This window comes from Chanodichthys erythropterus, chromosome 21 (assembly GCF_024489055.1).
Source record: "Chanodichthys erythropterus isolate Z2021 chromosome 21, ASM2448905v1, whole genome shotgun sequence".
NCBI classification, from domain to species: domain Eukaryota; kingdom Metazoa; phylum Chordata; class Actinopteri; order Cypriniformes; family Xenocyprididae; genus Chanodichthys; species Chanodichthys erythropterus.
The window spans coordinates 20,110,099-20,398,456 of record NC_090241.1 but is presented as its reverse complement, the minus strand read 5'-3'; the positions used below and the strand labels follow the sequence as shown (position 1 = coordinate 20,398,456).

Here is a 288,358-nt window from a genome sequence, read left to right as displayed (position 1 = left end):
CACACCAAGCTGACGGTCGGCCGCCGGGAAGTTTTTGTTTTGTCGGCCGACTAAGTTTTCTCAGGCTCCGTCCACACGAAGCCAGGGCTTACCCTATCCGATCTTTTTTTTTCCTCATCTCAAGAAATATCTGCGTCCACACGAAACCACTGAAATGACTCAAAACGATGTAGTATACATGCCAGACCAGTATGTGGCGCTGTAAGTCTGCCACAGAGATACACTTAAAACAGCGAATAAGACTTGGAGCATGCGCATAAACCTTGTGCGCTGTATACAAACTATAGTAAAGTTTAGAAATAACGCTTTATTTTGGCTCAGTAGCTTCTGCAGCATGAACACAAGCATCTAGAGTCTGCTATGTTGTTGATGTTGCTGTTTTGTGCTGTTAGTCTGACTAGGGTCGACACGTGGGGTGATGACATCATCATTTCACAAAATATACGGATAGGCTGTCCACACGAAAACGCAAAGACGTCGTTTTCAGATTTATCCACTCTGGGACCCAGTTTCAAAAAATAGTGGTTTCACCTTCCGAAAACACCGTATCCGTGGGACGAAATGCCTATCCGATACAAAATTTATGCGTATTCACAAAAATGCATCTCAGTGTGGACGGGGCCTCAGTGTGTTCCGCACAGTCAGCTGAAGTTGGTCCTCGTCGTCTTTTTTTCAGCTGAATCGGCGTTGGAGCTCGTCGGTCCGTCAGGTCATCTGATTATTCTGATTGGCTGTTCAGATACTGCCACCTGCTGGTACGGAAAGGCATTTCATCTTACGCAGGCGCAGAACGGACGTGCTACTTGGCCGTCGACTGCAGTGCCCAAGGAAGTCGACCGGAAGTTGAAGTCGGCCAGGTGCCGCCATCTTGTAGCAGAACTTCACTTGCGTTAGCATCCCCATTGACTCCCATTCATTTTGGCGTCACTTTGACAGTGAATAACTTTACATCTGAGGCGTTTAAAGACTCCATTTGTCCATTATTTATTTCCAAAGATACACGACAATGTATAAAGGGCTCCATTACCTTCTGTGTTAGATTATGGCCCCGTAGAAACAGCTAACGATTGTGTCATAACCACTCGACTCTCTGTCGCACAGTAGCGAAATTACCGTACAGACAGGAGGAGAAGCTCGCAGACAATCGGGGAGATTATCTTAATATGGCGTACTGGCGTTACATTTTAAAATACAATACAAACTAATTAATCAGAATACTTACTCCTGCTCACTCACGCCAAAGAACTCCCCGCTCAAGCTCGCCGCCTCTGCAAGATTAACGATGGCAGTTTGCACGCACAGCTACTAGAAGATTTACATCTGTCAGACAGGTTGCTGGCGTCATCAAGCTTAGTGTGAGTCTGCGCGTCAGAAAGGGAAGTGCTAAAAATTGCTAAAAATGGGCTTCACTTGTCTCAATTGAGTTCCAATGGGGTCGCTGTGTCCATTTCTTTTACAGTCTATGGTCGACTGTTGAGTGTCGGTTTGGTGTGTCAGGGCAACTTTAGACCCAGACGCTGCCAACGTTAGCCAACCCCGCAGTTTGCTTTCGTCTCCACTAGTTCGTCGGCTTGGTGTGTTCCGGGCTTTAAAGTGACAGCATCCTAATAATCCTGCTGATGTCTGCATTTTTTATGTTAACCAAACAATATAGTTTTTGAACTTTAAAAAGGATGAAGACTATGCAGTGTTATTTATTTGATTAGCCAATTCTGTACCTGAAAACTACTGTTATTTATTTCATTTGTATCTTTGTTGTATTATGTTTATTTGTGCTATTGCTTGTAATTTGATTATTTGTTATTTGATGATTTTAACCAGAAGTAGATTTGGTACAACCTTAAATAACACATATACAGATTTTTATCACACATATATATTTTTATTTTAGTTTGTTTTGTAAATGTTGGTAGGGCAAGAACAATTTTGAACTGGTCTGAATTGGCCAGCAGAGGACATCATTACTGTTTAGCTTTTCCGGATGAAAAGCATAATGAAAGATGCTGGAATATTCTTGGTGAGCTATGTTTCAGGTTATGATTCAGTCTTTGAGTGGGTTGAAGCTTTATATACTCATACAGTTCGTGTTAAGAAAACAAAGGAAAGGAAACCCATTTTAATCTCTTCATAGTGTCTTTGCGCATGTAACAGCATCTTTTCAAAATGCTCTATCACATGCTAGTTAACAGGCCCTAAATGAGCCAGATTACCTACAAGCATAGTCTCTGCCAGCTTCATTGTGTGTTCCTTTACAGCTCCTATGCTTTGCCTCAGTGCCTGAAGGAGAAGAGCAGGCGCAATCGTTTCTCTTTCATGTGTCAATGCAGATTTTTAGTGTGTAGGAGTGCCCTACATACAGGTTCCCTAGTGTTTCTGCTGGGTATCTCTGCTTCTACCTCTCTAGTCCCACAAGATCCGACCCCTACGATTGACCTAACCAACGCAGGGTCCATCAGAGGGTCATACGCCGGAAATGATTCTTCCTCTAAGCCTAGAAATAGAGCTTGTCCAAAATTGTCAGTTCACTGTGCATTTATTTAGCTTGAGAAGTCCCACATCTATTAATGAGACCTGGTTATTTGTGCCAGTTAGCTAGTGCTGGAGCACTTCTCCGTCACTACATACGCACAACCCACATTATAGTGACCTGTCTTGAAGTAATCCAGTCATAGATGCGTTCAATAATGAAGGGTATGCAAGAGAGAGGTGTACGAGCTCCATTTTATAACATGAAATTATATTAAGTGATAATGGGAATTGTACATACAAAGCCATCACTTAAATTAAATAAATATCTCATACCCCTTATCTTGAACAAAATCCATGTAAAGACATCGTACTTTACAGTATTCTCTACTAGTGCTAATACTCAAGAACAAAACCACTGTTTTCTGCGGTGCTGCTTTATAGCTGGTACGACTTTGAATTTTGCAACATCGACACTGTTATTGAACTGAATTGTATAAACATTGAACTGACTTCAGCTGAATAATGACACTTTTGTCTTTTTTTGTTTGATTAACAATATAATCATATTTTTCAAGTAGTAGTGTTTACCTTGTCTTTATATAAATAACATATAATGTTAACCACACACTAGCCTATGCTGTTAATGTGCCCAGTTTATGGGAAATATACTGCTCTGCTTTAGGTGTAGAGTGAGGGAGATGCGGGAAATTAGATCAGGGGAGGGGTACAAAAGTACATTTACTGCCTTGTTTATTCAGGTCTAGGGTCCCATCCAGAACCGCTAACTGCTGTGAGTAAAACTAAATATATACAAACACACACACACACACACACACACACACACACACACACACACACACACACACACACACACACACACACACACACACACACACACACACACACACACACACATACAGTATAATAACACCACACCAAACCATTAGAGGTCCTAAACTGAGACCCTCTCTAGAGAATTTAAATTATAAGAGTGGTGTGCAAAACTTTTCCACTGTCTTGTTCTCAGCTGTGCTCTTAAGGCCAGTCAACGCATATGACATTCTATGTATGTATAAATCCTGTGAGTGAACATTACAAAAATCTTAAGAATATGAATTTGTCATTGTTGTGCAGCTTGCTCAATTGCGGCATTCTGTAGTGCAATATTTTTGTATAATGACCTCTATACTGTAAATTTGACTGCTGTTCCAGGCAAGCAGTCATGGCTCTTTGGCACTTTCTTCTCATTAAAAAAAAATAAAAATCATATCAGTATTTCATGACCATTTGTTTATTCATTCACCAAGACGTCATACAAGTATAATGTACAGTCAGCCAGTCATTATCGCAAAAACATCTCCTTCAGAATGATGCAACACTCCTCTGCATCCGTCTGCATCGTGATCACCCTGTCTGGATTTATTTGTGATAATGACTGCCTCAATTTACATTATTCTTTACTTATTTTTTAGCAGCCAGTTTGATTAGATATTTTCCCCATAAATATATCACTGATAGCATGTGTTGGTTATGATAAGAACTGGTAGATGTAAAGTATTTAAAAATTGAACTAATTTTAGATGATTCTTTAATAAAGTAAAAATACATTGATTTAAAGTACGTGGCTCTTATTAGGTCATTCCTAATTCTCATATGTCCCCAAGCTCTTTCATCTTAGTTATACATCTTTTTTTACTATTGTATGGGGAGACATTTTGAGAACAAGGGAAGAGATTATTGGCACTAACAGATATAGAAGTAAAATATATTAAAATTTAATACTGCTATTACTGTGATCATAGGGGTTTTATATTAAGAGCTTTGTATGCCTGTATTTGATTGGAAAGTGAGAAAAGTCAGGGGTAAGATCGAGAAATGAAAGGGTTTGTTGAACGTGCAGTTATTGAGAGCCCTTTAAGCATCAGGCATTAAATCCTTATTTTTACTTATAGCTTATTGTCTTCCTAGACTTTTAATTTACTAACTTACTTACACCAAACATGACTGCAACTGAACTTTACAGCCAGTGATGGGCATGTATGCTTTTGTTTTATGAATGAAAGTATAATAGTAATTCATTTTGTGTTCCACAGAAAAAAAAAAAAAAAAAAAAATCCAATGAGTTTTCACATAAGGCTGGCAATCTGTTAAAATAATAGTTATCTGTAGAAAGTGTGATCTGATTTAATTGTCTGATCTTATCCATGTGAATATGTGATTTCCGCCACAGTGTTTTTTTTTAAATCTACAGTATAAAAATTATGCAACTTAATTATCGAAGACACAAGGGAGTTGCATTAAAAATACATTTGGCTCAAAAATCTGAGAGGGCACGCAAGTCTGAATTGGCATGACGTTTCTGTCTGCACTTTTCAGACAGACTTGCAACAAAGATTTCACTATCTGCAAGTCTAGAACGTGATGGTCACCATGTCTCCTCACAGCCTTTATAAGCCCTGCTGATTCAGACTAGCTTGTAGTGAGATCAGCACACACTTATGAAGTTATAGCCTCTCTTGAACCCAAAACTAAAGGGTAACTGTTAGACACGTCTGCACGTGTGGAAAGTCCCCACGTCTTCATAAGCTTTTTGTAACCCTGACTCTAGTTCCGTTGCCGATGAGCGACGATGATTACAGGAGTGACCTAAACCAAAACAACATTCCTGTTGCAGAGCGATGGCACAGATTAGCGACGTGCCCGTCTGCTCTTCTCCTTTGCCTACGTGCAGTTTGCCAAGCAATGCCCTGTATAAGACGGACAAGGGTCGTCTCACACTTTCACACACCCTCATCAGCTCACTTCCTGCCTTCTTGGTGACCAAAAGGAGTTAAGCTAGACAAGCTTTTAAAGCAGATTGCAGCATCTCATATCTGCAACAAATGCTGAATATCAAGCATAAAGTACAGAAAAAGAGACTTAAGCCTCTAAAAAACTGGAATTATTTTAAGCATCTTGAGACTGTAACTTTGATGGTTTTAAAAGTTGTTTAGGTTTCAGGTCAGCGAGTTACCCGCAAAAATCACTCCTTTGTTCATTAGCTCTAATGGTTCTGACTAAGATGAAAAGATATGAAGTTATAATGAACTATTTTTACATCTTTTACTGGAAAGTGTCCTTTGGTTATGCCAGTAAGTTTTTAAAGATATAATCTGGTGTCATTATTAAAATGGCACTCTCAGAAACTGATTGATACAGATGATTATGTTACGGCTGATATTAAAATTCGTTATTATTTTGCTTAAATAGTTAAAAGGTTTTGGGACAATAAGATTTTTTAAATAAGTCTCTTATGCTCACCAAGGATGTGTTTTTTTTAAACAGTAATATTGTGAAATATCATAACAATTTAAAAAAGAAAAAAAAATGTATTCCTGTGATGGCAAAGCTGAATTTTCAGCAGCCATTCCAGACTTCAGTGTCTCATGATCCTTCAGAAATCATTCTAATATGCTGATTTGGTGCTCAAGAAACATTTCTTATTATATCAATGTTGAAAACAAATATTTTTGTGGAAACATTTTGTTCAAGATTCTTTAATAAATGGAAAGTTCAAAAGAACAGCATTTATTTGAGATAGAAATCATTAATAACAATGTAAAGTTTTTACAGTCACTTTTGATTAATTTAAATATGTACTTGCTGAATAAAAGTATTATTTTTTTCCCAAAATAAAAATAAAATGAGAATTATTGTAAAATCAATCAATTGATGTGCTACAAGTGATTTTAAGCATCACATTATAATGTACCTTATAAAAATCTATGTAAAATGTTGTAAGTTTAAATCTTGCTGAAATGTAAAAAAAAAAAATGTATTTTTATTTTTATTTTTATTGAAACTATAATGTTAAAAATGTTGTATATTATATAATGTGTTCGGATGAGAAATGCTGTGTCAAACATTGCCCCCTATGTCTCCTGTGATCGCCACTGACTAGATCTAGGCCCCCAAAATAGGGATTTAGCAACGCCTATGGGTGGACTTTGTCTTGAGGGACAATCACACCCAGTGAGAAGGGCGGTTGTGGGTGGTTTTGAACTCAGCAGCACTTGACGACCCATTTTTGACTCTTGGAGCACTGTGGCAGAATTACACGTTTACATGTAGAGCACACCCTCAGAAGATCCACAGATAAGCAGCCATTTACTGCACAATTAAGGCCTAACAGGTGCACACCCAGCACATGGACTCGCCTGCTTCTAAATCAGTTTGTGGCTGCTAGTGTGCATGCATGTACGTGAAGACTAGTGATCCAGATGCCCAGAGCCTGTCTGCCATCTATTGGAGACTAAAAAAAACGCTTGAGGGGGAAAGTAGGTCAGCAAATGTAGAGGAGGAGAGAAATGCAGGAGAAAACCCAAGATGTAAGAGAGTGGGATGATGGAGAGGGAAGACTTGAGAATATCACAGCTTGAGAATATCTCTCTTTTTTTAAATTCTCTCCCATCCCATTATATTTGCCCAAAACCTTGTTATGACAGAATAGTGTCAGCATAACTTGAATCTCTCATGAAACATTGAGAGATGTTTTACAAAGTATGTGGCTTTCACTAATAACTAGGCCTTGTCTGGCAGCAAAAGGCACTTTCATTTGTACATAACTCAAGTACAGAAGTATTTTAGGTTGAATAAATACCAACAGCACCCAGAAATTCCCTTAATTAGTTTTCAGTGGACATATGGATGTGTAATCTCTGTTGTATTCTTAGCACTGTTTGAATTAAAAAGTAAGTCTCACTACGGCTATTTTTCTGATATAAGGAAAACAGTTTCTGTTCCATTAAATGGCAGATTCATCTTCCCTGTACCTTATGCTGCATTCATTTTCCTGGATAATTCACTCAGGAGGAAACAGAAGATAAAGAATATCAAGAGTGGGGTTATAGTGATATCTATTATAGTTATTTTATTTAATATAATATATTTTTAATTTGGTTTAATTAGTGAATGTGTCATGTTGGCAAGCTGACCGCTGTAAATTACATTGAATAGCACAAGGTGGCAGTGTTTCACTGTGTTGTTCAAAACTTGGTGTAATGGCTCTTTCACGTGACCAAGACCAGAACTGCATACTGCATACAATATATAATGTACACTGCCTTTTATATATAAGAATTTGAATTAATATTTTTTAATATTTTTATTCTGTCCATTCATAATTTCAGAAATAAATAAATATATATATATATATATATATATATATATATATATATATATATATATATATATATATATATATATATATATATATTTTTTTTTTTTTTTTTTTTTTCTTCAGCCCAGTCATATAAAAGAGAGTTGATGATATTTTAATATTTTTAAGTTTATTATATTAGTTGATATTTTTGCCAGACTGAAATGTAAGGTCAGGTTGGATTAGATCAGGTCAAGCGCATTGCATTGTGGGATACAGTATTACACACAGTGTGCTCAGTTATACTGTATACTACACATTTTTGCAGATGCAGTCTGTCATCCACATATTCCATGCATATGGAAAATTTGGAAACTGAGCATTTTGCACATTACTAACTTCCTTACACCAAACATGATTGCAACTGAACTTTACAGCCAGTGATAGGCATGTATGCTTTTGTTTTATGAATGAAAGTATAATAGTAATTCATAATAGAAATTCATTTTGTGTTCCACAGGAAAAAAAAGAGTTAAAATAGAGTGCTATTCATGGCCCAGAATTCTATTTTATTGATATTATACAAGGATTAACTTGCTAACTATTTTAACTATTTTAATTATATTATTTTATTTTATGAACTTTTTATGTTAAAAATATTTATAGGTTACTCACAAAATTGACTTTTTAGCAAATGAAACCTAGCCTGGATGCCAGCCGAACATATTCGAACTGAGTATGACCACGTCAGGCTAAATTAAACCCATAAACTGGCACTTTATTGTAACAAGTCATTAGAGAGGATTATTTTCTTCAGATCTTTATTAAATATACTTGAATTATGAATGAATTTTAAATGATTGAATAATTACAGGTTCAAATTAACAAAATGTTAAAAAGGAACATGAGCTTTCAAGTTGCTGTCCAGTTGGTTAACTCTATACACACACAGACACACACACATACACAGTGTCACTGACTCTGGCATGTCCAGAGAGCTGTATTACATAACTGAGATCTTTAACAGACACATCATGAATATGCCAAAACAGGCCCAGAAGCAAAATTATCATGGACAGCTTGTCCTGTTTTATTTACATTGGATGCAGTGACAAGTAGCCAACAGCAGGGGACAGATTCATTTATATTTGTTTTTGGATGCTTTTATCCAAAGCAACTTACAGTGCATCAACATTCATATTTTAAGAATGAAATCAATGACATTGTTGTTGTTAGTATCATGCTCTGTCAGTTGAGCTACAGGTAGTTTTTTTTAATTAGCTGTTGGTTTTTTATTAAAAATTTTTTTTTTTCTTTTTAATGTAAATGTTTTTGTATGATAAGATTTGTTCATGCAGATCGCTGTGTTGCATTTTATATCTGTGGTTGTACTGTATATGTGTGTATTCTGTTGGGTTCCTGCTGTCAATGTGTTTCTAGTGTTTGTCCTCTGCAGAGAAATAATTGGACTCTTCTGTCCTGCCTGTTCTTTCATGTTTCAGATTGCTGTCTCTCTGCTTCCACCTTCTTTGACACTCTCCATCTCACTCTCTTTCATCTCTTTATTTAGCACCAAGAGACGCTGCTGATTGTGTCTAATGGACATTGATAAAGATGACTAAAGAACCTCTTACTGGATAGTTATTAAAATTGCTTTGCTGAGGTATATCATCCTTTTGTATGTGTGTATGTGCACATATGTGTGTTACTCTGTGTCTCAATGTCATTGTGTTCCCTCTCATAATAACCTGTTAGTGATGTGCTATTTTTGTATAGCTTAGCAATAGCTGCTCCTGACTGTAAATTTGGGTAGGGCAGATTCTGGGTCTTAGCGCTAGTTGATGGTAAACATTTTTTAAGCTTTGTATTCTAAGCAGCACAACTCTTTATATTTGCTGAACACATGCAGAGAGACAGAGGTCTATCGTCCCTGCATGCGTCATTCAGCCTGAGGGTGGCACTCTAATTTTGATTGACAGGCATCTTAGTGTTGCCTTAATGTAGTTTTAATTGCCTCAGAATGTTGTTTTAGATGGTTATAAGTTGTGTAACAAACAAAAAACTAAAACAGCTATATAAAGGCTATTCAAATTAGCACATTTAAACTTTCATTAATTTGATATATATGAAGAACAGACATGCTAACTAGTTACTGACCTGATGAGGACTACAGAGGCTGTCAGCGACATTAAACGTCATCATGCCGTACAGGACATGCTGCATTCCAGATGAGGTTGGGACCTGGGAATATCCCAAATTAAATGTCCCACTTCAGACCTCAGTGAATTCCAGTCATCACACATTACATTCACATATTGACCACATGATGTCGCCATGACACAGTGAGAGAATATCATGTTTTTGTGCCAGTTATAGAATAAAAATAACATAAATCGCTTTGAAAACAGCTGATGAAAAAGCAAAAACAAAGGTATCATTACATAAACTTAATGTTTAACATTAAAGTTTGTTTTTACGTTTATGCTCATTGGAAGTGACGTCAAATGACGTGTCTCGCTGAGGTCGGGGCTGATCGATGTTCACACGCCGAATGTCCAACTTTGAGTGGCGTTCCAAACATTATTTCCTAGAAGGAGGTGGGGAAAATCCAAATTCCGATCTGTCTGGAACGCAGCGTCAGTCCACCTTTACAGCCTAGTTATACTTATAACTGCGCTCTTACGTTCTAATTCAAACTTTCAGGGAAAATGTTTTTAGATAAAGACTGAAAGAGTTGTTGGAAGTGTTGGTAATGTTGAAATTGTGCGACCATCGTCGTGTAGTTCGCTTATAGAATACTGTATGTTTAGCTTTTTGCTTCTGGCGACTGCATTTTGGCTTCAAAATTCATACAAGTTGTGTTCATCTGTGAAATTTTTCTTGATGGACAAAATGTGTATCATAAACTTTTGTTGATTTTTGACTCTTGTTATTTACTGCAATAATCCAAAAGCCTATGGGAAAATCCAGCGTGATGCTAACTGCCGATTGGCCTACAAAGTAACGTCATAGATCCATCACTCTCTACATGCCTGCCGAATCCATACGCTAAATTTTAATATATCCTGCTCACTTGTTTTGAAAGCATTAGAGGTAGGCTACAAATTTATAACATACAAGTACAATTGCCTGAGAGGTCAGGATTTTATTGATATCCAACAATTCAAATCATATAATTCCCAGAAACATAATGTTTAGTCCAAGAATTCACACGCAATGTATGATTCTCATTTTGAGTTCTCTGAAACCATTTGTATGATTTTGTATAGGTTACTCCTTCAATCCCATAATGCACTGCATTGAAAAGTTGACAAAAGTGTCTCGTCAAATGGAATCATGTTGGCCTATGTGACAAAACTGTTTGCAACACCTCCACAGTATCTCCAGTATCAGAGTCCGAATTCACATTATATAGGGAATAGTGGGTGAGGAGATTATTTCTGATACAGCTACACTTTGTTTATTGTTTTTGCCTGCTTCCCTGAGCTTTCTTCCTTCTTCTCTCTTTCATTTAAAGGTGCTGTAGAATGTCTTTTTAAAAGATGTAATATAAGTCTAAGGTGTCCTCTGAATGTGTCTGTGAAGTTTCAGCTCAAAGTACCCCATAGATGTTTTATTATTAATTTTTTTAACTGCCTATTTTGGGGCATCATTAAATATGAGCCGATTTAGGCTGCTTGAGCTTGCCTTTAACAGCATAAACAAAGTTCACACAGCTAATATAACCCTCAAAATTGTTCTTTACAAAGTGTTCGTCATGCAGCATGTCTAATCGCGTAAGTATGGTATTTATTTGGATGTTAACATTTGATTCTGAACGAGTTTGAGGCTTTGCTCCGTGGCTAAAGCTAACATTACACACTGTTGGAGAGATTTATAAAGAATGAAGAGGTGTTTATGAATTATACAGACTACAAGTGTTTAAAAAATGAAAATAACGACAGTTTTGTCTCCGTGAATACAGTAATAAACGATGGTAACTTTAACCACATTTAACAGTACATTAGCAACATGCTAACGAAACATTTAGAAAGACAATTTACAAATATCACTAAAATATCATGATATCATGGATCATGTGAGTTATTATCGCTCCATCTGCCATTTTTCGCTATTGTCCTTGCTTGCTTACCTAGTCTGATGATTCAGCTGTGCACATCCAGACATCCTGCCCTTGTCTAATGCTTGAACATGAGCTGGCATATGCAAATATTGGGGGCGTACATATTAATGATCCCGACTGTTACGTAACAGTCGGTGTTATGCTGAGATTCGCCTGTTCTTCAGAGGTCTTTTAAACAAATGAGATTTATATAAGGAGGAAACAACAATGTTAGAGACTCACTGTATGTCATTTCCATGTACTGAACTCTTGTTATTTAACTATGCCAAGATAAATTCAATTTTTAGTTCTAGGGCACCTTTAAGTTATTTGTTTGTGAAAGTAGGTGTGTGTTTACACACCTATCCAGTCCTTTTACTTTTCCCCACAAATATCCTTTGATAAATATTTTGTACCCCAGGCAGGTTTGGGAGGATCTAATTAGAATGATTTCTGAAGGATCATTTGACATTGAAGACTGGAGTAATGATGCTGAACATTCAGCTTTGCCATCACAGAAGTAAATTACATTTCAAAATATATTAATATAGAAAATAGTTATTTTAAATTGAAATTATATTTCACAATATTACTGTTTTAATGTATTTTGATCAAGTAAATGCAGCCTTGTTGAGCATAAAAGACTTAAATCTTACCGACTCCAAACTTTTAACCAGTAATGTGAAATATTTAATATATGCATATATCAAAATTTAAAACAACAATGTGATTTTTTTTTAAATATATTTAAATGTTATAATATTACACACAGCAATAACATCCCTTTAGTTCGGGTTTTTTCAGCTTATAAATAGTGTGTTTGTCTGTACAGCTCTTTCTCCCTGTGCTGTTAAGAGAGCAGCCAGTTTTCCTTGGCACTACTGACTACATGTCAAAGTGAGATACAGAAAAATTACAGTTTGTGCTTTTAGTTTACTGCATTAACATAGGGATTAGACCTTAAGGCTTTATTTAGCAACTTGTAAATACACAGACACAAACACATGTGCACCTGCACACTGGAATGATAAGATCTGGTCTACTGGGAGGTGTAGGGGGGTTATAGAGGTGGGGTAAAATGGATGGAGTGGGGGAGGGGTGAGATACACAGACAGCATCTGCTATAATAGGATGGTGTGAGTCTGGGTGTGTTTTGTTTTAGGGCAGATTGTGTTGATTGGGAATAATACTGACTGAGGATTTGACCACATTTTCAGGATTTAGAAGAAGCTAAATGTAATTTAAAAGCTGAAACTGAAAAAATGTCTCCCCGTCAATGCCTGGGTCACTATGGCCCTATACTCAACTTTTTTGTAAATGTTCAACATAAATAATTAGACATTTATGGCTTGCAGTGTGTTCAGACAGGCAGAAGACTACAGACAGAGGGCGCTAGAGACAGACAGCGATAAGGGAAAGAGATTTTCACATGGACCAGAGCATGACTGAGGTGAACAGAGGCTTGAGAATGAAACAGCGTCTCATGTCTTATCCAAGCCTGACTGAAAATAAAGAGTGTGTCAGGGTTGAGAATAGCGACAGATTCACACATATTTGTATTATTACAGTTCTTAAGGAGAGAAACTCAGTTTAAAACAACTTAATACTGATAAAACATACATATGCTCATATTAATTATTTTCATTAGCTTGCCGTGTTTGTTCTGTTATTTGTGGTTTCAGTGCTGCTGCAGTATTCTAGATGCAGATATTTCTTTGCTACTGAAATAGCAAAGGCATCTTATCAAAAGCAATTTATTTATTTTTTCTGCTGGCCTTGTTAAATTGCTCTCAACACATTTTTAAATGAATTTAAATTCATAAGTACATTTTAAAGAAAGTACTTTTATTCAGCAAGCATGCATTAAAGGATTAGTTCACTTTAAAATGAAAATTTCCCAAAGCTTTACTCACCCTCAAGCCATCCTAGGTGTACATTATATGACTTTCTTCTTTCTGATGAACACAATCAGAGAAATATTAATAATTATCTTGACACATCTGAGCTTTATAATGGCATTGAACAGGGTTCACGAGTATGAGCTGAAGAAAGTGATCCATCCACATCCCTCCATTATACATACTCCACACGGCTCCGGGGGGTTAATAAAGTCCTTCTAAAGCAAATCGATGCCTTTTTGTAAAAAAAAAAAATCCTTATTTAACAAGTTATGAAGTAAAATATCTAGCTTCCGCTAGACCGCCTTCTGTATTCAACATACGAAGAAATTGTAAAACTCTTGCAGTTCAAAACGCTTACGCTACATCCTATGCCTTCCCTATTCAACTTGCGGAAAAACTGACGCAACACCAGTTTACACTTTCTTCGTAACTTGAATATGGAAGGCGGACTGGGCGAAGCTAGATATTTTACTTCATAACTTGCTAAATATGTTTTTTTTTTTTTTAAACAAACGCATCGCTTCACTTTAGAAGGCCTTTATTAAACCCCCAGAGAAATGTGGAGCACATGTTTGAACACGGGTGAGTAAAGCTTGGGGTAATTTTGATTTGAAAGTGAATTAATCCTTTAAGTTGATCAATTAAATTGACATTAAAGCCATTTATAATGTTCTTTAATCTTTCTGTTCATCTCATTTTAGGGTAAAAATGTGTCCACAAAAATATTAAGCAGCACAACTGTTTTCAGCTGTGATAATAATAATAATAACTGTTTCTTAAGCACCAAATCAGCATATTAATATGATTTCTGAAGGATCATGTGACACTAAAGACTGAAATAACGGCTGCTTAAAATTCAACTTTGCCATCACAGGAATAAATTAATAAATTACATTTTAATATATATTAAAACAAAAACAAAATAAAAAATATATTTTTAATCATATTAATATTTCACATTATGACTTTTGCTGTATTTTTCTTCAAATAAACACAGCCTTGTTGAGCATAAGAGAGCATAATTCTTACTGGACTTGAATGGAAGTGTTCATAATTTTACATGTACATTTTATTGTATTTTTTAACCTGTATTGTTTAAATTAGTTACACTGAGTCAGATATGTTCCTTACAAAATCATCTGCCCTTTTTAGGTCAGTCCACCCAACCTTTTTATTTTTTATTTTTTGTCTTTTCATTAGTAATCCAAAGGGGGAGACCCACCTCCTCATATTAAATGAATCACCAGCTCTCTCTCCTCCCCTCCTCCCCTGTCACAAGTCAGTGAGTGCTGGCTCCTCCCTCCATGGGGCAGCTATACTGTTTCTGTAAGATGTAATGTCACATTGATTGATTTGTCACAGAGCGACACAGGCACGGGCCGCCAGCTGAGCCTCAGTGTGTAACCGTGAAGAAACAGTGTCTCAGTCTGTGTGTGTGTTCTCAACATGGACAGTTTCCTGTATTTAGCTGTGTGGCACACAACGCGCCATTAATCCAGTTTCTTTCTGTTCTGGCAGGAGCGGCATGCTGCACCATAACAAGGTAAGCTGTGTGCAAGTGTGTGTGTGCGTGCGTGTGTCTGCGTATGTGAATTCCCAGCGAGGACACTGACAGAAGCGATGAACCACTCGCCATGTGACATGCAGCAGTGCACACGGGATTGGCTGAGCTGAGTTATGACCTCAGCAAGCCTCCCTCCCAGCAGCTTCTCTCTCTCCCCATCCCTCCCTCCCTCCCTCCTTCTCTCTCTGTCTCTCTCCACTCTGCTTTTTTTCCTGCCCCCTTTTGAGCATCCTTTGGTGATCGTGTAGACCACAGCCGCAGTGACTAACAGCAGCATCCATGGCCTAAACGCGGAGCCCTAAAACATCCGACGGCCCGTCGTACGAGGGACACGGGGACTTTAAACCCAAGGGTTTTGGAGACTGGAAGTGTGCTCTGTTTTTTTACATCTCTCCATCTGGTAACCAGGGGCTTCTCTCCTCCCCTCCTCCCGTTTCAGGCTCCTTGGAGATAGAGGAATGCAAATCTGCAATCATGATGGAAGGTGAGGGCTTGGTCTATTTTTATCTTATTGCCTCCTGTTTGCCTCTCGTTGCGTGTACGGCCCGGCTTGTTATTGCTTTAAATGCCATAAGCTGTCCGGCTATTTTGAGTGGCTTGACATTCCGGTAACTCAATATAGAACTGAAGGTGCTGGATATCTCAAACATAGACACACACCAACACACACACATGTAAATTTATGTCATATGTACACACACACGCTTATTTAATCTAATGTACAATAGCAGGCATATTTGCTGTTTTTTTTTCTTTTCTTTGTGCTTTCGACTCACCCCCCTTTAGATGGCTTGTCTTTGTAAAGGATTATTTGGATTTTGCAGTTACGGCTTATGTGCCCAGCTGGCCGCCTCAGAATTCTCTTTGTATATGGAGTTCACACACACATACATACACATCATACTGTAACGCAGCACTCATTTTTAATCATGTGTCTGCTCAAGGCCATTTCTTTAAAGGGAGGTGTTCATATGTGCATTTCAGTGCGCGCATGTGAACGCCACTGTCAGCTGTGTTTTGGAGGTTTGTTTCACATGTGTGATGGAGGTTTTTATGTAACTGTTGGCCTGAAGAGAACATATCATTTATTTATAACACTGGATCAGATAAACTCAGTATCATGTCACCTGCTCCCAAACACCGTTGTCTGTCCTTTTGCATGAACGGTTGGTGGCGTTTCTGGTGTACAAAGAAGCTGGATCAAATCTAATTGTTGAAATGTGATGAATAATGATAGGTTAAGGGGATTTAATCTTAATTTGTTTGCACAATTTACCATGACTAGAGTAAAATGGCACATATGTGTGTCATCCACCCCTTGTATATGGATTACAAGCAAGCGTTATGCAATTTATTGAGGCATGCATGTGAAACATCGGAACAAACCATTTGCTGCTTCCTCATTCTTTTAATACACATTATATTAAAGCTAAATACTTTATTATGCAGATTTTACCTACATTCTGGGTCTTAAACATCTTGAATGTTCCTGCAAGGATGGTAAAATCAGTAATATTGTGAGGAAACTCTTAAACAATAAATAATATCTCATTGAAAACCTAAAACTGATGAATCATTTCTGTGAGTGTTAGATTTAGGGTTAGGAGATAGAATTGATGATTTGCTCAGTATGAAAAAGGTCCCCATCACAATAGAAAACCAAACGTGTGCTAGTGACAGATCTCAGGGCTTTCGGTGTTAGGTAACGCAGTAGCAAAGAGTGACAGTGACAATCACTGTTGCCTCAAATAGCTGTGACATAAAGGTGAATCTCTAAGTGTGGCTAGCACAGGCTTAGTGGGGTTAGGCATGCCTGGATTACCTGAAGGTGTAAAATAGGAAGCTAATTCCACCGGCTTCAACTCCCAAGCTTTTTTTTTTTTTTTAATCTCTAATCATGTCTGGTTGAAGTTGCCATATCCCCACTTGGATGAATTGGGAAAAAAAAAGTTATACCTAGTTATACCTATATAACCCCTATACCTAGTATAGGGATATATGCATGTAGGGCTGGGCTACTGAGATGCTCATCCCTGAGGATGAAAAGAATTGAAAGGCTTTTTCGGATGGTTGAGTCAAAGGTCAGGTATCAGGTGTTTGTTTATAATGCATTTAAAAATTGATTGTTTCTGTTGCCTCTTTCTTTCACTGTGCAACTTGTTACATTACAGGGATATTTTGAAACAATTATTGACCCTGTAAATGGTTCCTCGTGTAAGCGTCTAGGGTTTTCTTCTCATCCTGTTCCCATCCTTTAATTTCTACCCCAGACTTCCCAAACCTTCTCATCATTGAAAATGAATGTCAGCTATATGGATCCCCACAACAGATCATTTGAGTTTTACAAAAGCATGACAGAATTTGACCGTATTGATGTTTATTACCTCATGATTCCAAGAAGTTCATAATAATAAAATAAATACTTCTGCTTTATCATATTTTCAACATGCAGCTAGTGTTGCTTTTTTGCTAACCCAGTAGCATGCAGTGCAGTCTCCGTGTTCTCATGCACATTAAGCACACATATGCTGTATATAGTAAGCACATTTTCGACCGTTAAATGCTCTTGCTCATTATTTCAGTGGTTCCTTAATAATCACCATCCATTTTGATTTGAAACGACAATTAGCCGTGTTATTACCCATTATGTGACTTCTCTGTTCAGCTGACACCAATTGTTAGTGACCCTGGAAATGTCTGGGTGGGGTTAGACTGAGCTTTTAAATAGAAGGGCTGCCATATAGACTGCTTTAAATAGTGGCAGTGGTAGTGATAGTATTTCCTGTAGCAGAGGTTTGGCTCCACCCAACCCCATGTCAGGGAAACGGGAATGGATTTTCACTGAATTTCTCCATGATGATAAAATTAGCCTTGTAGAAAATAAATAGATTGTAAAGAGCTGCACATATAAATTATTATAATATGTTACATTGTACTAGTTTTAAAGGGGACATATCATGAAAATGACATGGTTTTTTTGTGTTTAAGTGCTATAATCGGGTCCCCGGTGCATCTACCAACCCAGAAAACGTGAAAAAGGACAACCCAGTAACTTTGTTTTGCCAAGTCTTTCTCTGCAAGCATGTGAAAAAAAAAACTTGTGACATGGGAAGGGGATATTATTATAATATTATCACCCCTTTAGAGTGTTGTTAGCTTGGATAGCCTGCAAGTTGACCCTGGCAAGCTCGATTGCTAAAAAAGGAGCGTCTCTGTCTGAGCGATATTTTGGAAAAAATATTAGACCATTCACAGCATTTGATAGCAATCATAAACGTTAGCCTGGTGTGTATGGCTCTGTTTGGCAAACGGGTACGCTATGTATAGTGTGCGTCCATATGGGTTTTGGACAAAAGATTAAGATGACGGCACATGCTAGTCGATGAGTTGAATCAACTCCACAGCAACTACATAAATTTATCCACTAACCGTTTAGAAACGTCCAGTTGCATTCTAAAAGTTGTAACTTCTTCCTGAGTCAATCCATCAGTGTCCGACTCCGGTTTGAACAATGTAAGGCTGAACACCATTACTGACAATAATCATTTTGGCTGCGTGAGATTCTCCAGCTTTGTTGATGTTAAAACTTCACCCTCTTTTGGAAAGCGGGCCGGGAGCAGCAGCTCATTTGCATTTAAAGGGACACACAAAAACAGCGTGTTTTTGCTCACACAATATCTTGATTTTGCATTTATGGTACAAAAATATGTTGCCGTTAAATGTTGCAAAATTGTAGCTATTCCAGTTGGTAAGACAGAATGAAGACGATGCAACATCATGAGTAAAACAGTTTCCTGTAGTCTATTAGAGTATTAACTGGGGAGTTTTGTCTGTGTGCCATGTGGGAGTCATAAAATAATAATTCCATTATGCACTCTTTCTCTACTTTTAATGAATATATTAAATTGATTAAAGTCTAGCTTAAGGGATGTGTTTGTTACTTTGTGTAGGAGGCTCACAGAATGCTTGACGTAACAACAGAAATGTACATAGGTCTTTCTTGATGTAACTTGTTATTATTTTGTTTCTGTAATATAAAGCAAACTCATCAGCCAAGCCAAAAAACATAAAGTATGATATGTACTGTAAAGCTTTACAACCATGATAGTGGATAATATTAACTTGGCCAATTTTAAGAAGTACAAAATAAAAGAGGACTGTGATGTGTCTGTGAAACTTGCAATTTAAGACTTTGAGTCACTTTCTGCCTGTTGATCTTTTAAGAGGCATGTCTAATTGAGTGGCAGAATCTGCTGGAAGTTCCAGAACAGCTAAAGTTGCTTACAGCATATTTAATGGGACAAATGAAACAAGGCTAGCAACTTCTATATCTACATTTTCTGCATATAATATAATATAATTCTACAGCCCATTCTGAGAGACTCAAAGAGAGATAGCACTAGTGACAACAATTACACATGACATCTTTGCGAGATGTAAGACAGCAGAAGAGGAAGTGAACACAGACAGCATGTGAAAGGGCTCGCACTGTACTGCGGCGAGACAGAGGCCGGCTCTGGTTGTTTTGGCTGTAACTGGAGTTGAGCTGGAGCAGTATTTCCCAGTAGGCTAAAGCAAACAGTGCCTAGTCATCTGCCTGAAGTGGAAAGAGATTTTTTTTCCCTCTGTCCCATAATGTCGGGAGCATCCCAATCTTATCAGACAGTACTTCAGTACTGCATATGAAGCATAGACAAGGGTCCACACATGGTGAAGTTTCAAGGAAGGAAGTTTCATACAGAAAGTGTCGTTCTTAACTGGTTTTGCTTCAGGACATGTGTGTATATATTTTATTCATATTTGTGTAATCAGATATCATTGTACTGGTTAGGCCCAACAATGTGGAAAAAATATTAATGTGACATAAGCGAAATAGAAAATAGACAACTTTGAGAACATTAAATGCACATGCACACTGTATGATTTTTTTTTTTTTTTTTTTTTTTTTTTTTTTGTGCCTGTGTCTGTCTGCACATCAAAAGAGCCACTAGGCTTTCAGTTCACTGTGATAACACTCTCCCCGCCCCCTACTACAGAAACACTCCATGCTTTGAAGAATGAGAGCCTTTGTACAATGGCAACAATAGATTGGTCAAGTAAGGAATGAAGCTCAATTGCATGAATGAGTATATGAGTTTATAAATTATTTTTTTTCATATACATCTGCATTTTTTTAAACTACAAGAAAGTGCAGTGTAGAAATACAGTTACAGATTGTCATATTTAATGGTGGATGGATATTGTGCATGATGCTGGCTGAGGTGTGCTAAACAAAACATCATTAAAACTACAATGACAATTTAAATGGTTTCAGCCATGGACTATAGATCATGTAGTATGGATAGTTGACAAAATAGGTTTTGATGTGCTCTCAGAAAGTATCAGTCAGTCCCTGACTGTACATTTACGTTAGCTTGGATGAGCATATAATGTAGTACTGTGTTGAATTATTTATTAGTGGTGGAAGTTATTATCTGTACACCTACAGTAAGCACGCAAAATAGGTCTCTTTGGACACTAAAATACACCTGTCTGAACATGAGTGGAATTGACTTGTACATATACATTAATTAAAAATGACTGACACCAGTTGGTTGAAAGTAGTTGAAAAAATTTGTTCTGAGAATGTCTCACATAATTTGTTTTCAGAGGTCACTTGGTTTTATATTTTGTCATCTATTGCAAAGACATTGTGCAGCTCAACTGACCAAGTTGTGTTATTGCATGCTGTATTTTCATACTCCCATCATACGTGTTTAAATATATTGGAAAACATATTAAACATAGTATTTGAAACTAGAAATCATACTATTTAACTTTCTAATGACTATATCAGTTAATTAACTGAAAATTGAGTGAAATTATTTATTGTTCTTTCCATCCTGTTAGCTTTTACAATGTTCTTTTGACTAACAAAAGCCAGCATTATTCTCAAGGAAGTGACATTTTTAGTAGGGAAAACAACCGCACACATGAGTATTAACGATTATTTTGATAAAATTCTGTGACGTTTTCTAATATTAGTTGATTGTTTCATAAAATATTCCATCCTTTTTATTAAAATTACGTGAGTCCGTATGCTAACTTCAAGTTCAAGTCTACACCCTCATGTAAACTAATCCCTCGCTGAGCAATGGCTAACTTTAGCTCTTTATTTCCATCTAGTTTGGTTCTATCCTGTTAAGCATCCTGTTAGTTTTCCTGCCATTACGTAAATAATTAAAAAAGTGTAGGTGCCTGAAATACTTAAATTACAACACAGCCTCAGGCCAGTTCATTTTTTCGTACACAAGCTCAAAATGTACTGTATAACTGGAATGACTCCCAAATACTTTTTTTCTGAATGTGAAGGAGTTTATATGAACATCAGTCTGTGACAGCAATTCACAGGATCTTGTCTCGCTATTGTGGCATATTGTTTATGCCGATTTTAACAGTTGGCACATTGTGTGCCTGTGTTTGTTAAGGTATGTGGGTGGGTGTTTGTTCTGTTCCAGAGGCCTCAGATTAGACCTGTTTGCCAAATATGACCCTGGATTAACACATCCCTGTTTCCTCATTTGCCCCCAATAGCAACATGGGGTAAACAAATGAGACAGAAATACATAGGGACTGACAGGCACATTAGTGGAAGGGGACAGGCTGACCATGGTGATTACAATTTTTATACCACAGCAAAAACTACTAGCCTAACTAAAAATAATAAATTTCAAACATTTTTAAAGACAAGTAAACAGTCAGCAATAAAATAAAAACAAATTATAAGTGATAGCACAAATAAACATAATAGAATTAAGATACAAATTAAATAAAGTGTTAACATTTTCAGTAGTATTGTAGTAGTATTCATTCAGAAATACTAGAAACTGAATAATGTAATCAAATGTAAAATTACACTAGTTTTCACTGTATAAAGCTTTAAGACCTGATGCACATGATGTGGATCTGACACACATCTGATTTTCTCCCAAAATCATATACTGTAATGCTAGCCAAGAAAAAAAGGATTTTGTTTTAATTGCGTTAATATTTTCTGTTTAACGTGTTCAAAATGTTTAATCGCAGAAAATAACACGTTTGACAGCCCTACTGTATATACCTATCATATTCAATTCCATTTACATGGTATCCTGAAGTACTTCAGATAATTCTATTTGATGGTTTGTTTGTGATGTTAGTATTTCGGCCATTTTGACTATTTAGATGTACAATACAGTTCAAAAGTTTGGGATCAGTAAGACTTAAAAAAAATAAATAAAAAAAGATGAGAATATTGAATTTATTTAATGAGAAATACATTAGTATTGTGAAATATTGAAAGAAAAAATTCCAGTCTTCAGTCTAACATGATCCTTCAGAAATCACTCTAATATGCTAATATTTCCTATTATTATCCATGCTGAAAATTGTGGTGCTACATTTTTTTTTTTTGTAGAAACCATAATTTTTTCCCCCTAGATTCAAACGAACAACATTTATTTTTTACTGGGTTTTTACTGTCACTTCTGATCATTTTAATGCATTCTTGCTGAGGTTTTGATTTCTTAAAAAAATATATTATTTCAATATTAATGTACTCTAGCGTTTACAAACATTTTCTTAATTATTTACTAATGTTACAATGAGATCAGTTTCATTCATCGAAGACTTCACAAATAATTTCCTGTTTACAATATTGGAGTGGATTATCTGTTTGCTTCCTTTTTCTTTTTCTGCTGGTTTGCACTTGAACGTTTTCTCTCACCGCCAGCCAATTTATTACATTTTTAAGTTACTGGCCATTCAGAACTACTAGCCAAAGCAAAAATATCTGAAATGCACCAGATTATGAAAGCTACAGCTTATATTTAACTATAATTATTATTAAACCTGATTCTGAATTATTGAATGGCTTTCAGTGGTACTACAATACAGTAAATCATTATTTGCAGATATCATAAAAATAAAATAGAATATTTTATATCTGAAATGCACCAGATTATGAAAGCTACAGCTTATATTTAACTATAATTATTATTAAACCTGATTCTGAATTATTGAATGGCTTTCAGTGGTACTACAATACAGTAAATCATTATTTGCAGATATCATAAAAATAAAATAGAAATAAAAACAAAAACAAAATTCTTTGTGAAAAAATTCTCTTATTAACCAGAATTTTTTGTTGTCATTTCCAAATATAGCTAATTTCAAAAAGATTGTTTAATGATAAACACAGCAAACAGGCTGCCAGTTCATAATAATCAGCTTGTGACATTACTTGAAACAACTGAATTAACAACTGAACTAATGCAGGAAGAGGAAGCCATTAAATAAATAAAGATAGACAGGAAGAGAGTAGTTTCAAAGGAGTTGTTATTCATTTTTATTTTACTTTATTATTATTTTTTATTGATTTTCTTCCATTACTTATTGAATTACCATTTGTCCAGGCTTATTTATGCAGGCCCTTTCCTGTTTCCCTTCCAAACAGTCAAACCGTGAATATGAACAGAAGTGTCATGCCCATTCAAACTGCAAACATTTTTTTTTTGTTTTCTCTCCCTCAATTTGGTTTGGTTTTACCTTAGGGAATGGTGCATGATGCCCTGTATGTAAATGTGAACTTCAGTTATATGATCCTGTCATTATGTGAAATGGTTTCTTGGTTTGAATGAAGGTGACTTGAATGTGTGTACTTCCGTATATGACCCTACAGAGCCCTGTTATGCAAACAGTAGTCTTGCCTTAGAGGGAAAAAGCAATTTATTGTCCTACCACTGTGCTCTTAGTAGGTTGATGATTGAAAGCATTAGTTCTATTGCAGGAAGGACAGATTAAGTACCTTCTGGATGGACCTTGGCTATGATATAACATGAAAGAGCATCTGTCATCAAGATGCATATATAACGCATTAGAAAGAAAGGACCGTCGATGCCTATCTGTTTGTGATAGAATTTATTCCACATGGATAGGAAATGTATTTCTGACCATGTTATTTATTCATATACATTTCAGATATCTAAATAGTCACATATGAATATACTGCATGGCTGTAAATTGATGTATGCAGGCGTGTGTGTTGGGGTCTGGCGTGTATTAGGGCCTGTCTGTGAGATGACTCATCTGAATGAGGTGTGCTTCCCACCGTGGGCTGGACCATCTCATGGATGGCATATATGGTGCTGATCCGCTCAGAGCTGAATGGCTGCATTAGCAGCTAAAGCATGAGCATGAACTGTTAAAACCAATAATAAAAGACATGATAGTGTGTTTTTTTTACTGAAAAGGGCTTTGATAATGTTACTTTACACATATAGGGTGCATAGTAAACTCTTAAATCATTATTCTGTTTCAACTAATGATTGTTGAAGAGAGATGCTCAACCTTCTGGCATTGTTGATCGTCAACCTCAGAAGGTTTAATGTATGTTAATATTAAGTATCTGCTTGTTAAGTCGTGATGTAAGGAATCCTGTTCGTGTTCAATACAAATACACATTGTAAGTTAGAATATTATGAGCCATTTATGAGCACTGTTTATACATGTCACACATTTAAAGGTACCATAAGCAATTTCTGAGAAACTGAAATCAACCCAAACAAACACACCCCTCCCTTCATCGCTCCACCCCCAAAATGCACTAACCCGGGCAATGCAAGAATGGATGTCTCTTTGTCATAGCTAAAGGGAAGCAAAATAATGCTTTGCTAAAAATAAAGCAAAGATGATGAATGCATGACAAGAAAGAACAAAAAATGAACACACAATACACAAGAGTATGTAAAAGAAAGAGTTTTAGTCGCTGCGAGTTGTTTAGCAGCACACCAGCTCCAGACAAACAATGACACTCAAAACGTTCCTGTTACTGTAGCTAATATTACAACAGCGGCATATCTTGATTCTGTGAAACCAACCTCTGCATCCATTTTAGGGTCTTCCCGCTTAGGGCTGTCCAGCACTGGAAAGCTTTTTTATTGTTAACGCGGGTCCTAAAGCTCTTGCATGATCATACACTGTAAAAAATAAATTCTGTTAAATTCACGGTAAAAAAAACAGCAGCTGTGGTTGCCAGAAATTTACCGTAAAAAAATATGGTAGCAACATTTTAGATTTTACAGATTTAACTTAAATTTACAGTAAAATACCATATTTCATTAACTAAATGATGTTAATTTACCAACCTTTTGAAGAACTAATATCTGTTTTGTACCTTTTATAATACACTGACAACCACCAAACACATTGATGATGAGAATCACATGATGAATCGAAGTTCATCACAAGCAGCTTTTCCACCAGCTGAGAAGGTCAATACTAATATATAAAAGGTGCACAATGTCATTCACACAAACACTAAACACCATCATGGTAACACACATGACATTACAAAAATGCAATAAACATTAATTTAACAACATTAGATGTGACATAAAAACCTAATGAACATAACTGAGTATATAACAGGAAAACTAAGAAGAAACACAGTTATTTCAACAAAAATACATCAAATGTCATGCAGAGAATTCTGGGAATGTCAATTTACGTTTTTTCCCAGTAAATTATACAATGACTTGTTCTTTTTCACTTCCAAAAACTGTACTGTACTGTAAAATTATATTAAAGCTGCAGTCCATAACTTTTTTTGGTTAAAAATGATCCAAAATCAATTTTTGAGCAAGTACATATCCAGCCAGTGTTCAAAACTATTTCATTATCTTAGCTTGATTCACAATGGTATGCTTGTAATAATGTTTTATAATAAGAGCGACATGGTGGATTTCTGTGGGAAATTCGAACATGCAGCATTTCGTCATTACGTCATGTCCGTAAACAGAAATGAAGGAGTCCAGGCTAATCGGTTTTATCACGTGAGGATGCTGCTGGTAGCAGATCATTTATAGCCTTTTCTCACAGCAGCTGAAATAATTAAACGTATCATTTTGATGGCGGATTGTAATCCAGAAAGGTCCAAATGACAATCATCAGTGACAACTGGAGATTCACCCGTAGAAAAAAGCAAAAGACTTTGGACTACAGAGTGGCTGCAGTAATTGAAATCTACAGGTAACGCTAATATACACTAAATACACATAGTCACACAATGCTAATGATTAATTTGAGAACAATATAAAAGTAATAATAATTTGCACGGTTTGGCATGATCCAAGCTAAGCGATCGTTAGATTTAATCATCATTGGCGCAATTTATTGTAGGCTTAATGCTTTTTTCCTCAGTTGGTCAGAACAAAAGTGGCAGACGTTACTTACTTGTTCAGATGATATTTTCCAGTGAAAATTCTTATATTGGTCATACTTTCAAGACGTAGAATCTGTGATTCTGAAGTACAGTATCCACACCGATGCGGTGACTGACAGCAAACATTAGATTCATCCGCGCTGACGAGCTGTGCCGAGGCACAACGCACGTACAGATAACTGTTCCGCATATGACTGCAATTGCAGGTTTCAAACAGAGAAGGCGACAAAGAGGAAAAATCGCGGACTGCAGCTTTAAATGTACAGTTAGATCGATTACAGTTATTCACCATATATAGCACGGAAACTTTCTGTTAACAAATTAATTGTTCACCATAGCATTTTTACAGTCTTTTACCGTTAAAATCACAATCATTTTTTACAGTGTATCCATTCTTTTTCCAGTGATATCCCTCTGACCTTTTCTCTTTTGTAATGTCTCTCAGCCATCGCTCATTTTCTAATTTTCTCTCTTTCTTCAAATCTCCCTCTTACTCACTCTCTCTCCTCCCCCATCATGAGTATATACAACCCTTACTGCTGTTTGGCTACAAGTGTGTTTTGCTGCTCGGTTCAATGCACTTTCAACAGCGTTTCTCACAGTGTTGCCAACTTAGTGACTTTTTTTAGTCCCTTTTTTTTTCTTTTTTTTTTTTTTTCAAAAAAGCATCTAGTGACAGATCTAGCAACTTTTTGGACAAACCTCAGTAACTTGTGAGCACGAGGTCTTGCTTTCCCCCTGCAGTCACACCTCTCTTTGCATCTACTCTGTTCAGTGAGTGGCTGAGAGGAACGGCAGCACATTCCGCTGACATGAGCGATCTACACTCTTTGAGCAGGCTTCTTTTCTTTGAAAATAGTTGGCAACACTGGTTTCTCAGAAATCGCTTACTGCACCTTTACTGTAAGTCGTGAATATTATGAGCCATACTGGTCAAGTTCAAGGCCAAGCCTCTACTTATTTAAATTGAAAATACTATCTTAACAGCTGTTATCAGCAGTGTTTATTCATATAACAAATTTAAGCTAAGCTTTAAAGGGATAGTTCACCCAAAAATGAAATTTCTATCATTACTCACCCTCATGTCGATCCAAGCCTGTAAAGCCTTCATTCATCTTTGGAACACAAATTAAGATATTTTTTGATGAAATCCAAGAGGTTTTTTTAATCCCCAATAGAAAGCAACATAATTACCGTCATTCAAGGTCCATAAAAGTACTAAAAACTTTGTTAAAATAGTCAACATGACTACAGTGGTTCAACCTTAAAGTTATGAAGCAACGAGAATACTTCTTGTGCGCAGAAACAAAACAAAAATAAATACTTCGTTTAAATATCTTAATTTGTGTTCCGAAGATGAACGATGGTCTTACAGGTTTGGAATGACATGAGGGTGAGTAATTAATGACAGAAATTTCATTTTTGGGTGAACTAACCCTTTAAGAAACTCACCGTGTACACTAAAGTGTTCGGGCTCATGACATCCTGGACACCAATATTTTAGCGATTCATAAAAGATGAATCACTGTCTGGCCATCTGAGATTTCGGTATGGAGGTAAAGGTTAGAATCATGATTTTTCAGTAGTATTACATCACAACATGAGTGTATATTAGCACCATTTGTTGTTTGCTTTGGTGTCTGATAGAGCATTTGGTCCTCGAAACAGTGATGCATGACTTCAGACTGAACAGGCAGACACAAAATGTATTGAAATGAATTATTTTTAAATTTAAAGAATAATAAAAATTATTTGATAATGTGAAACAATATTATTTCCCATCATACTGTAGATTAGAAATACGAGTGCACAAAATTATTCCTTTGCTAATTAATATTAGTTTTTAATTACATGTTTTTACTATAATGACTTGAAGACTTATTAAACAGATTATTGCAAATTATGCACTGTTGTATGATTTTAATTGTTGGATACAGTTGAGAAGGTCAAGAGACCAAGATCACTTTTTAAAGGGGATACAGATATGTTATGTGTTTAAAACTAGTTACTTCTCATTAAAGGTTAATTCTGTGTTAAATAATATTATAAACAGATTTTATTTTTTATCCTCAGTCGTTTGATATGGAGGCCATTCCATGTGTAACTGTGGCTTCAGTTGAGTTAAATACTGACAATGGTTGTGGACCCCATGCTGCTTTGTCCCTGTCCCAAAGATGAGTCATCCTGATTAGGTTTCATTACTTTGCTGCTCTAGACAATAGAGGCTCCATTGATTTTTATCATCAGCAGTGAGCATCAGGAAAGAGAATGGGGCAGGGGAACAAATCAGCAGAATCTGAGCAGAAGGCTTTGTGTAGCTGCCTTGAAATGTGTGTTGAGTTTGTGTGATCCTCTCAGGCTACATCTTTAATCCAGATACTTTTCAAAATGGTGTTTTTGTTTTCCAAAAGTTGCTCATCCACATATGAAAAAGCTTCAATCATCTTACTGCACATGAGTGAAATGTAATAAAAGCTCAGATGACACAGAGAGACCAGACATAAAGTTCTCACACTGTTCTTCTGGCACAATCGCTTTATTAGAAAAATATTTCACCACTTAGGTGAATGTTAGATTAATGTAGACATATCCTCAGAAGACTGTGCAGTATTAGGGGAAGCAAAGTAGAATGTTATGATATTGCTGAGTGCTGCTAAATTCATGTAACAATTCATAATGTTTTTCCCTTACAAAGTGCAAGATGTTTTATACGAGTGGTACAGTTTTGATCACCATACATTTTAAGCCAAGAGGGTTTAGTTATGTCACTGATAGTTGGTTGCTGCAGCATTTAATTTAGGGCTGAGCGATATATCGCATGCGATTGTCACGATTCATCTGCGATATGAACGCGATATTGCGTGGCTTGTCAGTGATCTACGGCTCAGTTTATTAAATGCCGCTCTATTTGAAAGCAGGTGATGGCGATTTAGCGGTAATCAGGGAACCGGCTTTACTGACAAAATGCGCGTGACAATTGCATGCGATATATCGCCCAGCCCTAATTTGATTGGCCAAAAATCATTATAGTGCAACATGTTTTTTTGCAAACAGTAGCAAACAGTAGCTGTTTTTGCTGTGTTTTTCTAAAACAAAAAAAAAGTACATTTTAAATGCACAGTACCTGTAAAAAGTCTGGAAACATTACATTTTTTAAAGAGGCCTCTTATTCTCACCAAGGCTGCATGCATTTAATCAAAAATACAGTAAAACAGTAACATTGTGAAATTAGTGCTGTCAATCGATTAAAAAAATAGCTAATTAATCACACATTTTTCTTTAATTAATCACAATTAATCACACCTAACATTAAAGTTTTTAATATATTTTCACATTGAATCTCCAAAATAATGTAGAAACAACATAAAAACAGTATATTTTAAATATTTGTTTTATGACATCTTTTTACTAAGCACTATGATTGAAGGCCAGTATCACTGATACCAGTATTGACACTGATGACTAGGGATGTCCAGATCCGATCACGTGATCGGAAATCGGGCCCGATCATGTGGTTTCAAACTCGATTGGAATCGGACATTACCTCCCGATCAGGACTCGGATATATATGTATTAGGGGTGCAACGGTTCACAGTAAAAAAATCGAACCATACGGTTTTCCACTTACGGGCCGCACTTGCACTATTGGTTAATATGGTTTGTTTAAAATAGCAACGTGGAAAACAGACAGAGTTCAGATAATGTATGTTTCAGTCGATGGATGCACAAAACGTTACAACAACGATAATCAGAAAGCGTGGACAAAACAGTCACTCTTTGTAAACTGTTAACTGCGAGTGCCGTCTGCTGTAATGTCCAGTCATTTACGCCGTCATCACCCGGGTGTTGATAGCGTGCGAGCGCAGGTGAGACCTGGGGCTTGTTTCCCGAAGCGAACTACGGTCGCAAGTTCCATCGTTACCAATAGAGTTCAATGGGACTTACGACCATGGTTCACCAACGATGCTTTCGGGAAACACACCCCTGAACAGCACACGCCTGTCTGTGTTTAAACTAACTCATTTAAGCCTTGCTGATTTAAACCTTAAAGAACAAGACGCGAAAGAGAACTCGCAAGCGCTGTGAGAAGATTTGTGTGCGCTCATGCGACGCGTGCACACGCTTATTCCAGTCAGCGCGCAAATACGGAGTTCTCTTTCAAGTCTTGCGCTTCGGCGGCCAAATTCATACAAAAATTATGTCAACATGCCCGTCCTAGCAAGTATCCTAGCAAACATAGTCAGTTATGTCTTAAGTGAACGTATATTAGTCGAGAAAGACAGTGCATGTGTAAGGCTACGTTCACACTGCAGGGCTTAATGCTCAATTCCGATTTTTTGAAAAAATTAGATTTTTTTGCAAGGCCGTTCACATTTTCAATTAAATGCGACCTTTTGTGATCTCCTGTGTGAACGTGAAATGACCCAGAAGTGACCCGCATGCGCAGAAGAGTATGCAACGGTCAACGACGTCACTCGTTTGCGGAAGTAGACGGCCACTTCGTTTGTTCCAGTCTTTAACCTCCTTGTTTTTGGCTTGGAGGCTTTTTATTTTTCGCTGACATTGGAGCCAGGATCGTCTGTAACCACGCTCGGCCATTCCGCTGGAAATGTTATCGTAAACCGCCCGGTTCCGATAAGAGCCCTCGAGTTTGGCCTGAATAGAGCTGTCACCCCAAATATTAATTAAATCTGTGACCTCGCTTCCCTTCCATTGACTGGTCTCAGCAGCATCGTCCGCCATGGTTGTTGTTTATCTTCTCGTTCCCGCCTACTTCAACGCACAATTATGACATTTGTAGCGTATCAATGACGTACGGGTCGGATACATGTGGCCTGGCCGTTCAGACGGAGGTCGCATTTCAAAAGATCGGATACGTATCGGATTCAGGACCACATACCCAAGTGGCCTGGGTCACATTTGAAAAGATCGGATCTGTGTCGTTCAGACTGTCATGAAAAGATCAGATACAGGTCGCATGGGGCAAAAAAAATCGGAATTGGGTCGTTTCAGCCTGCAGTGTGAACGTAGCCTAACAGTATATGTACTGGATCGTGCATGTCTTAAAGGGAAAACAACTATTCCTGTTGCCTGTATTTAATGTTAAATCAAACAACAAAAAACAAAGAAATCACTCACTGCTCTTGACTGAATAGTTTTTGTAACTTCAATAATGATTAATCTTTATTTATTTTATACAGTAAAGATAATATGCAGTGATATTTTATATTTGATTACTATTTGAAAACTGTTAGATACCTGAAAAACCTGAAAAGCACTGTTCCTGGATCTGTTTTTTCGCTCATCTTTATTCTTTTTTATGTAGGCTATTATAGAAGGATGGGATCGGGACTCGGTATCGGCAGCCTACTCAAAATCAAATGACTCGGACTCGAGGACAAAAAAACGTGATCGGGACATCCCTACTGATGACTCTATTAAATTGATTTTTTTCAAAATTAGTGAAAGCTATCATTTTTTAACATTTGATAGACTTTAAAAAAATATAACATCTTTGAATTTAAGTGAACTTAAAGCAATCTTCACATAAACCCATTGTAATATGACATTTAGCTATACCTTCAATACATAATGGATCAACACTAGAGCAGTTAGTAATTTTACTTTTTCTTTTGTTCTTTGATTAACATCAATGACAGACAACAGCAGATTTATTAGGCTGCTGTCACTTTAAGACCCAACGTACATGATGCGGATCTGACACACATCCTGTTTTCTCACAACTTCATTTAGCACTTTTTTTAACTCTGCTAATTTAAGACTCTGCTTACGATGATACTCGCCAATAACAGGAATTTCAACATAATTTTGTGTTTTTTGTCTATTCAAGTGTGAAAGAGAACTTAATGTGGTGCTGCATGGCACGCTGTGAAGTGGCTCTCTGCAAACAGAACAGATTTGAGTTTTTTTTTTTGCATCTTATCGTGCTTTAATGGTTTATAAGTTCCTCAATAAATAATGACATCATCATATTGCAACCTGGGCAAATGTAACAATGATTGCTACTGTAATCGCTGTGGTTGGTGTCTACCTGAGATGATGTCATTTGTCACCGTCACTTTTTCAATGACGTACCACTCGCATTGACGGGAATAATGATCTGTATGCTTGGGAGATGCAAATGCACTTATTCAATTTATATCATATTTATTTCCACATATGAATGAGACCTAAAACCAAACTGAGAATATCAGAATAAATGTGTTTTTTTCCTGCTTACACGTTCATGGGTCGTAATGTAAATGCGGCCAAAGAGCATCAGCTGCTGAGGCCTGAAGGCTAAATCATCCCTTTGAGAAACCGCACTGCTGCTCTCTCCTGTCTCTCTCCCTCATGTAAAATGTGTACAGGTGTGTGGATGTTTCATCGTCAGTAACTATCTCATGCAGAGAGATTAGATTTGTGCTTATATTTTAGCAACCAGAACTTCTGAACTTCTTTAGTATTATATCATTTATTTCTGAGTAGGAGTGGAGCAGATAAATATTTGTAAATACTGCAGATATGTATGATGATATGATCTTTTGGTCACACTTTAGTTTAGGGTTCAATTCTTACTATTAACTAACTATTAACTATGACTTTTGCCTCAGTAAACTCCTAATTACTGCTTTTTAATAGTTAGTAAGGTAAGTTTAGGTATTAGGTAGGATTAAGGGATGTAGAATATGGCCAATAAGGCATTAATATGTCCTTTAAGTAGCCAATATCCTAGTAATATGCATGCTATTATGCAACTAGTTGATAGTGAGAATTGGAGCCTAAACTAATGTGTTACCAATCTCTTTTCACAATTTGGTTATTAACACATTTAAAATATACTGCCTTTTACTGATCCTTCTTCCTTAATCTGGTGCAAGACCTTTATTTATGCCCCTTTTAACCCTCCGTATTTAAAATATTGATTACAAGCATAATGACAGATGTTCAATATAGTAACAGTAGATTTTCAATTTGCTGTTGTTGTTGTTGTAAAGATGTTTAGAGATGATAATTATCATTTTGCCTGTTCTATCTCTATGTGGGTGGTGGAGGAAAAGAGCAATCTGGGTCCACATGGACCAAACCCATCACATACATAGCTGCTGCTGAGCTCAAATCCAGATGAAGGGAACTCCCATGTGCAAAGTCAAGATTAAAGATAGAGGTTAATGTAAGAAACCCACAGAAACTCCTTTAAAAGCCACTTTCTTTGAGAAAGTCATGAGGGAGAAAAGTACTGAGACAGAAAACTGTAGGAGAAAGTTTTGTTTGTTTGTTTTTTCAAACCAGTTCCTGGGATGGGGAAAAAATTAACATCAGGCAAATTGGACTTGATATCATGTTATTCCTGCAGACCATGTCCTAACACAAGCAGATGACCCAGAATTTTCTATCTGATATTATAATTAAAGGTATTAGAAAGGTCAGTTATATATTAAAGTCTGTATGAAATGGAAAAATTCACCCTTTATTTTCTAAATGCATCTTATTGATCATATTTTGAATGATTCATGCACATTTTTTTAAATAATTTTTTTAATTTTATTTTATTGTTGTTTTTTTTAAAATCATAATTTCATAACTCAGTCTTCTAGTGAAATTACAGATTTCTCTCTGGTGATGTATGCCAGACTTCTCCAATTATTTAGTCTACTTAAACCCCGCACCTTTCTTACATTTGACTGCAAGCTCGCATTCAGATCTGTTTCCATTCAATCAACAAATGGTGGAAAGTCCCTATAACCTACATTTTATCTCTTTTTAGATAATCCGTTTCACTCAGATGTATGTCACCATACAAAAAAAGAAGATCTGTTGCTACTTCTGTTACATCGCGAGTTTAAGATCTCATTCTTTTCTCAGGTTTAATGGGTCATTTTTGTTTTATATTGAACATTATTTAAACAAACACTTATTTTACACAATCGTTTCTTGAAAATGACCATAATGGCCAGAATCATTTCCCAAAGTAACTATTCTACACTTGTTGTTGTATCAAAAACCCATAACTGGAATATACTAAATGGACCGTGGCTTACAAAGTGAAAAGATTTACTAAATTATACTGGGATTTTTGTACTTGTTGGTGTTGCATGGAGGCCGAAGCAGCTGATCTTTTAATGTTCAGTGTGTGTGAGCTTCCCTGTGCTGTGACTCTCTCTCCATCTGCTTCTGTCTCATGATGCTCCATCTGCTTCTCAACAAAGAATCTTCATTCACTGCCAGTACTGAATCAGTTCAATGTGAAGATTGTCTTTAATAAACAGGATTTCCATGTAGTAGAGCTGACGCAGGGAATGCTAAATTCTGGCTGAAGACGAAGCCTGTGGTCTAGAGAATCAAGTAATCCAAGTGTGGTTTTAGTAGATTAGTTTTAAGGAAGCTACATTGAAACTGTACCTTGCTGAGCTATAAGCTACTAATAATTTGAAGTAATTCCATTGCTAGTCATGCTACACTGTTACAAAAGCAGTTAGCTACACTGCAATATGGTAACAAAAAGGAGCTAGCTACACTGAAGTGAATAAATACAAGTAAAAGTGTAGCATTAAAAAAATCTTAATCAGTACTTGTTGGAAAATGTAGCTTTGTACTGGAAAGTCTACACTGTTTTTAAAAACGCTAAGCTACACTGCAAAATGCTAACAAAAGAAGCTAACTACAATGAATCAAAACACAACAAGCGAAAAAACACAATTAACAGTGTAGCATTAAAAAAAATTCTACATTGTTGCTTGTTGGAAAAAGTAGTTTTGTACTGAAATGTCTACACTGTTTTTAAAAATGCTGAGCTCCATTACAGAATGCTAACAAAAAGAAGCTAACAAAAATGAAGCAAAACACCCAAAAAATAAAAATACAATAGCATTGTATATTAAAAATAGCTTTTTTTTGTTGAAAACATAGCTTTATATTACAGTGTTACTACTTTTAGTTGCTCTCTAACAATGTAACCTACTAGTTTCTGTCAGATATCACCTGCTACAGTTTTATTGCCAATCTTACAATTGATTGGCATCAGCCTTCATTGTGCTCAGACACTTGGACAAAGCCACTTGGTTGGTTGTTTCGCTGGCAGGCAGCTCAAGGACTTGGCACATGTCACATATACGAGAGCTGTACTTCCCTCTTGTCTTACACAGAGTGCCCAGACCTCCACCAGAAGATGGTGTGATTTAATATAATTGCTCCAGAGCACTTCAACCTAATTTTTACCACTTGTAATTTAAGGACGTATATGTTAATTTGCAGTAATGTATGAAATTACATTTTAATTCAAATACTGGACCTTTAGACATAACATAGCTGGTACTGTATTTTGTATTTTAGCACAACCTTCTGCAAGTCTTTCTCTCTGATATGTTCTCTGGTCTCTCTTGTCATGCTTCATTTTATAAGCTCTTAGGAGTATTGTTGCTCACATGCACTAGGAATATTCTATGCTTTTGACTTTGTGGATCATGTAGGGGCCATTGCTACTTATTTTTGCACATATTTTTCCACTAACCATCGAACTACTGTACACATGATACCATGAAAGCTTCGTAGTAGAGAGGATTTTACACAAACATTATGCTGAATTAAACGTAACAGCTAATTTCTTTGTAAGATTATATTTAATGCCACAGGACTTCATTTAACATTGATGAAATTTTAAAAGATAGATTTTCAAGTGAGATGTCATGATCCTCTTCTGTCCCCAGAAAGTAGAAACAAATCTGTGCAGGTGCAGCGATGTTTACCGTTCATTTAGTAAACACTCAATTATTCTGCATGACTGTTGGTGTATTTCCATAACAATGGAAAAAAACGGCCTCCACCATCCTTTTAACCAAATGAGTTGGCCAGATTTAAGTGTTTGTTAGTCATAACATGTCGAAGCAACGTGACTGGGCACTGTGAAGGAAGACAGCAAAAACATTATCGTTACAGCATCTTAGTTAAGCGTCTTCATAAAGCAGCCAAAACAAAGTGGATTTTTAAAGAGGTCTTCAGACAGCGTGAGTTTTACATTCCACTGTTGCGTGCTTCCTTGGTGTTCTCCAGGGAAATCTCAGGCTGAGTTACCACGTACTTCTGCTTTGTTTTGTTTGTTGAGAGATTATTTTAAAATTGCATGTTTAATTCAGGAACTGTGTTTTAGTTTTGACATGATTGAACACATGGTTGCATGAGTGACACTGGCTGAAGGTAACATTCAGTTTGCTGAATCACTGGCATGTTTAGCAATGTTATTTTATTTCAGCCAGGGAAAAAGAAATGAAATCTTTAGCTGGTGAAATACCAATTAATACATCCAATTGATCACATTAGAGTTTGTCCCTCTATATAATCTCTTTCCCTCATAGTATTTCAATTTGCCAAAACTTCTACATTTTCAAAAGACTGCTGCAATTTTCCCATGCAGCCTTTAATATAATATGTGACCCTGGAGCACAAAACCAGTCATAAGTCACACGGGAATATTTGTAGCAATAGTCAACAATACATTGTATGGGTCAAAATGATCTATTTTTCTTTTATGGCAACAATCATTAGGATATTAAGTAAAGATCATGTTCCATAAAGATATTTTGTAAATTTCCTACCGTAAATATATAGAAACTTTATTTTTGGTTTTATTTTCTGGCTTAGTGGTCCAGGGCCTAATACAAACCCTATTCCAAAAAAGTTGAGACACTGTCCAAATTGTGAATAAAAAAGGAATGCAATAATTTTACAAATCTCATAAACTTATTTTATTCACAATAGAATATAGATAACATATCAAATGTTGAAAGTTAGACATTTTGAAATGTCATGCCAAATATTGGCTCATTTTGGATTTCATGAGAGCTACACATTCCAAAAAAGTTGGGACAGGTATCAATAAGAGGCCGGAAAAGTTAAATGTACATATAAGGAACAGCTGGAGGACCAATTTGCAACTTATTAGGTCAATTGGCAACATGATTGGGTATAAAAAGAGCCTCTCAGAATGGCAGTGTCTCTCAGAAGTCAAGATGGGCAGAGGATCACCAATTCCCCCAATGCTGCGGCGAAAAATAGTGGAGCAGTATCAGAAAGGAGTTTCTCAGAGAAAAATTGCAAAGAGTTTGAAGTTCTCATCATCTACAGTGCATAATATCATCCAAAGTTTCTGAGAATCTGGAATAACCTCTGTGCGTAAGGGTCAAGGCCGGAAAACCATACTGGATGCCCGTGATCTTCGGGCCCTTAGACGGCACTGCATCACATACAGGAATGCTACTGTAATGGAAATCACAACATGGGCTCAGGAATACTTCCATAAAACATTGTCGGTGAACACAATCCACCTTGCCATTCGCCGTTGCTGGCTAAAACTCTATAGGTCAAAAAAGAAGCCATATCTAAACATGATCCAGAAGCGCAGGCGTTTTCTCTGGGCCAAGGCTCATTTAAAATGAACTGAGGCAAAGTGGAAAACTGTTCTGTGGTCAGACGAATCAAAATTTGAAGTTCTTTTTGGAAAACTGGGATGCCACGTCATCCGGACTAAAGAGGACAAGGACAACCCAAGTTGTTATCAGCGCTCAGTTCAGAAGCCTGCATCTCTGATGGTATGGGGTTGCATGAATGCGTGTGGCATGGGCAGCTTACACATCTGGAAAGGCACCATCAATGCAGAAAGGTATATCCAAGTTCTAGAACAACATATGCTCCCATCCAGATGTCAGGAAATGGCCAGTCTGCAGTCCAGATCTTTCACCCATAGAAAACATTTGGCGCATCATAAAGAGGAAGATGTGACAAAGAAGACCTAAGACAGTTGAGCAACTAGAAGCCTGTATTAGACAAGAATGGGACAACATTCCTGTTCCTAAATTTGAGCAACTTGTCTCCTCAGTCCCCAGACGTTTGCAGACTGTTATAAAAAGAAGAGGGGATGCCACACAGTGGTAAACATGGCCTTGTACCAACTTTTTTGAGATGTTGATGCCATGAAATTTTAAATCAACTTATTTTTCCCTTAAAATGATACATTTTCTCAGTTTAAACATTTGATATGTCATCTATGTTGTATTCTGAATAAAGTATTGAAATTTGAAACTTCCACATCATTGCATTCTGTTTTTATTCACAATTTGTACAGTGTCCCAACTTTTTTGGAATCAGGTTTGTATAATATAATATAATATAATATAATATAATATAATATAATATAATATAATATAATATAATATAATATAATATAATATAATATAATATAATATAATATAATATAATATTGTAACGAGGTCAGTAGATGTGGGAAGAAGGAGGCGGGAACCGGCGAACATTCAACAAAACTTTAATCTCAAAATAAACAAACAACAAAACGGAAGTAATGCCGGCAGACCCTCACGGACGTCTGCCAGCCACACAAACATAATAAAACATAAAATAAAGTCCAGGCCTGGTCGTCTCTCATCCTTCACTGTAGTCGCTCCTCCTTTTATGCTCCCGGAGCTCCTCCGTGAGGGACTCAAGGCCGGTGCGCCTCCCAGGTGAAGCTCATTAACACTCGCGCCACCGGCCTCGCGCCGTTCCCTCACGGCTCGCGCCCGCCCTGGTCGCCACTAATATAATATAATATAATATAATATAATATAATATAATATAATATAATATAATATAATATAATATAATATAATATAATATAATATAATATAATATAATATAATATAATATAATAAATATAATATAATATAATATAATATAATATAATATAATATAATATAATATAATATAATAGCTTCCACAAAAATATTAAGAAGCACTGTTTTCACTATTGATAATAATAAGAAATGTTTCTCGATCACTAATTATGCATATTAAAATAATTTATGAAGGATTATGTGACACTGGAGACTGGAGTAATGATGCTGGAAATTCAGCTTTGCAATCAAAGGAATAAATTACATTTTAAAATATATTAAAACAAAACAGTTATTTTAAACTGTAATATAATTTACTGTATTTTTTGATCAAATAAAGTAAATGCAGATTTGTTGAGCATAAGAGACTTTCAAAAATTATAATACATACAGTATGATATCCAGGTATTAGTAAGTAGTACTAAGAGATACTATACACAAGGCCATTAACATAATCTCAATTGTGGCATTTGAGAAAATATGCCATGCCAAAGATTAACATAGCATATTATACTTGTTTTAATAAATGTTTTTGTTTTGAAAAGTAATAAAAGCTTTATCAATTGTTCATTTAACAGTTAATTTAGTTGCATTCATGAAGAACTGAATGCAGTCCCATCAATGATATATGCATGTTTATGTTGTGGAAAAATGATTAATGCATGCTATGACACTGAGTCTAGAGGCAGACTTGGCTACCTCGTTTAATCCATGTTCAATTGCTTAATGGGGAGAGCCTTTGGGTAATAGTTTTCTCTGTGCTGGCCAGGCATGTGTTGCTACAAGCTATTAGTAATATTAGCCAACAAAATATTTGCTTTTCTTCCAGTACAGACTTTATTCTTTCAGGAGTATTGCTGATGAAGTATAATCAAAAGGTGTTTTGGTTTAGAACAGAATCAATTCCAATAGCAAAGGGAAAACAAAAAACTGTGCTTTGATGGATATTCTAATGCATTCATCCGGAATGCAAAATCCCTGGCAATATTCAAAAGACAGCTAAAAACTCATCTCTTTCGTGAGCACTTAACCTCATCCTAAAAAAACAACAACAACAACAACAAAAAAACCCTATCCTTTCATTACCTATCCATTCACTTCCTCTAATCCCTCTCTATTGTAGCTTATGATACTCTGAACAATGTCTAAAACTTGTATTGTGGGCAATTCTTGTGTCTGTTTGCCTCGTCATGACGACTCGCTTGTTGTATTCCTCACTTGTAAGTCGCTTTAGATAAAAGCGTCTGCCAAATTAATAAATGTAAATGTAATACAGAATAAATGTACTGAACTGAAACATTATTGTGTTTTTTAGACCGACATTTTTAGTGGTGGAGAATAGTCAGTCATTTTATTATGTAACATACCTGCTGCTTAAAGTTACCAACTGAGTATAATTTCTCTCAAGAGGTTATTTCTATTTTATTTGTGTGTTCAGAATTTATTCAGGAACCTCAAGATTGGATCTGGCTATAAATGTAGCCATCTGTCTTCAGATTTGTTAATGAATTTTCTCAGATTAAGATCAACACTAACGCCATGATTCAGGGGATCATGTTGGGGCCATTGTAGCTGTGTGGATCATTACAGAAAGAGTTTTAAGATTATTGCTTGTGCTCTGTGATCTCTTCTCACAGTGTGATGGCTCAACTCTGTCCAGATGAACCGATTGTTAAGCATTAATCCCTGTCTAAGTAAATCTGCCATGTTACCTCTGGCAGTAATATATTAGAATTAAAAACCCGGCAGATTTATCTTAGTTTCTTTTGTTTTTTCCTCTTAATCCCCTGCTGAATACCAGTAGGAACTGGACTGGGCTCCCTTAATGTTCTTCCTCTGAAGTTGCAGATGTTTATGAGTTATGTTTATGATGGAAATGCCTTTGTTTGTGATAGGTGCTGCGATAATACAGCCATTTGGAGTCTGATGTAGACATTTTAATGAGACTTGATAGTTTTCTGCCCTTGACCCTTTGATGATAACAGTGGTTTCACTGTGCTGTAATAGGCAGTGTCATTCAAATTCATGTATTTCATGGTGTCATTTATTGTATTTCTTCTGTTGAATGTAAAAGGAGTTATTGATAACATTTTCAATCTGTTCATCACTTGAAGATATCATATGACTTCAGAAGACTTGTAATATAGCACACAAGTTACATGTATTACTTTTATGATGCTTTTGTGTCCTTTTTGAAGCTTGACAGCAGAGCCCTGCAAAGGGCTGTTATCTTAATCCTTCCCGTTCCCGCTGAATTTCTGACCATTACCACCCGCTCCCGCAACATGTTCCACTCCCACCCACACCCGCAATGTTTGTACATGTAAACATGTACTAGAGATTGTGAAAAATTTACACAATCGTTAGGGCCATAGGCGGAGGGTGAACCAACTCCAGGCTAAGGCTAATAGTTTCAGTGTCGCCTAGCAACAACCTACATATCCAATCCAAATTATTTGTTAATAAAAATGCTATGTTCACAAACCACTTCAATTTGAACAGAAAAGCAAGAATACTGTATGAGTGATTTGGCATGGCAGCCAATTCGAATAATAAATAACCATTGCCTTTACATAATGTCTACTCTTTGTTTGTTATAAGTTAACTTATAATGAGAGGATTTGCGAGAGTGCAGAACTCATCACTGGACAAATCTCCATTGTTCTGAGCAATGAGTGGATACGTCTGATTAGACACGTCTGATTGACCATTGTGTTCAAGAAAACTGATATGTTTGTGATTGGCTATATTGGTCAGTGCTGCAAAAATATGTTGTAAAGAGAAACCTTTGACTCTCTCAAGAGCACAAACACCAATTCTCTTTCTTTTTCTTTTTTACGCACTAAATCCTGGGACCCGCCCTATATTTTTGACTGTCCACTCCCATCCCAGCAAAGGTAAAACAGCCTGCTCCTGTGAGATTTTTGCCGGGTCCCAAAGGACCCGTACTTGACAATCCTAAACCCTGGAAAAGAGCAGCATTAACATTCTGCTAAACATCTTCATTTGTGTTCCACAAAAAACAACAACAACAACAAAAAAAAGCTCATTCTGGTTTGGTAGGGTGAATAGAATGATGGCAGAATTTTCATTTTGAAGGATTTTCCCTTCACCCATTCTGTGCCACAACTCAATCATGTGCTTTTAGTATTGTCTTTCTGGTTCTCCAAAATGCCTCTGTCTTCTAAAACAATCTTCTGTCTCATTGTTTACTTTGTTTTAGCGATGAGCACAGGCCGTTCTTCTCCTGACCCAGTTTCCCCTGTGGTGGACGTTTTTCCTCCGAGGGGGTTGGGACAAGCAGAGTGTCTTTTGAGTATGTGCAGTCATTTAGCTGCTTCTGTGTGGATGAGAGTGTATGAGTGTGTGTGTTGGTCTTTTGAGCACATGGCGTACAGTGAAGCCACCTGGACCCAGGGAAGAGAGTAGGCTATTTGGTCCACATTTGGTACTCGAAACTAGTGGACATTTTAGGTAAAATGGCAAAATAGACAATAAGGGCCCTTGAATTTGTGCACTCTTACACAATGTACAGGGCACAGTAAATTATGCACATTTTTCTGCAGTGCAGTTTCAAGTACACATATTGGTGCTTTAAATGAGTATCTCACCTTCTATCTGCGTTTTTTTTTTTTGTGTGTGTGTGTGTGTGTGTGGTAAATTGTTAATACTTTTATTAAAACTATTGCACAATGTTTTTGCCTTGCAGGATGTTCTTTTCTTTAGAGGCAAAGATGGCAGAGTTCACTTCATACTGTATATATTCATAAAGGATGGACTAACAAATAAACACTTGTGTTGCTAATCAATCATTTCCATTTAGTAATTTCCTCTGTTTTGTTTTTCCAGTACACTTTATGTGACGTCATATGTAGTCTGGACATGAGTTCTTTGTGATAAAGTATTTTCTTGTCTCTAGCATTTACAGTTGTTTCTGTGGAGTAAAAAACCTTGGTGAGCTCTTAAAAACATTTATTGGCCATAATAACAGAAAGAAGAACACTATTATCTTTCTGAAACATGAGTTGCACTCATGTCACAGATGAATACCAGCTCTTGTGGCACCTACAGTCTTGCCAACATTTTCTCTGACAATTAAGCTTTGTTGCTTTTAACCACTGCTGTTTTTTCTGTAGTCTCTAAAGCCCTAAATACCATGTATCTTTATTTTCACATCGTCTTCACTTTTCCTGTTTGCTTAAGTGGTGTCCCTGGATGGTTGTTGCTGTCATTTTCTCTGGCCTTCACTCCATGAGTTAGCTCCTGGTAATCACGTTACCACTTCCGTCATCATGCTTACATACGGAAGCTATTATTTTCAAAGCCATTAATTAGTGTTATTCTGTGTTTAGAAATCCCTGCTGTCAAAAAATGGACTCAAGCCATCTCATGGGGGTTAGCTTATATGGAATGTGTAACCAAGCTGGGGTTTGTGTGTTCACAGAGACCATAATCTGCTTTAGCAGCTAGCTCACATGTATTAGAAATTGTGCTGATATACTGTAGTTGCTTCTCTGTTTGCCAGTATGTGGATTTAGGTGAAATTGTGATATGCTAGGGTTCAGATTTAAAGCTTGAAAGAACTTGATCCTTGTGAACCAAAGATGACGCAGCAGTACTTTTTAAAAGCTACTCTTTTGACGTTGCACTAACAAAGAAGTAACAAAGAGTAAAACGATAACTATTTAGTGAAATGGTGTATATATATCAAAGCAGTGGCTCTCAACTGGTTTGACCATGGGACCCACATTTTCCCATGGTCATTATGCCACCACCCAATTTTATATCTCTTATATTTATACACAGATATACATATATACACAATATTGTCAAAAGTATTGGGACACCCCTCCAAATCATTGAATTCAGGTGTTCCAATCACTTCCATGGCCACAGGTGTATAAAATCAAGCACCTATGCATTCAGACTGCTTCTACAAACATTTGTGAAAGAATGGGTCGCTCTCAGGTGCTCAGTGAATTCAAGCATGGTACCGTGATAGGTTGCCACCTGTGCAATAAGTCCATTCGTGAAATTTCCTCACTACTAAATATTCCACGGTCAACTGCTAGTGGTATCATAACAAAGTGGAATGGCCGAGCTGCTGTATTCAAGCCTTGCATCAGCAAGTGCAATGCAAAGCGTCGGATGCAGTGGTGTAAAGCCGCCACTGGACTCTAGAGCAGTGGAGACGTGTTCTCTGGAGTGACGGATCACGCTTCTCTGTCTGGCAATCTGATGGACGAGTCTGGGTTTGGCGGGTGCCAGGAGAACAGTACTTGCCTGACTGCATTGTGCCAAGTGTAAAATTTGGTGGAGGGGGGATTATGGTGTGGGGTTGTTTTTCAGGGGTTGGGCTTGGCCCCTTAGTTCCAGCGAAAGGAACTCTTAATGCTTCAGCATACCAAGACATTTTGGACAATTTCATGCCCCCAACTTTGTGGGAACAGCTTGGGGATGGCCCCTTCCTGTTCCAACATGACTGCGCACCAGTGCACAAAGCAAGGTCCATAAATACATTGATGAGCGAGTTTGGTGTGGACGAACTTGACTGTCCTGACCTCAACCCGAGAGAACACCTTTGGGATGAATTAGAGCGGAGACTGTGAGCCAGGCCTTCTCACCAACATCACTGCCTGACCTCACAAATGCACTTCTAGAAGAATGGTCAAAAATTCCCATAAACACACTCCTAAACCTTGTGGAAAGCCTTCCCAGAAGAGTTATAGCTGCAAAGGGTGGGCCAACTCCATATTAAACCCTACAAATTAAGAATGGGATGTCATCAAAGTTCATGTGCACGTAAAGGCAGGTGTCCCAAAACTTTTGGAAATGTAGTGTATATTTTATACAAGTACTGTCCCACATTACTTATCATGCAGATAAATTGTAAGATTATAAGTAATACTAATGAATAAACAGTATAAGTTAAGGCTATTAAACAGCAGGCCCAAACTAGTTTTTGTTAATACAATAAAGTTAGTAAGTTGGAAAAATTTACAACAATAACACAAAGTGAAAATTAAGTGGTATTTTGGGTTACGGGAACAACGTTTATCTGACATGCTGTGCAATGAAATTGTTCCACTGGTTAGTCCAGTTATCCACTATCTTTTTTTGTAATAGTGGGCTCTGTTTCCATCAAATTTAGACCTTTTAATGGGCCTGGAAATGTTTATCTTGAATTTTGGCCAGAATGAACAGCCATGTTCCACCATGTTCATAGCAAAACAGTTATTTTCTTCCTAAAATAGTGTAAAACAACTTAACCACTAATTACATAAAATCTTAACTGCTTCAAACCTGTTTCAAGAGCTCTTTGAATATAAACATATTATTCATTTATCCACCCTGAAAGGCAGAACTGCTGGATTTCTTTTGTAGCATTATAAAGACCCACATACCACACTCTACCAGAAGACCCTGATTAGGTAATTGTCCACTTAGTGCAATTATATTGCTAAATATCTAAGCCTGATTCATTTCAAAACTGTTCTATAAGGGACAAATGATTTGAAACAGAGTTGACACATGCCAGAATGTTAAGGTATACAAAGACATAAAAACCAGTATAAAGAGAGTGCCCTTAACTGGTCACCTTGTTACTTTTTGAAGCCACTCTAATATATTATGTAAGCCGCAAAAATATTTTGCTGCCATTGTTTCATATTTTTGTTCTTCTGTTCTTGTTCTAATGTATCTATTTCTATCTGGCAGACCCATCGGCCATTTTAGTAAAAACAGATATATACATAATTTAATTATGTAATTGATTTGTGTTTTATATGTATATGTGTGTGTGTGTGTGTGTGTGTGTTTGTGTTTGTGTAATACTTATAACACATTATTGCAATACATTACTGTTATTTTTCTGTTTTGTTTTGTTTTTACAATTAGAAAAAACATGTAGATATCGTTTTTTAAAAAGATTTTATAAACAAGACACAAACATAATAAAAAGCTCATCTAACATTCAGATGTTCAAAAGACCTGTCCATTTTTAAGTCTCCTTTAATTCCCTTTACAGAGCAGATCTGTGAATGCAGCTGTCAGTTTGTTTTCACATCAATCTCCAACACTTAACCTCTGGAGATTTGTATGTTTAATATTTAGTATATTTTGTATATTTAATTGCGTGCTCAGAAAACACAACTCTGTCAAGCTTGTGAGTCATCACTTTACGGCTAGTTCAAGTGCATAAAGTAGAACGGCTAGTTTCCTGGTATTAAATTTAGTGTATTTTCTCTTCAGTGTTTGTCTCTTTGTAGCATACTTCACTAAACGTCCTCTGCGCTGTGAACTCTCTGTACATTTGCTACTTCTTAGCTATCATGACTGACTCATTTTAATCAGACAAAAGGAACAGTTACTTTGAAGAAATGTAGCAAGAACAGGAACATGTAAGGACACTGAAAACATAGACGTGGAAAAGGCAATGTCTGGGAATTTCTCCGATGGCTCTCAGAAATAGATTCTCCTCTCACCCTCAGCCAGACAGCAGTGTTTGAGCCTGTGGATATGTTAGGAAATATTTTGTAAAGATCAATAATGCCATCCGCCATGTTGGAGCTCCCTGTCACTGCAGAGGCTTAACTGGATCGAAGCCTGACTCAGAGTCCTGCAGGCCCAATAGCTGTGAGGCAGACATGCTTCTGCTGCACAATCATGTCCACATGACTTTATGGGTATTTATTTACTGGAACTTGGGTTTGAGGATGTTTTGGCTGTGTTAATTATATGGAGACTGTGATTCATTTTACTCCAGAGAATATTTATCAGTGTGGGGTTATTTTTGAAAGTCAGTTGCTGTATAGACATTTACATTGACGTCTTTGCTACAAAAACAGCTCTTTACCCACCATCAATGTTATGAAAAGACAAAACATCATCAAAATTGGAAAGACTAACATACAAAATGCAAACTTAATGCTGTTGCATACAGAAATTGTATTTCCATTAACACAAAATATTTATAATAATATAGTTGAACCATGCTTAAAGGATTAGTTCACTTTCAAATAAAAATTTCCTGATAATTTTCTCACCCAGACAGTGGAGTCCATTAAAGTCCACTATAAGGAGAATAATCCTGGAATGTTTTCATCAAAAACCTTAATTTCTTTTTGACTGAAGACATGGACATCTTGGATGACATGGGGGTGAGTAAAGTATCAGGAAAATTTTATTTGAAAGTGAACTAATCCTTTAATCATGATTTTTTTTTTTTTTTTTTTTTTTGGAATGAATAAGTGAACATAATTAAAACACACTGTCATAAATTAATCTAATTTTAATTTGGTTTAAATTGGGAATGTAACTTGTGCCCAAAATTAGAATATCACATAAAACATTTGCAAATAAACCAGAGTTTCCATCCCATGTTGTTCAAGAGAACAAAATTGTCCTTCCTGGGAAATTGGCGCTAAATATTTGTAATGAAAATGGAAGTTGCTGCAATCAGGGAAGCCACAGTTGCACTTTTTTTCCCCACATCAGATGAAAGACAATAAATGCTGTCATGTTATCTTGCGTTTGGATGCCTGATATTTGGGAATGCAATCATGTTAGACACTTCTGGGAGGTCATTATACCAAATCATTCTGATGACAGTTTTTGGCTCAGGCATTTCAGAATGATCAAACCAACGTTTGAGATGCTGTGCAATGAAATTGGTCTGATGGTTAGTCTAGTTATCCACTGTTGAGGCAAAGTCATGTGAGGTTTTTGTTGTGCATCTAGGGATTTACTCTGTAAATGTGTTTTTCATTGTAGTTCATGCTCATGTCTACTTATCGGATAAAAAAATGTATCCTCTTCAGTTGAGCGCATACGTTTTTTATGCACATTTTTAGAATTTATGTGCATCTTGCCATTTCCATCCAGCGGTTTTTATGCGATATCCCAAATTGGGCATAAAAGTAGGTGGATGGAAATGTGATATTTGAAAAAAATTGTGACTCTTAAAGGAGATGCCAAATGAGTTTTTTTTTTTTTTTTTTTGAGTTTGCTAAATGCTAATGCTTTCTTTCTTTGATATTTGTGATGCCGAAATCAATTTTGAATCAGCAGTCGGCAGTGTGATTCAATAATGGATTCTGTTCATTGTTTGATCTGAAATGTCATAGGTCTTTGGACATAAGCCGTTTGAACGTTTTCTTTTTTACAAACATCCACCCACCTACATTCACACACAGGCACACAGATACACACACCTACAGTAAATTCATCCAATGCCATGTGTCTGTTTCTGTGAGACTGTACTGTCTTTTTGTGACTTTTTGAGCCGTATCAAATCAGACCACTAACAGATCTCACTGCACCCCACAGGATTGAAAAAACGCACCAGGAAGGCCTTCGGGATACGGAAGAAAGAGAAGGACACTGACTCTACGTAAGATTCATTAATTTATATACTGTACCAGGATTAACCCTATAAAGCCTATTGTATTATATTTGATACACAAATTTCTAAGGCCTCTAAATTATCAACATGTTCAAAACTTTTCTTTAATACCTGTTGTACACAATTGTCTGATTGATAGTTTATACTTTTTTTCAAGTCTTTTTAATTTAACAATTTTTATAACGTAAACACAAGATTGACTAGTAATGACTTGTTAGTAAACATTTTTTAGACTGAATCAATGTAGTTTGACTTGATTATCCATACATCTTAATTTTTGGCCATATACATTTCATAGACTATTTTGCTCAGGCTGGGCTTCTGAATAAAATTGAGATGTTTTTTTTTTTTTTCTCTCCACAAGTATGAATTTCATATTATCCAATATCATATGAGTCATAAAAGCCTGATGTGTCAAATATGATAATCAACAAATACACATATGCAATTTTTTTTTTTAAGATTTTGTCTGAAGGTTCAATAAACTGTTCCATTAGAATTATTTTTCTGACTATTATTTCATATATCAGGCTTTACAGGGTTAATACACTTATAGCAATAGCTGTGCTTCCAAAGGCAGGCTGATGGAGTTCTCTCACAAACTCATCAAAAATGTGCTGCTTGCATGCTTTGAATCCCTGTCCCCTGGGTGTGAAAAGGCTGTAGATGAATAGATGATGTCTGTTTTGAGAGTGTCTGTTTGAGGCCCAACACAGGTGTTTCTGTGCCTCAGAGTGAAGCCTGGCTAATTGCTTCTGTGCTTGAGTTGAAATAAGAGAGGCTTGCATGTTAAGTGGGCATTAAAGACCTCTTTGTCTCTCTCTTTGTCTCTTTCTTTTGTGTTCTCTGTTTTTAGGGGGTCACCAGACAGAGATGGTGGAGTAAGTACCTCTTAACTTGCAGCATAATTTCAAGAGCCAAATGTACTATTATTTGTATTTTGGAATTTAATTAGGGCTGCCAAAGTTGATGCATTAACATATGCAATTAATTAAATGTTTATTCAACATGTGTGTTCAATTCATTTGGTTCTTTGTGAATTCTGAGAAATGAGTGATTTAAATATGAGCTAATTGAAGCTAATTAAAGCAGAAACTCAAGCACACATGTGCTGAAGAGCCTAGAACGCCACCCGTTTATCAGTAAATTTTATTTCAGTAAACCTTTTTAACTATATTTTTTTAATATATATTTTTAACTATAATTTAACTATAAAATAAGCCTTTATGAAATTTAACAAAAGTAAAATTATTTGCATTATTTGCATAGTAAAATTGTATTAACATTGAAAATCAACAAGGGAAATATTTATCTACAAGTGAAGCACAATGGTTCGTAAAAATGTTAATGCAACAACTGTTGGTATTTGAACAACATTTGATATTTGAATAGATTGATAGCCCTTAATCAGTGTTAATGTAAGCATTTTTTTCATGTGAAGCCTTATTTGAATTCAAGATAATTTGAAATGGTGGAAAATAATTCAAATGATGTTTTTATTTTGTTTATGATGGATGACCGTGACACAGGAACTCCAAGAGACTGAATCGGTACTGAATATAGAGACAGAATAGTCATTTAGCTAGAAGTGAATACACACTAAGCATCTGTAGATTCCCTCAGCGGCACACCTAAATAGGCCAAACCCATCAAATCTAAATATCACTGAATCTTAGTGATGTTACTAAATTAGTGTTCTGATTTGCTCAGCCACAGAAAAAGACCAATGGGGCTCCAAATGGCTTCTACGGGGAGATTGATTGGGAGAGATATGTGAGTTCATCTTTCATGATACTCAGTAAAGCAAACGACAGCTCAAACCTACTGCATTAATGGCTATTTAAACTATTAAATAATATTACTGCTTCTGTAATAAAATCTCACTTCAGTTCTTTTCTTTTGCAGAACTCGCCTGAGGTAGATGAAGAAGGATATAGCATCAGGCCAGAGGAGGAAGAGGGAGATATCCTTTAATTGAGCCTTAAATTATTGTGATTAAATTTGGAATAATTGAATTTTGCCAATAAACAATGAAAATTGGATTATTTAATTTTCTTTAAATAATTATTATAATTTCTTGTGAAGAAAAACAAAGCTGTGAGGTATAAATGTACATTTTTTAAATGTGTGTTTTTTAGGCTTTGTACTTGTAGTTTTTACAACCAATTTTTTTTCTGATTTTTCATTCTCAACAGATTCTATAAAATTCTTCCACTGTTGTAATCATGGCAATTTACAACTGATCCCTTAACAGCCCTCCACCAGCCCCCAAAGAGAAGACTCACTTTTTCTCCTCCAGTGAGTCTGAAGAAGAGGAAGACCACCGCAAAAAGTTTAAGATCAAAATCAAACCCCTGCCAGCAGACGCTAACATTGCAGCTCCCTCGGTAGATGAATTAAAAGCCTCCATAGGCAACTTAGCTCTGTCTCCCTCGCCTCTGGTGAGTCCAGCCAATGTTACCCATGTATCCCAAGCTTATGATGTCATTTCTTGTCACTTTTTCTTCCTTAAACTTAGCATAGCAGAAAAATGACTGTGAAAGTACCATGGTAGAATGATGCTTATATAGGGTACAATAGGGCTAAAGGTACACCTTAAGGAAAATGTGCTTTTCATATTCCCATAGTGTATGAATGTAGAAAAAAATATTTATCAATGCATTAACACATCAACACATTTTGTGGGAAAATAAATCATTAAAGTTGTTTGTTTTGCTTAAAAAGGGGGCCGAAGGGGGCCTTTTACCCCATGCTCCGGCCTGAGGCAAAAAGTGAATGTAATATGGCTTCACAGTAGTAACAATAAATATATTTTAGTATATATGATTAATATCATATTTTTAAATATCATATGGTTTTGCTATAAATATGGTGGTTATCTCTAAGGTGGACAACTTAGATGATGTTACACATCTGAATCTAACCATGTCATGCCATGTCAGTAGTTTTAGTCATTTTCATTTGCTACTTGAATCTATAACATTAAAAAAAAAAAACAATAAATATTAGATCGATTTGCCACAGATTAAACTTTGCTCTGCTGCCCATGATTGCGTTAAGAATCAGCTACATTTCCACAAGCATCTTGAAACTTGGATGTTTAAGAAAGTGCTGCGGCAAGTTTTGTGCCATCTAGTGGTTTAGAGGAGAATAAAAACAAACGCACCTTTTACCCCGGTGTGATTTTAGCCTTGTTGTACCCTGTTGATAAATGTAGTATTCCATGGTATGTCTATGAATCTATGCTTTTTTGTTGTTGTTATTATTATTGGCTATTATATTGATATAATGTGAGTAAGGTCAAGATCACGCCTGCTCCTTCTGGTTTATGATGACTGTAACTCTCAGGGCATGAAGAAGTTTGAGAGACAGTGTTTCTGTCATTAAAGACAGGAAACAGTTTGTTGCACTGATGCAAATTTTATATGTACTGTATAAGGAGGCTTATGAAATGGAAGAAGTGCTTTAGGTTCTTTATTACCCTCAATTTTATGGTCACATGATCACAAATTCCACAAGCCAACTTGCTTACAGTTGAAATGTCTTGTTTTTTTGTGTGTGCGTGGAGCTTTGTTTGTAGATATGTGGTTAATGTGAGTCTATCACACTGTGGAGGCTGATTCTGGAGAGAGCAGCGTGAGCAGTTCAGATGGAGCTGCCTGCCATTTTAATAGCACAAAAACGCCTACCTGCCATTTCACTAAAAACATTTTTGAGTTTCGGCAAACTATAAAACTGCATCCTGTTAGTTAAAGCTGTGTTAAGGAGTTTTAAATGAATTTTTTTAGGTGTACCTTGAACATGTGCAAGAAAGTCTTTGTTTGTGTGCCCTACATACAGCATTCAGGAGGTAAGCTCCTGTCTAATTATTCTCCACTGGCTCAAAACAGACTCATCTTGCAAAAAAGTATTAAAATTAGCAAGATACATAAAACATTTACATTACAAAAGATTATTTTTTCAAATAAATGCTGTTCTTTTGAACTTTCTAAGTTTCTATTCATCAATGAATCCAGAAAAAAATAATGATCATGGTTTCCACAAAAATATTAAGCAGATAATAAGCGTTGATGATAAAAATAAGAAATGTTTCACCAATCAGCATATTAGAATGATTTCTGAAGGATCATGTGACACTGAAGACTGGAGTAAATTCAACTTTGTTATCTCAGGAAATAAACGACTTCTATCTAAATAGTTATTTTAAATTGCAATAATATCACAATATTACTGTTTTAGTATATTTTTTTATCAAATAAATTCAGCCTTGGTGAGCGTAAGAGACTTCTTTTAGATAACATTTAAAAAATGTGATCAACCCCAAACTTTTGAACAGTAGTGTACATGGTAGTACAATGATACTTTTGGTACTTTTTTGTTAGTGTTGTTAGTGTATTCAGTTTACAATTTTAGTAAATATTTTATAGCCCTTATTAGAAGACCATACAGCTTACTAGTTTTTGCTGATAACATTTTCCAAAGCATCTATCAGATTTTATTAAATAATTGTATATCCATTTAACTCAAAAGTGAAAATATGTTGAGAACATCTGGTTCACATGGTATATGCTGTTAAAGAAGATTCCACAAAGACTATCTCTCCAAACTCAAGCATTGATTTTTAAAAACTTTTCTTGTCAGTAAAGTCATCTAAAGTCCGTCTGACAGAGGTCATTCAGATGAGATATGATGTAGATGTGTCTTATCTGACTCACCGAACGTGTTGTTATCTGGAGTCAGAGTGAGTCGGAGTTTCAGACGGAGTCTCTCAGACTGTCACTCTGTTCTCTCTCAATAATTCATCTTGGAAACTGGGCACAATGACTGTATAGTACGGCAGGCCTACTGACAGAGTGCAGAACGTGTCACATGAAGAACTTGCACTCTAAATTATTCACACACAGATACGTGTAACTCCGTCAATGAGCTTTCAAAACCTTTTTTGTGTCTTGTCAATCAGTCTTACTCAGAACTACAACTCAGGACCACCTACCGGGCCTTTTCTTGTTCTGCTTTGTTCCTGAAATTAATTGGCACTCAGATTGGTCTTTAGCTGTCACAAAGTAATTATCTTTTCTGGGGTTTTCATTAGCTCTTATTCCCAAAGTTAAGTTTGAATCTGCACGTCTATGAATTCCTCTCTCAGTATGCTCAATGAATGCTTTACCACATTCAAAATTTAAGCAGTTTTCTGAATGTTTTCAAACAGGTGACACCCCCTGTCTGCTGTTGGTTGAACAAATGCATATCTCTGCCCCATAATTCACACCATTGGTTGAGTCAGTGTTGTTGCATTTGCTGGGCTGAACAGAATGCTCAAGCAGACAGAGCTTTGAATTAAAGCACCACAAAGATACAAGGCTTGTTCGACTTTATGGGGCACCGCAAAGATCGCCTGCCACCTGACAAAAGCAATGCATTCTGGTTAGAAATTTGTCCGACTTTGCTGCAGCCGCCTTACGATCACATGTGCCATTGCAAGAGCAAAACGAGACCATGCGTCTAGGTCAGGCACTGCAGTTGCTCAAAATCGGCTGTGAAATTCTCAAACAAGCCTACAGTTTCCATCCAAAGTCACATGACTTTTATGATATGCATCTAGGAATGTACAAAAATTCAGATTTTTAAATGTTTTTGAAAGTCTCATATGCCCACCAAAGCTGCATTTATTTAAATCGAAATACAGTAAAATACAGTAATATTGTGAATTATTTCTACAATTTATAATTTTTAAACTCTTTTTTTTATTTTAAAATGTATTTTATTCCTATGATGGTTAAGCTAAACTTCCTGTGAAAGATAAACTTTTTAAGGACCCCAAACTTTTAAACAGTAGTGTATATTCAGTAAATGTCAACAAAAAATACTTTTAATGCACATTTTGAAAATTATATTTGTGCTATATACCAAAATTTGCATAAAATATGTGTAACTAAACCCTGCTAATGGTTCATTTCTTAGGAAAATCATCCAACAAATAACTTACTTTTACTTTCTTTATATTTTAACATTTAAAAATTACACACACTTTAAGCAGACTTATTAAGACCTCAGTGAATGAAATCCACTTTGTCCAGTATATTGGAACGCCTAGCATTCCTTACTCATGAATTAAACATCAGTCACATGCCCGTCCTCTGCCATGGCAACCTGTGCGTATGTGTGTAACCATGGTGATGGATTATCCATGAATGCTCAACAGAAAAGTGTGAGCAAAGGTTGAACAACAGAAACCATACAATAGTGATCATGCTCTCTCTCACTTCATCAGAGGAGAGTGATAATTCATACATCTTGTTGTATTCTCCACTATACTTCACCTGAGTAGTCAGGGCAGAGATATCACATCCAGCCAGCCATCCAGAAAGCAGGGAGAGATAAATGTAACGGTGGGGTTACAGTCGAGCAAAAACAGAGCACAAAGGCATGGGGGTTCTTAATATAGCCAACTCTCGGCCAGGTGCTGGGTTCCAGCTGGTATTCATGTTTTATTGATAAGCTTTGCTTCTTTATTAAGCCTCTTGTATATGGGCAGTCATCCAACAAGAGTTAATAAAGCTACACATGGCAAACACTGTGTGCTCAGAGCCTGTTTGATCATTCGACGGTCTTAAAGGTGCCCTAGAATTAAAAATTGAATTTACCTTGGCATGGTTAAATAACAAGAGTTCAGTACATGGAAATGATATACAGTGAGTCTCAAACTCCATTGTTTCTTCCTTCTTATATAAATCTCATTTGTTTAAAAGACCTCAGACGAACAGGCGAATCTCAACATAACACCGACTGTTACGTAACAGTCAGGATCATTAATATGTACAAACCAATATCTGCATATGCCAGCTCATGTTCAAGCATTAGACAAGGGCAGCCAGTATTAACATCTGGATCTGTGCACAGCTGAAACAACAGACTAGATAAGCAAGCAAGGACAACAGCGAAAAATGGCAGATGGAGCAATAATAATTGACATGATCCATGATATGATATTTTTAGTGATATTTGTAAATTGTCTTTCTAAATGTTTCGTTAGCATGTTGCTAATGTAATGTGGTTAAAGTTACCATCGTTTCTTACTGTATTCACAGAGACAAGACTGTCGTTATTTTAATTTTTTAAACACTTGCAGTCTGTATAATTCATAAACACAACTTCATTCTTTATAAATCTCTCCAACAGTGTGTAATGTTAGCTTTAGCAACGGAGCACCATCGAACTCATTCAGAATCAAATGTAAACATCCAAATAAATACCATACTTACGCGATTAGACATGCTGCATGACGAACACTTTGGAAAAATCCATTTTGAGGGTTATATTAGCTGTGTGAACTTTGTTTATGCTGTTTAAGGCAGTCGCGAGCTTGGGGGCGGGGAGCATGAGAATTTAAAGGGGTCGCAACCTGAATCGGCGCATATTTAGTGATGCCCCAAAATAGGCAGTTAAAAAAAAATTAATTAAAAAAAAAATCTATGGGGTATTTTGAGATGAAACTTCACAGGCACATTCAGGGGACACCTTAGACTTATATTACATATTAAAATGTTGCCATTTATTCACCCTAAATAATCCTGTATAATCCCATATGACCTTTCTTTTATGGAGTCCATGAGAAGAAATATTTTAGAATATCCTAGTGATTTTTAGAAGTGTTTTTCATTATGGAGACTGGAGCTGTGAAGTGTGAAGCTCCAAAAATACATACATAAATACAAAAATCCCATACATCTTGTATGCTATTTATATGTTATTCAATACTTTTTCTTTTAAGGAATTAGTACTTTTATTTAGCATGAATGCATTAAATGGATAGTTCACCCAAAAATGAAAATTCACTCACCCTCAAGTAGTTTTAAACCTGTATAAATTTCTTTGTTCTGCTGTACACAAAGGAAGATATTTGGAAGAATGTTTGTAACCAAGCACATCTCGCCCCTATTTAATACCATAGTAGGAAAAAAAAAATATTATGGCAGTCAATGGGGGGTGAGATCTGCTTGGTTACTAACATTCTTCCAAATGTCTTCCAGAACAAAGAAATTTATACAGGGGGATCAAGTGATGACAGAATTTTCATTTTTGGGTGAACTTTCCCTTTAAATTGATCAACTGTGACAGTAAAGACATTCAGAAAGAAGAAAGTCATATACACCTAGGATGGCTTGAGGTTGAGTAAAGCTTGGGGTAATTTTCATTTGAAAGTGAACTAATCCTTTAATTTATCCATGCTGGCAAATAATCATGGTCACCCGACATGAATTATAAAATAAAATTTAGTACGGGCATTCAAAACCTGAGGGTCAACGATGTCGCATAGTAAAGTGATTATCAACAGAATCATTTCGGGCCGGGATTAATGTAAACACAGATATTAGATCACAGATACCAGTCATGTCTAAAGTGAATGTAAACAGGCGAGACAAAAAATTGGATATGGACAAAAGATCAGATCTGTGCATTAAGACTTGCACTTACAGACCCCTAACTTTTGAATGGTATAGTGTATGATATTATGTGTCCCATGGACATATGAAAATCAAATACGATTTTGGAACCACATGAGTAAAACATAATTTAAATTTTGGGTGAAATATTCCTTTAATGTGCTTCTTAAATAGTTTATTTTTTAATATATTTAGTAGCGTAAACTCAAGCTATGAGTAGAGTCATTCAGGTCACTCACTGAGATCTTGATCTGTTGTCACGTTTGACTGATCTCCTCATTAGTTGAGATATATTATGTGCTGGCCTGGAGGCCAAATCTGTGGTTGAAAGAAAAATTGACAATGGGTTTGCACAGTGTTGCATCATACTGTAGTCTGTGTTTGTAGACATTTCTGCCTTGTCATTCCTCTCAAAAAAATGTGTAACGTATTTGTGCATGCTTACTAGCACGATACTAATGTAGATAATGCTCTCTTTTCTTCTGCCTGTCTTTTTGTTTCTATCTGTCCTTACTCTCATGCTGGCTGATATAGAGGAATAGTCCGGTAAGCTATTTATACTTTGTCATCCTCTTTTAGAGTGGCATCTTCTTTTCTATTTTGGCATGGTGAAGTTTGCATGCTTGTTGTTTAATATGCCATTAAGAACTGATCTAGGGTCAGTTTGCATGTTTAGGGATGGCCTATTGGATAGTGAAACAGGCAATAGACTGTAGAAATGTGTTGGGACTATTATGTGCTGTTAATCCATGTACAGGATACAAAATAAACAAAATTTAAGTTAAGTTTGATGGGTCTGTGTATACTTTGTACTAGTTTCATTATAGATGATAGTCATTTTGCATCTAGTGTTTATGCATGTTTCACTTCAACACTTTTCTACTGTTTATCATTTGAATGAATGGGCCACCAGCCTTAGTCATCAGCCCAGCTCTTATATTAAAGCATTTGGTTGCATGCCAATCTTTGCGCATGTCCATTCTTGGCTCTGATTGGTGGTGACCATTGCCTACAGCTTGTAGATTAGACTTTGCCACAGGTACATCCATCCTAATCACTCAGAACTCATGGGCCACACTCAGACTGAACTCAGAGCCATTGTTCCTGGGCTTAATCCAAATATGAGGGAGGCAGAACAAGGAAAAAATTTAATTGGAGTGAGCAAGAATAGATGTCCAAGGAAAATGAACTTTCTTGTCCTTTCATTTATATTTTAACTGTGAATTTGGTCCAGAAGTATTATGCATGACCACAAAATTACCCACCGTATGGCGTATCTTTGAAGTCTCTTTGTTGTGAGCAGTACATAATTTCTGTGCTTTTACATCCTCTGAAGACTAAACAGTGCTGAGACAAGCAACACAGCACAGGTGCAACGTTGGCAATATGTGCGTAAATGCCATTTTTAAGAATTGCTGAAATCTGAAAAATGTGACTTCTAAATTATCATGTTGCTAAAGTAAGATCAGTTCAAGTATACAACTTATTGTGATTTGTTTGCTACCCCTACAGTTAAAAATGACAATTGTCTTAATTTACCCTTATGCTATACCTTTTCCAAAACAAAAGGCCATTCAACTTTTAACTGAAGCTTTTAAGCTTCGAAAAGGACCATAAAAGTATAAAAAAAAGGGCTTGATATGACTATATTCTGCTTGATATGCACTAGATTCCATATCTTTTCAAGCTATATTATAGTTTTATGTCAATAACAGATAAAAATTGAATTGTCATTCACTCGTGAATTGTCACTGCCTTTATTATGTCTCAAAAAAACTGATTAAAGAATCTTTTATTGAAAATCATCACTAAAGGACATTATAAAGGTGAACATAGAGTCTAATTCACACCCTGGTTGTTTTTGATCGAAGTCTGTATTACTGATTTATCACTTTCTGACCAGGTGTCTCTTCTCTCTTCCTTTTTGCTGGTCACAGAGACGTAGCCCGGTAAGTGCCTTTTACTATTATTTTTCTGTTCACCAGTGCTTGAACCACTTTATGATACAGAGGCAGAACTTTTGAATTTTGAAGATACCCATGTTATCATTTTAATGAACTAAACATTAGATGTTTAAAGAGATTTAATACTTACATATGATGATAATTCCATATAAAGATGCAGGTCAGGACCAGTAAAAAATATGATTTTTTATTAACTACTACTCTTTACAGATGTCATTTTGTAAAGAAAAAAAAAGCTAACATTAGCACTCTTATTCATTTTCTCTGCCTCATCTGGTCTTTTCTAACTAAATAAAAGGCCCATGTGAATAGAAATAATGCTTACTTTTGTGCTATAGATCCATGACACCAAAAAATGCTTACTTTGGAAATCAAGCAAATGCCTTTTTTAATAATTTGTATGCTGGGTGCTGTAGAGCCTTGTAAGCTATGTTAAAGTTATGTTAAAGTGTTCTTAATCTAAATACAGTATGATATCTGTTATCTCACATTTTAGTGTTAAGAATGCCATTTTGACTTAAAGGAAAAACAAATGCTGTGGTCTTCTATTTGAAATTCACATCCACCATGGAGAACCTGATGTAATAACATTTATGACAGTGTTATTTGTTACTAATATATCAGTGAGTCAGATAAGATTGTTCAATCATAGGAATTTTCTGTCAGCTGTAGAATGCATTATGAATCAGCAATTTACAGGGCATCAAGGCACTGTCTTGGTCTGAATTTGACTCTCCATTCCCTTGATTAAATTTACCCACAATGCACTTTTCAGCTGATGAGCGATATGGTGTTATATGAGCTTTTAGTCTTATGAATGTTTTGGCCTTCTGTCTGTTTCAGGGGCTGGCGAAAAGAAACCCCAGTGAGTACACTTAATACAATTTATTCTTGGGTTTATGAGTTTGTTGTCTATGTCTATTCAAATCTGAAAATAAATAGTTGTCTGGAATTGAATTGTCTTGTGAATATAGATGTGTGCTTGCATTTGTAGGAGTAGGTGTAGTTTATTTGTGTTCATATGATCATGATGTTATTCTCAGGTGAAGAAATTGCACGACCGAGACGTGCTGTTCCAACGCCTGCACCAGCTTCTGCCCCAGCTCCTGCCCCATCCCCAACACCTGCATCTGCACCTGCACCTGCGTCTGCACCCACTCCCGAGCCTGCTAGGTATCTATATGCACACTTACACATTTTTTTTGTCAGATATTTTCTTTATTATTGTTCATAAAATATATTACAAATATGACAAGAAAAAAATATTTTAACTAAAAACCAAATTAAGATAAAAACTAGTTACATTCTAAATCAAAACTATGGTTATATAATATATACAGTATCTCACAGAAGTGAGTACACCCCTCACATTTTTGTAAATATATCTTTTCATGTGACAACACTGAAGAAATGACACTTTGCTACAATGAAAAGTAGTGAGTGTACAGCTTGTATAACAGTGTCAATTTGCTGTCCCCTCAAAATAACTCAACACACAGCCATTAATGTCTTAACCGCTGGCCACAAGAGTACACCAAGTGAAAACCAAGTGAGTACACAAGTGAAAATGGCCAAATTTGGCCCAATTAGTCCATTTTCTCTCCCTGGTGTCATTTGAATTGTTAGTGTTACAAGGTCTCAGGTGTGAATGGGGAGCAGGTGTGTTAAATTTGGTGTTATCGCTTTCACTCTCTCATACTGGTCACTGGAAGTTCAACATGGCACCTCATGGCAAAGAACTCTCTGAGGATCTGAAAAAAAGAATTTGCTCTACATCAAGATGGCGTAGGCTATAAGAAGATTTCCAAGACCCTGAAACTGAGCTACAGCACTGTGGCCAAGACCATACAGCGGTTTAACAGGACAGGTTCCACTCAGAACAGGCCTCGCCATGGTCAACCAAAGAAGTTGAGTGTACATGCTCAGCATCATATCCAGTGGTTGTGTTTGGGAAATAGATGTATGAGTGCTGCCAGCATTGCTGTAGTGCTGCCAGACAAGCAGGACATGGATTACTGAAACCATGTCCTGTGGTCTGATGAGACCAAGATAAACTTATTTGGTTCAGATGGTGTCAAGCGTGTGTAGCGGGAACCAGGTGAGGAGTACAAAGACAAGTGTGTCTTGCCTACAGTCAAGCATGGTGGTAGGAGTGTCATTGTCTGGGACTGCATCAGTGTGCTGGCACTGTGGAGCTACAATTCATTGAGGGAACCATGAATGAGCAGAGCATGATCCCCTCCCTTCGGAAACTCGGCGGCAGGGCAGTATTCCAACATGATAACAACCTCAAACACACCTCCAAGACGATCACTGCCTTGCTAAAGAAGCTGAGGGTAAAGGTAATGGACTGACCAAGCATGTCTCCATACTAAACCCTATTGAGCATCTGTGTGGCATATTCAAACAGAAGGTGGAGGAGAGCAAGGTCTCTAACATCCACCAACTCATGATGTCGTCATGGAGGAGTGGAAGAGGACTCCAGTGGCAACCTGTGAAGCTCTGGTGAACTCTATGCCCAAGAGGGTTAAGGCAGTGCTGGAAAATAATGGTGGCCACACAAAATATTGACACTTTGGGCCCAATTTGGAAATTTTCACTTAGGGGTGTACTCACTTTTGTGGCCAGCGTTTTAGACATTAATGGCTGTGTGTTGAGTTATTTTGAGGGGACATCAAATTGACACTGTTATACAAGCTGTACACTCACTACTTTACATTGTAGCAAAGTGTCATTTCTTCAGCGTTGTCACATGAAAAGATATAATATAATATTATACAAAAATATGAGGGGTGTTCTCACTTCTGTGAGATACTGATATATACATATATATATATTAGGGGTGGGACAGTTCGCTGTAAAAAATCTAACCGTTCGGTTCTCCACCCATGGTTCAGCACACGCTTGCACCGCGGTTCATCTCAAATCTGACGACACATCTATAACAAAACAGACAGACGGATTCGGCTAATGTATGTTTCAGTCGATGGATATGCATTCTAGTTTCCCAATTCGTTACAACAGCGATGATCAAAAGAACATGGACAAAACAGTCACTCGTTGAAAACAAATGTTCAATGACGTGCCGAAAGCTCTATGACCAGTCATTTACGCCGTCATCACCCGGGTGTTGATAGCGCGCAAGCGCAGGTGAGACTTGAACATCTCACGTTGCTATCTGTGTTTAAACTCATTTAAACCTTGGCAATTTAAAAATTAAATGGTAAGACGCAAAAGAGAAATCGCGTGCTGAGGAGAGAGTGTGTGTGTGTGTTTGTACTCATCCGAAGCGCGTAAAAACTCTTGCGCAAATTTTATTTCAAGTCTTGCAACTAAACGGACAAATTCACACAAAAAAATTATGTCAACATGCCCATCTTAGCAAGTATCCTAGTAGGTTAAGTCTTAGGAGAAAAAACGAGACAGACAGAACACGTGTATCAGCATCAGTGTACTGGATCTTTGAATTATTTCTTAAAGGGACAGCAGTCTAATATTCCTGCTCTGTGTTTTTAATGTTAATCGAACGACAAAGCACGAAGAAATCTCTCTTGACTGAATAGCTTTTGTAACTTCAATAATGTTTCATCTTTATTCAATTTCTGTACCTGAAAGCTGTTAGATACCTGAAAAACATGTAAAGCATTGTTTATTTTATTTGTATCTTAGCTCTCATGTATTTATTTGTGCTGTTTCTTGTAGTTAGATTAAATGTTTTTATTTTCTTTATCTTTATTTGACAATTGTCCTATTTTTAATGAACTCCCACCCCTAAAATATATATATATATATATATATATATATATATATATATATATATATATATATATATATATATATATATATATATATATATATATGTGTGTGTATATAAATATATATGTGTGTGTGTGTATATGTATATATATATATATATATATATATATATATATATATGTATGTGTGTGTGTGTGTATGTATATGTGTGTGTGTGTGTGTGTGTGTGTATATCCCTGCTTGTTGCAACTTAGAGTGGTATTGAAGTCTTTTAAAAATGTGTAGTTGTTTAAGTGAGTCTAAATGGATTATATAATTAAATTTGAGAGTTGCAGCCTGGATGTGACTAGTCTGCATCTGTGTGGATGAGTCATGCAAATCTGGCTTAATTCTCCTCCATTTCAGTAATAAGAAATCTCCAGTGCCAGAGGATGCAACAGCCTTATTTGGCCCTCCGCTGGAGACAGCCTTTGATGAGCAGAAGACCAGTGAAGGTACAGTATATCACCATTCTTAGTGCTGCCTATGGATGTTGATCTGTCATGTACAGGGTCACTGAATTTTAACCATTCACAATCCAATAGAACCTGATCACAGCCCAGATTCTTCATTCACTTGATTAAAAATTCATTATGTGTCTTCAGGAGAGGGTATAAAGTTGATGCTCATATTTCAGCTATACGCATTTAAGAGTACTGTTTGTATGCTTTTATAATCACTGTACTGGTTTTTAGCTTTATGTAACGTGAACTATAGTACAAAACATCCATCAGTGCTTACTAGTTGTGTTGCCACCCACTCAGTTGCATTTGCAGCAGTTGAGATTAAAACAATTAGATTTATAGTCCATTTATGACAGATTCAGGGATAGATAAGTGTTGCATGGTGATTCCTTCCTCTGTGAGTCACACAGCTGTTAATTCTGCTCCCCATCAACTGTGTATCATGTCCTCTTCCATAAATTAGCGGTGATAGAGGAACCTGAGGTTTGGGGTGCACCCCTGCCTGAGCAACACCTAGAATCCTCACTGGCAAGACCTTTTCCTACAGGAAGTAAGTCATTGCTTGTGTGGCATGATTGCCATCATCCTGGTATCATAAACCCATAAGTTCCAAAACGGTGAACGGTTGTCTGAGTGGAAAAATCATGATTGCCTCCAGATGTTTATTTTAACTTCCCCTTTGGCAGTCTCCATTAACCTACTAATTTCTCAAATCATTAGCTATGAAAATAATCAAAATCCTAAAAGTCATCCAGCTCATCCTGTACTCATGTCTTTTGGTGATGGTTTACTCAACGTGGCCCATTTTCATGTGTGCCTCTGCTTCAAAAAAGCAAAATGACATTGAGCTGAATGTGTGAGCTGACTGAAGTCAAGCTTAAGGCTATGATTATAAATGAAAATTTGACCTTCTAATAGTGATATGTCTCTGAATGTATACTTACATAAATATGTAAATACTAGGGCTTGCATGACTACTTATTTTTACTAGGTGACTAGTCTAGGAAAGTAGACAACCTTCCAAATTTAAATGCAGCTGTATATTTTGATATAAAAGACCCATTATACTGTGTGATAAACATATTAAGTTTGAGTTATATTATGTTGTTATTTTACTAAAGCCATAAGAAGATATTAAAATATTTTCTATGTATTATGTACTGTATACTTTTTCTAGTCACTAGTAGATTGATCTAAGATGTACAAACCCTTAAAATAATAATAAAACAGATTTCTCATTGTTTAAAAACTAGGAATGTTAATACAATAAAATTATTTTGGACTTTATGAAATAGTAATGATATAAGCTTTGGTGTATGTTTAATAAAAAAAATGTATAAACATGTTGATTTTGAGAGCTCTAGTAAAATCTTTTTTCTGTCAAATTTCATATGGCCATGGTCCCCAGGCCCTAATTTGAAATTCTTTGGACTAGAGAACTAATCATAGAAATTATAGACTAATTGACTAGTCTGTGCAAGCCCTGGTAAATGCATACTAAACAAATAAGTGATTCTTGTACGTAAATTAACATAAAATATTGTTACATCCTAAATAATATGAAAGTAGTGTGAATTACTGGGTCACAGAGAGTGAAGTGTTATCATAGTTTGAGCTATTCATCCCATACCACAGTCCTTATCTGTTGTCCCTGACTGCCTGAATGAGACCTAGCCTTTGCATGGTGCTGTGGGGCATGGTGACATGGCCTATGGGGGGTGGGGGGTGTATGCGAGAGCTTATCATAGCAGCACTAATGTCATTGCAGCTCTGCCTCCGCTTCCGCCTAAGAATGTGCCGACCTCCCCTCCTCCGATTGAATCTCCTGCTACAGAGCCTACCGGTAAGATCCCCCACCACCCAGGCTTCAGATAACAGGGGTGTCTAATCCTGCTCCTGAAAGGCCACTGTCCTGCAGATTTTAGTGCCAGTCCCAATTAAGCACACCTCAGCCAACTAATAAAGTTTTTGAGGTATACTAGAAACTTCCAGGCAGGTCTATTAGGGCATATGGAGCTAAACTCTGCAGGACGTTGGCCTTCTAGGATAGGAGCAGGTTTGGACACCCCTGATATATACCACTATCTGACCCCAACAAGTATGTGTTTGTGCTTGTCTTTTGGCACTCTGTCTTGTATCTCTTTTTGTTGGTCTTCCCCTCTGTTTATGGCCTGCTTATAATTTTTCTGTATCTTTATGTTATCTGTGTGGTACCTGATGTAGATGTACAGAAAGAAGAGGAAAATTCAAGACGGACCTCACAGAGGCCCTCTATAACTGATCTGGACAACATCTTTGGTCCAGAAGACTCCCCCAAACCTGGTCAAGATGCTGGAGACAAATGGGTCTGCTTCCATGAGGAGTCACCTGAAAGACCTCCTCCCTCTGAAGAAGGAGAACCAGTACCTCCGCTCCCCTTGTCTCAGCCTCCCCCAGCAGAACCAGCACCCCCAGCACCTCCATTTCCTAAATCCTCCTCTCCATCTGAGGAGTTGAACCCTCCTTTACCAAAATCTCCACCTCTTCCTGCAGAGCTGGCACCTTCTCCACCTTCCATTGAGTCACAAAGGGAAAGCCCCCCACCTGTCCCACCTGTTCCCAAAGACACCACTCCTTCTCCTCCAACTGTCCCGCCTCCTCCGGTGGAAGAGGCCCCGCCCCCACCGACACCGGATGATCTTTTTCAGTCCACTACAAACTTTTCGCCATGTGCTCCTCTGACAGAGACCCGATCAGACTCAACCAACAGCCCACCAACCACTGTAGAGACAAGTGCACGCACAATCCCTCCGCCCTTGGTTCTGAACCAAGAGGACAAGAAAAGCCCTGACGAGATTCCATCAAAAGAGGAATCCAGTGAGAGCAGCACTTCACCCAAAGAGATTTGTCAAGGACCACGTTCGACACCTCCTCCTCCACCACCTCCTACATACAGGGCGGTAGTGTCATCCCCAGGGCCTATCCCTTCAGCTGGTACAGGTGAAAATGAAAGTGGTAAGTCTGATCTAAAAAAATCTTTCAACAGGATAAGTGGTGACAGAACATTAAAGAGTTAGTTCACCTGAAAATCAGCATTCATTCATCCATTACTTACCCCAATGTTTTTTGAAACCCGAATGAGGATATTTTTTCAGTGGAGCACAAAATGAGTTATTAGCAGAAAGCTTGTCTTTCCATGTGTTGAAAGTAAATGATGACCATGCCTATCAGGTAAGATTTTCCCAAAGAAAATTCAGAATACATGAAATATAAAGCACAAGTCATGTGGACTTATTTTATGATTATTATCATAGTTTGAATGAGAGCAGCTCAGACATTCTGGTGAACTTCTCCTTCTGTGCGTCACTGAAGAAAGAAAGTCTCTCAGATTTGAATGATGAGTTATGATCAGTATTTAATTTTAGGTGAACTAACCTTTTAAAAAAAGGCAACCACCGATATATAAAAATCGATTTTATTGAATAAACACATTTTGATTTATAGAATATACCCTTGGGTAATAAGCAGTAACAAAAGTTTCTGTACATTGGAAATGCATATAAAGTCTGAATTTCAAGTCGTTGATAGCTCTAGTCTCCACCATGTTATAAGGGTTTTTACAGAATCGCCTTCTTAGTGAGAGGGATGAAGTGTATCTGACAACTTTTTGCCTCATTATTTTCTATATATAGACATGTACAGTCTCACCACTCTTACTCGCATAATGGTACTACTACATTTTTGGGTTTCGTGTTTTGGCAGTGCTCTAATCAGGGGTGTCATGCATCTATTTTTATATACCGTAAACATCTTCATTTTCAAAGATACATATTTTTTTGTTTTCATTGTTTCCACAGTAAAGTTTGAAAGTTTTCATAATATAGTTGAAGCATCCTAACTTTCTATAGGTGATTTGTGAGGCTATTTTGATCAAGTATCATAACTTTTTGAATGTATGGCCACTTTATCCAAATTAGGTAGAACTCTTGAATGTACGGTGGCCGAGAGAGCTCAACGCGCTGCAAATGAGAAAACATCTTCATCAGTTTGACAACACATGCGCTGCAAACTCCACAACACTTACAAATGGTGAAACGCGCTGCAAATAAAGAAAACATCTTCATCAGTTTGACAACACATGCGCTGCAAACTCCACAACACTTACAAAAAGAAAAACGCGCTGCAAATAAAGAAAACATCTTCATCAGTTTGACAACACATATGCGCTGCAAACTCCACAACACTTACAAAAAGAAAAACGCGCTGCAAATAAAGAAAACATCTTCATCAGTTTGACAACACATGCGCTGCAAACTCCACAACACTTACAAATAGTGAAACGCGCTGCAAATAAAGAAAACATCTTCATGATGTTTTCTTTATTTGCAGCGCGTTTTTCTTTTTGTAAGTGTTGTGGAGTTTGCAGCGCATGTGTTGTCAAACTGATGAAGATGTTTTCTTTATTTGCAGCGCGTTTCACTATTTCTAAGTGTTGTGGAGTTTGCAGCGCGTGTGTTGTCAAACTGATGAAGATGTTTTCTTTATTTGCAGCGCGTTGAGCTCTCTCGGCCACCGTATGAATGTGCTTGATGCATGTTACTCTTTGAATGGCTTTGCTTTAATGGAATACTCTCGCTCCACAGGCTCCTCCTCCCCTGCACGCCCCTCTACGCCATTGGCTACCAGCAGCTCTCCCCCTCCCCCTCCCCCACCTCGACCACCCTCACGACCCAAACTGCCTCCTGGGAAACCAAGCGTAGGGGATGTGGTACGTGATAACATAAAAAAATTACAATACTTTCAAATGGTAACTATTACAGTCCCTGTTAGTTCCCAACAAACTCGCTGACCTTTTCATGACCCAAGTCATTTTAAAAAAACTTTATAGGGTGTAAGAACTCATTCCTCAGAAAACCAGACTGAGCCTAAAAGTTGACATTTACTACATATTTATTTTTCATTAAATAAAATGCATTATTTAGTGAAACAAAACACAAGTAACACTACCACAAGATGCTCTGAGTAAATTTCCTCCTGATTACCTGACCAGAATGACAAACCCCTACTCTTTTGTTACTTAACTTCCCCTCTGTCTATTCTTCCTTTTCCCCGCTTTTCCTATCAGAATCGGCCGTTCAGCCCCCCTGTACACTCGTCAAGTCCCCCTCCTCTGGCTCCGCTGGCCCGTGCAGAGAGCACCTCTTCCATCTCCTCCACCAACTCTCTGAGTGCTGCCACCACGCCCACCGTCGGTAAAGAGCTCTCCGTGTCTGTGTCAGGTGTGACTCCATTTCCCATCATTCTCTCTGCTTTGCCATGCTGCTCTGTCTTTAGGTGTCTGCTCTGGAAATCAGCCATTCTAACAAGAATTCAGTGTAATAGCGGTCTCTGTTTCTTAAGGTGCCATAGTGTTCAGTATTAGGGGTGTGACGAGATCTCATGTTATATTAAAATATGAAGAAGAAGCCGTCTCGCGATATCGCCATGATGGAGCGTGAGGGTGAAATTAACATAGAATATGCCACCGCTACATTTACATTATATTATGGTGCCCACCTCGGCACCACCTCCACTATCGTTTTGCTTTTTCTATAGAAATAAAAACCATTTAATTCAGTTGGATAACAGTCGCTTCAATTATAAACTATTTTGCTCTGCTCATTCAGCTTGAGCTGCACAGTCGCAAACAGTGCAATTTGTTGTGCAACAGAGTCTAAACGTCTGATAAATGTCTTATCTTGAAGAATGCGTGCTCAACAACGCCGCTCCCTATACATGGAGTATGTACGATTGCGAATTTAAAAGTGAAAATAAAACAAGTTCCCTGATGTGCCCAAATTAGGCTACGCGCAATAGCCTTTTTCCCAATATCAAACCTATCTTAGGCTGGGCTGTGTAGTTGTAACCACCTCTTAGCTCTGGTCTCTGTTTTGGTCTCTTTGAATATTGAGAGAGTGCTTTGATTATGGTTGCACTTATTGTTTGCACTTAATAAGACTTTATACTGTTTTTATTTCTATGTTCAATTTGTGGAAAGGAGTTCAATTAGGAGGTCACACACAGCCTCAGTCAGAAGTTGTGGAAGCTCATAATTCATGTACTGTAAGTTCTGAAGAGACTCATGTGAAATCATACAGGAGAGAAGCCAGTCAGTTGAGTTTGTGGCAAAACTTTTACAGTGCTTGTATATTTTTGTATTTCAATGCATATGATAATTCGTTAACGCTTTACAATAAGGTTCATTAGTTAACATTAACTACATTAGTTTACATGAACTAATAATGAACTGCACTTCCACAGCATTTATTAAAGGGGACCTATTATGCAAAATTCACTTTTGCATGGTTTTTGGACATAAATGTGTGTTGACAGTGTCTGTACACAACAACCCTATAATGATAAAAATCCAACCACTCCTTTTTTTTTTTATCCCCATAAATCACAAGCAGTGTCTCAGAACAAGCGTTTGCAGGTTCCTGGCAATGTGACGTCAAATTAGCCACAGGCCCCGCCCACGAATGTTGACAGACACTGCCGATTTAACAATCAAAGCAAGTTCACAGTGAGTTGTACACAGTCCGCCATTGCTGCACTGACGAGAATGTCTCCAAGCTTTTTAGGTGTTCTGTAGCTAGATGGATTAATCCACATAGCTCTCTCAATTTACTCCTGAAATCTGAGCCGCTGAAGACGAGGTGGATTAATTTAGTTTTCAAAGAAAATGCTCCGTCAACTCAACCGAAATTTGTTTATGTCTGCGTGAATCATTTCACACCGGACTGCTTTGTGAACGAATGTCAATACAAAGGGACAATACAAAACAGAGGTTGTGCTAAAAATGTGTTACTCAAGGATAGATCAGTACTGTTTGTGATCCATCTTACAGCCTCCAGAGTGATACTGGATATGGCAGTAATGAAGGTGAGAGCACTTTATTACAGTTCATTGGAGTTGATTCACGGATATAAACTTTACCAGTTTATTAAGCAACATAGGTCTTTATATATTTGGTCTTTTTATATATCGATATAAGTGTTTCTGTGTACTTCGCTATGTATGTTGATGATAATGCGCGGGGGAGAGAGAGAGTTTATGGATAATATTTTAATGCACACTTGAACTGTGTTTTATAAAGCTCTTATAAAACAGATGCTTCATATTTTGTGTGAAGTACAATAAATGTTATAAAACTCATCAGTAAACAGGCTTGTACTAATATAGTGGATAAAAACAAGACAACAATATAACTTATAACCATAACTAAACTAAACTATACCTGTTCTATCTCCATGCAGCATATATTCGCAGTTTCTGACATTATAGTGCGTCCTGACTGACTCCTGACAACGAGCTCTTGAAGCTCCACCCTCTTAGGTAGAGCACAGCAGCTCATTTGCATTTAAAGGGCACTCACTGAAACGTTTTTGCTCACCCCCAAAAAAAGGGCAATTTTAACATGCTATACAAAATTATCTATTCGGTAATTTGAGCTAAAACTTCACATACACACTCTGGGGACATCAGAGATTTATTTTACATCTTGTAAAAGGGGGCATAATAGGTCCCCTTTAATCTTTGTTAATGTTAATTTCATCATTTACTAATACATTATTAAAATCAAGAGTTGTATATTTTTAACATTAGTTAATGCACTGTGAAGTAACGAATAAACTATAAACAGCTGTATTTTTTAACTAACGTTAACAAAGATTAACAAATACAGTAACAAATGTATTGCTCATGGTTAGTTCATGTTAGTTATTACATTAACTAATGTTAACAAATGAACCTTACTGTAAAGTGTTACTGATAATTCATACTCAGAAAGTAGAACTGAAATGACACATATTACAAGATAGTTAAAACATTTCAAAATGCACCTGCACGCTATTTTTCCTGTCATGCTATTTTTTTGTCATTGAGGATTTCTTAAAAATACTGTGCAAAATTCTTGTCTCGCCATGTTCTAATGAACCCAATCTCGTGCCTCTTCTCGTCTCATCGTGTGAGCTAAATGTCTTGTCACACCCCTACTCAGTATTCAGCACCATTTTGGATTCACTATATTAATATTTTCACAACTTTGCTTTATTTTGGACTGAAACAGTATGATGATGATACTGTTTAGTTTAAAAAAAACTGAAGTAAAATCTCCAGCATTCTGCTGTCATGTATTAGATAACTGGAAATGATGGTGAAAGATTCATTGCTTTGCTAAAAATATACTTATCATATACTATATAATAGCTTGTGCATCAATTTGTCTTATGCATGTTTAAGTGGAAATATTGTTAGGATTAATTGGATATTGCATAGAGATACATTTTATAATCCCTAAAATTCTTAATCTGTATGTATCTTTACATTTGTAGAAAAGAAACAAAGGCCTGAAAAGGTGGTATGTTTTACGATTGAGAAAAAAAATACTTTAACAGATACATCGTTGCTGGACTTTTCGAAATGCCATGTATGGCATCTGCTGTATCAGTCTGAATGCTTTTATTGGAAGCTTTCATTGATGCTAGGTACGGCTGCAACGATTAATCGCGATTAATCCTTTGCAATATAAAAGTCTGTGTTTACGTAATATATATGTGTGTGTTCTGTGTATAATAATTATGTATATATAAATACACACACATTCATGTATATATTTAAGAAAAATGTTACATTTATATATAAATATTAATGTTTATATGTAATATAAAATATATATAAATATATATATTTATAATAAATGCATATATTTATAAACTTTTACCTGTATGTGTGTGTTTTTATATATACATCATTATTATACAAAGAACACACACATATATATTACGTAAACACAGACTTTTATTTTGCAAATGATTAATCACGATTAATCGTTGATTCCCTAGGCAGGTCAAGTTTTTTGTTCCATATTTTCAGTAGCAGCATTTCCTGAGAATTCCAAACAGTTTTGTCTTGTGAATCAAGAGTTTCTGAATCTAGAGCTTTTGATGGATGTACGTCTATCTGTTGCTTGTGCTATTCCATCTTTTTGGGGATTTATCATTCTTTTGGATTTTTTTTCCATTCCATTCATTTTTCTTCAGTTACAGTATCATCTTTTTAGCATTTTAAAGATGTGTCGTGCATCCATTGTGATGTCTGAGTTTAATGACTGTGACTTTTTTGGTTTTCTTTGCAATTATTTGTCATTTAATTTGAATTACTTTTATTTTTTGTTTGTGTTTTGTCGTCTTTCTTGTCCTGTCTTTTGGGCTGACGTAATTGTCTGATGTCAGAAGATGACGTTTTTGTAGACAAACTTCCCAACTTTGAGAGACGGACAGACGTTCCAGCAGGTATGAAACCCTCCTGATTTAATGGATGGGATGGAGACTACTGATTCAACAATGTAACAAATGGTTACATTACCCATAGAGTCAGTTGTCAGAGCATAGCTCATTCATGGTGATCTTTTTGTCACCAGTGCATATACAATAGGTTGTAAATAACCCACAATATTCCTTTAATTCAGTCTGTTTGGCATTTTAGCACTTATTTTAAAAGGTGTTTTTTTTTTTTACTCTACTTTTCTCATGTTGGTTATACTCAAACACTATCTGCCACAGAATTTACTTTTACATCCATTTCTGATTCTTTCTATCATATTTTGCTCTTCATATATCCATGAAAAATGACGTGTCTGTTTAGATCACCATGCATGTTTGAGACTTGTCCTCCCGTATCACATGCGCAACACCCCACATCTTACATCCGCACTGACATCAAGAACCAGGAACAGATGAATCTTTTAGTCCCTGAAAAGCATCTGTCTGGCTGTAGACTCTTCAGAAAACTCAAAGAGCACCACCATCCTGCTTGAACAGATGAGACACACACACATCCTCTCAGTGTTTGAAGTGCGGCCTGGAATTTGGCCCAAGTGGCAGCAGTGCTGATCAGTATGCCTGCCGCCACATAAGTTTGAGTGGAGAGCTCTCAGATGTTGCATTTCTAACATCATCATGTTACAAAGGTTGAGCTTTACTGCCATATAAATGTAGTCCTCACAGGTAAAAAATTCACATCTTTAAATTTTATCTTCAGCATCCTATGCTGCATTTAATTCAAATTCCGATATTCCGACTTGATATCTCTTATCATAAAGTGCCTGATGCTCCGAGGATGACATATAAGGCAAACAAAATGACAAGACTACTTTTATCTTCGCAATTATTTGATTGAAGACTCTATTCAATGCAATTCAATTACTGGGTTTTACTTGGTTTTATCTCTCTCCAAATTTCCTAACAGGTTTTTAATCCTATAATGTAAGAACTTTGACTCACTGATTCATTTTATTTGCTTAAAAGTAGATGTTAATCATTAACTGTGTACATCTCCCTGGGTTGCAATATGTGAAAATATAGTTTTCTGCACAAGTTTCAGTTGGCCTTCTATTATGCTATTCCAGGTAGGACATTCTGAGATAAAGGGGATTGGACCCACACTGCGGGCACCCAATCCATCCCGGCCCATATGCACGTGCACACCCTGCATACCCAGATGCTACTCTACTGATTAAAACATCAATTTAACAGTTCAAGATAACACATTGAAATGCTCAGCATTATTGTACAATTCACATCTTCTCATTGCGTATGTGATCTTCACTTCATTCATAGTCCTGGTCCTGGTTTTGTCTAAAGTTGTATTACCACTCTCCAGCACAGTAGAAGAAGCCCTCATTTGCTTTTCCTTCTTGTCACCCATTACTGCCCCCTGTTGCCCATGATCCCTACTGCAGCAACCTCTTCCAATTTACATATCAGATATGAAGAAATATTCATATGTGCGGTTAACAAAACGCAAACTGTAGCTTGTTAGGTTCATGTTGTACAGATGTAACCAAAAGCCCTTCTTACATACCTATTTTAAAAGAAATAGTTTACCCAAAAGTAATGTTCTAAACCCCTTTGCAATTATTTCTTCCATAGAACAAAAGTACACACTGAAATGACAAAAAACTATATTAAAGCACCATAACTGTATGTTGATATAAGTTTGTGTGAGGAACAGACTGAAATGTATGCCACTATTTGCTGATAATCTTCCTCTCCAGTTAGAGTCAAATCAGTGAAGAACAATTTATTCACGAATAACAAAGCAAAGCTATTGCATGGCTTCAGAACACTTGGAATATAGTGCAGAAGTCATACAGACTACTGCTATGGTACTTTGTCAAGTTGCTTCGGATACCAGCATCTGCTTAATGAATAAATGTAAATGAAATGGTGCTTTTTAGAGGAAAAAAAAATGACAGTATGCAGGTTTAAAATGTCAAAAGATTGAGTGAATATGGCAGAACATTTCATTTTTGGATGATCATTCCTTCAAAAGTTTAAGAATAAGCTGTTTAACATTATCCTTGAATTTAGAGGCTTTAATTTCTAAGCAGCTCAAATCATCTCCAGCTTTCACCTGTCCTGATATTATATGTAAATGAATCAGAATGTTAGAGTATTTGATAGAATATAATTTTGTACTCTCTGAATCTCCCAGCTCTCAAAATAGTCACTTCTCAGCTGTCGAACAGGCCAACAAATAGTGACAACATAATAGACACTGGACATTAAAATCAAAGTTTGCACATGCATCATTATAAATAACAACCATAAATCTGAATCGAATAGCAGATGTATGTCACCTTATTTTCATACTTGCTGCAGATAAAATGACTTATAATTACACAAAGATCGAATTAGGTTGACTATTTTTATTGTTTGCCCTTTTGTGAATGTTTCACACATCATAGTCATCCCCATCTAAAGTGAACTGTGACCATCTTTGACCTTTGACCCCTGGCCCCCATCACTGTGCCGTATGATGGACCTGTGTGTGACTCACGCTACTGTCCTTCTCTCCCCCTTCTCCTTCCCTGCCTCTCCTCACTCCCCCCCCATCCTTATACCTCCTCCCCCTCCAACACAGAGACAGACCAGCCCTCCCTCGTGTGGTTTGACAGAGGCAAGTTTTATTTAACCTTTGAAGGTAAGTTGGGGTTTATATCTAAGGACGTAGCGCGTGCACACTCAAGTCTCATCTGACTCCCCCTTTTCTCACGCAATCGTTCCTTCATCAAATCATTGTCATTTGCTTGACATCTGCTTTGCACTGTATATCTGCTTTGCCATTTAACTGTTCATCTTACAGTCATTGGCAGCTTTCCTTTTCTTTCACAACCATCATATTTTCACCTGCGTCACTAATATGTCTTCTGGTTCTTGTGGTTCATCTGCTTTGATCTTTTCGACTTTGGTCTTGGATCATAACACAGTGTTTCAGCTTCAGGTGCATGCCATTGAAGCTGAGTGCTATCTGTTTCAGCTTCCTTTCTTTTTCTCTTCCATTCTTTTCTCTTTTTACTTATTCTTGGTTGATCTTATAAATCCAAATTAATAGACTTGCATTAAAATTCAAGCATTCAAAAAAAAAAAAAAAACTAGAAACAGTTTCACATACTGTAGAAAAGCATAAATTGTACTAAACTGTTTAAAAAGAAATACTGAAGAACTAGATGATTTTAATGATGTTCAGCTTGTGATTGTGATTCATTGTTTACCACAATTAAAATCACTGTAAACATACTGTGGTTCAGTAATATTTTGGCACTTTTGAACACTTAAACCACGCTAAGAAAATGTCTCAGATGTCTGAAAAAATGTCTACAGTACCTTTTCTAATATCATTTTTAGCAGATCAAACTAACTTTTTGACATGGTTTGGTATTTTGTTTTATAATGCAAAAACTGATTTTTAAATGTGATATAAGTGTCCTTACACTCTAAAAAGACGTTGGGTTAAATTTTTTTATTAAATTTTTAATTTAAACTACACTAATATGGACAAAAACAGGTTGGTTTTAATTCATTTAAAAATGTTATTAAAAAAATTAACCCAATGGCTGGGTTTGTCCATTTTTGACCCAAATTTGGGTTGAAACAACCCAGCACTTTTTAGAGTGTGCATTAAGGATTGTTTTTCCATTTACTGAAACGTCACAACAATAATTAAACAATACATTAAATAATACAGATGTGTAGTCAAACCAAAATGTATTCAGACACCTTGAACATTTAATTCATTAATACAGTTTTTTCAAAACAAAAAAACTGGGGTCTGTAAAAAAAAAAAAAAATATGACAAGATCTCAGAGTTAAACTGTGTCAGGAAAAAAAAAAATCTTTATTATGTCATATAACACTTAAGCAAAACATGGTCAGGTCAAAGTGTCTGAATAATTGTATTAATTTTACTGGTAGTCCACTGTATGAGGAATTTCGGGGTATAATATGTCACAGTTTACTTCATTTTGCTATCCTCACTTACATAAATGAACTATAGTGTCCTGCACCCACTAGTAAAAATATACCAAAAATATCAAAAACGTCTGAATAATTTTTGGTTTGACTGTACTTCATGGTTTTAATGCTTCAATTGCCAGTCTTTGCTGCTGACTTTCAATGATATAATTTAACAATATAAACAACCAAATGACTATGCTTTAGTAAATTACATTAATTTAGTTAAATGTTACATCTGTATTTATAACAGGCATAAATTTTCTTGCCTTTCGCTTATTTGTTTCGCTTTTGGTGTGAAGGGACCACTCATCAGATTAGTTTTGCTTTTCCGCATTGCGTTTGATATGCCCAAAGTGAACCATCTGTCCTTTGAGAATGTGTTTGGTAAATCCGGTAATCTTGATTGGCCTATTCAGCATTAAAAATAAGCTTAGAACAAGAAAATAAACTTGTACACTTTTACTGACAAGTCCTAACAATGTGGTCAAGACAAATAAGCAGTTCATCTGGAGAAGGCATTGTGCTAGATTTTAGGTCTGGGTTCAAGCGCCTTGCTAAAAGTCTGTCTATTTGTTTGTATTTCCATTTCTCTCATTCTTTGTCACCCATGTATTTGCCTCTGTGTTGTATCTCAGTGACTGATCGAAATTGTGTTTTTGCCTGTAAACACATTCTGACTCAGAGTCTGTGGTGTGTGCGTGTTTTTGTTCTCTCAGGCTGTTCTCGAGGGCCCAGTCCACTCACCATGGGGGCCCAGGACACACTGCCTGTGGCTGCAGCTTTCACAGAGACAGTCAGTGCCTACTTCAAAGGAGCTGACCCCAATAAGTATGACACAATGTCTCAAAACCAGATTCACATCTAGCTCTGTAGTTCTACTTTGTGCTCTAAAATCAACAATCAGCTTGTGATTGTGATTCATTGTTTACCACAATTAAAATCACTGTGTAAACATACTGTGGTTTAGTAATATTTAGACACACTTAAGCCACACTAAAAATTTGTCTCAGATGTCTGAACAAAATGTCAAACCATGTTGCGTCTGCTAAAAATTCTACAGTACCCTTTCTAATGCAATTTTTAGCAGATCAAACAAACTTTTTGACATGGTTTGGTATTTTGTTTTATAATGCAAAGACAGATTTTTAAATGTGATATAAGTGTCCTTACACTCTAAAAAATGCTGGGTTGTTTCAATTTCACTGGATTGTTTTCTATTTATTGAAACGTCAAAACAATAATTAAACAATACATGAAATAATACAGATGTACAGTAGTTCTACTTTGTTCTTTATGAAAAAAGAACAATTATTATCCTTTTTTTATTCATTGAGAGATGCACACCTAGAACATTTTTTGTAAGGGACATTATTAAATGAAATAAACATACAGCTGGCCTTTTGATATTTTGTTTTTGTCTAGCAGTCTTAGGCTGTGTTTGAAATCGCCTCCTATACCATTAAATAGGGCACTATTTGAGGGAAACAGCCATTTGTAGTGGTGTCCGAAACCATATTAGACAGTATCGAGTGCACTCATATATACCTTAAACAAAAAACTATATTAAGTTTTAATACTTTAACCCTAGCAAAAGTTAAGTCAGTTAAATATTTCATTATCCTTCCCCACATTTAAATATATAAGTTAAATTATGACTTGTACATTGATTATAATAACTTTAATGGCTTTTTGCGATGTAAGCATCGTAACAAATGTGACGTGGCCACGGCTGTTTTGGACACAGCCTTAATTTGAAAGCACATTTAAGTTTTGGAACCGTATTTAACTGTCATCTCTCTCCCTCACTCGATTAATCTCTTCTGTTTATACTTCAGTTTTTCTTTCTTATTCACTTTATTACAGTATATAAAATGTCTTATTGATCGCTCTGTTTCTAACACTGTTTCACACACCAGACCTGCACTTATGTATGTGTTTAATAATGTCGCTCTCTAAGGTGTGTGGTGAAGATCACCGGAGAGATGGTGTTGTCCTTCCCAGCAGGCATCACACGGCATTTTGCAAATAACCCCTCGCCCGCTGTGCTAACCTTCAGCATAACCAACTACAGTCGTCTGGAACACGTCCTTCCTAACCCACAGTTACTGTGCTGGTAATAACATTGATCTAACACCACCTACAACAGAACCTTCACAGACCTTAAACCCCATCATATGGATTGATTAGTGATAATTACACATTTCCTTATTAGTCACACAAATTTAGCATCAGCCATGAAATTTATCATGAATTATTGCTTATAGACTTTCATAATTGATAATGGAAAGAGAGTTTGTAATACTTCAGTATAGTTTAGCGCATTTTCTCAGGGTGAGATCTCACTTCAGAATCATTGCTGCACTGCCTACAGTCAGCTGAGGGTGACTCACAACACTATGACTAATCTCATGTGATTCAACACTTTTGGAGGGTAATATATCATTCTCTGTTTTCTGTGGGATGTGATCATTTAAGCATTCTTTTACACTGCCCCTCAAATGTCTGGGGTCTGTAAGATTGAATGTTTTTTGAAGGAAGTCTCTTTTGCTGCATTTATTTGATCGAAAGTACAGTAAAAACTCTAATATTCTGAAATATTATTACTTTTTAAAATAACTGTTTTCTATTTTAACATATTTTAAAATGTAATTTATTCCTGTGATGGCAAAGCTGCATTTTCAGCAGTCATTAGCGTCACATGATCCTTCAGAAATCATTCTAATATGCTGAATTGGTGCTCAAGAAACATTTCAGATGCATTTTATTTAAAGGTGATGTTGTTAAATTGTAATTACACAAACAAGTACTGAATAATATTAAAGGGTTAGTTCACCCAAAAATTAAAATTCTATCATTAATTACTCGCCTTCATGTCGTTCGACACAATTAAGATATTTTTCATAAAATCCGGTACCCCAGTGAGGCCTGCATTGTCAGAAAGACAATTAACACTTTCAATGCCCAGAAAGGTACTAAAGACATATTTAAAACAGTTCTAAAATACTTTTTGTGTGCCAAAAAAACAAAATAAAGACTTTATTCAACAATATCTAGTGATGGGCGATTTAAAAACACTGCTTCATGAAGCTTCAAAGCTTTACGAATCTTTTGTTTCGAATCAGTGGTTCGGAGTGTGTATCAAACTGAAAATTCACGTGAACCGTGGAAATTTCGAAACACTTATGAAGTAACGAAGCCTCATTTACTGAAATCACATGACTTTGGCAGTTTGATACATGCTCCGAATCACTGATTTGAAACAAAAGATTCGTAAAACTTTGAAGCTTCATGAAGCAGTGTTTTGAAATCGCCCATCACTAGATATTGTTGAATAAAGTCGTTATTTTATTTTTTATTTTTTTTGGTGCACAAAATGTATTCTCGTCACTTTATTACATTAAGGTTGAACCACTGTGGTCACATGATCTGTTTTAAATACATCTTTAGTAGCTTTCTGGGCATTGAAAGGGTTAATTGTCTTGCTGGCGATGCAGGCCTCACTGAGCCATTGGATTTTATCAAAAATATCTTAATTTGTGTTCCAAAGATGAACAAAGGTCTTACGGGTGTGGAACAACATGAGGGTGAGTAATTAATGACAGAATTTTCATTTTTGGGTGAACTAACCCTTTAATAAACTACATGTACTGACTATGGGGTTAAGGTTAGGGTTTGGTTTAGGGTTAGTTGCTTGTAATTATGCAAAATTTACTGTTATTACTACAGTAAGTACATCTTACATGTAACTGTCACCTTAAAATATAATGTAAAATTAAATATACAATTTTAAAAAAAGAACATGCCCCAAAACTTTTGAATGGTAATATACATGTTGATGCAGTAAGAAAAGATCATGGCCATTTGTTTATTTTAGCAGAGTATGATATGAGATTGAATGTACTTTCAAATTTCCTACAGTGACACCACACAGCCAAATCCAAACTCAAAGGAGTTCTGGGTGAATATGCCAAACCTGATGACCCATTTAAAGAAGGTGGCGGAGCAGAAACCACAGGCAACTTACTACAATGTAGACATGTTGAAATATCAGGTGAGAAGAACCTCATATCAGCACTGACCACAGAGACCAATATATTCCATTTTAAAAAATCTACAACTTGCATTTGCCCTATAACTTACATAAACCGTCGTCAATTGGTTTTGCTTTGGAACCCATATTTTACTTCTGACATCAAGTACAGTACATCAAGTATCAAATGTCCTTGAAAACAAACTAAACGTACAAAATCAGTATTTACCTTTATATTTTTATTGTTTTTGTGATATTTGAGGATGAGGCCATCTAACACTTAATTTCCCTATGTACATCAGGTGTTACCGAGAGGTCTACAGTCCACTCCTCTGAATCTAGCAGTGAGCTGGAAGTGTGAACCCACCAGTACCGATCTGAGGATAGACTACAAATACAACGGTGGGGCCATGACCACTCCTGTCGCCCTCAACAATGTTCAGTTCCTCATCCCTGTGGACGGAGGCGTCAGCAAACTGCAGGCCGTGCTTCCCCCAGCTGCCTGGTGAGGGATTCTTCTATTAAATAAATTCTAGTCTTCAAAATTCAAAGTGTCATTGTGAAAATGAGGCATTATGATGGACCCTTTTCACAGACTGTGATGACGCGTTTCCACATTTATCAACATCACAAATCTAGTAAAGTTTTAGTTTAGTTTGGGAACACATATTCACTATTAACTACGACTTTTCCCTCAATAAACTCCTAATTTACTGCTTATTAATAGTTAGTAAGGTATAGGGATTGGGTAGAATTAAGAATGTAGAATATGGTCGTGTAGAATAAGGCATTAAAGGGTTAGTTCACCCAAAAATAAAAATTCTGTCATTTATTATTCACCTGTTTCCGTTGACACCAGTTGTGTCGTTCCACATCCGCAAGACCTTCGTTCATCTTCGGAACACAAATTAAGATCTTTTTGATGAAATCTGAGCAGTTTCTGTCCCTCCTTAGAGATCTAATGCAACTACCACTCCAAGGTCCAGAAAAGTAGGAAAAAGACATCATTAAAATACTCCATGTGATTCCAATCTCAGTTTTATGAAGCAACGTGAGTTAGTGTTTAGTGTTTCAGTACCTAGTCGGTACTGAAATTTTAAAAACGTGATGCTTTGAGTGCTGTTGAGTGGATTCGTAAACATCTCTGATTGGCCGTTGTTTTCACAGCTCATCGGATATGTCTGTGATAGGCTTCAATGATCAACGCTGTAAAAACGTTGTAAATAGTCATCAGTTAATCTCTTCACTAAGCGCTTACACAGATACACACGGGAGCCTTTGAAAGCAGGCGTCTATCACGGATCGGTCCACTGTTAGACGCCTGCTTTCAATCACTCACACTCCCACTCCCACTTTCAAAACGCTTTCAAATTCAAACACTTCCGTGTGCTTTCAAACGCTCCCACGCGTTGATCATTGTAGCCAATCACAGGCATATCCGATGAGCGCGTCAACACAATGGCCAATCAGAGATGTTTATGAATCCGCTCAACAGTGCTCAAAGCGTCACGTTTTTAAAATTTCAGTACAGATCGGTACCGAAGTCGGTACTTTTGACAACACTAACGTGAGTGATTTGTTTGTGCAAAAAAACATAAATTACCCTTTTACTTAAAAAAAATATTGATTGATACTTACAAAATATTATTATCCGAAGCGTGTTCACGCAACAGTGCCGGCTCTAATGTGAACACAAAACGCATGCACCGTGATGCTCTCCTGAATGTGTATTGCAGATCAATATTTTTGTGAAATAAAGTGGTAAATTGTTTTTGTTTTTTTTTGCACAAACAGAGCACTCATTTCGTTTCATAAAATTGAGTTTAAGCCACTGGAGTCACATGAAGTACTTTTAAGGATGTCTTTTTCCTTACCTTTCTGGACCTTGGAGTTGCGTTGCGTTTGATCTCTATGGAGAGACAGAAACCTCTCTGACTTCATCAAAAAGATCTCAATTTGTTCCAAAGATGAACAAAGGTATTATGGATGTGGAACGACACACGGGTGAGTAATAAATGACAGAATTTTCATTTTTGAGTGAACTAACACTTTAATATGTACTTAATAAGTACTAATAAACAGCCAATATTCTAGTAATATGCAAGCTAATAAGCAACTAAAAGACCCTAAAATAAAGTGTTATCAAGTTGTTCATATTTTCATTTTTAAAAAATATAATACACAGTTATATAAAGTTATACTTTGTGTTATGTTACATTGGCAGTAAATTATAAAAGACAAATTAATGTTTTTTTTTTTTTTTTTCTAATACAACAGCTGAGGGAGTAATGGCAAATTTGACATCGTTCACTCTTCCGTCTGCTGTAATCAATCTCTTGATAGATCTTCCCTCTTTTGGAAAGTTGCAGAAATGCTATCACAGATTTTTAATTTGCTATTGGAGAAAATGGAATACAAAAATGATATTTGCTGTCATCTACAGTACCTGCTATGATGACTTCCACTTCTTGAAAAATTATATAACTTTTGAAAAATCATACTGTGAATGAATGGTACTAGATGAGATGGAGATACAGTTTGACAATTTCCTTAATTTTCTTTATTTTTAATATAATCATTTTTATTGGTATCTTTATAGGAATGCAGAACAGCAGAGAATCTTATGGAAGATTCCTGATATTTCGCAGAAGTCTGAGAATGGAGGTGAGAATCATGATTCAATTTTGTCTGTATATACACTAATGTTCAAACATTTGTGGTCGGTAAGATTATTCTTATCATTATCCCTTATTCTTATGAAGGCTTTATTTATTTGATGTAAAATGTAAATGTAATTTATTTCTGTGAAAGCAAAGCTGAATTTTCCAAATCATTGCTCCAGTCTTCAGTGTCACATGATCCTTTAGAAATGATTCTAATATGCTGATTTGGTGCTCAAGAATAATTTCATCCTATTATCAATGCTGCTTAATATTTTTGTGGAAACTGTGATATTTTTTTTTCAGGATTCTTTGATGAATAGAAAGGTAAAAAAAAACAAACAAACATTTATTTGAAACTGAATCATTTAGTAACCTTATAAAAGATTACTGTCACTTTTGATCAATTTAATGCATCCTTGCTGAATAAAAGTATTCATTTCTTTTTTTCTTACTGGCCTCAAACCTTTGAACTATAGTGTATATATCAGTGTATATACACTAACTATGATAAATAATAATAAGTTGACTATTTCTTTTCTCATATCTTCAGGTGTAGGATCTCTGCTGGCCCGTTTCCAGCTAACAGAGGGTCCCAGTAAACCCGCCCCGGTGGCAGTGCAGTTCACCAGTGAGGGCAGCACTCTGTCAGGCTGTGACATTGAACTGGTTGGCCTTGGATATCGTTTTTCCCTTATCAAGAAGAGGTTCGCAGCAGGTGAGTTATGCGAGTGACAACGGCCTAGAAGAGAGCCAGAGTTCGCACGCATTCATTTAAAATGTACGTTTGTGTTTTTACCACAGGAAAATACATGGCAGACAACTAAACAGCATCTTTGATCCATGCAAGTCTGCATATTTTGGACCAATTCTGAATATTTAAACACAGGACAGATCACAAGCCTGACCCCTACCTGACCTTATGGATAAACCTTTGTAGATGTACAATACAGGTGGACCTCACACACTCCAGCAGTATTATATGAGTTGCATTGTAAAATGTGGACCGTTTTAGAGTGTACTTATATGTGTGAACTGTATTCACTTTGCAACATCTTTAAATGACCTGGGTTTGTTCGTAAGGTTTAGCCTCTATTTCTGTCCGACGTGTTATTGGCTGTGCCTACCTGAACCTGAATTTTCTGTATCCTTCTCTAAAAGAGATACTGAACATGTAATGTTTTTATTACTCTATGCATTCAGTTTGTCAAAAAGTATCACATTTTCGAACAAGGTAGCAAATTAGTGCGGTAAACAACTGATTGTCTAAAAGAGGAATGAGCCTCTGCCACAAGATGGCGCTATACCGTTGCATGTAGTAAGAGGTCTGCACCAGATTTTGGTATCGCTCAAGCTTACTTAGTCATGAAAACGTATTCAGGAATATCTCTTTTTAATTTACTCAGTGCAGTCAGGTTCATTAATTGGAAAACAATCGTTTTTTTGGGTTTTTTTGAAACTCTTTGTAGGAATTTATAAACCGCCTCAGCTTTAAAACTCTCCTGCTTGCAATAGACACACACAAACGTGATTTTCCTCAACAGAAAAGTCCTTTTAAATTGGTAATATATATCTTGAAGGCCGTTTGGTGTTTTCTTGTATTGTTAAATAGCCTTTCTGTTATTCCCAAGGGAACAGTGTTAGACATCAGAGTACATGACATCACTCTATTTTTATTTATTCTTGATTTGTTGTATAAAAAAAAAAGAAACAAGTTACACTGTATATGAATAGACTTTGAATGGTATCATAATTTAGGATCCTTGAAGTTTTTGTTATCTGTGTAGTTGGGTAAGCTGTGTACAGTATAATGCTAAGGTATAATTTTTAAATTTATTTCAGATATAAGTTTTTTAACTCAAGTGCAACAGAAAATTTACGCTATATATATGGGTCGGGTGACATGTAAAAGAGAAAAGGAAACAGGATACTGTATCTACCTAGATGCGTCATGCTTAATGTTATTACAGTGTTATGTATAGCAGCACTATTAGTTCAACAATGGATTGTCAGCTTTTGGACATCGTAAATTCTTTTCTCATTCGCGCAGATGTGTTTGTATCCAGCCTCTCCCCTCAGTATCCTGAGCATGAGTCCCTGCGCTTGAGAACCTCTTTATTTTGCAAATGGTAACGGTCTCTGTGAGATGACAAGGTTCTTGAGTGGTTAAATGACCAAATCGTTTTTGTTTTGTTTTTTTCTTTTCGTTTGTATGTGGATCTCCAGAATTGTCCTTTAAGAGAAAATAAGCTGCATATTTTTTAAATGTTTAAACCTATGAAAAAGTGAAAAATATTGTTTCTTGTGGAAAAAAAAAAATGAAAAGGACAAAAAAACACTGTGTTACTGTTTAAATTCCCAGATGTTCTGATGTTCACTGTCAGGAACAAACATGTTGGTTACATCTTTGAGTGTCTGATGTAGACGTTGTGATGGTTTGGAGATGATTACTGGTGCTTTGTGATTCATAGGATTCCATCCACATTTAACGTTAAGGATGAGCGGAGCGTCGCCGTCCGTTAACACTGCATTGCATATTTTATGAGCACTGTAACTAAAGGGTTTTTTTTATTGCACTGAGTTTAATCGAAGAACAACTAGGAGTCTCTCAGCTGAAAGAAAAAAAAAAAACCTATGAATTAAATTCTGTGTAGTGCTTAATCAGTATGTCTACATGGTCCAAAGTGAAACGTCTCTCAGATGCGCAAAAGAAGTGAGAAAACTCATGTCAGTTTGTTGTAAGTGGAGCTGTGTGTGAAAGTTGAATTGCATTAGAGTGTGTGTGTGTGTGTGTGTGTGTGTGTGTGTGTGTGTGTGTGTGTGTGTGTGTACGCACGCTGACTGGTAACTGTAAATCATCTCTTCCCAGCAACATGTGCAAGCTGTGTTTGTACAAAAAATGTTAACAAAGATCTGAGATTACTTTGCTCTTTCCAAAACAATAAAACATATAAGCCTGATACGTTGATGTATTGTATTATGTTATATATGCAGTGGATGTGTGTAACTAAAAAAAAAAAAAAATATATATATATATATATATATATATATATATATATATAGTACAGTCCCACTAAGATTTTTAATGTTTTTAAAAGAATTTTCGTCTGCTCACCAAGGCTACATTTATTTAATTAAAAATACAGTGAAAAAACAGTAATATTGTGAAATATTATTACAATTTAAAATAACTGTGTACTATTTAAATATATTTGACAAAGTCATTTATTCCTGTGATACAAAGCTGAATTTTCAGCATCGTTACTCCAGTCTTCAGTGTCACATGATCCTTCAGAAATCATTCTAATATGCTGATTTGCTGCTCAATAAACATTTATGATTATTTTCAATGTTGAAAACAGTTGTGTACTTTTTTTTTCAGGATTCCTTGATAAATAGAAAGTTCAAAAGAACAGCATTTATCTGAAATACAAAGCTTCTGTAGCATTATACACTAGCGTTCAAAAGTTTGGGGTCAGTAAGAATTTCTATTTTTATTTTTTTGAAAAGAAATTAAAGAAATGAATACTTTTATTCAGCAAGGATGCATTAAATCAATCAAAAGTGGCAGTAAAGACATTTATAATGTTACAAAAGATTAGATTTCAGATAAACACTGTTCTTTTGAACTTTCTATTTATCAAATAATCCTGAAAAAAAATATTGTGCACAAATATTTTGTACAATTGTACACATTAAATGTTTCTTGAGCAGCAGATCAGCATATTAGAATGATTTCTGAAGGATCATGTGACACTGAAGACTGGAGTAATGATGCTAAAAATTCAGTTTTGCATCACAGGAATAAATGATTTTGTGAAATATATTCAAATAGAAAACAGTTATTTTAAATTGTAATAATATTTCACAATATTACTGTTTTTACTTTATTTTTAATTAAATAACTTCTTTTAAAAACATTAAAAATCTTAGTGGTTCCAAACTTTTGGACTGTACTGTGTATATATATATATATATATATATATATATATATATATATATATATATATATATATATATATATATATATATATATATATATATACACTGCCCTCCAAAAGTTTGGAAACACCCCTGGCAAAGTGTGGTTTAGGACAATATCAGCATAAATTCTTATTTTCAATTTTCATTTTGATTACATAATAATGGCAATATATACATGTCAAAGTCAGACATGCCCCTTTGACAGCTGTGATGCCTGGTTATTGGTTTAAACTTGGCCCAGGTTTGTAAAACATTTTTGGGTCAGCACACCTTAATAGCTTCAACAATTGATTGCCAATTAAGTTTAGAGTACAATGAACCAATCAGAACCCAGTTTAGGTCAGATAGCTGCTAATGCTGGATATTTTGATGAATCGAAAATTTAAGTTTTTTTCTATGTATAAAATGTTTATATAATAAAATATGTTTTTGTAGTTTGTGTTGTCTCTTATCAGTGCAAAATTATCACAAATTAAAAAGGATTCATGCCAATATTGTCCAAAACCCCACTTTTCTAGGGCGTTTGGAGGGCAGTGTATATATATATATATATATAATAGGAATTTTGTAATATAATTGCACTCACTTAGCCTCAAATTGGTTTACCAAAAGGTATGGAGTCGTTTGGAGTCAACATATTGTGAAATCATAATGGTGATTTTCAGATTTAGTGTTTGGAGATTTAGGGGGAAAAACACCTTTGATGCATATGCAATAATGTTTATTCACAAAATACAATTTACAATTAAAACACGTTAATTGCTACAATTACTGTGCTGCACCTCAACGCAATTTCATCTCTTTCCATGGTGCAGTTTAAAGTACAAGTGTAGCAGAATGATATAAGACAGACAGGCTTTTATGTAAATTAGCATAATCTATTGGCAAATTAAGCTGATATATGAATTCCTACTGACTGTACACTTTATAGAGAAGCGCTCATATTCATCTGAAGTCAACGTGGAAGAAAACATAGTGAGACAAATAGAAAACGCAAGTTCAGTCCTCAGCAGAGCAATGTGAGGTCACTTTTCTTGCAGCCAAACTGACAACAATCATGATTCAGGTCTCGCCTGGTCAGGTCAGATCTCAGACTCTCACTAAGATCCTCAGAGCTGCTTAGATCTCCATTAAAAAACCCTGTGGAATGACAAAAGTAAAATATAAAGTTATGTTAAAAACATTAGATTTTTTTTGCAAACTGAGCCGGTAGTTTTTTTTACAAGTTTTGACTTAGAATCAATTATATATTATTACAGTCTTTTGTAATAATAAAAGCATCTTCCCATCTTATTTCCCCTTTTTTCAATATTTGCATGCAATCGGGTCTCAAATGATGTGATGGCAGGTAGAGAATCTTCTCAGACTCCACAGACAGGAGATCAAGTTTGCTGCACTGTGAAAATGACACAGGAATTTTCTGCTTTAACTCAACTTGTGTCAGTCTAATGGGAATGTAATATCACCAGATGTTGTTTATCTGTTGACTGGAGGAGACTTGATCTCACTGATACAATTAAAGCAGTGTTCTGTTAAATATCATCAGGCTTGAAGGGTCAGAAAGAGGCAGAGATGCTTAGATACTCACAATCATACGGTCATTGGTAATTAGCAAGTAAGTAAAGTTTTATTTACATACAATCTTATAAAACAATGTTTAAAGAAAATGGCTAAATAAGAATATAAGAAAAGTATATATAAGAAAGTTCATCACAGTTGTCCTAAGAAGAAGATTGTAATGTAATGAATATATATATATATATATATATATACAGTCAAGCCCAAAATTATTCAGCCATCTTTGATATAATTTTACTAGTGGGTGCAGGACACTATAGTTAATCTGTGTAAGTGAGGATACCAAAATAAAGTAAACTGTGACATATTATACCCCGAAATTCTTCATACAGTGGACTACCAGTAAAATGTATAAAAATTTGGGACCCAAAGTTATTCAGACACTTTTGTGACAAATTTTGAATAATAAAATATATAGATGTATGTGAATATAATGACAAATGCAAACTCCAATGCATTATATAATATATAATACATGTATTATATATATTATATAATATATATAATACATGCATTCGAGTTTGCATTTGTCAATATATTCACATACATATTGACAAATTTTGAATAAAATATATATATATATCTTTCCTCTCCCTTTTGATATTTGTCATTATGCTTCTAAAACTTCATTATACTTTAAAAAACAAACAAATTATAGTGCATATTATTATTTTAGAAATATAAACAAATATAAATGTGTATATATCTTTATCCCTCTCCCTTTTGATCTGGATTCAATTAAAATTCAATTAACCAAACTTCCACATGTATGACAGGGCTGTAGTTTAACACAGTAAATTATTATTAATGAAGTATATGCATATCCTCCACAAATATTGTTTTAGAACATTTAACATATTTAAAAAAATTTTGATTGGATTCATACGATTAGAAATAAATAACTACAATTATTTTTAATTAAAAAAAATGCCTTTATTTCATTAATATAAAGTGACTAAAATTGTTCTGAAGCCCAACACTGAAACCAGCATTTAAGATGATTCAGAATTAGCATGAATCGTAGTTTACGCCTCACCTTCCATATCCTGCGGACTGCTGAACCTCCTCCACCTGGAGCCCCCACACGTGTAGACGACGGCACGGATGAACTCTCGGCCACACAGCTTGACAGCCCTCACATCAGCCTGCACGACTGACACACTACACACAGCACACAGCAGCAGAACTGGCAGCAGTACAGCAGGAGAATATAACCTTCTCATAGTGGCTTCAGTGTCCGCGCTCCTCCTGTTCTGCCCTTACGTTTCCTTCTGTCTCTCTAAGGTCTTCTCTATCTTCTGCTAACCTCTCTCAGGTCTACTGAACATCTGATTTCCTCATGAGACGTGACCCCAATTTATGGTGGCATGTTGGACGGCTCACATTGGACCGTTCCATCCTGTGCAAACCCCACCCAACACTTACTTGATCCCCTCAAGTCAAACAACTTTGATCGAAAAACAAAGGGCAGCAGGTATTTAGGTGCTTTACTGCCCCAATCTGGAATTAAATTACATCCTTAGGGACAAGCTGTTGTCTCTTAACATCTCCAGTTTAATGGTCTCATTGCAGTGATATTCTCCTTAATGAATGGATAATCTAGTCACATAAAGACCAACGCTGCTCCCCGAGCAAAACAGATGTCCACTATCTACTGATGTGACCATCAAATTCTATTCCCTTAAACCTACTTGGCCTAAGAGAAAAAGAAGTGCAAATGAGAAATATGGCTATAATCCGAGCCATTATGGTTTTATGGCTGATGTGCCCTATGAGACGAATAACAGTATGATGTCTATTGACAAAATGACTTGAAAGTTTGTGGGACAAAATCAATACAAGGAAACATAAGGAAAAACTTGTTTTTCATCAAAAACAAATATTATCACCAAGCTATATAATATAATATAATATAATATAATATAATATAATATAATATAATATAATATAATATAATATAATATAATATAATATAATATAATATAATATAATATAATATAATATAATATTTGCCACACTGACTCTTTCAGTGGTAACTTTGAATTTTATAATGGAAAAAAAAAGAGAAAAATTACACTATGCTTCCTGGATTAATTAATAAACAGTTTACAGTTTCACTAACAGACATTTTGTGAACACTTTAGTATGGGGAACACATATTCATATTTAACAATGACTTTTGCCTCAATAACCCCTTATTTACTGCTTATTAATAGTTATTAAGGAAGCTGTTGAAGTGGATAAAGGATTGGTTCACTTTGAAATGAAAATTAGCCCAAGCTTTACTCACCCCCAAGCCATCGTAGGTGTATATGGCTTTCTTCTTTCTGATAAACAATTGCAGAAATATTAATATTAATATTAAATATCCTGAAGCATCCAAGCTTTATAATGGCAGTGATAGGGATCAATGAGTATGAGCTGAAGAAAGTGCCTCCATCCACATCCATCCATAAATGTGTGAATATATGCGAAATAAATATGCGCTCCACACGGCTCCAGGAGGTTAATAAAGGCCTTCTGAATTGAAGTGATACGTTTGTGTAAAAAAAATATCAATATTTAACAAGTTATGAAGTAAAATATGTAGCTTCCACCAGACTGCCTTCTGTATTGAAGTTACAAAGAAAGTGTAAACTGGCGTCAGGTCAGTTACTCTTTTTCCGTAAGATGAATAGGGAAGGTGTAGGACGTAACATAAGCTTTGTGAACTGCAAGAGTTTTACACTTTCTTCGTAACTTGAATACGGAAGGCGGCTTGTGCGGAAGCTAGATATTATATACTTCATAACTTGTTAAATATTAACCCCCCGGAGCCATGTGGAGTACATGTTTGTAATGGATGGATAAGGATGGAAGCACTTTCTTCAGCTCATACTCACTGATCCCTATCACTGCCATTATAAAGCTCGGATGCAACAGGATATTTATTAATATTTCTGCCATTATGTTCATGAGAAAGAAGAGAGTCATATACACCTAGGATGGCTTGAGCGCGAGTAAAGCTTGGGCTAATTTTCATTTCAAAGTGAACTAATCCTTTAAGTTTAGGAACGGGGTATAAGCAACTTGTTAAAGGTGAAAATTGTTCCCCATACTAAAGTGTTACCACATTTTATGTTGAAGGATTTCCATGGCACATTAAGCTATCATAAGATAGGCAAGATAATATTATATTATATTATATTATATTATATTATAGTTCAATTTTATTTATATAACACATTTACAACAGCCACTAGGCTGACCAAATTGCTTTACAGAAGAACAAGATTAAAATAAAACATACATAGAAAACAAATCAAACAAAAAATAAGAGCAACATAGTTGAATTACCATAAAGCGGGACCTAAAGTGAGCTACAGGATCTTTTAGGCTTCTAAACGGAGTGTATGGATGAAGAAGTTCAGAAAGGTAGACAGGAGCTAGGTTATGGAGAGATTTATATACAAAAAGGAGAATTTTAAAGTCTATTCTCTGGTGAAATGGCAACTAGTGGAGAGATCTGAGAATAGGATTGATATAAGGTTCATATTAACGACACTTGAAGAAGAAGTCTGAAGAAGTCTGGCCGCAGTTTTTGGACTAGCTGAAGACGAGCAATTTGAGACCTAGATATACCGCAATATAAAGAGTTGCAGTAATCTAGCCGAGATGTAACAAATGCATGAACAGCCATTTCTAGTCTTTCGGAGTGAGAAAATCTTTGATGTTAGACAGTAGACGAAGTTGAAAGCTGGATCTGATTACGGAGGAGATGTGTTAAAGACTGGCCAACAAGAACATCTAAGTTCTGCACCCGTGAGGATCTAAAGATGGACAAACTCTCCAAATGAGTACTTATACACTGAGAATTCTCATTTGGGCCAAAAACAATAACCTCAGTCTTATCTTCATTTAGGAAGATGAAATTTTGGGCTAGCCATGATTTAACCTCCTCTAAGCAGAAGAGATGTAATCGCTGCAGGATTGTTTCTTTTGATTTGAGTGTCATCCGCATGACACAAATAAATGAAAAGACACACCGTGTTTCCTTAGAATAGAACCCAGAGGAAGCATGTAGAGAGAAAATAGAGAGGAAGCCAAAATAGAACCCTGCAGAAGGCCGCAGGTCAGAGATGCCATGGAGGAGGTGAAATTACCCATCTTCACAAAAAACATTCTGTCAGACAGATATGACTGAAACCATTTCAGAACAGTTGCTTTTAGACCCACCCAAGACTGTAGTCTAGATAATAGAGTAGGTAGTCGACAGTATCAAATGCAGCCCATAAGTTTAAAGGAATCAAAACCATCATTTAAACCAATCATTTAACACTCTCAAGAGGGCAGATTCAGTGTTGTGAGCAGACTTGTATGTCTGTTAAATAAATTTGAATGTAATTAAGAAAGCATAGCAAATGTCACATTTTTATTTTTTTCTGCCATTTTTTGCTTTATTAAGTTGAATATAATATAATATAATATAATATAATATAATATAATATAATATAATATAATATAATATATAATTTTATTTTATATTATGATATATGACATTTACCTCACTGTCTCTTTCAGTGGTAACTTTGAATTTAATAATGCAAAAAAAGAGAGAAAAACGACATTTACAATGCTTCCTGGATTAACTAATAAACAGTTTACAGTACCATTAACAGACATTTTCTATATAATAGAATAATATAAGATTTGGTTCTGAAGGATTTCCAAGGCGCATTAAGCGATCATAAGATTAGGCAAGTAATTGTATTACATTATATTATATTAAAGGAACACTCCACTTTTTTTGAAAATAGGCTCATTTTCCAAATCCCTAGAGTTAAACAGTTGAGTTTTACCGTTTTCGAATCCATTCAGCCGATCTCCGGTTCTGGCGGTACCACTTTTAGCATAGCTTAGCATAGTTCATTGAATCTGATTAGACCGTTAGCATCGCGCTTAAAAATGACCAAAGAGTTTTGATATTTTTCCTATTTAAAACTTGACTCTTCTGTAGTTAAATCGTGTACTAAGACCGACAGAAAATGAAAAGTTGTGATTTTCTAGGCTGATATGGCTAGAAACTATACTCTCATTCAGGCGTAATAATCAAGGAACTTTGCTGCCGTTCCATGGCTGCAGCAGTGCAATGATATTACGCAGCACCTCTCACAAACCCCTGCTTGCACAGGGAACGTGCCCTGTGCAACCATGGAGACGTTTGTGAGAGCCCCTGCGTAATATCATTGCACTGCTGCAGCCATGATACAGCAGCAAAGTTCCTTGATTATTACGCCTGAATGAGAGTATAGTTCCTAGCCATATCAGCCTAGAAAATCGCAACTTTTCATTTTCTGTCGGTCTTAGTACACGATTTAACTACAGAAGAGTCAAGTTTTAAATAGGAAAAATATCAAAACTCTTTGGTCATTTTTAAGCACGATGCTAACGGTCTAATCAGATTCAATGAACTATGCTAAGCTATGCTAAAAGTGGTACCGCCAGAACCGGAGATCGGCTGAATGGATTCGAAAACGGTAAAACTCAACTGTTTAACTCTAGGGAGCTGGAAAATGAGCCTATTTTCAAAAAAAGTGGAGTGTTCCTTTAAATTAACAATATTTATGAATATCAACTTCCTTCAACACAAAACTTCATGTGGAAAAGTGTTTTAAAATGTATAAATGACCATATGCCATATGGATAAAAAGTCCCATATACATTACTAAACAAGCAAGATCTGTTTCCGGTCATAATGTCACAGCTGTTATTCTTAAAAGCTCTGTTATATAAGCTGAGTTGCATCTACATTGCTACATTGTTTGAGTTGTACTAAAAAGCTCAGATTAGAGGCTTTTTTGAGATGTAAGAGAGAACAACAGTTCAGTAATGACAGTCATTTGTAAAAGTGTGATGTGGCCCTCATGTCGTCGATAAGCTGTAATGTGTGGCGAGCAAGTGGTAATAAAACTGTCTGTCCATTACCACAGAACAAACACTTACATTCTGTCTGTGGTTCCCACACAAAACCAATATAACACATCCGACAATTATTTTAAACAAATGTATTTGTTCCTTACCAATGAATGCCTGCATGCAAAAATGCTTTCAAAACATATGGTTAGAAACATAAGGACTTTGTGTAAAGCTTTTTTTTTTTTCTTTCTTATTAATTAGCTTCTGAAACAATGTTACAATGTACATAAAAGACATTTTCATCTCATCAAAATTACAAATAAATTTAATTTACGTTAAAACATGACTTTTTGGAGGGATGTATTATACCTACAAGGATGGACAATAAGGCACAAACAGGCATGCATGCTGTAATCCCATTGTTATGTAAAATGGAGTCACTCAGTCTGCCAGTCTGATGATGGATAGGTAAAAACAAACAGCCTGATCCTTATATGAGCCCGTACCAGTCTTTCCTAATGCTCCTCAGTGTTGACTGCTCAGTGTGGACTGAATTACTTCCTCCAATGTCTCCACCTGCAGAAACACAAGAGATATAAATGATCTTGGCATTGGACTTTGATTACTTGGATTACTTTGAGTACTGTACCACACAGGTCGAGCCACATGGACATGAACAGATAAGGCCTTACCTGTGTGCTGCCTCCAGGTTTGAGGTTTTTCAGCTTGTACACAGTAACCTTCCCCTCACTGTCCCCCACCAGAACACAGTCTGTCTCAGTGGTGAACAGCAGAGCTGTCGGATTCACTCCTAAACTGGTCTCGCTCACAATTGTCGGGTCCAGACTGTTAAAAAAATGTGTGCACTGTAAACTGCTGAACAGAACATTTTTTTAAAATGATGTTAAAATAAGATGAGAAAACATAATAGTTGTTATTATTCAATATTATAAATGCTACAGAACATAAGATCTTACCTACTGACTCTCAGGTCCCAGATCTCCACCTTACCCTCACTGACAGCTCCAAAGACAGTAGCACAGTGCGGAGACCACATGATATCAAACACAGCCTTCTGTTTAGAGTTGAAACAAAGCACAGGTAGCTGGAGGTCCTGTCTCCAGAGTTGAATAGTCCAATCTGAGGAACAGCTCAGGAAAACATCTGGACAGAACGGCGACCATGTCACCTTATAGACGGGACCCTGGAGAAAGGTGCAGAGAGAATAGTAGAGAAAGAAAAGAAAGAGTAAATGTTTAAAGGTACAAACCGATTCCAAAAAAGTTGGGACACTGTACAAATTGTGAATAAAAAAGGAATGCAATAATTTACAAATCTCATAAACTTATATTTTATTCACAATAGAATATAGATAACATATCAAATGTTGAAAGTGAGACATTTTGAAATGTCATGCCAAATATTGGCTCATTTTGGATTTCATGAGAGCTACACATTCCAAAAAAGTTGGGACAGGTAGCAATAAGAGGCCAGAAAAGTTAAATGTACATATAAGGAACAGCTGGAGGACCAATTTGCAACTTATTAGGTCAATTGGCAACATGATTGGGTATAAAAAGAGCCTCTCAGAGTGGCAGTGTCTCTCAGAAGTCAAGATGGGCAGAGGATCACCAATTAGAATTTAAAAATAGTGGAGCAATATCTCAGAGTAGTGGAGTTTCTCAGAGAAAAATTGCAAAGAGCTTGAAGTTATCATCTACAGTGCATAATATCATCCAAAGTTTCAGAGAATCTGGAACAATCTCTGTGCGTAAGGGTCAAGGCCGGAAAACCATACTGGATGCCCGTGATCTTCGTGCTCTTAGACGGCACTGCATCACATACAGGAATGCTACTGTAATGGAAATCACAACATGGGCTCAGGAATACTTCCAGAAAACATTGTCGGTGAACACAATCCACCGTGCCATTCGCCATTGCCGGCTAAAACTCTATAGGTCAAAAAAGAAGCCATATCTTAACATGATCCAGAAGTGCAGGCGTTTTCTCTGGGCCAAGGCTCATTTAAAATGAACTGAGGCAAAGTGGAAAACACTTCTGTGGTCAGACGAATCAAAATTTGAAGTTCTTTTTGGAAAACTGGGACGCCTTGTCATCGAGTCTAAAGAGGACAACCCAAGTTGTTATCAGCGCTCAGTTCAGAAGCCTGCATCTCTGATGGTATGGGGTTGCATGAGTGCGTGTGGCATGGGCAGCTTACACATCTGGAAAGGCACCATCAATGCTGAAAGGTATATCCAAGTTCTAGAACAACATATGCTCCCATCCAGACGTTGTCTCTTTCAGGGAAGACCTTGCATTTTCCAACATGACAATGCCAGACCTCATACTGCATCAATTACAACATCATGGCTGCATAGAAGGATCCGGGTACTGAAATGGCCAGCCTGCAGTCCAGATCTTTCATCCAAAGAAAACATTTGGCGCATCATAAAGAGGAAGATGCGACAAAGAAGACCTAAGACAGTTGAGTAACTAGAAGCCTGTATTAGACAAGAATGGGACAACATTCCTATCCCTAAACTTGAGCAACTTGTCTCCTCAGTCCCCAGACGTTTGCAGACTGTTATAAAAAGAAGAGGGGATGCCACACAATGGTAAACATGGCCTTGTTCCAACTTTTTTGAGATGTGTTGATGCCATGAAATTTAAAATCAACTTATTTTTCCCTTAAAATGATACATTTTCTCAGTTTAAACATTTGATATGTCATCTATGTTGTATTCTGAATAAAGTATTGAAATTTGAAACTTCCACATCATTACATTCTGTTTTTATTCACAATTTGTACAGTGTCCCAACTTTTTTGGAATCGGGTTTGTACATGAAGGAGGACTCCATATTGCAACCATAAGGCACATTAAAAATTAGACAAACATTTCTACATACTTTGTGGGCTTTATACGTTTCCAAGAATTGCTCATTATATGAATAAGAGCACTTGTGAATATGACCTTCCTCTGTTCCAGCCAGGTAGATATTTGAATCCTGTAAGACAATGGCATTATAGCTAATAACAAATCTCAGCTTTTTGATATTATAATTATGTGTACATATGTGAGATGTACTACTGTACTCAATTTAGGCCTCACATTAGGATGGAAATCGAAACACAGCCCTGGTGACAATGGTGAGATAAACGGTCTCCAGCGCTGGCAGTTTGTTCCCATGTCAGACATCTTCAGTTTCATCAGGTCTAACTCAGACAAAATACAAATTATTCAACACATGGCTCAAACTTACTACAACCAGCTCAACTCGTCAGTATTGTGTTATAGCCTTTTATATCTCAGTGATAGTTATTTGTACATTATGAAGGTGCAATCACATTAACAGACAGAATTTCGGAAAAATTCTGCTGGCAAACAATTGTCTATTGTCGATTGTCAACAGTGTTGGGATGTATGAAGCACCGCTCACACAAAAGTCACTTTATGTAGCCTTTTTCCTAATGAAATAGATTTCACCAAGCAACAGTAAATGTGACGGCACCTTAATACAAATATATGGTTTGGAACAACAAAGAGTTATATGATGACATCTTTTATTTTTTTGGGGGGTGGACTATCCCTTCAAGTGTCCAAATGCTTTGTGGGGTCAGTGTTGTAACACTATATCTTTGGTCTGTGGTTCTACACAGATGTGTATCACGTCTGTCTCACTTACCAACGCATTCCAGGCTTTTGTACTGGACCCATTTGCTGATTCTTCCATCAGCTGACACAGAGATGAGTATTTCCCCTTTATCCTCTCCACCCAGACCACTCTCATGATCAATCCATCTGAGCTGCCACACCGGACCGGTGTGCATGTTGGCACAGTCACTGTGACGAGATGACACAAGAGTAAAGTCAATGCAATATCAGAACATGCTTGTGTGTACACAAAATAGAGTTCGATCTGATCTTTGTAATATTTACACAATAATGAACCTAATCAAAAATACATTTTTGATATGTGTACTTTCCCTATAGGCACTATGACTTTCAGGTTATATACTGTAGATCAGTGATACTTAACTGTTTTTTTCCCCATTGGACATCAAGTGGCGACTCAACACTACCAAAATGGTTTATCATAAAAATGTAAATAAAAATATACTTAAAATCATTCATGAAACTGTATTAAAATCATCACTGCATAGCAAAATAATGCAAAATTATTAACATGGAATGAAACATTTATAAAGAAGTATGATTTATACGAACCTTCTGAATATGAGGAATGAATATGCAGATTTGACTAGATTTTAGATAAATTACCAACCAAATTACTGAGTATGAAAGGATGTATGGCCATTGATATCAACAACAAAATGTTTTCTCCTCTATTAAATGCTGATAAGTCTATTTATTTTCTACCCAAACCATAAACATATAATTTTGGAATTTTCTGAGTTGCAAACCACTGATATTGAGAAGCCTATTTTAACTGTATGTTACAATCCGTAACTTCTTGTACTGTAGCTGAACTAGAGAAGGAATGCTCACAGCCCCACCTGCTGTCAATGATGGGCGTTTGTTCTGTGGTCTGTACATTATAGATGGCAATGGTGCCATCATGCATGCCTACTGCCAGCTGATTGGCATTACAAGCTGAGAAATCCAGTGCAGTGACTCCACTCTCACAATGATAGATTCGATCAGGCCACTGAAACCAATGAACAAACATATTTAAAGAATGTTCACAAAAATACATGCTAAGCATACAAAGACAGGAAAAGAATACAGTGGTTATAAATGTATGAATGTCTTTGCATTAAATAATAAAATATTAGTGTTATTTATTTTAAAGAAAGCTCACAAACACACTTTTCAATCAAAACATTTTTTTAAAGAAGTTTGTGTAGCATAATTTGTTACTTGGTTTAATTTATTATTATCTAATGCAAAGAAATGTACACATTTAGTGTGATTTAAGTGTGACATAAGTGTCCAAAACTTTTTTTTTTGGGGGGGGGAGAGGGGGGCATAGTTCATTGAATCTGATGAGACCAGTAGCATCTCACTCCAAAAAATGACCAACGTGTTTCAATATTTTTCCTACTTAAAACTTGACTCTTCTATAGTTACATTGTGTACTAAGACTTGAAACTTGCATTGATAACTTGGCGCAATGATATAACGCAGCGGCTGTGACCCCCTGCACAGGGAGCGTGCCTTGCAACCATGGAGGCATTTGTGAGAGGCGCTGCGTAATATCATTGCGTCTGCTGCACCCATGGTACGGCAGCAATGTTCCTTGATTATTACGCTGGAATGAGAGTATAGTTTCTAGACATATCGGCCTAGGAAATTGCAACTTTTAATTTTTCGTCGGTCTTAGTGCAAGATGTTCAAAATGGATTTGAAAACGGTAAAACTCAACTGTTTAACTCTAGGGGAATTGGAAAACGAGCCTATTTTAAAAAAAAGTGGAGTGTTCCTTTAAAGGTGATAGAGAGGATTTTTTTGTTGACTGAGAATCCAAAGACTGTTACTGAGTTTTTGAAAGGAATGCCTCCCAAAACTCGTGCACAAGTATTGGAAAACGAGTGTTTACCACCGGCATTTGCTGTGTCGTGTTAGTGGATTCATTATGTCGGACTCACCGCAGGTAACTCATAATCTGCAGTTGTTACTCCTGTCTCCTGACAAAAACATTGCATGCGGCGCCTGTGGAGTGTGGAAAGTTACTGGAGCGCGCAGACGCGCTCGTCTCTCACAAGGAACGTCACGGCAGTGATTGACAACCCAGAGGGCCAATCATCGCGATCATCGCGTAAACGATTGGCTGAAGTTTTTAAGGCCCTACCTCATGCACAGATGATGTATATTAATATTATTCCTTTCAGTGCACCTAATAAATAGTCTTTTATCAGTTAGTAAAGAGTTTCAAGTAATATTGTAAAAATGTATAAAACAAAACATCCTCTTTAGCACCTTTAAGGGATCTGTACAAATAAAATACACTACAAGCACTGTTAAATTGGCTAAATCTGCTATTTGTCTTTGTTCTAAAGTGTGCAAGAATATGCAGAATACCGTGGGGTTCTTCAAAGACCAGCAGCACACAAGTCCAGGTTTCTGATCTTTGAAATCAAGCTGTCCATATCCCACAGCAAGAAGATCCTGTAGGGAAACACGTTATTCAGTAAAGATATAAAAGTACAAAATTAATGAATAAATGAAATCATTTGTGGATGAAACATGTTGGTAAAATGGATAGTACTGGGTTTTTCTTGTTCCAGGTCATACAGCTGACATTTCGCCCCATGGTAAGTTCACACTCAAAGGCCCAGAGATGCTCAAGGAATGGGCTCAGGGAGTTTTTAGACCCCATTTCCATCCGCACACAGTCTGGGTCTGTTCAAAAAAGCAGTATACATATTCTATCAAATTTCAAATTTTTAATATATAAATTGATATTTACATACAAAAACATAAAAATACATTTAACATGCAATTTTAGATGCAAAAGACATCACCCTCTATTATAGGCAGTTGTCTGTATGCAGCAATCTTGGGCTGGAAGATATTGGCCAGAACCACCTTTTCCATCACTGCCAGGTCCTGCTTTAATTTGTCTGACTGTAAGATCAGCTTAAGATCTGGCTCTTCCTCCACCGGAAGCACACACAACATCTTTTCAAGTTGAGTGCTTGAGCCACTAACTACATTAAAAGCAAGGATGAAAATTAATGTTTTTTTAACCATTTCCATAATGTAATGTGAAAAAACCTAATGACTGGTTTTAAAAAGTCAAAAATAAAACAAACAGGAAAAGAAATTACCTTAAACATTAAAATGTATTATTTTTATTATTATTAAATAAGCCAATAATTCATCAAGTGTTTAGCCTCATTGCTAAGTGAATCTGTATTTAATGTAGTCTGGATCAAACTATCTTTTGTGCTATATTTTGTAGTTTTGTTTTAAGGATGAAATCATTTCACATAACTTTTCATTAAACTGTATATCATTTGTTATTATATTAATTGTTAGAAGGAGAAGGTGAACCTGTCCATGATGACATCTGTCTAATTTGTACAGCTTCACCAAATGATATATAAGGTTTTTTTTTCCTTTGTTATCCAACTATGCATGATTATATGATTATACACACACCAGCTGGGAATGTAGTGTTTATTTATAAAAATAATTACCTGTACTGGTGAGGCTGACCATAGACATATTCTGGTCAGAACCCTTAGGGTTCAGGAGGTAACTCATGGAGGACGAGTCTGGGGCAGCAGGCTTATTTTCTTGAGCAGGCACTGCTGTGTTTCCACTGACATCACTTTTATTGCAGAATGAATCATACATGTCCCAGATGGTGGCCATGACACCTGGATAGAGTGTTTGATGTGAAAAAAAATTACATCTGAATCACAATTATTTTAAGTGCAGATTATAAATGGACTTTGTATTGACATCATACCTTTGTCTGCCATTGTAATGCTATCACATTGGACCTCTTTTGTCTTTGGTGCACCACTGAATGTTTGCATTGAGCGCTCCACATACTTATCGTTGCCCTGTCTGTTTTTGCACAGTTCTGTGTAAGCGTTGTTACTTTCCCTTCAAAACATAAGAACAAAAAACAGCCTTATTAGTACTATGGAAAAAGTGAGTCAAGTAAATGAGAAATATATGGTTTAATGAGCAAAAAATTAAATGTCAAACGTTAAGTCAAAAGTCATGAGTTAACTATATTACTGAGTACATGAGTTAATTTGAATATTACTGGGAAAAAAGATCATAAATGTGACTCACTTGACTGCCTCAGCATCCTCTGAATCTACTGACACGGACACTGCAGGAATGTCCAGAAGCCAGATGGTCTCTGTCTCAGTCAGGTAACAATCCAGCACATGGTCCAATATGTCCTCCCTGACCTGCTCCTTCACCTCGTCTTTACGAACCTGAACATCTGTATGAAGCAAACACAGCAAAATATAGTGGAATATCAGAATGCTATACTGGAACATTAAAAAATCTGATAATTAATGAACGGACAAGTTAATGAGGAAACTTGGCAAGTGAAAATATGAAATGGAAATGAAAACCTGAAAGACTGCTGGACAAGTCCTGTTTCACTAACAAGTCAGTCACCGATTCCGCTGTCAGGCTTGTTCTGGATGCGCTCCCAAAAAAAGACCTGACATGACAGCAGACATCACTCCTTTGTTACTATAGCAACAAAAGTAAGATGATTCTTTGTGGTAGATTTATTTGCACTCAAGTGCTGCAAAGAAGTAATATTTTGACCTTTCTCCTCAATTACCTTGTAAATGGTCCAGTAAAGCTTGCATTGGTGGTCTGGAAGGCTATCGAGGGAAAGTCTGTCATGGTAGTCCATGATGTGTCATGCGCAGGAAATATTTTTCCCTGTTTAGGTTGTAAAACCCCAGGATCTGGATTATATAATGGCCGAGGAGCAACGTCCTGCCCATGTTCATCAAACACCTGGTGAAGTAGGAACAAAAATGAATGAGTTTTCTTTAGATAGATAGATAGATAGATAGATAGATAGATAGATAGATAGATAGATAGATAGATAGATAGATAGATAGATAGATAGATAGATAGATAGATAGATAGATAGATTGATTGATTGATTGATTTTTGCCAATTAAATCATATAGGGAATTTATGCATATTCACAATAAAATGTCCATTACCTGAACAGAGTGTTTTGGGGTTTGGGCCGAGCTCTTGTCTAGAACTTTACTGTCACCTGCCGAACTGAAGCTCTTCCCGCTGAATGAAGGGTTAATGGTCTTTGAAATGCTTCGACTCGCGCGAAATACTCCAGATGATACATTTAGTGTTTTGGATGACCTGGAAGGAAGAAAACCTGTTTTAGGCTATGTGGAGAAAATGTAAATATTCAAGCCAAAATAATAAATAATAAAGAACTGGAAAGTGTTTAAAAATATTTTAGTTGTAGAATTGCACATCAAATCGTAGGACACTAACTTACTTCACTTAAACTGAATGTTGAAAAATCAAATGAATAAATTAACGTAGGCACTGGTGACATGCTGACTGGCAGTGTCAAACTAACATTAACAATAAAGTGTTTGAGTTGCTCTTTGAGCGTTTGTAGTGTATAAACTTACTTGGCAACGTTCAAATCGTGTCTCTTCTGTTTGACTGTTGTGTTAGACATGTTTGACACTTTTAAACGAGAGAAATAAAACAGAAGCGCTTGGCTGGATGGCTTGAAGATATATGCAGGACAACAAACCGGTCCTGACTCCTGAGGCTTCTTGTTTGAAATAACCATAGAAACAGACTCCTCCTACTAGTCCAATGCAGTGTGCTTTTCGACTTCCAATGCAGCAGGTGGCGATGTGGCGCACTAGTACGCTGTGCGACTTACAAGAAGAAAAAGGTCATCATTCTGTCATATGGAGATTTTTATGTGTTTAGCCTTTATTGATGTGTACAATCATCAGTGTCCCAATTAATGATCTCAGTTTAATCTGACAAGGTTATAGATGTAAGCAAGAGGTAAAATATTACTCGCGGTAAGTTTGACATTTTGTCGGTTTTTCTGTAGTACAGTGCATGTTATCTAGCCTGTGATATTGACAGCAGGAAGGCTACATCAGAGCTGCTGTATCAGATTGTGGAGGTGGTTGTTTGAATTTGTCGCTTGAAATGTAAAGCAGAGACAGTACTCATATTTACGTATTAAATGTTCACAACAATGAACAAAACTTAAAACATTTCAAAACATTCTCTCAGAGACCCACAGTAAAATAGTTGGCACAAATGTTCAAAGCAATTAAAATACCATTTTTAAATATGGTAAAAACGATATTTTACACTCTAAAACGTGTTATAGCAATAAATTTGATTGGAAAATATGTATAATTTCTGCCAGCATGCCAAAACAAAGTAACATTATACTACATATTTATTGTTTAATGATTACAAAATGAAAAAATAAATAAATGTGTGTGTGTGTGTACTACATTTTTTTATGAATCAGTAAAGCATGCAATTTTTTAACTAAGTCTCTGAAACTTCGTAGTGTAAAAGAGTTACACATTCCATTTCTCTCTCTCTCGAGCTTTCTGCAGTTCTGAAGGTGCATATTCTGTGAGGAATAATCGATTGCCCACTGTCAACCATACTTTTGTTTGTTCTTTCATTAAAAGTCTCACAGAATTTGAGTTGTCAAAAATGGAGGTGTTCATGCATCACTGTCATCACAAGCTCCCAAGTCTTCTGTCCAGGACTCTCTTCAAATCATCAAAGAAAAGCCACATCAACTGTACCATCCACACTTCTCCCTCAGTCTCTGCCGTTTCCAAACCAGTCATTCCACCACCGCTTGTGTCTCGCCTCTTCCTGCCATCCAACCTCCGGGAAGGTCAGGAGGGCGGAGACTTGACGTGCCGTAGCCAGAGACTGATGCTGCAGACGGGACTTATCCATCCCTCCAACCCTGGCTGCTTCTATTACTTACCAGTCGCTCTGCGGTCCATGGAGAAGCTAATTCGTCTTATCGATGAGGAGATGTGGGCAATCGGTGGGCAGAAAGTTGACATGCCGGCACTGTGCAGTGCAGAACTTTGGAAGAAGAGTGGCCGCTGGGAGCTAATGGGGAAAGAGATGTTCAGGCTACTGGATCGGCACAATGCGGAATACTGCCTCGGACCGACTCATGAAGAAGCAGTCACAGAGCTTTTTGCTTCCCAGACCACAATATCCTACAAGAAGCTGCCACTTCTGCTATACCAGGTACTAAAAGGATAGTTCATCCAAAAATGAAAATTCAGTCATCATTTACTCACCCTCATGTTGGTTTCAAACCCAAAATATACATGTGAGGTTCTCACGCACAATCTTGTTTTGTAAAAATGCTACTATTTTACAGTTGCTTACAGTTACAGGTCAGTTATGTAAATAAGTAGATAACATGCTTATGTCTTGCAGGTAACACGCAAATTCCGTGATGAACAGAAGCCGAAATTTGGGCTCCTACGTGGCCGGGAATTCTACATGAAGGACATGTATTCATTTGACATTAATGAAGAGGCGGCTCTTCATACGTACCACTCTGTGTGTCAAGCTTATGGACGGATATTTGACCAACTGGGCTTGAAGTGGGTGAAGGTACAGGCTGCCACCGGCAACATAGGAGGGACACTTTCCCATGAGTTTCAGCTGCCGGCAGATATCGGCGAAGACCAGTTACTTGTTTGTGGGAACTGTGGCTTCTCTGCCAACGTCGAAACCGTGGAACCAGGGCAGACTGAGTGTTCGCTGTGTCAAACGGGCACATTGACTGAATCCAAAGGCATCGAAGTGGGGCACACTTTTTACCTCGGCACAAAATATTCACAGGTGTTTAAGGCCCTGTTTGTTAATGCATCCAATGTGCCTGCAGTTGCAGAGATGGGCTGTTTTGGACTTGGCGTTACACGGATACTTGCCGCTTCTATAGAGGTGATGTCATCTGAGGATGCTATTCACTGGCCTGGGTTGATCGCTCCTTATCAAGTGTGTGTCCTGCCACCTAAAAAGGGCAGTAAAGCACAAGAAGTCACATCCATGGCTGATGAACTGGCTCAAAGCTTGGGAAACAGTCTGCCCAACTTGAGAGGAGAAGTGGTACTGGATGACAGGATTCAGATGACCATTGGTAAACGACTGAAGGATGCTAAAATTCTCGGGTATCCGTATGTGGTGGTGGTAGGGCAGAAAGCTCTAGAGGATCTGCCCATATTTGAGGTGATTTGTCAGCAGAGTGGAGAGACCATGTTCCTTAGTAAAGAAGGGCTAGTGGATCTTTTAAGTAAAGTTGAAACTATCTAATCTAATAATGTTTTATAGCTTTTTTTGTATATTTTACAGGCTAAGTGACAATCAAGAGAGTTCAAACATTGCTTGTCTAAGTAATGACAGTGTGTGATGTGAAAATGGCTGTGATTTGATAAGGAAATATTGGTAATAAAACTGGTCTGTTTGTAATATTTTTGTCATTTTGTTCTTGCTATTACAGGGCCACCAAGGTAAAAGTATAGTTTAATTTAGTAGCATTGTCGTTTAAAGTATTGATTAAAAAAAACAAAAAACATTAAGAAATACAAGCAATAATAAATGGCACTAATAATAATTGATACCAGCAAGACATTTAATATACATTTTCCCATTTTCTCTGTCCAAAATTATACAGATTTTCAAATCAGTGAGCAGTTAATATCCGCATAAAACAATAATAAAAAAAAAAATCCTTAAATGTTTCCTCTTGATAGGCTGTAACTTATATTTACATTATGTTTGTAGTTTTTGTTTTATTACAGTATGTCATTTTAACTCTCATACAATCTGAGTCTGGTAGAGAAGCCAATTTTCGATGCCTTTCCAATAAATGATGCAACATGAAAATATGTTCAATTAAATATTTGATACAATATGATCAACATTTGCCTTTACATTACAAAGATTTTTGATATCCTTGAAACCGACTTTATGTATATATATATATATATATATATATATATATATATATATATATATATATATATAAAGTACAGTCCAAAAGTTTGGAACCACTAAGATTTTTAATGTTTTTAAAAAAAGTTTCGTCTGCTCACCAAGGCTACATTTATTTAATTAAAAATACAGTAAAAACAGTAATATTGTGAAATATTATTACAATTTAAAATAACTGTTTTCTATTTGAATATATTTCACAAAGTAATTTATTCCTGTGATGCAAAGCTGAATTTTCAGCATCATTACTCCAGTCTTCAGTGTCACATGATCCTTCAGAAATCATTCTAATATGCTGATCTGCTGCTCAAGAAAGTTCAAAAGAACAGTGTTTATCTGAAATCTAATCTTTTGTAACATTATAAATGTCTTTACTGCCACTTTTGATTTATTTAATGCATCCTTGCTGAATAAAAGTATTAATTTCTTTAATTTCTTAAAAAAAAAATACAAATAAAAATTCTTACTGACCCCAAACTTTTGAACGCTAGTGTATAATGCTACAGAAGCTTTGTATTTCAGATAAATGCTGTTCTTTTGAACTTTCTATTCATCAAGGAATCCTGAAAAAAAAAGTACACAACTGTTTTCAACATTGAAAACAATCATAAATGTTTCTTGAGCAGCAAATCAGCATATTAGAATGATTTCTGAAGGATCATGTGACACTGAAGACTGGAGTAACGATGCTGAAAATTCAGCTTTGCATCACAGGAATAAATTACTTTGTCAAATATATTTAAAAAGTACAGTTATTTTAAATTGCAATAATATTTCACAATATTACTGTTTTTACTGTATTTTTAAATAAATAAATGTAGCCTTGGTGAGCAGACGAAACTTCTTTTAAAAACATTAAAAATCTTAGTGGTTGCAAACTTTTGGACTGTACCGTATATAATAGTTTGGGTTTTTTATATTTATTTATTTATTTATTTTTACCCCAGACCAGTTGGTGGCGGTAATGCGTTTCTGATGTGTGTCAAGCAGCACAGCTTGCTGAGGCCATGTGGTTTTCTGCTGTAGTTTATTCTCAGTTTTATCGCATTTTGGGGTTTTATGTTTAGCTCCTCATAGCGGCTACAATTGAACATAGTGACGTATACATATAATACAAAATCTATTTAAGTGGTAATTTAAAGAGAAAAACTATGGCTGCACCAGGCCAAGGCGAAGACAGCGACGATGCCATGGATGAATTTATGGAGAAGTTTAAGAAAGAGAAATACAAAAATGCGTTTAATGAAAGCAACTGGGAGGAGGTAAGGACTTTCATGTTAGTAAAAAAAAACCCACTGTCAACGGTATGTCACCACTGAAGATTAACGTTACCGAAGATCAAACATTGTGCTGTAACATTGCATTTAGCTGTCAGAGCTTATTATTATTATTATATATAAATACGTGTTTTCGCAGGAGTTTGAGAAGGTGCCCATGTTCATGAAGACAGCCCCAGAAAGCATAGACCCCGAGAAACACCCTGATCTCGCCTGCATTCAGTCTATAATCCATGATGATGACAGAACACCTGAAGGTGTGTGGCTCTTTATCTTGCTTTGGATATGTTTTTGTAAGCTATATACCTCTTTTAAATGGCAATTGAATACATTATAATTGATCTTTTCCTTTTTCTTCAGAGCAAGCCAGAGGTTTTAAGGATGAAGGGAATGAGTACTTTAAAGAGAAGAATTATAAGAAAGCTGTAGTGTCTTACACAGAAGGATTGAAAAAGAGCTGTATGGATCTTGAACTCAATGCAATTCTATACACCAACCGTGCAGCTGCACATTTCCATTTAGGTACAGTCAGCATTCCTGTTAAAGTTAGTCTGGCTTGCAATAAATGTGCCAGAATAATTTAGTTTTTCCTCTTTGATTTATGCAATAAACTGTTTCCTTCAGGAAATATGCGTTCAGCTTTGAATGATGCCACAGCTGCTAAGAAAATCAAGCCGGACCACATTAAAGCCATAATAAGAGGTGAGATGTGTCTGTAGCAAACCAGAGTAGACTTTTCTGAAATTGCATTATTTTCTGTACAAAAAAAATATATATCTATATTATTTATACCTGGATTTAGGAGCACAGTGCTCAATGGAGCTGCGTAATTATGCTGGAGTATTGCAGTGGTGTGATGAAGGTCTCAAGCTGCTTCCCACTGACAAGAAACTACAGGAGCTGAGAGCCACAGCAGATAAACTGAAGGTAGAAATGACTGACAGGAAGATATATTTATGGTGATCTATTCTGGATTAATAGCTTTTAAGGTTTAAAGATCAAAATGTCAAATTATGTGCAATTAATATTTTTCTATGAAATGTTTTATGCATAGTATTATGAGTGACGGCACAGAATGAGTTGTTTTATGTTTGATGCAAATTATAAATATATTAATATTTAATTCCACAAAATCATTACAATTAAACTATTCACTTTATTTATTGCACATTATTATTTGCAAATTTACTTGCTACTTAATCTCTCACTGCACATTTTTGTTTCTCATGTTTTCATTTGTTTTTTTCTATGTTTGCTGTTGTGTCTCTTATCTACGCCAAGTACGCCAAGTACGCCAAGGCAAATTTTGGACATTTTATATTCTACAAATAAAGTTCTAATGTAAAAATTATTGCTGCACATGCTGGATACATTATGAGTATTTTTGTTTTAAATAGAGTTAACGATTCTGAATAGACAACTAAACAAAATACAACTAAACAAAATAAATAATTAGGCTCTGACAAAATGTTAATTGCTGCAGTCTATTTAAAGAAAATTGAATTAATATAGATTTTTTTAAAAATCAGTGAATGAATGATTCGATAACTCACTCATATAGATTTTTTACTGGATAAATACCGGTAGGCGTTTTTGAATGAATCTGTTGAATGAATGATTCAATGACAAAAGCATTTTTTTAACAGTCACTTGTCACCACCTACTGGTGTAATGATGTAATTGATTCAATTATTATTTTGATATATACCATAGACATCAGTGTTTATAGCCAAGCTATAAACTTTTATCCCAGTACTTCTGTGATAGTTCGAATTATTGTAACAAAAATAACGATAATGTTTGATTGAAAAGACTTTGAAGCTGTTTCATACCTATACATGATAACTGCTCTCTCTGGCTCAGCAGCGCTGATGCAGATTTGAATGCTCTGCTGTGATTGTACTTGTCGATCTTTTAAAGGAGCCATCGAACGTTTTTTTTACAAGATGTAATATAAGTAAGGTGTCCCCTGAATGTGTCTGTGAAGTTTCAACTCAAAATACCCCATAGATTTTTTTTATTTTTTATTAATTAAATTAATTAAAATATGAGCCGATTTATGCTGTGCGGTAACTTTAACCACATTTAACAGTACATTAGCAACATGCTAACAAAACATTTAGAAAGACAATTAACAAATATCACTAAAAATATCATCCATCTGCCATTTTTCGCTATTGTTCTTGCTTGCTTACCTAGTCTGATGATTCGGCTGTGCACATCCAGACGTTAATGCCTGCCCTTGTCTAATGCCTTTCATAATGTTGGGAACATGGGCTGGCATATGCAAATATTGGGGGCGTACACCCCGACTGTTACGTAACAGTCAGTGTTATGCTGAGATTCGCCTGTTCTTCGGAGGTCTTTTAAACAAATGAGATTTATATAAGAAGGAGGAAACAATGGAGTTTGAGACTCACTGTATGTCATTTCCATGTACTGAACTCTTGTTATTTAACTATGCCAAGATAAATTAAATTTTTCATTCGAGGGCACCTTTAATGATTAATTGTGCAGCTCTAGTATAAATGTATTTTTATTGTAGAGAGAAGCTGACAAAGATGCCAGAAAGGCGAAGGTTAAAGCGAAAAAGGAGCAGAATGAGAAAGAAGCATTGTTAGCTGCCATTAAGGTACTGCAGATACGAAGTTTAATCATAAAAACATTTTTCATAAACCGAATTATGAAAAAGGCAAAATATTCAATGACAGTTTTTACTTAGGAGCGTGGCATTAAACTTCTGAAGACCAAGCTATCTCGACACAGGGGTTCGGACAGTGAGGATGATGATGGTGATGGAGCATCTAGAGGTCTGGCTGATCTGGAGCTTGATGGAATAGGCCCGCAGGAGGCCACAGGAGCTCGTGTGTATATGGATGAGCAGGGAGTCCTCCACTGGCCAGTGCTGTTCCTCTACCCTGAGCACAGCCAAACAGACTTCATTTCTGCCTTCTGCGAGAACTCCAGGTTTGTTAGTCAAAAAGTCATTATCAAAATGCGTATCATTTCTTAGGAATGGAAGCCTGTATAGAAAATTGCTGGAATTTGAGTTATTCTTTAAATTGAAGATCTGCAAATATATTTCATTTTTGTAATCACTCATTTTGTGTTCTTCAGCTTAATGGACCATTTGGTAGTTATGTTTGGTGAAGAGCTTCCTCCTTGGGATACAGAAAGAAAATATCAGCCACAAAAACTACAGGTCGGTACAAAAAGTTCTTAAAACACCACTGATGGACACCTTTTTTTATTCATCACTGTTCACTTTTGCTTGAGAAATTTTAATTAGATGCAGTACCACAAAGAACTTTGATCCTATCCATCTGCATCATCACAATCATGTTTTTTCCCCAGCTTTTCTTTGAGGATCCTGAAAAAGGACATCTTTATCAAGTTGATCTTGAAAAGTCACTTCTTAATGTCCTTCAGCACCAAAGGTATTTCAGAGGAATTTCTTCTAAGTAGTTTTATCACTGCTTGAATTGGGTTTTGATGTTTTTTTCTCTCTGTTTTGTTCTTACCAGGTGCTTTGTGAAGGCAGGATCACCTAGTTTCATTGTGCTGGTATCAGGCTCTCCATTTTCTAAGCAGTTTTTATCAGGAAAAAAGGTCCAGAGATCGAAATAATTGAAATGTTCTGTTTGGACCTTGAAAGACTTTAAATGACTTGGCCATAAGTCAACCTCTTGCTACTAAGGACATTTCTACTCACCCCACCCCTTCAGAAAACTCTGGAGAAGGAGGCAAAACTTTGAAGTGGATTTCTTTTGTGGTGATGTCAATGATTCACTTTAAAAGCAATAAAAACATTTTTTTTATCTGCATGTTGTATGGTATGGATATTAGACTGATGAATAAAATTAAGAAGACTCAATGTTATTTCAGATTTTTTTTACATCTTCATAAAACAATGTTTTTTTTAATACATATATGAAACATGACAATGCAGATCATTTTTAGGTATTTCAGTACACAGCATTTTTACTTTCGCATAATAAAACATGCTCAAAAGAAACTTAAAAGCAGTTAAAAAATATATACACCCAACAAAAAAAAAATCTTATCATTTACCCTTCAAACTAGTATGACTGTCTTTCTTATGCGGAACAGATTATATTTTGAAGAAAGTTAGGAAACAACATTGGAGCCCATTGACTTCAATTGAAAAACACATTTCTCGAATCCCACAGTAGAAGGAAAGTCATACAGTTTTAGAACGTCATGAGGGTGAGTAAATGACAATTTTTATTTTTGTGTGGGGTATTGCTTTAAAACACATTCTGGGGTGATAAAATAAATTAGACCCAAAGATGTTGGAGCCTTTTAAACAACATTAACTCATTTAGTTTCTACTATATACTGTAAACATCATTTACTGAGGATTAATTCATCCACATGAAACAATCTATGATTTAAATAAAAATTTATTTTTCACATACAATCACTGGCATAAAATTATGGAATCACACTTTTACTTTATAGCAAGTTAACAAATTTGGTGGGCAGAATCCAGTCTTTCCAATAGGAATTTATGCGATTGGGAGTTTTCCTCACACAGATTTCGCTAATGGTCAAGTTAGATGCAAATTTGCCAAGCTGAACAACAGAAAGCTGCTTGAAAGTGACTTCTGTTTAAGCTGTGGTTCATACATCTCAACACTATTGATAATGGACAATCAATCTTTTTGTGCATGTGAAATTTCACTGATGTTTTTTGCTAATGTGACTGCACCATCAGGTTCTGAACCCCATGGTACACAGTTAAACGCTTATTTCTTGTCAAACTGGCTCTTCACGCTTTGTGGAATGTGCTGGAGGAAAGTGTAGCCATAAAGACAACATTCCAAAGTGACGCTTTTAACTTTAACGCCATAGTAATACATTTAGGATTTTAGAATACATTTTCTTTGTCCATTTACCAGAAGTGAATACCTCTAGTTTGAAATAGTTAGCTACAGTATTGTTTTATGCCTTAACATGCACAACCCATGGACATCACATTATCAGAACATTATCTGGAGTCACCTTCCCATTGCTCATTAGACCCTTTCAAATAGAAATGGACCTGATCATTGAGAACTTTTTCCCTTGTGGCTTTACGCTCTTCAGCAACTTTCTAACAACTTCCAACTTCCCCTTTCTGATCAGATCTTTTGAGAGCTCAGTCACCTCATCTGTATGTGCTCGGCATAATGCTTTCAACTCCGTCTGAACAATGTTTATTCCGTATCGCTTTTCCGCCTCCTTTAAACATTCTTCTAATTGGGTTATAGTGTGATCTGTGTCCTTCCCGTATTGGTTGAAGCTCACAAGAATAGCCTGTAGCATGCAGCGCAGGACCACTGTGTTTTGGACGGTGAGAGGTTCCAGTTCAAGCGCTTTCCTAAAACAGTCGATCGCGTTCTGCTCCTCTCCTTTCAGAAGCAGGCATTGACCCCGCAGGAGCTGTACTTTAGAGATTGTAGAGCCGAGAGGACACTGTAGAGCTTTAGCCAGACTAACCAGGGCCTGGTTTATCGCCATCTCATCAACCAACAGGGTCTCCTGTAGGGCGTCCACACCCATGTAGTAGTAAACCTGAGACAAGTGGAGAGATGGATATATTATGCTATTGAACTATATAGTGACTATATTAGTAGCTACACTACCAGTCAAAAGTTTGCAATAGCTAAGATGTTTTTGAAAGAAGTTTCTTATGCTCACCAAAACTGCATTTTTTTTTTAAATGAAAAATTCAGTAAATTTTTTTTTTTTTTTTTTTTTTTACAATTTTACGTGTTTTAAGTAACTGTTTTCTATTTTAATTATTTCTGTGATGGCAAAGCTTAATTTTCAGCATCATTACTTCAGTCTTTAGTGTCACATGATCCTTCAGAAATCATTCTAATAGGCTGATTTGCTGCTCAAAAAACATTTCTTATTATATATTAAGTTACAGAAGATTTCTATTTCAAATAAATGTTCTTTTGAACTTTCGATTCATCAAATAATCCAGAGGGGAAAAAAATGTTTTCACAACAATATTAAGCAGCACAACTATTTTCAACATTGATAATGATAATAAATGTTTCTTGAGCACCAAAACAGCACATTAGAATGATTTCTGAAGGATCACGACAGAAGACTGGAATAGTGGCTCCTGAAAATTCAGCTTTTCCATCACAGTAATCACATTTTAAAGTATATTCAGATAGAACGGTTATTTTAAGTTGTAATAATATTTCACAATATTACCGTTTTTACTGTATATTTTTTATCAAATAAATGCAGCCTTGGTCAGCATAAGTTTTCTTTCAAACTTTTGACCAGTAGGATAAGTCTTTTGTTTTTATAACTACCTGACCCATCTCCAAATGAGTCCTCAAACAGGGTCGGACAGCCAAAACACGTTCCAGGTCGGCACGAGCCTCTTTTAGAATCTGACGGTCAGGGATCCCACTTTGGCCACACTTTGCTTTTTCAAGATCCTTTGCATAAGTGGTGACACTAAGCTGTAGAAAAAAATAGAAAAGGGCAAAAAATACATATTTTAAAGTGCATTAAAACCATCAGAACAAGATTAAACATAGAAAACACCCTAACACAAATACATCATATACTGTATAGTGCTGCCACATGTATTTGTTCACCTTAGCCATTATAAGCAAAACATTAAAAAAGGCAGAGGTTTGTTTCAGATAATCACAGTTAATTTTAGAAAAAATTAAGAGAAGTATTTGGACATTTTCTGGTTTATAATTGTTAGTGGATCAAATCACTCTTGAAATGGTCAAATGGGTTTTCAGATTCAGTTTGATTCACTTGAAAAGTTTACACATGCACTGAATCATTTGCAGCAGTTTTTCACACCGTAACTGAATACCTCAGAAAACAGAAAACACTGGATATGAAATAACATTTACCTATAGTCCATTATATGAAATAAAACTCGCAAATGTGTCTCTTTATTGTGTGTAGGTTGTGAACGAGCAGCAGACTTTATACTGCAATGAAACACCATTTATATCAATATATCTAAGCAGCATTTAAATTTGGGACACTTTATTTATTTATTTGTTTATATATATATATTTTTTTTTTTCCTTGGGGCTTGTGCATCAGTACTGATTAAAGACTAGAAATGTTCCTAATGTGTACTTGAGGGAAACTCATTTCATCCACTAAAATGAAAAGTGAAAGTTAGGCTAAAAAGAACATATATTTTAAAAATGCCCACGTTATTACACCTGTAATTACTTTCTTTAATTACATCTATAATTACACTGTTGACCCCTCTCTTCCCTTTTAACCCACCCTTAAACCTACCCATACCACATTCACACATTTTAAATGTCCAAATACTTTCGGGATAAACTTTATATTATCATTTTTAGTCTGACTCATAGTCTTTAAGCCAAAAAATGGGTGTTTCTTTGTCTTTGCAGAAGCATTTGTTTTTGTTATGCTAGTTTATCATAGGGTGTGATTCAAGGAGAGGTTATATTTATATAAAACAAATACATAAGCCGATTCAACATATTCAATGTTTGCGAGAGTACTTTTATATAGGCACGTAAAAACAAAGAAATATAAATGAAAGATTTGAATATTTTGTTGGTTGGGAGATAATGAAGTATTTCTCTTACCTTGGCACGTGTGCAGTATGCCTGCCAGTTGAGTTCTGCATCAGGCAGGACATTCAGTGCCATGTTACAGATACCTATGGCCATCTCCAGTTTGCCTGACAGCAAGAACACGTGCGCTAGCCTGTTGAGTATGAATGCATCATCTGTGGCGAGCTTAATGGCCTGTGAAAATCAGCAGTGAGAATAATCTAATCATTTAGAGCCTTTACACGGCATCATTACTCACATAGTCACATTATTATAAGCTTTCAGTTTATCAGCTGATGTTTAACATATCAAACATAAGCTTAAGCTAATCTTTCTAATGCATGTGTCAAGAAACAACAAAGTTGCACCCATGCATGTTTTGGATACAGAGAGGAAATGTGTGCAAATAAATAATTAGCTTGACCACAATAAAACATTCTACATTTTTCCTAGGCTGATATTCAGTACCGATCCGTAACACGTCAAAGGGTCAGATCCAGAGAAACCACAGTCATGGACTGACATTGGCACAGTGGAGAACTCCTCCGTCCGCTCCAGCATGAGACCAACATAACACCAGGCCAGGGCTAGAGAGTAAAGGGAGATATAAAGACATCGTCTTAATGATTCCTTGACATCTGAGATCGGCTCAGGACTCTGATAAGAAGTCATAAAAAGCCAAGCGTGACATGTGGCAACTTAAAACTGGAAAGGCTGGTCTGTGAAACCTTTTACTTCTTCTTTTATGTACAGTACGGGTGGATAATGGAGTGGGCCAGTGGGGCCGGTGCCCTGGGGCTTCTGGTTGTCAGGGCTCTCAAGGTGTGAGTGAAGTAAATGTTAAAAGTTTAATGACAGACAAAAAGCACTTGAAAGTGTGCCAGTGAGTACTGTCAATGTGAAATAGACAAAAAAGGGGAAGTTCTCTCTGTTCTTGGCTACTCTATACTATCAAGGCCTCCTGAACACCTTGCCATTTTAGTTAAATTATGGCCATAATTCAACCAAATTAGTACAACATGGCCATGATTTATATAAAACAAGGCAACTAATTAATAAAATGTAGCCATTCATTGAAGTTGTGGGAAGTAATTATTATGTGGCCAAAATATCTATTTTTCTGCATGTCATGTGCATTATTTGTATTCATAGCTACATTATTGCAGCATATATCACATTTGCAACTTCATATCCAATATTTGTGTTAATTGGACATTACATCTCACAACTCTAAATTCAGTCCTTAATTAATGGCATCATCAATGAACTGACTGTGCCTTATTAAAAACCAATAAATCCAATCTTCATCATATATAATGTATGAAAACTACCTTTGAGATGTGTGTTGTCAGATTGTAGAGTCTCTGCGAGAAGCTTGAGGCCCTTGTTGAAATAAGTCAGTCTTGTGAGGTCAATGTCTTTTGAATCCCTCACAATTCCATCTAACCTATTAAAACAAACAAATAAAGGTTGAGATCAGCCTATTAATGTTAAAGTTCATGATAAGGAATGACTGAGCTGCCTCAAATGCTTAGATATGCAGTCATACTGTATGTTTGATGATGTGTTACAAATGAAGCTAAACGTGTTGAAAATACTTATGCAAATACCTTATATAAATTGTTGCCATTTTGAAATACCAACTTTGTTTTTCCTCTATTGGTATCTGTAAGAAATAGAACAGAACTTGTTACACTCTAAAACACAAAATGACTGTGTACTGTATGTACTGTGTTCATTTCCACATTGATTTTTTCACTGTATTTCGAATTGTGCATTGTATTTGGTTGTGTTTTAGGGTTAAAGGAAAGTTATGGAAAATTATTGGTACCTTTTCCAGTTTTTCTATAGATTTTTTTTTTTTTTTGTGATTATACTTGGCTCAATTACATGACAAATATATTTGTCTATCTATATCTAACGAATCTTTCAAAAATATATTAAAAATTAAATTTATACATACAATTGCTTGTATACATCTTTTATATAACAAGTAAGTTTTTAGTATCTGAATTAAAATTCATTCGGATATTTTTTTGGAAGAGGCATTAAGTAAAAATGTCAAAAATTGTTATAATAATGAAGAAAAAGCCTAGTTTAAGAAATGAGGACCTTAGCAGACCCTCATGACTGTGTGTCAAAGTCATTAAGTCTCTTAACCTCCTGGGACCCAGGAATAGACTTCTGTCCTCTGTAGTGGACATTATATTTTAGTGATTTTCTCTGACATCATACATGTCACAGTTTTAAGTCTGGATGTCCTGTAAAGAACACATTCAGGGCTTTGCAGAGATACCAGATTTTTAGAGGTTTCGCCATTAAAACAACTTCTTGGTCTTTAATTATGACTGAAAATGAAAATAAGAGTGCTAATGGAAATATGATAATATTTTGAGATTAAATTTAAAATTTATTTAAATTGGATTAATTTTCAAATTGTTTATTATAAATCAACATCTCAGGAAAATGTTATGGGGTTTCAAATCAAAATATGACTTTCTGTTATGAAACAGAACATTGATTTCATACATGTCCACTGTAGAGGACACCAGGACTTAAATCATGTTTATCAGGCATTTTAGGAGATACAACAAGTGAATAGGGAAAGAAATTATATGTCAATATTCCTATTAATTATTAGATATTATTATGAAAATGTTGCCAATTATTGCTCCCATTATTACACTTCTTTTTTCATTGCATGTTGCTCCAAGAACAGATTAATATGCAAATTAGATACAGTGTATAGATACATTGTATTGAATGGGAAAACCGATGTATGGCCATTTTACCCTCATACTGCATAAAGTAAAATGGTATATCAATTAATTCCATTATATGTTTCATAACATAGTTGAGAATCATCTTTATACATAGTTTGGTTAAAAACAATATTGAAGCCTAAAAATTGATTGGTGATTAAAAAAAAAATCCCATTGTTTTTGCCTATAAATGTCATTCCATGTTCAACTTAGTCCTGGTGTCCACTACAGAGGACATATCATAACATATGAATAAAATATAATTTTCAAAAAATGTTAATTTTTCATTTGTTTCTTATGCTCTAAACAATATAATGACGTGAAAAAAATGCTAAATTAAAAAAAAAAAATGTTGGGTCTCAGGAGGATATAATATCAGATATTTTTAGCCAACTTTAGCTATAAAAAATCACGTGGTGCGACTCCCCAAAAACGAAATATGTATGAATAATTAATTTTTTAATAAAATACTCTTATATGTCATTTACTCTCCTACAAGATATCTACGTCTCCCTGAAACTGTAACGTGCTCACCAGTTCCTCTCCGTAATCGAGAGCACGGTTGTACAACACAAGGGCAGCTGTCAGTCTCTCCCGTAAATCTTCATCCATCTCCAGCTCCACATCATGAGGATGTGCATACGCCTGTTCAGCCAAGCACCGTGCCACCCTGAGCCTGCAGTCTGTCTGGTTCTCCCCCATCTCTGGCTCCATGAGGGCAGCCACACGCTCCATGCACTCCCCCTCCTCCAGCTCGCGACCCAGGCGTTCGTATACGTAACCCAGGTTGGCCCAGGCGTTGAGGTTTTCGGGATCCTCTTGGCAGATGCTGTGAAAGGCCTCTTCTGCTATCTCCAGTTCATCCATATGAAAGGCCAGCAGGCCCAGCATATTGCGTACAGCGTACTGTAGTCGACCCGTTTCAGCTTCGAGCTCAGCCCTGAGGCTCTCGCGCTTGAGCTGGGTGTCTCGGTGCCGAAGTGTGGCTGGTCCTTTAGGTTCACCATTCAGATTCAGCTCCAAATGAAAGTGGCCAGGGATGTAGGCCATTCCCTCAATCAAAGACTCGATGTCCTCTTCTGTGCTGTCCTCCATTATCTCCTACACACATACTGACGATGCCTGGCTAAGACAGAGGAACTTATCAGTGGGACAGGAAATACAGGTTTAAAGAGGAGGAGAAATAAGACATGATTAAGGAAGGTTGTGGAACATGTGCTTTCTTGCTTCCTGTAACAGGTTTCTCCACCCCGCCATTGTGGTTTTTACATTAACCTTGTTCATTTTAAAAGAAAACATGGGCGTTTGCTGTAGTAATTGTGTAAATAGTGAGTCCTGCTTTCTGAATTTGAGTGACACACCTGGGATTGTCTTTTGCCATGAATCAGCAAAACATGGTGAGGGAAAGAACACTACTTTGAATGTTGTCAGATATGATAGAAATGTAAAACAATCCTCTGCGCATAAGATAACATTTAAAATGCATTGTCTACCAGCTATTAGTAATTCACAGCTTCCTGGTCTGTGGTTGAGTGAAAAATGTTCTTAGGTGTGAGATAAATGTCATTAGACATGAGGAAGTTCATGTGGTCTAATAAGCATTTTGATTTTCTTTAAATCATTTTTGTCTGAGTGCAAGCAATATGAAATGCTGATCTGAACTAGGCTGAGTGCTGTCAAATATATTCTTTCTTCTGCTGAATACTTGAAGAAGAAGAATGTCAGTAACCAAACAGTTGATGGACCATCATCTTAATAGTATGGGGGGAAAATACTATGTAAGTCAATGACATTCTTCAAAATATCTTCTTTACTGTTCAGCAGAAGAAAGAAATTCATACAGGTTTGAAACAACTTGTGGGTAAGTAAATGATAAAAGAGTTTTCATTTTTGGGCGAACTGTCCCTTTAAGGTCTAAACTGGGTTTAAGTTCTAAAGACTACAAAAATTATAATAATTTACTCACCCTTATGTTGTTCTAAATGTGTATGCCTTTTTTTATTCTTTGAACATAAAAAGAAAAGTTTAGCAGAATGGCTGAGCTGCACTTCACCATATAATCACAAAAAATGGGGACCAGGAATGGTGCCATATTAATAAATAAATATTCCATTAATATATATGAATAAATTCATAAATATTAATATATATGAATAAATGCTATAAATGAATAAAAGTCAGATGGGAAAAAAAAATAATTTACATTTTTTTAATGACAAACATATACTGTATATTAAGTTATTGATACTTTCAATGAAAATTGTATTTATTAATATGTCACTGTGAGTAAATGAGGACAGAATGTTAATATTTGGATAAACTATCGCTTTAAAACATTAAAATAATATTTAAAAAAACATTCTAAAACATTGAAATAATATAAAACAATTATCTTGACCAATTATCTTTCAAACAACACAATTCTACATAAAAGTCAGCTCATAATTTTCATTAGGTGTAATTTCCGTTATGACCACTAGAATGAATCCTTTCACTAAATATAAAGATCATGCAAAGAGACAACAGTTACTCACATTTGATGATGGAGGAATCTTTTGTGACATTCAAGTAATCCAGACATGAAGTGTCAGGCTAGGGGGAAAATTGAATTTCTCATTGTTGCTCATCATATCAAGTCATATACACAAGCAGAGTGGTATAAGTAGGCCTATATTATGATCGTATATGCATATACTGTAGGCTACATTCTCTTATTTTGATTTTTTTATATTTCCATAAACTATGTATCTACCTGACAGGTCGATATCCTTCAAAGTGCAGTCAATTCTATATATTAAGCTCCCATTTTAAAGTAGGCTACATGTCTGAACTGACATTTTTATGGTTACCTCAGACTGGAAATATGGGTCTGTTGTGTGAGGTAATTCTCCTCACGCTCCTGTTCTGTTTTCGTCCCTGATGACTATAACAGAGGGGAGATCCTCATTGTGCAGCCAGCAGATGTTTAATGATGTCATCTTGACTTGTTCCTGGTCCGGAGAGAACATTAGTATGACACAGGGCAGAATAAGGACTCATATTTCTTGTCTAAATCTGTATTTTATTTCTATATGTAACTACTTACAAAACAAACCGTGAATATCAGCCGTGTGGCGGTAATACGCAGCAGGCTACAGACCACAACCTTTTTCACTGGTATGGAAATACAGCGTCAACAACATTTACTATGCTTACTTACGGTTGGCAAGAAGATTACGAATTGGATTTTAGTGGAAACATTAAATGTCAGTCTGAGATGTGTTTAGCAGACAGTGGTATTTGATATTTAACAGTTCCAGTCGGAACAGAATCTCGTCAAAATGACCATTCTACGTAGGCCTATATATCCTACATTGTTTACGCTGCTTGGTACAGGTTAGTTTTTCCTCTTTTTGTTTAAGAATGGGACAGTTCAGTCTCTTAATTGCTTTCATGTGTTTACAAGTGCACACATCACATGATTTATATAATTTATTTTAATGGAAAGATAGCTAAATTATCATATAGGCTACAGAACTTCTTAAATATACTTCGTTAAAATCTTTCACTTAGCTTAAAAAAATATTTGGATAAGGCCTAGGCTATATGAGTTTTGTAATTATTTTGTGTGTATTTTGCAATAAGGCCTGCTACTACTACTTTTATTACTTTAGTGATTATAATATAATATTATATATATTATATAGGTAGGTATAACATGGACTTTGTTGTATAAAGTAGGCCTATTACCAATTTAACTTGTGGGAGTGAATTTCTACGGTCGCGTTTACTCAGTTATTTACGGCAGTGAACTTCTGCGCTCCGCTCGCTGTCATGCAGGTGGAATTCAGTCCAACCGTGTGATTCAAGCAGCACATCAGGACAGACATCCAGTTTGAAGAGAGCTTCCGTCCAAACCTGACTTCATCTCCGAGCATCACATGCACAGTTTACCTTAACACAGTCATGGCATCATCAGCACAACCGAGCAATCTGAATAGCAACCGGATCGGATACATTTAAACGACGAATCTTCAGAGAGACTCGCACCATGCTCAGGTGGTCTGTCTTTCCCACTGAAGGAGATCATATAGTCTGCGTTTGGAAAAGAAAACAGTCGTGTGAATGTTTAGAATATTAATAAGGTATGTCACTCTCACGTTTGATGATGCATTTATCTCAGTTGACGAATGTGACGGGGTTTTTTTAAGGAATAAGCGGGTTTCAGAAATAATATACTGTATCATATATGTCATATGTTTACAAAAAAATCACAGGGTGTTGCATAATATTGTTAGCCGTAATACTGTCTATATACTGTTTATATCAGTGGGGTGTAAATCAAAACAGGAGCTGCATTTTTTTTTTAATTCCAGAACAATAGTCAAGCATTTCATTTTTCCTCTTTTCTTTTAAGTAGATCCTTTGTATAATCATGGAGGAGAGCAATACCTGTGAATCAGTCCCAGATTTAAAGGATCTGGAGTTAAAAGTGGGAAGAAAGACCCCAGAGGGGCTCCTGAAGTGGATGAGAGAGGAGCACAAAATGATCTCTCATCATCAGACAGACAATAATGAGACAGAGAAGAAAGGACTGGATGAGAAGATCCGAAAACTTAAAATGGAGATGGTAAGATCTACGTTTCTATACTAATAAACTAGTTTTATTTATTTAAATTAAATTTATTCCTATTGATTTATAAACTGTGTTGTATTTGATACTCTGGCCCTCTTTTTTATACTCATCTATTTAGTCTGTGACTGTATAAAATGAATGGAGAGTGTGACAACAGCCAGAAGAATGTGTGTATAATGTGCGCAAGTTTTATAAATGTGTGTGGATGACACTCATAGCTGATGTCCAACTTGGTGAGTTTATTTTCTCCTCTTTATGAAACATAAAGCCTCTGGCCTCACAGATTCCTTTTTTTTTTTTGTCTGTCACATATCCAGTATATCCAATATCCATATAAAAATCCCAGTGTAAAGCTCTTATATACTGACTATGATTGTATCTTTTCATAACACAACTCCTAAGAAGACGCCTGCAGCATGTTGTTGTTGTTTTCTCATTTTGAAGGGTCCCAACCCACATTCCACAAACCAAATCAACCAGAAGCAAAAGAATTTCTCACAGCATTGCCAAACAGTAAATCGAGCATTGAAACATGACCCTAAAACTGTCATACTAGGCAATGATGTTTTTAATGAACGGATGTATTGCTTGCAACCACATATCTGTGATAATGTTGAAGTAAAGGAATGGCTTGAGTTGTGGTAAAAGATTTGCTGCTGTTTTCAGTGTTCATGCTTCATACTGTAACCCCAAGCTCTTGGGGCAGATACGCCCTCAGTTGTATAAAGAATTGTTGTAGTTAGGGAAATGAGCATGTTCCCAGTGGAATGCAGGGCCATTAAGCAAATGGACCCTGATGTTGTTGCTATGGTGTATTTTACTGAGTGGGAGACGTTGTAAAAGGCCCCAAAGATGTCATGGATTATGCATTTCTGATTTTCGGAAGTCAGTGTTATTAATTTGGATCGTCATTGTTGTGGATACTCTGTGATTAAGACATCGTAACATGTCAGTGGTTTGACAGCGTTGTGCAATTATGTATTTATTATTATATGCAAATAGCATAAATTTGGCAAATTGTAGATCAACAAAAGATCAGTTGTATATCAAGAGTATAATGTGTAGAAGATCTAGAACTAAAATTGACATATACCGGCCTAAAATAAAGGCACAGTAGGTTTTCAAACAGCAGTCCAGGGACCTCCAGGAGATCACAAGTTGCTCCACAGAAAATTTAAGCAAGAAAAATGATTTGAAATGACATCAATTTTATATTTTTACTTTTTGAATCTGGATGGATATCATGATGAGCTTAGTACAATGAATCTCTTATTTACATTGTGTTTACACTTGGTTATAATGAAAGGATTCACGAGCATGCGGCTCGCACTGAACGAAACAAAATCTGCTGCATTTTCAGCTGTCTTAAGCTGATTCAGATTGCTGACTAGAACCTCTGATAGGCCATTGCATTCACACGCTCAACAGATATGATTGTGATTGGATACAATGCTCAACGCTTGTAAAAACACACTGCAAATAGAAACCAATGACGCTTAGAGAGCACTCAAACAAACATAAATTAGAGCATTTGAAGGAGCATATGAAGCGCCTGACATAACCTTTTGGGTTATATAGAACCTTTTCTTCTAGAGTTTTACTGTTCCCCTGATGCCATTTCACACTGTTCCCAAATAGTCATGAGCTACAGCAAGCCAACTGTCATTGAACTTTACCTCACACTGTGACATTGTCACCCTGTCCCATTGTCAACCAGTCTGTCGACACACACACACACGCCATACATTCACACACCAGTATGATGTGTGACAGTGTAGACATTGTTGGGTAAAAACATACACAAAAAATGACAAAACTTACATGTCATTACTATGATAAAATGGTCACATTTGACTTAAAAACACTGGAAGTAAGTGTGAAATCAAACAGCTGGTTATTTATGTCTGATCTGCATGAAGAAAGAGCGAGAGAGGGGTGTCCTCAATGACTTTCAGCATCTTGGACCCCGCTGAATGCAACTCTCTCTCCCTGCCTGACACACAGATGGGAAACACAGGGGAAGGTGTGCTGACAGATGGAGGAAAGGGAGATGACTCTTCTAGTCTGATAGAATGAGGAGGAGAGGGGAAATGAGGGAGGGAGAAAGAGAGAAGCAGTAAGGTTGAAAGGGAGAGTGGGAGGATGTAGAGGTTAGGAAGGAATGCAGAGAGATAGAGTGCACGTGTTGTGCTAGATGAGAAAGAGAGACAGCGGGGATTTATTGGAATATAAGAGATCCTGTCAGACCTGCAGAGTGTCAGGAGGAGCAAAAGACGGCTGCAGTTAAAATGAGTACAGAAAGAGTGTAAACTGAGCTGCCCTTGAAATATTTTGCTGTCTCATTATGCACTACTGCTCAAAAAGTTTTTTTTTTTTTTTTTTTTTTTATTCAGGCAGAATGCATTAAATTGATCAAAAGTGTCAGTAAATACATGTATAATGTTACGAAAAACTTATATTTCTAATATATGACAAAAAATATTCAGCATTGATAATAATAGAAAATGTTACTTCCAAATCAGCATATTAGAATGATTTCTGAAGGATCATGTGACACTGAAGACTGGAGTAATGAAAGCTGGAAATTCAGTATTTCACAATATTACTGTTTTCATATTTGTGTTTAAATAAATGGAGATGAGCATAAGAAATTTCTTTCAAAAACATCGTAAAACCTTACAGACCCCAAACTTATTCACTCACCCCATAATTAATTTTGAGGAGCATTTTTTACCCAAATGATAAAACACTTTTACCTCAAATATTTTGGTTGAATAAATTAACTGAATACAATTCTAAATCTGAACAATTATATTCAGATTTATATCTTATATCAATTTAATATCAATACCGTAAAGTAGCTTTAAATAATGAGCAAAATATAATAGCACAGTTAACATTCTGCTAGATTTGAAATAATTGGCTGTCACTATGTTAGATTATAAAGCTCTCTACTGTAATATCAGATTTGCAGTTTTGCAGGTATTGGGAGTGTTTTCTTCACAATCAGTGTTTATACAGCAGACTTTAGTTTCTGACTTCAGTTTTTATCATCCAAAACCACATTCAACATCACTCACCTTTGAAACGGCACATAAAACTAAAGGTCACTATGGTGTCTGCATAGGCACTAAACCCATAAATTGAATGGAATAATGAAATACTATCAGATACACATAAATATCTGGGGCATTTTTGTCCCCCGACCTTTTTAATTTCTGAACCTGAATATGAAACTTCAAGAATGACAAACGAGCACCATAATTATAGTTATAGTATAAGATATGAATATCTCATATCTTATACTATATTACTGTATGTTGTAATTGCCATTTAACATAGCATTTTTGCTATGCTGCAAGTTTGAATACATGCATAATTTTTGGATGAACTATTTCTTAGACTTTTTTATAGATTTTTTGTTGTTTGTCTGCTTTAGAATTTATTTATAAATAAGAATATGCAAATGTATTTATTACAGTATTTCACAATGGCATGGCAACATCAAGGTTCTTCACTGAGTACACGCTTGAAAGCCGCCTCATCTTTCAAGAGAAGTCAGTGAGCCATGATCAAGAAAATATGCATTATTGTAAAATACAGTATTTTAGGTACTATAAGCTACTGCTGCATAATGTTATAATATAGTTGTGCCTATTGTAACTCACTGCCACTGTGTAATAATATAGTCCTTTTAACACACGCAGAGAGCAACGTGGTGTGGTGTGATAGTTAACAGAGCAGGACACCACAGCATGGAAAATGAGCTCTCCAGAATTCCAGGGATTAGAACACAAGACGTATGAGCTATGGTTTTAAGGAGTGGGAAAATGGAATTCTTCTGGCTGTGAGAATCTCCAGTGTGAGCCTCAGACACTGTGGAATGTTCTCCCAAAGGGGAGTCTGTGGGTCAGTGTGTGGCTCCATGTGGAAGGATGGAAGCTACATAAGATGATTGCAGCAACAGTGCACTGTATTGCACGGGGGTTACAATGACCGTGTTTTCATTTATTTAGCATTTTATAAGGTCTATTTAAAGGAATAGTTCACCCAGAAATCTGTCTGACAAATTGTTCATTATTTACTTGTTTCAAACCCACATGACTTTCTTTATTTGTGGAAAACCATGGTACATTTTGAAATTATAATAATAGTTGTTGCTCTTTTACGTACAGTTAAAAGCTTTCAAGATGTAAAAAGGATGCAAATCTTCAAATAACTACAACAAATTTGGTCTGTTTCTCATATAGTGTGATTACTGGTAAGAGAATACGGGCTTGAGTCCCATTGCACCTTCATACAGACAGTATTTGAGACGCTTCTGTAAGTTTCTGTGTGAACGGGACATTTCAAGACTCACACCTGTAAGTAAATGCGGTTGTTAATCCCAAAAACTCACAGTGTGAACGTAGCAAGTTAAACTTGTCAGGAATTTGAGGTGTGTTAACTCTTTATCCAGTCGTACTGGGCCCTGTACAGTACAATACAAAAGTCTGTACCCCATGGTAAGAAAAAACAGTATAGTGTGAGTGTAATTCAGCCAGTTCCAGATGCATATATAGAGATGCAAACAGGCTGAGTTGGGCACAGCCAGATCAGCGCTCACCACATCAGTGCTGAGACAGGGAGAATATTTATGAGTATGTTCATTAGTCTCAGCAACTCAGACAGAGGTGCTGTGTCGACGTTAACCCAGCCCAACCCACACCAGAGCAGACTTGTTACAATCTGTTCTCTGAATCTCTCTCGTCTTATGTATTTACATATTTCCCTATTTACTGTAAAAAAAGGCTTGTTTATCTTTGCCTTCTAAATTCAGCTCTATTTCCCATCCCCCCTCTCGCTGCCTGAATTGTTCTTTTTGTATCCCACGCTCTTTTACCGAAATGTTCTCTTTTGGTTTTTTGTACTGTAATTAGTGTGGTTGACGTCAGCAGTGCACTATGGCCTTTAAATTACACAGCAGGCTGAATGTATAGGATAAGAGTATGCTGTCCATTTATGACACGCCTGCTGCACTTAAAATTGTTTTATCTCATCCTGTTCTCAAACTTGTCCTGAGTCTATTGGTATAATCCCCATTTAGTCATCCTTCTTTTAACTGAAAATGTACACAATGTTTGTCAGAAATTTCATTGAATTGAAAATGAAAATTCTGTAATCATTTAATGACTTTCTTTTTTCAGTGGCACACAAAAGGAGAAGTTAGGCCTCAATCATCAATCACTTTCACTGTATGGAAAAATATGAGGTGAAAATGAATGGTGACTATGACTTTCAGTCCCTAACAGCATCTTTTGTGTTCCACAGAAGAAAGAAAGTAATTGGGTTCAGACTGGGTGAGTAAATAATGACAGAATTTAAATTTTTCTAGGTGAACTGTTCCTTTATAAAGCACTGTGTGAATAGCTGATGGGGTGCAGACAGGGCAGAATTCATCAGGGATTGTGGGAGCCAAAGTACTGTGGCTTTCAGAGGAAGCACTGACTATTTGATGAGCACTGTTTTATGGGCTGGAGAGCCACTCAGTCAGTCAGAAGAGTTCAGGACTTTGTATATCATATTACATCTTCCTGACAAAAATGCTTCACTGCTGCCAGATGAAGCTTCGTAACATATTTCTAAAGGAATGTGAATCTCTTATATTTTAGCAGATATACCTCATAAAATGAGAATACATTCCAAAAGCAAGATCTAATGATGGAGGAAGGATCTAATATATTATTATCATAGGACCATTAGCATCCATTATTACTTTTTATTGGCTTGGCAAAATGGATATAGTGCTGTCAAATTGATGAATCGTGACACACACATATGTATATATATTAGTATATGGTTTACTTTTCTTTAGACATCATGTTTAGATGTGTCAGATGAAAACTGCTTAGCCCATTTGCTGTGGGAATTAGGAAGAGAAGAGTGCTTCACTAGAGGAATGGATATTGTCAGGAAGATCTATAAATCTCAGCAGCATTTACAGTAATGGACCTCTGGCTCTGCAGTCAGCAGGACTACAGTCATGGTTATGAACCTCAGACTTAATACAACAATCAGCACTAATCAGAACTCATTTAGAGCATTTGTTAAAGTTGTCAAACTTCCAAAATGACAAAAAAAATCACCATAAAAGTGACCCATACGATGTCTTTTAGTCTTTTAGAGCCTTGAACAAATCTTTAGAACCAAATAAATCTTTTCCTCTGCTAAATCAAATCTCATTCACATTATTTGAACATGTGCATATTCAAATTAGGCACATTGCATTTTTTTTTTTTTTGACACGCAATATTTTAATATTTGTAAATGTACACAATATGGGTGTACTATTCCTTTATACACTCTTAAAATAAAGGTTCCAAAATGTTTTTTTTTTTACATAGTGAGGCCATAGAAAATCTATTTTTGGTTCCCCAAAGAACCTTTCAGTGAACAGTTCTTAAAATAACCTTTTTTGTGTGTGTGTAGAGCATTTTACACTCTAAAAAATAAAAGGGGTTTTCACAGTGATGCCATTGAAGAACCATTTTTAGTTGCCCAAAGAACCTTTTCAGTGATCAGTTCTTAAAACAATCATTTTTTTCTTTGTGTGAAGAACATTTTAGGTTCTTCATGGAACCATCACTGCCAATAAAGAACCTTTATTTTTGATAATCAAAACAATCCTTTTCCACTTTAAAGTACCTTTTGTGCAATGTAAAGGTTCCATGGTTCTTCATGGAACCACAGATGCCAATAAAGAACCTTTATTTTAAAGGGTGTGGCATGTACTTTCATTTAACTGTAGTTATGGTTGTTAAAAAAGCTCTTGATGTCTATGTGTATTTCCTCTGCCCAGGCTCATCTACGAGCAGCAGACGTCAAGATCTTGAACCAGTTGCTAGCACTGCATGAGGGCATTGAGGCAGTGAAATGGCTCCTGGAAGAGCGTGGCGCGCTCACCAGCCGCTGCAGCAGCCTGACCAGCAGTCAGTACAGCTTAGGGGAGGGTCCCGACACTTCCTGGAGGGGTAGCTGGAGCAGTTTGCAGGACCCCCATGACAAGCTGGACAACATTTCGATTGGCAGCTATCTGGACACATTAGCTGATGATCTGGATGAGTACTGCCCTTCCAGTGGGACTGATTCAATACTGTGTGCCGCCCCTATGGGGACAGATGGCTCCAGAGGTACTGGAGGAGGCATTGGCAGTTCCACTGGATCTGGAACCAGATCTCCACAAGTCAAATCCGATGCCCCTAAAGAAGAAGCTCAGGTTTGGAATAAATCCTCTGAGACAGCGAGACCATACCAGCCCAACAAGACCAATGGAATCCTGGACAAATCACTAAAGCAAATGGTCACCACAGATTCACCCAGGGCTTGTCTCGCTGAAAAGCTGGGGAAGAGTCTGAGCCCTAAAGTGAAACCTTACAAGAATGGCAAAGTTGAGCTGGAGAGCTGCAAAATGAATGGCAAGGTTCAACTGGAGTATGACGCACATTGGCGCTGGGTGCAGTCGCAGGATGATGTGACTTTTTTGTGATTTTCAAGCCAAAGGTGTTGATTGGAGATTTCTCTGGTCCTCTATTCACCACTGAGCTTTTGTTTGTAGACTTTGAGCTTTGATTAATTTGAGGTTAAGAGGTCAGCAATGGAAAAGAAGCTTAGACCTGTGGTGGGTCAGAGTTTATAAATCCTGAATTAATTACATTAGACTCTATATCAGGTTGTGTAGATGTTTATGGAAGCATGTTTCAAATGTGCATTTCATGTGGGATCATAATTTTTGTTTTGTTTTGTAATGGCATCTATTGATTCAACACTATTTATTGATTTTTTGTTTATCTTTTAGAGATTGAAAATGTCAAAACAGTCCTTAGAATCAATGAAAAGGTTCACAAAATTCAATTTAAAAAAAAAAAAAAGTTGAGGTTGTTGTTTTGTTTTTTTCATGTTTTTGAAAGAATTCTCACCAAGGCTGCAGAAATACAGTAAAACAGTAATATTGTGAAATATTATTAAAGTTTCAAATAGCTGTTTTCTATTTTAATATATTTTAGAATGCAATTTATTCCTGTGATGGCAAAGCTGAATTTTCAGCAGCTATTACTCCAGTCTTTAGTGTCACATGATCCTTCAGAAATCCTCAAAATATTCTGATTTGGTTCTCAAGAACATTTAATGTTAATATCAGTGTTTGAAAATAGTTTATTATTAATACTTAATATTTTTGTGGAAAAAGTGATACATTTTTTCAGAATTCTTTGAATAGAAAGTTTAATACAAGTGCATTTATTTGAGATACAAATCATTTGTACAAACGTCTTTATTGTCACCTTTGATCAATTTAACGCATCCTTGCTGAATAAATTTCAAAAGAGTGCACAAAATGCTCACGTTTGACATTTCCTTAATATTTTGAAGTGGACCAAAGTTTGTTTAGCTAAAACAATCCAAAAGCTTGAAACCACAGCAACTTATTTTGTTACAAAAATCAGTGAATGTTTTTTTTCTCACCATTTTGTTGGACCTTTCTGCTGATTACAATATGGACAAAATGAAGTGCAGCATTTGCTCTTAAACTGTTGGGAATGTTTAAATCATGCTCCATTTTACTGCCAAAGTCTTAAATCCCCTCAGAGTGTGCTTCTTTGAGTTAACATCTAAAGGTCAAAGAACAAATCCATTCTGAATACCAAGCATGTTCCCATCTGTTACAATGTGACCCTGAGTCCAGAATCAGCAACACCCTTGAGTTGCCTTTGACAATTAATTATAATCTACAATCAGAATGTCATTTGTTACACACACACATATATATATATATATATATATATATATATATATATATATATATATATATATATATAATTGTTGATTTGAAAACTGCTTGTAGTTTACTCTTTGTCTGTCAGAATGCTTATGTAATCAGTCAGTAAAAATGCTGTATTGTAAATCTAATCAGGTAAACTGTGGGTTAGCTTTAAGTAGGATCCTGTTTTGGAGTACCAATTAGTACTGTTTTTATTGGGTCAATTAAATAAGCTTGAAAAACAGGAACAGGAAATCAAGGATGTCATGTATATCTTATTCCACTGCACAGATCCAATGGAGTAATAATATGCTCACACAAACGCATGGAGACCAGTGGTTGTGCTGTGATCTTTGCATTTGTAATGTCTTTTCCTTGTTATTTAAAAATGTCGCACCTCAAGTGCACTTTTAATTTAAAGCTGTTCAGATTGCTAACTCTTATCAGTTAATCAAGTTCTATATGTGTGTAACTTTGACTAGTCACAGTGTTAGCACTGGATATAATCCTGAATTGTCTATGTTTTGTATGCCAAAAGAACTGCATTGATGTAATATTTTTTTGTCTAATGCAAGAACTGAAAGTACTATCAGTATTCAATAATTTAAAATATGTGTTATGTAATAAAACACCATACTGTATATATGTGTTCATCTATTTGTTTTGTGCTGAAAAAGAGAACTGTATTACATAAACTCAGACTTTTTTTAACCACAAACACCCACTCTCAGTTAATGCTTGTGCTTCTAGGAAAGGGTTTCCATGACTACTGAATACATGTGTAACGTGCATTTGTGTCACTCAGCTGTTTGTTTAGAGTCAGGGAAATGGAGACAGGACAAATCCTAGAAGCCACTGTGTGAAAAGCTGGGTTATGGCAGGAATATGTGAAGATATTGGAATGAGATGGTGAGGATGTTCAAAGAGAAGCGAACGAGTACTAAAAATGAGATATGGATTGGTTGGAGAGAGATAAAACAAAAGATATAAATGGAAACAGCAGTGATCCTGATTTACATGCTGCCCTAGGTGAGATCAGATGAGAGGCAACAAGTACCTACAGAGGGATCCAAAACTGCTTTGCTGAAAATTTCTAATATGAAACTTATGATACTTAGTATTTTAGCAGCATTTTGAATGAAAAGCAGAACAAAATCATTTTCAAAATAAAAAATTCTGTTTATTTTCAGGTTTAAATTAGATTTTCGAGAACCAGTTGTAGGTTTCAGATGCACAGCTGAACAAGGGGCAAGGTATCTTAACATTCCTGGGTAGTTGTTTTCTATGTAGCCTACTGTATATAATCGATAGATAGATACATACATACATACAATAATGCCTGAATGGGGAAAGACCAAAATCTTCAAAATTTTTTCTATATATAATTTTGCAATAATATATTTCAAATCAGCTACAAAGTCTGATGACAATGTTATACACTTTGCTTAAGGCTACGTTTACACGACAACGGTGTATTAAAAAACGGAAAAGTTTTCCTTGGTGTTTTTCTTGTACAGACAACAGCATTGTCAAAACAACCCCTGTTCACCTGGGGCCCGTTCTTCGTACGTCGCTAACTCAGTTAGCTGGATTTGATTGTTGACGATTTGGCATGATCTTGGATCGTTTGGTTCTTCGAAGCTCATCCTAGACTTGCTGTCATAGCAACAGGTCCGTAAGCTTAAACCTGCTCGGGAGCAGGCTTATTTCATGTAAACAGGATTAGATTGCATCTTTTTAAGCGGAGGTGATGTTTAAAGTCTGTCCCAGCCTCTGCTACTTTCCCACAAGAGTACATAATGTAAACCAGGGACAATAATAATGATTTAAAAATAAATTTGCAAATAACACTATAATGCCGTGTAGTGTCATAATATAGACGCCGACAGTTTTACTCTGAGAGATTCATTCGTGAGGGAATAATTACGTAATATTTTTAATTGGAGTTTTACACACATGATGTACAGATGTCTATGCCATACATGCATTTGAACGATTTGAACCACGACATATATTATGGGAGTGGCTTGATGAAGCGCAGGGGATGCAGATAACTTGATCTTGACCCTTAAGAAACTTTAATTAATGCTGTCAAATATGCTTCAAAGGTAAATTAGTTGCTAATTACAACATTTAAATAAAAAATTGAATGTACAAATAATAAAAATTGTGAATATAGCCTAAATAATTGGGTAATCATGTAAAAAAAAAATAGTGCACATTTCATTTATCTAACATTTATGTTGTTCTTCTGTCATTTATTCGCTTGGCTGTTTCCTTATAAATGTCTAGAAATTCGTCAAGTTTTTCGTCAGGTGTCTTTTCTCATTCTATGATGTCATTACGTTGCCGTCTTGACTCCAGCCAATCGCTGCATTGCTGATCAATGTTTCTACTATCGATACATATCCCCTTTTAAGCCAACACATGAACGCGCAATTATCTCAGATAACTTAATCCAGCGATAATAATCATACACAACAGGTGTGTTTGAAGAACCCAATTAGCTGGATCATGATTAGCACGATGATATCATCTTGGATGTGTCATTTGATCTCGGATGTAATAAGCAACGTACGAAGAACGGGCCCCAGGATCTGAGAAAACAACAACAAAAAAACGCTGTATTGTGCATGTCAGGCCAGTAGTTGGCGATGTTACTTTATAAAGAAAAACTCCACGCCTATAGACTGAACACATAATACGCATATGCATGACGTCACCGTTTTCACAAATTTGTTTTTGTAGTTTACACAGAGACGATAACAGTATAATTTTCAAAACTTGCACTTTCCGTTTTCAAAAGTTTGCATTTTCAGGCCCCCAAAATGCTGTTGTTCTGTAAATGAACGACCAAACACATAAAAAGTTTTCTGTTTTTATTTGAAAACGGTGTCATGTAAACTGCCCCTAAATCTCATACAAAATGTCAACTGGCTTCTTCGTTCCTTCAGCTGGCATATTAAATGATATAATTTCTCCTATTAATTAAAGTGCTCTGATGAAATGAGCAGCATATAAGCAATTGTAAAGAAAACACTGAATGCTAAAATTCACAGAAGCATCTTTTTCTCTGACCTTGCTAGCCCACAGTAGCAGTCAGTAAAACAAATGGCGATCAGCATTTGTGTTGAACGTAACTTGTTTTAAAGCTTTTGCATTGGCAGTTTTGGTGGTAAATACAACATTCCTCAGCACAGCAGGATGCTAATTCACCTAATGGGTTCCAAATGAGAGATTCTTGCTTAGTTAGCATAGCGGCTAACCCACTGTGTTAAATGTGCTTTGTTAGTTAAATGCAGTGCGCCTCCACCACCACTAACCACACAACAAAGCATCTCTGCAGCTATAAAACTTGTTTGTGTTAAAAAAAAAAAAAATGTTCTGTATGCTAACGTATAGTATGAATCATGCTCACTTGTCAAGCACAGTTTTATTGGCTGTCTAGCCAAAATAAATTTAATTGGTTAGATTCTGACACAAGCCCATCATTGTGCATAGTGTTATTTGCATGCAGTTGTGTTTCTTTCCTTGGTTTCATTATGTGTAAATGGGGCTTGCAAGTGGTTTCATTATGGGTATATGGCATTTTATTTCCTATTACTTCAGCAAAATTGTTGGCAGGTACGAACACACTTAAAGCCAAAGCCTGAGAGAGGTTTTTCCCTTCAAGTTGTTGTCTGCTATTTAAATCAGCCCATCCTTTTAGAGAAATTATATACAGCCTATATACTTTCTCTTTCTCTCTCTCTCATTCTAGAATTTTGTATGTATATGTGTGTGTGTGTGTGTATATATATATATATATATATATATATATATATATATATATATATATATATATATATATATATATATATATATATACACATATTTCTGGTTCTCAATTCTGATTGGCTGATAGCTATGCAATATTTTAGCGATATTTAGCACTTCTACCATTTTTATCACTCTGCTTGAACCACTGTCATGGTGGCTGAGCAAATCCACTATACAGTGAGTACAGAAAGTATTCAGACCCCCTTACATTTTTCACTCTTTGTTTCACTCTTTGTCCATTTGCTAAAATCATTTAAGTTCATTTTTTTCCTCATTAATGTACACACAGCACCCCATATTGAGAGAAAAACACAGAATTGTTGACATTTTTGCAGATTTATTAAAAAAGAAAAACTGAAATATCACATGGTCCTAAGTATTCAGACCCTTTGCTGTGACACTCATATATTTAACTCAGGTGCTGTCCGTTTGTCCTGATCATCCTTGAGATGGTTCTACACCTTCATTTTGAGTCCAGCTGTGTTTGATTATACTGATTGGACTTGATTAGGAAAGCCACACACCTGTCTATATAAGACCTTACAGCTCACAGTGCATGTCAGAGCAAATGAGAATCATGAGGTCAAAGGAACTGCCTGAAGAGCTCAGAGACAGAATTGTGGCAAGGCAAGATCTGGCACTTAAGGTTCCTAAGAGCACAGTGGCCTCCATAATCCTTAAATGGAAGACGTTTGGGATGACCAGAACCCTTCCTAGAGCTGGCTGTCCAGCCAAACTGAGCTATCGGGGGAGAAGAGCCTTGGTGAGAGAGGTAAAGAAGAACCCAAAGATCACTGTGGCTGAGCTCCAGAGATGCAGTCGGGAGATGGGAGAAAGTTTTAGAAAGTCAACCATCACTGCAGCCCTCCACCAGTCGGGGCTTTATGGCAGAGTGTCCCGACAGAAGCCTCTCCTCAGTGCAAGACACATGAAAGCTCGCATGGAGTTTGCTAAAAGAAAACACCTGAAGGACTCCAAGATGGTGAGAAATAAGATTCTCTGGTCTGATGAGAACTTTTTGGCCTTAATTCTAAGCGGTATGTGTGGAGAAAACCAGGCACTGCTCATCACCTGTCCAATACAGTCCCAACAGTGAAGCATGATGGTGGCAGCATCATGCTGTGGGGGTGTTTTTCAGCTGCAGGGACAGGACGACTGGTTGCAATCGAGGGAAAGATGAATACGGCCAAGTACAGGGATATCCTGGACGAAAACCTTCTCCAGAGTGCTCAGGACCTCAGACTGGGCCGAAGGTTTACCTTCCAACAAGACAATTACCCTAAGCACACAGCTACAATAACGAAGGAGTGGCTTCACAACAACTGTTCTTGAATGGCCCAGCCAGAGCCCTGACTGAAACCCAATTGAGCATCTCTGGAGAGACCTAAAAATGGCTGTCCACCAACGTTTACCATCCAACCTGACAGAACTGGAGAGGATCTGCAAGGAGGAATGGCAGAGGATCCCCAAATCCAGGTGTGAAAAACTCGTTGCATCTTTCCCAAAACGACTCATGGCTGTATTAGATCAAAAGGGTGCTTCTACTAAATACTGAGCAAAGGGTCTGAATACTTAGGACCATGTGATATTTCAGTTTTTCTTTTTTAATAAATCTGCAAAAATGTCAACAATTCTGTGTTTTTCTGTCAATATGGGGTGCTGTGTGTACATTAATGAGAAAAAAAAAAAAGAACTTAAATGATTTTAGCAAATGGCTGCAATATAACAAAGAGTGAAAAATTTAAGGGGGTCTGAATACTTTCCGTACCCACTGTATATTTTACAAATACTACACTTGTTGTACCATGAACTGTAGTTTTAAAAGTTTTTTAGGCAAGAATGTAGTTGTTTAGACCTGAAATATGTGACTCATATTTAATCATAGTGCCTATTTTACAATTTGTTTCGACATTTTCGGAGATGCGAGCTCCAGGCCACCAGCGGCCGTTAAGCACTCACATATCCACCGAGAACAGCTTCATCTCGGCCAGTGCCGCTGGCTCTTATAGTGGTTAAACATAAACTTCATTTTGGGTACATAAAACGGGTAATCTTTGGTCTTGTTAATCTATTACTTGTTCCAGAGCAAATCGAATTGGGCTATGTTAAATTTGTATATAAATATATATATAAAATATAAAAAAACAATCTTTTTAGTAACCATAACGTATGTTGCCTCATCACACCACCCTACTAACATACACACATATGGACCCAACCCATATGTACACAACTGCACAACATCCCCTTCTCACCCCTGCCACACATGTATAGTCTCAATTACATAACATCCCACCCCTTTCTCTTTTTACCTTTACTTTTTTTGTAAAAGACTCCAGACAGAGTGACTAGCATTTACCTAAATGAATATGCAAGTCACATAATGTAAGATGCTTTAAAGAGGCTTCTGACTGTTTAAAGACCTTTGCGAGAACGATTTGCAGGCAATTAGGAATAGATGATGAAAGAAACGTCCTCTGTTTTCCTGCACTACCTTTGATCTACTGCAGTTTGCCAGTGCCTGACCACTACTGAAAGAATGAGGACTGTTCAGAGTTTTCACACATTTTCCTTGCTGTTTCATTTATCTACATCTGGTATGCCCAAAGAATTGTAGGAAATGCTTGTGGAAAACCCCTTGCGATAAAAGCAATGCATAAAAAGTGCTTGAAATCAACAGCAAGAAAGGAAGGAATCATGCTGGGCACATATTATAGTGTCATTGTGCAATGTGCTACTGAATTCAAAAGAAACACACACACACTACAGTTCAAAAGTTTAGGGTCTGTAATTTTTCTTTTTAAATTTTTTAAAAGAATTCTCTTATGTGCATCAAGGTTGCATTTATTAGATCAAAAATACAGGAAAAACTAATAATATGAAATATTATTACAATTTAAAAATTAACTATTTTAATATATTTTCAAATATAATTTATTTCTGTGATGGCAACTACACTTCTGGTGTCACATGATCCTTCAGAAATCATTCTAAAATGCTAATTTTGTGTTCAAGAAACATTATTATTAACTGAAAACAGTTGCGCTGCTTAATATTTTTCTGGAAACTGATATATTTTTCAGGATTTATTGATGAATAGAAAGTTCAAAATAACAGCATTTATTTAAAATAGAAATCTTTTGTAACATTAAAATGTCTTTACAAATGTCTTTGCTGTCATCTTTAATCAATTTAATGCATCCTTACTGAATGAAAGCATTCATTTCTTTAAAAAATGTCTCTAACCCTATAAACATTTGAACAATAGTGTGTATATGTTTGGTTTAACTCAATGTGATAATGAAAAATTTGTTTAATTTTATCATAGTAGGCCCTATGACATCAGTATTTACCCAGTGTTGCCGTAATAATAAGGGCTGTGATCAAACAGTTACTGTTTATATGTGGCTGCAGCTATGTGATGGACCTGCCTTGTAATGAACACTGCCAAGGCAATGTTTGTGTCAGTGTGCAAAAACAAATACTCAGGCAAATGCAAAAGTATTTGTCTAGATGAGAGTTCACCACTAACCACACTGGCTGTTCTAACGGCAGAGTTGGAGTACAGAGACGGTGGGATGCTGATCATATCCCAGAAGCCACTGGAGGGGTTCGGTGGAGTTTTAGCCACAGAACGTCAGCACTGGTGCTCCAAAAATCACAAAAATCGAGGGTTGGCAGAAATGAGCACCATATGATTTGTAGATTGGGTACAAATATTAGACCCTCATGCACGGTGAGGACATTTTTGCTTCATTTCACAGTGTGTACACAGGCTGCTTCACAAAAGAAAAGAACATATTATAGATGTGCTGGGCACAGGTGATAAATGAAATTTGAAGCAAAACAAAATGTCTATAAATGAATTGTGCAGTTGAAAAAGCATAGTGTATAAAGGAGACTGGGGCTAGTTGTCACACAGGTGTCATCTTATTAGTGGTTCTTGCCTGTAAGGTAAAGCACACTATTATTATCTCACATTTATTCTTCTTCTTCTGTACAAAACTTTGGCACATAACCCACGTTCAAAGACCCACGATGGTGTCAAATCATGCAGATTATTGAGGAGAGGCGTGCTATGACTTTTATAAGTGATCGGGCACATGATGTTCGTACTTCCAAGACTTCCAACATGCTACATACGCTAACAGTGAATAGCTACATGCTAATAGTGATAAGCTAAAGTGTTAAAATGTCAAAAAGGCTAACTAAAACAATACTAGCAACATGCTAATAATGTTAGCGCCATGTTAAAAACATGTTTATCATGTTATGCAAGCAACATGCTAGTCATGTAAGCATCATGCTAGCAACATGTTAATCATGTTAGCATCTTGGACATCCAATTGGACAAAAGTTGTCCAATAAATATCTTTCCTGGGCAATATAGTGAAAAAGTTGTGTTTGTTTTTGTTTTTTGGAGGTTAGCATTCAAGACATGTTTGTTCAGAAACAGATTTTTTTTATAAATAAATAAAATAAAAATAAACGGAGAGAAAATGTAGCAAGACATGTGACAACTATCTCTGGTTGCTCCAGGAAAAAGCAGAAATCATTTCAGTGATTCCATCTCCCCACTAATCTGTCAAATCATATATGTATGTGATAGTTTCCGATGAAATTGGAGCCTACATTTATCAGATGCATATATTGTATTTGGTATGATTCATGTCAACTCACATTTCTGTTAAAGAATGATTTATTTACAGAGATTCTTATGAGAGCTTCCAACGTTTGTTCTGTAAGTGATCACATTTAACTGTGCTGTTATTACAGGTTTTGTGTATAATGCTCAGTTTCAGATTCCATTTGTGTGCTCAGCCATAATTTTCAGAAAAGCAACCAAGGTTTTGGCACCTGTGGTGTGGAATTAAATCTTGTGATTTACAGTGGCTTTGATGTCTGCCATGAAATCTCATTTTCCATTGTGGTTGTCTGTTTGTGCAGTTTGGTTGAGCAGTTTTATCCTGGTGTCATTGTTGGTTTTAAAAGAGAGAGAGTGAAAGCTTGTAAAAAATGCTAGTATTTTCCAGATAGAAGCTGGAAAAATGAAATAAAATTATGCAGAATGTACTGTATGAATCACTCTATCATTAAATAATGAGGTCCATTTTCAGCCACATTGGTTACATAAATGAATGTGCAGCAGTGTTTTACAAACTGATAGAGTTATATTGCAATAAAGCTCCAGACCCCGAGGGGTGATCCAAAGCACAGAATCTCTTTAGTCAACCACATCAGATGAACAGTAACGCCATAAGTCTTTCCCTGACTGTGGCCTAACCACAGTTGGCCCTCTTTCCCTGCAGTTTTGTTCCGGCCCACAGAGAAATAACCCCTTCGACTGGAGAGTGGGAAATTTTGCACCGTTTTTGTTTCAACTTCAAAATGTTGTCCTTGTATGATAGTTTTTGCAGACATTCAATATATAGATATATATACAGTCATTCAACTGATCTTTCTTTTTTTATTATTATTGTTAATGTCATCATTGTTTGTTGTATTTCTGCATTGATGTTTAATAAAGTATATAAATAAGTTACTTAATGCCTTCTAATGTTAATGAAATATTATTGAAATAAACAACACTGTAAAAATGATATGATCAGTAAGTCATGGCAACTTATGAAAGAAATTTCAAGTTATACAAGATTCAACTTAAGTCAGTTTAATATAATTTAAGTTGAAATGAAAATTTAAGGCAAAAACTGAAGTTTTTAAATTGAAATAAGTGGACTTTTTTTTTTACAGTGTACTATATATATGCTATAGGTCTGTACAGTATCTACAGTAAAAAAAATTTTTTTTAAAAGATATGAATACTTTTAGACAAATTAAAATTGGTCAAAAGTGATGTGTGTTCATTGTAAGAAAAAAAAAATTATATGAATGATGTTCTTTTGAACTGAAAAAATGTATCTATATATATACACAAACCCGATTCCAACAAAGTTGTGGACCTCATAAACTTATATTTTATTCACAATAGAATATAAATAACATATCAAATGTTGAAAGTGAGACATTTTGAAATGTCATGCCAAATATTGGCTCATTTTGGATTTCATGAGAGCTACACATTCCAAAAAAGTTGGGACAGGTATCAATAAGAGGCCGGAAAAGTTAAATGTACATATAAGGAACAGCTGGAGGACCAATTTGCAACTTATTAGGTCAATTGGCAACATGATTGGGTATAAAAAGAGCCTCTCAGAGTGGCAGTGTCTCTCAGAAGTCAAGATGGGCAGAGGATCACCAATTCCCCCAATGCTGCGGCGAAAAATAGTGGAGCAATATCAGAAAGGAGTTTCTCAGAGAAAAATTGCAAAGAGTTTGAAGTTATCATATCTAAACATGATCCAGAAGCGCAGGCGTTTTCGCTGGGCCAAGGTTAATTTAAAATGGACTGTGGCAAAGTGGAAAACTGTTCTGTGGTCAGACGAATCAAAATTTGAAGTTATTTTTGGAAAACTGGGACGCCTTGTCATCTGGACTAAAGAGGACAACCCAAGTTGTTATCAGCGCTCAGTTCAGAAGCCTGCATCTCTGATGGTATGGGGTTGCATGAGTGCATGTGGCATGGGCAGCTTACACATCTGGAAAGGCACCATCAATGCTGAAAGGTATATCCAAGTTCTAGAACAACATATGCTCCCATCCAGACGTCGTCTCTTTCAGGGAAGACCTTGCATTTTCCAACATGACAATGCCAGACCTCATACTGCATCAATTGGCAGCCTGTAGTCCAGATCTTTCACCCATAGAAAACATTTGGTGCATCATAAAAAGGAAGATGCGACAAAGAAGACCTAAGACAGTTGAGCAACTAGAAGCCTGTATTAGACAAGAATGGGACAACATTCCTATTCCTAAACTTGAGCAACTTGTCTCCTCAGACATTTGCAGACTGTTATAAAAAGAAGAGGGGATGCCACACAGTGGCATAAACATGGCCTTGTTCCAACTTTTTTGAGATGTGTTGATGCCATGAAATTTAAAATCAACTTATTTTTCCCTTAAAATTATACATTTTCTCAGTTTAAACATTTGATATGTCATCTATGTTGTATTCTGAATAAAATATTGAAATTTGAAACCTCCACATCATTGCATTCTGTTTTTATTCTCAATTTGTACAGTGTCCCAACTTTTTTGGAATCAGGTTTGTATATATATATATATATATATATATATATATATGCATTTTGTTCCAGCCATTTGTTCCATTTTGTTTCGGTCACCCAGATGTAAAATAAAACATTGTAAATGAGTCTCCTTGACCTATTCTCTTGATATTTTCAAGGGTTCAGCAGCATGGGGTGTTTTCCTTTGGAGTTGTCCAGTTGAGTGGGAGAGAAGGGGAAGTAAGCAAAGGGGCAGAAACAGGCCACACTGTTCCCACACTATGATGTAATGAGCCAGTGGCAGGGGCAAAGGGATCCTCACAGATTTACTGGAGTCTGTAATGAATAACAGAAGAACACAAGAATGTCTCAAGATTATCTTATTTATCTTTCTTTCTTTGTTCTTTGAGCTGAAATGCCACACGCAGCTCATGCCCCCACTTTAGCAAAATGAGCCACACAACACAGAACAGAAACTTTTGTAGAACATTTGTCAAACATTCACACATATGACTAAATTTCAAATCTGATTGAATATGAATTCTGGTAAACATATAATTACTCAGATTAGATGGCTAGAAAGTGAAGGTCAATCAAATAACAGTGAATGTAACATATTCCTAATAATAATAATCATGATCATCATCAATCATAATAATATCAGCAATAATAAATATTAGTAAATTTAATAATAATTACATTTAAAAAATAATTACTTTTACAGCTGTTTGTTTGACCCTCACATTCTAGTCATCTAAACTTCATAAAACTAAGCTAGATTTGTTGGAACGTGGGTCAAACTCTCAATCTTTTGATGTGTCAAAAAAGATGGTCTAGAATCTCTTCAAGAAACATGTCTGACAGCACTCGTCCTGTGCCAGTGTGTTTGAATGGGCCTGTCCACAACCTCTTACATTCAATTAGCCAGAAACAAGTGCGCTTTGTGCAGCCTAAAGGCCAGCCCAGTGAACACACAGCTGACACAAACTTTAGAAAGTTTTTCAGCAATGCTCAAACCCTCATGGCTTCCATGTTCATGACCTGAATATCAAGCATAAACAGAGAGAGAAAAAAAGGAACTGACAGGCTTGTTTAAGCATTAAAAAATGTTTTTAGAGTGCTGCTGTCACATTTGATTAGCTGATTTTATGATATTAATACAGATACAAACTAAATTGCTTATCCGTGTGGCTCACTTTTCCATTTTATTTTAAAACAAATGAATGTTACAATGATATGTCATTCCCTTTTTCTCTGCATACCCACTTGCGTGTGCCTTAAATACAGTTCTAATTGCAAGCGGGTGTAGAGCTGTTGAAGTGGACACAAAGGAGGCAAGGTCTGTGTCTCTGTGTGTAGTTGAGAAATATTCCAGTCACAGAGAGAGTATGTGGGAGAATCAGTCTCTTGTGTTTATTGGTCCCTCCTTGACTACTGATGCTGAAAGGAGGAAGCCAGCAGCAGCAGAACACTGAAGGAATCAGGGGCCAAAATTCTAACAGTTCACTCCCACTGATAGCAGAAGTGTGTTCAAGAGAAATTCTGACCATTTAGACACACAGTAGCCTTTTTTTCACCATGATTTGCTTTTTTTTTTTTTTTTTTTTTTTTTTTTTTTTAAATAAATCAAATTTGTTCTAAGTTTAAAGGTTCTAAGTTCACCCAAAATTAAAATTCTGTCATCATTTACTCACCCTCAAGTTGTTCCAAACCTGTATGAGTTTTGTCAGTAACCAAACAATTGATGGACCCCACTGACTTTCATATTCTTCAAAATATCTTATGTGTTCAGCAGAAGATAGAAATTCATACAGGTTTGGAACAACTTGAGTGTGAGTAAATGATGACAGAATTTTCATTTTTTGGTGAACTATTGCTTTTCACATATTCTTTTGAAACTTTAATTTTTGAGATGGTATTAATTACATGTGTAACTCAACCTGAAGATTTCTACCTAACCTTGGTCGATAAATTAAATTGGATACAGACGTTTGTTTTTATGGCTATTATGAAATCAAAGAACTATTTCCTGGGAGGCAAGGTGCCTGATAGGAAAATGTTTATGTAGAAAGAGATAGTGGCCGTTCTCCAGATAAGCCAAGTTCCTTTGGCCTTTTCATTCCCGTAAGGCTTGGGGAGAGGCACTAGGGATGACTTAAAGCAAAATAAATAATAGAGAGCTTGGTATCCCATGGTATCAGTTTATGACTCATCTATAAACAGCACTAATGTCTAGCAGTACTATATCTGGGATAAAGAAAATACAAATTTTATTTTACCTAAATAAATAAATAGTACTTTTGAAAAAAATACATGAGATGAAGACTCCAGTCATATCAGCAGCCTAATAAATGTGGTTTAAAGGTGCCCAAGAATGCTTTTTCACAAGATGTAATATAAGTCTAAGGTGTCTCCTGAATGTGTCTGTGAAGTTGCAGCTCAAAATACCCCATAGATTTTTTTTAATTAATTTTTTTAACTGCCTATTTTGGGGCATCATTAACTATACACTGATTTTGGCAGCGCGCCGCCCCTTTAAATCGCGTGCTCCCTGCCACACGAGCTCTTGACTATATTACAGTGCAAAGTTCACACAGCTAATATAACCCTCAAATGGATCTTTACAAGATGTTTGTCATGCATGCTGTATGCATGCTTCGAATTATGTATGCTCTGTGGCTAATGGTTAATGCTATACTGTTGGAGAGATTTATAAAGAATAAAGTTGTGTTTATGCATTATACAGACTGCAAGTGTTTAATAATGAAAATAGCGACGGCTCGTCTCCGTGAATACAGTAAGAAACAATGGTAATTTTAACCACATTTAACAGTACATTAGCAACATGCTAATGAAACATTTAGAAAGACAATTTACAAATATCACTAAATATATCATGCTATCATGGATCATGTCAGTTATTATTGCTCCATCTGCCATTTTTCGCTGTTGTTCTTGCTGGCTTACCTTGTCTGTGCACAGATCCAGACGTTAATACTACCTTTCCTTGTCTAATGCCTTGAACATGGGCTGGCATATATGCAGATATTGGGGGTATACATATTAATGATCCCGACTGTTACGTAACAGTCGGTGTTATGTTGAGATCCGCGTGTTTTCCGGAAGTCTTTTAAACAAATGAGATTTATACAAGAAGGAGGAAACAATGGAGTTTGAGACTCCCTGTCTTTTCCATGTACTGAACTCTTGTTATTTAACTATGCCAAGATAAATTCAATTTTTGATTCTAGGGCACCTTTAAGTTCAAGGGGTCTGACATGTTGAGACATGATCAGCTGAATACTAATTAAATAATTAATTAATCACAGCTGACTGTGAATAGCACATTTCTCACATTGGTAACTTTTGATTTACTGCCATCACACCTCTAGGCGCCTCTAGACTTACTATATCAGTCAGAGCAATAAATACATATTGGCCTGGTTTCACAGACAGATCTTAGATTAAAGGGTCAGTTCACCCAAAAATGAAAATAATGTCATTTATTACTCACCCTCGTGCCGTTCCACACCCGTAAGACCTTCGTTAATATTCAATACACAAATTAAGATATTTTTGTTGAAATCCAATGGCTCAGTGAGGCCTCCATAGTCAGCAATGACATTTCCTCTCTCAAGATCCATTAATATACTAAAAACATATTTAAATCAGTTCATGTGAGTACAGTGGTTCAATATTAATATTATAAAGTGACGAGAATATTTTTGGTGTGCCAAAAAAACAAAATAACTACTTATTTAGTGATGGCCGATTTCAAAACACTGCTTCAAGAAGCTTCGGAGCATTATGAATCAGCGGTTCGGAGCGCCAAAGTCATGTGATTTCAGTAGTTTGGTGGTTTGACACGCAATCCGAATCATGATTCATAACGCTGATTCATAACGCTCCAAAGCTTCATAAACGGAAAACAAATCCCCCAAGGAATCATGTCTCCTTTAGGATCCCATTGGTTCAGCGGGTAGTATTTTTAGCACCGGATTATAATTCCTGCAAAATCACTTTATGATTTATATAATTTAAAATGCACTATAATGACTTTTAATGTCTTTTAAATTGCATGGCTCATATACTAGTATATAACTGAAGATATAGGTTGTGAAATCAAGCATTTCTCGTTATTATTTAGTTAGCTTATGTATTAGCATAACATACATCTACACAATTAGCCTGCTTGCTTAGCTTATAGTATAGCTTTGGTGAAAACTAAACAAATATTTAATTACTACAGTAGTAATTTCTCGCTAGAAATTACATCCGAAGTGGAAAATGTTAGTCAAAAATTTACATTTACACAAACTGACCAGCAAATATTATTTTTTTTTGTCACAGTAAAGCACAGGATTGTGGGATATCAAAAATCGATCAGAGGAAGGTATCTGAGGAAACAGGAAGTAAAGCTAACATTGAATTCGGACATGCCTTGATGCCTTCCTAGTTCCTACCTTGAAATGTTTCCTCTGAAGGCGGCGGGGGTGGGACTCGATTTCTCATGATATCGACACTGAGCTTGTCTGTTTTCATTAAAAATGTTAGACAAAAATGTTATTTTTTGTTTTGGTGTAAATTAATCACATAACACTAAACTGCCAATAATGAAAGCCACTGGGAGACCACAGACAGTTTAAGTCAGGTGTTTTCTTTGGCCATGTTTATCAGTCCAAGAGGTAGAGGAAGTTATTTTGATTTAAGTTTTCCAGGGCAAATGAAAAAAAATTATAAAAATGGTCAATTTTGATTTCATGGTGACTAAAAGAGAATACATAAAACTGTGGAATAATAATAGACTATCAAAACAAATTACTCGTAGTCAAAAATAAGCAAGGTTTGCCTCCTTTTCTGGCGTTGCTCTAAAATCATTCTCTTCCCTGCATATTAACACTGGCGAACCACAACAAATCCTTGAAAGGACAGAGGTGACCATCTGGTATGGCAATGACAGGAAAAAAAGACTCTATTAAATGACAACAGCAAATTCATATGCATTACTTAATTGCATTTATTGACTATTTGAGGCAACAAAGCCACTAGCGAATTGGGGTCATGCCTTTTATGGTCTCTGTTAGGGATTTCTGTATAAAACAGCTTTATTGGCAGAAATAGGGAAAGATAGACCTAGCTGTTCTATGTGATTCAGCCTGTGCCAATGGCTGAGCATACCATTAATCTCCATACACTGCATGAGGCCGTACGTCACTCGCCCCGCTGACAGGGAAGATAGAGCATGGGACTAATTAAATGCATACAATACACTCAGAACATATGGATAAGCTTACAAGAAAAACTGATAAGAAGTGTTTACATACCAGGCTTCCCAAAATCACTGCGCTCTTTCATAACACAGTGGAATGTGAGGAGTCTTATTGATGGAAAACAAAGTACTCCTCCAACAGCTGCTTTACCCATTAAGAACACTAGATAGTACAAGAACACATTGTTTCAAGAACACAGTGATGCTTTGTACTGATATTAAATTCACCTTAAAATGAAAATTCTGTCATGATTTACACTCTTTGTGCGCACTACTGCATTTATTTGATCAAAAATACAGTAAAATCAGTTATATTGTGAAATATTACATTTTATAAAAATAGAAGAGTTTTATTTGTTCCTGTGATGGCAAAGTTGAATTTTCAGCATCATTACTCCAGTCTTCAGTGTCACATGATCCTACAGAAATCATTCTAATATGCTGATTTTGTGCTCAAGGAACATTTCTTATAATTTGAAACCATTTTTTTCTTGCATTACAGCATTTACTTTAAATAGAAATCTTTTGTAACATTAGAAATTTATTCAGCAAAGAAGCATAAATATAAGTATATATATAAAAAAAAAAAAAAAAAAAAAAAAAAAAAAAGCATTGAGACTGAAACAAAAAGCACATTAATTTGTCTATTAACGCTCTAGTGTAATTTCAATTGAATATCATCAACGACCACAGATTTATTTATGAATACATTTCAGTTTGCTGCTGTTGGGAGACCCACAGATCACCTCTAATTTGTGGTTTTAGTGAAAAAAGCCATCAAAGCTCTCCATGGAAATTCCTTTAATGAGGTTTTCTAGCCCATGTGCAGCTTTAAAGATCATTAATGATTACAACAGCAATTTTGCTCTATTTTTAAACAAACACATTCTTCCTGTTTCTAGTTTTAAGATTTCCACCTCATTAATGGCCCAGATCTGATGCTTTTTAACGAAACCTGCTGTGATTCTATTTAAAGGCTGCAGAAGTGCTGGAGTGGTCCAGAATCATTTAGATGATGTTAATTTAACCATCATAAGTAATGGTTCATTAATAGTCCTATTGTTAGATATTGCATAGCTGAAAAGAGAGTTCACTGCAAAGCGTTGTGTGTAATATCCATGTATTTAAGGATTACTGTGTGCAAAATTTTGTAGTCTACAACATTGTACTTCTCTGAAATACCACCAAAACACATCTGAGCACAGGAGCAGGTTTAAGACGCCACCTTCTGGACAAATTCTGAAGTAGCAGAGGACTTTAGAGAGCCAAAGATCATAGTGTACAAACCTGACATCAATCTACTAAACTAATAATAATAATAATGATTTACATTAGCATCTATGACAAACATGACTGCCAAACAAACCACTGATTTGATCTTGAAAGGTTATTTCTCAAAAACAGCTGCACTTTCACGGTTTAATGCTTTTATCTTCATAAGAGAGGTAACACTGCAGATGTTTTACAGACAGCATACAAAATTATATTTGTCTATATATTGAAAATTACAAGTAATAATTAATATTAATAATTTTAATAGAATAACAGCACAAGGGACAATGACAACTGCAACAAAAGTGGATCAAAAAAAGTGACATTTTAAGTAAATAACTTTAAAGAATCAGGTAACAGAAACAAAATCAGCCAAAATTTCCATTCTACTGTACGTCAAAAACACTTACAGTAAGTGCTATTTGTTTTAAGCTTTATAAAATACATTAAAAAGCAGGGAGCATTTTTATTTCCTTCAAGGAAAAGTACTATAAAATAAGTTACAGTACAGTGAATTTGTCTAAACTGACTTTGTTCCCGTCTTCCAGCCTTAAGTAAGCGTAGACATCGAAATATCAGAAGTACATCGTACAGGAGTAAAAAGATGCTTTGTTCTTTTATAAAACAAACACTTATTTCCCCCCTTTAAACAAGCAGGAAAAAATTGCCAAGATGTCAATAATTACATAAAATATAGGTGTACGTGTTCATTAGTACTACCACACGCACGCACGCACACTCACAATCACGCACAACCACACACACGCTTGTTTTGTACAGCTTTCTGTTCAAATGTTGCATATCAAATAACTTTTAATCTTTGTGCTGAAATAACTACTTTTCTGTTCTAATTACTTCATGGGCATGAATACAAAAAACAAACAGACAGATTCTTCATATTTGATATAGTGTGGCCTAGGGGGCGCTCACACGTCGTCGGCTGGCAGAGGCGGGATGTTGAATCTTGGTCTAGTAAAGAAAGCCATCTTCTCTCTGCATCGGGAAACATCGATACATTTAGCATTTATCGGAAATTTCATGATACCATCTCTCCATGCTTTGCTGTCAGTTAAAGAGATAGTTCACCCAAAAATTTAAATTTTCCCATGATTTACTCACCCTCGGGTGTATATATGACTATCTTCTTTCAGACGAACACAATCGGAGATATATTTAAAAATATCTTTAGTCCTCCAAGTTTTATAATGGTTGTGAATGGTTGTGCACATTTTGAAGTTAAAAATAATGCATCTATCCATATAAAAAAAAAAAAGAAAAAAAAAAAAAAGTGATCCATATGACTCCAGTGGGTTAATAAAGGCCTTCTGAAGTGAAGCAATGCATTTTTTGTAAGAAAAATATCCATATTTACAAATTTATAAATAAAAAAAACTAGCTTCCGGCAGATGACCATACTCAAAATGCGCCAAATCGACTTGCGCATTCTACATACAGTCATCCACCCCAAGCTAGTTATTTGAATTCATAAAGTTTTAAAGGTGCCATCGAACCTTTTACAAGATGTAATATAAGTCTAAGGTGTCCCCTGAATGTATCTGAAGTTTCAGCTCAAAATACCCCATATATTTTTTTTATTAATTTTTTTAACTGCCTATTTTTGGGGCATCATTAAATATGAGCCAATTTATGCTGTGCGGCCCCTTTAAATGCTGACGCTCCCCGCCCACGGAGCTCGCGCTTGCCTTAAACAGTGCCTAAACAAAGTTCATACAGCTAATATAACCCTCAAATGGATCTTTACAAAGTGTTCGCCATGCATACTGCATGTACTGTATGCGTCGGATTATGTGAGTATTGTAAACTGTTATATTGTTTACATTGATTCTGAATGAATTTGAGGCTGTGCTCCGTGGCTAACGGCTAATGCTACACTGTTGGAGAGATTTATAAAGAATGAAGTTGTGTTTGTGTATTATACAGACTGCAAGTGTTTAACAATGAAAATAGCGACGGCTCTTGTCTCCGTGAATACAGTAAGAAACGATGGTAACTTTAACCACATTTAACAGTACATTAGCAACATGCTAACGAAACATTTAGAAAGACAATTTACAAATATCACTAAAAATAACATGATATCATGGATCATGTCAGTTATTATTGCTCCATATGCCATTTTTCGCTATTGTTTTTGCTTGCTTACCTAGTCTGATGATTCGGCTGTGCACAGATCCAGACGTTAATACTGGATGCCCTTGTGTAATGCCTTTCATAATGTTGGGAACATGGGCTGGCATATGCAAATATTGGGGGCGTACACCCCGACTGTTACGTAACAGTCGGTGTTATGTTGAGATTCGCCTGTTCTTCGGAGGTCTTTTAAAAAAATGAGATTTATATAAGGAGGAGGAAACAATGGAGTTTGAAACTCAATTTATGTAATTTCCATGTACTGAACTCGTTATTTGACTATGCCAAGATAAATTAAATTTTTCATTCCAGGGCACCTTTAAATATGGATCTTTTTCTCATAAAAACGCATCGTTTCACTTTAGCACACCTTTATTAACCCCCTGGAGTCGTATGGATTCCTTTTTTTAATAGATGTATGCATTATTTTTGGCTTCAAAAAACGCCCCCCCCCCCCATTCACAACCACTACCTTGGAGGACTAAGGATATTTTTAAATATTTCTCAGATTGTGTTCGTCTGAAAGAAGATAGACATATGTACACCTAGGATGGCTTGAGGGGGAGTAAATCATGGACTAATTTTCAGTTTTGGATGAACTATCACAGATGGAAATGATATGACGGACTCACTTGAATGTCTGCACGGGGAGGGGCTCTTTGTGGCTCTGGCCCCTCATTTGTAAAACCTCTTTTGAGGCTTTTCGCAACCTCCTCTCAGCAGCTTCCTCCTGCCTCTGCTCCTGCCTGCTCTGCTTGGCCTGCAAGAGAGAAAGAAACAATCAACAATAAATGTGATTTTAAAGGTGCCATCGAATGGAAAATTGAATTTACCTCGGCATAGTTGAATAACAAGAGTTCAGTACATGGAAAAGACATACAGTGAATCTCAAACTCCATTGTTTCCTCCTTCTTATATAAATCTCATTTGTTTAAAAGACCTCCAAAGAACAGGCGAATCTCAACATAACAGCGACTGTTACGTAACAGTCGGGCTCATTAATATGTACGCCCCAATATTTGCATATGCCAGCTCATGTTCAAAGCATTACACAAGGACAGGCAGTATTAATGTCTGGATCTGTGCACAGCTGAACCAACAGACTAGGTAAGCAAGCAAAAACAATAGTGAAAAATGGCAGATGGAGCAATAATAACTGACATGATCCATGATATCATGTTTTTCTTAGTCTTTCCAAATGTTTCGTTAGCATGTTGCTAATGTACTGTTAAATGTGGTTAAAGTTACCATTTTTTCTTACTGTATTAAAGGGGCCGCAGCATGAATCGGTGCATAGTTAATGATGCCCCAAAATAGGTAGTTAAAAAAATTAATTTAAAAAAATCTATGGGGTATTTTAAGCTGAAACTTCACAGACACATTCAGGGGACACCTTAGACTTATATTACATCTTGTAAAAAAATGTTCGATGTCACCTTTAAACACAAGTTGCAATTCATAACATCTTAGAGTTGTGCCCTGGTTTCTTTTTCTTTACCTCCGCTTATATTCAGTCAGTCACAGTTGTAAAAGTATATTTAAGACTGTGTTGTGTTTTATGGTCTTTTAACTGGTTGCTTATTAGCATGCATATTACTAGAATATTGGCTGTTTATTAGTACATATTAAGCACATATTAATGCCTTATTCTGATAACCTTATTCTACATTCTTAATTCTACCCATTACCTAAACTTAACAACTAACTTACTATTAATAAGAAGTAAATTAGGAGTTTATTGAGGGAAAAGTTGTAGTTAATAGTGAATATGTGTTCCCTTAAAATACATTAAAATAGATAATGGTTGTTTTAAATTAAAATAATACTTCACATTTTTATTTTTGATCAATTAAATGCTGGTGAGCATAAGAGACTTCATTCATGTTTGTACATAATACAAAAATAACGAATGTTAAATTTGTGCAATTTCAAATATTTTAAAAAAATGTCTATGAAGAAATTAACTTCGATTAATGAATGCTGTAAAAGTAACTCATAACTAATGCATTTATGTTAGCCAAAGTGCTACCAAATGAATAAAATCTGTGAATTTTGGCAGAGAAGATGCAGAAAAGACAAATAAATGGGCAGTACCTGTCTCTGGGCCTCACGTAGCAGGTTTCGGAAACGCTCATCCCGCAGGGCCCAATGAGGGAGGTCCGCGGGGCCACGGGGGCCCTGCATGGGCTCCTCCAGCCGTAGTTTGAGCTCCCGCAGTGCGGCCAGCTCCTCGCTCAGCTGCCTCTGTCGTGTACGGCAGGCCTGGAGGTCCAGCTCCAGGTCCAGAGAGGTACGTGTGGGCTGCTCAGCCAGAGAGGAGCGGTGAGACTGCTGCGGTCACGTGAAACGGACACATAAGTACACTTCCAGAGCAACAGATAATAAATGTGTGTAACACAGCATGGTCATTCCAACCTGTTTATATCGCAGAGTTCGTCGCTCTAGAGTGTTTCTGATGAAGGGGGATTTCTTTGGTAAAGTAGAGCTGTCACTGTCACTTCTGTACAACTGTGAAGGGAAAACAAAAGGGAGACAACATTTTTATTGATGCAAGATTAATTTTTCATTTTGTTTTAATCACACATTTTTAATTTACACGGTAAAAATTATTTTCTGACCCAGTATCTAAACATTCTTAATTTCTTATACATTTACTTGAGAAGCAAAATAACAAGATATTAAGTCTGGTATTCTGAAACAAAATCTATGAAAATTAAATCTAATAAATAATCTTGTTTTCCCTTTGAATTAAGTTTATTTTCCTGACTCCACTGGCTGATTTTTTTCTTGTTTTAATTTTCTTGTTTTGATCATTTTTTTCTGAAAGCAAGTTATTTTGTTTCTCAAGTAAATGTATCTTGATTAAAGGGATAGTTCACCCAAAAATGAAAATTTGATGTTTATCTGCTTACCCCCAGTGCATCCAAGATGTAGGTGACTTTGTTTCTTCAGTAGAACACAAATGATGATTTTTAACTCCAACCGTTGCCGTCTGTCAGCCGAATAATGAGAGTGAATGGGAACTTGGATCAATAAGAGTCAAAAAACCCAAATTAAACCCTGCGGCTCGTGACGACACATTGATGTCCTAAAACACCCAAAACGATCGGTTTGTGTGAGAAACAGCGCTCTGACAATGGCAGTAATGTCTCACGCATATACTTCAATGAGAGCGAGACATCACTGTCATTGTCAGAGCACGATCAGACCTCACTAAGTGAATGCTGAATGCAGTTGGACATAGTGGTGTTTTAGAGGTAAAAAAATGATATAAATACTGATCGTTTCGTGTCTTAGGACATCAATGTGTCGTCACGAGCCGCAGGGTTTAATTTGGATTTGTCTATGCAAGGTTTTTCGACTCTTATTGATCCAAGTTCCCATTCACTCCCATTATTTGACTGACAGACTGCAACGGTTGGAGTTAAAAAACATAATTTGTGTTCTCCTGAAGAAACAAAGTCACCTACATCTTGGATGTGTTGCGGGTAAGCAGATAAACATCAAATTTTCATTTTTGGGTGAACTATCCCTTTAAATAATTTTTATATATTTGTACTGGAAAACAAGACAAAAATACAAAAAACATTTTTTTGCAGTGTATTTACTAGATGAATAAATATATATTATGTAATATATAAAACATTTTGTGGCTTAATTTCAATATTGTGAGTATTCATGAAATTACTGTGATATAAAATTACTCATACTGTTTTTGAAGACTTTGGTCAGATCACCCATCACCCAATGTGTGAAGTGTGTTTCTACTTACCCTACAGACGTACTGACTGCGCGCTCCAGGTGAAAATGTTTGAGATCTGACTATTGTGCTGCTGCGCATGAACGGTGAACTGTGACCCCAACGTCCTGTCCTTTCTTTTGGCCGCATCCTCATTGGCTCTGGAAACACACCTTCTGTGTTGGTCGCCTTGTCCACCTGAAAAAACATACAAATTAAATTTGTTTAATGATCTATTTAAAGGCTTAGTTCACCCAAAAATGAAAATTCTGCCATTAATTACTTACCTTCATGTCGTTCCAAACCTGTAAGACTTTTGTTCATCTTCGAAACACAGATGAAGATCTTTTTGATGATGGAGGGACCGAATGCTCTCAGATTTCATCAAAAAGATCTTCATTAGTGTTTCGAAGATTAACGAATTTCTTATGGGATTGGAACGACATGAGAGTGAGTAGTGAGATAGAATTTTACTTTTTGGGTGAACTAACCCTTTAAGAGCTCACTGCTCTTCTGTAAAGAAAAAGTTTTAACTTACACTACTGTTCAAAAGTTTAGGGTCAATAGAAAGTAATTTTATTCAGAAGTGATAAATTAAATTGATCACAAGTGAAAGTAACGGCTTAAATTGCCACAAAACATCTATTTAAAATAAATGCTGTTACTTTTAACTTTCTATTTATCAATTTCTTTCTATCTGTCTAATAATCAAAAAATGGTTCCCTCACAAATATTAATCAGCACAATGGATTTTCAACATTGATAATAAGAAAAGTTCGTTGAGCATCAAATCAGCATATTAGAATGATTACTGTAGGATCAGGTGATACTGAAGACTGGAGTAATGATGCTGAAAATTCAGCTTTACCCGCACAGGAATAAATTACATTTTAAAATATATTAAAATAAAATAAATATTAACACACCCTGAGTGTGCAAACAAAACGCTTTAAGTAATTTGCATTTAACAGAAACTAAACAGAAGAGAGCATTTAAAAGCAGAGATGTGCAGCTTGTATTTGAACTTTCATCAGTTCCTATTGCCTAAAGTTCCTCTTTAAGAGTCTACAACAACAGTCTTTAGAGTCTACAAACTCATTGTTTATAACGGTTTAATAATAGGAGGACAATTCATAAAGTTGCTATGACTTTTGTAACACTTCACAATACCTTTACAATTGGATTTCTCTCTGCAGGCTGGAGACAGCGTCTCCCAGAGGTCACGCAGATACCTTCACCGCAAAGACTCTCGGGACAGGGAATAACAAATGCTGTACTGTTACTGCAGCCGCTGTCCACAGACTCAGCCTGCCAACTCCTAAATTACACACATCAGTTACAGCACACAAACACCAAAGCATCATCTGATGTATGTGCTCTTAGTCATAAGCTGAAAGGTTTATTGGTTTATAGACAGTGAGTGTGTGGACCTCTCAGAAACCGCCTCCCCCGTCTCTTCCTTCCTTTCCAGCTCCTCTTCACTTCTCTGTAACTCTTTCTTCATCTCCTCCAAATGAGTCACCACCGACACCTATATGAAAATGGGCAGCAGAGGAAACACATTTTTTGATGTTAAAATACTTATTTTAACTTGCAACTAAAAGTCAGTCATTTTGTAGGTTGATTTCTCCAGTAAAGTTTAAACACTTTGGAACTATAATTGTTCTGTTTGTTCAGCAAATCTTTATGAACATTAGAATAAAATATTTGCATTAAACAGGCATGTGATCAGTTAAGAACGACATGACTTAATAAGAATACTATATTGTTATTATTATTAACAGTAATATTTTTATTTTTAAAGGTGCCCTATAATTAAAAATTGAATTTATCTTGGCATAGTTAAATAACAAGAGTTTAGTACATGGAAATGACATACAGTGAGTCTCAAACTCCATTGTTTCCTCCTTCTTATATAAATCTCATTTGTTTAAAAGACCTCCGAAAAACAGGCGAATCTCAACATAACACTGACTGTTACGTAACAGTCGGGATGTACGCCCGCAAAATTTGCATATGCCAGCTCATGTTCAGGCATTACACAAGGGCAGCCTGTAACGTCTGGATATGCACAGCTGAATCATCAGACTAGGTAAGCAAGCAAGGACAACATTGAAAAATGGCAGATGGAGCAATAATAACTCACATGATCCATGATTACATGATATTTTTAGTGATATTTGTGAATTGTCTTTATAAATGTTTCGTTAGCATGTTGCTAATGTACTGTTAAATGTGGTTAAAGTTACCATCGTTTCTTACTGTATTCACGGAGACAAGACTGTCGTTATTTTCATTTTTAAACACTTGCAGTCTGTATAATGCATAAACACAACTTCATTCTGTATAAATCTCTCCAACAGTGTGTAATGTTAGCTTTAGCCACGGAGCACTATCAAACTCATTCAGAATCAAATGTAAACATCCAAATCAATACCATACTTACGCGATTAGACATGCTGCATGACGAACACTTTGTAAAGAACAATTTTGAGAGTTATATTAGCTGTGTGAACTTTGTTTATGCTGTTAAAGGCAAACGCAAGCTCCGTGGGCGGGGAGCGTGAGCATTAAAGGGGCCGCAGCCTAAATCGGCTCATATTAAATGATGCCCCAAATTAGGCAGTTAAAAAAATCAATTAAAAAAAAAAAAAATCTATGGGGTATTTTGAGCTGAAACTTCACAGACACATTCAGGGGAAACCTTATACTTATATTACATCTTTTAAAAAGACGTTCTATGGCACCTTTAATATTTTTATTATAATTTAAATTATAAAGAAATACTATTTTTCTGTAAAAATTTTTATTAACATTAATAATAATAATAATAATAATAATACATTTATTTTAAAAAGATTACAATATTTTGGCAGGAAACTCTAAGGACATTAAAGGATCATGTATTATACAGAAGCTTGTCAAATTTGCACCTATTTTTGTGCTTCTCCCAGACACCTTTCCTGAAGATGGCGGAGTTTTAACAACTTGTGCTTCAGATACTCAACAACAACAAAGCTGGAGAATCTCACGCAGCCAAAATGCCAGAAATTGTCAGTAACGGTGTTCAGCCTTACATTGTTCCAACCGGAGTCAGACTCAGAAAGAAGTTACAACTTTTAGAATGCAACTTGACATTTCTGAATGGTTAGTGGATAAATGTTAATAGTTGTTGTGGAGTTAAGTTGATTCAACTCATCAACTAGCATGTACCATCATGTTAATCTTTTGTGCAAATCCAGCATTGAACTGACCCTCATTTGTGGAGCAAGAGATTTGCACAAAAATATACAAATTTACAGACTTTCCTTCATAAATGAAATTCAACCACAGTGTCCTCAGTGGGCACATATATTGTATATATCCAGCTGCTACAGCGAGAAAACAAATGGCGGACTGCTGCGGCTCACTCAGGGCGGTATCTATACTAACAGGGCAGATCATCACCTGTCATGGGCGGGGCTTCCCTACTCTTCGTACGAGTAAGGGGAAATCTGGAACCGCTTGTTTGGAGAGACCATTAATGATTTATGGGGATTATAAAAAAGGAATGGGTGGATTTACCATTATAGGCTGGTTGTTTACACACACTGTGGACACACATCTGTGTTCAAACACCTTATAATAGTGAATTTTGCATAATAGGTCCCCTTTAAGGTCACCATGAAATCAAAATGAACAATTCTTATTTCTCATTAATAATGATTCATCTGTGCCAGACATTTTAAATGATTTATCATATCATAAAAAATGTTTTAAAAAAAATCATGTGCCCTTGTAATCTTTAAACAATCTTGCAAACGTCAATGACCTAACGGTGAATCAATTCCCGCTCTATATTTTTTTTTCTTTTTTAAGAAGCTGAGAAGAACATTTTTCTTTACAACAGATAAAAAAAAAAGATGATCGCAACTTCTGTTTCATGCCGACTTTAAAATGTCTCTTTTGTTGACAACAGATTTATAAACGATTGGGAAGATGGTTGGCGCATGTTGCATTTTCAAATGTTGCATGTTATAAGTGACCCAAGTTTGTGTGGAGCACTAAATTAAAATGAATAAACAAATTAGTAAAATGTGACCACAATTTAACTAAAATGAAGGAACAAATAATTGAGGGTCAGTAAATGACGACAACATTTTCATTTCTGAGTGAACTATTCTTTTAATTAAAGCACAATGGCAGTCAAGGGTCATAAAAGTGTCCAGTGCTGTGATCTCACCTCAAGCTTGCCTTGCCCTTCGTTCTTTTCCTCCTCTTCATCCATAATGCGGCGGGGTTGAATGAGGCGGCTGTGCTCGGGCCTGTGGTTCTCTGTGCTGTGGATCTGCACTTTGAGCCACTGGAAGATCATTTCTGTGCTGCCGGCACATTCTGTCAGTGAGACCTGAACAGAACCCTGAGCCACAAACAGATAGGGGTCAGTATCACATCATCTCACAGCAACAAGCGTGAACCATATTGAACACTAAAGCTATACATTTTAACAACTTTAAATGTTCATTTTACATACAGTTGGGTCTAAAACTACTCCTAATTTTATTCTTTTATTAAATACAAAATGTTTCATTACAAATCAGTATAATATCCCAAGTGAATTTTAGTCTAACCAGCAGTTCTTCTTGAGCGACGGGTCCTACAGTGCAGAGGTTTAACTGTAAGGCATGGGCCCCGGGGCCTCCAGCACTCAGGGGGATCCGGAAGCCCTCATTAAAGCTGAGAAGAGATTGAGGCTCCTGGGCCTTACAGCAGTAATATGTGCAGGGCCGACTGGAGTCCACCGGGAGAACATGAACCTTCACAAATCTAAAAGAGAGGTAAACAAGGTGATAAAGTGACACGTGAATGTGTACATGTGCAGTAAATAGTTTCTGCAGGGGCCATCACTGCAGTCGAGCAGGATGAGTGCATTAACTGATGTAAGAAGAGAGTACTTACACTTTGCATCCATCTCTAATGATGGGCTTGCTTAAATTTCTCATCTGAAGGATATGCAGCAGCAAAAACATGCCATTTGAATCATATCTGTAAAAGAGCCGCCCAGAGTGAATGAACGAACAAATTAATGTTTTAATAAGAGTGATTTGGTACTTTATAATGAGGGAAGTGTACGTGCAGGTATGTTTATGAGAGTGTGTGCTGCTTACAGAAGACCAAGCTGAATCTGAACTGGCTCTGAGGCTGTGATGTCTTGGACAAAACTGACTTCTTCTGATTCCTCTGTCCTACTGGATAGAGACATTTAGACATAATTATAACACAGCAACAACTTACTATGACTGCATGTAAGTATAGACTACTGTTCAAAAGTTTGGGGTTGGTGAGATTTATTTTATTTTATTTATTTTACATTTTTTAAGAAGTCTCTTGGCTTTATTTATTTTAATGGAAATAATTTGAAATATTACAATTTAAAATAAATGTTTTCTATTTTAATATATATTTAAAATGTAATTTATTCCTGTGATGGCAATGCTGTATTTTCAGCAGCCACAACTCCAGACTTCAGTGTCACATGATCCTTCAGAAATCATTCTAATATGTTGATTTGATGCTTTAGAAACTGTTGGAAAAGTTGTGTTGCTTACTATTTTTGTGGATACTGTGATATATATATATATTTCAGTATACTTTGATGAACAGAAAGTTCAACAAAAGAACAGCATTTATTTGAAATAGAAATGTTTTGCAACATTATAAATGCCTTTAATGTCACTTGTAAACAATACAAGTACACATTCCAAAGTAGGAACATGCCAACATGAAGATTACAAAAAAGAATTTGTACATTGATGGGGGTTTTTTCACAACCCAAATTGTCTGAAAATTGCAGGATTATGGAGATATAGTAAGTTTTATTATACAAAGACTACTTTTATAGTATTTTTGGGAGCTTGACAACCCATGGTCAATACTTTATTTTCTTTCATGGGTTTGGAATGTCATGAGGGTAAATGAATTGATGAATTTTTGGTGAACTATCACTTCAAAGTCTTTATCTTTATTACAGAATATCCTCTCACCTTCTGCTCCAGGCTTCAAACACCCCACTGTCTGTTGCCAAAATATCTTCATTTACTCCAGCAGACACTCGTCTTGCTCTTCTGCTGGTCCGACTTGCACTTTTACAGCGCAGGGTTACTCCTATATGGAGTCACATATATACAGAGACACCAAAATAACCAAAACCAAAACAGAAAATGTAAATCATTTAACATCAAAACAGTGTGATTAAATGTTTAAAATTAATTTTTTGGTAACACCTTACTTTAAGGTTCCATTTGTTAACATTACTAACATTGAAAAATACTTCTAAAACATTTATTAATCATTAATGTAAATGTAAACATTTATTAATATATTATTAAAATTAAAAATTGTATTTGTTAATATTATTTAATGGAGGTGTGCAGTTAAACACATTTATTCAATTTGACAATATATTCATTTTGAAAAAGAAAAATGCCTTTTTTATAAGCATTTCAAATGATCAACAGTTTTCTATCTTTAGAGAGTTAGTTCATCCAAAAATGAAAATTCTGTTATTAATTACTCAGCCACTGTCGTCACGTGTAATATTTTAACAATGTCTTTACTACCTTTTTGGGCTTTGAAATTGGTTATGACATTGCTGCGTAAAGGGATGTCAGAAGCTCTCGAATTTCATCAAAAATATCTGTGGTCTTATTTTTGGTCTAACAGGTTTGGAACGACATGAGGGTGAGTAATTAATGACAGAATATTCATTTTTGGGTGAACCCTTTAAAAACGAACTGAATGCATAACACTTCAATTATGAAAAAGATTCATAGCAACTGTATATTTTAAATCGATCACTCATTTGCGATTTCCAGGTTGTTATTCATCACCTGTCGAGCTATGTGTTCCTTGGAGAACTCCGTCTCTATGGCTCTTCCCTTCCAGGAGGTGTGCAGTGGCTGGGATTCCCATTTCCCCTTCCCCAGGAAGAGAAGTGTGCTGCTGGGATTGAGTCTGATTCCGCAGCCCTTCGGCAAGCAGCCCCCTGCTGGCCACCTCCATATACTCCTCTGTCATCTGGGCCAGAGGGCAGTCCTGTGGGGCCGAGTGGTAGGGGGTGTCCATGGGGGAACTGGGAGGGGAGAGCGACGAGAGCGAGGATCGAGAGGAGAGAGAGGTGAGAGACTGCGGTGTGTCGTGCGAACGCTTTGGGCCGAAGGCTGAAACGTCCCTACTGTGGGTCTCCAAGGGGAGAAGGTAGCGGAAAGAAGGGTCCAGAACATCAGAGTTTCCTTCTGTTCGCTCATACTGGGGTAGGCCGTAGATGTCGGTGAAGCTGACGGAGCTGAGAGAACCACGGCTGGATGCCAAAGAGCCACGACTGGAGGCTAAAGAGCCACGGCTACTGCTGGAGGACACTGTCAGATTACTGGCTGATAGGCTGCACACAGAGAGAAATGGTCATTTTGGGTTGATGTGGTTACACATCCTGTATTTGTCTTTGTGTTTTTATTATTACCTCTTTTGATTAGGGGTGCTAATTGACAAAAAAAGAAAAGAAAAAGCACATTACATGATATGCTTCTGAATCAAATCAGTAGCCAATAATCACACTGAATATTATATCAATATCTGCAGAAAAAAAAAGCCAAATGAATTTAATACATAATTGTCCCAGATAAAAAACGATTTACAAAAAAGAGGCTTCAAGAGTCAATATGTTGTTTATTTTATTCGAATATAAGTGTACTAGTTGTGTATTAGTGGGTACTGTGTGTGAAAAAAATAAATAAAATAAAATAAATTTTATATATATATATATTTATTTATTTATTTTTATTTTATTTATTTATTTATTTTATACCACACACTGTCAGTTTGACATTCATTTTTCTAATTAAGTTAATAATAATAATAATAATAATATATAATTATTACATTTAAAAGATAATTAATTGTACTAAATTAATGTGTTAAAATCTCAGTTCACCCCAAAATGAAATCTGTCATTAATTACTCACTCTTATGTTGTTTCAAACCCATAAGATCTTCGTTCAAATTAAGATATTTTTGATGAAATCCAAGGGTTTCTGAACCACACATAGGCAGCAACGTCATTGCACCTTTTGAGGTCCAGAAAGTTAGTAAAGACATCATTAAAATGGTCCATGTGACTACAGTGGTTCAAGTTTATGAAGCGACGAGAATACTTTTTTTTGCGCAAAAACAAAAGCGGTTCTGTGTTTTCGTCTGAATGCTGTACATGTGAGCAGCACGTCGGCTCATTTTGGGCAGGTCCTGCGTCAGCATCACACGCATGTGTCATGCTGCTCACGTGTACAGCACCGACCAATACATTTTTGATTAAAATCGTTATTTTTGTTTTGTTTTTGTGCACAAAAAGTATTCTTGTCTCTTCATAACATTAAGGTTGAACCACTGTAGTTACATGGACTATTTTAACAATGTCATTAATACATTTCTGGACCTCAAAAGGTGCAATGACGTTGCTGCCTATGTGTGGTTCAGAAACCCTTGGATTTCATCAAAAATATCTTAATTGATATTGATACCGAAGATGAGAGAAAGTCTTACGGGTTTGAAACAACATAAGGGTGAGCAATTAATGACAAAAATTTCATTTTTGGGTGAACTAACCCTTTAAACTGGCAGTCTTGATTGCTGCCTTCTGAATCAAGTTTGTATGAGGGTGTTCAGGTTGTGCGTGATGTACCTCTTCAGTTGAGAGTGTAGATAGGTGGTGATACGGGTGGCTTCCTCTAGTTGCCTCATAAGTACATTCCTCTTCTCCTGCTGTAATATCCTACACAACATACACACATTTGATACAGATTTGCCACATTTAATGAGTCAGTTTTAACTAACCATTTGATGTCTGCTTGATCTCATAGTGACTGTCAGTGACTGTCAAGAATCATAGTGACTGTAGATCATAAATGCAATACTATTGTTCATTGTGCAAAACTAGAAATGATTTTAGTATATGGTCTGCCAGAAGTAAACTACAGTTGTATAAGACTTATGCAATTTCATTTTGACCATCATAACAAAATGTTATTCTACCATTTTATGGCTCCTAATGTGACAAAGAAAACGCATCAATATCCATAGAATAATAGAAAAACATGCAGGTGGGTTATGGAATCTGATATGCATAATGACGTAATATGAAAAAAAGACCCCTATATGTCTCAGCTGAGGTCTCGGACATAAGACACTCATAATGAGCAGATCAGATCTGGCACAAGCACATCTGCTTTGTTCAATGGGGAAATGAGGGCACCCTTATTTACCTCTGCAGGCATTTACAAAACTTTTACCAAACTATTTTGTTCGCAAGATTTGCTGATAACAAATACATAATTCCACCACCATGTTTTCAGTGGAGTTATATTATGTTTATGGGATGTGCTTTTCTTTATCGCCATGTTAGTGCAACCTTTCTTTTTTCGCATGGTTGTAACACACTTTACTTCGGTGTATCCTTGAGACATTCTGCCAATTAAAAGTGCAACAATCCATTAGAAGTGACCTTCGTTTAGAAAACTACATACATTAAACATACACATACATGACTGTGTATTAAGAAATAAATTCTGACCTCTGATTGGCTCCCTGACTCTGGACAATCTGGGCCTTCATGACCTCCTCCTCCAGCCTGCGTTTCTCCTCCTGCAGCTGGAACAAAGTCTCAGAGGAGTGCTGCTGCTGGCTGAGCAGAGTGATCTCCTGGAGCAGGGCTTCCTTCTCCCGCAGCAGCTGCAGACAGTCCAAATCCCGGTCGGCCTCTGCGCGTCCTGACCAGCTCTCACTGTCCAACTGGGCCAACTGATGCTGAATACTGGACATCCTGAGAGACAGAGACAGAAAGAGAGAGAGAGGGATCATCTTAACTTCTGTAAACAGATAAATGCTAGAGGAAATGTCAATCAGATGAAATTACTGTGTTCACATAGGCTACACATATAGTTATACGATTACTATTACATAAATTTAATACTACTAATTCCACCATTCAAAAGTTAGCCAGCCAAAAGTTTTTTTTTTAAACATTAACACTTTTATTCAAGACAGATGCATTAAATTCGATCAAAAGTATGACTTTTACATTGTTACAAAATTTTTTAATTTAAATAAATGCTGTTCTTTTGAACTTTATAATAATCCAGAAAATAAATGTAGCAAGGTTTCCACAAAAATATTAAGCAGCACAACATGATTTTAACATTGATAATGTTAAAGAAACATGATAAATGTTTCTTAAGCAGCAAATCAGCATATTAGAATGATTTCTGAAGGATCATGTGACACTGAAGACTGGAGTACTGATGCTGAAAATTCAGCTTTGCCATCACAGGAATAAATTACATTTTAAAATATATTAAAATAAAAATAGCTTTTTAAATTGTAATAATATTTCACCTTTTTGATCACATTTGGATTTCAAAACTGAAAAGAAAGTGTAGTATAATAATGGCATGTTCAGGATGTAATATTTTTGATATGCGTATGTGTGTTTGTAAAAGGGCTGGCAAAAACATTTAGGAGCAAACAGACACTGCAGCTTTATGTTTGGCATGAGAAATTGTGTTTCTGCACTTTGGAGTTCAGATATTGTGACTCAGTCAGAGAGCATGCAAGTTTCCACAGCTTTCTTCTTCTCTCAGCTCAGTCTCTTTTCCCCTTTCCCCCTGCTTTCTCTCTCTCTGATGTCATACCTGGCACTCAGTGGCCAGCTCTGTTGCTATAGAAACATGCATCTTGTAAAAAGGTTTGCATGAAGCCGCTGTTATAACACAGACAGAAGCCAAAAACTCCAGCACCAGTTTCTCCTAAAATATAGAGGAGCTTCCAAATGTAATGTAGGCCACATCAATCCACCACTCTACTTTTATACAAACCACTAAAATCTACAGTGAAGTACTAGCAACATTATTACACAGCAAATCCAGACAGGGTTTCCCTTAAAGGCAGAGGATGAGGCACATGATCACACTCTCGGGAATCACAGCCAGGCTAAAAAGTCAAGTCCTTAGTCAAAAAACTTCTGCTCCTTGAAATCACATGACTGAAATCAGGTGCTTTGGGAGGTGTGATACAACTTTCAAAGTGATTTGACTTATATTTGCATAGTAGATGAAAAATGGGTGGAAATTCTATATTAACATGGGGCCCCATGCATATCTAGGAACCAGAATATCATATAGAGGTGGGCATTTTCAATTTTTGACGCATTCCATCGTCATCCATCAAATCAAAAACATTGTTATTTTTTTTAAATGATACTGAATTCTCACTTTCTGGGTCCCAGTTCGCCTACCACTGTTTTTGTGAAGAAAGAGTATATAGTTTTGGGTGTGTAGCAGAATAGTAGGCAAGCTTTGGGACATATTTTGTCATAGTTGCGTTTTTTTAAGCACTCTGTTGCTTAGTTATGTGCATCCTGTCACTGTTTAAACTGCCCTGTCAACCATTTTGTCACAGTTAAAATCCTCAACATTCAATTTAAAATAAAGCCCTACTGTATCGGAGAGAAATGTAGTGGCACGTTGCTCTGCAAGTTGTGAATCTTTCATATGGAGAACACTTCTCGTGTGTTTGCATAATGATGCAATTAAAAGTTAATTACCAATCTTTATAAAAGTTCATATTGTTGTTGTAGATGAAATATAATGTGGATAACATTGAATAAATATTTTTTCGTCAGGTTAGATACTGATTATTTATCACTCAAACCCCTTAACCGTCGGTATCACAAATCCACCATGTTTGTAGTTTTAAAATGTTTTATTTGTGTTTGTAGTTCTAATCAAATCCTCGTTCAATGCACAATGGGTTGTGGGTAATATTAGCCATTAGAGTGTGATCTGCACTTTGAATTCTAACAGGAAATAGTAGACCATTTATGCATCTCTGGAATACTCATTTCAACATACTAGATTTGGGACACACTAATTCTAATTTTGAATATTTTGGACGGATAGCATGTGAATTGAGACACAGTGACTGACTTTGGAATTCTGTATATATGTGACCCTGGACTTGTCTGGCTATCACCAGGCCAAGCTCAATTTAAAATTGAACATTGGTCTGGGGAGTTTGCTATGTATTTCCTACTGCACAAGAGGCGTGATCAACGGGCATTATTCATGCCATTGGACAGTCCTTCAACCAATCAGATCAACGATCCGGGTGACGTACTTTTGCAGTGTGACGCGAAAACTCCAGACAGGTTTAGTTTGTATTGGTTTGTAGCATTGATCAGCGGTTTGCAGAAGCAGCAATGGCATCGAGCGAGTTTTGCAGGTTGTGCAAAAAAAAAAACATGAAAGTGAGTGGTATTTACATACACTCGAGTGATTTGTTTGCTAAACTAAAGAAGTCATTTAGCATTGTTGAGAGGTTAAAAGGAATTGGATTGACAGTCGTGCGAGAGACGTCATCGTGTTATACCCGCCCAGAGCCATAGAAAGAGCTCTGTACCCGCCAATAGCGAGCAAGGTGGATAAGCCAGTCTGTGATTGGTTCCTGCAAAAGTGTAACAGCTGCAGCAGAAATTAATGTACGGGTTTCCAGACTGAGTTGCCGGGCGAAATCAAATCGCCGGCAGAACAGGCTGGGTTTACCCAGTCTAACCCTGATTTTTCTTTCTTTCTTTAAAAAATTATTAGGATATTAATAAAGGATCATGTTCCATGATAATATTTTGTAAATTTCCTCCCATAAATATATAAAAAATGTATTTCTGTAAGTAATATGCAATGCTAAGGACTTCATTTGGACAACTTTAAAGGCGACTTTCTCAATATTTAGATTTTTTGCACCCTCAGATTCAGATAACTTGGCCAAATATTGACGTATAAAACTCAATTAAAAACAAATGGACCCTTATGACTGGTTTTGTGGTTCAGGGTCACATATCGTATATACAAACTTTTAACAACCTGAGAGCTCATGGTAGGTCTGTCTTTAAATGTTTATAGGTTATTCTGAAAAATCTATTTCTCTATAGATTCTCTATATGACCATTGATTTTATTTTACTTCCAGCAACCGACTGTTGTGCAGTGTTGTTATATGTTTGTTGTAAATAACAGTTATACAGTGCATTTTTGCAAATCCACTAACTTTTTCTTAGCCTCTTCATACTGCCAATTGAGTTTGACTCTGTCTGCAAGCAGTGATGACTCCTGGTTGCCAAACTGTAAGAGAGGAATTACAATCAATTGTAAATTATTGAGCATATACGACTTTAATTGTATCTCTGTGATGGCACAAAATCATAGTCAAATGTAAAACAATTGAAACTTCAGTTGCAAAACAAAGCACAAAGCAATAAATCATGACAAACCTCTCCCATTAGATCGGTCTGGCAGCCTGTGTCTGTGTATTGTTGTACACTACAGGAGTCACCCAGGGTTTCTGCATTGTTGGCCACCTCGTTAATGGAGTCACAGAAGTTCAGCGTCAGCTTGGCCAGGCTCTGTGCACAACAAAAGAATAACAAATTAAAGTGATATTCATAACAGAAGTTCCCAGTAATCAGTTATGACCACAAGATGGCAGCACCTCTTAAAATAAAAGATATTTGAGAGGAGGCTGAAGGTGTTAAAATGACTATTATATTAGGGGAGATATGAATGTCTATTCAGTATGTATTGGTGCATTCAGTACACAGGAACTATATAAGAATTCTTAAAGTCAACGTCAATTGCTGTTTATTTTACACCTCAGTAATGTGACATAATTCTGAGTGCATCAGGATTTTCAATGAGAAAAAAAAAAAATTAGGTCAGGACTTGATTTTATCCATTAGGGATTGACTGGATTGTGAAAAGTGGGTGTTACACCCCAGAAAAGAGCTGAACTGAATGAGAGTTTACTAAAACAACACTGTCATGATGTGTTTCCACAGTTCCACATACTTTTTTAACTACATTCTCTGTTACCTTGGCATTAAATCACAAATAATAAACAAATAAAAATAAAATACATTTTCACTTTCAAGAAAAAAATCTATGAATATGATGGACTTAAGAGTCTATCTGACCTGGATGAGGTCCTGCCTCTCCTTCTCGCCGGTGCTGATGGCCTTTTTAATGCTGCGGAGTTCGCTGAAGATGGCCTGTGCTTCATCTAATTTGTAGTTGGTCTGACTGCTGGACATCTTCCGGTCAATTCTGCTCAACACAACAAACAAGTGAACAAACCATCAGCCATGCTGTTAATCTGCTGACATTAATTGTTATTGAGGTAATGGGAGTAGAAAAGAATAGAAAATACAAACATACAGGTTTCCTTCTTACAAATAATACATTGGAGAAGGTCTAGTACAGAGGTCCTCAACTCTGGACCTCGAGATCAACTTTCCTGCAGAGTTCAAACAATCAAACACGAAGCTAATCAAGGTCTTCAGCATTACTACAAAGTTGGAGGTAGGTATGTTTAATCCAGGTTGGAGCTAAACTCTGCAGGAAAGTGGATCTCGAGTTCCAGAGTTGAGGACCTCTGGTCAAATTATTAAACAATCTGTTGCTGTGAATGCAGCCCGGATGAATCTAAATGTAGATCGACATTGCGTTCTATTCTCCATGGCCAAGCCCAGACTGTGCCTGGATTTGTATGTTCATAAACATCTAAATACGGTTTAAAGAATCTTACCCTCTTAGTGCTGCTCAACTAATTATAAAGAGTTAAACTAGCAATGACATCAGAGTTTATTTACGCCAAACAGGGTGTTACTCTACCAGAGCCAAGCCAACATCACTGCTCCACACAAAGCTAATATGCCGCCATCCAAGTCATACAGTATTGTGTGAGAATGTTAAAGAGAGAGGGAAAAACTCTCTTGAAGAGAAAACGTGAGATGGCAGCGGTAGACGTGAGCTTAGATTTATTAAAACTTGCCTTGCTGACCTGTCTAACAGACTGGTTAACCATTTAGCCATGTTGGAATAATATTGTTTTAACTTAAACCAGCTTCTGGTCTCAAAGGCATAATAATTAGGCGAGTGAAACTGGAGAGCACTGCACTAAAACCCTCCCGTCGGGGAATGTCTGCCTTCTAAAGCACCAAAGCACTGTGGGATATATATCCTCCAAAGTGTAATGCCTGAAATGTTGGTCATAGAGACAGGATGCCATTCTAGAAACAGAAACAACCAGCTTAAAAAATGTGTAAAAATGCCTTTCATCAATTTGAACTGGAAAGCAAGAAGAAATGTTTTGTTTCTCGATATACAATTGCATACAGCCAAAACGATAACATCTTAAGCTGCCATACAGATCCTAATGGAAATTAAGTAATGAAATATATGATACTCAAGTTGACAAAATTGATGGTTATAATCACAGGAATGGGGGAAAGACTGCGTAAAGCATGTCTTTTACATCAGCGTGTCTCTGGCGTGGCGCCTGAGCTCCTGCCATAGGCCACTTCCTGCAGGCCACCCTCCTCCAACAGCAGGTACTGTCAGCTTGCCTGCCCTGCCTCTTCCTCTCCTCTTTTCCACACAAGCAGGGCTTTGTTTCCCCCCTTCAAACCTCCAACCTTTCACAGCCCTGCCTGACCAGCACCCGAGTCTGCCAGGCTACTACGGACATCTACCCACCCTTTCCAACCCGTTACCACAGCGCACGACTGCCTGGTGACACAGAACAGACGTTCCGGCTGCTAATTCTTAAGACGCACAAAGTGAAAAAGACAGGATGAAAGGGGAGGGAGGAAGTGACCTTATTAGGACCATTCAAATTTAAGTTGTCCTATAGATATATGAACAAACTTCTTATAAAGTGTGTATTAAATTAAGATTAATCTCTCATCTAAACACTCATATTATGACATGTTTTGGCACAATCTGATCAAATTAAAGTCTAAAGCCTGTTAGATCCAGAGTGGCTTATAAGATAAATGGTGTACGATTTCAAAACACGCTGCTTCATGAAGCTTCGAAGCTTTACAAATCTTTTATTTTGAATCAGTGGTTCCGAGCGCATATCAAACTGCCAAAGTCACGTGAACTACTGAAGTTTCAAAACACTTATGACGTAACGAAGCCTCGTCTACTGAAATCATGTAATTTTGGCGTTCTGAACCACTGATTCGAAACAAAAGATTTGTAAAGCTTTGACGCTTCATGAAGCAGTGTTTTGAAATCGCCCATCACTAGATATTGTGGAATAAAGTTGCTATTTTGTTATTTTTGGAGCACAAAATGTATTCTCATCGCTTTATAATAATTAAGGTTGAACCACTATAGTCATACAATATGAACTGTTTTAAATGTGTTTTTATTAGCTTTCTGGGCAATGAAAAAGGGAGTGTTCTTGCTGGCAAAGCAGGCCTTACTGAGCCATTTTTTTTCCATCAAAAATATCTTAATTTGTGTTCTGAACAAAGGTTTTATGGGTGTGAAACAACATGAGGGTGAGTAATAAATGACAGAATTTTCATTTTTGGGTGAACTAACCCTTTAATAAATTTCTTATTATCAATGTTGAAAACGTTCTGCTAAATATTTTTGTGGAAACTAACATTTTTTAAGCATTATTTGATGAATAAAAATTTCAAAGTAACAGCATTTATCTAAAATATAAATCTCTAGTAACATTTTAAATGTCTTTACTGTCAACTTTGATCAGTTTAATGCATTTTCACTGAATAAAAGTTTTTTTTTGAACAGAGCATTAAAACTCACTTTCTAATTAGAGAGAGAGAAAGAGAGAGAGAGAGAGAGATTTATTAGTATGTTACTATGTAATTAAAATAAAAAATCATCACTTAATTCTATAAAAACAATGTCTTTTGGAGAGTCTCTCGAACAGCAAAGCTTTGATGCGACTTCTCAGTGCAGTGACCGCTGTTCAGACACTAGCAACACATTATCTTAAAATACTCAACTAAACATTAGACTGACTTCAAATAAAAAGTAAGAAATTACAGAGGCCCCCAGGCTTGGATGACTCATGTCAAGAGGGAGCTTCCATTTTCTTAAAGCGCTGAGTAAAGAAGAGTTAATCTTGCTATTCTGGGAGCAAGTAGAGTTGTGTTCTATCTAAGAGATAAGGGCCCTCACTGGGATGCAGGAAGCAGAGAGGAATTTGCTTCCAGATATCTCTGTGTTTTTCAAAATGCTTTCAAGCACTTTTTGCCCCCTCTTCATCTCTTCCCACCCCTCCTCTCGCTCTCTCTACCCCGGACTCTCACTCTTTCTCTGCTTATTGAGCTTTTCCTGCCTTGGCAACCCATAGTCAACTGGTGCATCCTCTTCCTGAGGTGGAGTCACCTTTTCCAGACATCCACACACACACAAAAAGCTTTTTTGTTGGTTTAGGTAAAATTCCCTACACATATTCCCGGATCACTTTAAATAAATCTAAATAGATGAAAAATGTTGAATAAACATGACAAAAAAGACAACTAACAGCTTAATTGCAATTCAAAACACCAAACTACTAATCTATTCTATTTTGTATATTTTAGCGCTAAAAGCAGTATGAGAAAAGTATGTTTAGTCAGACATTTGCAGAGCAGGTAACTAATTTAGATTTTTTTGGAGTTTGGTTTCTGGCAACTGTTTGGTTTACGGCTCCACTGAACTGAATAATAGTGAAATTAGGGCTGAAATTAGCCCTGAATGCACTAGCTAGCTATGCTAAGTATAAGGACTGCCTTGTCTAAATGAAGAACTCTTTCTACCTGACAAAATATTACTAGAGTGCTAGCAAAACAGCTATTGGTGACTCTCACACTGGGTAGGCTGTTTTAAATCTCTAACCCAAATTAAACTTTGCCGAAATGTTAAGCATATGACTCCATTCAAACTTGGCTTTGTAGCCAATTCATTATCCACATTAGTATCCATAATAACTTGAACCTCAAAGAATTGATTGGCTTCCCATTGTGCTACAATGATAAAATGCTTACTATTCAAAATGTCACCAATAGTTATAATGCCTTGTACAATATTTGGATGTCAGACATGCAAATAAAAAAATCAGAAGCTTTGAACCAAAGCATAAAACCTAAACTTACCTAAAACTTTAACACCATTTCTCCTACCTTGCAAGTATTACCATAAGCAAATCTACTTAGGCTACTTTATTCATCTGCATTAAAGCAAGTTACAACTGTTTTGAGACCGAGAGAGAATGTCTGTCTGGGCTGATTTGTGTCCGTTTGTCCGCTCCGCAGTAAAGATTACTATAAACTTATGCTATACACTATCTTTCAAAAGCTTGGGTTTGGTAAGATATTTTATTGTTTCTGAAAGATGTCTCTTATGCTCACCAAGGCTGCATTTATTATTAATATAAAACAGTAATATTGTACTATATTGTAATGCTGTAAAAACAGTAATATTGTCACATATTAATGTGATTTAAAATAAATGTATTCTTGTACTATTTTAAAGGAACACCATTCAAAACAAAGGCGTAGCTTGATGACGCCTTGATTTCGCGGAATCATGGGAGGTGTTGTCTTCACATCTACAGCCGTTGGAAAAGAATTGGGATGGGACTCGGGCAGAAATCATGTTCATGGATGAAATTATTAACGTTAGGCCGTGTGTCCACCAAAGCATTTTTAGCCAGCTGAAAATGCTAGGCGCTCTGCTTAAAATGTCTATCTGTGAGCGCTTGAGAGCGTTTTCTTCAGTTGAGGCGCTTTGTTGCTATGATACGGAACATCCATGGCACTGTTAACTTGTAAATGATTTTGCAGGAAATTGTTTCAGACTAAAAATGTTGACACCGTGTGAAATTACTTTCTATGTATTTTCAGAGAGCAGCAATATTAATTTCTCATCCATTTTGTTCCGTTCTCTGTTTGTTGATGTCGCTGTACAGCAAGAATGTTGTGACAGTTGGTCGGTGTTGTATTTGTCCCACCCTCCTCCACTCTGATTGGACGGCTGAATAAAAAGTGACAGTGATGAGTGCAGCGTTTTACTCAAAGTTCTCAGCGCTTGAGCGTGAAAAAGATGCTCAGCGATTCATTACGCTCCTGGCGTTTAAAAAACGCGGAGTTCCGATTTAAAACAATTGAAAAAGTACGCAAGCAGCTGGCAAAAATGCTTTGGTTGACACACGGCCTTACTGTAGTATGAAGCAGAGCAGGGCCGAGTGCTGTGAGAGCAGAAACGAGGCCGCTGGAGCGATTGCTAATGAGAGAGGAGCGCGATACACGTATCGAGAGCAATGAAAATTTTATTATGCCACAGTCGCCGCTTCCGCTTCTTCCAGTCAAGCGTATGTGGGGTAAAACCATGGGTAAAACAGCGCTGTTTTATCATATTAAATCAATTTGTGTGTTGAAAGTTGTTATTGTGCTACTCTGCATTCGCTCGGCGGCAGCTTGATGCAAACTGCAATAAGCTAGATCAATATTAGGCACGGTAAAACAAGGTAAGAAAGATTTTTCATTATAATTAATGTTGAAAATGGTTGTGCTGTTTAATATTTTTGTGGAAATTGTGATAATATTTTTAGGATTCTTTGATGAATATGAAGTTCAAAAGAACAGCATTTGTTACATTATAAATGTCTTTAATGTCATTTTTGATGGATTTAATGTGCCCATATTTAATACAAATTTAATGTATTTACTTTAAAAAAAATCTTACTGACCCCAAACTTTTTAATTGTAGTGTATACAAAACTAAATAAGAGTTTTACATAATTTCTAGTAATTTTGTTGTTGCCAACATACTGTCCCCATTAAGATACAGTTTGTGGGTTGAATGGAACAATACAAAAGACTGATTGACTTTGTCAAAAGTGAATTGTGCAAATACAGAGTGACATCATATGTTGTGTCTTATTTGATGTGTACTCTGTGAGCCTGTCCAGGAACCAAAGTGTCTGGGCACTTGGAAAAGTTTCAGTTAAAAGACAACTACTCAAACATAGACACACATAAACAGAAACATGAATAAACAGGAAACATAAGACAAAGCAGGAAAAGAAACTAATGAGTTTTTGACAGAGTGTATTGTTAATTATCGTCAATCACGAAAACTGTGTGTGTGTGTGTGTGTGTGTGTTAATACAATTTTATACAGTTTTACATTTTAAAATGTGATGGTGTGCTATAGTGTTCAGAGTGATTTAGAGTGCTTTGCTATGTCATTGCTAGGCTGTTCTTGTTGGTTGCTAAGTAATTTCTTACTGTTCCAAAGTCTAAAGAGTATGGATGCATATTTCCCCTTTTAGTTGTCATCTGCCAGACAAAAATCTGATCGCTTAAACAAAAAGTAGAACACCTCTCCCCAAACAGAACATATTGCATGCCGAAGTCTGTGTGTGTACAAGTGTGTGAGGAAGGGTTTAACTCAGTTTAACTCACTCCTGTAGGGTCTCCACTCCCATTTCCTTGTACTGTAGCTCCTGTCTCATTTGAGCCAGCTCCTGTTTAAGTCTGGAGAGCTGTGGACACAAGAGCCACTTAGTCAATATACACATCAAAACACACAGTGGGATTCCCTCAGAGACACCATCACAAAAAACATTGAGTCACCATAAGAGACATATCTAATAGTTCCCGACCCACCCAATACACACAGGAACTTAAAACGACCTTAAACACACACATACACACAGCCCTCCCAAAACCGCAACGGAGGAATGTGGGGCCATTCAATATATATATATATATAAAAAAAAAAACACTCAGACATGTAGGTAACAGGCCACAGAAGACCAAATATGACATAATATTGAGCCTTTTTGCTACAAAATGGTTCTGTTCTATGTTAAAAGTCTTAAAGAAATAGTTAATAAATTCTGTTTATAATTATCATTTTCTCACCTTAATGTCAGGCTAAACCTTGAATGGTCTCATTTGTTTCATAAAACATAACAGAAAATTTAATTAAATTTAAATGTCGGTCAAACTCCAAAAACTGGTGTTTCATTTTCTTTCCTATATACACTCCCGTTCAGAAGTTTGGGGTCAGCGCAATTTTTTTTCTAATAAGATGCAATAAATTGATACAGTAAAGACATTTATAATTTTACAAAAGATATTATATTCTTTGAACTTTCTACTGATCAAAGATTTCTGAAAAAAAAAAAAAAAAAAAATCCAAATTTTTTTTCAACTGTGATAATCATAAGAAATATGCAAAACTGTTACCCAATCATAGTCTTGAATGAGGCACACTGATGAAAACAGTGAATAAAACAGTGGCAAAAACAGGATAGAAATTAGCCTATTACTTCTAAATTATGATGTTTTTGTGTAAAAAAAAAAAAAAAAAAAAAACATCTTTATAACATTATAAGTGAACCTCAGAGAGCATTACAAAATAAACAAATCATGTGACACTGAAGACTGGAGTAATGACTGCTTTGCCATCACAGGGATAAATTATATTTTTAAATATATTAAAACAGAAAACAGTTATTTTAAATTGTAATATATTTCACAATATTACTATATTTTTTATCAAATGCAGACTTGGTAATCATAAGAGAGAGAAAAAAAAAAATGATGCTCCCCCAAACTTCTGAATGTAAGATTTTTCTTCTAAAATCATACAATAGCTTTGAGTATGGAATAGAACAAAATGTGTGGTAAATGAAAAGTCATTCATTGAAAATCTCCTCCTCTGTAAAAGCTCTAAAATACCATTTTCCATTTGAACTGCTGTGCTATGTTCAGTTACCGCATATGCGAGAATCAAACCTCAAACAACGGCATTATGAATGAGAACTAGCGGCGTAAATATTCTTCTGAAAAAAAAAAAGAAAAGAAAAAAAAAAAACATGGTTTGGAACAAGACAAGAAATTTCTCAAATTCTCATTTCTGGGTGTACTATTCCTTTAATATGACAGATTTGTCATGAGTCATGAGTTCATCATCCACAGACAAGCTTTCTGACACAATGACTAATCCAGAGAGGTCCAGCAAGCTGTGAACCCAAATCTAGGCCTCTTCATCCTAAAGGTACCCACCTCCCCTCAACACATATACAAACACACAATCAACACAGCACATGAGGGGCCCCAGCCTCTCCCCTTGGGCCTGACGTATGAGGCATTGTTCTCAGAGGATAATGACTTACCCGTTCACGCCTACAGGCGATTTCCGCTTTGATTTGGTCAGGGTCATATTTTGCATTGGAAGAGGAACCAGAGTGAGCTATGAGAGAGAAAGATGAGTCAAAAAGTCAATCACATTATGCTCATGTGTAGCCAGTGATTGTACCTTGTAATATACATATAAATGACACATAATACAAAACAATCTCAATTATTAAATCTTAAGCTAAGAAATAAGAACACTTGCAAAAAAAGTACCATGATGATACCATGTTATATTAGATATGTATTGGTTTTCTATGACATACCTAGTACCATGTGCCATGTAGTAAACTGGCAGGACATTTCATGATATTTTGTACTTTTTTCTTTTTTTTTTTTTTGGTCAGGGTCATATTTTTCATTTGAACAATATTATTAATAATTAAGAAAATACATAAAGTAATAATAATAATAAACAGAGGAAATACAAGAGGGTCCTCGCACCTTGGTGCTCAAGCCCTAATTAATATAATCGACTGATGAGTATGCTTTTATTTTTGAATTTAAATTTATTTTGATATTTTTTGGAGGCATAAAGTAGACAATGTGAGGGTGATACAACTGTCCTTGTATCATAAATTAATATATCATTAAAAGAATGAAATTCTGGAAAAGATAACCTTATTCAGCAGTTTGGCATTATATTTCATTATTTTTTCTTAGAACAAACTTAACAAAACTGCTTTTTAAATCATCTTAATAATGTTAGTATTAATCTTAATATTAATCCTAATATTAATCGAACCCCTTCATACAGGGTCCGCCGCTTTGCCAATGTAGCAATATATTAATAATATTAAAGGGTTACTTCACCCAAAAATGAAAATTCTGTCATTAATTACTTACCCCCATGTCGTTCGACACCTGTAAAACCTTCGCTCATCTTCGAAACACAAATTAAGATATTTCTGTTGAAATCCGATGGCTCAGAAAGGCCTCCATAGTCAGCAATATCATTTCCTCTCTCAAGACCCATAAAAGGTACTAAAGACGTCGTTACAAAGTCCATCTCACTACAGTGGTTCTACAATCATTTTATGAAGTGACGAGAATAGTTTTTGTGCGGGCCGAATAGTGATGGGCCGATTTCAAAACACTGCTTCCTGAAGCTTCGAAGCGTTATGAATCAGAGTATCGATTCATGAGTCGACTCGCGTGTCAAACTGCCAAACTACTGAAATCACTTGACTTTGGCGATCTGAATCATGAATCGATACACTGATTCATAAAGCTTCGAAGCTTCAGGAAGCAGTGTTTTGAAATCGGCCCATCACTATATAAGTCGTTATTTAGTTGTTGTTTTTTTCGCACAAAACTATTCTCATCGCTTCATAAAATGATTGTAGAACCACTGTAGTGAGATGGACTTTGTAACAACGTCTTTAGTACCTTTTATGGGTCTTGAGAGAGGAAATGACATTGCTGGCTATGGAGGCCTTTCTGAGCCATCGGATTTCAACAGAAATATCTTAATTTGTGTTCTGAAGATGAACAAAGGTCTTACGGGTGTCGAACGACATGAGGGTAAGTAATAAATGACAGAATTTTCATTTTTGGGTGAACTAACCCTTTAATGATTATACCAATAATAATAATGATAATACATTTAATATTTTATATTATAAACATTTGCTTGCTGAATCAAAACCATGTACATTTTATTGTAAGTGATGGGTATAAAAAAAATGTAAAGAGATGTTTTAGTGAGAAACAGGAAGTAAGAGCAGAACTGATGAATGGTGACAGGAAAGGGAGGGGAAAGTGAAGGGAAAAGGAGGGGTGAGCTGGACTAGAGGAGGAAGGGAGGAGGCCATGGAAATACGAGTGAGGAAAGGAATAAGATTTCAGCCAATGAGTGACACTGAAGTAAGGCTGGAGTAAGAATGACTTCATTGAAATTTCACACAATATGACTAATAAGTTGGCGCAATTTTAAATGGCTGAATCAGCAGTGTGTGTGATGTGATTAAAGTGAGATGTGATGCATGTCTCACAGCTGGTGATGGAACGGTTGTCGTCCTGAGTGAGCTGGTTGAAGAGTTGCATTTCTTGCTGTGCCAGCTCGAGTCTTTGCTGTTTGATCTGATACATCTCTTTCTTGGCATTGAGAGCCTCCTGCGCCACTACCAGGTACTCCTTTAACATGCGCTCCTGCTCCTGACGCCATTGTGTGCGAGGGTTCTCTATCTGGGTCGTCTCTGGGAGAGAGAAACATCAAAAGATAGTAACTTAATCCACATATATTGGATGGATGGATGGATGGATGGATGGATGGATGGTCGGATGGATGGTCGGATGGATGGTCGGATGGATGGAAACTGCTTGACTGCTATGTTTCCTTGTAATGAATCAGCCAAATCAAGAGGTGCAACAACTCTCTTTCGCATTGAATCAGCTCAAATAATGCACTACTCTACTGAGCAGCACAAGTTATCTGGTCTGACTAAAAATAATACAAGAAACGTTACTTTGTTTTTGAAACAAATCTTTAAAGGTGTCCTAGAATGAAAAATTTAATTTATATTGGCATAGTTAAATAACAAGAGTTCAGTACATGGAAATGACATACAGTGAGTCTCAAACTCCATTGTTTCCTCCTCCTTATATAAATCTCATTTGTTTAAAAGACCTCCGAAGAACAGGTGAATCTCAACATAACACAGACTGTTACGTAACAGTCGGGGTGTACGCCCCCAATATTTGCATATGCCAGCCCAATAAGCCCATGATCATTACACAAGGGCAGCCTGTAATGTCTGGATCTGTGCACAGCTGAATCATCAGACTAGGTAAGCAAGCAAGGATAACAGCAAAAAATGGCAGATGGAGCAATAATAACTGTAAAGATCCATTTTGAGGGTTATATTAGCTGTGTAAACTGTTTATGCTGGTTAAAGCAAGCGCAAGCTCCGTGGGCAGGGGAGCACGAGAATTAAAGGGGCCGCAACCTATATATCGGTGCATAGTTAATGATGCCCCAAAATAGGCAGTTAAAAAAATGAATAAATAAAAAAAAAAATCTATGGGGTATTTTGAGCTGAAACTTCACAGACACATTCAGGGGACACCTTACACTTATATTACATCTTGTAAAAAAATGTTCGATGGCACCTTTAAATGGCACGTTTACTTCACTCAAAAATGAAATTTCGGTCATTAAGTACGGAACACAAATTAAAATACTTTTGATGAAATCCGAGAGCTTTCTGCTCTCCCTATAGACAGCAACATCATAACCAATTTCAAGGAATAGAAAGGTAGTAAAGACATTTTTAAAATAGTCCATGCTACTACAGTGGTTCAACCTTAATGTTATGAAGCGACAAGAATAATGACTTTATTCAACTATTTCTTCTCTTCCCTGTCACGTAGTAAACACAGTGCAGCACTTCTGGGTTCTACGTCAGAACACCAGCTACCATTCTGGGCCTAGAAATTGTTTATGATGTTGCTGTCTATAGGGAGGTCAAAAAGCTCTCGGATTTCATCTAAAATATCTTAATTTGTGTTCCGAAGATAAACTAAGGTCTTACGTGTTTGGAATGACATGAGGGTGAGTAATTAATGTCAGAAATTTCCTTTTTGGGTGAACTAACCCTTTAATGTAATTCAGATAATAAATAAATGGAAAATGGACAGAATTGTATTATTTATTTATCCACTTTAAGGAGCCCCCAAATACTTGAAAGGCAAATTTTGCTTTTGAATGTAATTGGGAGGATTTTCTCAGCAAATATTGATTTAGGTGATTATTAGCTAATTAATTAATCAGCATATTCAAGTCTAGTTTAACAGAAATGGCTAGATAGACCAGATGTGTAAAATATGACATTTAAAAACAGAACTTAAGAGCTGAACTTACTATTGATGTGGTCGATGTAGTAGACGCCCACCTGCTGGTCATACACCACCTCCCAGCCCAGAGGAAGCTCATCCCCCACACAGTCGGCAAAGGTCAGGGGCTTGGTAATCCTGCAGGAACGGAGAGAGAACGCCAAAATCAACATAACAGTCGGAAACACCTAAAAACTATGCTTTACAGGAATATTCTAGACAATTAGTCTTTAATAGGCAAGTGACAAAAAAAAAAAAAACCTCAACACAACAGAGTTGGAGCAGTATAACAGCAAAGCTGCTTTTGCTATTTTTCATAACACTGCTTGTTATGGCTCATGTATTTCTGGCAGTCTAAAAGCATGTGTACAAAAAAAAAATTTAAAAAATTTGTACAAAGACTCGCATTGGGACGAACAAAGCTGTGTGGAACATTCCTTGAGATCTCTAATGAATGTGTGTTCAGTCAGTCAACAGCTACTGATCTCCTCACCCCAGGTCAAAAATGTGTGTAATATAGGCACTGCAGGAAGAGACGGCCCATAAACACATTCCACACAGCAGAAAGCAGGCCTGCCCCACAGCCCACAAACACAACCAAGACACTGGATACTCTGCACAAATCACTTTTCACACTTTTGATGAACCACATCAACGCAAAGCTCTAAAACAAATCACGTTCTTCATATATCTCAGATGTCTCCTGCGAATTTTCAATGTTGAAAATATTGGCACTAAAAATTTAGGCTGGTTTCAGGTTAAACTGACCAAGATTGGATGTGTTTCTAGGAATGTCTTCTTGTGCTCAAAAACAGCTGGACAGAACACAACAGACTAGAATAGAATGCAGAAATGATGTGACAGTTCTGAAAAGCTGACGTGTTTTTAACTTCGCACAGTGTTTTAACGCAACACTCATGATGCAAGATGCTAAAAAACAGTGAGAGTTGTGACGCAATGACGTCTGTCTGAGGCCCTGTTTCCACCTGGTATTAAGATGTTTTGGTCATTTTGGTTGATCGGATCACAGGTGGACAACCCTAAATACAGATGTAAATGGGGTGTAAAAGATTTGAGCTTGTCCACTTTCGACCACTTCCTGAGGTAGTCGAAAACACATTTGACTGGATTGCTTTCGTAGTGGAAACGCTCATGTGGTTGAATGTGTTTGAGACCACCTGCTCTCTGCCTACTGACCTAATGCGTAAACATAATGGGAAGCCAAAATTGAAAAAGGAATATTTAAAAAATTAAAAAATATATTTATTTTTAAAGAGAAAAAATAAAAACTAGTCAACCTCATAGTCAACTAAAACTGATGATCCTTTAAAAGGCACATAGCACTCAAAGGTATTTATAAAAAATACCATAGTATTACCATGATTAGTGGTTCAAGAAACATAGCACCATGGTACTCTTTTGTTGGTGAGGTAACATGATCAGGCTGAAGTTGGTTGTAATGAATAATGTCTTAGGTAATTAAACATTTTGTGCTGTTAAGAGTTTTTGCGTCAGTTTTCAAAGAACTTTACTGCTTTTTTCCCCATCACATATTTTTCTTTTGTTGGTGGCATGTTGGGAAGAGCTATAAAGCATGCACAGGAGGATTCCAGGTTCAAATCCCTGTCACTGTGCCCTTGAGCTAAACACTTAACCCCTGTTTGCCCTGAGGTACGCAGTAGGACTGTCTGTGTGCTTTGACCCTTCTCTTCGTCTGTGTCAGATAACAGCAGGGTTATGAAAAGAATTCCTGGGAAGCTGTGGAACCTGCAAACAGTTAGTAAAATAAGCCCTTAATTCCAAAATTCTTTAAAAAAATCTCCAAATTAATAACAGTCAGACATCAATCGGATTTTAGTCGGAAATGTCCTGTGCATGGCTTATGGTTTTCGTTCTGAATGTTCTGACAATATTCATTTCCCAAATGAGCCCCACAGAAATGACCTCAGTTACTGAAAATCAAGACACTTAATCAAGTATTATGTGCTTCACTTTCAAAACATTTGGACAATTTTGAGATATATACAGGCTGGCTGTGTAGACTTACATAAAATCTCTGTGCTGTGGAGGCACGAGAAACATGAGAGGAGGGGAACGATGAGGAATGCTGAGATTCCATGACCCCTTGGAATTACCATCATTAACACATTTTTGACACACCATCATAATTAGTGACGTTAATCACTTAATTCCCCCTTAATTAAAGCAGTTTTAGCACATTACTCTATGGCATCCTATATGGCTATGCCCTGCAATTGGACAATTGGACAAAAAATATATATATATAAATAAAAAGATTTATATTACATATGATTTTCTGGATTATACTGCAAGAAGAAAAAAAAAAAAACAAGTGAATGTCAAGTTGACAATTACTGAAAACAGAGGACATGCTCTACACAAGAATGATTTATATTAATGTGAAAAAGTGTTCAGCACTGAGAGGTGGAATTACTTGCAATGGCCTCAAAATCCCAATGATGTCACAATAGTGATGCAATCCCTGTGATTTCAATGCAATCTTTAGACCAACAAGAGACATGGAAATATCAAGACATGATTTTTATGTTAGTATTTGCAATTTTCCATCAAACTTTCTGGGATGCTTCGAAATATAGCCAAATATGTCCAGATGAATATGCTCTCAGCATGTTAATTAAAACAGGCAATGTAATTTTTGATTTAATATAATATGTGAAAGGCAGACAGTCTCTTCCTGTCTACGTGGGAAGTTCTTGGCCAGAAAAACCTGGGATGTGGACCAGACTTTGTGCCATTTAGTCAAAGGTCTGGTTATGCTAGACTAGTCTGCTGACAACTTCTGTACCCCTCTACACATGGCATTCATGCAACACATTCCATTCAGCCACATTGAGTCTCTTTAAAACCATGTTTTTTTCTTCCCAAATGCCTCTCAGAGTTCTGTATGTCTATCATGTATATATAAAATGTTGTATATATATATATATATATATATCTTAAAGTAAGAAACTGTAAATGTATTTAGTCGTTTAAATGTTCTTGTTGAAATGAAGCACAACAAGTAGCTTTACTGGAATTCCTTGACGATTCATTTTTATGGGAAGGATAGCAAAAATTAAAAAAATAAAATAAAAGACATTACAGAAGCTGAGGCACATTCGTCAATGTCTTAAAATAACACACAGACAAAGGGCTGTTTGATCATAATGGTTCCAACACAAGCCAATACAAATATATAGCTAAGATACAAGAGAAAACACATGCACTGTGGCAATCATATCATCAAATTACAAAAATCTCTTTATTCTCCAATCAAATCCTTACTGTAACAACTATGTCAATCCTGGAATAAAGCCCAGAAAGCAGTGCTGTTATCTCGGTGCTTTGAAAGACAGAGATGAATGGGTTTGTTAGCGGGTTTATAAAGTATTGTTTGAGAGGACTTGAAATGCACTGAACTCTGTTCATTAAGATACATCTGTGCTTGTTAGTCTGTTAAAATAATCTGTGTTTGTTAAGAATCACCATTTGACATGATTCTTTAGCCTAATTAAGATAAAGTGTTTATTTTTTATGGAACTAGCTGCTCAAATCAGAAGATGTTTGAAGTGTAAATGTGAATTTTCTTCAAAGCATTGTCAATGGTTTTTGCCAGTCCAAAACAATGTTGGGTGTTTTAGGTGGTTGCAATGGTATACTGGATGGTTGATAGGTTACTTATGGCCCAAGTCACACGAACCCCCAATTCTCTACAGCCCTTTAAACCATTTTCAGGTGATCATATCATGACCAGATCGCATTTGACCACATTAACTCTTTCCCCGCCAACGTTTTTTAAAAAAAAGTTGCCAGCCAGTACCAGTATTTTTGATCGTTTTCACAAAAATTTCATGGCGCCCAGATATTTTGTTGTATGAAAATCTGAACATACAACATATAAAAGAAATAACAGAGCCTCAAACAACAAAAACATTTTATTCTAGTTTCATGCATTCTTTTTTATCAACACTATCATTTAAAAAAAAAAGAAGCAACATTTTGAACAAAAAATGTTGAGAAAAATCTCATTTTTCTTCTAAGACTATATCTGAATCAGATTTAGAATGATAATCAAAACATAGATCAAGTAAATCACATCCATCAACACCCCCAAAGTTTTTGCAGTCCTATACCTCTTCCTGGGTCTACATTTCATTTGGTAACATTAGGCAATTTTGAAACGCTATTTAATGTTTAATGATCGGGTTAGCTTACACGTACATAAGCAATGCTTCTATCACCTTTTTCTGCTTCTTCTTCACCTGTGTTTTGATCTGGAGATTCTGTACTCTTTCAGAAGATGTGTAATATATCCCCCTACTGTATAACAGTGAAAACATGGATTGCAGGAAAATTCCGTCAATGGTGGGGTAGCGTTTTTGTGTCATAATTGATGTAAAATTCCATCAATGGTGGGTAAATAGTTAAAAAATAAGTGTAAATGCACCAAATATTTATTTTGATCGGCTCACTGAAGCCACATTTCGAAGTGGTCTGGGACGGACTACATGTAATGAAGGTTTAAATGGAATATCTGATATTGAACATATTATTTTACTGAAATACACTTCCCTGCTCAAAGAATGCACTTTAAAAAAGTTTTTTCTTCACTTCTAATGCCTATTAGCATCCTGGCGGTGATTGTAAAAAAATAAAAAAAATTATCCAAAATTATCCAATAGTCATGTAATGCGCAAGTGTCTAAAATTATGCACATACTATCCGGATACAAAACTAAATGCTTGTTAGTATCAGGTGTAAAGGGGGACGAGAATATTCTGTTCTGTGGATATGACTCAAGTCCCTCCTTTAATACAAGTCTAGCAAGTGAAAATCATGAAACAAACCACGCAGATTTGAAATCTGTGATAGTGCAGGACTACTTGCACAATAGAAGAGCACTGTGATGAGTAGGGTAGGGAATTGTGAGAAAATTTCCGGTTCCGGTTCCGATTCTGGTTGTGCCTAACGATTCCGGTTCCGGTTCCATTAAAATAATTAAACAACTAATAAAAAATAGTATCAAGGGAAAAATGCACAATACTCGACTCAAACAGTCCTTTTTGTGTTTATTATTCTTGTAAAATGAATTTAACAGACTGTTAATCTCAACAAATTCCATTACACCAGAACCGTTTTTGGAACCGAAACTGAAAAAAGAAATCTTGCACGTGTCCAGTTCTTTTCAAAAAACACTACCGGTTCCGGATGAGAAGCGGTTCTCATACCTAGTGATGAGACTCAAAACATCAAAGGCAACAAGCTTGAGTCTTGTAGTGTGCACTTGGCCTTAGAGGTCAACAAACAAATGGTTTGTTTATGGTCATCTCTGCACATGAACTTGGATGGAAAAAGTATTCATCAACATCAAACAACATTACGCACATCAAAGTTTGTAAAGAATGAGTAACAGAATGAACAACAAAGTAAAATTTCCGAGTTTGCCATGTCACAACATTTCAAATGCATTTAATGCTAAGTTCACCAACTTTTAACCTGCTTTGTATTATTACAATAGCCGCATTTCCATTACCATTTAAATTGCACAAATTGAAATTGCGAATTGAAAATACGGCCAATGGAAACACGTCAATTTCGCAAAAACTCCCATTTATCACAAAAAGTTTTTACGCTTGCATGAGGTGGTTAAGGAAATTTGAAAAAGGAATATTTCACAAAACTTTAAAGGTGCCCTATAATTAAATATTGAATTTACCTTGGCATAGTTGAATAACAAGAGTTTAGTACATGGAAAAGACATACACTGAGTTTCAAACTCCATTGTTTCCTCCTTCTTATATAAATATCATTTGTTTAAAAGATCTCCGAAGAACAGGCGAATCTCAACATAACACCGACTGTTACGTAACAGTCAGGATCATTAATATGTACGCCCCCAATATTTGCATATGCCAGCTCATGTTCAAGCCATTAGACGAGGGCAGAATGTCTGGATGTGCACAGCTGAATCATCAGACTAGGTAAGCAAGCAAGAACAATAGCGAAAAATGGCAGATGGAGCAATAATAACTGACATGATCCATGATATCATGGTATTTTTAGTGATATTTGTAAATTGTCTTTCTAAATGTTTCGTTAGCATGTTGCTAATGTACTGTTAAATGTGGTTAAAGTTACCATCATTTATTACTGTATTCACGGAGACAAGAGCCGTCGCTATTTTAATTTTTAAACACTTGCAGTCTGTATAATTCATAAACACATCTTCATTCTTTATAAATCTCTCCAACAGTGTGTAATGTTAGCTTTAGCCAGGTAGCCACGGAACACAGCCTCAAACTCATTCAGAATCAAATGTAAACATCCAAATAAATACAATACTCACATGATCTGATGTATGCATGCAGCATGCATGACGAACATCTTGTAAAGATCCATTTTGAGGGTTATATTAGCTGTGTGAACTTTGTTTATGCTGTTCAAGGCAAGCGCGAGCTCCGGGGACGGGGGAGCACGAGAATTAAAGGGGCCGCAACCTATATATCGGTGCATAGTTAATGATGCCCCAAAATAGGCAGTTAAAAAATGAAAAAAAAAAAAAAAAAATCTATGGGGTATTTTGAGCTGAAACTTCAAAGACACATTCAGGGGACACCTTAGACTTATATTACATCTTTTAAAAAGAAGTTCTAGGGCACCTTTAATGGAAACAGTTTTTTCGCATTTTCAGGTCACCTGCGTATGTTAAAGTCAATCATTCTTTAAAGAGGGAGCAGTATGTTTGGACAGAAGATGAGAGTTCTTCATTACACTCATAAAAGACAAAAATATTACTACTGGATCCTAAACAACAACAAAAAAAATGCCACAATTTGAATTTATCAAGACCTTGAAGCAGATAGGAGGGAGAAAAACCCAGAAACACCTCATATGTGGCCGCTCCCAAGTATATGGGGCTTTCCTTGCCATAAATGCTTGGATAACATGCCTACGTCTCATTCAATTAAAAATAATGGCTCGTGCAGCGGCTGGGATATATACGTAGCCTAAACCTACCAACATCCGTTGCCATGATTTTTGGAATGATTTATCGCGAGAGGAAAAAAAGACGTTTTAGTCACATAACATCAGTTAATGGAAACACTGACATTTCGCAATAGTTTTTTTTTTTTTCGATATTTAGAATGGAAACGTGGCTAATGTCAGTTAGTATATGTAAATGAACAACATGTACTCTTTCTCGGTGTTACCTGCACCCGGATATCATTTTATTTGTTTTACAACATTTGTACATTTGGTTTTATTGCATAGACAGCCAAGTTTTATTAAAACCAGTGTAAGCACAACTATTAACTAGGGATGCACGATATATATTGGCCACCATATCAGTATCGATATGTTTATTTTTAATGTTATCATTATGGACCCTAGGGGTGGGCAATATGACCAAATTCTTATTTCAAGATATGAAAAACTTTATTTCATGATTAAGATATATACCACAATATAATTATTTTGTGTTATTTTATCCAATTTCTGTAGTTAAAAATAAGAAAAAAACAATAGGACAAATACAATATAGCAAAAACATGAATTAATTTAAGTTTTTCAGGTACAACAGGTTTATTTAACATGTAGTTAGAATTAGTACACAAATTTATGTAAAAAAATTTTGCACAGTCTTCACTGTATGAATTAAATATAAATGTATTCATATTAAAGCTAAAAAAAAAAAAAAAGTTATTCAGTCAAGAGCAGTAAGTTACTTTCTCTTTTGACTCATTCATTCATTCATTCATTCATTAATGACACAGAGCACCAGGTAGGTATATTAGGCTGCTGTCACTTTAAGGCCAAATGCACGGATCCATTATGCTGATACACATCCGGTTTACACCAAACTGATTATTTTCACTTGAGACATAACAGTTTGTTTTTACATGAATATTCCATATGATGGGCACTTTGACCTAATTGCATGTGTATTTGGACCATTCAAGCACAATAAGACATGAAAGAGAACTGAATTCACGATTGCTTACTGAGAGACGCACTTTCTATGCACACGCATTTTATACCACGGTAACTATACATCATTATACCAAGCAGATCGATAAGAAAATTTGGCCGATATGTTAGAACCATTAAATAATGGATCATTTCCTTCAGCTGAGACACTTCAGATGTGCTCTGTTCGCCATGATGGGTTTGAATTGCTTGAAATATCTTTGAAATCACTCGAAAAGGAAAATAGAGTTAAGTGCAACGTGCAGCACAAGTCTGTCATACAGGCTACATAAAATTATAATGAAAACATTTGCATCATATTGCAGATATTAATTTGTATATGTTTATGTTGTATAAATATCTGATTAATCTCATATAGGATGTGTCATTGAGTTAATTAACCCGCTAACAAAGCGCTTCAGTTTCCTGGTGTTTATTCAGCTCTTCAGCTCAAACAGCAATGCTGTTATCTGAAACAATAATATAAATTTTAGATTTTTAGTTTCTTTTCAAAAATATTGATGCATTATTAATAATAACTAGCACTTATTTTTCCTCATATAATTTTCATCAATAATATTTTTTAATTAAAATCCATGGCACATGCATTGATTCTTTATATTCACGTAATGTTGTCCAATGGTTTGCATTATTAAGCCATTATTTTACTTATTTGTAGAATTTTTATTTATTTATTTATTTATTTTTTTTTTTCAGAAGAAAGTTGGCCATAGGAGTGTAAAATTAATTTTAACTTTCACTGGTACAAACTAAGCCACTATACTGCATATGTTTGATTTATATTGAAGTGCTTGGCACATGGCTTTTAATGGGTGGATATAAAATTTTGTGACTATTTCGATTTATCATCTAACATATCGGTTATCGGTATCTGCCAAAATTCATATATAGGTGCATCCCTACTAGGGCTGTCAAACGATTAATCGTGATTAATCGCATACAAAATAAAAGTTTGAGTTTGTATAATATATGTGTGAGTAATGTGTGTAATTAAATATGTATATATAAATACACACAAATTAATGTATGCATTTAAGAGAAATGTTATTTATGTACAAAAAATGTACTTATATATAATATAAATTATATAAAAATATAAATAAATACATATACTTGTAAATATTTCTCAAATATGGATGTGTTTGTATTTATATATACTTAATAATTACACACAGTACACCCACATATATTAGCCAAACTCAAACTTTTTTTTTGTATGCGATTAATCGTGATTAATCGTTTGACAGCCCTAATCCCTACAATTAACTAACATAAAAAAATGGAATATTTTCGATTATGATAATATTTAGATGCACAAGAGTAACATAGGCTTTTAAAATCACTTGTAAGATCTTATAAATGGCAGCCTCAGTTCTGCCACCTTTATGAACTGGGAACATGTGGTTACTGCATACCATGTAAAAAAAAAACAGCTTAATACATACAGCTATGGAAAAAATTAAGAGATCACTCCAAGTTCAGAAATCAATGTTAAGTGGTCTCTTAATTTTTTCCATAGCTGTATATACAGAGCCTTGTAGAATTATACAAGATATATATTAGAAACAAATATGAATATATTATAAAAACAATTATTAGGTCTTCCAGTAAGTTAAGATTAAATTAAATATTAACATTTAAGGACTGTAAACAATTCAGAGCATTGGCTTTAATGGGCTAGCCTTAAAGGCCTCTAAACACACCAAGACTCCCAACCACAGGCAACTCACTTCCCACAATACAACACAGCAGGAAACACTACATACACAAGCATGATGCCCATTTCCTAAACCCGAACTACAGCTTTACAGCAGGTCTCCTGCTAGGTTTATCAAACTCTCCCAAGGACAGAAGAAAAACATGCACTATGTAGTTGAGATTCTCACACAAACTCTAACACTGGACATAATGTGAGATGCGGACCTCTGACAGGAAATAGGACCACCCTGCATTCTCACCAGGAACCTAGGGTCAGTTTCCTTCTGCAGTGCTTTCAAAAACAAAAGAATACCAGATCCCAAAAGCTGAGCTCTGAAATCTGCATACACATACATTTTTCATAATGAATCGCTGAATTAATCAATAATGAATGAACATGAATAAACACCACTGCTTACTCCATTGTACGTCATACAAACATTTGTCAGCACCAATATTGAATGCAGATATTTTGTCGTGCCACCAACAAAAGCACAGGCCTGAGCAACGATATGCTAAATGTTTTATACTCTGGCAGAGAACATTCATCAACACGCTTCTGCCCTCAGACTTTATTCGGCACTGAAGTTACTCGCAAGTTTCTCAAGCGAGTGTTTTGTTTCAGTTCCTGAGAGACCCTCTGTGCTCTGAGAGAGCTAATCTTCCCATACCACGCCTTTTCTTCCAGAGAGGAAAGCAGCTCTGCCAGAAGGAGAGGTCTCGGAGTGTTTAGCGGGCTGAATCCCAAAACCCGTCATCGGCAGAAAGAAAAAGAGTTACGGGGCCATGGGTTATTTTAAGACTTGGGAATTTCTCAAATACACTCGGAGCAATGCAATGTGTCCCAACTTTTTAACCAAACAGTGATTAAATGTCAAGGCCATTTATGTAGCACAAACTGGAGTACTATGACAATTCCACCACTTTAAATCTTATTTTAAAAGTCCAGCTAGTTACTTCATCAGTCTTCAAAAGGAAATCATTTGGCTTTAAATGTAAACATGTCCTCTGTCATATTCTGAATGCTTTTCAAATTAAAACAACTTTATGGGGTATACTTTTTGAGATTGTCTTCTCTTCATGGAGTAGTTTTACTCCAGAATCCTCCTACAAGGAATGTCAAAGATGCACTCTGAGTATGCAGGCCAAAATTACAAATCAAAAGCAATTTAGCACTAGACGCACGAGTGTCAGACATTTGCAAATTCTATAATCATCTACTCTCTGCTTTGCCATCTCCCTGATGTTTCCCAGTAGATATTTTCATCCGGAACGACACACTTTTCCCTGGTGGGAAAGGCATGTGTAACTGGAGTATGGGCCGTTGGTCCAGGCCTCGTCTGGACATTCACCCTGTCGCTTCTTCAGCTTGAGCCGTTTCTGACAACAAAAGGCCAGTCCAGCATTCCGCCTGCAAATTAAGATGCTCCCAAACAACAGGCTCTGCATTCCTCGTCAAGAATGTGTTTCTCTAAAAATAATATACCCAAATAAACTTAATTATAGTAGCCTGGTGGCAGAGTTTTAATGCTTCTGGAGCTCCAAGCACTTCTTTCTTGGTTCCGCGAAATTCAGTGGCAGAACTTTTGTTTTGGCAACCATATGTTTTAAGAAGCATTTTCATTTGCAAGCTGCTGTTACAGATGTCACCTTTTATGTGGGCTGATCAGCTCTGTATAACTTTATGAGGGCCTTTTATTGGCTTAATTAATTCGCAGCCTTCGTTTAGACAACTTGTCGCCATGGCACAGCGCGGCCTCTCCTCTGCGGTTTTACGTTTAATTGTTTAATGGCTTGCTTACCACTAGAGATATTCTATTGTTAAAAACATGACACCACTCTACAAACCAAAGGTTTTTAAGAGAAATTAAATTGCTTAGACACTGCTAAATTATGTCTCATGCAACCTCACCAGGTATTCTACATGCTTCCAAAGGGTATATATCACCACCATCACCAGGGTACTCAACAAAATAAAGGTAAAAAGCATCTGAATTACATTAAAAACACAGTAAAACAACAACATTAGGAAATCTACTAAAACAATTTTTTTTTTAATTTATATAACAACATACACGGACATCGGCAGCCCATCAATTCTTAAAAAAATATGGCCAAGCCAATCCTGATACCATAACAGCATAAGCGTATGAACTATGTATATGCTGGGATCCACAAGTGTCAATCTAAAAATTGCATTCTCATTTTAAAAGACTATATCAAAACTGTGAGGAATTTCATTTATGTTGTTCATTTATATCCAGGCAGCTGAGCACATAAGGCAGGACAGACAGTCTCCTCCTATTATTATATACAGCATCTTATAGAAATAGGTTGACTATAAGTAGTTCTGCTGAAGAACTTCTATTCTGACACATTTAGATACACCCATCCCTGCTATCACTTTCACAGTAAGACAATGATAGACAGGGAAGATTGTACAAAGAGCTAAGGAAAATTGAAAGTTTAAGAGGAAGTCATATTTAACAACAAAATAAAAAATAAAAGACAAAATATATATTATGCATAAATAAATGAAAACTAATTTTCTTTTTTCACACTTAACATTTTGTCAATAACAATTATATTGCTATAAACAAAGGAGTGCTTAACTTATAAAGACTACTTTAATAGGTATTATATGGAGGTAAGAGGGGAAATGCCATTAAAAGTTTTCTGACAGTCATTTCTCTTCAGAGACACATTCATTTTAACCCTCACCCTCACCCTCACCCTCAATTCAATATTTATATTTTCTTCCAATATTTTGAGCATCACGAACAGTGAGCTTGCTGTGCATGGTACAGTATTTTCTCTGCTGGCGCAACTGTCCTCTCCTCTCCTCTCCTCTCCTCTCCTCTCCTCTCCTCTCCTCTCCTCTCCTCTCCTCTCCTCTCCTCTCCTCTCCTCTCCTCTCCTCTCCTCTCCTCTCCTCTCCTCTCCTCTCCTCTCCTCTCCATTCAGCATGTACCGTCTCTGGCTTGTGTTAATGTCATGTTTACAGACTTTGTAATAATTGTACAATAATGAAATTTAGGGAAATTATTGCAATTCCCCCATACAGCAAATTAGAGTAATGGTTATATATATATATATTATATATATATATATATATATATATATATATATATATATATATATATATATATATATATATATATATATATATATATATATATATATTAAAAAAAAGTGTTGAATAATTTCTCAAAAGTTCCTTGAGTGTGAATGTGTCTGATATGAGTTTGGGGTAAAGTGTGGTGAATTAGATTTTTTTGACACTTGATGATCTTCAGACAGCTATGCATTAAAATTCCTTGGTAAACGGCCCTGACAAGTTTGGTACATCCTGCTAAGCTAGCATTCCAGACATGATCGGCATAACCTGTGTGTGACCGAGTGCACCTGGCATGCTTAAAAATCAGAATGTCACTGAGGCCTGGTCTAACAGTTTTCGATTTTAAGCTTTTAATAGGAAAATCTTTCCTCTGGAAGACTAGCTTACCCGTTGAAATATTGTGTGGTCAATATCACAGATGTCACACTGATTTCATGCTTTCACACATGTCTGTTAATTTCTGGATTGTTCTGAAAATAAAATTCACAACTCTTTATGGTTGAAATTAAGTCTAATGTGTACCCGTATTGTGCTAATACTTTTCTGGAATTGATCTGATACTAGCGACAAAACAAACTGTCCTAAAAATATGCCATAAACAACAGGACGTGCAGCCTTGACCAAAAGCTACACCGCTGACACATGAGTAAGCACTGTGACAACAGGAATCAGATGATACTCTCACTCACAGCTCAACCCCCTGAATCAGTTATTGCAATGGAAAAACCATTTTACTATTATGTACTTTTAACAACCCAAAGTGTCTGGTGTTTTCTGGAAACAAGTTAACATCAATAACATTGGAATCCAATTTGATGTATGTATATTACTCGAAACAAGACGTTGTCATTGTTGGGATTGTGATCCCCTGCCATCCCCCTTTAAAGATGCTGAAGAACATGTTTTCAAAAGATGTAATATAAGTCTTAAGTGTCCCCTGAATGTGTCTGTGAAGTTTCAGCTCAAAATACCCCATAGTTTTTTTTTTATTAATTTTTTTAACTGCCTATCATTATAAATGCGCCGATTCAGGGTACGCGGCCCCTTTAAACCTCGTGATTCACGCCCCAAGAGCTTGCGCTTGCCTTAAAAACCCTAAAGTTCACACAGCTAATATAACCCTCAAAATGGATCTTTACAAAGTGTTCGTCATGCAACATGTCTAATCGCGTAAGTATGGTATTTATTTGGATGTTTACATTTGATTCTGAATGAGTTTGATGGTGCTCCGTGGCTAAAGCTAACATTACACACTGTTGGAGAGATTTATAAAGAGTGAAGTTGTGTTTATGCATTATACAGACTGCAAGTGTTTAAAAATGAAAATAATGAGTCTTGTCTCCATGAATACAGTAAGAAACGATGGTAACTTTAACCACATTTAACAGTACATTAGCAACATGCTAACGAAACATTTAGAAAGACAATTTACAAATATCACTAAAAATATCATGATATCATGGATCATGTCAGTTATTATTGCTCCATCAAACCTAACCAAAATAAAGTCTGGTGAAGATGCCGATGCTTATGTTATGCTTGATAACTCCGGACCCGGACAATCACGTAAAGGTGATCCGCAGGACGCTCTGTTGTAGCAGGCTAGCGGCTCTTGCCTTTATGCCAGGAAGAGGACCATTTACATGCAAATGTTATTTAATTTAAACAGAACAAAATTTTAATGTAGATTTTAGTATATAAACTGCTAAATTGGCCATTTTACTAAATATGAAGTGTTTGTGTGCCTGCTATTGTGCGTTTAACTTTAATCATGCCGAACAGATATCTATCTTAAAGCAGTGTGTGAGTAATTCACTCCTTCATTTGCTTAATAAAAGCCTACTTTGAGATTCTTTTAACACACATGTTTATAATACGTTATTTTTTTTATGTGCTTATTGCTAGCCCTGCAAAAATACAAATAATTTGTGTGCGATGTATGTAGTTGATGACAACCTTGCCGCTTCTCTATGTAATCAGTAAAACCACTTGAATGGTATTACTATAAAAAAGCTAAAATGTATTTAAAATTGTGACTGACCAAATGGACTGGCTTGGTTTGCTCCCCCAAGCTCAAATGTCATGCTACACCTATGGATACCATCTGCTTGTACTTACTGCATGCTAGTTTGAATTAAGACTACACAGATTCAAATTAAATACAAAAGTGGAGATGAGATTTCAACAATAAACAGTAGAGGTTGTCCGATTGATTGGTTTTGGCGATTAATTGGCACCGATTATCGGCAAAAATCCATACTGATAGTTTTTCTCGGTTGTGTTTGTTGGTGGAGTGGCTGAGAAGGGTCCACCATCATTATACAGTATGAGAGCGGCCTCTATTGGCAATCAATTTATATATGAATGCAAATGGAGACGACGGAAAACATACGGAGAGCAGCAGCTTCCGTTTCTGCTCTCACAGCCTCAAGACCCTGGCAAAATACAGATTGTATCGATTACATCGTTACACCACCAGGTGGAGACAAGTGACTACTAAAAGATGTATTCGTCATTGAATCATTCATTCAAGAGATTAGTTCAAAAACACAATCATTCATTCATCCAACAAGTTTTTTTTTTTTCAGATTATATATATATATAATATATATATATATATATATATATATATATATATATATATATATATATATATATATATATATATATATATATATATATATATATATATATATATATATATAATATATATATATATATATATATATATAGAGAGAGAGAATAATTCAGATGACATGCTATTTTGTTAATTTGTCTGTTTAGAATTGTGGGAGAATCGTGATCTGTTTGAAACAAAAAAATCATGATTCTCAATTTAACCAGAATCGTGCAGCTCTAGTCTTTAGTCGCCAAAGTTTAAATCCAGTCTGGCTAGTGTGCTTCCCATAATGTTTACGCATTAATTCAGTATAGACGGAGAGTAGGTGTTTTTTTGTGGCTGTTCAAATGCATTTGACCACAAGTGTCTACACTACGAAAGCTATCTGGTCTGGTTTTCAACTACCTGGTCGAAAGAGGGCAAGCTCAAAACATTTTAGACCCTGTTTACACCTAAATTTAGTGTTGTCTACTTGTGATCTGACAAAAATGCTTCTTAATACCAAGTGTAAACCGGGCCCTAGACGTGTTCCTGGAACAACATTCCTGTCTGAAAAACATATCCCTACCCCTAAACCTAACCCTAACCATAACTTATCCCTAAAATCAGAGGGAAATGATAGATAAATAACTGATGTAGAAGCACCTGGTTGTAAGCTGAAACTTGACAAACTGTAAATGTGTCCCTAAAATCTGATAGGTTGATTGGAAATTTTGTTCCAGGATCAACAAAGATGTTAATCCAGGAACTTGTAGCACTTGGTAAAATTAGGTTTTGCTCTCGTGGAGTTTGTTTTTTTGATATGCTAGACTGTACAATGCACAAAGCAGGACAATTCAGTTGCAGATTTAAAACAGAAAACGAAATGGTACATATAGTATCTCAAGGAAGTGAGTACACCCCTCACATTTTTGTAAATATTTTATTTTTCATATGACAACACTGAAGAAATGACACTTTGCTACTATGCAAAGTAGTGAGTGTACAGATTGTATAACAATGTAAATTTGCTGTCCCCTTAAAATAACTAAACACACAGACATTAATGTCTAAACCGCTGGCCACAAAAATGAGTACACCCCTAAGTGAAAATGTAAAAATTTGGCCCAATTAGCCATTTTCTCTCCCTGGTGTCATGACTCGTTAGTGTTACAAGGTCTCTAGTGTGTTAAATTTGGTGTTATCACTCTTACTCTCTCATACTCGTCACTGGAAGTTCAACATGGCACCTCATGGCAAAGAACTCTCTGAGGATCTGAAAAAAAATAATTGTTGCTCTACATAAACATGGCGTAGGCTATAGGATTGCCAAGACCCTGAAACTGAGCTGCAGCACAGTGGCCAAGACCATACAGCGGTTTAAAAGACAGGTTCCATTCAGAACAGGCCTCGGCATGGTCAACCAAAGAAGTTGAGTGCACATGCTCAGCATCATATCCAGAGGTTGTGTTTGGGAAATAGACTTGTGAGTGCTGCCAGCATTGCTGCAAAGGTTGAAGGGGTGGGGGGTCAGCCTGTCAGTGCTCAGACCATATGCCACACACTGCATCAAATTGGTCTGCATGGCTGTCGTCCCAGAAGGAAGCCTCTTGTAAAGATGATGCACAAGAAAGCCCACAAACAGTTTGCTGAAGACAAGCAGACTAAGGACATGGATTACTGAAACCATGTCCTGTGGTCTGATGAGACCAAGATAAACTTATTTGGTTCAGATGGTGTCAAGCGTGTGTAGCGGGAGCCAGGTGAGGAGTACAAAGACAAGTGTGTCTTGCCTACAGTCAAGCATGGTCATTGTCTGGGACTGCATCAGTGCTGCTGGCACTGTGGAGCTACAATTCATTGTGGGAACCATGAATGAGCAGAGCATGATCCCCTCCCTTCGGAAACTCGGCGGCAGGGCAGTATTCCAACATGATAACAACCTCAAACACACCTCCAAGACGATCACTGCCTTGCTAAAGAAGCTGAGGGTAAAGGTGATGGACTGGCCAAGCATGTCTCCAGACCTAAACCCTATTTAGCATCTGTGGGGCATCCTCAAATGGAAGGTGGGGGAGCGCAAGCCCTCTAACATCCACCAACTCATGATGTTGTCATGGAGGAGTGGAAGAGGACTCCAGTGGCAACCTGTGAAGCTCTGGTGAACACCATGCCCAAGAGGGTTAAGGCAGTGCTGGAAAATACATTTACATTTACATTTACATTTATGCATTTGGCAGACGCTTTTATCCAAAGCGACTTACATTGCATTATACTATACATTTGTATCTGAGTATGTGCAATCCCTGGGATCGAACCCATGACCTTGGCATTGCTAGTGCCATGCTCTAACCACTGAGCTACAGGAAATAATGGTGGCCACACAAAATATTGACACTTTGGGCCCAATTTGGACATTTTCACTTAGGGGTGTACTCATTTTTGTGGCCAGCGGTTTAGACATTAATGGCTGTGTGTTGAGTTATTTTGAGGGGACATCAAATTGACACTGTTATACAAGCTGTACACTCACTACTTTACATTGTAGCAAAGTGTCATTTCTTCAGCGTTGTCACATAAAAAGATATAATAAAATATTTACAAAAATTTGAGGGGTGTTCTCACTTCTGTGAGATACTGTATACAGTACACTACCGCACGTGTTTTCATATCAATATAAAATAATTCGTTGCCTAGATGCTGCATTAGTAGAGAAAGAACAGCAGTATGTTTGCTGTCAAGGCTGAGAGGATGATAACTTTAGTAACACAAGCGGTTAAACAATGTGACAAAAATACACGCAAGTCCGACTCAAATGTTTAATGTCACGATTGTTACCATCTATTTGCATTGAATAGTTTATATCCAGCTGGTCACTTATATGCATTCATTAGCCAGCGATGTTGCATATTTAAAGCTAGTGACGTGAGAAAGCAAATGTTCATGAGGCTGACAGAAACATTTAAACAAATCAGAAATGCATTCGATTTCAGATCTTTAAAATTTTAACACATTGTTTTGTGCACACACACCGACGGCACTCAGCTACGACTCAGTAAGCTGTTCAAAATTTTGATGCGCCACAGAGCCCCACTCACATAGTTTTCCATTAAATTACATAATATTTGTCCAAAATCGTTGTTAAAGTGCATTAAAAGCGTGAAGCTTAAAATAAAGAATCCTCATGTTTCGGGCAGCTCACTCTATTGTCCATAGAAATGCGTTATTCAGTGCTGTAATTTGACGTGCCTGGCGGAAGTTTTTTGTGCACGGCGGGTATACACGATCAATCAATAATGACATTAGTTTTTTCATTATCAATTATTATCGCTTTTATCAATTAGTTGTTGCAGCCCTAAATAATATGGTAAGAAATACCAGTTTGCAATATCAAGCAGCATAACGAGCTATTTTGTACAGCTAAAAATAACTGGAAGCGAATGACACCGGCCCGGAAGCCAGACAAGTTCAATTTACAAATGGCCGCGCCCACTCTTACCTGAATAAGGTGGATAGAGCCAACCCATGACAATAAATCGAGTACACAGTATCTACACAATCTGTTGTCAATTCAGTAAGAAACCTTCCAAACAAACACACTCCGCATGAAACAAAAGCCATGTTCACCAACCCCTTTTTAACAAAAAACTTGCCCTCCCTTAACCGACATAATGAAAACACCAAGGGAAGCAAAATAGCACTGAGGGGTTTGCGCTCATGTGAATAACCTTTTGGCGCTGGCAACACGGCTTCCACTTTCCAGAATAATTGAATTTGGTGTGCTTTGTGACCACGTATAAAGGCTTCCCTTTGCCAAGCGGCAGGCCTGGCTGTGGCCATTGCATAACAGAGCCTGTAAAGAATAAAGGGAGAGCCGCTGGGGCCTGGGGATGGAGGGACAGAAGACACGTGGGAACTGCTGCCTCCATTGGGCAGCTTTGTCTAGGGCCGATCACGGGCAGAGTCCCTCAGGCATTAGTGTAAGCATGCCTGACATTGCACTCATTCCACAGTCACAAGAGCCTCCCCACAGAAACTACGTTGGAGCAAGTGGCCGAAGGAGAGCGAAGTCTTAGGGAGTCACCTTAGGAAACCATGTAGTGGACAGTCTTTACGGCAAACGGACGCAGGCGATATTCGCTGTTTACCCGACTATTGTCTTGCCGAGGTGAAGCGCCCTTCCTGACACAAAGCCCCACTTGTAAACTAAAGCACTGAAGACAATACTGAAAATATTGTATAAAAAGACCTCTTTATTGAGATTAAAGGTATTAAAGTTCTCACAAATGTCAAAGATGAATTCTAAAATGTAGACTTCTTTTTTGCACATTCAGCACTGTGAGGTTTGCTGCTCAAATTGCAGTCATATGACATATTCAAGCCATGACAGAAAAGTAATACCACAGTATAATTTTTCACACTTTTTTCGATGGAAGTCACACCCAGCTAAGAATGATAAAAACTTTACATCCTAAAAGATGGCTTACCAGCAAACACCACAACACAAAGAGGCAAATAGAATTTCAATTTGTCCATATAAAAGAGAACTAAATGGTACCATGCAGTTAGAGAGGAGGGGCAGGTGCTGGAAGATGGCCCTGTTTCACAGAGGAGCTCCAGTGGTTTACCAGGTGACTGTGCAGTGAATTCACACACTGATTCCAATTTTCACTACAAGCTGTCACTGTGCCTGAAAACCCCAAAACTCATGTTCATTGGTACACAGCTGATGCTCAAACAAGGCAGGGGTGTAAAACATCATGGCCAAGATCAACATTGTTTCCTCTGAATACTTTTTCTTTTTTTCTTTTTTTTTTTTGGACGAATATAAATTGCATTAACAATTATCATGTTTGAACTCAATTATTATATTAAATCTAATGGGTTATTTTATTTTTGATTTAGGGTGCATCAGTGATTAGTGCTCTGAAGCAGTACCTCAGATAATAAATGCTGATAAATGGTAAAGAACTACAGTAAATGACCATAAACGGAAGCACAAAGTAAAAAATAAGGACAATAAAGCCGGAACTTCAAAACTGAAAGTCTCATCCATAATTTTTCATAGTGAATTCTATTCTACTCCAATGCTTTATGGCCTTGTTTACCCTTAAAAGTTACAAGAAAGGACTGTACTTCATTAAGAGCCTGAGGAATAGACAACAATATCTGATAAGTACCAACTCAGTTTCTCTGTCAGAATACTTTTTTCTTTCTATACAAATTAGCCCAATATAATAAACAAGGTTTTAATTAACTTTCCATAAATCTTAATGTTTTTAACATCAGTAAATCAGAATTTGCATGTCAACTAGGGCTGCACGATATAACATTTTAGCATTAAAAAAATCACGATGTGCGCACAGGATGTGTGATGTCAAGTATAGTGATCGTCAATCCGTATGGATCAGACATTACGAATCAAAACCATTTTGTTTTTTAGGTCCTGTCAGTTTAAACATTCAAGCAATTTTAAACCATTTGAGTGCACGAAGACGCGAAAGAGAGCTCGATTCTGCACGTGCGGCTGTTTTCTGTGCATGCACACACACACAAAATTAAACACATACATACACACACACACAAAATGCATAATGTCTTCAAAATTGACCCCCACACTAGACTAACCTGTTCTGAGAGAACAACAGAGATGTATTCAATGAAGTCCACAATGGACAAGACAAGTAATCAGATTGTGATGTAATGTAAATTTAAATAAAATACAGTTGTAAACCTGCAAATTTAGTTTAGGTACAGACAGGCCAAATATGGCAGAAAAGCAGAAATATGGCATTAGAGGCTATATAGCGCATTAGTAAATTTAATGCTTGTTTCCATTGTGAATGTTCGTGTATTATTTTCAGCTAATTTGCCATTTATACTGACTCAATGACAGAAAACGCTGAGAAGAGAGAGGAAAAGAGAGCGAATGTCATGAGACCAACTTTAACTCATGTGTTGTCCTCACATGTCCACCTCAACATCTTCTGGATAACTCCTTACTGCTCTCCTTACATGAAAATATGAGATTTCTCAGACTCTAATCAGCTTCACATTACAAAAGCATGTCACATGACTTTGTCGAGGGGAGCCTTCAAGCAGATCAGGTTTTTCTTATCTTGATTCATTTCAAGCTACTCCATTCCTTCTCTTGAAAAAGGACAGGAAAAGTGGAAGGAGGACATTAAAGATGCTTTTGAATGAAAATGAAATATACACAACGTAACACAAGAGCAATGAATGCAAAAGTGAAAGACTTTCAATTTGTGTGGGATGTTGCGGTGTCCATGACTATGAAAGCGTAGTAATGACAATAACAAAAGTAGATTCACTCATTTTAGAGGCTAAAATAATGTTTGATTTTTATAATTTTTACTCAAAATATTGCAAAAAGTATATATTGTTTGTTATTATTATAAAATTACGTAAACATTAGTAGTGAAAATGTAATCTGTTCTCAGCACAATGTCACTATCAAAAAAAAAAAAGTCATACAATGACAGAATTGCCTTTGAGGTGGTGATGTGTTTGCTCATTGTTTTGACATGAGTGACCCTACAAATTAAGATGAAACCATGTTAACTACCCTCAAGGCAGCAAATCCCCTCTATTTAATTTACACAAGGCTTCTAGTGAACTTGTGTTTAAATGAGTCAGGCTGAAAGGCTGGTTTCTCTTCTGGTGAAAATACAGACCTCACAAAGCACATCCACACTGCTTTCCCAGCGGCCCAACTAGCATTCCATACATATTTGCACATGGAACTCTTGGAACTACAGTTCAATTCTCTCTTTCATTTGCACACAGTTTACATTATGTGACCACTTAAAAAAATAAAGGGGAAAATATATGATTTTATTAACTAAAAAAAACAGTAATAAAATACATTATGATTTGCATTTCTACTATTTCTTAAGAATAATGAATGGTGCAAACTGTTTTCTATTGATATTCTATATTTAGAAATGTTCAAACTTACTGCAAAGAGTCCACCACATATTATATAATGATTTTACAAAGATGAAAGTAAAAATTAAAAGAAGAGAGAGAGAGAGAGAGAGAGAGAGAGAGAAAGAGAGCATTCTTTCATAGCCCTATAGATCCATGTTACATGCTATCTAGATTTAGCCAAGATGACTAATGAGGGAAATTATGTGGGTGACAAGCGGCAAATGCCGATGAGTATCTTTTATATTTAACTGACAATCAAGAATTGCTAAATTGTCGACAATGATAAAGGGGATCTAAGTATAATCAAATCTATATTACACTTATGGCAACTCGAGTTAATACTACATAATTTTTGCCATTAACGCTGATTAACTTCTATTCTGAATTAAATTTATTGTAAATATTTTTTTAAAAATGATTTTCACTGACACCGATTATTTTGTGACAAGGGAAGACTTTAGGATGCTTATTAAAATGTCATCACTCCGCTGGTTATAATTAGTGTTCATTATTTTATAAACTTATATAAAGTTAATATACTATATGCTTTTCACATTGATATATATTTTAACAGCAAATAAATTATAATCACACTATACACACACACAATAGAAATACAATCATTTATAGTTCTACACATATCTTCTTTAATCCTAATTTTGCAATAATTTTGGAGTTCTACTGTCAAAGCAACACATAACTGGCATGCACTGTAAAGTATTACACTTGGGACTTGTTTAATAGCATCAAATATTAAATATAAAGACAACATCATCAACAGAAACTGAACATATTATTTGCACATAACGTGACAGTAAATTGGCATGACAAGCACAAAGAAAGAATAAACAACCAGCCATGTTACAGTGTGTCAGCTCTGGACTGTGGAATGAAAACACTTCCATTCCTAACTGTGCAACTTCCCTCGCTTCTTAATCATCACTTCAATCTGAGCCCCCGCCCTCTACAACCAAACAATCATCAAACTTCAGCCAATAAAGCATGCAGCACCTCTCACGGTCACTTTTACCTGTCTCTGGGGTCGATCCATGAAGTTTGTCGAGTGTTGTGGTCAATGTAAAAGACTCTGCCATCAAAATCCCTGGCTTCCTCCCAGCCCGGGGGCAGCGGCAGCTCCGAGCTCTCTCTCCGCTTACAGCTGCTCACCCACGGCATAGCGCTGCTGGGACGGTAGGGGGGTCTGACCCCCTGCCTTTACTCCAACAACAAATATATCACAACTTTCTACTGCATTACAAATGTTTAACTCCCATCAACTCTCGGAAACAGAAAACTTCACGACGAAGAAACAACCGTGGGTCAAATCGACACAGGCAGTCCTGCATCCACCTTTTCCAAAAAGTTTTGCGGCGCTCTCATGACTCTGTGTGTCGGTCCTCCATGTTTGACTCTATCTACCATCTTTCATTCCACACTGTCCATATTCGGGCAGGCGTATTTGCATAAGCACTGCCTCCAAATGCATACGTATGTGAAAGTAAGCCAATAGTTGCGCTCGTATGATTTTGGGATTGTTGTTGATGGAAGTGGATGCAGTTTTTTTTTATACCGACCCATGTGATGGGTGTGATTTTTGTGATTTGCTTTTTTTTTTTTAGATTTATTAATAAATACACCTATAATTTATCAAAGCAATGTTTATCTCATTGGACCAATTTTAATTTAATTTTATTTAGTTAGAGTTAGAGCTTGTAATTTGACTACTATAAGGGTGTTCTTGGAGTAAATTAACTTCAAAAAGCAGCCTATTCATAATTTCAAACGTATTTCCTTTCGTGATAGAGTGGTAAACTGTTGCAATCAATGTTTGAACATTTTCAAACATAATATCGTTTACTCCTAATCACAGAAACTCGAAGCGCCTATGAAACGCTTGAATTAGTTACCATTTTTAGTATAAGAGCGCCATCTAGAGATGACAGACAGTTTCTTTAGCTCTTTTTTTCTACATGAAGCAACAGTTGTAGCTGTGTTGTAGCCCATATTTTACACCTTTTTTTACTCCAGGGAGTATCTATCTATAATAATATATAATCAAAGTATTTTATGTGTTCTGTTTTGTTGTTATTGTTTGTTGTATGAACAATCTTTCCCCATTTAATTTTTTATTTTTTATTTTTCCCACACTCTGAGGCCTGTATTCAATCACACGACATACTTTACTAGCTTACCTTATACACATTTGAAACCTCTGCATATTTTAAATATAAAAAATTATTTGATTATTGTAATCCCCAGTTTGTATCTTTTTAATCATCTAGCCTTCAATGCAGCATCATAGATCAAACCTTTGTGTATTTATTAGAAACGCCTTTCTCCCTCCTTATCACACTATTTCCTGTAGGATAAAATATATCTAACTTTTGTTTTCCTACTCCTCCTCATCCGCTTCCATTTCTCATCACACTATTTCCATTTAAACACATTGAGCTACTCTACTTTAAAAAGTTAAGTAACTTGTATGTTGTAGTTTACTCAGCCTACACTTTGTCAAACCAATTTAAATTGTTTATTAAAAATATAAATGCATATTTTGTGAAACAATATACAAAATATCAGGAAGAGAGAAAAAATACATTTACATTTATTACCAGTAAGTACCACTAAGTAGCTTTAGAGCTCCATTTCTCTATTATAATAATTATAATAACCTCAACATCCCTTATCAACTTCTGCAGACATTTAAAGGAATAGTTCACATACAATACAGCAATTAAGTCATAATTAATGCATCCTCATATCATTCCAAACCTGTATGACACAAAGGACAAGTTTCATGAGTGATTTGTGACCACAGATTGTCATGGTCGATCCTAGAGAAAAATCATATGGTTTTGGAATGACGTGAATGTGAGTAAATGATGAAAGAATTTTCATTTTTCATTCTTAACAGTGAAAGTATTTATTTGCTTAACTAACTATAATCAAAATCATTTTCAGACAAAGTCTGAAATGTGTGTGTAATTATGTGTTTGTTGAGAGCCAATTATGTGTATGTGGAGAGCCACTGTGTCGCGTCACAGATTTGTCCTTCAGCCTCCCACTGCCATACGTGGCATTCTGTAAGTGCATTGGACACTTCTGTTTCAACACAATTCCACATGCTGCAGAAGACAGATCAAATGAGACAGTCTCACACTTCAGGTAACACTCTCATTTCTTTTAATACTTTTTATGCACAAAAAGAAAGTACTTTGATGTACATGAATATCAATGACACTTTACACTTTTTTGCACAAAACTTAAATGCAACTAAGAAAATTGTAGTTTTGTTAGTAACCACAGATGAAGATGATCATTTTTATCAAAACATGAAGGCTATGTTAAAAGGATAGTCCCTACTGGGATAGTTCATAGTTTTAACTGGGAAGTCAATGGCTACCACCTACTGTTTGATTACTAACATTCTTTAAAATATCTTCTTTGTGTTCAGCAGAAGAAAGGAGGTTTGGAACAACTTGAGGGTGAGTAAATGATGACAAAACTTCATTTTGTGGTGCATTATCCCTTTAATAGCTTAATATTTAACACAAACAGATGTGATATTGGAAGGGCTTTGGAACTCAAAACGATATTTTCTTGCTTCACTTTGCACTTTGAACTGTTTTAAAGGCCACAAAAAGCTATTCTAAAAATCTAATGTAAACCTCAAAATTAAAATGTTTAATATTTCTGTAGCTCAGCTGGTTAAGCGTTATACTAACAAGATAGTGGGTTCGATTCCCAGGGAACACATACTGTTCAAACATTTAGATTGAATGCAATGAAAGCTGATTTGCATAAAAGAGCCTGCCAAATGCATACATGTAAATGAATTACTTAAAAGGAAAGATTTTGCACTAATTCTAGGACATAAAATTGGTCAATTTGTGATACTGATCTGTACAAATGGTCAGACTGAATCAGAATACTGTCATTCTCCAATCATGGATAAATGAAATGAATCATCAGGATTTGTACAAACTTATGGAACATATCAGTTTGAGTCTTGAGTTCTGCTCATTAACGCGAAAAGGGGGACAATCCACATTCATAAATTCTGAAATTCATGTTTATTTTTAATTCAACTTCTACATAGAATATAATTTGTAAATAATTATTTTCTTTTTTTTAAATCTTTCAGACCCTATTGTATAAATCCAAAATTTTTATTTTTCCAATTTAAAAACAACAACAACACACACATATTCGTATACACATACGAATTATAGTCGGCAGGCATCAAAGATTCTTGTTAGGAACACATTGCATATTTACTGTGCAATTACTGTGCGTCAAAGAATGGACTGCCAGGCACTTAGCGGAGCTTATCTCTCACCCATTCATTCCTTAAAAAAACCCCTCCATAAACAGTGAAAACTTTCCTCCCTTTATAAACCTTTCTTTTCCCCCATGGCAACCCCTACGGCAAGTGCTGTTGCCGATAGCAGGGAAATCAAATGAAAAGAGACAAACAAAAACTAATGAGGTAGTAAAATCAAAACAGTTTGTCCCTTGAAAATGACAACAATCAGGATTTTAATGGCATCCTGTCTACAGTTTAATGGCGTCCCGTGTGGCCTTTGGTCTCCTGCTGCCAAACTAGGGTCTGAATAAAAATCTCTCTCTCCCTCTCTCTCTCTCTAAAAAGGATCCTAGAGGGCAGGGCCTAAAGTTTGAGTGCCCTCTCTCCCCATGTGTACACCTCCTCTACCTCCTGTGCTCAGATGATGAGTGCCTCTTACTGAAGACTGACGGACTGTGAAGAACTTGCCAGCAGAACTGTAGAGTGTCAGGATCCAAGGTGCTACTTTTGTTCTTCTCATACTCTCCATTCCTCTCTCATTTCTCTCATCGAGAGGAGGTTCTTGAGGTTCCAGCCAAAACCGAAGGCCGTCGGACCCCGTGAGGGACACGGTAGTCAGAGGTAACCATGACAAACCCTTGCAATGTCGTTCTGGAAATTCTGGGGATGCTGATTGGGATGGGGGGCTGGTTTTGTTCCCTGGCGGCCACCGTCATGCCTCAGTGGCTGTCACTTTCTACTGAACTAATGGCCTTGGAGAGCTTCGAACAAGGGCTTTGGGAGTCCTGCGTGTTTCATGAGGTAGTTGGCACGGAATGCCGCCCTTATGACACTATCCTAGGCCTCGACCCCACTTGGATGTTGGCCCGTATTCTGATGTGCCTGTCGGATGCCACGTGTCTTCTCGGACTGCTCCTCGCAATCCCTGCCATGAGTCAGATCAATTGCTGTAAGAGTGAGGAAGGACGACGGACCAAGCGAGGTTTGAAGATCACGGCGGCTGTGTTTTTATGCATGGCTGGATTGTTGGTGCTCGCTCCCGTTTCCTACATCGCTCATGATGCTGTTGTGAAGTTCTTCGATGAGACCACACCTCACGTGGTGTCACGTTCAGAGTTTGGGGACGCGCTGTTCATCGGCTGGGCTGCAGGACTTCTTGACATTGTGGCAGGCGTCCTATTTTTTACCTCTTGTACTGACTCAAGATACAGTGAACCACATCTGGTGTATCACCATCAAAGGCCGGACATCAGAACTGTTGATGGTTCGAGGAAACGCACCGAGTATGTTTGAGATGATCCTCACTGTCCTTAAATGACTGTTAATGTTGATGGGGCAGGACAAAAAACTTTTTGACTTGATCTTTTAATCATTTTTTTCCCTCTGGAAAATGTTTATACTTAAGTTCAATGCATACATCAATCAAACCCATGAAACAGGTAAAGCAATATTATGATGCATTTATCCTTCAGTATCTGAGTATACTGTTTAATTATGTCTTATCATCAGTAAAGTCTTAATATTAAAAGGTTGCCAATATGTTTTCAGTTAATTTAATAGAGATAGTGATTGAAACAAGTGGCAATAATAACATTTTTCTTCCCATTTTGTGGAAATGTATTTACAAATATTGTCTTAGTTGATTTTGAAAGTATGTCCTCAACCTATTTGTTTAGTTACAATATTATACATCTAGTACAGAAAAGCATAATAACACTTTGGTCTTCTTATTTCTGCATGCATTCGTACACTGTACATGTAGTACTCAATGTCACTTGCAAAAGTAACTCATTGTTTGGAGATCAAGTAAACATCAGCACCTGGAAACCAGCTGGTGCTAATCCGGAATACTGTCTACCTTAGTAAGAAATACATAAGATGCTGACTGAATGCCCTATATGGGGCGATTGTAACATTTTCATAAAGTGAAATCTTTTCAGTAATGTAGTGATGAAGTTTATTAATATAATTTTGTTTTTATTAATGTACTAGTGTTAGGTATTAATGTACTAGTGTTAGGTTGGTTGTGTAACGGTTCAAATTACTCATGGTTTTGATCACAGTTTTAGGGTCACGGTTTCGGTACGGTTCGGTATGTGCTATGTTCAGGGAAAAAAGGACTACTGTCAAATAAAAATATGGAAAATAAGAACAAATAATCAAGCAACAGCACAAATAAATATATCAGAGCAAAGATACAAATAAAATAAGCAGTGCTGTTCAGGCTATTTAGGTATCTAACAGTAGTTATCAGGTTCAGAAATTGTAATCAAGTGTAAAATAACATTGAATAACCTTCACTTTGTAAAATAAAAAAAAGAATTAATCATTATTAAAGTTACAAATGCTATTTAGTCAAGAACAGTGAGTGATTTCCTTGTCTTTTGTTGTTTGATTAACATTAAAAACAGACAGCAGGAATATTAGGCTGCTGTCACTTTAAGACATAAGGTGCGTCCCCATTCGCGTACTTATGCACTATTCTATGACGTATAAATAGTGCTAGTAGTGCGTTCACACAGAAAATTCCAAAAAGAAAAAGTACACTTTAAATACCCGGATTATGCACTAAATTAACGGAAAAACGAAGTGTGGAATGTTGGTCACTTCGTGCACTCGACTGTCGCAGCTTTAATTACGTAGTGGAAGGGAAGGGAGGATCGTACTCCGTTGTTAAATGACAAAATAACCCTTTTACAATTCACGCACTACATGGATGAGTGCATAGTGCTCAAGTACATAGTGTATAAGTGCATAGTGTATAGTGCGTCATTTGGGAGGCAACAATCATGACGTTGTAGGACGGCGTAAATGACTGGTCATATTAGGCCGCGTTTACACTAGTCCATTTTCATTTTTTCACGCATAACTGTTTCTACGGTTACGCCTGTCATTTACACTACTCCAGCTTTTTCGACCCTCAAAGACTTTCGAAAACTCTACACAACCCGTTTAATTTGAAAACGCAGGGGTTGTGTTTCAGTGTAAACGGACAAAAACGGAGACTTTTGATAACAATGGCGTGGCCGCCCACGTTCGCTCTGTGTATCCTTGACGACCGTGTAAACAATAACAGGGAGACTATACTGCAATCTTTGTTGTAATTTTTAGCAGCCATTGTACAGTTAAACTCTGCATTTTTTTAATACTGCAGCTGCCTACATGTGCAAGAGGCAACTGTTTACACTTGTATGCGCATGTCCATTGTGCATGAACAGTCTTGTGACATGCGCTTTCGGTAGTGTAGTGTAGACGGAGATCGTTTCTGAAACGCTAGTGTAGATGAGTATCGTTTTCATTTTAAAACGCTGTTTTAGGTCCCGTTTACACTAGAGCGTTTTCATTGTACGCATAAGTTTTGCTACGGTTACGCCTATCGTTTACACTACGCCGGTGTTTTCAAACCTCAAAAACGGAGGCTACTACACTAATCCGGATATATTTGAAAACGGAGTTTTCGTCTAAAACGCTCCGCGCCCACACTTTCATTTTCAAACGTTTTCAAAAAGTTGCTCATCCACACTGAAACTTATGAAAACGCGTACATCCCCCTACTGCGTCTGCGCATGAGTAAAGCTTCGACCTGCGTCATTTCCACTAGGCGTTTATTAACTTTCCGCCACTAAACCAATAATCAGCAACTGCAAGGAAACATTCTGGCTTCTTTGAAGAAAGCAACCTGCAGTATGTACAAATTGACATTATTTTTTTAATAAGGCTGTCAAAACGGAGAGAATCCAAAACAACTGATGTAAGTTATACAATGTTGTTCAGCATCTTGGCTGAATTGGTCATATGACTGCATCATATGACTAAAAATGCGTCATCGTATTCAAAAGACTCCGTTTTCAAAGTCCACACTACGACGCCGTTTTCAAATTTATCCGCTTTGGAGAGCATTTACCAAAAGCTACGTTTTCGTTGACTTAAAAACGCTGTCTCAGTGTGGACAGAAGGCCAAAACGGAGAGAAAAATATACGTTTTCAAACGAAAATGTATTAGTGTGGACATGGCCGGAGACTTTCAGAAACGCTGCAGACCCCATCTTAGTTTGAAAACATTGGGGTTGCATTTCAGTTTAAATGGACCAAAACGGAGACTTTTGAAAATGATGGCGTGGCTGTCCACGTTCGCAGTGTAGACGAGGATCTTTTTTTTAAAAACGCTGTTTTAAATCGAAAACGCATTAGTGTAAATGGGGCCTTTGTAAACTTTGTTCAATACGACTGCAGTATGCGCTAAGGTTGCGTAACTCTAGTGCGTTTTCATTTTAAAACAGCGTTTTAAAATGAAAACGATCCTCGTCTACACCGGCGTTTCCACAGCGTTTCAGAAACGATCTCCGTCTACACTCCGCGACGAAAGCGCATGTCACATGACTGTTCATGCACACTGGACATGCGCATACAAGTGTAAACCGTTGCCTCTTGCGCATGTAGGCAGCTGCAGTATTAAAACAAATGCAGTTTAACTGCACAATGGCTGCTAAAAATTACAACAAAGCCAGCAAAGATTGCAGTTCAGTCTCCATTGTTTACACAGTCATCAAGGATACGCAGAGCGAATATGGGCAGCCACGCCATCGTTTTCAGAAGTCTCCATTTTGGAGGTTCGAAAACACTAACCGTAGCAAAATGTATGCATTTTAAAACAAAAACGCACTAGTGTAAACGGGGCCAAAGAGTGACTGTTTTGTCCAGGTTTTTTTTTTAATTATTATTTATTATCACTGTTGTAATGTATTGGAAAGCCAGAATGCGTAGGCTATCCATCGACAGAAACACACATTAGCCAACTATATCTGTCTGTTTTATTTATTGTTAATTTAAACAAACCATAGACCTATTATAGATTCACGTCAGATTTGTGTTGTCAGAAAAGTACACTTTTGTACAAGAGTGCATATTAGTACCTCAAATGTACATATTGGTACCAAAGGTGTACATATTAGTACCTAAATGGTACATATTAGAACCTTTTGATAGGGTTCCGCCCCAGTGACAGGTTTTGTAGCTTTTTTCTGAGTATTTATATATAGGCCTATATAGCTAATTTAGCATAATCTTTGAGTTATGAATGAAAATTAAAAAAAAAAAAAAAACTGTTACAATTGCCCCTTGTCACATTTAGATCCCATTTACAGTAATTTTATTGGTCTCGACCATTAAACAGTTTCTGAGCAAGAGTACAAAAAGGATATGGAACAAAATAAGATTTGGTGTTCTAGTGTGTTCAGTCGGGTGAGCTAATGGCAGTAAATGCCTGCTTGAGTGTAATTGTCTCTGATGGTCTCTCTATCAGAATGGAGACTAAGCTGTGTTTAATGAAGGCTCTAACGAGCAGCATGTCCTCTGAGGAATGCCAAACAGTGCCACCTCCTCCTCTCCATCATTACTCTGATTTGACCAGGTTAGGAGGAGACCAGGAGCTCCTTTCCACTGGAATACTGCAACAGGTACAGCTCCACCCCGGAGAGAGCTTCAACCAAATAATCACATCTTTAAAAGGAAATGTTCCTGTCTAATGATGCTTTACACTTCATACTACAAAGTGTCAGTGATTTGAGAAAACATTCATTAAGATGTGAAACGGTAAATAAATCCAAGCACATAGGCCTACAGGAAAAATGTTTGGTTAAATATGTGACTTACATTGCTTTAGACATAATAGAAATATGGTATACAGAAGAAAAGTTCTCAGACTTGAAGGCGCCCATGTAGATTGTGCCCTCAACTTCCTGCGATGATATTGATAATGGAAATGAAAATAAGCGGTATGTTTACACTTCGATGTTTAGCTTTTAACGCTCATTTCCAGCTTCTAGTTGGGAGGGGACCTACTCTGGGCTCTCAGAAAGGGGAAATGGTGCGTCTTCGACTCATTAGGAACAATGTCCTAATGTAGCTCACTGCAAACAATCAGGAGTGAAAGAAGCTGATAAACGAAAACATTGAACGAAACTCTAAACATTTAATACTGCGGGATAAACACCATTCACAAACACAGTATTTGTTTATATATTTGTATATTATGTGATTTCATAATTTTCCTTTTAATATCATTTTCTTTAGAGAACAATAAGCAAAACAAAAACAAATGTGCTTGCTGGAAATGCCATCCAGATGTCCGATTCTTTCAGTGAAAATAACTACATCCCTCATTAAATAAATAAATGTTTTTTTGTTTTGTTTTACACATCAGCAAAATAAACATCATGTTTATTTTATTTTTGTTTCTTTATTTTTCAGTTTTTTCATTTATTTCCACAAGAGGATGTGTTTTCTCTCTCTATATGCTATATATTAGATTAGTTGACCCATTGTATTAGTTGATGTATATACAATCAAACCAAAATTTATTCAGACACCTTGAACATTTAATTCATTAATACAGTTTATTCACTGTAATTAAAAACAAAAATGGTAAAAAAAAATATGTCAAGATCTCAGAGTTAAACTGTGTCAGAATAAAATAATCTTAATTATGTCAGATAACACTTAAGCAAAACATGGTCAGGTCAAAGTGTCTGAATAATTTTTGGTTCCAAATCTTTATCAGTTTTACTGGTAGATCATTGTAAGAAGAATTTTTGGGTATATTATGTCACAGTTTACTTTATTTTGCTATCCTCACTTACATAAATGAACAACGTATAGTGTCCTGCACCCACTAGTAAAAATATATCAAAAACATAAAAAATGTCCAAATAATTTTTGGTTTGACTGTGTATATATATAATATATATATATATATATATATATATATATATATATATATATATATATATATATATATATATATATATATATATATATACATACACTACAAAGTGTTTAGAAAGATTTATTGATTAATTGATTGATTGATTGATTGATTTAACTGAAAAAGAGAAAAATATGATGATATCTGGGTTGACAACTTCACAATATATATGTATGTACTTTACTATGACCTGCACCGGTTAGTTAAACAGTAAATCTTAACTAACAACACAAGCTCAGATAACCTGCTTTTGTGCAAACATATACTGTATGGAGAAAAAAAAAGAAAAAAAAATTCTGTGTAGCAGCAGGTTTAGTATACAGACTTGTAATGAATGTCCTCAAGTAAAATTATACCATCAAGTCCTTAATTATCGGTGTTACTCATTGGATTTTATACCCTTTATTTAGTGACTTAGCTATGCAAAAGGGCAGATCAGAACAGCAGAGGGTAAGATGACCTCTGTGTAGATGAGATACAAGCTGCAGCTCAAGGCCAGTCGAGGTACTTAAAAGAAATTACAAGATGAAAGTCTGAAAATGCCAGTGGTTTCTCATACACACACGCAAAACCACTATACACCAGCAGTGCTGATCATGCAACACACCCAGCAGTGTGATCACATGCACACCCACAATCACATAACACACCCTGCAGTTCACACCCACAGTACACCAAAACAGCATACCAATTTAACACCTCCACTACAGCAACACAGAAATCTTACAAATTATTTTTAATTACTTACTGAAAGTAAAATTCAATTAATATGAGTGATAATTAATAATAATAATAATTTATTAGTAAATAATATTATTTATTAGTAAATAATCTGTTTTCTTGCGAATGTTTTACACGTTTTTTTCTCCATGCAATGACTGACTTGATTGCTGCTTGCATTCTTAAAGGATACCGGTGAAAATAATGTAGTCTTCAAAATAATGATAATTTTGTGCATCATACAGCATCTGAACGATGTAAATGCTTCAGTCCAGCTGAGTTGAGTGCGTTATTCTCAATATCATGAAGCAAAATCTGTTCTACAAACTGGGTTAGAGGCCTATAGAAAGGGTTAAAGGGATAGTTCAGCCAAAAAAAAAATTCTGTCATCATTTACTCACCCTCAAAAACGCATGAATAGTATTTTTTTCCCCAACTATGGTAGTCAATGGAGGGCAAGATCTGCTTGGTTACAAATATCTTCCTTTGTGTTCAGCAGAACAAATAAATTTATAAAGGTTTGGAACAACTTGAGGGTGAGTAAATGATGACAGAATTTTCATTTTTGGGTGAACTCTCCCTTTAAGACAGACACAACTGATGCAAGCTAAATGACTGTACAGAGATAATATTTCAAAATCTAATCTTTATCTTTGGGTTTGATCTAATCTCATAATCTGTAATCAGTCATATTCCATAAAACTAGTCATCTTTATTACTAGACATTCAATAACTAAAGGGACAATATTCTGCTTCATGTCCTCATCCATTTTTCATGAAAAAAGAGAGTTATACAATTTGGAACAACTTGAGAGTAAACAAATGATAAACTGTTCCTTTAAAAAATATAATAATAAAAGAACAAAACAAAGAAAAGTACTGATGAACATATATTTTTTTAAATCCTCAAATGAAAATCAATCGCTCATTTATTTATAAATACATTTCTAAAGCATGTTTCCAAACAAATCAATGCAGTTCAAAGTGCTTTACAGGAAAGAACAAGTGATTGACACTAGGTTTAAATATAACAAATTAAATAAGACCCAAAAGTAGATTATAAACAGGTAATAAAATCATGAGATTTGAGGGTTTAGTGTTATAAGACATTACAAAAAAAAAAAAAAAAAAAAGCCAGGCTAAAGCCAGGAAGGTTGTTCCAGTGGTGTGGAGCATAATGGCTGAAAGCAACACTACCAAATATTTTAGCTCTACTTTGTGGTACAGCTAAAAGAGAAGAATTCGTCCTTCTAGGCTCATATCCTGAAAACATTTTTGAGAGGTAGTCTGGTGTGAGACTACCTCTCAAAAACAGCACTCCTCCAGCATATTGTTTTATCTGTTATGATTATGATGAACTCTGATATGAGAATGCTGTCACGTTCATTGGCCTTAACCTTTGGCTTTACTTTCTTATCACAGTATGTGTGATAATATGAGAAGTGTTAATGTCACACATCTCATATGCTGCACAATCAGAGCTGGGTTTTCAGAAAAGAGACTCTATTGTTTTGATATCGTTCTTCCATCCTTTTGAGGCACAAGCCGTTTTTTTTTTTTTTTGTCTGCTAGAATACTAATAAACCGTTGTAGAGGAGGTTTTATACTGAGGTCCATGAAAGCTTGTTTATTTCCACCAATATCATACCTCAGTCTTGGTCACATGTGAGCAGAAATGTGTTTGTGTTATACCCTCCCTAAGACAATGCATTCTTCTCAGTATGGGGTCTTGGCTCTTCTCTGTCAGGATGTTTCTTTCACCTCAGAACAATGCACGTCAAATTGCCAATGTCCCTGGGAGTCCATCCTGGAAGACAAATTCTCTGGTGTTCTCAAGCCACAATTCTTATGAAACTTAACACATATTCTTGTGTGTACATTTATGAGTGTTTTAGATGGATAAATCATCAAAACTCCTAAAGGAACCTTGACAGACTTGTGAACCAACACACAAAAAAATAAAAGCAACTTTAATTGGCAAGAAATTATTTCCCTTTGTCAAATTATCAGGGGGATTATGTGGTTTTATAACAGAAGAAAATCATGTACTATCCAGTGGGATTTGTCAAACTTAATGTTCAATTTTAACAAGATTAAATGTTGGCAAGTAACAAACTCAAAGCCCATGGGGGGTGTAGAAAAACAATAAGGGCAAAGTAATAGGGCAAGTTTCAAGCTGAGAAATCACAGTAAAGTTCATTCCACTGCATGGCAGGGGTTATTTCCGCTGAAATCACCTTGTCCCTGCTCAAAGATCCACACTTAGTCAGCTGAACCATATCTAAAATCAAATATCAAGATATTGTGCGTGAACAGCTTTTGGTGGCAGGTGAATGTATGTAAGAACTGTCTGATTATTTATTTATTTTTTTAAATCATATTGGATCATCACTTTCACTCTAAAAAACTGAGAGGAATAAATTAGCATTTTACATACATTATCTTCATATATACACAATATTCAAAAGTTTGGGGTCAGTAAGATTTAAAAAAATAATTTTATTCAGCAAGGACACAATTGATCAAATATATATATATATATATATATATATATATATATATATATATATATATATATATATATATATATATATATATATATATATATATATGTCAAATAACCAATGGTCATCAAAGAATACAAAAAAGTATTGCAATTTCCACAAAAATATTAAGCAGCAGAACTGTGATAATAAGAAATATTCCTTGAGCAGAAAATGTTCAGATCATGTGACACAGAAGACTGGAGTAATGATGCTGAAAATTCAGCTTTGCCATCACAGGAATAAATTACATTTTAAAATATAATAAAATAGAAAACATTTCTTTTAAAATTACATTTCACAATAATACAGTTTTTATTAAACTTTTCATCAAATAAATACAGAGTTGGTGAGCATTTATTTGACTTCTTTTAAAAACATTAACAAATCTTTCCGACCCCAAACTTTCAAACTGTGGTAAATGTATACATACATATACAATTAACATAAAGTAGGCTATATAGCTTACATTACCGACATTTAGTTGCACAGATCTCAGATACAGTGTTGTGTGTTCTGCACATTATGTAACAAGAATATATGAAAAAGTCCAGTGCTAAAGGATCTCTCATATAAACAATTTGATACCAATAAAATGGCTTCAAAGTTCAGTGTTGCCTTTATTTCTGTTCACTCAGTCACATTAGTAATTAAATAATTTGATTCAGATATACAAATTTACCTTAAATAGTCAAAATTCTTGAGAAATTGTATGTAGAGCCGTCAATGTCCTTCCATAGAGCGATGTATATTATTATTAAAGATTTTCCAAATCAAATGCTGTGTTGATCATCCCCTCATCCGTACTCTCATTAATTACACTAAGAGAGCCTTCATCCCTTAGATTTTTGTCAAAATGTCCAGTTTCTCCACTCTCAGGCATCTTGGTTTTGGGATGCCTGTAGCACATTAATAGCAGCCCACTTACAATGAGTAGGCAAGCTGAGCCGATCCCAATCCCAATCCCTGGACCCACGTCCTGTTTAACTGGAGCAGAAGGCAAGTAGAAGTCAGGTGGGAATTCTATAGTGCGATTTGCCAGCACAGAACTCATATTCCAAATGACAGGGACCAGAGAACACGCTGCAGTTAGCCAGTACAAGGAACCCGCCATCACAAAGGCCAATCTGACATGCCCGCCGTCAACCCCAAATAATGCATTTCTCACCGCATATCCCGCCACCAAGTTTGCGACTACCCCCACACCAATAGCGGTCATGCAAAGTACCTGGGCAGCTGCTATCTCTGGAGGAGTGAATGAATCTGTAAGGCTGATGCTTTTGCAGAACTCAGCCGAGTCCAAAATGTGGCTGTTGAAACAGGCCCTCCACACGCCCACCCAGGCCAATCCTCCAGTGATGACCGTCTGATTGTCCACAGACCATATCCTCCAGTCGTTCACACCAGAAATAGAGGCCATCATTATCCATCCTATAAACCCAAGCACCAGACCCGCAAACTGCTGATGGACTGACTGGGCCAGGTAAGCCATTGCTAAAACTGCTGAGACCCGACACCAGGTGGTTATGAATATTTCCTCCTCAGGTTTGCCAACTGTCCTTCAGGGCCATGGCTACATTGCAGTCACACAACGCCTGTTAGATTAAAGAAAAGCGATTTTAACCTACAAAATCATTAACACATTTGTCCAATTCTATAGGCCCTACACCATGTTTTTGATGTCAGGGACCCCAAAATATGAGGATTCCATTCTGAAGGACCCCTTCCTAAAATATTAAAGGTGCTAAAGAGGATCTTTTCATCGACTGAGAAACCAAAGACTGTTACTGAGTTTTTGAAATGAGCGCATGCGTAAGAACAACCCCCCCCTCCTTTCGAGGGAACGCCACCCAGAACTCATGCACGAGTATTGGAACACGAGTGTTTACCACCGGCATTCGCTGTGTTGTGTTAGTGGATTCATTATGTCGGACTCACCGCAGGTAACTCATAATCTGCAGTTGTTACTCCTGTCTCTGGACAAAAACATTGCATGTGGCGGCTGTGGAGTGTGGAAAGTTACTGGAGCGCGCAGCCGTGCTCGTCTCTCACAAGGAACGTCATGGCAGTGATTGACAAGCCAGAGGGCCAATCTTTTACGCGATGATCGTAAATGATTGGCTGATGTTTTTAAGGCCCTACCTCGTGCACAGATTGATATATATTAATATTATTCCTTTCAGTGCACCTAATAAATAGTCTTTTATCAGTTAGTAAAGACAGTTTCAAGTAATATTGCAAAAATGTATAAAACAAAACATCCTCTTTAGCACCTTTAAGTCAACTATACACTAGCATTCCAAATTTTTGGGGTCAGTAAGATTGAAAAAACTCTTGTCTAAATGACAGGCCAAAAATAACAGGAAAGACATTTACACTGTTACAAGAAAAAATTATATCGCGAAAAAAATGTATCACGGTTTACACAAAAATATTATATAACACAACCATTTTCAACCATTCGATAATAATAATAAATGATTCTTAAGCACCAAATCAGCATATTGGAATTATGAAGGATCATGTGACACTGAAGACAGGAGTAATGATGCTGAAAATTCATTTAAAATATATATTTAAATTCAGCTTTGGTGTGCATAAGAGGCATCTTTCAAAAACATTAAATTACCAACCCCAAACTTCTGAAAGGTAGTTCAATTTTTCACGTATAAATGTGCATTGATACTGAATGTGTGAGAAAAATAGTAAGCATGATATTATAGAAAAAGAAAAAAAAAGAAAGAAAAGAAATTAAACCTAAGAGGCAACAAAAAACAGTAAAATATTTGGAAAATATATCATTTGTTTTAAGAAAAGTAATAAAGGCATTTATTTATTCTATTGACAGCCCTACAAAAAGATTATGATTCTTGACAATTGACACTTACTCTCATGATTTATTACCAGTCATTAGAAAGTAGATGATTTTCAAATCAATGTCTAATTTTTTACAGAAAATTTCCATGGACTGCCAACGCCCCACTGGAGCCTTTTAATGGGCTTTTGTTCTTTTAAAGGTATGACAGTAAAGAGAAGACAGGAAAACACAAGGAGAATGCAGGGGGAAAGGGAATGGGACATGACGCAGGCCAGATTGAGGTGTTTGGAATATACAAAACGTGTCCTTTGTACACAAACATTCAAGGTCAAGCAACTATTTCAGACTGAGGAAAATGTTTTTCAAATGTAGTGTTTAAAAAATTGTGGTGAGGAGTGATGTTTCCAGAGGGAGGAAGAAGGACATTGCATTGAGGGTCAAGCACAAGTCTACGCATTTGTGACCAAGCAGAGGAGGAAGTGGAGGATGAGAAGAGAGAGAGAAAGAGAGAGAGAGAGAGAGAGAGAGAGAGAGAGAGAGAGAGAGAGAGAGAGAGAGAGAGAGAGAGAGAGAGACTAACTAATACTTCCTGCCTGGCTCCCTGCACACCTGGGGTTGCGGAATGTTCCAGGATAAGCTAAAAAGGTCATTTCTTCACGCACAGGAATCAGAGATAGGAAAAATTATTAGAGCTTTGGGGAAGTGATTTCCTTAACACTTTGCCAACCCCCCAATAATTCCCCCATGTTCCTGCTTAATATATTTTATAGCCAAATTATTCTGTTTTGTCTATTGAGTCCATACAGTTGTTCTATTTATACACACTTTTGTTTACGTTTTGTTTTAAGGTCTTAGTTACAATGTAATTATACATTTAAAATACATTTAGGTACTGGGAAAATAGCAATTAACAACATCTACTATAGGGTTTGTGTTTAGTTTAGGGTAAGTTGCATTTAATTTTGCATATTTGCTGTTATTACTATGGTAAGTACATGTAAAATGCAGCAAAGACACTGTAAAATAAAGTATGACTTTTTCACAATTTCAAGCATCTCTTATTATCCACAATTGTAACTCTTCAGTCACGGTTGTGTAAAACGGCTTGAGCATGTTACATCCCTTCGTAATGTCAATATGTACTTGCATAAAACACAACAAACGTATTCTTACCTGTAAAACGTTTTGAGCTCAGAAGCATCTTCGGAATCTATCAGTCCATACAAAATACAGGACTTCTCATATGAAACAAGCGGAAAGGACAACTTTCCAAACTGACACGTACAAGTCAAACACAACTGTGGTTAATGATTAATGTAGAATATCTAATAAATGGATGAGAGGGCGGGGAGGATCAGTGCACAACAATGAAAAGTTACTGCTTACTGGATTGCTGAGTTATGTAACTAATATCAACTTGCTGATTTGGCCTATGCAGATGGTCAGTTCAACGACAAATTATGTCACGTAATTGTTTTTTGGAATAATTGTTGAGAACGTCTCTGTGATAATGTACATGTTATTTGCATATTTCTATCTGTAAACAAAAGCAGACTGTTGCATTTGCATAAAGCACTCTTATTTAGCAATAACCATATTGGTTCCTTTGAGTTTTGTCAGGATTATGTTTCAATATCATATTTATATGATCAGTAAAAACAAACAAAAAAACATAATCAGTTAATGTTAAATCAGTTCATGTGAGTACAACGGTTCAATGTTAATATTATAAAGTGACGAGAATATTTTTGGTGCGGCAAAAAAAAACAAACAACTTATATAGTGATGTCTAATTTCAAAACACTGTTTCAGGAAGCTTCGGAGTGTTATGAATCAGCGTATCGAATCATGATTCGGATCGAGTGTCAAACCGCCAAACTACTGAAATCACGTGACTTTGGTGCTCTGAACCGCTGATTTGACACGCTGATTCATTATGCTCCGAAGCTTCCTGAAGCAGTGTTTTGAAGTTGTTAATTTGTTTTTTTGGCGCACAAAAAATATTCTCGTCGCTTTATAATATTAATATTGAACCACTGTACTCACATGAACTGATTTAAATATGTTTTTAGTACCTTTATGGATCTTGAAAGAGGAAAAGTCATTGCTGGCTATGCAGGCCTCACGGAGCCATCGGATTTCAACAAAAATATCTTAATTTGCGTTCCGAAGATTAACAAAGGTCTTACGGGTGTGGAACGGCATGAGGGTGAGTAATAAATGACAGAATTTTCATTTTTGGGTGAACTATCCCTTTAAGTCAGCCTCTGTAGGTTGAAAATGGAAACTGGTCACTTGTGCCATCATACACGCTAAAGAATGCTGGGTTAAAAACAACCCAAGTTGGGTTGAAAATGGACAAACCCAGCGGTTGGGTTAAATGTTTGCCCAACCTGCTGGGTAGTTTTATTTAAACCAACTATTATTTAAAAATTGCTATATGGCTAGCTTAAAATGAACCCAAAATAGTTGGGAAATTAAAAAAAACAGATGCAATTAGAGACAACAATAATAGACAAAAGGTGAATGTTTATTAAAAAGCTTTAATAGTTTATTAATATAAATTTATTAATAAGAAATTTAATAAATGTTTTTTGTTTAATAATTATTTATCGAACATGAATAAATGTTCATTTCCAACATACTTTGGGTTAATTTTAATTAAGCAATACAGTAATTTTTAAACAATAGTTGAGTTAAATAAAATTACCCAGCAGGTTGGGCAAACATTTAACCCTACCGCTGGGTTAAAACAACCCAATTGCTGGGTTTGTCCATTTTCAACCCAACTTGGGTTGTTTTTAACCCAGCATTTTTTAGAGTGTAGCAAACTATGTTCAATTGTCTTTGTACATGTTTTTTAGCAGCTTCCTTTGCAGATGCATCAGCCAATTGGTTACCTCTTACTTTCTCTGATTTTCCTGTTGCATGCCCTTTCACTTTGACTATTGTTACTTTGCTAGGCAGCTGCACCGCATTATTTAAATCCCCTATCAGATCAGAATGGGCTATTGGTTTCTTCTTCAGCTGTCTTGAAATTTCTTTGTTTCCACGTTTTAGCAAAGTCATGAAACTACCCCGTATGCATATTTAGAATCAGTATAAATCCTCACAATTTTACCTTTTGAGAGATCACAAGCTCTCATAAGTGCCAGTTGTTCCGTCGCTGACATATAGACCATTCCCCTTTTTCTAAGGCTGTATCTAACACATTATGCCTATAAGCAGTTTCATTTTCAATTGTTTTCAAACAATCATGTGCCTAGTTATTGCTGTCAGTGGTTTGGTCGGTGCTACTGAGCAAATGTCTCAAAGCAATGACAGCAGTGTGGGGTATGAAGGCATGCCTTGTCAATGTTTTGGATAAATAAGCTACTGGACGATAAATTGTGCTGTGTTCTTGGGCCAGTATCCCTGCTGCAATGCCCCCGCTCTTGTGCACATACAGCTGAAAAGATATTTTCTTTGTATTCCGTTAGGCCTAAGGCTGGAGCAGACATGATAGCCTGTTTCAATGCTTTGATGAAGGCGTCCATTTCATCAGTCAACTTCATTGCTTGTGGTGAATCTTTGCTATCAATTGCTTGTCGCAGGGTTTTGTCATACAAAGCAAAGCACAAATCCATGCCCTGCAGTAGTTTAATAGTTCCAGATAATTCTACATTTGCTTGATTGTGGCTGGTTTAGTCAATCTCTTTACCAGCTCCACACTGCCTGGAGAGATTATTTTTTGTCCTTCAGAGTTAATGTATCCCAGATAAGAAACTTGTTGTTTTACCCATTGCAGTTTCTGTCTTAATGCTTTGAACCCTGCCTTGGCCAGCACATTGCAGACAATAATGGAGGCTTATTCACAGTCTTTTTCTGACATAGCTGAGGTGAGAAGGTCGTCTGCATACTGTAGCAAGCACATAGTTGGTTGGAGGTTGATGGTGCTGAGGGTTTTGTGCACGACTGCAGAGAACACAGCGGGTCAATGTAGCCCTGAGGAAGACGTGTCCAGGTATATTATTGGAAAATGAACAGCAGCTCTGTCTCTGGCCATAGGAACACTGAAACCTTTCAACCTTCCTAGACTAAGAGCAAAGACCAAGAGTCGAATTAGGTGTTTGAGGGACCTCCTGTTTGCTGATGATGCAGCTCTCACCACACATTCCGCTGAGGATCTGCAACAGCTGATGAATCGCTTCAGCAAGGCATGCCAAGAGTTTGGGCTCATCATCAGCCTTCAGAAGATGCAAGTCATGGGATAAGATGTAAATCCACAACCCAGCATCTAAATCTCTGACTATAAACTTGAGGTTGCATATGACTTGTGTACCTGGGATCCTCTATCTCTGACTCACTCTCTTTTGACACTGAGGTGAATTGGGTAGGCTATCACAACCATGTCCAGACTGACAAAGAAAGTGTGGACTAATGACAAGCTGTCAGAGTATACCAAGATCCAGGTCTACAAGGCTTGTGTGGTGAGCACTCTCCTATATGCCTCTGTCTCATCCTGGGTAATACCTGGCAGGACAAGACCTTCAACTGCATCATCCTTGAGAGAGTAGGGATTTCTTCCATGTTCAACCTTTTGAAGCAGAGACGCACTTGATGGTTGGGTCATGTTGCCAGAATGGAAGATGGGCGCATTCTGAAGGATCTTCTGTATGTCGAGCTGTCACAAGTAACACGACCAGTAGGCAGACACCACCTGAGACATTCGTAAAAGAGATCTAAAGGCCCTCGGAATCAACCCGGGCTCTTAGGAAGCTACTGCCTCAGACAAACTTCAGTGGAAACAGGCTGTGTTAAAAGGCCTCTCCAACTCCGAGGAGACCTTCAATCAGCAGTCTACAGAAGAAGGCCAGGAGCCAAGCTATCCAACCTGCCTCAGATTTCATATGCAGGTTTTGTGGCAGAGACTGCTATTCCTGAATTGGACTGTGGCAGGAGATAGGAACCCCATAAATACCTGCAGAGTGAGTTATTTTTTCAGAAACTGGACCCTCAAACATTAAACCAGAAATTGATGAGGAAGTGGTACCATTATAAATCAAAAAACAATTAACGAGTTTGTTTGCCCATATAATCTTTAGGGTATTAGGTTAGCTAATTTGGCTTGCTGTCCAGTGAGGAGGGGCTCGATAAAGCAGCTTCAACTCAAGCTCTGATATACCCCCCCAGTGAATAAATATAGGATATGATTACGTAGGGCAAGGTACCTGAGATGGAGGTGGAGTTTGGGGAGGTGGAGGGATGCTGGAACAGCTGAGACTGAAGAGAGGTAAGCAGCTGCTTATATACTCTTGCTGTTGATTGGAAGATTAGATGGGCTCGCTCCTCCCTAAATTACATTTAGGAATTTCACTAATTCTTCCAATCTACATGCAATTCCAAATTTGGTCTTGTGTCTTATCTTGAGTCCACCCCTTTAAGTTCTCTAAATATGATTCTGTCCAATATCCACAACAGTATATACATCTAGTCTCACAGACCTTCAGACTGATGGCAGAAGGTCTAGACTCCATTGCAAGGACTACCCAAGAGGCCGTCTGACCGACATGTAAAGCAGCCAATCACAGTTTGTTTTGTTCCACATCATGTTTAGGGGTGTAAAAATGTAAAGTCGATGAACCTACAATAACAGACATCTTTTGACACATCCTGCATTTAATTACAGTTTTAACAATCAACATTAATAATTTGCTGTACCACAGAATGGGGTTTTTATAGATCAAATTAGTTAGCCAAATCAATTAGCAGTCTGAATATTCCCATCAACACTTTGTTATCCGTCAAGAAGCTCTGCATGGATCTTCCTCATGCCGTAGTAAATGACTACCCCAAAATATTTGTCAAATAACCTTCTTATCTGTCAGAGAAGATCTGCATGCATCTTCCTCATGCTGGAAGGAATAACTACTCCAAAATATTTGTCAGGTAACTGTGCATTTAAATAGTACCCTTGTAGACCACCAGGAATATCAGCACAAAGGCTTATGTAGTCATCACTTAATACAATCCATCCTACCCCAAGAGCATTAAAAATAACTTACCTGTGATGGAGGATGATTTTCAGTCATGAGAATATCCCGGACGAACCCCCAGATGTGTAAGATTAATTTTCAGGTAGACTATCTGAAGCCTCACTTTTATCAATCATCAGTTGGAGACAGGCGCCTCAACTCCAGTGATGTGTGGCAGCAGTGCAAGATCTCGGGAGAATTATCAAGATGACTCAGAGCCATGGTAAAAAATAAAATCTTTCATAACATACCAAAGCTAGAGATATGAGCAAATATGTGTGCACGTCTTGAGTTCCTGTTTGTGTGCAAGTGTACCAGTGTGTCCAAGTGCTTGTTTTGTCTAGGTGTGCCCATAATGTGCGCATAACATAATGGAAAGTATTTACACAAGAGCAGTCTTACACAAGAACAGTTAAAGTGAAGCCTAAGAAATAAGAAAATATTAACATTTTAAAATAATATTTAGATTTTAAAATGTTTTTGATTTTGAGTAGAATCTGAATAAATATTTCAGCAGAAATATTCACATTATTGCCACAGTATTATTTACACAGCTGTGTGATTATTTTGCTCAACCCACTATCGAGATTTACAGATGTCAAAGTCTCTTTACTGATTGGCCAAGGCAATTAGACTATATCTGAAGTTAAATATTACAGAAAACAAAGGTGATCAGAGCTATTCAGATAAAAAAAGAAAGAAATAAAAGCATTAATCAAATAATCAAGTATTAATTTGCTTTACTGTTACACACAATTTTGTAGGTACATATGATTAAACTAAAATGTCCTTCCTCTGATCTCTTTATGGAAAAGTCCAAATCAATTGTTTAACACCTTAAAAAAAATTTAGGCTACTTTTGACAAATGTGTTTAAAATTGCGTACATTTACATGAAATGAAGATTCATAATGGCCAACATGTTGAGATCATATGACCAGTCGAATACTAATTTATCTCTATACCTTTCCATTTATCAGACACTTGTTTGTAGAAAAAATTAATATTGGGTGACATACACTGTAGAATGCAGCCATATATCGTAAACTATGAACAATTGTATCATACTGCATCCATGCCAATAATTGTCAGTATAAAGCAAGAGTGACCACCCAGAAATGAGGCATGAAAGACAACATTCACTGCATGTCTAAATAATTTCACTGTTAAAGCAGTTACTGTTATTTAAATGAAAGAAGAAAAGAACTCAGAACACAGCTTCTGAATAGCCATCAATGGAAAATGATGCGTTTTGCCACAGAATGATGTTGTTTCAACATCTACCAGCAGGGGAAATCTGAACGATGCTAAGCAGCCAGCCAAATCACATATTTGTGGAATTTGAGCCAAATATATTTTAGCTGTGTTCAATTCAATGATCTTGAATACATGCTTTGTCTTTTCTACACAGTCTTTTATGAAAAATTTTGTGTCACTTAAATGTAATAATTAAGAGAAACAAAGTTAAATGTAATACACTCATGACACCTTTTTTTTTTTTAATTAGCCATCTATGGAAATAAGGCCACAATTCAAGCAGAATTGTGACTACTTACTGTATTATATGTGATACATTACTGTTTAAGTTTCTGTGTAAATATACAAGACATATTAGCCTGGAAATATTATGCTTTTTTACTCACTTTGAGGCCATTTTGACCTAATAAAATATCGAACCCCCAAAATCTTACAGATGAAATAATAAATGACACAGACACGACTTTGAGCAAAAGGCAGCTGGTATTTTATAGACAAGCACTGAATCCTTAGTGAAATAATATTATATAGTTTAGGCAAGTCTCTTAGATTCTTAAAGCAATAGAATACTTACAGTCAATCCTAATTCTGGTGTTACAATGTATTTTACGGTGATATACATCTATAAAAAGCGTGCAGACTAAAGTGGTAGTTTGCTTGGCTAAAATAAAGTGAAAGAGTACAATACTAGCCTATTCTAGTTATATACAAAGATTCAAAAGGCTAAAATAAATTACTAAAAATATCACTGAATTATTTTTAACATGATCAGGATAGTGACATGTCATTTGAAATAATGCACCCCCCAGTCAGTTTCGGAAGTTAATTACAACCTCCAGATACAAATAGCAACACAGTTTACATGTGCAAAGCTTGGGTGAAAAATTTATGACGCCAGGATTTGAGTGTATGTTTGAATCTCAAGTGTTTGTGTTGGGCTTCAGGCACATACACTTTAAGGTGTCTTTCATTGCCCTCTAGTGGTTAAAAAGATACAGCACAGCGAGTGACCATGGCATGTTTATACTGAGTGTTGAGAGCACATTGGTGCAAAAAGGGCAAGGTCTATTTAAACAGCTGTGGAAAAAATGAAAGTGTCTTTAAAAATTATTATTATTATTATTTCACCATATAATTCTATGGGTCGTGTAACATTGAAAGGTCACGAAAGCATAAAAGACACTAAAATAAAAGCTGACACTAAAAATGGTAACAACCACAGTGTGCTCTGTAAAATCAGGTTTGGTCAAATCATGATCTGAAAGTGCCCAGCACTTTCAGGGTCTTCATGAGTCTTGCCAAAATGTTCTCTGCTGGGTCAAACAAGGAGCACTCAATATATGACCAGAATGCAAAGTACTGGAACCCTGTTATTTAGGGTGACGTCAAGCGAGTTGCTCTGGATTACAGCATGAATCATTTTTTAAATCCTTAGTTAGTTGTCCTCTGGTCCATTGGGAGACTGTCCATCAGACACTTGAGCTGCTCCTCCCCCAGTTTGATCTTGTCCTCAAGCTTGCGTTGCTCAATAATAAGGGCAGATTTCATTTTCACAAAGTGCTCATAATCAGCCATGCTCTCCTCCGGCAGATAGCTGGCCAGGATGTCGTAGACCACGCGCTCTCTCCTGTCAAGGTTCTCCTTCAGCTCTTTGGCGTCCTCATGTTGACGGATCAGCAGTTTGCGTTTCTCTGTCAGAGTATGCTGCAGAAGGAAGATGAACATTTCACATATTAACATTTTCACGTATATAACCCAGAATTAGAATGATTTCTCAAGGATCATGTGACACTGAAGACAGCAGTAATGGCTGATGGAAATTCAGCTTTACTATCACAGGAATATAACGTCTTTACTTTTCATTTCTTAAACAACCATGTAGGAAGACACATCATCGCCATATTCCAGGATGACAATGTCAAGATTCATCAGGCTCAAACTGTGAAATAATGGTTGGGAGGGAGCAGACCTTAAATTTATTGAAAGTCTTTGGGATGTGCTGGAGTAGGCTTTACAGAGTGCCCGACTCTTGCATTGTCAATACAAAATCTTGACCACGAAAATTGATGCACCTCTTGATGGAAATTACATCACAACATTTATTTCCATCAAGAGATGCATCAATTTTTGGTCAATATCTTGTATTGACAATGCAGAAGTCGAGAACTCTGTAAAGTCTGCTCCAGCACATCCCAAAGACTTTCACTGAATTTAAGGTCTGGACTCAGAGTTGCCAATTCATGAGTGTAAATCCTTCTTTTTGCTCTCTCCCAAACATTCTTTCACAATTTGAGTACTGTGATGCTTTGAGCGCTGTTGAGCAGATTCGTAAACATCTCTGATTGGCCATTGTGTTCATGGCTCATTGGATATGTCTGTGATTGGCTTCAATGATCAACACTGTAAAAACATTGTAAATAGTCATCAATGAAGCTCTTCAACAAGCGCTTACACAGATACACATGGGAGCATTTGAAAGCAGGCGTCTATCGTGGACCAGTCCTCTGATAGACGCTTGCTTGACAAACACTCCCGTGCATTGATCATTATAGCCAATCAGAGAAATATCCAACAAAATGGCCAATCAGTAGTGTTTACGAATCCGGTCAACAGCGCTCAAAGAGTCACATTTTTTAAATTTCAGTACTGATAGGTACCGAAGTCGGTACTTTTGACAACTCTAAATTTGAGCCTGATGAATCTTGACATTGTCATCCTGGAATATGGCCATGATGCGTCATGATGGTTGTTTTAGAAATGAAAAGCTACACATTAATTAGAGTTAGAAGAACTGTTGCCAATAATGATCCAATCATAGACTCTTAAGCATTTGCTTATTTAAATTCAAACAGTGACTTTTTGGTATATATATTCATATACATTCATAACTATTTAGAGATGTTTCTCTAAAGGCCTTTACAGTCTTGTTTACATAAAAAAAACACATGTCTGATAAATTTCAGGTCACTTAAAGGTGGGGTAAGCCATATTTCAAAAACACTGGGACCGACACCAACAACAAACATGTAGCCAATCAGCATTAGGGGGCGTATGACGGTCGAGGAGATAAAAGAAACAAGAGGGAGATTTGAAAAAAGAAAAAAAAAACTGCAAAAAGAGAGATGAGACAATATAAAATAGCTCAAAAGAATATCACTGGAATGAAGGTTTATGACTGGGTAAGAACTAAGGACCCGCATTAATTTTAGAAAAGCAGTGGCCAACTAGTTAGAGTTGTGCAGATAATCCATTGCGCACTGAGGACCGTTAGAGAATGTGGTGTTTAGCGTCATTGTTAGTGCACTTTCCTCGCCTGTCAGCAGCGATCGGGGTTCGAGACTGACTCTGAGCAGGGTGGTTAGGATTGGAGGGTGAGTATTGGAGGCGGAGCAATGAAGAGAGGGGTGTGTTTTTTTGGGTTGACTTCAAATATCAACAATGTATATACTAAAATAGAACTGTAATGTATATAATGGTACTCAGTTACCATTTTCCAAACCTCAGCGCCACGCCGCGCCACATCTTTAAAATTCAAACGCATTGTTTTCTATGTGTGTACGCACACTGGCAGCGACATTTGGCGCCTGTCCACGGCGCCCAGCTACAACTCAGAAAACAATAGAAAACAACAAGTTCGTATTTTAAAGACATGTCGCGGCACTGAGCTTCGCGTCCGGTGTGCAAGCCCCTTAAGAAAGGAAAGGTTAGAGGAATAATAATAACAAAAAAAAAAAAAAAGGAATCTGGAAGTGACATGAGCAGTGTCGCCTGTATCAGCAATAGGCCATTTTTTTCTGGCCTAACATTGTACTTTTATGTTAGTACATTTTTTGTGTTCTCTTAATCTATTTTCTTATGCTTTCTGAAACTGATAAATCTGGAAGTTATTCCTCCTCCACAACATCAATCACTCATTTTCATTCTCACCCTTTCCTCCTGTGATGCATCCTCCTCTAGGCTGTTCAGGGCATTCTCTACTCTGGCCAAACGTCCAGACAGAGACAGCAGAAGGTTGACCACTTTATCAAGATCACCGACGAACATACGGAACTTGTCGAGTTCATTGGGCTTGCAGACACCCTGAACGATGGCCTCCACCTCTTCCCCAAGAGCGTTGTTGTCCTGCACATCCTCCTGTAGACTCTCCTGAGCTTCCTTCAGCACCTGCAGCTTCTTGCTGAGGCTGTCAATCAACTCATGCTGCAAAGAGAGGAAAGTCATTTGATAAAATAAATTGCTAAGAAAGCATCTGATTGTACAATACAATGTGTTTGTTCAGAGTGTTGGTACCTTCTTGTTGGCAAGATCATTTTCATTGTCCTCCTCCAACTCCTCTTCGGAGTTGTGTTCCACACTCTGTTCCTGCATGTCCTTCATCATAATCAGCAGCTCTGCTTTGGGTGCAGATGTACTGTAGTAGGTTGAATTAGTCACTAAAGCAGTAGCCACCACCAGGTTGTCTTCCTCTTTCCTGAGAACCCACAGATGATTTTTATGAGAAACACAAGTCAACTGATCCAAACAGAACAGGACAAAACGTGTGTGTCTGCTCAAAGCATGAAGCAACATTTTGTGTGACTTTTGTATTTACACAAAAGGCTGACAGATTGCTAGATGAGATAGTTCCCTAGATTTGCAACAAGAAACATAAACCATGCTTATGAATCATAACTTGAATGAGAAGTAGAATTGGGCCAGCTACAATGTAAATAATCATGAAGTGCCATTCTTATTTTTTTTTTTTATTATTATTTTTTTTTTTATGAGAACCACATGGGTAGGGCTAATAATAACCCTGACTTCCTGATTTAAAAATAAATAAATAAACAGAACATCAGAAACATGTTCAATCCGTCTTCCTTCTTAAGGGTAATTCAGGGTACATTTCTGGAATAAATGATGAAATACAAACTTGGCAAACTGAATGTGTGCGTTAAAGGGATAGTTCACCAAAAAAATCCCCCTCAAGCCATCCTAGGTAAATATGACTATCTTCTTTCAGATGAACACAATCGGAGATATATTTAAAAATATCCTTAGTCCTCCAAGGTTTATAATAGTTGTGAATGGCAGCCCAAATTTCGAAAGTTAACGCTTTTTGGACGTACGTCGAATACGTATGGCTGTCGCGCCGCAAGCTCGTTATTTTACTTAATAAAGTTTTAATTGAGGAGATTTGTCTTACACAAATGCATCGATTCACTTATTAACCCCCTGGAGTCATATGGGTTCATTTTTCTATGGATGGGTCCACTTCAAAATTTAGGCTGCTATTCACAACCATTACAAATCTTGGAAGACTAAGGATATTTTTTAAATATATCTCTGATTGTGTTCGTTTGAAAGAAGATAGTCATTTTCACCTAGGATGGCTTGAGGGTGAGTAAATCACGTAATAATTTTCATTTTTGGATGAAATATCTCTTTGAGTAAAAAAAATTGAATATAGTAGGTTCACAAGTAAGAAATACTAACTTCTCCACAGAGTTACGAGGAGAAAGCTGTTTAGGTGCAGCTTTCCTGCGCTGTTGGGCCTCCCCCAGTAGCTGCTCTCCCTGAGGGAAAATACCCTCCATCAGATCCATAGTTGTCTTCATCTTACTCTGGTCTAAAATGTCCACTAGGGACTTGTCCTTGTCCATTATATCTCTAGCCAGCTCCTTTCTTTTTTCGTCGTCCTCTGACTGCAAGGGATGTGAAGACAATCCGTTGCTGCTTTGATCTAATGAAGGGCTTGTCTGCAGGCCATGTAACTCATTGAATATTGGGTTCACATTGGTTTGTGGCACCTGGTCTTTCAGAGGGCCCATATCTGTGTCTCTTGGTTCAGGCCCCTGATCCTTTTGCCTGGTGTAGGTACAGAACAAAGAGTATGACTGATCCGGGTTCCCCAAGCTCTGAAGATGAGTTACTCCAGGTTCTTGCGAGCTGACAGGGGTCTCGCTGGGCAGGTCGAGATATTGTCGACCTTCTTTTTCAGTGTTACGTTCTGAGTGGACAATCTTAATGGGCACTTTCTTCACTGATGTGTTCTCATCTTTAACCCTATCCATCCTGATAAACAACAATGATGAAAATAGAAATGTGTTATTCTGGTGAACACAAGAAATGCAACAGAGTAACTAGGCAAAAGCACAACAACTATTTTCATGGGTCTAATCTTTGTGAAAACACATGAAATTCTTTTACTTCAGGCTAGAAGGCTCTGCATACAGGAAAACAAGGAGGAAACTATTTTTGTTAGTTCCTGTGACCAAATTCAGATATATATATATATATATATATATATATATATATATATATATATATATATATATATATATATATATATATATATATATATATATATATATATATATATATATATATATTAGTTAAGAATCATATGTCACTAAAACCACCTTGTCCAGTCTTATAAAGAGGCTTCTAATGCTACAAATGGCAAGGCTGCTAAAGTTCCTATAAAAACAGCAAAATTAAAGCCCCAGAAATTATATTTCTCAACAGTCTTCAGTTGAGGCTGGGTTTTATTCTTCTTATGAATGATCTGAAGAACTCCAGTACACATGGACAATCTGCAGTAAGAGCACATATGAATAAGCCCCTTGTATGTGCATGAATACAATAAAGAGACAGTCAGAGGAGCACTGTCATTAAATTACTGGGCTGTAGGGAGAGTTTCCAGTGATGGTTTTAAGATTGCAGCTGAGAGGAGCCCAGCTGTGGTTTGCCAGTGGAAATCTCCCCGAATTCCAACACAGACCTGAAAGATTTCCTGAACAGCAGAATTTAACTCTAAATACAGAAAGTCTTACCTTCCAGGAGCTTCATCCTGTATGGAGACAGAGACGGGGGGCTTGTCAGTCAGCCTCTGGGGAGCAAACTGGGGCGAGGGCGAACGCTGCCCATCCATGGTGGGCTGGGTAGGGCCAGCGGTTTGTTGGGTGGGCAGGACAGCGGGAGGGGGAGGAGGTGGAAAGGGAGGAGGCACAAGCTCTTGTTGTAGCTCCTCCTCCCCGATTGGCCCTTTGCTATGCTCCAACCCCTTCCAGGGAACAGGGGCTGAAACTGAGGCGGAGCTTTGATTGTTGACAGGAGAGAGTGAGGCCAAAACTCCTCCTTGTGATCCAGGCTGGACCTCCTGAAAATTGCTAAGAGGAGGAGGTGTGCCCTCAGGGCATTTGTACTTCTCCAGATGGGGCAAGAGAACAGAGCTCTTGTTTTTAGAGAGGGCTGATGGTTCACTCTGAGTGCTATGGTCAGAGAAATGCAGTGCAGGTTTATGATGACTGGACAAAGGATCTAAAGTCTTTTTCTCCAGGTCTTCAGTCAAAGCTGAGGGAGGTGCTTCTAGTTTCTCTTTGCATACAAGTTCACTGTATCCTTTTTCATATAACCTAAAAAACAATTGAGAAATGCTTTGAAGTAAAATTCTCAATCCACCAATACACACAACCAAAGAAGATTTATCAAAGGCTCAGACTCTGAATGTATTTGTCCTTTTTGGTGCACAAAGCCTCACTGTATTCAGCGTAAATCGATAGGCAGGCAGACATTTCTCCCACATTTCACCATCTCTCCATGGTAACTCCCAGGCTGGCTGTCATACCCAGCATATTTCTGTTCCCACAAGCCTGTCATGCTGTGGAGAAAGAATGATCTTTCCCCTGCAGCAATTGGCAAAGAAAACGCTTTTCCCTTCTTAATCTTGATTGTTTTCGTTTATGTTTTTTACCCTCTTCCTTGTCTACTCAGGATTTATGGAGGGCAAGAAGAGATAAAATGGCTCTTGTGAGAATATTCTAAATAAAATAGCTTGAGAAAGAGAAAACTCACTAATATAACAACACTCTATGAGAGTAACTTAAAGAAAGATTAAAATTGAATTTGTTACAGGCTTAGCAAGACACCAATCACAGACATCTATTAGGAATGTCTGGTTTGACGGTATATATTTATACAATGCAATGAGACATTAGAAAGGTGTCAACTGGTAGTGATTCTACTGTATGGTTTAGAGTGATTTTTGTGATACCACCCACTCCTGAAAAATCTAACTGCACAGAAAGACACCCATAATTTCTACTCACACATAATTTACAGTATATTGAATTACCTGATGGGTGTATAGAACCAGTGGCTGTGTTCCAAAGAAAGAGACAGAAAGAGATTTTGACTGAAAAAAAAAGCAAAAAAGTAGCGAATAGTAGTAGAGTGGTTAAAGACAGACTACAGTTCAAAAGTTTGGGGTTGATTTTTTTTTAAAATGTTGATTTTTTTAAAAATGTTTTTCTTTTATGCTCACCCAGTAATAATGTAAAATATTATTAGAACTTAAAAAATCTTAAAATTAAAATGTTTATCATATTTTAAAATGTAATTTATTTCTCTGATGCCAAAGCTGATTTTTCAGCAGTCATAACTTCAGTCACATGATCCGGATTCAAAAACATTTCTTCTTATCAATGTTGAAAACAGTTTAAGAGCTGCTTATGTTTCTTTGATGAATAGAAATATTAAAAGAACAGCATTTATTTGAAATATATTTTTGTAACAATGTGCTCACTATTAAAGTATTCATTTTAAAAGTAAACAATCTTACTGACCTCAACCATTTGAACTTTAGTATAAAAAAGGAAGACAACTAGCAAAGTGCAGAAAAACAGAATTAAGGAAATGTAAGAAATACAGAGTATGCACTTTAATAGTCATTCATTTGATCTGATACATGCTTTCTTTACAGATGTCATTAGTAAAGCATGCATACACTGGTAACATTTACGTAGGATGCAGTCTCTTTCTGATACTATACAGTCTCTAACACATGCATTTGATCTCTGCATGAACTGGCATGCAGAACGTCTCTGCTGTAATACCACATAAGCTTTTGTCCACAGCACCCCACCTTTAATCAAACATAGTATCTTGCTAACTTCCCTTGTTTGATAAAGTGTGTACTATGACAAAACATGTTCTACCGGTACCAAATCGTCTACATTTCAAACATCTCTGCATGTGGATAAGCAACTGTACGTTTTCACTGTTCACTGTGCATTTTACTTCAAAAATTGACCTGCATTTACCTATCAAGCAAAAACAGAATGAAGCCATCATTTAAAGTTAATCTTACAGACCCAGAAGGACTCAAACTTTATCAGCAAAACTTCAAGCAAAAGTCCATAATCCAGGTATTCCTGCTGCTGGCCATATACAACTGCAAAGTTGCTATAAAATGGCTACATACCAATCCTTGCATTAGATATGAAACTTGACTGTATGAAAAGCAGTGCTCACCTCTGATGATTGAGAGTTCTCATCTAAGCGACAGGTGTTTCCTGTAGCCCTGAACATATGTAATCTCACCTGGGTGGGGCTAAAACGCTTCTAGCTCAACTGAAATGTTTCCAACTGGATTTACTCCACACTAGATGTACTAATAAATAAACAATTGCTGTACTAACAGTAGCAAAAGGGCTCAAAAGTTTACATACCCCTTCCAGAATATGCAAAAATGTTAATCATTTGAACAAAATAAGAAGGATCATGAAAATTGCATGTTATTTTTTATTTAGTACTGTCCTGAATAAAGTATTTCACATAACAGATATTTGCATAAAGTCCACAAGATAAAAAAAAAAAAAAAAAATAGCTGAAATTTACAAAAAAAATTACCCTGTTCAAAAGTTTACATACCCTTGATTCTTAATACTGTGTGTGGTTACCTAGATGATTTACGACTGGTTGATGGTTGTTATTTTGTTCTTATTTTGTTTAAAGATCATATTTTTTCATTTAGTACTGCCCTTTGGAAGCAACAGAAGATTCTTGCATGTTTACCAGAAGAGGAAAAAGTATAATTTACCCTGTTCATCCAATTAAAAAAAGTTTACATCCCTGGCTTAATGCATCGTGTTTCCTTCTGGAGCATCAGTGAATGTTTGAACCTTTTTTAATAGTTGTGTTTGAGTCCTTCAATTGTCCTCAGTGTGAAAAGATGGATCTCAAAATCATACGGTCACTGCTGGAAAGGGTTCAAATATGCAGAAGATGCTGGAAAATCAAAGATTATGCAGGACCTGAAGGATTTTTCTGAAGAACGTTGGTCAGTTTAACTGCTCGGGACAAACAAGGGACTCATGAACAACCATCACAAAACAAAAACAAAAAAAACAGTCGTAAATCATCTAGGTAACCACACACAGTATTAACAATCAAGGGTATTTAAACTTTTGAACTGGGTCATTTTTATAAATTCAGCTTTTTTTTTTATCTTGTGGACTTTATGTAAATATCTGTTATGTGAAATACTTTATTTAAGACAGTACTAAATAAAAAATAACGTGCAATTTTCATGATCCTTATTTTGTTCAAATGATTAACATTCTTGCATATTCTGCAAGGGGTATATAAACTTTTGAAATCAACTGTACTGGAGTGAAGTATTCTTTTAGCTAGGACTTTTCAGCTAGCTTTTTATAATTGAGTCGTGTGTGTTTGCACATAAATTAAATCATTGGGTAGGAGACAGGAAGTTTGACATTTAAACAACGATTTAAAAAAAAAAACTCATAGGGCTATGAAGCGAAGATGCAGGTCTATGGTATAATTCATAGTTTGCTCTCCACAGCACCTTAATTAAAAGCAAGAATCATGACAAAACCTTTCATAGGGGGCAATTTACAAGGCTTTGGATGATGGATGTTTGGCGGTAACTTGCTTATTCAAGTTTGCCACTCCTTATGTCTACACATAGATGTCTAAGAAAATGACTTGGAGAAACCAGCGGATGAAATGCCTAAAAGATTTGGAAATATATATATAAATACGAGAAGGATAGAATGTAAGATAAATAGGTAGATCATCTGTCAAAAACACATAATTGGAAGCGGTTTGTGACGTTAGAAATGTATATTTGTTGCTTTGGCAGAAAGAGTCACTTCAATATGCATCTAAAAATATTGAGAGTAAATATCCAATTTAACTCACACCACTGGAGCCCCACCTAAAAACTTTGCATGCAAATGGAATAACTTCACAGCCAGCTATCCATTATACTTAACCTAGATCTTCAGCTTTTATATTGTGTTTTCTAAACTATAAAGTAAGTGAGAGATTGCAGGATCAATTTAACATGTTTCACAGGCTAGACAAGAAAATATATGATTTCAACACTAAGGTAACTGGAGGTCATTTAATGCGCAGCAATCCATAATATCTCAGCTGATGCCATTTCCTTTCTGTGCTAATTTAATACATTATTCACGGGCAAAATATACATACAAGCCCTCTATTCTTCATCCAGATGGTTTTAAAATTCTGAACGTTCAGCATTATGAATTGGATCAAGTTTCTTCTTATCAGAGTACAGGGCTATCATTCATGATCCTTTCAGGGTAAAATGCAATATAGACTGTAATGTACAGGCAGAGTAAAAATGTAATTGAACAGTCTTATCTTTGCACAGTGTAAAATGTTTAAAAGACTGAAATAAAATCTGTAAATAAAAAACTAAATAAAAAGCACAAAGCCAATATGACATTTAGGTTGCTATTTTACTCTTTGGCCTTATTATGAATGGACTGATTGGACACTTCCTATGTCATACTCACATGCCTACACCTCAAAACCTTCTCCTTCTAACACAAAGCCCAGTCAGTGAGGATAGCAGTGCTGTCACAGCTGGGCTAAATCCCAAGACTGTAAGGACCATAAAGAGTCTACTGTCTGTTTTTGACCCAGCGAGGGCTGACTGATGACCCAACTGTGGAATTCTGTTTGCAACAAGGCCAAGATCAGAGCCATTACCACTGGAATAGTTTCACTGACACACTGACACAATCTCAGCCAGGACTGATGGCATCTGTATAATTTCCATTACAAAGGGAAAAGTTATCTGGTTTAGTTTCAAACATGCCAAGGAGTATCATGAACATAAAAAAAGAAATAAAGTACTTTGATACTCAATCAGCAAACTAAAAGTATGTATTATCGTTTTACCCTTTAAACAACTTGCAAGGCAATGGAAAAATAACACTACTATAGCACTCACCTTGTACTATTCTTTTCCTGTTCGGAGAGATTTTTCTCAGGTTTGGAATAGTCAGCTGTCTTCTCTTGAACTGGAAGTTTCTGGGAGGAATATAACATAAATATAACATATCTCTACTGTAAACTTTTGCAATTTTAAGACTTGACTATCCTAATTATCAGCTTGGTTGGTTGACATGATATGTGATCTTGCTTTCAATTTTCCTGGTCCGAGGGTGTGACTTTTTGTACTTAGTTTAATGTTTGACTAAGTTCCAGCCTTTGTATTGGCATCATTGCTATTCATTGGAGCTATATGTGAGACTCAAGTCACTTTTGTTTTATTATAGTTTCTAAATAAAAACTAACTGACAGTACATTTTGTAAATAGTTTACACCAGTTAGAACAGAAATAACAGAATTAAACCACTGAAATGGTTAATTAAATTAAATATGAAATAACTAACCTGTCCATGGAAGTCAGCAGAAGGGGAGGATCTAGATCTTTCATGCACACAGCTGGGCTTTCTCTGTCCCTCTTTTCCTGTATCAAGGATGTTGTCAGCGGAGTGGTATCGTCCAGATACCCTTGGTTCAGTCGTCTTCCTCTGGGTGTTCCATTTGGCTTCATACTCTGCAAAGGTACCAAGTCGCTGTTGTTCTAGCATGGCTTGTCGGTTCACTGAGAGTGGGCCATCCTGACCTTCATAAAGGTGCTGTTCAATGGGTGTTGAGCTATCACTTTTACTCCGCCCTGCCGTGTCACTATTTGCAGAATAGTGCATGCCTCCAGTTTTGGACAGTCTGTTGTCTTCAGATATCTGCATGCTTTGCTTTGGCATTGGTTTAGGGAAAGCTGCTTTTCCTGTTGCTTCAAAGAATCTGTACCGATTTTCTAAAGGTACAGCATTGTCAGGCATAGGGGAGCGCTCATCAGCTCCTACTTCATGAATTTTATCTGGCTCAGAAAAAGAACGAACTTTCTTTTCTGCAGAAAACCGCTTGCGGCTACCAATGCGAAGCACCTGATTACTCCCTGAGATGGGTTTGCTAGGTGGGACTTCGGAGACACTTGGAAGCGGAGTTGTGTCATTCCAAGTAGAACCCTCAGTGCCTGGATGCTCAAACAATACTGGCTCTAGGTCTTTACGCCTAAAAGACGTAGCCTGGAGGACTCTGGCCTGGGCTTCTTTCAGATGGTCTTTATAAGAGCTAGAAAAGCAACCATCTGTGGAGGGAGAAGTGGTCTTCCAGACAGCAGCCTCCTCTACAGCTTCAACCGGACTTTCTAAAGTGGCTGCGCTTCGACTCTTTTGAAGCTGGGCCCTTCTCATCTGGATCTCATTGCGCAAGGTGGTGGCAAAACGGTCACTCCGTCTTGCCTGTTTACTGCTCTGACTGTCAATGGCTTCCTGTTCTGAACTTCCACTGTTGATCTCATCTTGACAGTCATCCATGTCATTGTGCTCTTGAGCCAGAGAATACAACATAGGTGTTTTTTGGGGACATATATTTGTCTCGCTTTTAGTTTGTTGTGAGTATTCTTTATGATGGAGATGGCCAGCATTTCTCCTGTGCTCAGGTTGCTTACTGTGGGGATAACTACTAGAATGCTCATCTGAGCTAGACCTATAATGTTGCTTTTGGCTCCCCCTCAGCTCAGAAGGTTTTGTTGAATCAGACATATTCAAGGGATTACATGGAGCAGATGAAATACGATGGTGGTTGTCACTTTGTTTGAAGGAGGCATTATTGTCCTTATGATCTGTATCATGGTGCTGTGACTGAGGAGGGAAATAGTGGTCTTTAGTTCCTCCTTGAGAACCTATGGACATCCTGTCCCGTCCACTGTGTGATATTTCTGAGGCTGCAGAAGCTTTAGAGTCATCAACTCTCACAAAAGAAACCTGTGTCATTCCCTGAGTGATATGGTGGGAGGTAACTCCAAAAAGACCACAAAGTGACGCAGCTGGCCGTCTAGCTTGATTCTGGCTGTTGAGTTGCATGTGGTTGTTTGTGGGCAGCTCCTGCATACTGCTAAAGTAGCCACTGAATGGAGGATTCACTGCTGGCACTGTTCTAGTTTGAGCGTGAAAAGTGCCCTCGTCGCTGTACTGCCGTGGATGATATGGAACATGGGCATAAGATGGATGCCTATCTCTGACATCTGTGGTTGATAGGGAGTATGTCTTGTCTGATGATATACGTTTGGGATACTGATTATAGGCATTGGATGAAATGCAAGGATTTGAAGAATCATTTTTGGATGGCAGGTTAAAATCGCGTCGACCCTCAAGACCTGTCTCGAAGACTTGGTGAGACCTTTGCGTGCTTTCATAGGTTTCTCCAGCCTTTTGTAATGCTTTCACCTGAGGCTTTAACTGGGCATGAACACCAAGGCCCTCAGAGGTGCCTGTGATCAGACCCTTTTCATGAACCTTGGTGGCTGCAAAACTATCACTGCGTGTCGGTGGAGTGGGAGGTGGGGTACAGGATACCATGTTTTTCTTCATATCTGGGACATGCCAGACAGGTCCAATACTAACTCTTCCAGAGTTTGAATGCCGAGTTCCTGGCAGTTCTTCAGCTCTTGGGATCTCATGGTTAACTGTACTTGAGAGATGCTGCAAGAATCCAAGCCTCTCATCTTGTCGTACCCCTTCGTTTAAGTTTTGGCTATGCCTGCCATTGCTGTGCCTGCCACTTGAGTCCCACTGATTAATTTTGTACAGCATGTTTTCAGTGGATGCAGCGTTACTTTTAGACAGTGTGTAATCTGGGGTTCCTGAGCTTGTAGAAAAGGAGCTGTATGCAGAGTCTCGTTTACCACCACCCAAATGTTCAGTGCTGTTATTGTTGGACTTACTTGGGGAAAGACAGCCAGGTGGATAGGGCTGAGAGCTATGCTCTAGGCTGTCCATACTCCCCAAAGAGCTGAACTGATCAGATACTCTCTGTAGATTTGTTTGCTCCCAGCCAGTTGAGAGTTCAGAGGAGAATGAACTAAGAAAAACAAACATGTGTAAAGAGTGTTTAGGCTGTATGAACTAGCAAATGCAACTGCAGTAAGCAGTATGAAGAGTTACTGTGCTATTCAATGTATATTTAAAAAGGAAAAATAGGGGCTTTCATTACTAATTCTTTACTGAAAGAAGCAATATAGACAGAAACAAATTATTTTCTGTCTCTTCAATTACCTTGCATCATATCTTGTTTGCCAGACTGGTGAGGGTGTGGACTGGGTTTTAACGTCTGTGTGGTTCTCGTTGAATTTGGTAGCATGCCAGGAGTGAGGTCTGCTCATGGGTTCATTTCTCCTGTGGGCAGTAAACGGAGAAGAAATAAGGATAGAGAAATGGGTAGAGAAGAAAAGGAAAAATTAGAAAACAAGGCAATAAAATGTTGCTCATGAAAATCTGTAAAACGAATGGCAAACACAGATCACCTAGCATCACTACAACTATTCTTTAGGACAGAAGAGTGTCAAAACATGGTAGATGATTATGGGAGTAGTATAATGATCATGGCAAAAGACAGAAAAGTTGCCTGTGAGCATGCCGATGTTGCAGTCATTCACCATCAACTCAAAGTTTTTCGATTGTCAACCACAAATAAAAGACTAACAAACACCTGAAAACACCAAATTAAATTGCTGTAAACCACAAGTCCACTCTCTCAACATTCATACCACAGTAACATACCCTTTAAATCGGTTCTTTCTGGGATGCATTAAGTGAAATAAACAAATATATATTTGTTATTGAACTTTTATTTAACTGCCACAACAATTCTTCTAAGTAGTCAAATACATTGTACATACAAATACAAATACACTGTCAAATACAGGGTTCCCACACCTTCGATCAATGACCAATAATGCCAACTGGATAAGGATTTAAAAAAAATAAAAAATACTTTATTGAGATTACACTCATAAAGATCAATTTCTTCATTATCAGTTCACTAATTCTCATGATTTTCCAGGCCTGGAAATTACAATTTTAAAATCCAGTGATATTTCCAGGCATTTCATGATCGTGGGAACCCTGAATGAAGAAAGTAGAGCATATGCAAGGTGGAAAACTAATGGATGGAAATTTGAACTTCTGATGGATGATATCACAAGGCCATGGAAGAAATATGATTGTAGATCATCATTACTAAACTTGGTGGTACAGGAAAGGAAGTGGGTTTTCTTGTGGATATATTGATACGATACCTCATGGAACTTCGTAAAATCTTCGTGAGAAAGCTCCGGGCCATATGCACGTCACTCTCTGATGGCATTTTCTGTGCTACAATATCCACCATTTTCATTTTCCTGAAGGGAGTTAAAAGGGGGAAGGACACATATAGTCTGAATCTGAGCTCAGAAAACTTTGACAGGGACTGTGCTGTATTCCAAGTGGAGACATGAAAAGCCATCTCTGTGATGGGAAAATACAGACATACTAGCATGAGCCACAACACTGTCTGTAATTAGTCAATCACTATACGCAAGAACACAAACACAAATATAGCCCTGCAAAAAAAACAAAAAAAAAAACAACCAATTCAGACAAAACAACCACAAAATGTTATAATTAAGATGTTATACTGTATGAAAATACACTGGCAAAACAGACAATCCACATAAATGAAGCCATAAGGTCATTCAGAAAAACACTAGTGCTAGCACTGAGAGAGGGTTTTAAAAAGGGCAAAATCATAAGGAAAAAACCCAAACAAAACAGATTAGTTTCCTTCTCATCATGCCCATACTGTATACTACCCAGAGATCTGCAACTTACTTACAAACAGATGCATGGTGTGAATAGTGGGCATAGGGAGACATCTTGTGGTTAAGGATTAACACTACCATTCCAAGTGAGAAAATAAAGGGGTAAAAAATAAGAAAACAACAACAAATGAATTCATAAAATATTGCAACCTCTTTCCAGAATCTGCGCATGTCAAGTTCAAAAGCTTCATGCCACATGCTTTGCATCAATGAGTTTAGCAAGAAACATTCCTCAGTATCTCCCCAAACTAAAGAGTCCACCCACACCTGACCTGTGACCTCTAAGTTTTGAGAGTCAAAACATTCCTGTCGTTTCTGAAATTCAGTTGTTCGATTTAGTGATAGGATTGTAAAAACAAATAATCCATCTTCAAGATTTTCCAGTCTAAAACCCAAACCTGCGAGACTATCCATGAGACCGGAGGGGTTAGAATAACAGTCAAAGACATGCAGTGCTACTCCATTAGTCACCCTCTAGCCAGTAAACAGTAAGAGACATTCTTTGAATATAAAAAGTACCATGCTAAACCAAATATCCTTGACCCCAAAACATTTGTTTAAACCACCTTTGGCTAACCAAGCTGATTTTCTCTAAAACAAAGATGTCCATGTATGTCCCTGTCACAGGTTTTAAAAGATAGCAGAACAGATTAAACAGCAAATTATGAGCCGAGTGGCCAGAGCTCTCTCTCAATGATACTGCCTGTTCCTGTGTAAAAGTTTCAAGTGTGTATGTGCTCACCACACATGGTGCTGGCTATTCAAATGCTAATGACACTCTCTTTATTAGATGTATTGTCAGGGCTACAGCTGGTCTAGCACAGATATGCCAGTGGTCTGAATCAGCGGCACCCAGGCGGAATGGAGGCCAAGGAGGGGGTTCAGAGGGGAAAGTCCCCCACCAATGTTTTCAGAACAAGGCATGTTCAAAAACAAACAAATCACTTCTGAAAAGACAACAACCAATCCAAAGCTCCGATGCAAATCAGCTTGGGTAAAGAGTTAACATCCAAATCTCATGCACAGGGCAAACCAACATGAAAAAGTCTTTTAAAGACACCTACATGAAAGATTAGCTTTTGAAAGTGAAAAAAACTATAAACTTGTTTACTAATTATTATATATATATATATATATATATATATATATATATATATATATATATATATATATATATATATATATATATATATATATATATATATATATATATATATATATATATATATATATATATATATATATATATATATATATATATATATATATAGGGTCTGATAGTGTTTGAAAACTATCAAAGGTTGATTTTGGTTTAACAAGATAAATGCAACAGGTTTCACAAGGTTAGGTTTTAACATACCATCTACTCTTTACACATGGCCTGTGTCATCTGAGGGACAAGCTGCACCAAAGCTAAGATTTCACAAACAGTAAAATAAAACAAGACTAAACAGATACCAAGATAAACAGAAGCAAAGGAACAACAACAGGTGTGAGACAAAGACAGCACACGAAAACAGACAGCAAGATGTAAACTTCTAAACTCACCAAACAATCCCTCAAGCAAGTTTGCCAAACAGGTCCCTAAAAAGAGCAGACTTGAGATGCTTTGATGGATGAAATGGTACTGAGAGTCCGGGTTTGCTCTAGTGGACTCCCCAGGCAGTGCATTCCACATTCACATCAAAGACAGGCCAGGACAAAGGGCCCTCCATAGACGGCCGGTCCCAGACCGCAGTGTGAGTCTTTTCAACCATCCATGTCTTCCATATGAAAGAGTACAGAAAAAGGTATCCTTGAGGAACCCCATGTAGAGATCTGATCATACGAGCCTTAGCAAATACACTCTCATATCTACTTCCAATGCCTGTGTGACTGTTGCAGTCAGGGCAGATCTCAACAGGGATTATGGTGATTTTACCCTGGGAAGTAAGGGGGGAGGGAATGAGGAGGGGGCTGTTCTCATAGCCAGTCTCCTTGAAGCAATCTAGCAGCTTCTGTCTCCCTATTGGCTCAGGGATGGTATGCTAATGAGCAGCCGAGAGGGCCAAATGCTCTCGTTGAACCCCTCTTGTGCAGTGGTCCTCTGTTTCTTCTATTACTATGGCAACAGGTTGATTTTTGCAAAGTCTTAAGTGCACTGGTTTGTCAAGTGGAGCGAAAACAACAAAAGACATAACAGAATTACACTTTAAAAGAAAAATGGTTTTATTGAAATATGAATAAATCAGAAAAGCATTTATTTCTATAAACTGATCAGTCTAGCACTGAATACCAAGTAGTGGCTCTAGACTACAAGACACCAGAGTTTTATGATTCCCACTCACTGACTGAACTAGACGTCACCATGACCGTTGACCTCAAGCCATAACCTCTCCCAACCCCCGAAAGTGATCATGTGAATGGTAGATCACTCCAGCTCTGACAAAGGATATCTGGTTAAAGCAAGGTTATAGATCTCAAATCAACCTGTTAGCTTTGCAAATTGCACACTCACAAGAGTGAAGTTTGACTGTGATTAGAGCTTGACCTACAAAGTTTCAAGCTTGATTAAAACTTTTCTTGGCATCAAGACAAGTGGTCTGGTGACAGGCAAGAAGATTACAGAAAAATTGTTTTGGCCTATGCCTGATGGGCGGGCCATTACAAAATCTTTCACAATGATCTATTGTAAGACGACTTCTCATCCGTGCATTCCAGACAGAAGTCCATTCCTAGGCATTAGCGTTCCCATAAAGGTTGCATTTTTCTCGCTGCCTCAAAAAGGTAAGGCAGGCAAAAAGTTTCGTAAACTTTAAAAGATCTTATTCCAGAGAGAGAAACCATTCTGAAACCATCTTGTCATTTGTTTGTTTTTCAACTAAACAAGAATAAGTGTTTAAGGAGAGGTGTTAAGGGCTAAGTCCAACAAGATCTTATCTGATCCATCTGTCTATGTTCCCTCTAATGGAAACTGCACTTCTAAAATGTAACATTGAACAAAAGAGGACATCGAGAGAGATTTGGCTGCATGGGAGTCAGTTATTCGTTTGGCTGCTGAGTGTCTGCACAAAGGCCTTCTTTAGAACGCATCTCAATCAGACCGCTAATACAGGGCAGGAGAGGCCAACCGTGAGGTGCCTGTAATGACAGGCACATTCCTGAGCTGCATGTCATACCAGCCAAAGAACCAATAGCCATCTAGCCCCCCACTGGGTTCACAGCTGCGTCTCTTTTGTTTGGGTGTACAGTACTAAGATTTATCAGCATAAAGCATTCCTTAAACTTACACATACTGTGTGTTATGATTAGGGCAGAACAAGAAATTAATGGCTTGCTTACGCCATGTTACCTGCATGTTGATGTGATTAAGGATGCCCTTGATCTTACCTCAGCTAACAGTGTAAGTAGTAAGAAAGGTGCACCGTAATCAGACTTAGAAGGTGAGCAAAGGACTCTAAATTCATTGCTCCATGCCAACAATTCTTGCAAACAGTCAGCACAGGAGAATGAATCCTTCTGTGCAAAGTTTTACATTCCAAGAGACTTAATATGACCTGTAGATCGACATCTGATCACAGACCTAGACTGAAGTCCAGGGACTAGCCTGTGGTGATGTGATATTTTACTGAGATTAAATAAACAGCTAGCATTATATTCATAGAAGAAAATATCCAGAATTTACCTAATTTTTGAAAAAATAAGAGAATTACCTGCTTTCTTCTCAAACATACAAAGCACATTACAAGCTCTTTTTTGTCTCTTAGGTTAATTACTTTACTTCCTCTTAATTATGCTTTTATAATTCCTACCTATTATACTTTGGTTTGATTGTAGAATGTTGAATTTACAATAAAAAAAAAGTACTTGTCTTGAGCACATCACACATTTTGACTTCATTAAAGACCTGAAACATCAATAATGCCAGCAATCTAGTGCCTGCATATAAGAACTAATAATTGCTTACATCTATTAAACAACACCGTGAAAAGAAGTTGTAAATTTTGAATCTAGACTATTATTTTAATTAGCCCTGATATTCTTACATTTTAATAATCAGACTTGAAAAATTAAAAAAAAAAAGTGGCACATTTTAATAATCGGACTTGAAAATTTCAAAAAAGTGGCACTTGATCGATTTTTGATTCCATTATGCATCAAAAAAAAAAAAAAAAAAAAAAAAGATATATAATGAATTTTATGAATGGATCAACCCAGAATTGTTTAAGAAAGAATCACAATTCATAAGTAAATCACAATTTTCATCAGTAATTTTACAATGATTCATATTTGTAGTTGAAAGATGTAGCTACTTGTGATGAGACTAGGACCAAAACTAACTTGTGGTTACACTAAACCATACCCAGTTTCCCCTACTGAGCCAGGTTCAGGCAGATAAATCCCTCAGCACCACCTTTCTCATGTACCTTTCACTTTCACCAGCTGGTGATGTAACAGGTGTCATAGCAACCAAAATAAAGGAAGAGAGATTCAGAGGGATCTCATCACCATAGCACTGTAAGAGCTTGTCAAAACAACTGTTTGATGCCGTTTCCTGTAATGCCAAGCCACCTGCAGTTAAAATATGACCTGATGTCTACAAATACAAGGCTTCTTTTTTTGAATAAATAAATAAAAGCACTGAAAAAAAGTATTTGTTTCATTCTTGACTGAAGTGCAATAAAACAGGAAAATATTGTACTTCATCATTCAGTAAATAATGAAATGAAGATATTGATAACTACAAAAAAGTATGGCAATATTTCAACACTTTACATACCTCAATAACAGCTGTATATCAAAAGGTCTGAGCCCACTACAGCATCTGGTTTGATTCAGTGATGATATGCTTCGCTTTAAAGACCAGTTCCCATTGCTGTGGTAATTAGTGTTTGATTATATTTCCTTAAAGTACTTGTGATAACAGCAGCTCTTCCTCTAATGCTAATGAAATGTGTCTAACCCATGGGTGTCAACTCACCTTGCCAATGGACCGTTCCACAAATCATTTTAGAAAAGGGTGAATCACCGATTAGCAACACGTGAAACTGCAAATTAAAAACCAATTTGGCATTTAGGTAATGCTAATCCAGATGTTACATTCTTAAATTAAGAAAACAGGAAAGTAGTTATAGTGTATCACTGGGCACCTCTATAAATCATATACAGATGTCTTGGCTCCACCCCTGCTGTGGTGATCAACTTCAAGTCATCCACTTTCAGTTAATGCCATAGGAGAGATTTACTAGTTATAATTGGATTCTGAAGCCAGAGTGACACAGCTTTGATCACTATTGCCACACAGCTATTTTACTCTATCGGGCAGAGGCAAAGACACAGTGCAACCATAATTTTTGTCATGGCAATACACTGGAATACATATTCTAGAAGGGCCTATTACATAATGTATCACTTTAACATTTAAACTACATCCTGTAGCTGAAATACTTAGTCCTTTAGATGCAATTTAATAGCTGAACACTTAAAAGAGGGACAGGTTAATGTCCTATTTTAGGCAGCCCAATGGAAGAATGGAACCCACATTCCAGCTGCATCCTGGGAAATCATTAATATCATCAATTAATACTGACAGTTTTCATCAATTAATATGGACAGGCCTATTGCAAAAAATTGAGAGAAAAAAAAAAAAATGATATATTATATATATATATATATATTTTTTTTTTTTCTTCAAGGAATGGGGGGAGGGGTATGTTCCTAGGATTATTCTATCGATAATTCTTATGTATAACACTGACAGTTTTGTTCACCAGCCAAATACATAAATATATTATGTAGGATGACTCACTGCACGGTTTTATTTTTATTTATATAAACATTTTATTTTATTTGTATTCTAATATTTTTGAAAGTCGCTCACCACAGCTGCATTTATTTGATCAAAAATTAAAGTAAAACAGTAATACTGTGAAATATTATTATAATGTAAACAGGTTTCTATTTTAATATATTTTAAAATGTATTATTATTTTGATGAGAAAGCAGCCAGTCTTCAGTGTCACATGTACCTTCAGAAATCATTCTGATATGCTGATTTTGGTGCTCAAGAAACATTTGTTATTATTATTAACTATCATTAATTATCATTTGTTATTCATTATTATTCAGTAAAAACAGTTGTGCTGCTTACATTTTTGTGAAACAGTGATGCATTTCATGATTCTTTGATGAATAGAAAGTTCAAAATAATAGCATTTATTTGAGATCTCTGTAACATAAATGCCTTTACCCACACTTTAATTTCATTTGTTCTTGCTGAAAAAAAGTATTTTAATGTATACAAAAAAAGTGTAAAGTAATTAACAGAAAAATCAAACTGACCCCAACAACTTTTGAACAGTATATACACACACACACACAAATACTCACTTCATTTTTTTTTTAAATTATTATTTTCCCCATAGAAAACAAAAGAAATTATCTAGCAAAATGTCCAGATTTTCCTATACAATCTATACATCTCTCTTTCTATGCATCTTTCTATACATCTATAAATGATTTTACAGCCTGAACATTTTGCTAGACAACCCTTTTGTGCTGTCAAACACACTTCATTGCTGCAGGGGTGCCCAATCCTGTTTCTAAAGATCTACCTTCCTGCAAAGTTTAGCTCCAACCCTGATCAAACACAACTGAACAAGCTAATTAATATTGTCAGTAGCACTTGATAAAACAGACAGGTGTGTTTGATCAGGGTTGGATCTGAACTCTGCAGGTAGGTACATCTCCAGGACCAGGATTGGGCACCCCTGTGTATTATTGTGTTATGGCACTCAGCCACTAGGTGGCTGTAGTCTTTTTGTGTGAGGAGCTGGCTGTAGAAGAAGGACTGGCCTCTGGATGTTCTGTTTATTACAAAAGGTCTCTTGGGTCAACAATTCAACCACACTCAATCACATGACAGTCGAAGAATTTTTTTTTTTTTAGTTTTTAATCAATAAACTATAAAGAATTAAACGTGCTTTCCTGAGGTCTTTTTTCAATCAAAGTTTCTGAGAATAGTAAATGAACAATCAACAAAACTTAACAGAATAAACATGTGTAGAGATCATTTATAATAATTACTGAATCTGAATCACATCAATGCACATTCTCTTTGATAGTTTCACAAGAGAATTCAAGGTCATGACAAGCCAGTTGGCAGACATTCCTAAAACAAAAAAATTACTCCGAATCAGTCACAAGTGAGTACCTCTAAAGATTACTCCAGACACGCCTCTATCACATGACTGCCTTTTCTCATCTGTATGCCACTGTTAAAATTAAAGGATTGTATGTGAAGTCACAGTAGGGATTCAAAATCAAACAACTACAATTTTCATGCTTGCCATGGGAAAATAATCCCAAAGCAGCAGATCTCTTAGTGTTTATGTATCAAAATGTACGTTAGTGTTCAAAAGTTTGGAATCACTATGCGATTGCAGTAAAGGTTGTATTAAATTGATCAATAACAATGGTAAAATTATTCCAAAGGCTACAGTTTCTATTTCAATAAGTGCTAGATTATTTTCAGATATTATAAGCAGCCAGATTATTAAAATATCATAATTAAATTTCATCTCATGTTTTCTGCAGCACTTCTGTGTTATTGGATTGTAGGGCTCTTAACAAAACAATCCATGCTCTTTTCAAACAATTTATAGTTAAAAAGGTTCTTCTGCCCCTTTGAATCTCTTCTTCTTATTCACCAGTTCCAGATGTGTCTTTTTCTTTGAAATGTAGCTCAAAAGCTTGGCATCCAGAATTTTTTCTTCACTACTGCAGATGAAACTGCTGCCTGGCATGTACTTTTCAATAAAGCTGCCAACTGAGAACATCTGATGTATCCATTTTCTCAAAAGAGACTTAAATGTATTTGTCCTCTTGTTATTGTGTACCTGGACCATCCGCATGGGTTAAATCCAGTTTGCTTCTCTTGTTCAAGACATCAGTACAGACTCACTGATAGAATAGCCTTCAAAAGAACAGATTGTGTGTTTATACAGAAATGTGTTTATTTCTGAAACCAAAATCAAACTTTAGAAAAACCCAAATAATTCAGAAACGGTGCTGACTTAAGACAGATCTTGCATTACAATTTCCACACTTCAATATTACAACAGTATTATAGTATCATATAGCTCCTACTGTAGCACCAGACAAGTGTGGATGAATTATCTAATCCAGAAGCAACAGACTCCAAATCCCATTTTAATCACACTGACCATAATCCCAATATCACAGTAGATAGATTACATACTCAGTGGGGAATCTAGACACACTGGCATCCACAGAAACACTCAATGTTGCATGATGTATAAGTGTTAATATTTAGTGTGTCATGGGATGAGTTTTGTGAGTTTAATAAACATGTTAGGTTAGAGTACTTCATCGAATTAATCACTGTGTGACATTTATTACTTTTATTACTATGGCGAATTACTATCACAAAAACAATGTGTAAAAACTGGTTCACGTAGTTCATCTGTATTACTGTATTACATTGTTTTGTGTGTGAATAAAAAGTTACATTAAAACAAAAGTATGATTAATTAAAGGTGAACTCAGTAAATTGGTGTAAATACTGTACCACGCACAGGCAATTACAAAGGTTTTCAGTTACAAATGGCTTTGTAGATATTCATAGTCAGTCATGATTAATTTATTACGCAAGCAAAAGTGTCCATTAACAGGTGGCAACAAAGATAAAGTCAGTAGGACTGGGTTGGTTAGGTGATCTCAAATGGTGGCCCCATGAATACATCTGCTTGTTTTAAAATAAAACCACTTTTATTAGGATACTGCTATGACAGCAGTGTTAACTATTAAAAATCAGTTTCATTATTGAAATAAAGCTGAAATAAAATATAAATATTATAGATGAAAAACTAAGCTTAAAAAAAACTTACTGAAAAAAAGTTTAAAGGCACAATATGTAAGTTTTTTTAATTAAAATATCCAAAAACCACTAGAACAAAACAGTGTTATACAGTGGGTACGGAAAGTATTTAGACCCCCTTAAATTTTTCACTCTTTGTTATATTGCAGCCATTTGCTAAAATCATTTGTTCATTTTTTTCCTCAATGTACACACAGCACCCCATATTGACAGAAAAACACAGAATTGTTGACATTTTTGGAGATTTATTAAAAAAGAAAAACGGAAATATCACATGGTCCACAAGAATTGAGACCCTTTGCTGTGACACTCATATATTGAACTCAGGTGCTGTCAATTTCTTCTGATCATCCTTGAGATGGTTCTACACCTTCATTTGAGTCCAGCTGTGTTTGATTATACTGATTGGACTTGATTAGGAAAGCCACACACCTGTCTATATAAGACCTTACAGCTCACAGTGCATGTCAGAGCAAATGAGAATCATGAGGTCAAAGGAACTGCCTGAAGAGCTCAGAGACAGAATTGTGGCAAGGCACAGATCTGGCCAAGGTTACAAAAAAATTTCTGCTGCACTTAAGGTTCCTAAGAGCACAGTGACCTCCATAATCCTTAAATGGAAGACGTCTGGGACGACCAGAACCCTTCCTAGAGTCCGGCCAAACTGAGCTATCGGGGGAGAAGAGCCTTGGTGAGAGAGGTAAAGAAGAACCCAAAGATCACTGTGGCTGAGCTCCAGAGATGCAGTCTGGAGATGGGAGAAAATTGTAGAAAGTCAACCATCACTGCAGCCCTCCACTAGTCGGGGCTTTATGGCAGAGTGGCCCGACGGAAGCCTCTCCTCAGTGCAAGACACATGAAAGGCAACATAGAGTTTGCCAAGATGGTGAGAAATAAGATTTTCTGGTCTAATGAGACCAAGATAGAACTTTTTGGCCTTAATTCTAAGCGGTATGTGTGGAGAAAACCAGGCACTGCTCATCACCTGTCCAATACAGTCCCAACAGTGAAGCATGGTGGTGGCAGCATCATGCTGTGGGGGTGTTTTTCAGCTGCAGGGACAGGATGACTGGTTGCAGTCAAGGGAAAGAGGAATGCGGCCAAGTACAGGGATATCCTGGACGAAAACCTTCTCCAGAGTGCTCAGGATCTCAGACTGGGCCAAAGGTTTACCTTCCAACAAGACAATGACCCTAAACCCAATTGAGCATCTCTGGAGAGACCTAAAAAATGGCTGTCCACCAACGTTTACCATCCAACCTGACAGAACTGGAGAGGATCTGCAAGGAGGAATGTCAGAGGATCCCCAAATCCAGGTGTGAAAAACTTTGCATCTTTCCCAAAAAGACTCATGGCTGTATTAGATCAAAAGGGTGCTTCTACTAAATACTGAGCAAAGGGTCTGAATACTAAGGACCATGTGATATTTCAGTTTTTCTTTTTTCTTTTTTTATAAATCTGCAAAATTGTCAACAATTGGGTTTTTCTGTCAATATGGGGTGCTGTGTGTACATTAATGAGGAAAAAAATGAACTTAAATGATTTTAGCAAATGGCTGCAATATAACAAAGAGTGAAATGTAAGGGGGTCTGAATACTTTCCGTTCCCACTGTATATTTGCTGACCTGTGTACTTACATCATCCCAAATGTTTCCAAGAATGTTTAAATCCAGAGAAATAAGCAATTTTAACCAGCACATGGACCGTGTCCGTTTGTCACCTATCAATGACATCATACCTACGTTACCCTCAATTTTCAGTTTTATTTTGTAAAAACCATGAAACCATGACTCTTTAATGTATTATGTTTTATTAGACAAGGGAACAACTTTTTGGATACATCTATAGACAGAAATCTAATCATTGTTATATAGCTCAACAAGTTTAGTCTTATTGTTTGAATCTTATTTTCTTGATTATATTAATGATATTCCAGTATCGATCTAGTTTACTGTAGTGTGCAACAACTGTCTCATAGCAGCCACCGAGTAACGTTATAACATCATTTTCAACACACTCAAATATGATAAAACCGTGCTGTGTTACCCCACATATGCTTGACCGGAAGAAGCGGAAGCGGCGACTGTGGCATAATAAAAGTTCCAAGCCATGTATCGCGCTTGTCTCTCATTAGCAATCGCTCCAACAGCCTCGTTCAGCTCTCACAGCACTCGGCCCTGCTCTGCTTCATACTACAGTAAAGCTGTGAGGGGAAGACGACATCTCCCATGATTCCGCACTCAATCTCAGCATCATCAAGCTATGCCCTTTGTTTTGAATAGGCGACCTCTAGTGGCGAAAAGTTGCATACTGTGCCTTTAAGTACTAAAATTACTAAAACTAAAATAAAAAATAAAACATTACTTAGATATTACTTATTAAAACATGACATGGCAATAGCACATAAAATTACTAAAACCTAACCTAAAATTAAAATGAAAGCTGAAAATATAAACAAAAGCTAATTCAAACGACTTATAAATACTACAATAGTATATAGGGCTGCACGATTAATCTCATGAGATTGTCATGCGTGTCTCATCAGTAAAGCCGGTTCTGTGATTAGCGGTAAATGTCCATCACCTGCTTTCAAATGGAGCGGCACTTAATATACAGAGCCGTAGTTCGCGGACAAGCTACGCAATATCTTGTTCATAATCGAAGGCGATTCATTTGCGATTATGAACGCGTTATTGCGTAGCTTGTCTGCGAACTACGGCTTTGTATATTAAGTGCCGCTCCATTTGAAAGCAGGTGATGGACATTTACCGCTAATCACAGAACCGGCTTTACTGATGAGACACGCATGACAATCGCATGCGATTAATCGTGCAGCCCTAATAGTATATATAAATAATATTAAAATAACACTGAGTGCATTTACATGTGCAGTGCAGCAAGACAGAGTGAGTATTTCACTCTAGTGGAGGAGGAAATACATCAACTTTAACTCTTTCTTGAACCAAGAACTTGGGAAAGAAATGTGTTCTCATCTCGTGCAGAAGTGATACAGTCAAAATAGGTTATTTGTTTGCATGTAAACTGGGACAACGGATTATTTCAATAAGCTTATTTTTGTTATCAGCGTATTGGTGTGCATGTAAATGTGCTCACTGTATAACATGAGTCTCCTCATGTGAGAGTACATAATTTTAAATATTTTTCAAAGGTACTGTTCATTTATTTGAAATTTTTTTATTATTATTTTTTTTTTAATAAAAACTACTAAGGGCACCTTTAATTTTAAATCGCAACAAATTTCTTAATACGCATGAACTGAGTATCAAAGCATACAGATGGCCTTGTTCCACTGTAAATGCTACTTTCTCTGTTTATCCAGTGCCTTAGTCATGCCAAACTAAACAATATATTCCAGGTCATACCATGACCTCATAGTTTCAAATGAGACAGCATATGCAAAACAGTCACCGCCCACAAACTCAACAACTTCCTATTTCCTCATTTCACAGTCAAACACCTGTTTTGCTTAGGCCTTCCACAGACATGCGATCCCTTTCAAAAAGTACAGTGTTAAAAGCCACATGTCACCCTCTGCTCTATAGTAATGGTACAGATCTAGGCGAACGGTTTGCAAGGGTCAGGGTCGTTTTGGTCACACAACCCAGTGATCTGCCTTAGGCTGACAAAACATGACACAAATTTGTCATACAATTACGAAGAATTATGACAATTACACCCACAACAACAGGTTTTTAAAGCAACATGAGGGTGAGGGTGGAGTGATGTAACAGCATGTTATTTGTTGGCTATAAATATGTATGCTATGTACAGTGAGGTTTAGAAGTCTTAGACCCTCTGTAAATATAGGATTCAAATTTGATTTCTTTTATATATTATGAAGTTCTAAATATAATGAGCATTTAATGAACAAATTAACTGGGCGTAACACACACACACAAAAATTATATAAAACACTTTACCATTCAAAAGTTTGGCATTGGAATGACTTTTTTTTAAAGTGTTTGAAAGAAGTCTCTTATACTCACCAACCAAAACTGCATTTATCTGAACAAAAATACAGAAAAACTGTATTATTGTGAAATATTACAATTTAAAAAGAACTATTGTCTATTTTAATATATTTTAACATGTAATTTATTCCTGTGATATCAAAGCTACATTTTCAGCAGCCATTACTCCAGTGTCACATGAAATCATTCTAATATGCTGATTAATATGCTCAAGAAACATTTCTTATTACAGTGTTTTGTTTCTTGTTTATTTTTGTCTGCCTACTTCCCCCCATGATTCTTTGATAAATAGAAAGTTCAAAAGATCAGCATTTATTTGAAATAGGACTTTTTGGTAAAAATTTAAAAGTCTTTACTTTACTCTATACTTCACTTATGATAAATTTAAGGTGTCTTTGCTGAATAAAAGTATTCAAAATATAATATAATATAATATAATAGTATAATATAGTATAATTTAAATATATAAAAGTATAATATAGTAATATAGCATAATAATAATAAATAAATAAACTTTTGAAACCAAACTTTTGAATGGTACAGAAGCTTAAACAATCAGGCCATCCTTAAATGACAGACATTTAAAGCCATTCCGAAAGAGATTCACACCTCTTTTAAAACACAGACTGCCCACGCCTGCCCCACCTTCCACTGTAGTCCAGTAATGAATTGTTATCTGCTCTGTTTGCTAATTCTAACTCAGTCATGTCTTGTTGCCCACTGAAATTATCTGCTACAGCCAGCGGAACATACAGGAAAATATATGCAGAACAAAATCACAACTACATATGGGTTTAGGTTCTCTTGATTTAAACATTCAAATGCAGTATTACGAAATGTTCCTAAATTCTTTTATGATTACTCTATTGGAATGCATCAGTCTAACTGAATAAACTGAGTAGTTACGTGTCTGTTTAACAATGTCAACCATTAATCCCTGATTGCCTAATCGTCCACATTTGTTTCACTGTTGAAGACATGAAACCAATACAATCCTTTAGATGTCACCAAACACAACCTCCATTTCATCAAACATCTACAATAAACATTACTCAAAAAAAAAAAAGAGGTCAAAGCCAAAGTCATTGTTCTCGTTTAATCGCAGCTTTGATTTAAATTTAACTTTAAATTGATAACTCTGCCTAATTTCCAAGCATTAAGTCAACTACAGTGAATCTTCAATAGACGTTCAAGTCACCTTAACGTAGATTTCGAGTCACCTTCTACGCCGCTGCTAACCCGCAGTAATGGCTCTGTGCAATAGATAAACAGAGGCAGTTGTCCTCCCTGGATGACATTGTTTGTTTAGCAGTTATCCTGTAATGCGACCAAACATACTTAGTGTTGCCCAGATATGCCAAGCTGAGACAAAGAGAACAGTGTTTGGCACACAAAGAAGTGGACTGACCAGCTTGCTCCTCTTCAGCTGCAATGGGCCAATGAAAATGGGCCAGTGAAAGATATTGTCTTTCATAATACACATTTTTCTACAGAGACATTTATAATAATATAAAAATTACATTAGGCCTTTATAGCTTAATGACGACTTAAATTCAAACCTGAAACTGTCCTGCATCCATTTATTTCATTTCTAGCAGAGAGATCACATTGTTATAAGCATTTGCATACACTGCTTTCAAGGTGAGAAAATCTCACCTTTGTGTTTGGTGTTGGAAAAGAGCAGAAGTTGTGGAGAGAAAAAAAGAAAAGAAAAAAAAACTGATAACAAACAGACCACGTGAATCAGGACCAAATCACTTCATTTGCATCACATATTCGACACACACGCTCTCTACCCGCAATGTCCACTTGCTGAGAACACTTCCAGCCTGCATGCAAATCTACTGCATCAGATAGAAACTTCAGAGAGGGTTGTTAGTGAAAACATAGTGGCTGCTTACTTTAATGTCAGACTTTGACTACATCAGTGGAAATATGAAGGTTGGCTGAATACAGAAAATTCACAATTTTATATTTCAATTAGGAAAATAATCACGTTACTGGAGCTAAAATAACTTATGATGATCATTGACATCAAGACATGGACTTAATCCCTTAGCACTGTTCCTAATATCATATTTTAACAAACTGAACAATTAGCAATTCTATCTATTCTAAAAAAATTTCACAAGAATGTAAAAAACGTCTTATCAAATAGGTAAGAATTGTCCACCAACAGAACAGAATCAATTGAATAAAGTTTTTTTTTTTAGTTGGGAACTAAAAGTCTGTAAATTCATAAATATTACACAATTTAACATTATTTAAAGTATATACGGAGTGACTGAACCAATCTTTGTCATAGAATACACTTGTTTGTTCGCATTGAGTTGACAGTTTGAACGTTCTTGTGCCCATTTATTTATTTTCAAGGTCTGAGGTGAATTAGCAAGTGTTGTTTTCATTACAGTTAAAAAGCTAGGAACACAGAATGATATTCAAACTCAGATTAGATGCTTTTAACATTAAATAAAGCACATAAACAGTACCTAATATTATTATTGCCATAATTGTGTTGCTGTTCCAGCCGCAACGTTGCGGAGAAATAGAAAACAGAATATTCGCCTGTCACCGTCGCGGTTGGTTAAGATAAAAACTCAGATTAACATGGAAAACCTTTTATCACTTGTCTGATTAGGACACAGTGTAAGATTAACAAATGCTTTAGAAGTATTGCTGTAAAAAAAAGTGTAAAGAAATGTTTAAAAATAAACAGCCTATTAATTCTTTAAGTAGCTTGTTAAGTATTGCAAGTATTTGGTGCTGTGATGAACACCAAAGCGAATACAAAAATCTGAATGGCTGTTTGAAATATTTAAATGCTGTTCAGAAACAGAAAGTACTGCAGCTGCTTTGTTTACAGGGCTACTAAGGTAACGGCTGCATTTCTGCTCTTCCATAAGCGCCATCTACTGTCAGAGAGTGAATGTGCATCTCCTTCACTTGTTTCGTTGCCATGCTCCTCATCCGTGTTGGGCTTTTTTCAGAGTGCGCAACTGCTCAGACCCATTCATCACATTCACATTCAATCTTATGCCTGATGAATGGCTTTGTTAATGTTTCTTAACTTGTCACATTGATAGTTACGAATTACAATGAATCACGTAGCCTATATTTTCAAAAAAAAAAAAAAAAAAAAAAATAGCGAAATCTATTGTAAAACAGCTGACAAATATTAAATGTTGAGTTTAATCTCGCCCCTTTATGACCAAGGTGTCGCGCTGGAATTAATGATCAGCATTCAGCAGCTTCTGTGAACATAAAACCTGCCTACTTTGATCTGATCTTATTTCACAACCTCTTTATAAGAAACATTGTGGGTACAGCCATGCTCCCAGTATATGGTTCTTTCAGTATATAGCTGAAACTTTCTGTTTTATTTTAGCTTTCTATTCCTGTTTTCTTGAAAGTGCCAAAAAGCAATCTGGCAGAACTGGACCGTCAGGCATTTAACGGCTCCCTCAGCATCAGCTGAACTAGTGATGCAAACAACACCAATCCCCAATGGCTACACTCACTCACTACCCACCTGTGACGTACATTGATTCACTGGTGTTTCTACCTAACAGAGCAATACAATATTAAAGGGAATGCAAATAATCCTGCTCAAATTGTTCTGTGTATCTTTTATATGAGACAAGAACAGTCAACAACCAAAGATAATATCTTTCCACTGAGGAGGAAATGTCAAAGATCTAGTTTATGCCTGGTATTAACATCTGTTTCTGACAATCTGCCAATCAAACATTGAGCTAAAAAAATTATTCTAATTTCTAAACCCTAGCAACTATGACTTTAAGAAGTTGATAATAGGGGCTTTACTAAAATAACTGAGCATTCTGCTCAAAAAGTCACATCTGCAGTGAGATTAAAATTTGGAAGTATATTTGGAAGCAACAGTCTGTTGACTTTCCATGCTTGTTTATCAACGTGCAATAACACACTGACGTAGTGAGTTATGGATGTATTATATAACTAAGTCACAAAATCAGGGACCCTTCGAAATTTGTATTTGTGAAGCATGTTAGGTGAAAACAGCTTGACCGCTTGTGATCAGATCCCCCAAGATCTTATAATCAGGTGAAAACAGGGCCCAAAAATAATAGTGTGGTTGTGGATAAATTACCTTTTCACCACCAGGCTGAGAGTCTTGTAGGAGCCCTTGACTAGACAGATGGCCTCTTGTCTGTAGCCAGAGAGAGAAATGTCGTTGATGTTGATGAGTTCATCTCCAGCCTGCAGTCTTGCGTTCGCGGCCTTGCTGCCCTCTTCCACCTGTGACAGACAATACACTCAGGCTCAATCAAAACTGTTTCATGGCCATACATCACCTACAAATGAAAAGATCTATACCAAGAGCACTCTCTTTGTTGTGAAGCTGAAAACGAACAATAAAAAATATTTGGACAAGCATTCACCTTTTGTAAATGACTTTAGCCTCTGTCAGATTATGCTTTGTTCTGATCGCTTGGCATTTCAAACTTAAATCAGTTTACTGAAATCTCATCTTTACACATCCAATCCAAGTCACATTCATTTGTTACTTAAAATCTGATTAAGTTTCAGTGTTAACGGTCACATACAATTGTTCTACCAGTCCACTGATAGACGCCTGCTTTCAAACACTTCCGCTTTTAAAACGCTTTCGTGCATTGATCATTGTAGCCAATCACAGACATATCTGATGAGCGCGTGAACACAATGGCCAATCAGAGGCGTTTAAGAATCCACTCAACAGTGCTGAAAGCATCACATTTTTAAAATTTCAGTATCGACTTGGTATCAAAATCTGTACTTTTGACAACACTACTACCCAATGTTCAGTAGTCCGTCACATTTTTGCTCACTTTTTTCCCTAAAAACTATATTGTACCCACTGTGTAGTGAATAATGAATGGCCCAACCAGTTTCAAACACAGTACATGCAAGAATATGTAAAACACAATAATTACAACAACACTTGTTTTGGTCCTTTCCTTTTTTTCCTCTTAGGTGTGCGTAATATCGACAAAAATCATTTTTTGGGATTGGGATCATGAGACAATATTTTGCTAAGTGTGTTTTTGTGTTGGCCTTGTACATTGCCTGGTTTAGGCCTGTTATGGACAGCTCCTGAAGCTTTTCATATAGTTACAATTTGATTCGTTGATTCAATTTTGATTCAAGTGTTTTTATGAATGGGTTATTGAATTATTCACACTTTGTTAACAAATAAGGCAGATTCATTCAGTAATGAAACACCACAGTGTGTTGCTCTGTGTGAGCAACGGTCGGTTCTGCTCCCGCTTTGTTTGGAACTATTTTTGTTGCCATTGTGCCATACTGGATATTGATTGTATGATCAAACAGATCTTGATTCTAAAGATCCAATTTGAAAAACAAATCCGATATATGTGCAGTGTGAACAAAGTCTTAGAGCATTTTCTAAACAACTGCATGCACTCCAGTGCTAAATACATTACTGTGGGTGTTTTAAATGACCAAATGAGAAAGGCATGTTCACCTTTCTAAATCAGCACAGGGGGCAAGTCATAAGCTTTCCACATCAGCACTTTACCTCCACAGCCGAGCAAGAAGCAAGTTAATCATAAATATTCTGTCATAAAGAGAAGATTTCAGGGAACATGTAGCCAAATAGGGGGTTTGGTTTAAAGTAAAGTAAATTCCTGACGTGATATGTAATGCTGCTCTATCTTCCAGTAAGCCAGTTATCTGCTATTTGAGTCTTTACCGCAAAGTTGATCACGACTGTTCATTATTTACTTTGCAGGTATGTCTATTACTCATCAAACATGATCCTTTCTGGGGAGATAATATTCATACACAGGCATGCACTTTTATCATTACATGGTGCCATTAGCAACAGGTCAGCAGGTTTTAGAAGGTCAGCTTTAAGCTTAAATGGACAACAAACATTGAGTGATAATACATGCAAGCTTTATCACCAGCTGTGGCAAGATTCAAATGCCAATCGACCTATAATAAACCATCTTAGTGACTATACGTGCTCGGTCAAGAATGCACAAATGTGGCCATTCCTTTGTTGTATGCAGTCTTCCCTGCATTTATTATTTTAACAGCAGCAGGACTCTGTGACATCCGGACTCGAGAGCCCCCCCTCAGAGTTTATTAAACAAGGAAAACTTTAAGAAGGACGAAATAAGAAGCACTTAGAATAACCTCAAACGTTAATGTTAAACAGCTCGCCACTGGGTGCCCCCTATGGCATTCCGCAACATACTGAGTGAATAAATGACTTAGAACAATGGAAATGTTCACAAGAGAAGTATCAGACCAACATAAGCATAGAAAACACTGCTGGATCATCGGGAATGAGGGTATGGTGTATGGTGGTACATATGCGTGAAAAGATATTTTCTTCTCAGTATCATACATATGCGTGACAACTTATCTGTTCATGACAAGACTATGAAAATATCGTCTTGGACTTGAGTCTGGTCCCAAGTACTGCAACACTCATTACCAATTTCACATATGTCATTAACATGGTACTTCGAGGTTTGTCAAAAAATACTGTGGCATTACCATGGTACATATCCAAAATATTGGGGTATAAATCTTTGGGACGGCAGCAAATCAATTCAATTCACAATTCACTGGTTGTGCTTGTGCATTCAAAAGTCAAATACAAAACTGTTTGATTTAATTAATAAAATTCACCAGTTTTCAAGATTCAAAATTTTTGCAAATTCAGAACAATTTTATTCCATTCCATTAACAACTCTATGTAATTTTTACTATGCGTTTATAGGATCCTTATATTACCATTCCAAATGTATCTTTAGTTATTTCTAAAGACTAGTAAGAAGTCTCGTTATTTCTTTAGTTACTTTCTCTGATTAAGCCCCTTTTCAACTGTTTGGGACATCTAGAAAATTGATTGTCCAAAGAAGAAAAGGTCAACGCTACCATGAGTGCTGTGTTGTGCAGTGAAGCATCCTGAGACCATCCGTGTGTGGGGTTGCTTTTCATCAAAGGGAATAGGCCTTCGACACAATTCTGCCTGAAAACACTGCAGTGAATGAAGAATGGCATCAAAATGTCCTGCAAGAGCAACTTCTCCCAATGATCCAGGAGCCAATGATCCAATTTGGTGATGATCTGTACATTTCTCAGTATGATAGAGCACTGTAAATATTGACTCTTTGCGTATATTTAAGGCAATAAAATGCCTTTAAATCTTATTAAATGATTATCATTGTTTTCCAGTATACCATAGAAACGTGAAAAAATAAATTAATAAAAATAAATGAAACAAAATTTATGTCACTGCCAATATTTTTGGCCTTGGCAGTATCATGTTTGGTTGCACCATATTGTTGTCTCGTGCTGGTCTGTTGGATTCCTCTTCAGTAACCGGCGACTGATAAGCAGAAAATGAGTGCCGCAGCAAGCGAGGAAATTGTAAATAAAAGAGGAAAAGTCAGCTCGCCAGTATGACAGTTTTTTGGATATTATAAGTCTGACCGTAGTCAGACCAATGTTGTTTGCAAAATATGCAAGACCATCGTCCCTGCCAAGACTGGTAATACCACAAATTTGATGTACCAACTTAGCTCACGCGCTCACCCTTTGGAGGACAGCCATATTCAACCAACAACATCTGTAGCTGCATTATTATTTTCACTATTTTATTACACTTTATTAAGCATTTCTTACATTTTCTTTCATTTTGCACCTTAAATGTTAAGAGATAATTGTTAAGTGTTCATTGTGACTTTAGACTTATGTTTACATTTTAATTATTTGAGTTTTCCATGGTTGTTGACATTTCTGTCTTAATAACGGAGGGGATTATGATCAGAGGAAGGTTAAGTTTAAAATAAAAATGTTTAAATGTAATATTTTTTTCTCCTGGTCCTTATTTTAAATGGGTCGTAAAAAAATCAATAATTATCGATATCGACCGATATGAAACACTGATATCGTGATACAGTTTTCAGCCATATCGCCCAGCCCTAACCTACAGGCAGTTTTTTTTTTTTTTTCTATCCTGCATATCTTTGGACTATGGGAAAAAACAGTGTACATACATGGAGGAAACCCATGCTAACATGGGGAGAACCCACAAACTCCTTTTTCTGACATGTATCATAGCATTCTTTGCAATATCTAAGTACCATGGTAATGGCACCACTGTGTCATGTGTTAACCACACCACTACAGCTCCAACAACCAGGTGGTATTTCTAAGGAATTTTTCAAGAGCTTGAAATAAGCTCCATGACCTAGCAGTCTCTGTGAGGGGTCTGCAACACAGGGTTGGGGTGAGGGAAGGATGTGGCACAGTAGAATGTGGGAGTTCTGCTGACTTGTGTCCTGTGCTCTATGCTGACAGAGCACTGAGGTTTACAGCTACTGACTATCCCACTGCGACCAACACACACACACACACACACACACACACACACACACACACACTCACACACTCACACACACACACACACACACACACACTCACACACTCACACACTCACACACTCACACACTCACACACTCACACACACACACACACACACACACACACACACACACACTTCTCAAAGTACAAATGTTCATTCAAGAGATATCACCTCTCCACAATGGTGCCATTGTCAAATCTTAGAAATAAGAGTATGTACAATACACACCGGGAGCTATAACAGGACTCTGTACAGAACAATTATATGACTAAGAGTTTTTTTTGTTTCCGCTAAACTGGATCGCACACTTAAGAATTTGAGTCAACTCCAGCTACAACAGAAGTGTTCAGTTGTACAGATTAAGCTCTTTTGAATGAACATTGTATCCTAGCACAAACAAAAGAGCATGGGCTCCTTGCGGCTTAGCATAAAGAATGCAACTAAATTCCTGCCCCTCCAGGCAATAAAATAAAGCTTCAGCCTGCAAAAGATGTTCAAAAAGATTTCAAGAAAAGTTTGCTGCAAGCACATTCCATATATCGAGAGGTGTTCTGACGTAGAACCCGGAAGCGCTGCACTGTGTTTACTGTGTGTTCATAACACTGAGGTTGAACTACCGTAGTCACATGAACTATTTTAACTGTGTTTTCACTAGTGATCGACCGATATATCTGTTTACCGATATTTTTCCCGATATTTAAGCATTTTTCCATAATCGGGTATCGGTTTTGTAATATCGGATTCGCCGATTTTACGGCGCCATCTTGTGGCCATTTTGAGATTTCCGCCATTGCAGCCCGGGCGTCTGAGGAGATCAGTCAACAACAACTCAGTGCACAGGTAAAGTATATGTTGTACTTGGTTTACTTTAATTAATCAACTTTATTTAACATAACAGATATGCACAAATGAGATCTGAGACATAAATTCCTGATATAGTTAATTTATGCAGCATGTTTCTAAACAATTGAGACGAACTCATTGAGTTACGTAGTGTAATTCGTCATGTCCTGCCCCAATAAAGACGTAACTTGACATGAATTAAATAAAACAGACGTGAATGAGTGCATGTTGAAAATAAAAGCGCTGAATTTAATTCTCTATCTGTTGTATTTGGTCACCATTAGTCTAGAAGAAAAAGTTCGTTCATATTGCTTAGCAACTGACGGATGATCAGGAGGCTTAAGCACGGCCACTGAATGAAACTTTTGACAAGATTATCTTGTTTAAACACCCTAGATTATATTATCATTTACTACATAATTATTTCGCTAATACACATATAAATATAGCCTACCGCTTTGTGGAAATTATTTATTATCTACATGTGCGATCGCGGTTGATTAAGTTATAGTCAAACAGCACTTTGTCAGTTGGCATTTCATGATTTAACGTTAGATTAAATTTAGATCATAAAATGCCAACTGACAAGTGCTGTTTAACTTTATATAGTCTCGGAAAAAAAAGTTTGTTCATATTGCTCAGCACCTGAATGGGTTGATGATCAGGAAGCCTCAAGCACGGCCACTGCATGAAATTTTTGACAAGATTATCTCGTTTAAACACCCTAGATTATATAATCAATTGATTTACTACATAAACATTATTTAGTTAATTGCACTTTAATTTTTTTGACAGACCCCTCTATTTATTTGTGTATAAATATAAAGTTTTTTTTTGTATGCAAGGAGGGAGTGATTGTTATAAATAAAATGGTTTGTTCAGCTCATTTGTGTTGTAATAATTGTCAAAAACAGAAGTATAACAGTAAATAAATATCGGTTCTGCATATCGGTTATCGGGTACATAAACATGCAAATAATCGGTATCGGTTATAAAAAATCCATATCGGTCGATCACTAGTTTTCACTACCTTTTTGGACCTTGAAAGTGATAATAACATTGCAGTCTATCATCGGAGGTCAGAAAGCCTTTGGATTTCATCAAAAAATATCTTAATTTGTGTTCCCAAGATGAACAAAGGTCTTAAGGGTGACATGAGGGTGCGTAATTAAAGACAGAAATTTCATTATTGAGTGAACTACCCCTTTAAACTATAGACGTTTTTGTGCATTTGCATTATACTCAAGCTACTGTCAAATGTGCATTTCTAAGAGACAAAACATGTAATAATATTTTGTGAAATGTTCACCTGTTTGGCAAGTGTTTGTCATGTTCTGATGATAAAACCACTTTCAACCATCTGTTTTTTACAACTTTCGTTTAGGATCAAAAATATGCCCTTTAAACTTGAAAGAAATAAAGATTCAACATTTATGCTGATAATTAATGATATAAACTAATATGAAAAATTGTATTGTGATCATTTTTGGCCATATCATCCAGCCGTAGTTCTCGCTACCTATTTCCAGAAAAAGAACTGTTGAATTAAAAGGTACAAATTGTGATATTTTTTTCCGCTAGAGGTCGCTAGAAGCCTATTCAAAACAAAGGCGTAGTTTGATGACGCCAAGTTTTAGAGCGGAGACTTGGGACATGTGGTCTCCATTTCAACGGACGGTGTAAAAGAACAGGGATTGGAGTCTGGAAGAACTCATGTTCGTGGATGCGATTATTAACATTACTGTACTATGAAGCAGAGCAGGACCGAGTGTTGCGGGAGCTGAACGAGGAGCACCACACGCCTCACGAGCAGCGGGACTTTTATTATGACACAGTCGCCGGCGCCGCTTTTGCTTCTCCGGTCATGAGTTTACGGGAGCTGTCCTTGTCGACAGAACCAGCGGCAGATGGTAAACAGTAATTATGTTCCATAAATAAGTAACACAATCCACCATAAAATGTGCAAGAAGTAAATAAGGAACTGCTTGAAGCAAGCTAGTGGTTTGCTGGACGCTAGACACTACTTCCGTATTTGTCCACGGCACTGTTGTCATGTGGTTTCTACGTCAGTAAAGGCGGTAACAAAGGTAACTGACGTCATTGACAGGCGACTGCACTGCCCCGTGTCACTGTTTAGAATGGGAATTTTCTCATGATTTACAAGTAGTTGAAAACATTAGAGATATTGTTTGTAATCAGCTGGACAAAATATATAACACTAGCCTAGTGGTTTTTGGATATTTTACTGCAAAAATTTTACATATTGTACCTTTAAGTACTTTAATATATTTGTCTCATTTTGTCTTACAATTAATAAAGTGCAGTCAAAAGTTTTATATTGTACTGTTGTTTCTGATCCATTTCAAATTCAAATATTTTGAATCAAATGTAATGTTGCGATTCACCTCAAAGCTGGTTCGGTTTTTTAACTGCCTTTTAATTTTTTTAATTGCCTACAGAAGAAAAGAATGTAAAAAATATTTCCAGATTCAAGGCTGCTTATAAAGGGTGACAACTGTTATGCTCTTCCCTTTACACCACAAATGGCTGTTGCCTCCATATCTAAGGACGGCCTACACAAGTGGTGTGTTTCTTTAAACAAACACCATTATTTTCATAGCAGCCTTTGGCAGTTTGGAACGCTCTAAACAATGAATGCGTGTGCATGTGTGTGTTTGTATTGAGCAAGTGCTCAGAAAAGATAAGAGCAAAGGTCTTGAAATACTTCAAAACATGTAAAGTAAGGTTAAATACTCTTTCCTGATACTTCTTATTCTGAACATGAACAGACATGTACTGCTGAGTTAAAAGTCAAGCTCTTTTAAAACAAATACTAATGAAGGCTTGCGTTCCTGACACTCCTCAAGTGAAGTAACTATCGTGTATAAAAAATAAAAAAAAAAGATCATTAACAGACTTTTCCTCTGATGGCTTTCACTATGTAGGTGAAGAGCCATCCGCATCAAATTTGCTCTTAACAGGTCGGGGCATGAAAGACAACTGACGAATCCTATTGTTGGCAAATAGGTTTACCAGCGCTCATTTAATGGCTGCCCTTTTGGGGTCTGTGTGTGTTGAAAGAATGCATAAACAAATGAAAAACAAACAAAGGCGGTGTGTGAAAGGCTACACAGTGTATGCATCCAGTGTAAAACAGGATTATTAGAGTTTATTGAAACTGAGATTTTAAAATAAATGCGATGAAGACCTTTGGCAAATAAACAGTAGGAGAGGAATGAATGGAATTTTAATTCGTTCCATTTTTCTGCATTTATAAATACTTTAAATAAAGCTGCTTCCTGCAGCCCACTTTTACCTAATGTACAGACAAATAAGGTAAAAACAAATAGGCTTTCTTTTAAGAGTTTGCAATCAATAAAACAGGCAAAAAGTTTTTTTTTACACTTTTTTCCCCTAACAACTGCATGGCAATGCAATAAAACACCATAGCAACTTCATAGAAACAGCCTGGCAACCATCCACAACACCCTAGCATTCATCTTCAGGAAAAAAATAAATTGTATAGGGTACAACGGGGCAAAAGATGCACTGGTGTAAAAGGCACATTTGACTTTATTCTCTTTTGAACCACTAGATTTCAAAGATTTCAGCACTTTTCTTAACCGTTTTTGATGATTCAAGTGAAAATTTGCCTGATCCTAGACGTGATCGCGGACAGCAAAGTTGATTCTGTGCTAATTTGACCTAATATTTAATGATTTAAAACATTTTGTAGATTTATGTAGCCAATGAGAATCGATAAAATTGTCTATATTTTGAGACAAAGGTCTTCTTAATGTTTTTCAGTTTTGTTCAAGGTAATTAAAGACAGTTTTTCCAATAACAGAAGAATATGTAAAAGTATGGTATTTAGGGTAAAAGGCACCCCTGCTGTTGGGGCTATGATAATAAACAGCTGGCTGACTTGTCCATTTGTTGACATGACATGGTTAGATTCAGATGGTAAATATCATATATCAAGTTGGGTGTCCATTTATAATGACACCATCGTATATAGTACATTGTGTATAGATATACACACACACACACACACACACAAACAGGTTACAACGACCTCACTTTTGTGCGGAGGAATTATTTTAAGAATTTAGTGAGACCATAATGCTCTCATCCTTCACTTACAAAGAAGCCCAGGTTACTTTAATCCATTCTAAATTCATTCCAGATGCTGTATCATGCAAGTCCAACAGGCCTCAGGCTGTCAAAGATAATTCAGTACATTTGGATAATCAAGCAAAGCTTCAACATTCCAGTGCTGTTCCTGGCACTGCCAGTTTGCCTCAAGAATCTCAGAGAAATGTAGTGAAACAATCCACTGAAAAACAGAGTAAGCAAAGAAAATCAAGTAAATGAAATACACTGTAAATACTACTACTTAGCCTGCAATTATCTCTGATCATTTAACTTCTGTAGCTGTCCCTTGTTTACATTCTTTATGTTTAGCTTTTTCCCTTTTGAGGCTTAATAAATCTCAGAACAGACAGCTTATGAAACATGCCTTTTCTTTCTTAACACTTGTCAACAAATTTCCATTATTAACATATATCTGTCACTTGATGTATGCCTAAAGGTTTGGATGAAATCCAGACCATGACAACTACATGTCTACTTTCAAAGTAGTACAATAAGTAATAATAAGAAATAATTGTTGAACATATTTCACAAATCTCTGAAATGTACAGAATATAGCAATCATAGAAATCTCAATTTGCATATCATCCATCCTAAATAGTATATGAGAAATGAAAGTTCACAACAGTAAGCCAACAGGGTTTTTTTTTTTTTTTTAGCTAATAGTAACCACAACCTCTTGCACCATAAAAGAGGAAAAGAGGAGATTCACTTTCAAAGTTTTCAATTTAATAAAAGTGCTCAAGATGTACTATTCCATCACAAGTGAAACATACTTCTACAATGTGGTACAAACAAATGAATTAAGATGTACCACGTTTACAACTGACTTTTGTTTGTTTAGTTTTCATAGATAACCAAATATTTAGGAAAAACTGAAGATAAGTGCTCCATACAAAATTGGTACTTGGAAGAGATTTAGTTCATACTTGGTAAAGGTCATTTATTTGTTTTGTCTATGGCACTTGTACAAGAACATTAAGGTCAAAAACACAGATATGCCAAGAATAAAAATGGACTCACTACTAATGTTGCAATATGATGACAGTCGAGTACACACAAACTGTAGAAACCAACAGAATAAATGAATAAATCGATAAAGGGGAGTGGTTTGCCAAGTATGATGGTTCTGGGTTCAGTCTTCAACATTTTTAGATATGAGGTCTCCTGCATCAGCAAAATAATGTTTTTGAGATACGAAGTGCACTACAACTCTAATAAAGTGATAGATCAGTGTTTATGGCTTGAGCTGTGAATGAACCCTAAATCCCAGGTAGCAGTGACTTGAATAAACATGGTTCCTGAGAAATTACACCAGCTTTGCACCCTTGAGCAAAGAACACACAGTAAGCTCAGATTGCTCCATTGGGAGCTATACTGAATTTTCCCATGAGAACCAAATTCTAAAGCAATCAAACAATCTATCTATCGACACAGCAAAACACTCAAGACACCTTGACTATAATCTGTCTGATATAAAAAAAGAAACCTTGATTAAAACAAAGACAACTAAGCCTAAATATAAAAAAAACATGTGCAAAGGTTCATTTATGGCAAGATTTGCCATCATATGATCCAGTAAGAACAACAAGTGACTTTAAGAGCATCAACGAGGGGGGTAAAAAGCTTCAGTACATTATTAACCACTCTTACCAATTCCTGAAGTGTGACGGGGTCTGCAGGGCTTACAGAAACGTTTCTTGATGAATAAATGTCCAGAGATGTGAAAAACCACCGATCTACTCAGTCTTCAAACCATCCTCTGAAAGACTGTGTACTAACAAATCTCAGGCTTCCATGAACTGACCTTACTTAAAGTTTTAGCTCCTTAAAGACCCCAGTAATGGCAGGAATTTAATTCTGAAAGTCACATGAACATCAAAACTACTGTATGTTGGGTGGCCACCAGAGTTTTAGAAATGGTCACATTCTCTCTTAAATAAAATTCTCTATAGCTAATCTTTGAGCTAAAATTGGCTAAAAGAAACATGCACTTAATGTAGAACATTAGGTATCCCATGCTCAAAGTAAGAGAAACCAGTATTCTTTCCAAATTTATCTGCAAGGTCCTTCAGAGTTGATAAGTAACCAGAAAAGCACACACACACAAAAAAAGTTTCGGTCACTGTTTCTGAAAAAACACTTTCAAGAGACCAAAGTGCCATTTCCACAGCCAAAGCTTAGAATGTACGGAACGTTTAAACTACAACATACTCATATTAATAGATATTGATTTAAAGTTACATTCTAAACTGCAACTGTTGTTGGACAATGGACACCCTTTCAAGGAATCACAATGTAGAAAGGTGTAACTGTGTTTCGCAAATTTGCTGCTTCAGTTTTAGTAGATAATATTTTCATGTTTCTATGGCATACCAGAAAACAATGATAAGCATTTCATATGTTTCAAAGGCTTTTATTGACAAAAACATTTAATATATGCAAAGAGTCAGTATTTATGGTGTTGACCCTTTTTCTTCATAACCTCTGCAATTCACTCTGAAATGCCGGATATCAGCATCTGGGCCAAATCCTGACTGATGCCGATTCATTCTTGCCTTATTAGTCATTAGAGTTGACTTCCGATTGTCCACTCGCCTTTTGAGGATTGACCACAGGTTCTCTATGGAATTAAGATCCAGGGAGCTGCCTAGCCACGGATCCAAAATTTCAATGTAATGAACTACGAGCCACCTCATTATCACTCTTGCCTTCATCACCAAATTGCTCCTGGATCATTGGAAGAAGTTGCTCTTGCAGGACGTTTTGATTCCATTCTTTATTCACGGCAGTGTTTTTGGGCAGAATTGAGAGAGAGCCCATTCCCTGAGTCCCTTTGATGAAAAGCAACCCCACACATTAATGTTCTTTTGGTGCTTCACTGTTGGCATAACACAGGACTCATGGTAGTGTTGACCTTTTCTTCTCCGGACACTCGATTTTCTAGATTTCCCAAACAGTCGGAAGGGGGCTTCATCATAAAAAACAACAACTTTGCACTAGTCTTCTGCTGTCCAATCCTTGTACTTCCTTCTGTCCTTGAGGTTTTTCTTGGAGATAAGTGGCTTTTTTGCTGCCCTTCTAGACACAAGGCCATTGACCAAAAGTCTTCGCCTCACTATGCGAGCAGATGCCCACCTGCTGCCAATACTGAGCGAGCTCTGACACGATTCCGTAGCGGACTCCTTAGGAGGAGACGATCCTGCCGCTTGCTGGACACTCTGAGCTATCCTGAAGCAGCTGTACCTCTCTCCTTAAAGTTCTTGATGATTTGGTAAATGCTTCTTTCAGGTACAGAATTCTTTGCAGCAATTTCCTTGCATTTGGGACCATTTTGATGCAAAGCGATGATGGCTGCATGTCTTTCTTTGGAGGTAACCATTGCTAATACAAGAACACAATTATTTGCTCCTTTTGTAGCAATCGATCTGCTCTTATAATCCAGTCAGAATGATAGTGTGATTTCACCTGACTAGTACTTGTTCACACTTTCCAATTTGCAAAATGTTTTTTTTTGGATTTTTGTGATAAAGTTTTTGGCCAATGAAGCGTTTTGCAATCATTTAAAATAAATCTCATTACTCTGTGCAATAATCAAGAAAAGACGTGAATCAACATCACAACAACTGAAGCAGCAAACTTTGCAAAACAAAATTTATGTCACTGACAAAACTTTTGGCCACACCTGTACAGCATTTTACATTCATCATGTGACAGTAAAGACTTTCACAGTGTAATATTATATTTCAAATAAATGCTGTTCTTTTGAATGTTCTAATCAAAGAAAAAAAAATTAGTTTCTACAAAAATATTAAGCAGCATAACTGTTTTAAACATGTATCTTGAGAACCTAATTAGCATATTAATAATGGAATAATGACTGCTAAAAATTCAACTTCGCCATTACAGAAATAAATTACATTTTAAAATATATTGAAATAAAAAGTTTTAAATTGTACTATTTCCCAATATTGTGGTTATAACAGTATTTTTGATCAAATAATGCAGTCTTGGCGAGCATGACAGTTTAATAAATCTGTAATAATACAGACTTATTAAACTCAGGTGGTATGACACATGACTCTGAAAATTTAGTAAATTAATAGAAAAATATTTATGCTATAAAATATATTTATTTAAATTAAATAATAAAATTATTTAAAACTTTCTGGTATTCATAATTATAATGTGCAAATTTGTGCATGTAATACAACTCTGATGCATAGCCCATCTTATGTCAGTAGTACAGGCTGGGAAAAAGTTTCTACAGCATTCAATCTATCCTGTTTTATCCTTCAAACATTAAGGCTATATTGGTCATAAATAGTTTATATGGCTTTTGAAAGATGGAGACTATGTGGTACTTGGATGATCTGATTTGACCAAACGTGTTCAGGTTGAAAACCCCTGGATTGGACCTTTGCAACTCAAGCATTCTTTCTATTTTCATAGGTTCAGCCATGGTATAAAGGTATTTTGGTTTTCCTTTAAATTCTCACAACATAATGCCTGTCCAATCAAACAAGTGTACTCTCTTTACTTTAAATAGCTTTTTCTATGAGATACTAGGTCTCATGACAATCTCTGATACTGTCAGATAACAACAGATTTATAGGCTAATTCGGTGTACAAACCTTAAGGGTCAAAGGCTGATGACTAGATTAAGATACACTGTTCTGGTGCCCTATGTGAAATAAATTTAAAGTTTCCCAACAAACTGACTATAGTGAATTCACTGGTTGTGAATTAGACTGAAAGGTTAGGCATTGTGCATGTGTCTATCTGCTGAGGTTCTTCCTGGACCAAAAAGAAGTTGCTTTGCTTGAATTGCCCATATTTTAAAACCAGCACTTTCTCCTTAAACTTCTCTCTTCTGTGCATGTTACTTTCTTGTGCGAACTTAATGATTCCAAAAGAGAGAAAAACTTCCAGAAGAAAAAAAAAAAAAAAAGGATTTTTGCGTTGGCCGGGAATCGAACCCGGGTCAACTGCTTGGAAGGCAGCTATGCTAACCACTATACCACCAACGCGTTGCGAAAATCGCTGCACTATTCAAGGTCACCAGACTGAAACGATACTATTTCAACATTAATATAAAATTGGTGTGGAAAAAAAACTAATAAATATTCGAAGAGGAATATGAATGTTAGAAATACAATTTAACCCTTCATAATTTTGAATCAAAAATCTAATTATTTTGTTTATATTATTATTATTTCCTTACTTTCATTAAACCAAATATAATCATTTAAAATATTATTATATTTAGTTTATATATAATTTATATAGATTTGCCAACATTTTCTCTCAGCATTTACACTATAAATTACACAGAGGTCTCTCTCTCTCAAACAACAACAATGCTCAGGTTAGATAAACAGTCCTGAGGTCACTGTCCAACATAGTCGACGGATGACTTACCTTGGTTATAAGAAGAGGTTCTCTGTGCTCCGATCCACCACTAAGGGTAAAACCCCATGGTGCTCCCCCAGAGAGGGTCACATCCACTACTTTCCATCCCTCACCATTACTATGATGTTCATCAAAACTCCCAGATCTGTCTGAACTGTAAAAGATCCTGTGGTCTCCTTCGGGAAAGCCGGAGTATTGGTTGATCGTGTCCATTTCATACACAATCTCTCGCTCTCTCAACCAACAGAATATGGCAGTCTTTTGTGTTTAAAAGCAAAAACCGAGGTGGATCAATTCCAAAAGTCAAAATCCTACATAGTCTTCCACATTAACAGCAGTTGTTAACGTTAATCCACAAGAACATCACATGAACGTCTCTTGGATACTTTGTTGCGTTGTTTCTTCGTCTAAACGAGGCATCATTTAAGAACGCTACATAATGAAATGGAGTGTAAATTCACAAAACAAGCTTCCCAACTAAAACAAAATAGTTTTGTTTTAATTCCTGAAACAAAGTGCGATTAACAAAAATGTCAAGTCTTGTTTGTTTATGATTTATCAAACCAGTTTCTTTATGTTAGCATTAGCCAAATGATTCAGTTTAAGTTTGTCTCGCCATTAAAATCAAGTGTTTCCTACAATAATAAAAAACGCTCACTGACTGACTGTCGATAACGCAACCGTCCGGATTCAAGTCGTAAGCCAGAAATACTGATTAGTCATACGGGTTTCGCTGTGTTCATAGTGAAGGTTGTGCTCTTCCAGTCCTGTGGTAAGCGTGAGTACCGGTGGAGCTAGTCAGCTAACCGCGAGTCCTATTCAATCAACAAGTGGATGAACACCGTACTTTACATCTCTTCCCTGAACCGCGTTATAAGTTTTCCAACTGTTGTACGAACCGAAACAAATACATTTCTCTCTTAGTTTTTAATCTAACGTAAAATGTCCTCGGAGATGAGACACAAAGGGTGCTATGCTTGATGGCAGAAGGCTGATCTGTTGGGATACTGTGGATTAACAAGACTCAATCTACCTGTGTGCGCGCGTCACTAACTATGAAAAGAGAGCAGCAGCGACCTCTACTGTTCACTGTGTGTGGCCGCACTATTTTGCAAGCGTTTACTATAACAATCGTTGAAAAAATTGTGCTTTTAAGTCATTTATCGAAATAGTAAAAGATTGGTTTGTATAGTGACTTTAATCAAACGATGTTTAAAGTGCTTATAATTTGAGGAAGATACGTGTTATTTTCAAAATATGGTGACAAATATGTCACTTGATAGCCTATATTAGCCATGAAAATTAATATTCAACAAAGTCCAAACAAAAAGCACCACAACCTTAAATTGTATTAATAATAGGAATAAAAAATAGGAATGTGCCAAGTATCTGAAAAATCTCTGTCACAATCAGGTATTGTAAATGTAAAAAAAAAAAAAAAATTCATTTATTTATAAACTCCAATATACATGTGTAATATACATGCGGTTTTATATTGTTTAATGTTTGTGAAAATATTTCTAAATAAAAAAATCTTATAAAATGAATCTTTTATAAAAACTTGTGTTAAAATAATATAATGAATTATTGACCAAAATAGGCAAAAACTGATCAAGAAAGCATATAAAATGTATGAATGTAGTGAATAATGTATTCTTACAAATCGTATTTCTTATAATAAAAACCTCATAAAACATAAATCAATAATGCATGCAACATGACATCTCTTCCCAGAGAGGGCACTCATGGGTAGCTTTCCATTGATTCCTCTGTCCTGTACATGATTTAAAGTTCTATGAAAACAAGTTCCCAGTGGACATAACAAATCAGTGCATTAGATTCACTTTGTTTCATTTTTCTTTTTTTGTCAAATGGTTCTTGTACAAGTAATTGTCATGCTTAAGTAATTCTGAAAGCATGCTTTGTCTCAGAAGTATAGGCTATGCAGATTGAGCAGCCCAAGTTCTTGGTAAAAAAATATAAATAAAAATTCATCAGCTTTGGCTTGCTGATGGCACATATACCTAATTTAGATTAATGTAAAGAAAAATAATCAGCTTTGTAGCTTGCAAAGCAAGAGTAAGACAATTTGCACAACCACATTTGCAGAACACACACATACACTATCTCTGTGTAGGCCTTCTGTTGAGCCTACATTAAAAACCTAATATAGTCTCTCAATAAAAGTCTATCGGCAGCTCAACCTACCTGTTAAAGGTACACTCTGATGCACAGTCATCCATGATTCACTTATTAAGAACAATTTGGTTTCATTATAAAGCGTTTACATTTTTAGTGAATTTCATAACATCTTTATTTTAGGCTAAACTACATTTAAACTCAATTAAAGCTCAGCATGTGTTTGTTGATTTTAAAACGAATAATGAAAACATACAGAATTATGAGTAAAGCGAGCGATGAAGATTACTAATGCAGCACCGATATGACTCACCCATTTATTTATTTTTGAAGATTATTAGGGATGATTCCTAATATAAGCCTACTATATTTTCATGGGTTGACATCTAAGTTAGCATGAATATTGCACAGCATAGAGATTAGTTAAAAAAGAAACACTGCCTAAGAAACTATCTAAGAAACTTGATTTATGTCATCTCTCAGAAGATCTTGGACTATAAACAGAGAGTCCATCACAGAAAGGAACCTCCACCTTTTATAGCACTGAGTGAGAAAAGCAAACAAGCAAGACTATCTACTGTAGTTTCCTTGTCACTGACAGCTGAAAAGCAAAAGAGCATTTACACATTCAGCAACAGGTCATTAGAGACCTCTAAACCAGTAGTTCTTCTCATCAGCTCTCCCCATGCTAGCATAAAAAGAAATAGTTCTGCAAATTACCCAAATTGCCACGCGAATTACCACATGAATGAATAATGAGGTATTATTATACATTAGGATTAGAAACTAGTAGCCTCTTTCTATGTTGAAGTAAATAAATTCAGGTTCCACAAGCTCATTGGTAGTTCCATTGGCAGAACACATCTTGAATGGCAGGCAAATTTCTTCTAATAAGTGTCTGCCAAATATATAAATGTATAAATTAATTAGTGATATCAGTAAACGAGAACCGAAGTGAGATGGAAGACTTGGTAAATACTATGTGATTCTACATGTGCAAAGTCACTATGAAATCAAAGGTGACCTTTCTTATTTGTTTACACAATTTTGCAGTATTTATTACTATAAATGACTTATCCGTGCATATTATTATTTTTTATTATTAACGTGCCCTCGTATTTTTTAATTAAAATAACTTCCCCTCCCACTTGCAGCGACATCTCTTCTCTGACGACGAGTTTAAAGGCTCGAAGGCGGGACAATCTGTCACTCACACGAGATCGACCAATGGCAAACCACAATGATCCAATCAATTCCAGATGGTCATAAATAAGTCCCGCCCTACAGTTTTTCTTGTTCAAAAAGCCGTTTAATACAGATATTAATCCATTAGGGAAGAAAAGACTATCGCAGCTTCAGATTCATGCTGACTTTTACACATTTATTATGCTTACATTATGGTGTCCATATAAATAAATATGTTTGGCACACTTTACTTTTATTTACAATGTAACAAACAGCTTTGGTATGTGGATCACATGCTGTTCACACTAATTCATTTTCATATCAATGTCAAAAGTATAAAGATGTCCTCCCGATCTCATCTTGGTATACAGAAATAAGAACACACAAACACACACATATATTTGCTGTTATGTCTATAGTACTGCAGAAGCTCTAGAAATAAAGTGTTGAGACAATAGCAGAGCTGAAAGGTGAGCATGGTGTACTGCCATGGAAACTTCACAACCAGACTTACTTTTGAAAATGTTTATTGTTTTATTTATTGGTTGTTTCTTCAACCATCAATGTATTCAATGAATCTTAAAGCAGTTCAGTTTTGAGCCAAATCCCTCTGACTGCAATAAATGGATATTTTTTTGATAACTGTTTACCTCTAACACCCATCACTAAGAGAAATGCACATAGAGGGAATATACTGCAGAATTTATTAAATTCTCATAAAATCCCCACAGTGACATGCACGACCAATGCACTGTATCTCTTGCATTCGTTACTATTTAAAATGAACAACAGTGAGCACTGTCTATGAAATATAAAATTCAAGCTGGTCTATGTCAAGGACAAAATACAGAATGAGCATGAACATTTTTTAAGAGTTTTTAGATTCATTCCTTCTGCACTGCACTTTTCAGAGATCAGGCTGTTGCTAAGCAACTGTAAAATAAAGCAGAATCCTCTTAAGTCAGATAACCTCCTAACAATTGCTGTACAGTACATACTCTACACATCAGTGTTCATCAATGTGTTTTTCTCTCAACTGATGGCCTGTTGTTACTGTAATATGGAAAAGTGGATGTAACTGAAGTCTAGATATCCAAGCAAGGAACAGTACGCCATTCAAACTCTCAAATATAAGACAGTTTTTGCCCTGTGGATAAAATCCAATTATGTTATATGTGAGAAACCTGGTAGCTTTAAAATCAGGTCTGTTGTTCACTCTCTGTGCTTGTGTGCAAGTATTACTAAGGCTATATTTGAATGAATGCTGGTGTGTGGCATCAGTTTAATCAAGCTGTTTATGACATTGTAAAGTCTATTAAAAACTGTTAAGGCTTATTTATGACACATTGTAGACTATTGAGCAAATAGCCTAATTAATCAGCTTAGACAACATTGAACTTGAAAATGGCCAGCCAGGTTTATTTCCTTTAAAAAATGTGTAGATCACTGTCATTTTATGTAATGCAAAGCACCTTCTAATAGCCCAGTATAATCTATAATACATTGTAGGCAATTCACACAGTATCTTAAATTTGTGATGAAAAAGAGATACAACATCATTGTTGCTCAGTGAAATGGAAAGTGGCTCACTGGTGTATTTTGTGCATGATCTATAGTTGCCATGGTAATGATGGCTGAGTACAGTATAATGAATATCATAGAGTGGTATAGTCTAGTGTTCTCACAGTGCAACATTTTCACACACACACACACACACACACACACACACACACACACACACACACACACACACACACACACACACACACACACACACACACACACACACACACACACACACACAAATGGGAACTGAGTCTAGCAACTGTCTAACTACCTTAATATACAGTACCTGCCAAAAGTTTGGAAACATTACAATTTTTTAATGTTTTCGAAAGAAGTTTCTTTGACACATTTACATTCAGTTTAGTTTGTCTTTCACTTTCATGGACTTTTAGGTTGTTTATCATCAGTTTCCTGTTTCCTTTGTTTCTAGTTTCCCACCAGTCATTAGTTTCAATGGACACTCATTCAATCATCACAGCTGTTCTTAATTAAGCTCATTATCTATGTGTATTTAAGGGTACATTTACCCAACAACGATGTACTAAAAACGGAAAGTTTGTACAGATGACAACGTTATCAAAACTATCCCCGTTCACACGGATCCGCACAAACGACCAGTGTTAGTTGGCAATGTCAGTTTGTAAAGAAAGACTACGCATCTTTGCATATACACATTCTTTTACAGAGCACTGCCTTTCCACTTTATTTTTACAGTTTACTGCATTTTTATATTTTTTTCTTTATTTCCCTATAGCAACTAATAAATTGGAAGTCTCGCACATTCACAGAAAACACCTTATTTCCGCGTTGAAAAATAAGGATGGATTAAACACGTAATACGAATGTCCATGCTGTCACCATTTTCACAGGATCGCATTTTTGCAGTTTACACGTACTTGATAATGGTATCATTTTCAAAAACTTCCACTTTGAAACCGGTTTTCAAAAGTTTGCATTTTCAGGCCACCAAAACGGCGTTGTCATGTAAAAGAACAGCTAAAACACATAAAAAAGTTTTCTGTTTTTAGTTGAAAATGGTGTTGTGTAAACAGCCCCTAAGTTCCTCTTGGTTTTCAGTTCCTTGTTGGGTAATGTTGTACATGCTGTTTTGTGGATGTGCCTTCTTCTGGATTATCTGTGTGCTTAGTTTAATAAATTACATTGTGATTTTGAACCATCATTCATCATTCCATTGCCAGCATCCATGAGAACACTGCATCTATCACCATCCCAGAGCCAGACCCAGCACCCACCCCCACTGTGGTTATGGATCCGGAGCCCACCACAGGCCGAGAGACCCAGCGGATTCCCATGACGAAGATCAAGCCTGAGACAATGCCCACTGTGGAGCCAGAGCCAGTGGCCACAGCCGTCATGGAGAAGAAGCCCAACGTCCAAAGTCAGCCATTCCCTCGGCTATGCCTCCGCTGGCTCCCATCAGACCATCAGCTCCACCATCAGTCCTGATCCGCCTTGGGGCTTCCAGTCCCTAGCTCTGCCCTGGCTTAAGGAGTCCCGAGCTCTGCCTCGTCCCTTGGAGCCCTCAGTTCCACCTCGCCCCCTCGGCTCCACCAGGTACTGTGATGCCTTCAGCTCCACTGGGCTTCCTTGTCCCACCAGCTCTGCCCTGGTCAGTTGTCGCTCCATTGCCATGGACTTCCGGGGTGTCTACTACGCTCCCTCCATCCACACCTACAGCTACGCCGGGCTCCTCCATCTCTCAAGTTCCACCACAGTCCTTGCTCACACCGACGTCGCATCAGTCCTCCGGCCCCCTGGCTCCACCTTGGCCACTCGTCGCCATGACTCTGCCCTGGTCTCCCAGTCCTTCGTCACCGGGTCTCTCTGTCCTACGGAGTCCACCTGGGCCTCTACATCTCCAGGCGGCATTGCCGTCGGTTGGGTTTTAACTACCACCTTGGCTCCTCCCTCCATCACTGCCGCCATGGATTGCCTCCCTCATGGCTGTCTCCTGGGTCACTCTGGGATCTTGTCGGCCATCCGTTCTTCTCTGGATTCCTGGAAGTCTTCAAATTGGGAATGTAGATTTCCTTTCGGAAATCATAACGTTTGTGTTTTCTCTCGCTCCATGACTATGATCGCTTGCAGCGGGTTTCTCTCACTAATGCTGAAATACAAACCCGGAATAGAGTAAAAAGAGCTGGAGCCAGTGATCACAGAACTCCTCTGTAAACCTCTGTCATCTCCACTCTTTATGACAGACCGGCTTTATTCTGTGCTTTGATTGAAGATGCTTGATGATGACTTTGGAACTATTTTCATAGAAGAAATATGAACTATTTATGAGCCATTGAACTATTCAAGACAATGTCACACTCGCAATCGTACTTTACTTAATAATATTTATTAATTAGACCTACCTGCCACCATGTGACAATATCCGAATCACATCGCGATTGTGCTTCAACAATAGTAATGCTTAAACTATAATAGGTTCCTATAAAACAAATATTATGTGCTTACATATCTGTTTGTTAGTCTAGCTAAAATCATAAAGGTGCATAAGACCCTCAAATACATTAGCTCGCTATAAACTCACGTGGCCTGTAAACACATGCGCGAGCAGGAGGTGCTATGATATGAATAATGTGGCAGAGAGAATAATTTAAGACATAATGCAACTTCATATCCAATCCTCGCACTCAGGCGTGAAGCGTAGGTGAACTTGTTTGATTGACGTCGTGGGAGTCCGTCCGCAGACCACCGTATGCACGCGCGCAGCCATTGCACTGAACCGCACCGACGATGCAGAGGGGATGGAGACGGTCTACAAGAAGGCACGATGGCTAATAACATAGAAAATTGTGTCGTTTTTGATTAAAAACGTGACCCACTGTTATTTCCACTGGATTTTTTTGGAGGGGAGGGAGCCGAAATCCGTTTTTTGGAAAACGTCTTTTTCTAATCTTGTTCATTCGGTCCCAAAATGAGCAAACTGCTCCATACGGTACGTACGAATTGAGTGCATGTTTAACATGTTTCTTTTGCTCTTTAAAGAACGCGTTTTACAGTGGCAGTGCTTGAATGTTCGTACATCTGCACTGAGTCGCAGCTGGCTGAAATGAAAGTACGCCTACTCAAAGTCAGCAGCAGCTTTGCGCATGTTGCGGGTATCATGTCTTAAATGTGCAGTTCCAGCTCTGATTAAGTATTGACCCCTCTGTCCCTAAGGAGTTCAGGTGCATAACGGGGTTTTGCTAAGTAGCAAGTTAAACTGGTTATTCGCGATCTTTCCTGTAATTTCTACATCAAAAGACGCGTTTACCCAAAAACGCAGTAGGCATGTTAGTCCAAGTTCAGGTTGGCACTGTTGCTTATTAAGGTTACTTAACTTATTATACCTCTTTAAATGTGAATGCTTAGGTGTCATTATAACCCCCAAAAAATACAAAAAAGTTGATCAACTTTTCAGCAAAAATACACTGTAATGTCATTAGTCACATGTCAGAAATGGGTAGAATGCAGGTAAAGTGGGACACTTTAAGATAATTTGTAATTTGTCTGTCTTTAAAATATCCAAATGGCTGCATTAATGTCGATATATATAGGCCTATATATATATATATATATATATTATTGAGAAAAAAAAAACTTTGTAGGAACAATTTGATTATTTTGTCATGTTAAATGTTGAAGTGGGCACATTTAGCCCACCTAATAATTAGCAAAATAAATAAAAGCAAAGTGGTTTAAGCTTGCAGGTTATTAAATGTGTTCCCAAAGTTCTCTGAAAAGGGCTAACTCTGAGAGTGGGCGAATGATTTGGAATTAACAGTAATCACGACTTTGAATTTTAGTGCAAACGCCAAGAATGATTTTATTCCATTTTACTTAAAGTAATTGTATTAAAATAATACATTATAATTATACTGCAAAATACACCCATATTATTTGCTCTACTACTACTACTACTACTACAAAAAAAAAAAAAATTGGTCACAAAATATTTTTTGCTTTATAGAGTTTAATGAACATTTATTATGCACTTGCCTTTAAACTGTTCTTTAACCAGAATATCTCCAACATATACAGTATAAAATGTTGGTAACACTTACAACAAGGTTCACTAGTTAACATTAGTTAACTACATTAGTTAACATGAACTAATACTGAACTGCACTTCTACAGCATTTATTAATATTTGTTAATGTTAATTTCAGCATTTACTAATACATTATTAAAATCAAGAGTTGTATTTGTTAACATTAGTTAATGCACTGTGAACTAACATGAACAATCAATGAACAGCTGTATTTTTTATTAACTAACATTATCATAGATTAACAAAAACAGTAACAAATATATTGCTCGTGATTAGTTCATGCTAGTTATTACATTAACTAATGTTAACAAATGAACCTTACTGTAAAGTGTTACCAATATGTCCATATATAAGATCCTGGCAATATAACATCCTCAGTGTCCATATACATAGTTTGAAATGCTTAAAAAGGTAGTTTGAAAGAACTGAAGTCAATGCCTTTGAGAGGCTCATCACTCCCTCACAAGGTCACCAAATCCTTGGAATGTTTTCCTCTAGAAATCCATCTGAAACCATCTTGACTGGGCAGCAAGCCAACAAGAGTCAGCTAAATTATCTGGGTCTCTCATGTTAGAAAGAGCAGAAAAAAGAGCAGAAAGAACTTTCCAGTTTTCTAGTATCAAGAAAAACTCTTTTTAATGTTTAATAATTGGGTGAGTCACAATTATTCATTGCCATGCATCATCAAAATGTATTAATTTGATGCGCATAGGTCCATTTGAGGCTTCTGCATGTCTCAGAATTTATGATGATTATTTCAGAATTAATGATAAACAGACCTGGTTTGAAGGAAGCAACAGTGCAGGGACTGGATCGCCTTGATAAAGCCAATCAGATTAAAGTAGGTCTTCTGTCAACTAGGTCACCCTGACCTACATAAGCTTGTCCCATGGAAAATACTCAGCTTTTTTAATCGTAATGTAGCTATACCATGATAGAGCAAGGAAGAGGTGTGGATTACCACTACAGATCTATCCATTCAGCTCATACTGGTTTGGTAAAAGAGAGATGTTTTAGGGAATGTAACCTTTATCTTGGTTTAGTTAGAGATATAAAAAGTCTATATATACAGTACAGTATATAGTGCTGAGACATTATGATATGTCTGAACTGTTTGATGGAAACAAACAAATGCCATTTTATAGTTGCATGAAATTAAATTATTACTGGACCTTTTTTTTGTTCCCAGTTTGTTTTGTTCAGTTTAATACTACTCTTCAGGCATTTTAAGTATGTGGATTCAGGATTTCTACTTAAGTTACGTGATTACATCATGCCGTGCTCTTTCAAGTCTTTACTCTCTATCTCTCTCTTATACACACACACACATTTTCTCACTAGTGGTGTGGAGAATGGAGGCAGCCAGAGCTGGCACTTTAATTTCATATCTGTCAGCGGGTCGCTGCATAATTAGCTGCAGATATCTGCACAGGTTTCCATGGTGCAGCATCATCTCTGTGTGAAAGGCCTGCCTACACATAAACACTTTCTCTCTCTCACACACATACACAGCAGAATGCTGGAGGTTTAGCACTTTATTATAATTATCGCCTATTATTGCAGATCTGGAACACCCTTACTCACTATGTGACTTCACAACTAGGAGCAAAGCAATGCATCTGCTGTCTTCTCAGTGGACATAACGGTTCTTTGTTGAAGTGTTTGTTGAAGTGTTACTTTCCCATCTGTTGTGTGTGCTGTGGTTTGCCAGTCATGGAAACACCCACAAGTTTTCACCTTTTGAATCATCGCTGTAGGTAAGAATGTCTGCGTGATGCATAATTTTCGACACTCGGGGTGTAATCGCTGTTCCTCGATGACTTGCGATGTACATCCTACTTGGTTTACCGCAGAAACGCTATGTTGAGGTTATGAGGAAGCGATATTTGCTCTTTCTGATTCTCTTTCTGTCTGTCTGTCATGATTCTCTGTACACTGGCAGAAAAGACAGTTTTGCAGCTTTTCAGCCTACAGACAAGGTTTCATTTCAGTGTTGTGTGGGCGTCTGCAGTGTAAGAGCTTACTCTGCGGAGAGAGAGGCAGAGAGTGGGGGCTTCCAGTTGTGCTCCACTGCAATGGCAGGCTGAGAGCGGCCCCTGCTGTGTGTGAGAAGGGTGACTGATAGCTGAGGAAGATTTCTGACAAGCTGAGTAAAAGTTATTCAGCATGCTTATCCACTCAATCAGTCATTCACTTTCCACCTGCAGCAAGGGCATTAGCTGCTGTGTAGCTGTATGGTACAGGACTAGTGGGGAGGCAAAGTCCCTTCTCTGCAGAAAGGTCCAATAGGAATTCATGTTCCAGTTCCATTTTATGTGGTTTACAGTTCAGTGGGTTAACGTATGGAAATTTATTTGACCTTTAATGACAACCAATCTTATACATGTTTTTGTTTACATTTTATTAATTACGTTTATAGAAATATACACTACTTTTCAAATTTTTGTTTTTAGTCTCTAATGCTCAACAAATCTGTACATTTTAAGCAAAAATACAGTAAAAAGGTAATATAGTGAAGCATTTTTAAATTATATTATTCAAAATAATTGTTTTCTATTTAAAGGGTTAGTTCACCCAAAAATGAAAATTATGTCATTAATGACTCACCCTCATGTCGTTCCAAACCCGTAAGACCTCCGTTCATCTT

General features: G+C 36.6%; 11 protein-coding genes across 46 annotated transcripts; 5 read left to right on the top strand and 6 right to left on the bottom strand.

Annotated features, from left to right (window-relative positions):
* Nucleotides 1–14,953: 14,953 nt before the first annotated feature.
* sgip1a (SH3GL interacting endocytic adaptor 1a) lies at nucleotides 14,954–86,125 on the top strand. 25 transcript variants are annotated; one of them, XM_067374583.1, is made up of 29 exons: nucleotides 14,971–15,040; nucleotides 15,128–15,152; nucleotides 15,613–15,657; nucleotides 42,298–42,390; nucleotides 48,402–48,465; nucleotides 49,334–49,358; nucleotides 50,007–50,027; nucleotides 50,188–50,250; nucleotides 50,383–50,440; nucleotides 50,740–50,918; nucleotides 57,456–57,467; nucleotides 58,859–58,870; nucleotides 59,729–59,750; nucleotides 59,929–60,058; nucleotides 63,047–63,135; nucleotides 63,608–63,694; nucleotides 64,913–64,987; nucleotides 65,368–66,138; nucleotides 67,767–67,891; nucleotides 68,249–68,402; nucleotides 72,396–72,455; nucleotides 75,088–75,147; nucleotides 77,177–77,288; nucleotides 78,418–78,573; nucleotides 80,379–80,511; nucleotides 80,793–80,995; nucleotides 83,090–83,154; nucleotides 83,704–83,868; nucleotides 83,955–86,125. In XM_067374583.1, exons 3-29 carry the CDS (start codon nucleotides 15,648–15,650, stop codon nucleotides 83,975–83,977), a joined length of 2,967 nt encoding a protein of 988 aa, XP_067230684.1. In that variant the 5' UTR covers nucleotides 14,971–15,040; nucleotides 15,128–15,152; nucleotides 15,613–15,647; the 3' UTR covers nucleotides 83,978–86,125. The 25 variants fall into 25 exon arrangements, 24 of the variants coding, with proteins under 24 accessions (XP_067230704.1, XP_067230690.1, XP_067230689.1 ...); XM_067374589.1 differs by having other exon boundaries at nucleotides 14,955–15,152; nucleotides 68,249–68,375; nucleotides 72,399–72,455; XM_067374588.1 differs by having other exon boundaries at nucleotides 14,955–15,152; nucleotides 68,249–68,375.
* A 1,727-nt stretch (nucleotides 86,126–87,852) lies between these two features.
* Nucleotides 87,853–90,052, bottom strand: insl5a (insulin-like 5a). The gene is made up of 2 exons (XM_067374444.1): nucleotides 89,749–90,052; nucleotides 87,853–88,274 (listed from the first exon to the last, which is right to left on the bottom strand). Exons 1-2 carry the CDS (start codon nucleotides 89,933–89,935, stop codon nucleotides 88,141–88,143), a joined length of 321 nt encoding a protein of 106 aa, XP_067230545.1. The 5' UTR covers nucleotides 89,936–90,052; the 3' UTR covers nucleotides 87,853–88,140.
* Nucleotides 90,053–95,062: 5,010 nt separating this feature from the next.
* On the bottom strand, nucleotides 95,063–103,833 carry dnai4 (dynein axonemal intermediate chain 4). The gene is made up of 17 exons (XM_067374609.1): nucleotides 103,732–103,833; nucleotides 103,291–103,450; nucleotides 102,894–103,075; nucleotides 102,676–102,767; nucleotides 102,383–102,539; nucleotides 102,048–102,187; nucleotides 101,773–101,955; nucleotides 101,095–101,280; nucleotides 100,839–100,972; nucleotides 100,652–100,738; nucleotides 99,127–99,278; nucleotides 98,295–98,452; nucleotides 97,721–97,824; nucleotides 97,518–97,616; nucleotides 95,585–95,811; nucleotides 95,300–95,453; nucleotides 95,063–95,183 (listed from the first exon to the last, which is right to left on the bottom strand). The coding sequence occupies exons 1-17, from the start codon at nucleotides 103,779–103,781 to the stop codon at nucleotides 95,133–95,135; spliced, it is 2,316 nt and encodes a 771-aa protein (XP_067230710.1). The 5' UTR covers nucleotides 103,782–103,833; the 3' UTR covers nucleotides 95,063–95,132.
* A 160-nt stretch (nucleotides 103,834–103,993) lies between these two features.
* Nucleotides 103,994–106,603, top strand: pars2 (prolyl-tRNA synthetase 2, mitochondrial). Of its 2 annotated transcripts, none has more exons than XM_067374100.1 (3): nucleotides 103,994–104,142; nucleotides 104,779–105,364; nucleotides 105,560–106,603. In XM_067374100.1, the coding sequence occupies exons 2-3, from the start codon at nucleotides 104,804–104,806 to the stop codon at nucleotides 106,439–106,441; spliced, it is 1,443 nt and encodes a 480-aa protein (XP_067230201.1). In that variant the 5' UTR covers nucleotides 103,994–104,142; nucleotides 104,779–104,803; the 3' UTR covers nucleotides 106,442–106,603. The 2 variants fall into 2 exon arrangements, with proteins under 2 accessions (XP_067230201.1, XP_067230202.1); XM_067374101.1 differs by lacking the exon at nucleotides 103,994–104,142 and adding an exon at nucleotides 104,173–104,249.
* A 1,508-nt stretch (nucleotides 106,604–108,111) lies between these two features.
* Nucleotides 108,112–112,263, top strand: ttc4 (tetratricopeptide repeat domain 4). The gene is made up of 10 exons (XM_067373833.1): nucleotides 108,112–108,384; nucleotides 108,539–108,656; nucleotides 108,760–108,921; nucleotides 109,024–109,101; nucleotides 109,202–109,326; nucleotides 110,945–111,031; nucleotides 111,122–111,366; nucleotides 111,517–111,601; nucleotides 111,754–111,836; nucleotides 111,924–112,263. Exons 1-10 carry the CDS (start codon nucleotides 108,274–108,276, stop codon nucleotides 112,024–112,026), a joined length of 1,197 nt encoding a protein of 398 aa, XP_067229934.1. The 5' UTR covers nucleotides 108,112–108,273; the 3' UTR covers nucleotides 112,027–112,263.
* A 115-nt stretch (nucleotides 112,264–112,378) lies between these two features.
* Nucleotides 112,379–121,652, bottom strand: ttc22 (tetratricopeptide repeat domain 22). Its single transcript, XM_067373974.1, has 9 exons — nucleotides 121,603–121,652; nucleotides 121,288–121,345; nucleotides 119,288–119,875; nucleotides 117,602–117,657; nucleotides 117,323–117,438; nucleotides 116,460–116,578; nucleotides 116,025–116,186; nucleotides 114,738–114,890; nucleotides 112,379–113,976 (listed from the first exon to the last, which is right to left on the bottom strand). Exons 3-9 carry the CDS (start codon nucleotides 119,846–119,848, stop codon nucleotides 113,449–113,451), a joined length of 1,695 nt encoding a protein of 564 aa, XP_067230075.1. The 5' UTR covers nucleotides 119,849–119,875; nucleotides 121,288–121,345; nucleotides 121,603–121,652; the 3' UTR covers nucleotides 112,379–113,448.
* A 135-nt stretch (nucleotides 121,653–121,787) lies between these two features.
* lurap1 (leucine rich adaptor protein 1) lies at nucleotides 121,788–132,856 on the top strand. 2 transcript variants are annotated; one of them, XM_067374436.1, is made up of 4 exons: nucleotides 121,788–122,128; nucleotides 122,573–122,877; nucleotides 123,153–123,362; nucleotides 130,207–132,856. In XM_067374436.1, the coding sequence occupies exons 3-4, from the start codon at nucleotides 123,168–123,170 to the stop codon at nucleotides 130,891–130,893; spliced, it is 882 nt and encodes a 293-aa protein (XP_067230537.1). In that variant the 5' UTR covers nucleotides 121,788–122,128; nucleotides 122,573–122,877; nucleotides 123,153–123,167; the 3' UTR covers nucleotides 130,894–132,856. The 2 variants fall into 2 exon arrangements, with proteins under 2 accessions (XP_067230537.1, XP_067230538.1); XM_067374437.1 differs by having other exon boundaries at nucleotides 123,150–123,362.
* Nucleotides 132,857–149,012: 16,156 nt separating this feature from the next.
* Nucleotides 149,013–205,245, bottom strand: wwc3 (WWC family member 3). Of its 6 annotated transcripts, none has more exons than XM_067374067.1 (24): nucleotides 204,863–205,245; nucleotides 181,485–181,594; nucleotides 179,617–179,820; nucleotides 177,604–177,680; nucleotides 175,883–175,962; nucleotides 169,586–169,715; nucleotides 168,887–169,018; nucleotides 168,664–168,737; nucleotides 165,138–165,386; nucleotides 164,250–164,339; nucleotides 163,035–163,052; nucleotides 162,406–162,956; nucleotides 161,560–161,680; nucleotides 160,684–160,764; nucleotides 160,475–160,561; nucleotides 160,147–160,342; nucleotides 159,759–159,935; nucleotides 156,967–157,067; nucleotides 156,707–156,854; nucleotides 155,570–155,734; nucleotides 154,213–154,305; nucleotides 153,892–154,128; nucleotides 152,430–152,557; nucleotides 149,014–150,639 (listed from the first exon to the last, which is right to left on the bottom strand). In XM_067374067.1, exons 1-24 carry the CDS (start codon nucleotides 205,006–205,008, stop codon nucleotides 150,573–150,575), a joined length of 3,462 nt encoding a protein of 1,153 aa, XP_067230168.1. In that variant the 5' UTR covers nucleotides 205,009–205,245; the 3' UTR covers nucleotides 149,014–150,572. The 6 variants fall into 6 exon arrangements, with proteins under 6 accessions (XP_067230174.1, XP_067230168.1, XP_067230171.1 ...); XM_067374070.1 differs by having other exon boundaries at nucleotides 153,892–154,125; XM_067374069.1 differs by having other exon boundaries at nucleotides 160,684–160,761.
* A 2,001-nt stretch (nucleotides 205,246–207,246) lies between these two features.
* Nucleotides 207,247–210,396, top strand: cldn33b (claudin 33b). Its single transcript, XM_067374215.1, has 2 exons — nucleotides 207,247–207,317; nucleotides 208,484–210,396. Exon 2 carries the CDS (start codon nucleotides 208,766–208,768, stop codon nucleotides 209,429–209,431), a length of 666 nt encoding a protein of 221 aa, XP_067230316.1. The 5' UTR covers nucleotides 207,247–207,317; nucleotides 208,484–208,765; the 3' UTR covers nucleotides 209,432–210,396.
* A 7,855-nt stretch (nucleotides 210,397–218,251) lies between these two features.
* cldn34a (claudin 34a) lies at nucleotides 218,252–222,276 on the bottom strand. Its single transcript, XM_067373955.1, has 2 exons — nucleotides 222,156–222,276; nucleotides 218,252–219,759 (listed from the first exon to the last, which is right to left on the bottom strand). The coding sequence occupies exon 2, from the start codon at nucleotides 219,654–219,656 to the stop codon at nucleotides 218,922–218,924; it is 735 nt and encodes a 244-aa protein (XP_067230056.1). The 5' UTR covers nucleotides 219,657–219,759; nucleotides 222,156–222,276; the 3' UTR covers nucleotides 218,252–218,921.
* Nucleotides 222,277–228,637: 6,361 nt separating this feature from the next.
* Nucleotides 228,638–277,739, bottom strand: shroom2a (shroom family member 2a). Of its 5 annotated transcripts, XM_067373082.1 has the most exons (11): nucleotides 276,768–277,739; nucleotides 262,056–262,204; nucleotides 244,499–244,600; nucleotides 243,477–243,596; nucleotides 240,747–243,282; nucleotides 240,302–240,381; nucleotides 235,068–235,649; nucleotides 233,728–234,306; nucleotides 232,543–232,723; nucleotides 232,180–232,452; nucleotides 228,638–229,956 (listed from the first exon to the last, which is right to left on the bottom strand). In XM_067373082.1, exons 1-11 carry the CDS (start codon nucleotides 276,969–276,971, stop codon nucleotides 229,684–229,686), a joined length of 5,079 nt encoding a protein of 1,692 aa, XP_067229183.1. In that variant the 5' UTR covers nucleotides 276,972–277,739; the 3' UTR covers nucleotides 228,638–229,683. The 5 variants fall into 5 exon arrangements, with proteins under 5 accessions (XP_067229183.1, XP_067229179.1, XP_067229180.1 ...); XM_067373078.1 differs by lacking the exon at nucleotides 244,499–244,600 and having other exon boundaries at nucleotides 228,639–229,956; XM_067373079.1 differs by lacking the exons at nucleotides 244,499–244,600; nucleotides 276,768–277,739 and adding an exon at nucleotides 264,860–264,937 and having other exon boundaries at nucleotides 228,639–229,956.
* Between the last annotated feature and the right edge of the window lie 10,619 nt (nucleotides 277,740–288,358).

Excerpts from the sequence above, each read along its gene's own strand:
- insl5a (XM_067374444.1), bottom strand. The coding sequence starts at position 89,935 with ATGAGAAGGTTATATTCTCCTGCTGTACTGCTGCCAGTTCTGCTGCTG. Across the intron at positions 88,275-89,748 it reads CAGTCCGCAGGATATGGAAG|GGTTTTTTAATGGAGATCTA; the intron begins GTGAGGCGTAAA and ends GTCATTCCACAG.
- wwc3 (XM_067374067.1), bottom strand. The coding sequence starts at position 205,008 with ATGCCGTGGGTGAGCAGCTGTAAGCGGAGAGAGAGCTCGGAGCTGCCG. Across the intron at positions 155,735-156,706 it reads AGAGAAATCCAATTGTAAAG|GTGGACAAGGCGACCAACAC; the intron begins GTATTGTGAAGT and ends ATGTTTTTTCAG. Across the intron at positions 152,558-153,891 it reads TACGTGAGGCCCAGAGACAG|GCCAAGCAGAGCAGGCAGGA; the intron begins GTACTGCCCATT and ends TCTCTCTTGCAG.
- ttc4 (XM_067373833.1), top strand. The coding sequence starts at position 108,274 with ATGGCTGCACCAGGCCAAGGCGAAGACAGCGACGATGCCATGGATGAA. Across the intron at positions 111,602-111,753 it reads ATCAGCCACAAAAACTACAG|CTTTTCTTTGAGGATCCTGA; the intron begins GTCGGTACAAAA and ends TTTTTTCCCCAG. Across the intron at positions 111,837-111,923 it reads AATGTCCTTCAGCACCAAAG|GTGCTTTGTGAAGGCAGGAT; the intron begins GTATTTCAGAGG and ends TGTTCTTACCAG.
- cldn34a (XM_067373955.1), bottom strand. The coding sequence starts at position 219,656 with ATGGCTTACCTGGCCCAGTCAGTCCATCAGCAGTTTGCGGGTCTGGTG.
- sgip1a (XM_067374583.1), top strand. Across the intron at positions 49,359-50,006 it reads CACCAGACAGAGATGGTGGA|GAACTCCAAGAGACTGAATC; the intron begins GTAAGTACCTCT and ends ACCGTGACACAG. Across the intron at positions 72,456-75,087 it reads ACGGACAGACGTTCCAGCAG|AGACAGACCAGCCCTCCCTC; the intron begins GTATGAAACCCT and ends CCTCCAACACAG.
- cldn33b (XM_067374215.1), top strand. The coding sequence starts at position 208,766 with ATGACAAACCCTTGCAATGTCGTTCTGGAAATTCTGGGGATGCTGATT.
- shroom2a (XM_067373082.1), bottom strand. The coding sequence starts at position 276,971 with ATGGACACGATCAACCAATACTCCGGCTTTCCCGAAGGAGACCACAGG. Across the intron at positions 243,283-243,476 it reads CAAACAAGATATGATGCAAG|TTCATTCTCCTCTGAACTCT; the intron begins GTAATTGAAGAG and ends TGTTTTTCTTAG. Across the intron at positions 234,307-235,067 it reads CAGGATGAAGCTCCTGGAAG|GATGGATAGGGTTAAAGATG; the intron begins GTAAGACTTTCT and ends GTTGTTTATCAG.
- lurap1 (XM_067374436.1), top strand. The coding sequence starts at position 123,168 with ATGGAGGAGAGCAATACCTGTGAATCAGTCCCAGATTTAAAGGATCTG. Across the intron at positions 123,363-130,206 it reads GAAAACTTAAAATGGAGATG|GCTCATCTACGAGCAGCAGA; the intron begins GTAAGATCTACG and ends TCCTCTGCCCAG.
- dnai4 (XM_067374609.1), bottom strand. The coding sequence starts at position 103,781 with ATGTCTAACACAACAGTCAAACAGAAGAGACACGATTTGAACGTTGCC. Across the intron at positions 102,540-102,675 it reads CTTGTCCAGCAGTCTTTCAG|ATGTTCAGGTTCGTAAAGAC; the intron begins GTTTTCATTTCC and ends TGCTTCATACAG. Across the intron at positions 102,188-102,382 it reads GAGGATGCTGAGGCAGTCAA|GGAAAGTAACAACGCTTACA; the intron begins GTGAGTCACATT and ends TATGTTTTGAAG.
- ttc22 (XM_067373974.1), bottom strand. The coding sequence starts at position 119,848 with ATGGAGGACAGCACAGAAGAGGACATCGAGTCTTTGATTGAGGGAATG. Across the intron at positions 117,658-119,287 it reads TCGATTACGGAGAGGAACTG|ATACCAATAGAGGAAAAACA; the intron begins GTGAGCACGTTA and ends TATTTCTTACAG. Across the intron at positions 113,977-114,737 it reads CTCATTTGGAGATGGGTCAG|GTTTACTACTACATGGGTGT; the intron begins GTAGTTATAAAA and ends CACTTGTCTCAG.
- pars2 (XM_067374100.1), top strand. The coding sequence starts at position 104,804 with ATGGAGGTGTTCATGCATCACTGTCATCACAAGCTCCCAAGTCTTCTG. Across the intron at positions 105,365-105,559 it reads TGCCACTTCTGCTATACCAG|GTAACACGCAAATTCCGTGA; the intron begins GTACTAAAAGGA and ends TATGTCTTGCAG.